The following is a 286,847-nucleotide window of genomic DNA, read 5'->3' on the forward strand; positions in this document are numbered from 1 at the left end:
ATATGTATTCTGGGAATCCATAACCAACACTTCAAATTACAAAATATATAAATTGTGCATATTGCTCTGAGAGAAGGCACCCGTTAAATATTCATGTTGGCACTTTCATGTGACTCTACGAGGGATTGTAAGTTTATAAAGAAAGGGCGTTTGGATTTTTTTTTGGAACGTGCACTAATATTAATATGGAATATTAAGAGGAAAACAATGCAATTGAATAAGAGGCCCCAGGCACGTGGCGTGTTTATGTGGCAGAATAACCGGTTTGAAGTCCCAAAAATTTGTTTGCCACGGATCAGGCATGTAGCCAAGTAGTAAGGGGGACCGGCTAAATTTATCAACCCCCCTCCAAAATGTATTTCTGGCTACAGGCCTGATGGGCCTACATCTTCAGGGTTGTCCTGTATCTGGCTGTTTTGCAAAAATGAGAATCAAGCTGCTGTTGACCTTCGCCGGGGAGGGGGAGTAGCCACGCTGTGGACGTGCAAACCGCGATATTGCCAGCAGAGCAAGAGCCTCGTCAATATCATTATCATCACAGAAGCTGCATTCCGTTAAAACCCCCACCCCGCTCTCTTAAATCCCACAGAAAACGAAAACATCCCCCTCTGTCTCTTTACAGTCTCAGAGATTCTCAGGTCCCCTTATTTTGATCGACCGTCGACTGTCGAACGCACACAGCGCTCGGGACCGATGACTGAGATCAGGCGAAGTCGGAGGCTCGCTAAGAGGAAAGGGCGTGTCTGACATGGCTGGTGGCTCTGTTTTCACGTGGTTGCCGTTTTCTCAAAAATAGGTTTTTCCATTTCTCTTTCTTAATTGGAGTTGCATTCCATCGCCCTCCCCATATTTTCAGGGAGGGGGCCACGCAGTCGCTGTTACTAGCCACGGGGGCTCCTCGAAGCACCGTGTACCCATTATCCATATTCCATTCCCCAGCTACGGACCACAACATCCCCACCCCCCACCCCCCCACACCCCACATGGTCACCCTGGTGACCACAAGCCACGGCGACACGCATTATTTACACGACAGATGCACGTGCCGTGCAGATGCGCGCACACTGGCTGGTACTATTTGCTTATTTCACACACTCCAGGACACCGATTCCTTTCGCTCCTCTAATTTTTCTCTCCCTCCCTTTCTCGCTCGCTGACACACACACACACACATGTGCACACGCGCACACAAGCTTGCACTATTTGCTTGTTTCACACGCTGCAGGACACAGCTTTTCCTGCGCTTCTCCCCCTCTCCCTTTCGCACCCTCTCGGAGGCCCACGCGCCCTGCTCCTCTGTAATCTGTGTGATCATCGCAGGACTAGTATGAATATTGATGAAGATCCTGCCATCGTATCTCCCCCTTGTCTTCCTGCATCAAGGTTTTGGGGCCCAGGCTGAGGTGCTGTTTAAGGTGCACCGAGGTTCTGTCACATTGGCTGAGGCGCTGCCCCATCGCCCACAGGGAGTTAGTTTGGGGGGGGGGGGGTGGTGTTCTGAGCGGTGTGAATCAGGGGGAGGCTAGAATCCAGCAGCAGGGGGGCCCATAAGCAAACAAGCCCAACGGGAAGAGCTACCTTTCCTGCTATCTATGGCCCTTTCACGTTTCTAATCCAACATCAGTCCTCTGTCAACGTTAAACTGTTTAAAGACAATGCTACATACAAATGTGCTTCACCAAAACGGGCCAAAAAAACACCCTCGCTTACTGGTGTGAACAGAATCATTGTTGGAGAATTCGCTTTATTAACCTAAGGGTGAACGCGAGGCTCATTGCGTCACCGGCAGTGATCTCCACGTCGCTAAAGGACGGCGACATTTGGGCAGCGCCCGCGGGCGAATCCCATCCCTCTCTCTCATTTATATGGAGAATTAATGAACGATGGGGTTTTTGAGCTCGTGACGGCGAATCGGGGCCTGGAGGGAGCTGGACGTGTATATGTATAAATCCACGTCGGGGGAGGGGTGTCGGCAGGCGGGTGCTTAAGAGGCAGCTGTCTGTCAGCTCTATCCCACCCCCCTCCCCCTCCCCCCAAAGTCTGCTCTGCTAGCCCACTTGGGGGGGGGGGGCTCCCTTGGCTGCAGATGGTCACACATGTCACTAAAGGTGGACAGTTGGTGGCAGCACTTGGCAGGCGCGGACGCTCCGGGTTTATAAATATATAAATGTATGCATTTCTGTCGTATCCCGTGTCAGTCGAGCGAACAGCCAATTAAAGGGGAATATGAATAAGTAAAAAGATAAAGCGGAGCACATTGTCGATGCTCCTCTCCTGGTTTCTAGCCCAGGGAAGGACGTGCGGGAGCCAGAATATCCAAGCCAGGGTTGTATAAATAGAGCTTCCCCATTGGCTGAGCCACGGGCCACTTTCATGGGAGGCCGGCGCCGCGCGGGGCACATTTAAGTTAAGGACGCACTAGCTGGGGGCGTCAGGCAGCTGTGGGGCGCCAGGGTGGGGGCGTCATCTTCCTTTTGAACGGAGGCCGACCGAAGGAGTGGGCGGAATGGGGAGCCGCGGAGAACCTCGCGGCTGAAGTCCGCTCGGTTAAGGCAGAGCTGGATGCCGGAAATTTCCAGGGCGGGCGTCTTGGGGAAGGGAAGCGATTAAAAACATTAATGCGCTTTCAGCAGGCTGAACCGCGCCGTCAGGCCGCCTTGGCCGATTTGCATGCTTTCGGTCCGTTTTCTGTTATCTTTCCCGCGACGGAAATATCCAAGAATGCGTGTACTGCTGCCGCCTCGTCAGATAATGAAGATCCAGAACAGAAGGGGTGGGGGGTGAGAGTTTCAGTGATCGCGACTTCGGTTTGGGGCTGGCTTCCTGAACTGATCCTCCATCTTTCTAATCTATGAGAAAATCCACATTTAAACCCCCCGCTAGAGTGCTGGCCTCCTTGTGCTATCGACTGTTAAACCAGCACCTGTTGCACTAGCAGGAGGGTTGTGGGATCTCACGCCTTAGTGGGGGTGGATGCATGCATGCATACATTTATTTAGAGTGTGCTTTTATCCGAAACGACATACAAGAAGTGTCAGACAGTCCCTGGAGCAATTAGGGTTAGGGGACTTTGCTCAGGGACCCAACAGTGAAATCATTCTGCCAACCCAAAGGATTCAAACCAGCAACCTTCCAGTCATGGGAACGACATGCTAACCCACTGAACCACACACCATTGGGGAGCACCTCCTGTGGTATCCTCGCATGGACACAGTGGACCCCCGCATGGGTATTTTTTAATCGATCCTGCTCCTGAGATCCTTGCCATCCATCATGGAGGTATCTCCTGGAGTCCTATGCCCTGAAATGCAGCAACCGCTACGAGGTCTCTGACAGACGCTTTCTGAAACGTTCCAAATAGTAGGTAAGCCATCGCTGCTGGCCTGCTCTGTGCCTCTGCCCCCCAGAAAGGTCCGCAGGAGACACGGCTGCGTAAGGTTGACTGTGTTAGGTCACGTATGATTTTTGGTGGCATGGGTCTCCTGGATTAAAAACAGCTTTATCTAACCCCTACCTGTCCTCTTTTCCAACATGGTGAAGCTGAATGATTTTTAAAGAAATCCCTGATGAGAAAATGACGTGCGCGACCAAAAATTGAAATTCTTCGGACAGCAGTTACATAGACGCGGCCCGCTGCTCCCAGAGACAGCCGGGGTCTGCGTCAAGTCTGATGAAATTACAGAGGGCGTGGTGCCAATCTCAGTGCTGGGGGGAGGGGGTTTGCCGTGACGTTCACACCGTTTTTGTGTGTCTCCATCGAGCAGCAGCCCGGACTGGCATCGCCTGGTAACCCTCAGCCGAACATTGTCCATAAATAGCAGAAATCGCTCAGGATTGCTGGTGCTCCTTGGACAAAGCATAATAACACACAGAATTTCCTGTTCGTGAAAAAGAGCCCATTTTAAATCAATACGACATCGACACACCATTATTTTTCCAAAAGCAGATAGTTCTTTGCACGTTTTTCTCAACATAAAACTATTTTGACCGTGCGTGCAATAATCGCAGCACTCTGTGTGTGATTGTTCTCCAGTTCCTTGATTAGTCATTAATGAGTAAATTGATATCATTACCAGAACAGGTGGGTGCTTGATTAAATTGGCTGGAATTAAAACACTTGTTAATCACAAGCTAATTGATGTTATTTCGGCTTAGCGATGCGTTTTCACTCACCTGGAGCAGTTTGCTGCGGATTGATAATGCATCAGCAGGTGAGCGGGCCAGAGGAGATGGGAGGAGATGAGGCCTCATTCGTTATGGCTATGAAGATACTGGTGATTAACTTTGATGAGTAATCAGAGCTTGTTTATGCATGACGCGGCTTATAATTGGACGAGCGGGTGGTGTCTCCTCCAAGCAGACACAGGTCGTGACACCTCAAATGGGGCCGGATCGTTAATGGGAAGCTGGAAGTCAAAGGGATGGGCAGGAATATGAACGTGCAAATGAAATGATAGTTATGAATTGATTTGGGAGAGGGGCGATCTTGGTAAGAGCTTGGCGAGGCCCTCTCATATGGTTTATGACTGCCTTGTGTGGTGGCTGTTGTCAGTTTCTGAACAGCAAAAGAGAGCATGCTTAGTGTTTTTCTTGTGACCCCTTGTGACAACTAAAATGAGAGAAAACACACAGGTTGGTTAAACCATGTGTGTGCCCTCTTTTCCAACACGGTTGGGAAAATGGCTCTCGTCTTGACATCTCTGCCATGCACACAGTGTAGGGAAATTTACTTACTTGTTCGGAACTGTACTATATATTACTTACTGTGAAATAGCGGCCGAATACTTCAAAAGTGTTGCCATGGAACTTAGGAAAGAAAGAGCAGAAAAGGGTGAAAGACTCCCTTCAGGGGTTCGTCTGCCTGCCCCTTGCTGCAGTAGGCCGGGCCCCCGCTTGCCCGGTCAGCCCCAAGCATGCTCGGCTGCTTGTGCCTCCACTACATGTTGACGTTAGAAAACAACAGGAGAGTTCTAGAATTTATCCCTACCTCTGGAAGGACCCCCGCGCCGGAGCCTGCGCCGTCCCTGGGATTTAAACCTCCGTAACCATGACAACATGGAAAATGTTTATGTGCCTGTGTAGAGGTGTGTGCATGATTTATTGAATTTTTCAGAATGATCTAATTATCCGGCATAAAGTATGGAACAAGGTTACAGGGTGATGGCCAATAAGTAGTTTTCTTGGATTAGCTTTAACCTTTTGCTGAATGTCTTTACAGTTAGACACCAAGAAGATAATAGTTCTAAATTACTAAATTAATGAGCACAAGAGCTCATCACACGTATGTGAGTCTATTGCAATGTTGATGTCACCTACACTCCCCCAGCAACAGACTGATTAGTTGCCTGAGCCCTGATACCCGAGTCTTTATTTTAGTGATCTAATCCTCTTGCCTGGTATGTAGTGACGATGTGGATTTGATCTCCATCTTGTGCCATATCTGCGGCACCTGCGAGCGGATGCCATCTGATTAGCATGTCATAAGTGATCGTTGACGGTCACAGGGGCAGCCGTTGGGTGACCTAATGACTGCATGTCTGTGCTTCTTCACCAGACTCATGGTCCCAACAGAAAGTTTTGGGTAGCAAGGGATCATACCTCACATTTAGGATGAAAAACTTTAGACACCATGACAATAGACAACTAACAATTAGGGCATAACGCAGACAGAGAATAAATTCAAGACACAGTTTACACGACAAAGGAGTAAATGCAGGGAATGTGATAAATACAGTGGCCTTGGATTCCAAGTGATTCCAAGGCCACAATGGCACAGTTCAAGCATCAAACTGTCAAACAAAGCTGGGATGTGAATGCAACAAAATATCTTTTTTTTGTGGCTATCATGCATGGTCTTTTAAGTCTATAAGATGAAGATAGAGCATGTGCATATAGGTCTATAAAAACACATTTAAGATGTGTTATTTATAATTGTCTAATCCCTCCATTAGGTAGTGAATGTCCTGTGTTAAAGTGTACGTGACCTTATGTTAACATGTTATAGAGATTAGGCGGCATAACAAAGGAAAACATCACTTTATTACCATACATTCTTATACAGTGAGCTGTAAGTTAACTTATCCCCGTTTATCGCTCTGGAGAGTATTAGAACATCTTTGTTCTGCGGGAAACACAAACACACCCTGTATGTGGAGCAGCAAATTGGATACACAGAAATGTGTGGAACTAAGTGGACAGGGTGTCAGTGCATGGCTTTGGGAATCGGGCCTACGTACAATAAAAGCCACATGTCGGACGGCAGGCCTTCAGCGAAGGGCTTGCGGCTCTCTGGAGCAGAGGCTGAACATGGTCGAGGTGTTAAAATGCCAACAGTTGGTGAGCGAACTTGCTAATCAGTGAGCCACGGGGGGTGATCTTTGCGGGGGGGGGGGACCCCCACGGAGGGGGTCACACCTCAGCTCCAGTGCCACAGAGGCCATCTGCGTGTCATTGTTGCAACCAACAGACGTGAAATGTGAAGTGGTTCAAGTGAACGTATTTGACTGGCTATAATTATGCACCTTTAACATTCCTGCTAATGTAAATAAACCAGAGGCCTGTCCTGTGGCTTGCAGAGAAGGCTTACAGGACAGGGGATGGGCCCTTTAAGATCCATACCAGTAATTATATGGGATTGTGTTTTTGTTGTCTTAACTCCCCCCAAGAAAAACCCATACAGAACCCTTTGCAGCCCTTTCCCCGACCCCAAAACCTGTTTTGTTTTTGTGTCTTTTCCCCCTGCTGATGGCAAAACAGCTACCCTTCATTTTTGTTGCTCCCCACTAGTTTTGTTAACCCCTCTCCTCTCCGGGCTCCCTACTCCCTCCTCCCGCCTCCTCGTCACATAGTTGTTTGGTGGGGTGCCCAGAAACAAGTGCTACGAAGTTTGTTCTGGATTTACAGGTTCATAATTCTGCAAATTTAGTAATTTTTAATAGTCTTTTTGCTTTTGAGGCAATGTCTACAACCTCTTAACTGTAATGTTTAACAGAGAGAGCAACTAGCTCTCTACAAATGGAGAAGCATCCATCCAGTTTGCATAAGGCTTAACCAGTGTAGAGTCACTGTAGAGAGGCAGTAGGGGAAACTCTAGATGGGATACCAGTCCAGTAGCACAAATAATTAGACAGAATTTCCTTCTGTGGGGGTGGTATTATATGTTTTAGGCCTCTGTGCTTGTGATCGAAAAGTCACTGGTTCAGTTCCCATCCTTGGTAGACCAGTCATATATCTGTAAGGCCATTGGGCAAGATCCTTAACCCCCCCCCCCCCTCCCCCAATATGCCCCAGGAATGCCAGATAAATGGCTGAATCTACACACAAACCCCAAGTCTTGCTCTCAACTTTTTATGTGTGACTATATGTCCCAAAGGAGAGCAAGATGAGATCTCTGAATAGAAGCACTCCAATGTACCAGTAGAACCAAAGGGCAAATAAAGCATTTCATTTCATATAAAAACATAGATTCCAGCCATATATCTTATTGAAATTGTAGAAGGCTGAAATCTGTGCCTTCTCTTACATATACCTAGCTGTATGAATGCAACTGGTTAAGTCTGCTAACTAGAATACATCTAATTTTGCTAGATTTGGAGAATACATAATTCGGACAGATCTCGGACGGTGCTCACTTGTAATGTACACCGGTGTGATGATCTTTCTCCACCATTATTCACAGCTCACCATTTACGGCGGAAACAGTTATAGCCCAGTGCCTCAATATTTCCCTCTTTCTACTGTGACAGTTCGATGACACCGCCGGCGTCTTCGGGACTGAGAGACGCATGACAAAACACTCTGAGTGCCGTAACATTGTGTAAAAAACACAGTAACACACTTCCAGTGTTCTAGAAACATTATAAGAACAATTGTTATTGGCTGGGTCAGCAGGAAGAGTCTTGTAGGCAAGAGAATGAGAGAGAGAGAAAACGGGAGAGAAAGACATCCCTTAGGATTCATTTCCAGGTTGGGCCAGTTGAGGCAGGACATACGGTAGGAGACAAAGAGCTGACTGTTTCCTGTTGAAGGATGGTAGAGGAAGAAAGGAGGAGCAAACCACTCTTATGACACAGCATTCATGCAACGAATGTGGCAGCAGCTCAGGGCTACACACATACATATTTGTAAAATACTCCCACAGTGGGGGGGTTTACTGTACAGGACAATCTCCAGGGAGCCTTGCACTTTGGTTCACGGTCAGGAAACATCCTCACTGATGTGATATAGCCTGAGTGCTTTTGTTGAAAGCAATTCAAGATTTGATGGCGAGGTTGCTGGTATGTTTGTGTGAATTCCTTCAGCAAGGACACCTAGCTGCCCAGATGCATTCCCAGAGTTGTAAGATGGAAGGTTAGGCAGGCACCTGATGCCACCCATCACAAGATCAAGAATATTGTAGTATTGTGGTGAGAAGCTATTGTGGTGAAGAGCTGGTTCTGTTTGGGATATTCCACTTTATTCACTAATAAAACCACAATCTCCACATTTTCGCTGGATCTCTTGCTGGTTCGAAGGTTCTCGGGACATATCATCATCATCATCATTTGTCCCGTAGACTCCTGGCGGAGCATAGGGCCTCAACAACACCACGCCAACGGCCTCTGTTCTGGGCTGTTTTCTTCAGCTGGATCCACGCCATTCCGGCGGCCCTCACTTCGTTTCTCGGGACATAACTGGTCACAAACAGCAGACCAGCATCGTTTTGATCTCACAAATGTGGTTAAATGACTGTTACTGACCACTTAATAGTGCTGCGATGCTGGTTTCCCCTCCTTACCCCATTATGGTGAACAGCATCGGTGGTTTGAGTGTTAAACTGATAAGAGACCTACAGCGTTTGGTTTTATTATATTTTCTGTGGTAGGACCTTCTCTTAATGTGTTAAAAGTTGACATTAAACCTCAGTAAAACACACTCAAGAATTAGGAAACAAATTTTGTATCAACTGAAAAATTTCCCAATTTAATGGAAACCGCCTCAATTTCTACCCTTTTTCTAGTGAAGGCAAGAGATGATGCACTGGTTTTTATATTAATGGTTCATTAAAAAAAAAAGGATTTATTCAACTTATTGTTTTGTTTCAAAACCAGTAGCAGATAAATTCAGTGGTTAGTAAAACGTGTTAAATGCACTGATTACCTTGTTTGATGAAAGTGAAGCTACAAGCTACACTTCTGTTTAGTGGCGTTGTCCTTATGCGCTATGTGTCCCTGGATTGTGCTTTTCTGCTCCTGCTGGATTCTGCTTCTAGAACATTTAGATCAAAATGTGATTATAACTGTTTATACATGTAGGTGCCTAGCCTAATGTTTAACTAATATGATTTATAATTGTACACTTTACCCTAATTTGCCCAAATACAATTATTTGATATTAATTTTACCTTAAAAAAGGGTGAAATACATTTTTTCATTTCAGGAAACCAGACTCTAGGCAATGGTTTAGAGTGCACTGACACACAATTGTTTATTAAAATATGAAATACTAGACATAGAAATACAGAGGGAAACTGTATTTTCACACAAACTCAAATGGCAATGTATGCAAAAATTGATATCTATGCCGTCTTATGTTGCATATGAGATACATTATTTAAAGATACAGATCTGAAATCTGGCTCTCACAGACAGCAGAGCACAGTAATGTTGTTTTTAACAGTAAGGGATTGTGTTTATTTACCATTTGTAGGAAAACACATGTTCTTCTCTCTTTAAAAAAAACACACACACACACAGCATGACTGAGTAACATGGTAAAACAACCACTACCATAAAAATAACTGTTTATTGTATTGTGAATGATTGCGTTGTGTTTTTTTTTTTTTTTTTTTTGTCCTTGTGATTCTCTTGTGTTTTTTCCAGTTCTGTCGAACTCTTTTGGGTATATTGTGGTTGTGTGGGTTCAGCCGAAGGATTAGATACAAACAAATGCATTAATCCCTTGAGCTTTCTCCCGTACGTTTAGTATGCAGCCAAGCAAACGGCAGATAGAAATACCCTACTGCTACCCCCCCACATACCCCCCCAAACAGCTCCCGTCTGCTTGACGAAGAAAAATGTTCTCATATTCCTATTTGTTTTTCATCTATTCATAAACAGTTATACCTGGACATTTTAATAATTCAATATTCCACCCCCAGTGTGCTAGATGACGCACATGTTTTAAATCCCCCCAGTGTGCTAACGTGCTCGTCTTGGTATGTCTGATGGAAGGAGTCTTTGCACAAAGATGCTTCCTTCTACAGATTGAAACTGTGCTCTCAGTTCCATTTTCATCCCTTTCATAATCGCGAGTGATACATAATTCACATGGTAACAGGTTAAGGAATCAAACAAACCAATTTCCTGAAGCTTGCTGACCACACCTTACCTTCTTCTCAACGTACCACTGATGAAATACCCAAGCCTGCAGAAGTGTACACACTAACATATATATTTTCACCACAGTGATGAGGGTCATACCCATACCTTTCCTAGTCAACGTGGTGATCCTTATACATTTCCTGAAGACGAATTCTATAAAAAACACATCATCAGCTGTTTGAAGGGACTCAACCGTGTCTTGCTTTTGCTTGATTATTTCCCTGTAACGTTGTTACAACGACCTGAAATAATTTGCAGCTCATATAAGACCATAATAGTGTCTTCTTCTTTATATGAATTTTTAATTCCCATTCAGACGAGTACTATAGCGTGCGTTTTAAAAGTAGGTAGGTGTTCTGTTTTCGACATGGTAAAATTTTCTGGGATCTGCCATGCTTAACGTATTTGAAGTTTGAAGGACAACGTGACCTTATTTGGTTCTTGTTAATGATAATGTCTTACTGAATGTGCATCTAACATGGGAGTAAAAATGTATGTAAGTGGGGCCTGAAAAATACCCAATGAATACTATTCAGAGGGCCACCTCCAAGGTCAGAGAAAATTTTAATCTAGCAGGTCTTTAAAAATAACAACAACAAAAAAAAACTACTTTGAATGCCAAGTTACCTTAACACAGGACTGCAGAGAGTGCCACTCCTCGTCATTTCATGAAGACATTTCTGAAACAGTATCATGTAAATTAAACACAACAAAATTGAAATACATGGGTGGTCAGAATGCAGAAAGATGACGGCATGCATAGATACAGCAGCTTTGCTCTGCCTGAACGGTACTATATCTTCTTAGTTAACTTCTTAGCTACTACCATCACAACATTAACAAATATATTTCCGTAATCTCATTGTACTGTAGTGCAATGAAGATAATGCTTTTTAATCTATTCAAAAGTGGGAAAGGACCCAACTATGGTGAACGCGGTTGGCTAAGGTAGTGCCTGAGACGAAGAGAAAATGCTGTGAACCAATAAGAGGAGATGAAGGAGAATGCGGCTGCTAACAGGAAGTGTCTCTGTTGCGGTTTCAATGCAGCATCCAGAGAGGGGTGGTCTGAAGGTGTAGACCGTGAGGAGTCGCCTACCCACCCCAGCAACGTGTGATTTACATGTAAGCTTCCTTGCATGTGTATGGAATCCTTATCCGACCTCTGAAACTCTGGGGTGTCTTGTCAGCTGGCATTTCGGAGTGTGAAAAAAATAAAAAAAAAGAAGAACCAGCTGGCAAATTAGCACTTTATAAATCAAAATATTTTATCTCTGTTGAGCCAGACTTGTACTATTTTTCTGCATACAACTTCTGTAGCAGATAACACCTCTATACCTATAGATCACTCGTAGCTCTCCAGTCATGACATTGCTTTGTTCTTTGGATAATTAGTGGACATGGGACAAACTGCCAAGACCTGGGGCAATTCTCAAGGTTCTCAAACCAGGGCTGGCCCATCCTGCTCCAACAGGGACAGGAGGCCTCCACTGTGGAGCACGACTCACTTAGCCGCTTAATTAATTAAAACCTTAACTGGAACATTTTTAACTCGTTTTCCTAGCTGTGGGAGTTGGCAAACCAGCAGGTCTATGCTTCTTCCAGCACCAAGACCAGGCATCTCCTCCTAGATCATCTCCAGCTCTCTTTTGCATTGTTTCTTAACTTCACTGCTCGCTTTGGACTCACAGGTTACAAAATATGGATGATAATTAACTGTCATGGATCTCCACTGGGCCACTGGATACTGGCTTTAACTTAAACACATACAAATGGGAACTGTTCAGATCAACACATTTGATTCTAATGCAATAACCTTTATACCTTTGGTGCACATATCAACTTGATGTCCAATTTATTTTTGACTTCATCATCTACATACTACTCAATAACATTTTTTCTCCAATGAGATATGTAGGCATGAGTGATTCATTATAAATTTTGAGTATTAAATTTTAAAATAGAGCGCGGTCTTTTGTCAGCATGCTAGACTTAGCTACAGTATGCTTTCTCTTGCATTGATTCCAGCCTTTAATATATTCAATGGCACACAGACCTGACCTAGAATTGCTACTTAGAATTCGGGCTGTACCAACTAGCGGGATGGGGCGGGGGTGGGCGAAAGACACATAGGTGGTAGGTATTCTCCAGCAAAACTGCACTGAATTCGTAAGGTGGGGGATCCGGCTCGTTTCGCCCAGTTACCTGCAAAAAAACCTTTCCCTTCTGCCTGAATTATTATCGCGGGACTTCTTCCCACGTTTTAGTGTCCGAAGAAAGGAATTTTTGATGTAAGTATATTAAAGAGGTAATAGTGGCGCTCACCTCCGGCGTGCAGTGTTACAGCTCCCTCCCCGTGTAGCCGCTCGCGACTCCTTTTCAGCCACCCCCTCCTTTCTCCCAACAGTAAAGTATCTGCAGTTCCAGCAAGCCCAATGTAGAGACAGAAAGCATGAAATGCACTTAAGCGTTCTTTTTTAAAAATTATTTGAAGACAATATAGGAGCACGAAGATTCCTGTGGAATATAGCTAGCTACCTCATAATGTTTACGTGCTGCAACAAAGCCGCTGGAGATGGCATCGGCGAGGAGAAGAGCTCCTGGATTTACTGAAAATAAAGATGCGCTGCTTAGGTTACATTATTTAAAATTTTGTTACTGGCGTGAAAAGAATACTGAATTATATATTTTTTTCAAACAAAAGAATGCGACGCTTTTGGTAAATCAATGTAGCACAAACACATCGCCCTGGACGAGCTTCAGTCGCTACAATCGAGCAGCAAAAAAAGGGGAAGACTTTATTTAATAGACACGATAATCGCAAATCTGTGAAGTTTTTAGCAGACTTGTGAGAGAAAGTGCGTTTTGACGCTTAAAGGGGGTGATCTCTGTGGCGCCTTCAGCCACCGTCACGTCCACACGCGTAAAGGCAAAAAAAAAATAATAAAAACCCTGCTAAATCGACGTCAAAACTGAATAAAGGGTATAGTTTGGCGTCCTGCTCGGATCGGCACCGCTTTTGGTGCCCCTTCTCTTTTGAGGAACCTTTGTCTGCGCTGGCTGAGCTTTGCTGAAGATCTCCCCTCCCCCAAGCTTTGGCGAAACAGGAACAACTTCTCCGAGAAGAAGAAGAAAAAAAAGTTGCAGTAGATTGAAACGTCTTGGAGAGACCTTAAATATATGTTTTTTTTTTCATGCGTATCCCCGGTCAGGCGCCGAGATTTATAAATAATAATACTTATGATATTATTTCGTGGTGGATGTTAAATGAAGAAGTGTCTGCGCCTGCTAACTTCTGGGGGGGAGAGAGAGAGAGAGAAAAAATGATTTGTTCTCGTCGAAGATCGTAAGCTTTTGCGAAAGCTTTCGCTTTGTGGAATAAGTTTCCGAAAAGGCAAAGGATGAGATTTGCGTGAGGATCCCCGCGGAATGGAGTATCTCGGGGGGAAGCAGAGCTTTATGTGTGTTTATTAGAGGCACTGAATGGGTAAGTTGGGCTTGGCGATCGCTTCCCCATGAGCGCACCCACTTTGTGATTTTCCTCACGCCTGCCGCCCGGCAGTAAACACGCTTGGCCTTGCTCGCTGGGAAGTCAGCCATTTATTCCCATCAATTACACCGTAAGACTTCAAAAATATATGCGTTTCGGTCCAATCAGGGGGATTGATTTCGTTTTTATTTCCCAGTGACTTTCGAGGGATGATCTGTTTGCAGATTTCGCAAACCGCTCTGCCTTAAAATAAAACGGTCAGGCTGAGAGGTCGCTACCCCCTCCTCCTCTTTTCCTACCCGTATTTGTACTCCGGGGGAAACGTACGGGAAAGCGGTGTTAGCTTCGGCTTCCAGGGCGCTGTTTGTATTTATTTAGATATATTTTCTTTGAAGGAGGAGACGTTGATCACAGTTAGTATTGAAGCTTGGTCAGTTGTTTTTGACCCCCCTCCAATCCTTCCTTGTACCTTTCAGTGAATATTGAGCAATGTTTGTACACGTGGGTGAAATCAATGCATCGCACTGATTGCAGCTGAAACTGAAACCCTTTTTGTATGGGGTGGTGGTGTTGACGTTGTAGGTTTCACTAACTTTTTTAAAAATCTCTTTTCCTGTATTTAATTTTTTAATTTGTCCCTCACTTAACATTGCTGAAGTACATGTACAATATTACAATGGCAGCCGTGGCGTGAAACGAAATAGGTGGCATCGTATCCCGTGTTTTCTAATCCTGTAGAAAGAAACAAAGATTTTTGCGGGATTTAATAGCGTTTCATATATAAAAAGTGGATCTTGGGATCATTTACGTTTCCAGGACACCCCCCCCCCCTCCCCCGTCCAAAACGAATAATTTTCCTTTATATCTAGCATCCTCCAAATTATACTTAAATCGGATATATGGATGTGAGGTCATCAGTATGCAGCTTGATAAAATGAAAGCGAGCTCACCGGTTATGCACGTTGAATAGCTTTTTTTTTTTTTGGCTCTGCATCGAGTTAAGCGCTAAACGGCTGAGGTGTGTGAGCCATTTTGTGTGGGGCGGCGTGGGCTGCAATTAGACGTCTGTCAGTCCTGGCAAAAGAGTCTGTTTAAAAAAATCTTAAAACTGTACTTCCTTGAAAAGAAATCCTGATTTTCTTTTCCGATCTGTTCTTAGGAGACCGAAGGTTCCTGCTTGAGTTAAGAAACGAAAGTGGCCTTTGCGTTGCTGTTTTGTCTTGAGGTGCCTATGGATAAATTTGGTTTCAGTGTCCTGATCATGTTTGCATGGACCATCTAAGAGGGACTGGCATTTCAGAAAGGGTTGCGATGGCACGATTGAGAGATACACCTAAGGTCTTCAATGCGTGCATCAGTGAGGCAGTTATCAGTCACCTGGTTTGTCGTTGTGGCTTATCAACTGCACAAATAAGAGCTGAATTTCTCATTTGGTTAAAAAGGTTAAAGTCTGCTAGGCAAGGCTTTGGCTCTCACTGCTGTAAAAAGCACAGAACATGGGCTGCTGTTTGCAGGTACTGAGCATGGTGAATTACATGGGGTTTTGCAAAGGAGAGACGTAACCCTGCAACTTTGGAACATGTTGGTATAAGATTCCACATTTTAGAAATGACACTGGCGATCAGTGCTTCTGCGATTCTGCAATTTGCAATGGGAGTTTTGAATTTGGAGTTATCATGACTTGCTGAAATGCCTTCATTGTTGTGTCCAGGTTTCTGTGTACTGAGTTGCTTAACCTGTTGATTGTGGGTGCCGTTACATACATTGACCACTGTTTGTTCCCAGGGTGTTGGAATGTAGCGTGTTGTGCAAACTTTAAACTGCTACTAAATATGCCCATACTGGCAGCTTTGCTTTCTGGAAATTGGCAGTGGGCTCAGGAATGAATTTAGTGAAGGATTAACAATCTCCTGGCATTTTGTGATGAGACTGACTGTCGTTGGTAGATGAATTGTAAGTCACTCTGGGCTTGGGAGAGTTGAACGTGGTCATTCATTCTGAAATACGCCGTGTATCATTGTGGCTTTTTGAGGTCGTTCGGCTAACGTCTGTGTTGATTATAGTGTGATGCTTTTTTCGTCTCTAATCCCCAGGTTTTTTTTTTCTTCTTCTGTTTCTGTCTCTCCAGGTTTGTGAATGGACAGTGTGAACTGATCGTGAGGAAGAGTCAGTTTTCGGGGCTTAACCGGCTGCAAGAGCCCAAGGATCAGCCCGGAACACGCAGGAATCCCATTTTTGTCTGCAGGGGACGGGGTCAGAGGTCAAAACCCAAGGGCCTCGTGGGCAGGTTCTCTCCATGAGGAGCAGCACAGGTCTATGAGACCTGGGGACCCTTCAAGGTAACTGCCCAGGCACACGGACATACGAAGCACATAATGTCTATGTGTTAGCCGAAATTCTGAAATGCGCATGAAAGGACGTGTGGCTCATACATTCAACCTGAGCAGCTGCTGCCGTTACTAACTTTCAATAGGGTGGGTTAGGACAACCCAGTGCTGGTCTGCGGGAGCTGGTTGCGTAGAGCAAAAGGTTGTGGGATCACATCCTGGGAGATGGTCTGTTCTCTCAGCCATTAAAAGAAATTTGAGCCGTCTTGCTAGCTTTAACATTAAATTTCTCTATTAAAAAACCTTGCTGTAGCTTAGGCAGGCATTTTTCATCCACTGGAGTCCAGGTAGTTCTTCTGGGGGAAAAAAAATAGACATTCTGGAAGAGGGTTTGCGACAGCTACATGTTTTTATGTTGATCGCTGTGTGGTTTGTCGTCCTGTGGGTGAATTTGACTCAGATTCAAGTTCAATAGCCCCAAATGACGACACCTTCCCAGTTCCGGTGAAGTATGTGCATTCTTCTCTTCCATACGGAAGCGTAAAGACGTGAATGGACGTGCCGCGCCTATTACGCTTGGAGTTTTTATTTAATTGGGGTTAGTCTATGGGTTCGGCGCTAACCCAGTCTGACACCTAGAAAGCTGATGGCTTCTCCGCCACATTACTCTGAACTGACAGCAATGCAACTTGTATCTGTGGCTGTATCGTCTCTTTCCCAATCTCACAACCGTTTGCCTCTCTCTATAAAGGTTGCCCTAGGCATCGTTGCGGATTAAAATTGCTTTTGAAACCTTGAAGCAAGCGTAATTTGTTCAAACACCTTGGATAAAATTGATATATATTTACATATTTTTTTTCCCCTGGCCCTGTGTTCATGTTCAAAGCTTTCTGGTTGGAGTCTTTCAGAAGCGGTTGTGTTATGGTTAGGGCAAGTCCCAGCCTGCTAGGAGAGGTGAGGAACTGGTCGCTGCTGCATCTTGGTGTTTGAATCCCTTTGTTAGGCCACAGATGTCGTCAGAAAATACTTGTAGCCACCGTGCTCTTGAATTCATGTTTTCTTTTTCTTTCATTTTTTCCCCCCCTTTTTGAGTGTCTTAAGTTTCCTCATGACTGCTACAAAACAACAATCACAATAATGCCGCTTTAGGATATCTTGTCAAAGTTAAAAGCCTAAAGTATATTATGTTTCTGTGTATTTTAAGTGGTTTTCTGTATTGAAAATTGATGTTGGATATGTTTTGGTAAACACACAGTGTATATTTTAAAGGCGTCCGTGAAGTGTGTGAAAGAGGTGTTAATTGTTCTCCTAGGGGGGTAGTTTAGTCGTAGCTATAATTTGGTGTTTTTAATAGGAAGAAACTCTTTCGATTTCACTTTTCGCAGCAGCTCAGCTTTGGAAACGCTATTTTGTGATGCTATGAAATCCTGAAATAGTAGCATGAAGGGGGAGAGATCCACGTTAATGTGAAAATCCATTATAGTGTCACAGAGCTTCATTCTTTTGCTGCGATGGCTTAACACATAAGCACGTAGCATTTAAAAATGGGGATTTCTGGCATTTTAATATGGAGTCTCGGCCTTGATATGTGCAATTGCTACAAAGTCGGAATTTTTTTGTATTGCGAGGTGTATACACAACAGGCAAGAATATATTCAGTTTTGTTTAACAAGGATTATCCTGATTAACTTTGTAAAGAGAACTTGTCTGGGGGGGGGGGGGAGAGTGTGTGTGTGTGCAGGCATTTTAATTGTTTCGCAGACCCCTGATTCCTGGATTTTGCTGGTGGTGTGTAAATTTCTCACCTGTTTTTCTTAAAGATGAGGCACCATTACAGGAAGAAGGTAATATACGAATTACTAATGTGACACAGGATTGAGCTCTAACCTGGTTGTTACCAGGTAAATAAGGCTAAAGCCTTGCTGTCTTTTTCTGTATTTATGGGTAATCCCTATTGATGCCCATTTCTGAGGACAGCTTATGAAGACAGAGATTCGGAGGCCTTGCAGGATTCTAAGATGTTCACAGGAGTTACTTGTTGTCCTTCGGCCTCTAAATCCCAGTTGATTTGGGGGATGTTGGTTTCGGGTTAACAGTCAGGTTAAGGTGGAACAGGCTGTTGTAGGGTTAAATCTTCGGGGGGGGGGGGGTGTGTCCACACAGTTGTTTTCAGCAGTGTGATGCTTGTGTACACTTGTTTCTAAGGAACTGTTAGCTATCACTTGGAAAAAGGAAGCCAGATCGGTTGGCGGGAAATCAGTTTAAGTTTAAGAAAAAAATAACTTTTTCCTTATTGGAATGTGCCTTGTTTTGGCTGCTGTCCAGCTGCTTGTAATCAGCACAAAGATGTGAATTCCCCAGATGACCAAAAATGATTAAATCGAAGCTGTTCTCATAACCAGAAACTTTTATTATTTATTTTTTTTTTTTTTAATTGGGAATTGAAAAGTAGTTTTGGTTGGGTTTATGTGGACAACTTTGTCTGGATGTGGGTGGTACCTTCCGTAATTGCATGTTTCATATCAAGAAGTGTGGTTAGTGCTGTTTGGAAAAACCTCTGTGCTGTAATTCAATCAGTTATGGATTCCCATTTATACGAGCAGCCACCCCCATTTGTTTGCGAAAATGAATTTGAATGATTCCAGTTGTAATTGAAAGATGTTTTGCAATCTTTTCTGGTCTGAAACTCAGGGCTGACTTTGTAGCAAACCTAATTTCCCTGCCTGGTTGCCGAGCTCTTCTAAAGGGGGTTCTTCAGCGAGGTCTCTATGTCCTGCTCTGCAACAAGAAGGCTAATGGTAGGAGGTTGCCTTCCCATCTTGTGTGGTGTGAGGGAATCCCATTTATCTGTAAATTGTGGTTTTAAAATGAAACTGCATTAGAGTATTAATTAAGTGCCCTTTTCATTCTCATCTATCCCCTATAGAGAGAAGAGATTGACACTGACCTTCAATGTATATCCTGTATTTTCTGTAGAATTCATGTGTGCTATATATATATATGTGTGTGTGGTTTTTTTGTACCTTTTATTTATTCCAAATGAATACTTGAATTAACTGAATACTTAAGCTAACTGTTGTGCAAGTCCCATGCGATGCTGCAGATTTACCACCCTGGTTAACAGTTAAGTTTCAAGAATAATCTGATCCAGAATGGTGTTGAGAATGGAAAATGACCAGCTTGATTAAATATTAACATCTGAATATTTTCTTGCACATATTCAGAATGGATGGAAGAGATGAATACCATCCACATCCTCAGTTACATTTGTCCACCCAATAGATTTCTGTTTTTCTCTTAGTCAAAATTTAACGACTAGCTGTTCAGATATGCAACACAACGAAATTGGAGACTCTTAAGTTTGAATGTGCTTGACTGTTCCAGCTTGGACGTGTGTCCTGCTGTAACATTGGGCACATCTATGGTATGTTTCTGTGTTGACCTAGTCGGAGTAGTTAGTTAAGTAGGTCATGAGCTGTTGTAGCAACTTCAGATGCAGAAGATGCGGGATCCTTGTCTCGGCTTGTATTCCCATTCAGTAATGGGTGCCGGAGAGAGAAACCTACAATGCAATGCTTTCTCTTTTGGCCGTGGAATATTTTTCCTTTTGAATGTCCTGTGAGAAGTTTGAGTTTTGAATTTGCGACCTGAAAACATTTTGGCTTCTGGGTTAATAATGTGTGAACCCGAGTTTCCAGCAGCACGGAGAAAATGTCCCAGGGAGGGAGGATCCTTGAGAGCTGAAGGTGTTTATGGGCTACCTGGCACCCAACATTCATTTCAGGTGTCAGAGTGCTGTGTGACAGGGAACACGACTTTAATGACCTTTATTTTCATATCAGCTGTTAAATCACAGAAGGAGATCCTGTCTTGGTGTCTTCTGTAGTAATTGGTACTAGACTGCAGTGCATGTGTTTTAACCCTGGCCAGATCTGTGTGTTAATATATTATTTTGTGGTGTTTGGCTGTAAAGGCACTGTTTGCATGTCTGTGTGTGACTACAGTTGTTCAAAAGGTTTGTGTGTCTTACCACTGTGAAGCAGGAGGAGGGTTCTTGAACAGGGGTGTCTAATCTTATCTGCAAAGGATATGCAGGTGTTTGGCATAACCTTTAGGTCAGCTGTTCAAACCCAGGTATGAGTTCTCCTCAGCCAATCAGTCCTCTAATTAGTAATCTAGTTGGGGAATTGCAGTGAAAAACTGCATGCCCAGTGGCTCTTTTTGGTTAAAATTGTCCACCCCTGTTCTAAAACCAAAAGTGAAATTTAAGTGCTGTGTTGTTCGGGGAAACTTTCTCTCCCCTCTCATCCTATTTTGTCATAAATGTGTATAAATGTATATAAATGTTTTGCCAGTGCCCAGGAATGAGAGCCAGAGTAGTCTGCATGTCAGCGTGCGCGTGTTCGATTGTGTATCTGCGATCCTACTGATTACCCTAGAGCATGTTTATACCTCAGTGGTTGCCTACAGGTGTGTTAGTAACTACCTGGGAGAACATTGAACTCAAGCTATTTTCCTACATGTATGTGTGCTTTAGTTTTGCCGCCTCTAACAGGCGATTCGGCCTGTGGCAGCATGTCACAGTGCCCCAGCCATGCCAGGACCTCTTCACCCAGCTCAGCGCTGAGACTGGGCTCCATGCGTGTGCCGCTGTGCCAGGAAGCCCCCCCACACTCTGCCAGACCGTTAACCGCTCAGGTTTTTTTTTTTTTTTTTTTTTGTGCTGTCCGTCTGTCGGAATTTTAAGTGTCCTGCCGTTTCGATCTTATCCAGGCGTGGGGGACGGCTCTTTTTCCAGTTTAAGTTCCAGTTTTCGCGTGGGGAGCGTTTGAGGTTGAGCGGCGACGCGAAGGCTCTGGGTGCTTTCCTGTCTGCAGGGGAGGGCTAATTGTTGCTTCTGGGCACCGATTTGAAAACGTGCTCCGTGATTTCAGATCTCGGTGCGTGTCAGGCAGCGGGGGGCAATGATGTTATTCTGTAGCAGATTTAAACGTTTCAGTGTGTTACGAGAGCGTTAAACGCGGGGGTTGTGAGACCTGGTTACGCACCAGGCTCTTCTGCATAAAGAACCCTGGCGGATTCTGCCGTTGCCATAGTGACCGCCCCGCCGGGCTTCAGATGCTCCAATGCCAGCTGCCTGAAGGCAAGCGTGGCGCAGCCTGGCCTTGTGTCCTCTGGGGCGGCGCTAGCGGCATGCACCCCCGACAAACAACCTCCACTCGCCGCAAGAAGTGTAAACATAACAGCCATTGGTAATTGATAAAGGGAAGGATTATGTTATGTTTGAAAAACCAGGGGAAACTCGTCTCAAATATTTACCAATTAGAGTAATATCTATTACTGATATACGTATGACAGCGTTAATCTTTGTTTTGCGACATTCCTCTCTAGCCCAGTATAGACAATCACTCCAATTCAGCCTTTGCTCATTTTCAGTCAATCTGTCCATCTTCTAATCTTCTTCTGGTCAGGTTTGCAGTGTTTCGTAAACAAGGTGCCATAGAAGTTAAACTGGAGCACATTGGATGCGGAACCAATGCAGTATGGCATCTTTCATATTATGTTTATCCCGGACTGTGACTTGATGATGATGATGATGATGATGATGCAAACCCTTCATCCCCTTGGCCTTCTCACCTATCATCTTCCTCAGGTGAGGCCTCGTCCCTCATCCTGAACGTCAGTCGCCCCCCCTTTTTGCCCCCTCGGCGTGCCACGTCAACCTGCCACTTGCAGTCCAACGAGAAGATGAACATGAAATGGAGTCATTCACTCGCCTGACAGCTCCCATCCTCTGTGCCTTGTGATGCCGGTGTGTTTGGCTGCTATGCCACCCTTGATGACTGCCTTCTGGATTTTCACAAGGCCTGTTATGCAGGCGCTCTAGGGATTTCGCTAGTTCCGTGATATTTCTAATATGAAGTGGTAGGAGACGGATCGAGCAATGCTTGCTTTTATGGAAGACAAAAGCCTCGCTTCTGCTATCGGCGCAATTATTTCAAAGAGGAACGAGTCGAGCTTTCATTTATCGGGGCCTCCATTACATCTGTCAAATATCATTACTTGTTAATGGTTTGGGGGAAATGAAAGCAATGGTTTGGATCTATACAGCTTCGTTTTTTTTCCCCCCAGATGTTTTTTTGTTTAAAAAAACAAAAACAAAAACAAACACTATGCAAGGTTCTTTTTGTATTGGGGTAAAACAAACACAGGCTATTGCTATTTAGTGTGTTTATGAAGCAGTCTATAACACAACTTAATGTAAACACATAGCCTATAGTGAAACATTTGGATTAATAAAAGTGGCAGGATTAGCAAGTCATTTTGACTTGCTTATTGGTAATTTACTGGAGTTCTGCAGTTTTCAGTCTGTCATCGAGGTTGTGCAGAATAAGCCACATGAAGTCTAACTTGCAATGTAAGAATAAAGAGTTTTAATCTATTACAAAGGGCTTCCTGTGTGTAATGAGTGAATAAGGTTGAGTGATTTAAAAAAAACAAACAAAAAAAACGTCATGCCGTTGTTTGTCAGTTTGGTGCAGCTCATTGAAATGTCTGGAAATGTCGATTCATTTGGTAATTAAGTATTCTGTTGAATACCCAGATGCATATTTGAATAATTGGATTGAAAGCTCTTACCGAATGTGAAATTTTTAGTGGTTTAAAAAAAGGAACAAACAGGAACATTTTCTCTCTTGAGAGATGTCAGAGTCCCCAGCGCTTTTTCGTAACATTGAGCTCAGGGGATCGCTAAAGTACTGGCCAAGCCTCTTTGGGCTCAGAGGATGGTGACCTTCAGTAAATCATGTCTTAGTTAAACTCATACAGCTTTACCATGGTACCCGCGGTCATGGAAAACCTGGAAAAGTTTTGGAATTTTTAAATAATTTTTCCAGGCTCTGGATAAGCTTTGGAATTCTTGGATAGAGAGGAAAAGTTTTGGAAACTAGCCTTGTTCATTTTTGCTTCCCGCTTCGTTCCGCACCGCGCTAACTGAAATGTACGAGTGGAAGTCAATAGTTAACTACCTTGGTAAACATCCGTTTCCGCGCAGATTTCGCGTATTTGAGATCGCTTCTTTTTTGCTCGTTATTCCGGTTTTAATGGTTTAATTTATTTTTTTGCACGTATTTTATTGATCAGTTTCCCGTTTTTGACTCCATTTGCCTCTACCAATCATAAGGTACGTATAATTTTAATATTGGGATTAATTTTCTTAATTGAACGCTATTTGCACATTGGCGAAAGTTGTCCACCGTCTGTGTTTTTTTTGGTAAGCAGATTGCCTATTATCGTACCGAAAATGGTAGTATTACTGTCGTGCCGTATTCGGGACGCGGAGCGGAGACAGAGGAGCGGCAGTCAGGAAATCGGGGAACGCGGGGTTTAATAAAAAAGGGCAGGCAAGAAAACACAGTGATATTACAATGACCGGAATGGGGAAACAAACTGAAACACGGACTAAATACAGAGGACTAATGACAACCAGAAACAGCTGATTACACTGGGATTCCACACGAGGTTAACGAGGGGGCGTGGCACACGGAAGGAGCGGACGATCGGGGCAGGACAATTACTATCTGAAACTGCATAATCATCAAATCAAAGCAAACTTCTCGGTTTTGGAAACTGGCAAAGTACTGGAATAGTCATGGAAATTTATTCTGCCAGAACTGGCGGAACCCTGCTTTACTCATTCTTGTAATTAGTTTTTTTGGATTATGAGTATCTAGAATTCAAAGTAAGTTTCTTCACCAAGCTGTTGTGATTTGACGAGGCAGGATGCTTTTGCTGACCAATGTTCTTACGAAAGACACAGGTGTGCAAGTTTGCTGATGAGCGCATAAGAAGTAGCCTGCCAATTGGGTTTGGACCATTTCATTAGGGAGGGAAAAAAGCTCCCATTGACGCTGTGATAATCATGGATGAACATGCCTTCGGAAGTATTTCAGGGAGATGCTTTCGAATGGTCGCCTCCTGAAGTTTGAATGGCATTAAAGATGAATGCTTTTGCCGCCTGCATCAGAGAACTAAAGCTCAACCTCACTAACATCGTTTGTAGGTCCCGGTCTTAGCATATGTTGCTAGCCAGTTTCCTCCCTTCCATTCCACATGCTTTTTTAGCTGCTTCGGGAGACCGGCCCTGTTTTTCAGCCTATGCAGGCCACTGAACTATTCATTCATTATCTGTAACTTAGGGGTTCCAAATCTGTTTCTAATGTCATTCTTGCAAGAATTTTCATGTGGGCAGTCCCGCTGTATTATATGTAATTTTAATAGAATATTCAAAGTATTTTATTTTGAATTAAGTTGTTTAAATTGTCTAAGAGTAGTTCAGAGTTGATCTGTAAGCCAAATAAATGGGTGTGGAGAGGCAAGTTTCTATGGGGAAGAAAAACATCTGTTCCATTCATGCACATCTGGACAGTTTTCTGAAGCCCTTACATCATACCTGGTGCCTCCCGTATAAATGTCTGTTTGGTCTGAAATGTGTTATCTGAGGACATATTTGAATGCTCCTTAAATGCAGCATGTTGTTAATCCCTTTAAAGACCTTGTAGCTCATGACTTCTTTTTGAATTATTTACAAAAACATATCAAGCCATTGTCACTGTTTGCTGCTCAGTCTGTTTTATCAAATTAGCATGTTAAAAATTGTGACCTGGAATTGAACGAAAAAGCCTGTATTTGCACATGCCAGTTTTGTGTCATTTTAAGTTTTCAAAACTAAACATTTTTACATTTTATTCAGCAGATGCTTTTATTCAAAGTGACATGCATTTTGAGAGACAGCAGGGTCAGACAGTGCTATTGTAATTTGGGGTTTGTAATTGCTCAAGGGCCCAACAGTAACATTACTCTACTAATTCTAGGATTTGAACCAGTGATCTTCTGATCATGGCCGCAGTGCCCTAACTCACTGCACCACACACCTCCCCCAGATTTTAATGCGACAAAGAACCTTAAACAACTGTTGACATCGCAGTACTTGTAGCTTCCTTAAAAAACGTTTCGGTGGGTTGGGCCATAGAGAAAGCCGTTCGGGCGATTCCAGTGCACGGCCAGTGGTTAAGAGGGATGCTGGAGAAGTGCAGTGAGAGTGTTTATCGTGAGCAGGAAGAGCGGGCTGAGAGCGGAGTCTCCATTGTGCCCATCCATTCCGATTAGAGCAGTGGAGTGGAGGCTGGTCATTGCTCACTCGTTCAGTGCGGGTGTAGATTTCTGCAAGCGCTTCTCCGGCCGTGGCATAACAGAACCGGTGTGTGCTTTCATCCCGGAGGAATCAGCTGTGGCACATGCTGCCGCGTTGGCCTCCGTCCCTGTGCCGGTCCCCGCCAACGCTAATCTAGCCGTATCTATTGTGCGAGACCGACGAGGATCTCCGTTCTTCTCGATGACGTTTGCCCGGCGCTGCTTGGATCTGACATCTTGATAAAAGTGACACTTCTGTTTTCTGTCACCCCCCCCCCCCCCATGCAAGTGGGTTTATTTGTACTTTGTCTGGGTCCTGCATCCTGTTTTCATTATTATTTTCTGATGAATAGGGGAAGATCTTGAAGGAGAGTGTTCAGCTAGTTTTAACCTGCGTTGACCAGTCTGCCTTGTGATGACCAATGTGTGTCAGAGAGCAGCGTTCTATTTTCAGAAGGGACTTTTCTATGAGTATTCTATGGTTGATTGCAGCCATTCGGTGGTAGTCTATTTGAAAAGGGAAGTTTTTGGTTTTCGTTCTGATAATTCAGGCATCTCGGGTTTTGACGGCTGTAACAGACTGACCGGTGAGCCTCTCTCTGGTTCATTAATGTCAGGATTAATTGTTTTTAAACGTTGATCTCGATTCATACCCCTATGTAATGTCATTCTTACTTCTTTGCATCAAACCAAGTGCTTCCTTTTTTCCATAAGCTGCATCGATAAATGACATGACGGAATTACACCATGAGCTGTAAACTGGAAGAGGGGACAGACTTGAAAACTAATCTAATGTGAGCAACAAGGTGAAAGTAAAAGCTTCGAAAACATGAGGAAAATGATTGACTTGAAGTCTTTCCGGAAACAGTGAGGAACAGGAAGCACATTTTTCCAACCCCAGTTTAAACAATAAAGTTTTGGAATTTTTTTTCCAGATTTTATGATGAGAAGAAAGGCATATAGTGTGAGCAGTGTTTTGCAAGAGTTTCAGTTCCTTAGGGGAATTCAACAGAAAAAAAAATTGAAGGTGATATAATTAAGAGCAGACAAGGGTTAATGCTTCATGTTTAGCATTTCCTGCCCTTTCTGTTCTGCAAAGTTGACGTCATCTCAGTAATAATCATATTGTTTTTTCTGTCTTGATATAGTCATGTAATGCTGCTGCTGCTAATAATAATAATGCATTGCTTGAGAATTGAGAGAAAAGCATTGTCTCTATTCTCAGTGGAAAAAATAGTGGTTGAAATTTTACCCAGAATTCTGCAGGCCTAGTATGCAGCATGCTAATACACCACCGAGCAATTTGAAGGGAATCAGAATGAGAAAAGTGCCCCCCTGCTGTTTTTGAAGTAATTTATGTCCAACTGAGGCCCTTTAACTCAACTGAGATGCTAGACTTGCATTGAGGTCCTGTAGCTGAAACCAGCCTTGACATACTTGCCTTAAGTTCTGAGACTTCCCCTACTGATATCATCAACTTTTTTGCCATTCTTCTAAGAGTAAAACTCGCAACATCTCAAATTCTGTTACTGGCTGCCTCAGGTTAGGTTTCCTTTCTTTTGACCTGCATTTCCTGTGCTGATCTAGGTAGATAAGTGATTCATTGTGCAGGCTCTTTTCTTCAGACATGGATTTAAAAACTCTGCTGCTCTTCCAAGGTGTCATTAAAGTGACAGGGGAAAGCAGGGGTGGACAATATTACCGTTTCTGCTCAGGGTCTGACTTTTCCTGTCAAGTTCCACGGCTGTGATTGGACGAAAACAGGACGTACCATTTCAGCTTTTGATAAGACTTCCTGGGCTCATGTTCAAGGGTCTTGATTTCTTGGGGGAGGGGTCAACAAAATAAAACTAATCAAACCATAAAATAAAACTTCAATCAAGCTGTGAATGAGTGGTGTGTGTAGGGGGGGGGTTCTTCTACAGTTCCTTTTGACTGCAGTGGGGGGCACATGCATCCATTTCAGGTCATCAGTGACCGAGGAAAACGTGAAGATAAGACCAGTTTGAAATGCCCCCCTGCCCCTGTCTGCTGTCACAAGCCGACTGTAATGGTGATGGAGGCAGGCTGTGACCTTTGATCCCGGGATGGGTCATTCTGGTTAGCCTCTGCATGGGGTACACTTTGGCATTTTGCTGTGCCTTTCACATTAAAAATGACATGTAAAAGCCAAAAAATTATCACTTAAAATTCAAGTGGGAAGGGGGGTGTGATCATTTCATAAGTGCGTTGCAGAACGTGCCTGAAAGCTTTTTGGCTTTGATGTTTATTTTTGTGAGGTGAGATTGTGCTGCCTGAAGAACACAGAAGTACAAACAGTAGGTTTACTGGGTTTTTCAGAATGTGATTGAAGTGGTCGGAGGGTGTCCACGGGGTGTCCAGTACGGCACTTTTGAAAGGCACAGAATGAGGGCTGCTCTCCTTGGTCAGTGTGACCCACAGACGGTCTCACATTTTTGCTCCCTCCCAGCTCCACATTTTTACCAGGAGCTGGGAGGGAGCAAAAACGTGAGACCGTCTGTGGGTCCCTGAGGTCCGGGTTGGGAAACACTAATCTCGATAATAGAAGAATTTCCCCCCCAGTAACAGGTGACCTGGGGGATGGACAGACCCCTTCCCTGAAGCAAGTTTCTTCGGTGAACAAGCCTCCCCCCTCCCATTCTAGCTGTATAGCCCTTGCTGCCAGCTCCGCCCCTCGGTGTAATAAGCGTGTTGTAAAGCGTCACCCACACAAACGTGGTCACCGGACATGAAAGGCGAGTCTCCTGGCTATAATCTCCAGCCTGGATTATATGTTCCCTCAGTAATGAGAAGATCCGAGCCGGAACTGCAGGTTCCTTAAAGATGGCTGTCTTGGTGGCTCCCCACTCCGCCCCCCCAGCTTCTCTGTCCATTCTCTGGTCTGTCCTGACGTAGAAGTGCAGCCGCTGTGTGGCCTCTGCTTTGCGTGACATTGTGGAGCCGGAGCTCTTCGCCGGTGATGTCGTCACCTTGTTGCGGTGCCTTCTGGTGCAGCCGCCACGCGGACTGGGGCTTTACCTGCTTTGAGAACATGGCTCAAGAAGGGCTTTGATTGTGGTTCCAAACTGCAAAGTGGAGTTTCTGTAAACCCTTAGTCTTCAGCTATTTCTTTTCTGAGGGCTGAATCTTATCGGCAGCAGCAAACCTAGGTCCCCCTGCCGGTCCGCTGTCTGGAGAAAAATGCCGTCCGGGGGTGGTGGTGATCGCACTTTCCGCATGTGGATTGCAGGCCACCTGTTGGTGACCAATGCCCTAAACTGTTGACAAAGTTAGACATATAGTTGTCTGCTCTGGTTTGAGGGGCTGAAAATGACCTGGTGATGCTTCGCAGACCAGTTTGGCCTGTTTTCCCTGGTCCTCCGCGGCGGTGGTTCTTCGGTTTGAGTCACCTGATTGTGCAGTGGTGTGTTTCTCTGGAACTTGTTTGTGACACAGCAGAACACGATTGTGGATCATGATGGATAAATTTAACGACTTCCTTTGTACATTTAGAAAGAAGTCAGATTTTCCTTTTGATGAAGGGAAAGCTCATCTGAATTTTGCTTCCTTTGTTGTCACTCTTGTAATAATCTGGCCAGTTTGTCCGTACTTGATAGACCCTTTTCAGGTTTTTCACGGAGCAGATACTCAAGTTTCACAGTGGGAGTTTTGTGATCACATAGACCCCTCTTACTTGTCTTGGCACTAAGGAATCTTGGGTAAACAGGACTGCTAGGAGTATGAGAAACACGTTAATGTAATTTTTAAAATCCCAGATTTCTCTTCCCCCCCCCCCCCCCCTCGCACTGGTTTCTTGAAGGTAATCGGGAACACGTTTGGCAGGTGATCTGCTACAAAAAAAAATTCTAATGAAGTTCCAGGGGGAAAAAAAATCCCTTGAATGATTCATGAGGATGACATTTTCTCCTAAAATGGGGGGGCCAGGTCTTGCACCGGGATGCATGTAATGTGATTTATTTTGGCTCTGTGCGAAATTGTGTGGCGATGGTGGAGAATATTATGTTTCTCATATTTGGGGGACGTTCCCTTGAAAATCTTCAAAACGAGTGTGTGCAGCTCTTCTTTCATGTTTTTTAAAATAGAAACTGTCACAATGCGGTACCCATGCTACAATTGACGTCCCGTAAGTTTTGCTTGATTGATTTTCGTATTGTGGTTGTTTTTCCTTAACACTTAATAAAATAAAATTATCAGAGGAACCATCCTATCTCAGTATCCATAGCTCTCACCTCACACAGGCCTGGTGATCAGGACACATTGGCTGGTATATTGAGCAGCATGTCCAGGTTCACTGAGTGACGTTCTCTCTTTGTTTTGGGCAGGTTTGGGGATTTCACACTCGTGTCCTGTTGCTGTGCAGAAACAGAGATGGCCACTGCTATATCGTGACACAGAGGGTCATGGTGAGTTCTGTGATCGAAGTGGGGTGGGGTGTGTTGTGTTTTTTTGCTACTTGGTTAAAAATGAGCTCCGATTGTTAAAACGTGTTGTGGGGATTCACCACATTAGTGGGAGACAATGGGATTTTTTTTTAATTAAGACTGGTTATTAAAAATCAGGGCTTTGAAACTGTGTTTGCTTTGCAAAGCATAAATGGAGGCCCATATTACACCTAAGTTCTTGTACTCAGATGAGAGATCTGGTGGTAGCTGCATCATGGGTACATATGGCAGCAATAGGGTACCGGTCAGGTATGTTTGTTGGGGAGTGGCAATGACAGGAGTCTGCCATCCGAGAGTCAGACGGCCATGTGGAGAAGGTCCAATGCTATGAGATTAAGATGGTGTTAAAAATAAAGGATGGATGAATGGTTGGATAATCAATCAATCCCTCGAGGTAAATTTGAAAAAGGCACGAAACAAATGGCTGAGCTTCATACCTCTCCAAAGGTATGACTCCCTTTCACATGCTGGTTTGTTACCTCTCCCTCTTAGTCATAATTGTTACTGCTTGCGACCAAATGCTTTCTCCTGCTCTTATTAGCATTACTTTCTCATTAGCATTAGCATGTGTACCTCCATGTGGTGTCACATTTCGTGGTACAGCTTTCCTCATTTTCCTTTCATTTGCTGGTGTTTCTGCAGCGTTCACCATTAGTGGAAGGGATAGCTGGTGGAGAACGAGCGTTTAACGGCACGTCCGCACGCGCTGGGTCCCCGGAACCCCCCGGAGGCCTGGCGACGAGCTACCGAAAGCCGCCTCGCTGCCGGAGGGAGATGTAAACAGCGGGGATGTTTTTGAGAATGCGGAGCGGTTGAAAAGTTCACAGTAAATATTTGAAATGGCTGGAATTCAAGAGGAAAAGGAGCTCACTCGAAAGTATGTTTGCCGTAGAAGTGTAAACGGCCGTAAGGTCGCGGGCTGAGCTCTATATTTAACTGCTGGTCAGAGAGGTTTTCCGGGGGGAGCAGAGATGATCTAATGGGGGAAGTATTGAGTGATGAGCTTCAGGAGGCATGTGTGGTGGCGAGGTGGTGTGGCAGGTATTTCTGCTTATGAACCCCCCCCCCCCCAAAAAAAAACAAAAAAAAAAACAAATTGCAGCTGATAGTTTAGTTAGGCTGAGGTTTCCAAGGTTTGGCTAAGAAAGAATTGTAGGCTTTGTATGGGGGGGTGTGGGGGGGGGGTTACCTGACTCCTTGCACCATCCCCTACTGGGTCAGACTGACAGACTGCTAATGCAGGCCTGGCTGGAAAGTTGAGTTTTAGGTTCTGGGGGGTTGTCAGGGGAGGGCAGGGGGTTTGCAAAGATCTCTGGGAAAGGCTGACTGCTCTGTGTGGCTCCGCCTCCTCTTTTAGTAGGTGTGTGTTTGGGGGGGGGGGGGGGGGGCACTGTCTCAGAAAAGAGAGCTGAGTTTTATAATCAGTAAGAAATGCCTTCTTTTAATTTTGACTGTTTAGCTAACTGCCAATTACCTGCAAAGTGCTGCTGCATGGTTCCTATTAACCGTCCTTAAAAACGTTTAACCGTTGCCTGTACTAGCTTGGGGGAGTGAAAATACGGACAGAGTTTAGGCCTTGTGGGTTATTAAGGAGATAATATTAAGCCGGCCGACTCGTTATTGTGGTTCCAGGGGAGTGGTGTCGCTAATAAGGGCGCAGCTCATCGCAGAGGGCATTCTGCGTGCTGCAGTGGCGTCCAGGCACTTAATGAGGAATGCGACTCATGAGCTGCACGTTGAGCGCATGTTAAGGGATCCGGCGTCTCTTCGAATCTGACACCTTTCGTTGAATCATCCTTGCAGACGTTTGTTTTTTTCTTTAGTTAACTGGATAAGACGAGTAAGAGGTCCTGTCTGATCTGTGTATGACCGGGCCTGTCACTGATACTCATTGTAGTTGGGTCTTTTCTCCAAAACTCAAGGTAGGATGGGATGCATGGGTGGTCTGCATCCTCTTTATTTTTTAAATGATTCTGTCCCACGTTAGTTGGTTTTGGTATGCGAAAGGTATCTTGGGCTGCCCTTTAGCACCCAGGATGTGGTCTTCACGCCCGGGTCGGATGGGGTCGGACTCGTGCCCGTTTTGTGGTCTCCGCACACGGTTGCCCTGTCCCCGTCCGGCCGGCCTGCAGCTTCCAGATAGCTTCCGCGATCCACCGCGCCGGCTTGCTGCATATTTGCATGCGCGTGCAGGCTGAGAGGCTTTGTCCTTGCAGGCAGTCATGCAGAGAGGAGGTTAGGTTGGGGGGGGGGGGGGAGAGAATCAGAGAGAGAGAAGGAGGGAGAGAGAGATAGAGAAATAGAGGAAGAGTTTCTTCCCGATCAGTTGTTGCTTTGCTTTAAAATGGGATTTGCATAATAGGCCAGAAGATTGACAGGTCTTTTTATTTCTCCGTATCCGCCGTGAACGGGAGGTCTGGCAACAGTGGGGTGTGTATGTGTGTGAGTGTAGAGCCGTGCTGTGTGAGTGTGTACCTATAGTATAATCAGGAGCAGGGGAGGGGGCTGTTTATCGCCAACGCCGCCTGATAGCGGGTGTAGTGTGGCACCGCCGCTGACCCCATCTCCCGCTAACCTGTTAATTGGGCCTGAATGACTTGAATTTATGGCTTTGTTTATGCTGCATCTACAGCAATTAATCAGGGCCCATCCGTCTCCGCGGCGCGGGGGGCGGGGGGCCGTCACCGACGCAGCCTGCGCATCATCCGCTTCTCCGGGCCTATCAGCCGGCTCGCTGGGGCGCGGTGGCAGCCATGGAGGAGGACCGTGAATTCCAAGCTTCCGACGTGAACGTCGAAGCGATTTTTTTGAGAAGACTCGTGTTCGTTCTTTCTCACCACGCCACACACGCAATGACCTGACAGCCCAAAGCAAATGATGTGTTTGGCAGGACTCTGTCAGAGTCCAGACTCCTCAGTTCTGTTGAAAACGGGGAGATGGTTATTTCAGTTTATTTTACCAAGAGTTCTCTCCAACATGGTGTCCCCAGAGTACTTGGTATATACTGCATAAACACAGAACGGCACGATAGAAGACAATGGAGGAGGACCAAAAAGCCCTTTGACGTCCAGGCTAAGCTAGTCCAAGCTAAGGTCAACTGGTCAACCTGCCGCAGTGTCACTGACCCAAGGTACTGACATGGCTGGGGAGAGCGGAAACGAGGCGGGGAACGAATACTGTGACAAGCTACGTTAACGAGATCAAGACAGATTACAGTGCATGCAGCAACTGGGAGTAAATGCGCGTTCGATGGGGTCGTCCATGTAGAGTCGCACCTGTCCGGAGTGAGCTCGCAATTAACGAGGTGCAGACAGCGTGCAAATTGAGCTCCCGTCACATAATCAAGGAACGTTAGAGCGCGCCCTCCTCTTCCCACATCAGCCGTGTTTGCGATGCCTTCATGCATAAAAGCAGAAATGCTGGATTTATCCACAGTGAACTATGTTAGTGAGTTGCCTCAGTCATTTATGTGCTGGAAAAAATGAGTCTGTGTTTCTGTTCGGCTGCTTACGTTTTTAAAGGTTTTGGTGAGTAAAATGCTTATAGTGTGCAATTTTGTATGACACCCTTTTCCACTTTCTGATTAATACCACTGTTTGCCTGCTGCTGCACGACCTCACGTTTAATGCTTAGCTACTTATCTGACAACCCCCACCCACCTGTTATACATCTACCTGTTCGTACAGCTGGGTTTCTTCCTAGAGCAATTCGGGTTAAGTGCCTTTCTCGAGGGTACTGGGGGCCCCCAGGGAGTTGAATATGCTGCCTTCGGGTTCCACCTCTGTCTTGAAGCACTGTATGTTACGTTAAAGCAGTGGCAAGATACTTTCTAGAGCTTATTTTGCCAGTTAATTGATGTAAAAAGAATAAAATGGCCATATTCAGTTTTTTTATTATTATTATTATTATTTATTTGGTGAGACGGGGTGTTGTGACTCTCCCACAATGCTCCGGAATGTGTGTTTTCAGGGGTGCTCTGCTGTGTGATTGATGTCCAGGAAGCCCCCCCAATAGACCAAGCGTTGCTGTTCCCTGGTGGATGGTAGGACGTGGGCAGTGTTCCCAGGCCGTCCGGGGTAGAGCAGGACAGGCCTGTAACAGTATTCTGCAGTGTCTCGTCTCTACATCTGAATCATATCAGCCGCGCTCTGGAATGTTTCAGAAGAAACCACACTCCTTTTCCCGCTCTTAATAACGTTAAGCTGGAGGTTGGATCCGACGGCATTAAGGAAGCGTGTGTGTTCGCGCTTGTGTGTGTGTGTGTGTGTGCGGGCGGGCGGGCGCACGTGTGTGTCTGCCAGGGCGTCGTGTTCGGAGTCACTCGCATTCAGACATCCCTGCTGTTACCATGGCGACTGCCTTTGCTTCGCCAGCGGTGAGGCAGAAACTCCTTCCTCTCGGCTGAGGGGAGTCAGCTCGCACACCGGCGCTGGGTGGGAAGATGATGGCGCGTCTCCTCTTTGCAGCAGCCAGGTTGTGTTTGTGTCTGTGTGTGTGTCCCCCGTCTGAGGAGAAGGGTATAAAATGCTGACACTCCCCATGATTCGTTATGAATCGCCATGCCCATATAATATTGGGGTTTGTTTGTTTATTTGATAGAATTCCTCTGGTTTGATTGTTAGATATCTGTGAATTGCAGGTCTGACATTCGTTAAGTTTTCTTGCTTTGACGTCGCCTTCCTCTACATACTTGCGCTCAGCAGGAAATGGCTGGCGTTTCAATTATTTTTAGAATGAGGAAAGTACGACTTTCCTGATCCACCCTCCTCCTCCACCCCACCCATGTTTGAGGTCTGTGCTGCACGTACGCTAATTGGCAGCTCGTTAGCGCGCCGGCATAGAGCGAGGTGAACCTGACCGGGCCTGCGTCACACAGCAGAGAAGCTGTCCCCATGACTCTGTCGGGCAGGGGGTGTCTGCTCACGGTGGTGGGGGTGCTGGGAGATTTCATTGCCGGGGTGGGAAACGGTGGTAATGCAGAGCTGGGTGTCAGGGCCTTTCCCTGGTGCTGCTGGTGACTTTGATCACCTTCATTTGTGGCTTTCTGCAGAATGACAAGTTCGTTCTTTCTGTCTCTGTGTCTGTCTGCCTGGCTGTATGACAGGCTTGGGTGGGTTACAGTGCACCAGAATATGTTCTATATGCCAAGATATGGTAATAGCATTACTTTAGGAAAATACCATCAAAATACACTATACCGTGGTTTGATGTCTTGACGGAATGACGATGTGAAGGATTTCATACTGTTTGACAGACTTGATGAAACCTAGTCTTACAATCAAGCTCTCGGAACATGCGAAAGATTAACTTCCAGATTGATGCCGTAACGTCAGCCTGATCTGAGACTGCGGGGTTGTGCAGTGCAGAGCTGTTTAGTACTGGACACCTGTAGAAGCCCCAAGGACTAGTGACTGGGACACCTGCCTGAACAGGCTTGTGTGGTTGTAAGGTGAGGTGGCTGGCGATCTCACCAATCCCTGCCCCCGTCTTCGTCTCCCCTTCCCAATCAGGCTTTATAATGAGGCACCTGAGCACCCAATGAGAACAGGACAGGCAAATGTCAGGGGATGAGCCGCACCGTTGAATCGCGAGTCCCTGTTTCACCAGCGGGTCCTCTGGCGTTAATGGCCATTGTGTCAGCTTAGCGGAACGCATCCGGAGAGCTCGTTAGTGGTGACGAATGAGCATGCCCCACAGGGTCGGGCGCCGGGGCAGAGGATGTCCCGACTGGCCCCGTGCCCTGTAAACAGAGCCCCAAGGTGGGGGAAGGGCATTGCAATCTGGGCTTGGCCGGCTCTGGGTAACGTGTCGGGTGGGGAGGGGGTCGCGCTTGGGATACTTTGGATTTGAAACACTGCAATTTTGTTTGTTTTTTCCTAACCTACTGTCAGTTATTTCAGTTAGCTGGTTAGCAGTGATATGGTTATTGGTCTTACAGATAAGTTAGGACAAATGTTCAGCAGGTTGTCTTCAGTTCGTTTTCCTGGACATTCCATTTCCTCCAGCAATTGTTCGGGATGCGTTGTCATTCTAGTTTGAGTTTAACCCTCTAGGGTCTAGGGGTAGGGGACACACTTTCACCTTCTTATATATTTGTTTTGCCGTTAAACTCATCTTAATCTTTTGCTGATTTAACCTGATTTTAAAACCTTTAATACTTCCGACAATGGACGTTTTGAAAAGAAGACAGATTACGGATTTAGTCACCATTTTTTTCATGTTTCTACAATAAGATTTCAGCGAGTTATGAACTGAGATACACGAGAAAGATACGCAGCACCACTGATGCCATCGACCCCAGAGGGTTAAATACATCGCTGAGTCTGCTGTCAGAGTCTCGTTTCTGCTTTGCTTTCTGGTTCCCGTTCGGCTTGGATCAGGCGTCTGTGCTTATTGGATCTACACCATGTGGCATAATAGTTATTGAACATAATGGTTTCAAATCAAATCAAAGTTTATGCATCAAATGCACAACAGTATTCAGCAGTCGATACAGGCAGTGAAATGAGTTGAAATGACCTTTAAAGTGATGGTATTGATGATGATAATTAATAATAATAATAATTATTTTATTTTAAAATGTTTATGCTATGATACCTGATCTGTTGTTGCTTGCTCTAACACTCGTTTTCTTGCTGGCTTCAGTTTCCGTTTGTTCAGCCGCTTACCTAAAGGGAAACCTTAGCAACCGTTACGCCATTTGAGTGTCTTGGAAGTTGTCCTAGATATTTTCTGGATCACAGTGCAGCTTTCTGAGAAGTTGATATTGTTACCGGCTGGTGGTGGGAACATACTAGGGGGGGGGGGGGGATCTTCGGGTTTCCCCGTGGGTTCCTAGCAGGTCCTGTTGTAATGGAGCCACTTTGACTGGACGCCATTTCAGCGTTCTCGTTAATTTCGAGCTGCTATGCTACAATGCTAACTGCTAATGTGGTGGACACTACGCTTAACAGCGTGTCCCTCTCCGCCCCCGTCTCCCCGCAGTGTGCCCGAGGGCTTTGAGGGGTCCTGGGGAGACGCCAGGGACACACGCAGAGAATGCTGGAAGTGCAAGAAGAGAGAGCAGGAGCACACTTCACCAAGAAAGAGCGAGCAAAGAAGGAGAGAGACGAGGCCAAGGACGGCCGCAGCAGCAGCAGCAGCAGCGCAGCCCCCAGGAACCCTCGTGCCGGCCACGCCCACGCCAAGGCCACGCCCACAGCCAGTCCACACCAGCACTTGACTCCGCCCTCTGCCTCCCTGGGATCTCCGTCAATGCATTCCAGCAATCCCAAAGTGAGGAACTCCCCTTCAGCAAACACTCAGAGGTGAGCCTCCTTTTGATGCCTCCGGGGCTGGTCTCCACCCACCTCCCCCTCTCCAGGGCTACACTCCGTCACCTCTTAACCCCCCCCCCCACACACACACACACACACACACACAAATGCACTTGCAGAAAACTTTGTTTAACAAACGGTCCTAAATGAATCCTCCCAGATTTCCATAATAGCGTAGTGCTTTTGGACGGGGATCAGAGATGCTGACGTGAGCTCCGCACGTGGACTGTGATCTTCTGCTTCATCCAATGCACAGCTGGAAAGTGCTGAATTAACCTTCAGTAAACTTTTCAGTGGTGTTAGAGGTTGTGGTTACCACACAGTATGGGTCTTCCGTCTGCCTCTCCTTGTCCAGTTTGTCCTGCTTGTCCCGTTGGGTTCCTCTCCTGGCTGGGAAGTCCGAGCCTGTCCCTGCGCATGCAGGTCACACCTGCCAGAGAGGGTATCAGGAAAGGGTGAGCGGCCCGGTCCCCAGCCTCTGGGGCTCTGGTGGGTTCAGTGAGGACTCTTGGATGGGACCTCGGCGCCGTGCGGAACGCCTGCTGACTCATGGCTGCAGAGCCAGCCATCGAGTGGGGGGCGCGCTCGCTAAAAGTCCCTTGGGCGCGTCTCGCAGCGGGCACTGTGGCCTCGCTGACATGTGGAGCCGTGTGTGTGTGTGTGGCCGGCCATGGACAGGCCTGTCCCGCTTCCAGCTGGAGTGGACAGTTTCCCTAGCCACCCCCTGGGTGGTTCTGAACACTGGGGCCAGGGCTTAACCCCCTGCTTGGCCTCAACCTGGGACTAAAGTGTAAGTGTAGCTGTGGGTGTTTATATCAGGTTGTGGAGATGAGGGCGGTCCCACCTGAAATCTTGCCCCGCCCATCCATCAGTGCTCCGCCCCTTTCGATATACTCATGTTGAAACATCGTCATAACATCACTGCCACTAAAAGGGGCTCCTACTAACCCCGTCCTGCCTTTTTCATTGCAGTTCGGCGCAATGCTCTCGCTAATATCAGGTAAATTCAGGTGCTGGGATGGTGTGCATGAGTCTGTGTTGATTCGCTGTTTACCGTCGCCTGCCGGTTAATGTGGTCTCCATAGAAACGGTGAATCGTATATCTCGGCTGTTTGGCAACCCTGTTTGCTCTGCCCGTACGCTGAGATTACAGATTAACTCCCCAACCTCCCCCCTCCCCGCGAGATGCGGCACCTTACAGATCTTGCCGGTCGCCTTGCAGGGGCCCTACGGGGGCCCCACGGGTGGGGTGTCGCTCGCAAAAACGACACCTTTCACCTCCGGGGGTGCTCTTGCTCCTCTTGGTTCATGTTCTGGAAAAGCTGAAACGATGGATACGAGCATGGGGTTGGGAGGGGGCCGATTGCTACATTAAATGCTGCGGCTCATGTTCGTTTCGTAGGAATATGGGGGGGGGGCATCTCTGCATTTTCCTCAGTATTACCACAGGGGTGTCGCAGCCTTCCTGTTGCCCAATTTTTGCCACTTTTGTCATTTCAGTGCTGCTATCCTCCCTGTCGCTGTACATTTGCCTCCCAACTCTCCATTCATCCCACCCAACAAGCTACTAAGCCTTTGCTGACCCCCCCCCCCCAAAGATAGTGTCTCCATTCATGCTCGGTTAACACTTTTATCCACGACCATTTCTGGTTCCTGAGACTCGAACCAGCAACCCCCCCCCCCCCCACCCCTCCAGATCTGGTTCTGGCTCTTTTCCTTGGCCTAAATGTGCTTCCATTTACTGGGAGTCTGGTAGAGGGCCGAGTGTGTGTCTGTTTCCCGTACATCATGTACGCTTTGCGTATCTGCAGCCCTGCTCCACCCTGCCTCAGATCTTTTAACTGGCGCGATGGGCTCTGCCTTGGCGGGATCAGAGTCCCTGTTTGTTTACACAAGCGAGATGTGCTTTGTTTCGCTCCATCAGTCAGCGGCCGGCTACTCATTGGTTAGTTTATGCGTCGCAGAGCGGGTCGGTGATTGACAGCACACAGCAGTCCATCTCCGTGTTTATTTAAGGCGAAATTAAGGCTCATTTCTTGCATGTGAGATGTTGATATTCTGAATCACTGTACGTGAGGTTTTTGTCTCATAATGAGTGGGTTTCCTCTCCCCCCCCCCCTCAACAGCAGTCCGAAGTCCAAGCAGGAGGCCATGGTGCGGTCACCCCCTGTGATGTCTCCGTCCAGTGCCGCCCAGATGGACTCCAAACTACCCAATCAGGGAAAACAAGGAGGCACTGGCGGCCAATCACAGCCCTCTCCCTGTGACACAAAGACAATGAGCGGCAGCCACGCTTCCAAAGGGCCGCAGGGTGCGATGGCCAACCTGGGACTGAAAAACGGACAGGGCCTGAATTCGGGCAACGGGGCCAAGGGCAAGGTTAAGAGGGAAAGAAGCACTTCGGTTGAATCGTTTGAACAGCGCGACACAGGGACACCAAACAATGAGCTGGAGCAGAAAGGTAAGGTCTTCCTGTGAGTCGTACCTAACTGATGTTCGTTTATTCTGCCTCCAGGCTTCAGTTAGACCTCCTCCCCAATTAATTAATCGATACTAAGGTAAATTAGAGCAATTAGCGCTGTATCTTTCGGTAATTGCCGTTGAGTCTGATATTGGCCGTGCAGTAATGGCACCAAACACGATTTTCTGCCACCGTCTACGTCTTTAGACATCAGCTTTGCATCTTTTGTGTTTTCATGCTTTAGTTTTCGGTCCCCCAATATTCACCGTTCCCAGTTAATGCTGGTGTTGGGGTGATTTAGATGTAGTTCAGCTGTTTGGTCATGGCGTAAAAGACCGGATCGATTTCCAGCCATCTCAGTTCTGTGGTGAATGACCGGTCCTGGGGGGGCTCGTCACCACATATAGCAAGATTCTGGCGAAAGCAGTGGTGTGTGCAGGACAGTCGCTGGCACGTTTCTCGCTGCCTGCTTAGGCCCTACCTCGGAGGAGGAGAAACAGTGGAACTTTGTGATCAGGGCTGCCATCTCATTATGGACGTTTGAGCCCCCCTTGAGAATAACCGGCACATGACCATAGCCCCTACTTCACAGAGGCTTTGGGGTGTTTTAGCGTGTGGCTGTTTGGACAGGAGACTCTGAGAAATATGATGCGCTCCTGTTCAGTCCTTCCGGGGTAGGCGACGAGGAGCTGCTTCTGTACCATACTGGCTGCCATTTCTTTTGGCCCTAGAGTGACAGAGCATTTTCCTGGCATGGTGCCAGAGATGTTCACAAGTCATTTTTACCAAGTCAAGTCTCAAGTCTCAAAAGACTGAAATGAACGTTCTCTCATCAGATGCTATCAAATAATACTGCATTGCTGTATGTTTTGGATTGAAAGCATGTACTATACTATCATTTATTATACACTAGAGTATCAAAATATTAGAGTAAAATTAATGGTAATACTACAGTATTTTTGTGATGGACGTTCTGAAAGAAATTCTTCTTCACTGACGTTACGTTTTAATATTTTTTCCTGAATAAACACTTGGGCAGCTGAATGGAGTTTTACCAGGTGCACTGATATAACAGCAGCTTATTCTAAAACAGCGATTAATGCATAGGATTAACGTTCGGCTACATCAATAGACTACATCCATATATACTCTGCTGCCATCTGCTAACTGGTAGCACAGTATAGGGCTTCTATTGGCCAGCTACTTGCTGGTAGCCTAGGCTGGAACGTAGTGAGATGCTAATCAAATCAAACGGGTGGGGACCAATAAAGCTGTAATCTGCATTTAGTCGAACCTACAACTGTGGTTTGATTTAGTTTGCTAGCAGTAACGTTATCTGTCCATACGCGCTGTCCATAAGTTTCCCTTTCACCTAACCAAGTGACTTGACCTATCGTTGCGTGTTTTGATGTGCCTGAAGAAGTTCGACGTAGTTCAGCCGGCTTCATTTATCCTTATGCCACACACTTTGCAAGTTAGCTGTCTGTGTGAAGGCTTTATAATCAAATGCGATAACTAACAAATGACACAGCTCCAGGTGAACTTGCCGTCGCCATGGTCTGTGTTGATTTGAAATTACATTGCGCATAATATCAAGGGAGGGAAATATTCAGTCTGCTTCCGATTTTCCCATAATACATTTGTACGAGAGCTATGGGAGCTTCTCAGGGATACGCTGGTTGAGTAGGTGAAGAAATGGTGGAAGGTGGTTCCGGTTAGAGAACACAGAGCGCAGTGGACTTATGAACACTAATGCAGGAAAGCAGATTGATAGCTGTAAACAAGGTTACCATTCTGATCTGTTACATGGGCAGCTGTGATTGGTCTGCTGAATATAACTGGCTATGGTCTACAACAGAAACAAATATAATCAGTAAATGATCACAATCTTATAGCTGGCATCTGCTATTTGGTAGCTACTTAGATCGTTACATTGCAACATTCATTATAATGCAAACTCGCATATTCTAAATAATACAAATTAAATACAGACTTAGATTACAATATATTAAGTCAGATTAATAATATTAATGTCAGTTAGTTAGATAAATCTCTCACCTACTAAATATATACGGCACGGTACATTAACAGGCAACTCTGGAAAGAAACTTGACTCCCATTAACATAACACGATTGCGCGTTAATGATTAGATCTCCGGTTCACTCTAAATTAACAATGTTTAAGTTCTATTATAAAATACAAACCAGGATTTAACATATTAGTTACTTACCCATTAAGTCAATCACGCACAGCAACAGATAAACGGTGTAACAAACATTCGCGCAATTGTATGCTCTCCATTACTCCAGCAGGTACATATGCATCAGTGACACGTATTACGTACGCTGCCGTGACCGTCCAGTCAGCTACCGATTGCGTCTTTAGGGCTTTTGTACAACACTGGAAAACTGAAATAATGAAAAACATAATTCCATGAAATGAACATTGTTCACGAATCACAACACCAAAGTCTTTGTTTGTGCGACTTAAGTGCGACTCGAGTCCAAGTCTCTGCATGGTGCCCAGTTACACTTTGCCTCAAACATCATCACTCACATCACTATAATTTTCACTATAGGTTTCAGTGGGTTGAGTTGTTCATTCCTTGTGTGGATAGATAAGCAAATGTAAAAGTAGAGATGCACAACATACCAGATTAACGTATCAGTATCTGCCGATATTCATTAAAAATCTAGACAACCGCTGAAATTCTGGAAATTTAGCCCTTTTTTTTCTGCTGTTAGCTAGATTCTTTTTTTTTGGATTGGATATTTGTTTTCCTTCTGTGTAGGAGTAATTGATTTAGTTTGTTGCCGTAGAGACAGGTCAGCTGTGGGGGCTTACCATGGTGTTAAACACGTGTTTCCTTTGGCTGTATTGTGCACTAAAGCGTGCGTGCTGGAAGTCTCAGACCTGTAGCCAAAATGTTTTATTGTCATTATGATATGGAGTGAAGCTGTAATTTAAACTGTGAGGATCCTCCACTTGTGTTTCATGCTAAATAAACACAGAGGTTAATTGTTACCTGTTATTGGCGTACTGGACTCCTTTTGAGGCTGCAAACCCTTCACTGGACCAGAAACAAATCTCAAAACACTGCAGAAAAATGATTTTGCTTGGTTTGCCTTTTAATCAATCTGAAAGAAAATTTAACCTTATACATTTATGAATAAACTGTTTATAAACTTGTGACTTATGACTAAGTGTTGCACTTAATCGAAACTGTGCTCATTTGGGGCTCTGCCGGTCTCTGTAAGGTGATTGAGGTGCATCAGACCACAGCTTTTCCTGAGAGTCAGTGTACAGATGCATTATGGGAGCTGATACAGGCATTTGTTGGTGGTATATTGGGGGAGCGGGGGAGTTGTGCAGTCATATGTGCTTCAGAGATGCGTTCTTTGTCTTAAAGGTCCCTAAACCGGCCGGCCTGGTAGTACCGCCAAGTTGAGGGTCCAGCTCGTTGGTCAGGCTTGCTCGTTTGCTGCGCATCATCGTCTGTCATAATTTTTGATGGTTTGTTTGTTTTTGTTTGGTTGTGCACAAAAGTCTTCTTTGGCACTTCTCTTGTCCACAGTGGTCGACTCAATATCATAATGCGATTAGGATGGAACTAGAGTGCCAGGAACCCCCCCCCCCCCCAGCTGCCCCAGCGGACTCTGGCAGCGAAATCCGAGACTCTTGAATCAAGCCCTGTGTTCCCTTCACAGCTGTGTGTCTGGGAGGGTGGGGTGGGTGGGTGGGGGGGGGGGTTATGGCAGGCAAGGAGGTGCTTGAAGGGGCTCCAATCTGCAGCTTGTTGAATGTAATTGTTTGCAGTGTGCAGCCTGTAAGGGTGGAACGAAAAGCCCACTTGACTCTTGAGTTGTGGGTTGGTGGGGAGGGGGTGGAATTGGGGTCGGACGGCTTCTTTAATTATCGAGAGGGTCTTTAATTGCTGTGCGACTAAGCACCCGATGTTGAGGGGAGGGTCATGCTGGTGGGTACAGGACGCAGAGCGGGTTGCTGCTCCGTGGGGCAGCTCGAGCTTTCGGCATAGTCACTTACCTGGTGTGGATGCATGCTTCAGTTTCGTTCCTCTGCATGTTTGGTTAAATCTGGAACATCCCCACTGCCTGTTGCTGTGGTGAAATGATTAACACCCGAGAGAGACAGGAGAACATAAGCGAGACCAGCACAGTGGAGGGGTAAGGGGGGTTAGTTATGGTAATGCGGCCTTCTTCCCAAGAGTCGCCGCTCTGATGCGTCCTCCTTGTTTTTGTTTACCTCTCAGCCGACTGCACGTACAGCCACTCTGTGGAAGTGTGCGGCCGGCGATGGTTTCTCATTTACCCATCACCCCCCTGGGGTCCTGTCCTGCTGTGGTCCTGCATCTGTCACCGTGCACTTATTTGTTTTTGGAGCCGGCTCTGGCCTCCCTGCATATTGCAACTTGCATGGAGTGCCAGTGGGATTTCACCACTTCTCCCTGTGCAAGGCTCTTGCTCACCGGCTCCCTCTACCACCTGGAGTGAATTTTGCATGCGCACGCACACACACACACACTCACACACAATGCCATCATCCGTATGTTACTGTCCTTCAGATGTACCTATAGGAAGCTGCCATTACTCTTCTAGTAAGAGACTCTGCCAGATACCATAGACAAGATTTTGGGATAAATTGCTCTGATTCCTATGTGGAGTGGAGTAAAGCAACCTTGTCCATGTACTCGTAGGACTATTTAATGAGGTTTGCCCATGTGTCGTATAGGGTTGGGTATCGTTTGGGGTTTTTTCGATACCGGTGCCAAATCGATACTTTTAAAACGGTACCGGTAGGTGCCAAAACGGTGCCTGAACCGATACTTTACAAAAGCCACAAAATGATGGTGGATGACTCAAGAATACATTTTTATTGAACAAAAAATTGAATGCTTAAAATTGAACAATATATTAAAAGTTTAAAGTATATATGAATATATATGTAAATACAAAAAACAACAACAAAACATGCGCCACCTATGTAATGTTAATTTAACGTTACATTAGCCTACTGCTAACCTGCGGAAAGGTTGCTGTCCTCATCATAATCGCTGGACTCCTTTTTGCTACGGTTGGTATGACTGGGGCTGGGGTTATCCACACCGATCGTGCCAGCTGTTGTCCGCAAGCTGTCAAGCACGGTGCATCCCTCTGCTTTTAAGTTTATTCCGTGTACCTTCAAATGTTTCATTAGATTTGACGTGTTTCCCCCTTTACACGCAACTGCTGTAAAACATTTGCTGCACGCCGCGGTGTTGGAATCCTTTCTTGTGAAATATAGCCACACTTTCGACCGTTTAGTTTTAGGCATTTTAACAAAAGTTGTTTAATTTAGCAAGCTAAGATAGCGGTAGACCACCTGCTGCCGTCAGAGCAAGTGTAACGTTAGTTGCTGCATTCACGCGCATCTCGGATGGTCTCATTTCCTGATGATGTCACGTGTGTGTTGATGAATCTTATGCTTATTACAACTGTGTCATCATAGCCCCAGAGAACAAATATTTCAATCGACAGTTCAGGCATCTAAGTGGCACCGAAATTTGCGTTTTGTTTCGGTCCGGTACATACCGGTTACAACCCTAGTGTCGTATTTGAGTGTTTTCGGTACCCAACCCTAGTGTCGTATTTGAGTGTAATCCCCAAGTCCTACCACATGAGGCTCTCTCTCCCGCCTCTGAGATTAACACTTAACGCAGATTAGCGTTGGAGGGATTTTGAAGCATTTTTTGTGTTTGGGTGTAATTCACATTCCGCCAAAGCTCGATCCCCGTCTTTCAATGCCTGGTGCCCACACACTGTGCCAACCTTGCTCTGTTGCCTGTAGACCCTGGCATCCGAGCGAAGCGGATGTGCGTGGCGGAACGACGGCAGCCCTACAGCGGGACAGACTGGTGCTCTGGGGGCGAGAGTGACGAGGATGACCCTGGTTTCTTCAGTAAGTACCTGTTGGTGCGTTGGCGTAGCATGTTAGCATAGCATGTTGGCACAACTGCTTCAAGCACCCAACTTGTGATGGTAACTACCCATGTTGCCTTCTCACTTTTATAATTTGTGCTGAGCTGAGGTTAGTCTTTGCTGGGAAAGGGTGAATGAGGGGCATTTGTAAACCTCATTTACCTCCAAAAACTACTTATTGCCTGGGGCAGTACTCACACAGCCTGATTTTGGAGTACGGACCAGGGTGTCAACTAGGGCCAAAGCTAGATGATCCAGTGGGATGAGTGGGCGATTCGGCCAAGATACCCGTCTGGTCCAGTTCAGGACTGCAGAGGTTTTAGTGGTCTACTGCGAATAAATTATATGTAATTCGTTGCTTTAAAAATGTTATTTCCTAGGTGATAAAGTGGTAGTAGGTATAGAGAAGCAGTGAACTTTACGAGGAAGGGGAGAGAGATATTTAACAGCCAGGAGTAATGTGACTTAATTTCTTCGACGCAGACTGTAACTCGAGCGACGTGAAGCCCCAAGACTCCGGCTCGCTCCCCTCTGCAAACGCCGGAATCAGCCGCTCTTCCACGCCATCCCACAATGCTGTTGGGGGACAGAATGCCATCTCCGAAACCGCCAGCAGTCAGAAGGCCTCTTCGAAAGTGGTCTACGTCTTTACCACAGAGATGGCCAACAAGTAAGGAGTTGGCGGGAGGGGTCACATGCTTTTATTTTTGGATGACAATGACCTGAAACGCATCGTAGAATAATAGAGGAACATTTCTTTGAATAGTTGGTAGGTGTGAGGTCATTGCATTCACTTCGATAACAGATCCTACCAGTAGGGGAGCATTTCTGGCCTACCTGCTTCCCTTGAAATGCTTTTTTTTTTTTGAAGAAGAAGAAAAGCGTCTTTGTAAACATGAAAATGACCAAGAGGTTAAAGCCTTCTAAACCTACAGTTTTAAACCAAGTCCCCTTGTTTGATTTCCTTTGATGTCAGGTGGTCTGGTAAAAATATTGCAAGACACTACAGAATCACTGAATTACACGAGACATGAAAGCCCTGGGCTTGCTCGTTTGGGGTTCTTATTTCAGATTTTGAAGGGGAAGTGAGACTAGTCAGCAGGAATGTCAAAATCGAGATGAGTGCAATAAAGAGAATAGGAAATGTCTATCGTGTCATCTGTTTGATGTTGGAACGGTCACTGTTTAATGATTATCTAGTTGGATAATATTTCTGGTGATTTATCCCTGAACATGGTCACCTGTTAACTTGTTTTGAAGGTTCTGCTACACTTTCGGCTCAAAGAACTGGATGGTAGACTGTAGTTCACGGCAGTACTCTTTGGTGTAGACATCGGTTTGCACGATGACAAGTTGGAACAGTGACGGCATTGTTGGATAGATGAGTGATATGAGGATGGGTGAGGTTTCTGACCACTATTGGATGATTTTCCCAGAACCCCACTGTCACATGTCGGTAGAAGCCCTTGGAGATATCAAAACATCCCCATGCTCCTCTTCCCTCTGGCTCTAACCCCAGTCCTTCCAAAGTCATCTCTGGAGACGATTTTCTTGATTGGAAAGTGAAGCTGGTACAAAAGTAATTTGTTTGTAAGTATTTGTACCATGACTAGTTGTGAACAAAGGAATATTTCAGGGACTGTATATTTGCACAACGATATTAATCCAATCCGTATTAATCTGTGGCAGATGGTTTTCTTGGAGCCTTGTACTTTATGGCAGTGGTGGGTAGTCTGATTTTGCTCTGACTTCAGAGAAAAAGCAGACACTTGTCTTGTGGCTGGTTTATACTTTCCGCCCCGTTCAGTAGTGAGTCGTGATTGACACTGCAATCAGCCAATTAGTGTTTAGCGTCATTAGTCAGTGGCATCCGGTCCTTGTTCCATCCCTATTGAGCTCAGCTCCGTGTGGCCAAGGAGCTGTGGGGTTGCTCCTTGATGTTTGCCGGCGCCTCCTCGCCGGACACGGCTGCGCAATCTGCTCCGACGAGGGGAGTTCCGTTCCCGCCTGCTGAGCAAACCGGTTCCGGCGACGCATAAAGCTGAGCATCACCCAACTCTGAATTGTCAGCCTTCTGGGACACTCATCGCATTGGGCCTGGGCCTGGAACTGGTAGCTGTTTACGCCTCTGACGTTAAACCGTGCTCCGCCCCCATCAGCTGCGGCCCGGGATGAGCAGATTTGTAGCTGAAGGATACGGTTCTGCTGGGATGAAAGGCAGAGTGAAGCAATGTGCTGCTTCGGTGGCTCTCTGTCACCGTCTCTGCCAGGGTGAGCTTCAGCAGGTGCCGCCCTCTGCCCCCCCCAAGCCTGCTCCTGCTCGGTGTTTTGAGACGTTCTATTCTAACCTGTACTGTGAATGGCTTGTAAAGCTCCACCAAAATGGCTTGGTAATAGTAAGGGCTCTACCTAGCTTCCAAAAAAACTTAGCGAAACTCCAGGACCGGTTTGACATTCTCTATTCAGCCGAACGGCGAAACATTGCATAGATAATGGTAATGAATCACGCTGTTTGAATTATAGCTTTGTTAAACACACAATGTGCTGCCACAGGACAGCGGCACCTTCCTCTGCTCCACGCTTCTGTTTATCTGTGTTCATACATTTACATTCTTTGGGAATGACCTTTATACACAACTTGTACCTGAGCGCAGTTGATCACCAATCTTAGCTGCGCGCTCTGTTCAACGTAGTTGCAAAAGTCGCACATAATTATTATAAGAATGTAATTCTTGTTTAGTTTAGCTAATTTAGCTATTCTCTGCATTTATTGATTTGTACAAAGGCGTTTTGAAATTGTTTCCCCGTAGCGCATTCCGGAGTCCCCAGCTGCTCTTGATTGATTTGCTCTGTCGTTCCCCTTGACCCGCTTCCTCTGGGCCCTCCCCTGCCCCCCTGCCCTCCCAGTTCCCCCGGCCCTCCCTCACTGGTGCATCTGTCTGGACCTCTCTCCGCAGGGCTGCCGACGCAGTCATCACAGGTCATGCTGACACCATCATCGCCTACCACATGAAGAACATCTCCAACACTAAGGGTGACAAGCCCCACCTTCCAGTGGTAAGGAGCCCAGAAGCGCCGGCCTTCCCGGTCTGATAGCGCCTCCTCAGGGCATGCAGCCCGTCGGCCATTCGGTGTAATGGCTTTTTATTGTGAGGCACTAAGTAGATGCTTGATACCAAGCACTCCCTGGACGCAGTTTCTCTTAATGGAGCCTCCAGATTAACAAGAACGATTAATAAACTTGGTGTCAGACTTCTCCAGGTGTTGGACGTTCGCGTAGCCCCTGGGCAAGGTATTATCTGTTATGCTTGGGTCTATCAGGCAGCTTGTGTGTGTGTTTTTTTTTTTGTTAGTTTTTTTTTTTAAGGTCGTTTTCATTTTGTTTGTCAATTACTTATCGAGCAAGATAAGCGGACCTAGAGGTCAACATTGGTATCTAACTGCAGAGGGATTATTTTGTTCCAGGAACTGCCGGCGTTGTGATGCCTTCGCTCTGATGAAACCTTTCTCTCTCTGCCCAGAACAATCAGATGGGGCCCCTTAGGAATGAGCCAAAGCCCATGCAGCAGGGGGCGGCGACACCCCAGTCGGCTCATCCCTCCGAGCAGAACCACCAGCTGGGCGCCAAAGTGCCACAGCCCGGCCAGCAGCCGCCGAATCAGCCTGCTCAGTCTCAACAGCAGCCGCCAGGGGCCAAGCCTGGAGGCCTCACCCAGGACGGCGCCATGTCGGGGCCGCTGGATGCCAAGAGCCTTCCGAGCAGCAGTCCACACAATGCGACGCCCCAGGACGGCACGTCCAGCAGCCAGCCCTCCTGCACCCCGGGCCCCCAGTCCACCTTCCCTTCACTGGAGCCGCCCAAGGGGGGTGACCCCAAGCTGACAGCCCAGCACCACCAGCAGCTGGCCAACGAGATCATGTCCAGCATGGGGGACAACCCCGAAGGACTGTCCCAGGAGCAGCTGGAGCACCGGGAGCGCTCACTGCAGACGCTGCGCGATATCCAACGCATGCTCTTCCCTGATGACAAGGATATGACTGCCATGGGGCAGGGTAACCCTGGTGCACCCCCTCCCAACGCTGGCATGATGGAGGGCATGCCCAAGAAACCAGAACCAGGCCCACTACAGGCCATGATGGCCCAGTCCCAGAACCTGGGGAAGCCGGGGCCTGTTTCTCGGCCAGAGGGTCCGAACTTTGGGCCACCCAGTCACAGAGATATGCCCTTCTCCCCAGATGAACTGGGCCCCCCGCCACCCGGACCTCCGATGAATTCTCATCCGGGCCCGGAGCATGGCGACCACATGACCCCAGAGCAGATGGCCTGGCTGAAGCTCCAGCAGGAGTTCTACGAGGATAAGAAGCGGAAGCAGGAACAGATGCAGCACCGACCCATGTCTGACATGATGCTGCACCAGCATGGCCCACGGGGCATGATACGGGGACCGCCCCCTCCCTACCAGATGAACCCCGGGGAGGTTTGGGGGCCGGGTGGGCCGGAGCCCTTCCCTGACCAGATGAACATGGGCCCCCGAGGAATGGGACCCCCTCACCACATGCAGCGGATGCCAGGCTTCCCGGGGATGATGAATCCTGACATGGATGGCGGTCCCAATCCTATGCCCCGGCCTGGCATGAACTGGCCAGACGACATGCCCAAGATGGGTGACGGTAGGGGTTTCCTTCCTGGACAGGGTGTGTTTGGGGGTCCGGGCGGCCGAGGCGAAAGGTTCCCCAACCCCCAGTCAGTGCAGGAGGCGATGTTCCAGCAGGGAATGGGCGATAAGCAGCAGATGGGTTTGCCTCCAGGAATGGTGATGGACATGAACAGGATGATGGGGAACCAAAGACCCATGGATCCTGGCAACAACAACGGAGGTGGTGCTATGTTTCCTAGGATGCCGGGGGAAGGTCCCATGAGCCCGTCCTCCAGAATGGAGTTCAAGGGGCTGGGGAGGGACATGGGTGAGTTCGTTATGGGACCTGGCAACATGAACATGAATCTAAAGGACATGCACCTCAATGTCAACGTGGGCCCCAACCCCCAGATGATGCCCTCAAAGATGAGAGAGCCACCAATGAACCTGAGTCCCGAGGAAATTATGAAGATGAGGCAGGGTGGCGGAGGCCCCCCGTCTGAGAACATGGGGCCCCAGCAGAAGATGCTGCAGGGCCCTCCTTTCCCGGACCAGTCCCAGCCAGGTGACTTCAGTATGGGGCCTGGGCGGCATTTCCCTGGCATGCCCCAGGGCCCTGGGAATATGAGGGGCCCCCGCGGCGAGCAGCCCTTTGGGCCCGAGCAAAGAACTAACCCAGGTGGCAATGGCCGACTGGGCCACATGCCCCCTGCCCAGCCTCCTAACTCGGCCGGCCTTGGGTCGGGCCCATCGCCGAACCAGAGGAACCTGGGACGCAAGCCGTCTGACCTGAGCGTCCAGGCGGGCCCTGTGAACTCGCCCAGCGTCAACCCCTTAAAGTCCCCCACGCTGCGGCAGGTGCAGTCCCCCATGCTGGGCTCGCCGTCGGGTAACCTCAAATCGCCACAGACGCCCTCCCAGCTCGCTGGCATGCTCTCCGCGCCCTCGGCGGCGGCAGCTGCCGCGGCGGCCGCCTCCATCAAGTCCCCGCCCATGATGGGCTCGGCGGGCGCCTCCCCCGTCCACCTGAAGTCGCCCTCGCTTCCCGCGCCTTCGCCCGGCTGGACCTCGTCCCCGAAGCCCCCCATGCAGAGTCCGGGGATTCCCCAGAGCAACAAGCCGCCCCTCAGCATGACCTCACCAAACATGATGGGCAACGTGGAGCCAGGTAGGGTCCTCTTACGGTCACTGTAGCGATGGCCTCTGATTGGCTCATTCTTAAAATGTATGCATGGTGCTATTTTCTAACGATGCAGAATTATTACTATCCATCCATCTTTCATACCGCTTATTCAGTACAGGGTCATGGTGAGCATAAGGCATAAGGAAAGTGATTCTCATTTAATAGGATCCCAGTCCACATATGTGAATGTGCAGTTTAGAGCCACCAGTTTGGAGGAATCTGGAGGAAACCCTCACAAATGCGCAAACACACACACACACACACACACACACACAACTAGAGGTGGGAATCGAATTCTCAGCCTTCAAGGTATAAGGCTATAGTTCTACCCATGGGAGCCACTTGGCTGCAAATTATTAGTGCATATTTTTAAATTAAATACTTGTAAATACTTAAACTTCTCCTTAAAGAAGAGCTGAATTTTGGAGATTTGGAGCATCATGCAACACTAACATAATGTCAGCAGCAATGCCCCAGTCTAGCACTCTGAAGCAGGCCTGTAATTGGCTGGAAATGACATCACCAGTGATGCCTGCCATTTTTATTGAGGCAGGTCTTAGTAGATTCCAGTATAAATAACTGACTGTATTATTGCTGTGTTATGTTGTTTTTCACCACACCCTTTCTTTACTAGTTGTTCATCAATTTGTTCATGCATTTAATGCCTTAGTGAAACAGCTGCTGATTAATACGTGCAACATTAACGCTATGCTAAAGTTTCCACTTTCCAAGAAATGGCACCACCCAGTGGTGCAAACCTTAATTAATTAGGCTTTGAATTTTATAAGATTGTGTGTGAATTTTTCCTTTCAATGTGTAATGGCAGAGACTTTACAAGTACGGGTATCAGACTATCAGATCACGTCCAAGCTTAAAATCTCAGTTTTAAGAATGGCCTTACGCCAACTGCTTGTGCTTCCATTGAATTGTGTGATTGTTCTTTATTTTAATTGTTAATCATTATTAGTCAAGTCAAGGCTTTTGTTACATGTACACAGAATATACAGTGAAATGCAGCTCCATAAGCAGACTATACTGTGCAAGTAAAAATGACAAACTATATATATATATATATATATATATATATATATATATATATATATATATATATATATATATATAATTATATACACACACACACACACACACATACATACATACATACATACATACATACATACATACATTCATACATTCATACATTAAGGGGTGTAACAGTACACAAAAATCACGATTTGGTACAGCAACATAAATTGCTTCTTTTTCTCTTTGTTCAGTGTTTAATGAAGTATGATTGTCTTTCTAAATAAAGTCCCCATCAATACTGCTGCAACTTACTAATAAACTAAAATTAATTTAAAAGGAAATCAAAGTAACTATTCTGTCAAGTAAATAAAAATAAAATCCATTAAGGTGCACATTTAGAAACTTAACCATACCTGATTTGTAATGTATTCACATTGGCAGCTTTCAGCTTCATATCCGAACTGTGCAACACAAATATTGTCTGAAAAAATGCAAAGCGTGACAAAATATATATCCATTAAGGTGCAACTTGTACTTACATTAAAAATATCCAGCTTTCACATGAGGACACACCTGTGCATGTGTAGTGGTGCGGCTTCATCCGCCCTTTTCCGAATGTCGCACACAGACAGACAAAGGTTCCGCATTTGCTGCATGCGTTCGGTACGTATGCGTACTGAACCGAAAGACGCGTATATGTGTGTGTATATGTATGTGCTTGTCATGCGTATCTGCACACAAACTGTACTATTAAGATCAAATTGATAGGAGGGTTTAGTATAAAAAACAAAGGTGCTTTTGTGAGCACTTTGTACTCTTTCTTCAGGAGGAAACGGCCCCCCCTCGGCCCCCCCCTCCAACAACTCATCGGGCCCCCCCAGCTCCATGGGCCTCCCGGGCAGTCTTCCGTCAGGCAGCCCCTACGCCATGCCCCCCGAGCCCACGCTGTCACAGAATCCGCTCTCCATCATGATGTCGCGCATGTCCAAGTTCGCCATGCCCAGCTCCACGCCACTCTACCACGACGCCATCAAGACGGTGGCCAGCTCTGACGACGACTCGCCCCCGGCGCGCTCCCCCAACCTACCCCCCATGAACAACAGCATGACCGGTACGCTCACCGGAGGCTGCCTGAATGAAAAATGAAACAATGCTTTATTTGCCTTTTGCACAAGTACAAGTACAGCTACGTAGAAATGCTTCTGTTCGCATATCCGATCGTTGCTCTCATTGAAACCTACATACACACATATATAGTTGACTGCAAAGCTTGCAGGGTCAGCCATTAATCTGGTACCCCTGGAGCTTTGGGGGGGGTTAAGGGCTTTGCTCAAGGGCCCAGCGGAGACTTTCATACTGGGGGTGGCAATAATTTGGAAATGAATTGCGTATGTTTATTGAGCTCCTTATATTTGTAGAGTTGATGGGATTACATGTGCAGCCTCGCTTGTCTTGTGATCAAGACGGCCATCTGACTGTCATCTCTCTTCCACCTCCTGCAGGCATGCCAGTGAACCACCATCCCCGCATGATGGCGCCCAACTCTTCGGGTCACATGCCATCCCTTAGCCCCATGGGCATGAACACTATGGGCCCCCAGCCCCACTCGCACAACATGCCCAACCAGATGCCCTCACCCAACCCCATGGGCCCCAACATGCCCCCTCACTCGGGGCCTATGGGGCCAGGAATGATGCCCCATGGCATGATGATGCCCCCGGTGTCCCAGGAACCTGGCATGGGCAATTCCCAGATGATACCTCAGGGGAGAATGGGCTTCCCCCATCGGCAGCAGGGTTTCCCCCCTGGCCAGTCTCCTCCTCAGCAGGTCCCCTTCCAGCACAATGGGCCTGGCCACCAGGGGGGCTTCCCCCATGGCATGGGCTTCCCCGGGGAGGGCGGGCCCCTGGGCCGGCTCGGCAACATGCCCCACGGTCCTGCCGGCGAGCCTGGCATGTGTAAATCCGGCGGCCCGGGAGGCCAGGAGTCCTTCGGCAACATGCCTGGCGTCTTCAACGACGCCGACCTGCATGAGGTGATCCGGCCCGGCGCCTCCGGCATTCCGGAATTTGACTTGTCTCGTATCATCCCATCCGAGAAGCCCAGCCAGACTCTGTCCTACTTCCCTCGGGGTGAGGCCCCTGGGGGCAAGCCTCCGCATCCCTCGGGCCCCCCAGGCTTTGGCCAGATGCAGGGGATGATGGGCGAGGGGAACCCCAGGATGGGCTTGCCCATGGGAGGAATGGGGGGCCCACCGGGGCCCGGACATATGGGCCCTCAGGACATGCCTATGGGAAACCCGGGCCACAACCCCATGCGGCCGGCGGGTTTCATGCCCCAGGGCATGATGGGACCCCAGCATCGGATGCTGTCGCCGGTGCAGCCCGGCATGCCTGGCCAGCCAGGGATGATGGGCGGCCCAGGAATGGTACAGGGCAAGGAGAGGGGGCCCATGTACAACCACCCGGGGCCTGTAGGCTCACCCAACATGATGGTGCCGCTACATGGGATCACGGGGCCCCAGCAGACTATGATGATGCCGCCCCAGATGAGGCCTCGTGGCATGGCAGCAGACATGGGTATGGGCTTTAACCCGGGGCCTGGGAACCCAGGAAATCTAATGTTCTGAGCTGCTACACACAGTAGAATCCCATGGAGAAATGGACGTACAAAAAAACAGACTAAATACGAGAATACTAAAAGGAACGAAAGTGACGGTTCGTCAAGCACATGCATAGGCCAGCAGGAAATGAGCAGACAGAAGGAAACATGCGGTGCTTCCACACTTCTTTGTTACCCTTGGGTGCCCCGCCCCGCCCCCGAGCTATGAAGACGTGACATTTGTGTTAGCATGGCAACGGCGTAGGCTTTACGCTCCCGGCAGAGCGGATGCCAAACAAACGGTGTGTCTGCTGCTTTGGCTTTCGTTTTGCGTCGGGAGGCCTGGAACGTTGGGAACTGTCCCTGGGATTCTTAGGAACGAAAAGGAAACTCTTAGACCGGAAAAAAAAAATACACACACAAAAAAGGAACACTCGAAGAAAGCAGTACTCCAGGACTAGAGGTCGGTAGTTGTTCTTTAAAAAAAATAATTAAAAAACATTTGTCAAGAAAAGGACAAAAAAAACAAAAAAGTTTTAAAATACACAAAAAAAATCAAAGGATCCGCCATTTTGTCACAGGTTGCACCGTTTTTGGCTGTATGTTTACGTCTCATCAAATCTGCTTCCTGCGCAGATGAAAAGCCCTTTGTATTTGTGTACTGTACTTGTATTGTAAAAGGGATTTTAGCAGTGACTTGTATAGTTTTTTTTTTTTTTCCTCATTTCATATTGCGTTAGGGGAGGGGTAGCAGTTGATAAATGCGCTGTGACCCCCACCAAACAGTACTGTTTACCATGGGGGACTGAGATTTTTTTTTGTTTGTTTTATTTTTCTTTGTAACTCCAGTGTATAACAAACCAAACTATGACCTCATACAGATAATAGTATTATAAAAGAAGCACAAACATGGATTAACTGTAAAGTGTTCTCTTTTTTTATTGTAGAGAAAAAAAAACACTATTGACTAAGTAGAAACGGTTCTCCTGATATATGCAGTGTGTTCTCCTGTTCCTCAGCTACCTTTTTTCTTTTTTCCTGATAGGATGGGGGTACGGGGATATCAAACAACATGCCTCATGTCCTGAACTAGTGGTCAGCTCTGGCTTCAGGGTCAGACACTTACTATACCTGATCGCGACAGTCAGCAGATTTTACTATTCTTTATTATTGATTTTTTTTTTTTGTTTTTAATTTGCTGTGTATTGTTACTTAAGAATATCCCAGATATGCTCTGGATTTCTGAGTAATGAATCCAGAATTTTGTAATAAAAAATTTAAATAAAAAGGAATAAAAAAACAGGTTATTTCTTAATTACAACCCCCACCCCCCCTGCAGTGTAAACTTGTCATGTGTAACTCCATTGAGTTTGGTACAGAACCACCTCCCCAGGGCTGTGGTGTTCAAGACAAATAAAATATATTGTTTGATATAATGTTTACTACAGCCTTATGTGTTCCTTACCAGGCCCACATACTCAAGGTCACATCTCAAAACAGCAGGAGTTTGTAAAACTAACCAATGTCTTAACTGACCATATGTGGGTCTATGGACCTGTTTTAGCGGGTGGGAGGCGGTTATAGACTCTGTTAATTCAGTTGAGTACTACTTGTATGTTGGGGTGAATTTCCCACTTAGATTTTGGCAGTGTCTGTGCACTGTTGAGAATATAAACTAATTTTATATTAAACTGAATTATTTATGAATAGCTGGTATTGTGGCTGATGGGGGGGGGCTGTATAGCTTTCCCCATTATGCCTTTAATTTTCCCCATCTGCTTGTTTGTGGTTCTGTGTAGGAATTAACTGCCCTTTGTTTTGAATGGTTTACAATGACACCCAGGAGGAGAATCTGACATTTCTGGAGAGGTTTTGCTGATGTCACAATGGAATGAATGGCATGACATTTATTTTAGCAGATGCTTTTTATGCTGAGTGACGTACAGGAAAGCAGGCTCGTCCAGTCCCAGAAGCAACTGGGGTTAAGGTCCTTAGTCATGGGCCCAACCACATCATCACTCTGACCATGGGATTTGAACTGGTGACCTTCTGATCGCAGAACCCGCAGATCGACGCATTTGCCTAAGGCAGTGGATTAATGCATTCTAGTATCTCTCACAGCTCTTTAAAGGGAAAGCAGATAGTTGGTGTTTTTTTGGCTGAATGATGAAAGATAATTATTCCAGGAGTACTTTTTAACACAAGGGTGATACTTCTTACCACCTTAATTACTTCAGAATACCAATTGAGATTAAGCTAAAGCCAGCATGTGCTGTGTACCTCTTATTACATAAAATGTGTTAAAAACGCAAGTCTGTGTTAAAACTTGGTAGTATAGGTAAATAAAAATTGTACCAGGCTAATTTAAAAAGAAAAGTCACCATTAAAGCCAGTTACGTAGGTATTCGGACATTTGTGCATGCATTGCGAAAGACTGCACATAAAAGATTAGAACAGATAAATTTGTTTAAATATACAGCCCTTGGAAAAAGAGACCGCAACAGCTTCACTCATTTCTCAATTTAAGGGTATGCGCCTGTGTAAAATACACTGTATTTATAAACTCCAGCCTGGTTCTTCCCTGCTTCTCATTGATGAAGCACTTCTTCCTTGCTTTATGGGTCTTCAGTCCTGCTTCTAGGAACCTGTTATGAATTGTCCTAGCAGTTCACTTCACTTAATGTTTCCCATTCTTTTTGAAGGTCATTTGAGGTCATCCTCTGATTTATGAGTCCCTGCCGGATAAGTTGACGGTCGTCTCTGGCATTAGGAAGTCGCTTCTGCCTTCCACCCGGCTAGTTTTTAAGTTATTCCCAGTATCTCCTGCTTTACCCTGTTCTTGTGTACCGCTGTCTTAGAAACTCTGAGCCTGGAAGCAGCCCATTACCAGCAGGACCAGGACTCAAAAATGCAGATTCTTTAAATCTATAGTGGTCTCATTTTTCCCCCCTAGAGCTGTGTATGTATATGTATGTTTGTGCGTGTGTATATATAATTTTTTTTTTTTATTTAAAAAGGTAATTGATCTGATTTCAAGATATTTGGCACGAACAGTGAGAGAAAAGACCAGAGTGAGAGCCACCCACCCTGACTCCCCTGAGCACCAAAACACAAAACCATCCATTTCTGACGCTGCCAAGGACCCCAAAGGTGCCTCCGTTTTGAAAGAATTTCTATGTTCCTCCGGGCCGCCGGTTTAGGGTTGCCATGACCTTGGGACGTCATTCACTGGCTGAACAGTGGCTACTTTGTTCATGACGTTCTCATGGCTCACCGCGACGCAAAAGCGTATTCCGTCTCGTCATCACATTCGGCTCCCCGCTTCCCCAACCGAACCCCTACAGCACAGCTGAGACGGACTCGCCCGTCTCCCTCCACAAAGCGAATAAAGCCGGTATCGTGCTAGAGAGCAAGTGCTAAGCACCAAGACAAAAGTATAAAAACTTCAACTGATTCCAAACTAAATATTGTAAAAGTAACACATTTGCCACGTTTCCGGTGTTTGAAAACCAGAAACTGCAATAATCCAGTATTACTGCTGTGGTATACAGAGTATAAATTGTTTTATTTGCAGGAGCAAGTACACTGTATAAGAACAGAAATGGGATAGGGGTGGAGTTTGAAGTCCATAAATAAATCCTGTCTTCCATCTTGATATCATACATAAATCTACTCAGGCAGGTATATACATGATTTCTGTTTTCATGATCAAGATAGTCAGCAGGACAGGAGATCTGGTTGTCATGATACTGTCATCTTCTCCGTTTGTTTGCACAGCGAACTGTAATGGTCAAAGGTCAAGGTGTAGGTAGACAAAGCTTCCTTGAACTCTTTCAGGGGACAATAGATGTCACTGCAGCCTGGAATCAGCTGATCCTGGATACATAAAGAGCCGGACACCATTGATTAGATTTAGCAATGAGGACCACCAGAAGGTGAGTGATTTACCAGCCGTACCTTGCCAAGGTAAGACACTTTGACAAAGGCCTCCTTGGTGATGCGATCCTGGTGGAGCTCTAAGGTGATATCTGCAGCATACGGTGGCCATTTCATGTCAAAAATCCCCAGCACCATTAGACAGGGAATCAGCGTTGTGTCATGCACCGAGTAGAGGAACAGCTTCCTGAAAAACAGTCACATGCACAGAGCTTCTTGGCAAAATTATTTTTTAAAACTAAGATTGTTAATGGTCTGAAGCACAGGACTGGTAATGTGCAAAACAAGATGGATCACACTAACGTTATCATTATGGCTTTTATTATATCCACTTTTTTTTCCCCAAGTCACAAACACTCTCCTTAGACAGTACAGCACTCTCTTTCCTAGCAGTACTTGTGCAGTGCCTTGTGACAAAGAGTGTAATATCACCCCCTAGTGGAAACATGCATTTTTTACTTTTTTTTTTGGAAAGGAAATTTTGTCCTGAAGAAAGACCACATTTGCACTGCGATCCTGATGGATTTCTGCTTTAAAGCGCAGGGTCCTGTTTCTCACCTTGAATTTTCAGATGCTGTGTCTTGAATTTTGTCATCAATGTTGTTAATCAGGATATGAAGAAGTGGTCCAACGCAGAGCTGAAGGCCTTCTCTACCATTAACAATGATAAAATTTGTTGATTCTGTTGTATTTTTTCAAAAGTTACATCACCTCAGTATCTGATGACGGAAACTAGCTCCTTCACCTGTCTATTTCTGAATGTAACCATAATAGCTTCTGCATCTCATTAGCCTCCCAAACATCGTGAGAACTTTGTCCTTCTTTGTCCTCTCATTCAAGGATTGCCTACCACCACCACGAAGCAATTACATCACACTATGTCCCCCTTCTCTGACGCTGCTGCCTACTCACGCCTTGCTCGGCTGGTAGATGTAACTCATCATTTCCACTGCTCTTCGTTCCACGGTCTCTCTCCAGTTGGCCAGCACAGGTGGACTGGGCAGGCCATGTGTCTGCAATAAGCACAGACAGATGTAGCATAAGACCTAAGACATTCAGTCATAGAGATGACAATCGGATGCTTTGCAGTAGAATGTCCATTAGGAAAATCAGAGGATAAACATTCCTTAAAATCAGTGGTGGATAGTTCGGGTCCAGAAAGTAAAATCCCAGACTAAGATGTTGTTTCAACCAAGCAGTACTCAAATGATTGGTTGAAACAAAATCTTGGTCTGGATTTTTATATTCTGGGCCTGAACTATCCACCTCTGCTTAAAATAAGACGAAACAAGCCAACAAGGGGCTTATGGTACCTCTCTGGCCACCATGTCATCCCGGATCTGGATGAAGTCCACCTGTTGGTGGGGGGCTATGCCTAGGGCACTCTGAATATTCTTCAGGTCGGCGGCAATATCTGGGAGGTGGGATGACTCTGCCCAGCGAGGACTGAAGCGGTGACAGGATTACAGCCAATTCAGAGCAATATGCAACAGGCTGGATATGCAGACCTAATCCCAACCTTCACTCACCTGCCAAGGATACTGAGCAGTTTGCAACCATGGAAGTTTGGGTAGAATATTTCACTCTCAGCTGTCGTGGTGAGGATAGGCACTGTTGCTATTGGGAAAAGAATTCAGAGCTGAGGACTGTAATGGCAGGGCATCAACAACATCTCTGTTGCTTGGCTGTCAGTAATAGTAATTGAGTGGACAAAAGGAAAGTATGAGGAACCATTTGTGAAATTACCTTCCTGTTTCTGCTGAAACAGACCAGCCACCAGACATTTGGCAGATTCAATTGTCCGTATGATGTTGGTGGAACGGACACTGCAAGAACATATTAACTTGATTAATTTTTTAAATATCCAGACGAGCTTGGTAAACGAGTGCCCCTCGTTTTATAAATATCATTTAGAACATTTCTTTGTAAACCCAAAGTTCCATTTCCAAATGTTCCTACTTCTAAAAGCCAAAATGAACATAAACAATGAACTCACAAGACTTCAGTGGGGCGGAAGCAAGGCGACAGAAAGGGAAGGTCTTGAATATACATCTTCCTCAGCCTCATGCCAAGATCGTATAACTGCTGCATGCCTACAGTGGTCAGCTGACCTGGATATGTGCCACCCTGATATAAAAGAGAAGGTCAATGATCGTGAATTACAATGCCAGTACCGGTAAGTCATAAACACTATACAGATTCTATATACAGTATCACTACTACCCCAGTCAGATTAAACATACTTCTAGAACAGGGGTCACCAATCTTTTTGAAACTGAGAGCTACTTCACGAGTACTGAGCCATACGAAGGGCTACCAGTTTGACACACCCTCCTAAACTTATCTAAACTTCATGTATAATAAACACGTTTTAAATGCTTTTTTTTTTTATATTGTCTTTTTCAAATCTATATAAATGCAAATGTGATTAAAGAAGAATAGCAACAGGATAAAATTTAATTTTAGATACTGCTCACTGGTGAGTTGTGATATTTTTGGAACAGGTCCACAGGCGACTCATGTGGTCCTTGGAGGCAAACAAATTTACATGGAATACTTCCCCTGAACTTCTGCAAGTCATTCCCCTCAAAGGAACTTCTGCTTGATGCTGCTATTTTGCCCAAACTCACACTTAACATGCGGGCTCTGTAGCTCTCCTCCACCGGAGCTGGTGGACGGGGGCCTCCATTCAGGTCTGTCACCACGTAATCCATCCGAGTGTGTACCGGAGCGTTCAGAAGGCCTGGGATCCATTGTGCCTTTTACAGTGAGAGGAACATGCTGATGAAAATCATTTACAGAGATAATCTACGAGTTACACTTGCTATCAAGACCAGCCCTGGGTGTTCTGGTGCCCCAGGCGAGATTCTGCTCAGTGCCCCCCCTCCGCACAAGGCAGAAGAAAACAAATTTTGTTAATGAATTTATATTGAAAACATTTCAAAAGCAAAGGGGATCTAGCCACTAACTAGCTAGCTTTAGTCTGTTTTAGAAGAAAAGTAGTGAAACATTAAAACTAAATAACTGGTCATGGAATGCAACCAGAGATTTTTTTTCCACTTCTTTTTCTTCTTTTGGTCCCCCTAAACAAATAGCACCATGTGTGATCACCTGTGTTGCTGATAGGGTGGGCTGGCCCTGCTTGCTATCCAGAGTGAAATATATTTCTGTACCGTCAGAAATAATTTCACCGTGGCCTATTCATTGAAGCAACATGTTCACATCAGCACTTGGACGCAAATCAACAAGCTGGGAAAATAAAGTCTTTCCTTGAGTGAGGCCCAGTGGCCTCACGCCTTCAGCTTGATGAGTTTCACTTTGGGTGTGTTCTTGAAGGTTTCCACCTACAGCCCACACACATAGCTTAGGAGGATTAGTACTTTGAAATTGTCATTATTTGTGTGAATTATATGTGTAATGAGTGTGTGCCCTGCAGTGGACTGGCTTCTCTTCTAGGTTTGTGTCATGTAGAGTATTTCTGATGGTGACACTCCTGTTTCACCGAAGTCCCACATTTTATAAGAGGTTATAGAAAATGCATGTATGGACAGATAACATTTTCTTTCCTTTCGGCCATCTAGATAGCCTTTGTTTTTAACCTTCATTGTTGTCTTACATACTATAAAGTTTACAAACTAGGCAAAACAGTATTCATCCGAGATTAAATCCATAATTAACAATGATTATTTAATGGTTATTATTTAATATTTCTAATTATTGTTTAAAATAATAACAATAACAAAATACATATTTATTTCTTTATTATCATTATTATTAAGTTAGTAATCTTACCTCCAACACGTCAGGTATGGATTTGAGCGGGGTCCGAGCACCGTGTCGGAACAGCACTTGGACCAGTCTGAGCTCGTACCGAGATCTGTTTTCCTGTAAAGTGCCTCTTCGCCCCGGATCGCTACATTTATGTGATAAAAGCGCTGAGCTGATTCCCACCGAGCCCAAAACGCCGGCCTTGATCCAAGCAGCCCGCATGTGTCTGATGGGGATACTAAACAAGATGCAGATCAATGCTGTGCCGTACAAGCCACTTCTTGCAATTCGCTGCTCACTTCACCAGGACTTAATGTCCCTGTGAAGCACAATACTTTGTGAAGTGTGTATTACTCCCTGTACGTTGTGCAATCACAAATGTCATAATAACATACCGATTTTTCAACGTCATAATTTTTCATAAATTGATATTGTTTAGTAAACTGTAGACTTATATGGTAAATGACCACTATAAAGTATGATAAAAAAAATCAGTTACCTTAATCAGAAGTCCATATTCACAGAGTGCCGGTATACTCCAACTAAAGAATTTTTCATTGGGAAGTTTGAGACTTACGTCTTACCGAAACCGTACGTTGTAAAGAATTTAAGGACTTCCGGTACTTGTAGTCTTTCGCAAGGTCATCTGCTAATGTCCTTACAGGGAAACCAAAGATAATTAGTGTGTTACGTTAAACTACTTTTCCCAGTAACATCGGGAAGCAGTGGCATAGTCATGCGTCACTTCCTGTGTCCATACCGGTAAATGTACAAATACTTTCCGGATGATTCAAGATACAGCAAATCATTCGGCTTTTTTTTTTAAATAGAATAAATGTCTTCAAGTTTCATATTTACTTTTCTCCACTGTTAATATTCGACTAAATGAAAATTTTGCTTTCAGTAATAAAGTTTAACCTTGGTTTGCCTCAACAGCCAAAAATAGGCAATTTCTCTCCAAGGACTGATTGACATACTGTATGACGAGCACCAATTACAGGCAATTATACCCTAAATCATTAAATTGTTTGTGCAGTAGAAGTGTAACAGTTCACTTGAACTGTATGCCTTTGGAATGTGAGTTTCGCAATACATTGAACCCATACCCTGGAGGTGAAGCCATCCATAAATATTTTTTACTTGAAGGTACAGTTTTTACATATGCTGCTACAGAAGATAAGAGACGTTATCAGTCACCACAAGGATTTAATTAATTAACTTAGATCCTTTAACATTATTTTAACTAAGTATTGATTTAGAAGTGTTCCATGTCTGATTAACCTAACAAGTTAAACAGATTTTAGCCACAGGTGGAATTCTTCGCTGTCTTGCCTCTTAGTCAAATAGTAACTGTACCTCTTGACCCTGCCTGTGTGTTTTATGTATTCTCTATTTGGGAATCAGAGTGTTTGCATTAGCAGGTGTGTTAAATAAGCTGCTCTGTCTGTATAACATCCATTGTAACTGTTATACATAAACTAATATTCCATTGGTAGTCAGGCTACTTCTAGTACAATTCACGAGGTCTTACTATACATGCATCCCCCGCTTTACGAATGTTTGCTGTATGTCACTTCACTTTTACAAAAGACCTAAATTAGCACCGCTAAATTAGTTTACGCAAACAGAATACCGAGGAGGATTTTCGCTTACGAAAAAAGCGTTTGCTCTTCAGCGAGCCAATTTTGGGTCGTATTAAGCTGACGTCATTGTCCAAAGTACAGTGGTACCTCAGTTCTCATTAGAACTCGAATTATTTAAAAGTCGAACCAACCAGATCGAAAAAATTTTACCGGGACTCACGTGTTGGTCTCCTGCCAGGACTGAAACGGGCTCCCCAGTCTAAGAGTGAGGGTAGGTGATGATGGCACGTCCGAGTGTGAATAGCTTTGCAGTGTCAATGTGTGGATTCAATCAATTATCACAATAACCATAATATCAATTTGCACTTTCTATATGTATGCATGTTTTTGTTGTCACTTTTTTGTATATGCCTATTATCTCTTGTATTGGCGGTTTGATTATTGTTTATGATTTATAATACCATTGGATATCACTTGTGATATGGGATTATTTTGCATTGCCTTTGACCCAGTATTTTGTTATTGATGTTTAATGCAAGGCTATTTTGTATTACTTGTAATAAAGCATTTTTAGAAGCGAACCTAAGTGTGCCTGTTTGCTCCTTCGAAAGCCCTATATCCCCCTCACATCATCTTAAAACAATATGTCTGCTATAGCTAGTAGCATTCTAGTTAATTTCAACAGGCATGCTCAGGCAGTGGCATCTTGTGGTTCGTCATATATGGTAACCTTCATTAGTGATAAATCATGCTAGCTACTTTTGTTTTCATTTATAATCATACTAAAGAAAATCAGATATGTCATTTTTTCGTTTTCCGATCTTACCATCAAAACAAAAATGGGTTGTTTCCCAATTTTGGTTTTTCCACTATACAACGAAAATCCATTGGCTGTCAGATAGGCCTACCTGGACCCCTGCGATAGATGGCCCATCCTTGGTTGCTCCCTGCCTTGTGCCCATAGCCTTCCGGATAGGTTCCAGAATCCACCACGATCCTGCATAGGACAAGCGGTTTCAGGACATGGATGGATTGATCAGAAATACTGTGTAGACACTGTTACTGTTGTAAATGACTATCATAGCTGTAAACGGCTGTTTTTTTAAGGGAATATCTACATAGGTGTACAGAGACACATTATTAGCAACAATTAATCCCGTGTTCCAGTAGAATGTTGTGTTTGCTTATTTTAAAATGTTAACTGATCGGTACTGAGCAGTGGTGTCTTAATGATTAGGGAAGCTCACTTGTAATTGAAAAATTGCTGCTTTGAATCCCCAACCAGCAAGCTACTGCCCCCAAGCACTGCTCCCTGGGCACTGAATTAGCTGCTATGTCACAATGTCACATATGGGTTAAATGCAGAGGACACATTTTGTTGTTGGGCACTCTGTGCTGTGGTGTGTCAACAATGACCACTGATCTCTAAATTCTAATCATTAGAAAACCCTTTTGCAATTATGTTAGATGAAAATTGTTGTGATGATTAAAGAAGCAATAAAACTGACCTTCTTTGGACTAAGTAAGTATCTGGAGCAGCAGCAATTGTGGGTTCGATTACAAGCTCAAAACGACCAGAAACAAAGTACTTTCTCCTGAAAATCGTCAGTCTATACTTGTTCTAAGAAATGAAGGTGATTACATGTGAGAAATTGCCAGGAAACTGAAGATCTTGCACAATGCTGTGTACTACTCCCTTCACAGATCAGCGCAAACTGGCTCTAACCACAACAGAAAGAGGAGAGGGAGGCCCTGGTCCACAACTGAGTGACGGGATAAATATATTATAGTGTGTAGTTTGAAAAGCAGACGCCTCATAGGTCTTCAACTGGCAGCTTGATTAAAGAGGACCCTCAAAAGACCAGTCTCAACGTCAACAGTGAAGAGGCAACTCCGGGATGCTGGCCTTCTAGCCAGAATTGCGAAGAAAAAGCCGTATCTCAGAATGGCCAATAAAAAGACTGAGATGGGCAAATGAACATTCTCAAACTGGACAGTAGGAGATTGGAAAAAAGTGCTATGGATAGACAAATCTAAGTTTGAGGTGGATCACAAAGAATGTTTGTGCAGATCAAATGAAAAGGCGCTGGAGGAGAGCTTGGTGACATCTGTCGAGCATGGTGGAGGGAATGTGATGGTCTGGGGCTGCTTTGGTGATGGTGAAGTGGGAGATTTGTACAGGGTAAAGGGGATCTATTCAAACTCATTTCATGTATGCTTTCATAGAAAACAATGGCATTTCTAAGTGACCCCAAACTTTTGAGCGGTGGTGTACATCTCAGAATTACACCTGCTGGTACTGTCGCATTTCCGCATTTGTCATGGAATTGTTTCCACTGGCTTATGCAACATCTCACCCTTTATTTTCATCCACATTTGCATTAATTTCTCACCGAAATCCTGTATTGATAAGTGAGTTGAACCTCCATACAGCCTCCTTCATCACATCCCAAAGACTTTCAATGAGGTTAAGGTCACAACTCTGTGGTGACCAAGTCATGCGTGAAAATGATTCCTCATGCTCCCTGAACCACTGTTTGATAATTCAAACCCAATGAATCTTGGCATTCTTGTCCTGGAATATGCCCATTCCAACAGGGAAGAAAAAAATTCATTAATGATGGATGGAGGTGTAATCTTGCCATTCAGTAGATTCAGGTACTCAGCTGACTTCACTTTATTGCTGCGTAACGTTGCTGGGCTGTAATAATGATCCAGTCATTGGCTCTTAAGTATTTGCTGATATAAATTCAAATGGCGACTTTTTTTTGGCCAGGCAGCGTATAAACCCTTTTGTACCTACCTGGTATTTGATGTATCTAGTATTTTTTTAATTACCGGTACAACAAGCAAAGAAGAAAAAATTAAGAAGTGACAATAGCCATGAAGGAATCAAAGGTGCACATACAGGTTTATTGAATTTCATGTCACAGTTCTGGTATGCCAGAAACGCAAAAGGATTCTGCTGTTGACAGATTTGAATTATAGATGCAAATGTTAAAAAAAAAAAAACTGAAAGAATGTGTTGAAGTGTAATCATGCTGTGAGAAATTAGGTTGTGAACAGTCGTACAGCCCTGCCCTGCTTCAATAATAAGAAGTTTCAGAGAGCTTCCGGCATAATCATACAAAGAAGAAATGTACACCACAATTTTTCTTGATATCAATATTTAAAACCAACACTTAAATAAAACATTAAGTGTTAAAATGCAAAACAAATTAGTAATATATAAACAATAATACTAAAAGTAGAAATATATATTAATGTTCATCATTTAAACTTAAGGAAAGTCGGTCACGGTCACCAGTCTAAATATTTCAAGAAAATGTCTCCATCTAGTGGTATCGAGAAAGTCACCGCATAACTCTGATTTTTCAGTTTCTCTCGAATGCTTTGGCACATTTCTCAAATGACAATTAACATTTGCCAAACAAGAACTTAATTTTTCATTGTTTAACACAAATTTCCAAATGTTTCAGCACATGTATGCAGGCGGTCTTATACAATTGTCATAATTCGGCATACCTTTCACTTTCTTAAGTCTTATTGGTCAAATGTATTATGTAGTTTCCCAGGGTATTAATTTTACACCAAAAACTATATATTTAAGTGATTCGGGTGTTAGCCACCACATGCAAAACAGTTCAAACTTTCAAAATGATTAAAGAATATATTCCATAAATTGCAGTGATCTGTTTTTTGATTCTCACAGTACACGATTTTGTTGATGCACCCTTCCCCCGATCGGTGAATTTTACCGACAGAACTCCTGCCCACCCTGATTAGTAAGTTTTACCGCTGGCACCCACGCTTTGATTACGATGATCATGTTTCTCTTTCGGCTCTAAAAAACAGCTCAAATGGCCCACTTAGGGGGCTTCTACCCATGTCACCCCCGAGCCCTTAGAGAAATTAGTCCGCCCCTGGTATACAACATTCACATTTGCAGGAACATTCACTTAATGCTTTGCTGCCTTTTTAGTTAATACTTGCAAACATACAGTGCAAACAAATGTTTAAATGATCATGTTGGTTTAAAACTATGATTTTACGTATGTCAAAGTGTCAGATTAATCGTTTCAAAACCTCTCTTAAAGTCACTTAATTTGCGACAAGCATCCAATACGCCCATTCATATCAGCATTTTTTGATTAGATCAGTCAGTACGTTTGCATGCACAATAAGAAACCTTTCCACCGCACCAGATCATAGCTGTCAAGTCTCCCGTTTTGGGCGGGAAGAACTGCCACCTGCAGTAGTCTGCAGGTCATTTACAACATTAACCAGGTCATAAATACGGAGGTTAAAATGGCAATGCTGTTTGCCAAAAACAAAATGACTTTTCACTTTTGTAACGACTTCAACAAGGATACAAAGTCTGCAACAAATCTGTATAATAAGTCATTATAGTGAATGCCAGAGAGCCACATGAGTGAACATGAGAAATTAAAAGAAAATGTGTAATGAAAATAAAATGTAAATGACAAGTGGTTATTTTAGATTTCTTGTGCACCTGTCTTAAAATGTAAGGGATACTGGAGCTTGGTTGGGGTGGTGGGATGGCTCGTGGTGGGTGCCGGAAAATTTCCCTTATTTTCAAATCCAAAACTTGACAGGTATGCACCAGATACCGTACTTTTGGTACTTCAAGAAGGTACCAAAAGTACGGAACTTCAATATGTTGGTTTTCCATGGTATATTATACAAAATAATTTCTTGTTATGCTATCCTGATCTTGTATCTGTTCTTCTGACCAGATCGCAATTAAAGCTTGCGTCACTTCATTTGTCCATCCATTACTAATATTTTTTACGTATGTGACGTAATAGGTCAACCCCCAGTACTAACAAGCTGAATGGAGCCATATCGCCACCTATTGTAACATAGTCGGACATAATTCGGTCAATAAATCGATTCTCCTCGCGTGCATGTATACCGGGACAAGGACAGTAGTCCGATTAAATGGCATTATCAAGCTATAACCGTAGCCTGACTTAGCAGTGCATGTAAAGGTACTGACTAGCATACCATGTTTTGCTAATCGATACCTCATCAAATTATTTAAATAATTAAATTGATCAATTGAGCTATTAGTGAAATCAAAAAATACTTGAAATTGCTGACGTGCCACTGATGATTGATTTGGGAACCAAAGCAGTGTTCTCCTAGCCATCCAGCAAGATATCGGCAATGTTTTGCAGAATACATTCTTGTTAGTTTTATTGTCTTACTGTAATTTGTATATGTTTTAATGGTGAATTGTGCTTCTTTCTGAGCAAATATATGCATGCACTTACTACCCAGATAAATTGCTTTACACATTTTCTTTGACTGCCTAAGACTTTCACACAGTACTGAATATTAAAATATTATATATTGTTTTAAATTTGAATGAAACTAAAATTGCTGTAGTTTTTAGTGGTTCTGTTTGTGTTAAAAATAAACTTTACCTTGTTGTAAACCATTTGTCTTTAGCATGTTGTGCTTAATTGTACATTCTCTTGCATGATTTATTCAACAAAATAAGCTTTGTAATAAAAATAACCTGACAAAATCAAATTACAGTATAAAAAAGGAGAAATTCACAGTAATTTGAAAAAATTATATACATGAAATGAAAACCAGTACAGCAGGTATACATAAAGTGACATTTTCATACACAAAGAGATTTATATGCAAAAAATGGGTTTATATGCTGTTCACATCAGTCACAAGTGATGGCAACAAACTTTATGATATAGAGAATAGCCCTTTCCGCACTCTCATTCAGTCTTTTGGTCACCTACCTCTGTGTTCATAATAATGGTCAATCATACTATTTTATTAGATAGCTCATATGCCTTTCATGACGAGACATACCACTATATTGGGAAATTGTTTTTTTTTCTGCCTAAGATTTTAGGTTCAAAATGTGCAAACAGGTGCTGACTGCAGTTTTAACTTTTATTTTATAGATGCTGATTCTATGTTTGTAGATAGATCTTATCATACTACAATTCATGTGATTAAAATGTGATATGCATGCATCTGATGTTTCAAGATTGCAGGGTGTTGCACGATAATCAGAGTGCCACGTACAAACTAGCAGTTTTTAAACCGCTCCTCGCGATCAAACAAACTTTTACAACATTTGTGTTCCTCTTGACTGCACGGTCTCCAGTCAGAGGTACACTCACAGTCGTCGGGATTGTACAGTGTCTGGGTGTATCTACGGGTCAGTGCTGCTGGAGGCCTCTCACCCCGGGGTCTACACAGCCAGGTCGTCATTCCGCGCCCGGCTGCTGCAGCCGCTGGTCTTGCTGGAGCGGCGTTTGTCCTTGAAGAAGCTGTGGGAGGGCAGTTCGGGAGGACCACAGCCATTGGACACCTCCCCGCCCTGCGAATAGTTCATCCGCAAGAAGTCTTCTACCTCCAGGTTGTCGTGGCTTTGGTGGCGCTCCGTGGCCAGGTTGGCTGAGTTCTGCTGGTGGGCCATCCTATCATTGAATATCTGGCAGCTAGTAGCATGTGGCCTAGCCGCCACTAGGCACTGATTGAAGTCCGGCGGAGGAGTGCAAGGGATGGACGGGTGGGCCGGGCCTTTGGGCTCAGGGGCCACAGTCACTATGGCGCTGGGCTGGCGGTTGAGGGTCCTGGAGGTGGTGCAGACCTTGAGGCAGCGCTTGGACTGCTTCCAGGCCAGGTGGTACAGCTCCAACATGCTAAGTAAGAGCGAGACGCTCGCCACCACCAGCATGAAGCCAATGAATATGTTCTTCTCTGTTGGCCGTGACATGTAGCAGTTGACTGGGTTGGGGCAGGGCCATGTGTCACACTTATAGAGGACGTTGAGGAAAATGCCATAGATCATGTATTGTCCCACTATAAAGGTGACCTCCATGACTGTACGGATCAGAATGCTCAATACGTAGGTCTTGAGCAGCGCCCCCTTCAGGTGAATTCTTGCCATTCCCTCCGCCTTCCCGGACTCCTTTTCCTCGGGATACACCTTGTCCCCACTCCCGCCGCCCCCGCCGCGGTCCTCCTCCTCCCGCTGCCGCCGCTTTTCCTCCATGCGCACCGTGTGCATGGCATGTCCCATGTAGATGAGGGAGGGGGTTGAAACAAAAACAATCTGCAGCACCCAGAAGCGGATGTGGGCGATGGGGAAGGCGGCGTCGTAGCACACGTTGACACAGCCCGGCTGCTCCGAGTCGCACATGAAGTCTGACTGCTCATCGCCCCAGGAGGACTCGGCCGCTGTGCCCAGCACCAGGATGCGGAAGATGAAGAGAACGGTCAGCCACACTTTGCCTACAGTCGTCGAGTGCTCCTGTACTTCTTCGAGGAAGTTTCCCAGGAGACTCCAATCACCCATCACAGCTTACAACTCCTTCTGATGGTGCCTGGGTGAGAGGGGAGACGGAGGAGAAATTAAGTAAAAAAAATCATAGAGGAGACAACAGCCATCCAATGCTCTTTGATTCATAGGATAGACTCCATTGAAATGGAGATGTTTGTTGGAGGTGTTGTAGCAACAAATACCAGTCACACATTTTCAGAGACAATACTTGTACAATAAATCTGTTCACACTAATCATCCACTGTACCTACAAACTGGAATCTGAGTATGCTTTATATATGTTGCATATGTTGTATATACCATATGTTCACTGACCTCATCTATATACAGTAATCAACATCTTTGCACTCTGCACCATTGCACTATGGTCCTTTGGCTCAAGTCCTTACTTGTACCTGCTGTACTTCATTGATGTGTATCCATAACTGTACATATGCTATAAATGGTTTTTGCTGTGTCTGTTCTGTGCACGTACAGTATATTGAGAGCAAGGGAAAAAATGGATTCCTTGTATGTGAAAACATACTTATAAAGCTGATTCTGATTCTGAAGGATGGATACTGCTGTATTTTTGCTTTGGGATTGCTGTAAGAATGTATAATTTTTAAACTAATTAATTAATTTTAAAAAACATATTTGCCATCTCTACAAAACTGACCAAAAGGGTATGAACACCCCCATTAGCTAAAAAAGCAGTCTGATCCCTTTCAGAAATGAACGTTTATTTGCTGCCCTATTTATTTGTATGTCAGTTCATATTAATCCCTGATAGCAGCAATGATGCTTTTTCTTTTAGGCATCTCTAAAGACAGCTGTCTGGGGAGCTTCCTGCTCTTCACAGAGTCACTTCTGCAGAGGGGGCAGCAGGCATGTGAAGTACCAGTATAAATAGACCCTCTCCCAGAGGGGCCACTGCAGACTGGTCACTCCAGTGCTCTGGTCACCCCAGCCTGAGAAGGAGAACTCTTCCCACAGCAACTGCTGCTGAAGCTTTGGGAAAAGCAAGCATCTGGTCCTGGGGCAGTTTAAAAATATACTAAGAGACAAATAGGTCTTCGTTATAATCATTGGTATTTTTTAGGGGCAGACCTACAGTCTGTGTATGATGCGGATTCCTAAACCCCATTTAGATCAGTGAGCAGCTGTCCTGATTGAGATCATGGTTTGTACAACTTGTGGTCTTTCCCCATTTACCACCTGCTGTCTGAATGGATTTGACTGCGATTAACTACTTTTACCAGTTTCAGTCTTTCATGCAGACATTAAATATTCAATTCAATATGTATAAGTGTTTGGATTCATAGTATTGTGATGAAAAGAGAAATTGTTACTTAAGATAGAGCCATTATGTTTTTTCCTACAGGATTTAGCTGAACAAACCAGCAGAGTCCCTATTATATTAACCTTGGGCCTGTTCCTCTATATCCTCGTCATACCGGACATGCGGTGACACAGTCCCCGGAACACCACAACCCCTGGTTTCACGGTAAATTCGGAAAGAGGCCGGTTAGTGTTCCTGGAAAGGCAGGCACTGTCTGGACCCTTTGGGAAGCTGACAGCACTGTCGCAGAGTCACTGGCTTCTGATCGCCAAGCCCATCAGTCTGAGTTTGTTTATAGGTATTTAAGTATATAAATTGAACTGAATCCTTATTCTACTCAACCTATTATTTAATGTCCAAAGGTAATTTTTACTGGAATGCAGCCATTTTTGGCACCTTATCTCAAGGCCTGGCTAGGCTTCTAAAATAATACAGAAAACGAAAAATGCGCACGTATTGTTTACAGTGTGATACATTTTTAAATGATAAGAAATTATTTCTCTTCAAAGACTACTCAGAAAAACAGAAAATCTTTGAAACATATTGTTTTCTTGTTACTAAATTATCTTTTATATTTTAGAGTTTGTCAGAAATGTCAGTATTACTGATTTATTTATTTGCATGCAAATAAAAAAGGTTTCATAAGTGCAGAGACTAATAGGGTACAGTGTACACGGCAGTATTGGATTTGGTATAATTTGTTATACATGTGCAGAAATATTTAAATAAACATAAAGGAGAAGTAAAATTGTGAATCGTACACACAATGCAGTGTCTGAATTACTGAGTAAAGCTTGTAAGTCTGTAATACAATGAAAGGATTTCTTACCACCCCAGGTAGTGAAGCACCATCAGAATAAGTCAGATAACCGTAAGTTTCCAGGCAGCTACATTTTCCCTCCAAAACTAGGCAGGATTCTGAGGGTTTGGCTGCTACAGTTTCATCGGCATGTCACGCGACAGACAGGGATGAAGACTCTTACGCTCCTGGCTTGGTGGACTATGTGCATGTAGTGAGGGTGTTTTTTTGGGTGGGGGTGGAGCAGAGGATAGCAAGATGCCCGGCATGAATACAAGCATTGGAAATGTCTGCAATAGCCAGCTGTTCAAAGCTGTATTGTCCGTATATCCTCTGCATACCTAACAAGAAATTCAGGCTTGTTCACTTGTTATATTAGGCTGTGACCACTTGTCATTTCGTAACATAATCACTCAATTTCCAAGAGGACACTATTCCTTTGGCATGAGTTTGTTTAAGGCTTAGTTATTCAGCATGTGTGAATTCATTACTCTTGGAAGGAGACATTAAAATTCATAACTAAAATGGGAATATTTATTATCTTTGTAGCAAAACAGAATTAAGTAGAGAAAATCTAGAATAGTGCCTTTGTCTACATTTTTTGACGGATGAGACTGGAAACCCTCTTCATTAGTGGTCATTTATATGTGATAAATTTTAACATAAGCTAATGCAACAAGCAGAGTGAGATTTCCGTTGGTTGGCTACTTATATTGATGTCATACAAGTTGTCAGCTTCCACTTGTGGGAACTGAATCCCAGATTCCCATGCGACACGGGAGGAGAGGATGTAAACAAATGTCCATCTATTTTAAGGTTGCTGTTTTTAGTGGTGTCTGAAGTTTTTTTTCTTCATCAAGGAAGTAATCTCCAACAATATCATTTCCTGTTGCCTTTTTAAGAAATCAGCCTCTTTAACAAAGAAGAGGAAGGAGGGTGTGGCTTACTGTCCGGTTGAAAGTTCAACATTAATGAAAATAATAAAACAAAGTACCATTTAAACTTTGACTAAAAAAGCTGTCAATAAAAGATGATTTGAATTTGATTCTGATACCGTTTAAAAGCAAACAGAAGATTGAAACCAATATAAAAGGAAAGAGAATGGAGACAGAAGTGTTCATAGGATAGAAATGACTGCGTGATGGTTTTAGTAGCTGAGGCAGCTAAGCTTAGCAGGCCTTTCCGAGACCTGAGATTGATGCGGTTAGCAGGCCTTTCCGAGACCTGAGAGTGATGCGGTTAGCAGGCCTTTCCGAGACCTGAGAGTGATGCGGTTAGCAGGCCTTTCCGAGACCTGAGAGTGATACGGTTAGCAGGCCTTTCCGAGACCTGAGAGTGATACGGTTAGCAGGCCTTTCCGAGACCTGAGAGTGATGCGGTTAGCAGGCCTTTCCGAGACCTGAGAGTGATGCGGTTAGCAGGCCTTTCCGAGACCTGAGAGTGATGCGGTTAGCAGGCCTTTCCGAGACCTGAGAGTGATGCGGTTAGCAGGCCTTTCCGAGACCTGCTGCATGTCACCTGAGAGTGATACGGTTAGCAGGCCTTTCCGAGACCTGAGAGTGATGCGGTTAGCAGGCCTTTCCGAGACCTGCTGCATGTCACCTGAGAGTGATGCGGCTTTGACTTTCTCAGAGGAAATAGTCGTGACTAAATGCTCTCAGGATAGGGGCGAAACAATGACCTGAGTGGTATGCGATGCCAACCATCAATGGAAAGTGCCAGAAAATATTTCCCTGGACACGTAGTGTAATGAATCACAGGAGCAGAAAACAGTCCACAGATGGCGCCGTCCTGGCTTGTCTGAGACGAAAACAACTCTTCGGGAATGAAGTAATAAAAATTAGAGGTGTGGTGAAATTATTCACTATTAATGTTTAAGGACAATGAATGGAATCGGAAAAATGTTTCTCTGGTCGCAATGCAGACACACTTAGCTTGCCCACCACCCCCCCCCCCTTTCCTTTTACCGCTCAGTTGCTCGTTCTGCTTCAGGCAGGACAGGGAACCAGCAGGGGGCGGGATTGCCCTGCTCCTCTCGCTGTGCTGTGTATGAGCTGTTGACGCATTTTCACACCTGTTAAAATTATTGGATTAACTGATTTAATATATTTAACTGAATACGCATATTATTTTAGATTTTTTTTTTCTAATTTCGATTTAGCAAATTCGCTAATTGACTTTATGGCTTAGCGCACCCCCTTCCCCTCCCTCTGCTGCCACCCGCTGTCCCCCCCCCCCGATACATCCTTAGCCACCCGCTCAGGGTCGCCAGCATGAGATGTCAGGCATTTCGCCAGTATGGCGGTGCCCCCCCCCCCTCGCTCTGCCGGCTGTTGCTCTGGCCGCACCATAAGTGGCTCTCCTCACCGAGGCACATTCGGCAAGCCTCCCTTCATCCATAAATATTTAGAAAGCGCACTCATTCGTTCCGAGTGCCAGGATAGCGTGGTTCCCGTTCAAGTATTTACAGGAAGGGTGCGTGAGCAGCGATCTCGCTTCAGGCCCGAGGCCCTGGGGTGGGGCAGAGCAGACTCAGGCTTGCGTTTCCATGGCGACCCGGGTCGTGTGTCCCTGGAGTGATATAAGCCACCTCTTTGGAAACCAAATTGCTGCCTGGTGTTAAAGGTCAGCTTTGGTGTCTTAAAATCCCAAATATTCTTAGACAGGGAAACTGAGAAACGCATTAAAAGAGCCGATATGACAGAGGTAAACTGAAAAGAGAGCAAAACGATGTTTTAGTATTTTTCATGTATATAACTTGACAGGAAAGACCGTTATTCGCCCCATGGGCAGGTCAACAGAAACCAAATAACGAACAATATAGCTTCCTGTTCCGACATATACAAAAAAAACATAGATCGGACATTTAATTTGTTCTCCATAAATGCATCTCTTTATTTAACAGGTAACTGCTCAAGAACATGTTATTTTTCTAGAAATTTTACATTTAAAACAGATTTCTTTGATGCCAAAGAAGCCTCACCCTCATTAATGCAAACTCGGGCCAGTGACATTCAGACATTGAGTTGCTGTGGTAACTTTGTTCCATGGCTGTCTTAATGAAGATGTTGAGATGTGGAAGTAACCCTAAAGGACTGGTTCACCCAGAGTTTATTTCAGACGCTGAACACCGAAAAACAAACAAAGTGCACCTAAGGACTCTTATAGTAAAATTCACTCCCTCTAGATTTAAACACTCAACAGTCATTGACATTGTCAGAACACGAGCTCTAAAGACATGCCTGTGAAAAACACCTACAAACATGCAGTCCTTCATGACTTGAGCTATGTCCTCACTCAAGACTCAGCCCAGCGCGCCCTTTTCGCATCCATCTCATCATTTTTCATGACCCCGTGATGTGCGGGACATGCAGGTACCTGCACGTACCACACACAAACATGCATCCCAAACCCGAGTCCCGGACAAGCTCCTTGACCAACATCTCAGAGTCGACCACAGAAACCTTAGACGATTCGGAATTTCTAACGAGCAAACCGAGATGCAGAGAGAGAAACCCCGGTGTCACAGCACAGCCGGAAGGCGCCGTTGAGCGGCTCGACAGAGAAACAACACGCGAAAGAATCAGAGGGTTCGCTGTATTTCCTGTGACAACTCTCCCTCAAGGGAACGCTCGTAATTACCTGCTGGGCTGCGGCTTGCTTGGTGGTGATGCTGCGGGCTGCCTCGTCTCAGAGATTTCCCTTTCAAGGGAGAGTCCAGGGAGAACTCCCCAGTGGAGGACGGCGCGGTGCTGGAGGAGCGCTGAGGAGCTCGCCGGGGGGCTGACGAACAGAAGCAGCTGCCCACGGCCGACTGTTATTTACAGCAGCACTCGGCTTTCCGGGGATATAGATGCAATCTTACGCCGGGGGCATTGTAAGAAATGTCGGGCATTGCTGGAGCACTTCCTCTCTCAACCCCCTGCCCCCCCCACCCCCCATGCCACCCCTCCTGTCATTCTCTCAGTTCTCCTCCTCCGCTCCTTGTTGTCGTCTCCTGGCGTCTCCTCCTGTTTCCACCCACCCTTCGGGCGCGTTTCAGTCCCGGGTCCTGCACTCCCAACAGAAGAATACCTGCGAGGCACCAGAGGAAGCGAGATTGTATTAGAAAACAATGCAGAAACTCGGGCCCTCAGCTGGGCCATTAAGCCTCCAGCTGCTATTTCATTTCTTGCTATTTTTTTCTTATTATTAAATTATATTTTGTAGCGTGACCTCCAGATGGGGAATAAACAATGGTTGTGTGTGTGTGTGTATGTATATGTGTATATATGTATATATATGTGTGGTCCAGGTATATCTTACCTTGTGGGGACCAGTTTCCTGGTCCCCATATGGGAAAACTCTATTTTATAAAAATCCGTGACTGCAATGAAAAAACTAAAAATGCCATAACTCTTGTATTTTGCTTGGTTACTTATGGTTATGGTTCGGGATGGGCAGGGGTTAAGGTTGTCATAGTTAGCATTAGCATTTTTCCCATAGACACCCACAGATTAGATATCTAAACCTTTGTGGGGACTCTCCATTCATTTCTATGGGCAAAACCCTAATCTTACCAATGATAGCCTTAACCCCTACCCAGCCCTAACCTTAACCATAAGTAACCAAGCAAATTACAAGACTTTGGGCATTTATAGTTTTTTTGATTGCATTCATAGATTTTTGTAAAATTGAATTTCCCCTTTTGAGGACCGAAAAGGTGGTCCCCACAAGGTCAAAATAATAGATTGTGGGGACACTGGAAAATATGTACATGACCACATACAGACCCACACACACTCACATCTTATTTAAAACACCCCTTCTCCTTGCATTATTAGATTATTACTGGATTGTTTATGTTTAGGACACATGAGTGAGAGGTGAGGGGGTGAGTTTCCCATATAAACACAGGGATTTTTGTTGCTGTGTTACCATCACTATTTGAAAGTTAGAATAAAACTTTCAATTCAATGCTCATTTGCATTGCATGTGGCTCACTAAGCCAAACAAACACACCTTCCCATGGGTGACAACACAACAGCTTTCTGACCTGAGGTCTCAGAAGATAAACCCAGGAATGAGTTTATCTTCTACTTGTTCTGTGCGAATGGCAAACAATTCTAAAAGCTGAAGGACTAACGCAGTTTAATAAGACAGATCAAGAATCATGAAGCTTCTATATATTATTTTTTTAATGTCGCTATCGTTCTCCATCTGTGCTCAGGGCCTTGAATTATGGAAGCAGCTGCAACCAGATTGCAGTAAAAGTGTCCACTTCAGATGACATTCATTCATTTTCATAACTTATGCAGAACAGCCAATCATCGTGAGCTCTTGTGATATTGCATCCGAGTTTGCAGAGGAGTGCAAGACTGGACATGTATTTTGCAAAATGTATCTCCTCTGCTATCTATCAATACCAAACTCAGTAAATAATAATTCATTAATATCACTGAAGGACAAGGACAGGCTTAACCTTCAAACGGACACCTATAAAACATGCCTGCAATGCATCTGCCAGGGCACTGGGTCTCACCCACGAGGCTTCGGCTCTCTGTGTGTGTACGTTTCTATATCCCTTGCTTGTTTGTGCAGGTTTCTGTCCAGAGCTCATAGACATATTGCCCATAGTATTTGAGTAATAGACTTGTATCCCATCCAAGGGGTCTTGCACCCTATGCTTCTAGGGATAGACTCTAAGCTTACTGTGCCCTTACACTGATATAAAACAAACTGTCGCATGGATGCATACGTGATCCTCAGCAGGTGAAATCAGTGCAGGTCTCCTTTATGCCTTGATTCTTTATTCTATTTCTTTATAACAGTGTTGGTAACACTCTACTTGCACAAATAATATACTATAGAGTAGTATATAGTATACAAATAATATAGCACCACAAACTAATGAATTGTGGCCCATGTTTTTCTCAAGCGGTTATTACACTTGTTACTATATCTGTTAATTCTGTAAATCATGGTGAACTACTGAAGGAACTACTGAAGGAATAAGTAATGGATAACAAGTGAAATACTGATCTCACTGGCTTCATGTTTGTTCATCACTAATGAATCGTGAAGCATCTTTTATCTCAAGTAGAATGAACTATAGCTGTTCATAATTTGTCCATAATTTGGACATCAGTAATAACTGAGTCATTAGTATTTGTGCCCCGTCAAGTGCAATCGAAGTGTTTTTCTACATAAATGCATTGTGTTTTATAGAGCCTGTTCACAATGCTTGTACTTTTTAATTCAAAGAGGGCTGAGTTCACTCCCTTCACTAAAGAGCCTGAAAGACAATTGCTGGAATTTCTTACAAAGATGGCTGATAGAATCCCTGAAGGTGCTGGGGACACTATGCAGAAGTGACTGGAAGCCAGCCTGGAACTTGCTGAGCGGGACAGACAGAGGGTGGCTGTCACAGGCCAGGCTTCCTGTTCCCATGCACTCCTCCCTCCTTCCATACCGCAGGGGAGGGTCTGCCAGGATGGGGCCGGTTAGCGGCACACAGGGTTACAAGCTGGCCGATAGCCTTGGCGCTCAGGTCGTGGTACGAAAGGAAAAGGTGGTCACATGAACCAGGGTTTTGTCGGGTGCTGCGCACTGGTGTTAATGATGAATCAGTCACAGTCGCGCCTGAGAGTGAGAACGTTTATCAGCTTTGGTCTGATAAATAAGCCTGGTATTATTCTGATTCCGGACACCACCTGGTTGCTTTTTTGTCTCCCTGGCAGGCGAAATGCTTTTAGTCCCGGATTTCTGGTCATAAAACTCACTGTATAAACATGTCCGCCTTCTAACGGCCTGGTCACTATTCGGTTAGACCGACAAAAATGCCCCCCCCCCAACCGCCCCATCCTCTTTAAACAGGGAAGGGGTGAGAGAGATGGGTGGCGTACTGGGACATGTGTGACTAGAAGCTGCCCCACTTCTCACCTCTTCCACTCCCGACACCTTCCTTATCTTCTCGTTCCAGCGTTGGTCATGAGAATGATGATTAAATACCTTCCTTAAATACCGTTAATACAGAGCTGGTCCCCTTTCAAATTCATCTGAGGTGGCAGGTGAATCAGAACCAGATTGAAAATTTGCATATTTGTGTTACCTGTATAGTGTCCTTGTGCTTTAAGGAGACACCTGAATCTGATTTCTTTGTTCCAATACCCTCCTCTAATCGCTATGTTTGCATCACCATCTTTTGACCAAGTACTTCTGAAAATACAAATGAGTTTAGATTAAAGGCAGCAAACTCAAAGCCCAATATTAAATCATGTATGATTGATGCTTTCTATTTTTATTTTTTAATATGATTTTTAGTACGAAACTTTAAAACATTTTAATATGAATTAACATTAGTCTTCACACAGGCCTGTTTTAAAAAATGAAGGTGTCAAATAAAAAATATTAAGTAATATAAACTGGGTCTAATCAAACTTAGACAGGCGTTCAGTATTGTTGCTGGCAATTTGTCAAACATATGGTCGTGAGTCCTTTCTAGTAATATAGAGCCAAATTTCCCTATAAATTGTCCATGGACATTCTGAAAAAGGTAAAAATGACAGTCTTCCTTCTTTATCTTCCTTTTCTCAGTGTGCCACGCTGTCACTTTGTCCTTTTTGACTCTGCAAACTCACAGGAACTAAAAGCTGCTTTTCACCGATTAGCATTCACCTCAGCAAAAGCGTTTGCTTGATCTGAAAAACAATTCTGGATTTTCTGGCATGTGGTGGTTGTTGGGATCCGTCATAATTGAACAAAAGAGAAAATGTGTCTGTCACAAAGCCCCCTCAGCTACAGATTCTGGCCGCAACTTGTGAAACACGCCATCGGAGGAGTGTTTAAGCGATGCATGCGTGAGTCGTCTCCAGCTTAAGACGTGGGCTCTCTCATGATTTCTGTGTTTATTTGAAGAACCACTCAAGGTCATTGTTGTCCCATTGAAGATCATTATCGGCGCCCTTTGCAGTGAAACCTGAGATACACTGCAGTGTCGCTTCAGGTGGATCCAGCCACAGCTGATGAAATCCTGCAGAAACTTCCGTCGCTCTGCTCACCCTGACATCCACATAATGAACTATGGTCCTCTGACACCGCCAAGCTCCCACCTTCATATATACAGAATAAGGTCTGATGTCTGCTCCTTCACATGCACACACTCTTTGCAACAATGTGACAGTATCATGCAATATTAATATCCATGTAAACAGAGAGAGACAAAAAGACAGAAATACACAGAGATTTCTTATCAGATTTTGTTGCCTTTCCAAGTCTTCCGTTCATCATGGGGCTGCTGTTCTTATTCCCGATGGATATATGGGACATTTGTTAAACTCTGCTATACAGGGAATAAGAATGAATAGCTATTGTTCTGGATGTTTCATTTCAACAGAATGAAAAATAGTCTCCATGTTGAGAAGGTGCTGGTTTCTAAGACGTATAGATAGATAGATGCAACAGCATAGGAGAGAGTTTGATATTGAGGGACACAATAATTTACTTTTTTAATAATTTACTACGAAGGTCTATTTATTGAGTGGGGTGAATGAATCCAAATTAAATATTAAGGGCTACACATTGTCCCTGGTTCCTAAGCCTGTACTGTTCTGGAAATGAACAGTACTGCATATCTATATAACATTTTTATTGGCCCTGCAGCTGAATTCTTTATATTTCCAACATTAGACTCCTGTATTTATAGATATATAGAGGCTCTAACATGATCACAGCTTAATCAGTCAGCATTAGGTGTGTGTGTGCGTGTGTGTGTGCGCGCGTGTGTTTTGGCCGGCTGCCTGCACTGCACAGGCAGAGCGATAGATGCAGCAGTGTCCTTCACAATTCATCACGCCCTATTTTTAACAGGGAGGCCGTGCAAGTACAGCATCAGAGTGTGACGGCGACACCTCAGAGGTGCAGGTTACATACCGACAATGTGTGCCTCGCTTACGGAGCCGGCTGTGTACATGGCCCCCTATCAGCGGCCCGGCGTGAACCCGACCCTATTCTGGTGCTGCTGCGATGAGAGTTCGGAGGGGGCTCTCTGGGGGGGGTGTCTGGGAATACCATAGGAACAGCTGATGCATACCGCAGGCATGGATATTATTTTGGTATTTTCATTTTCATTGTTACTGGTCATGAAGAAGCTGGGAGGAAGACCTTTGTGAGGAAGGCCTTTGTGAGGAAGACCTTTGGGGGGAAGGCCTTTTGGAAACAGTATTACTGGGGGAAAGAGGCTTTGAGAGACCATTTCAACTGGGGGGGGCAGTTGTTCTGTTAGGGGGGGCAGATGCATTTGACCTTAATGTCCTCCAAGTATTACTTACATGAGATTGCCAGCATTAAGAAGCAAAAGACGATTTTGAAGTTATTCATGCAGTGCTTTGTGGTAACATTTTGCAGTTTTTATAAATATGTAACTGACTTCTAATTCAGTCTTGCTTCCAAAAAACTTGATTATTTTTTTCGGTCTTTAACTTTGTTTTTCACCAGCTGAAGTGACTCGACCCCCCCATGTTAAGAATCCGTCCAGAAAGTGTGCCTATGTTTGTGTTTCACCTGCTCCCAGCGCACAGAATGTTAGCCCACATATATAAATGTAAATAGCAAAAATAGTGATAATAACAATACATTTATTTCATAGGTATCATCAAGTAGCTTATGCATTTATGGGGGCCACAGGAGTGGCATGCATGTTGTCACGGGGCACAGAACCACTCCTGCTTTGAAACTCAATGTAGGAAGAATTAACCCAATGGGAACCAGTAAAAGGGATTCTGAGATTGGGTTCAACAGTACAAGAGAATCCCCATATTCTTCTAGACACTGATTATGGGATTTCTGGTCAGATTAAGGATGGAATGGCTACTGTCCTGTCACCCCTATGCCTTGGACTGAGCACCAGCTTCCCTCCTTCTCCACCCACTCCTCAGTTTCTGCACTCCTCCTCGTCTCCACCAAGACCACCCAGTGTCAACCCCATATCAGGTATCGTTAAAAATGGCCCACAAACAGAAATAGGAAAAACCCCATTTACGTTTCCTGTCTGATTGGAGGGAACAATTGATCTTCCTGCGGCCCTCTTATCTACCCCCACCCTGTCCAGAAGGCTGTAAGATTTAGTGCCGCTCTGGCACCATGAAGGAGCCACTGTTGGACCAACATCCTGGAGGGGGGTGGGGGGTAGGGGGTGCAGGGACCCTGAGCTGTGCCCAAAAGCTCTTGTTTGAGTGTCTGGATTTCAGATGGCTGCTAAGACCCTTTCCAGAACCTGCAATGTTTCACCATCCCTGCACTCAATAGAACTGACATTAAACCTCAAAAAGTACTTGCATACATAGACTACATATTTACAATCCTGATTTACGCTAAGGAGCAACACAGAATGCCCTGAGTGCTGTACACTGATGTTATATACATTTACATTACACTTATTTAGCAGACATTTTTGTTGAAAGCAACATACACACCCAATAGCCCTGGGGTAGATGGTTTAAGGGTATACACTTTTCTTTATGTGAAGTTAATTCTGCTTGTAGTTAAATGGTCACATGATTCAACTTGCATTATTTCAGCACAAAGTAAATTCTGACATATACAAAATGAACAAGAGAAAACTTGGTTTGAAGGAAAAGTCACTCCCTTGACCTACAAGAAGGGAGACCTTGTCGATGAGCTCCTGCTTGTGAACGAAGTTGTTTTACATGTTTTATTAAAACACAATCACAATTTCTGGAAACGCAAACAAAAGTGTTCAGCAGTGGTATCACCCTTCCTGACATTCAAGATGACATGTGTTCTCTTATAAGGGAAAGTTTCCCATTCATAAGCTATGTAATTGCTGAGCTATCTCAAGATCTTTAATTCTCATAATAATAGTCCGCTTTGGGCCTCAGGGAGTTACTAAAATCAGAAGTGAGTGGGAAATATATATTCCAGAAAATATATATTTCTAAAACAAGCTAGAACAGGACTTAAGAGACCTTAACAGGATACAGTTTATTCACAAGTAAACGACCTTAGACTGGAAAGGAAAATCCACTACACAAACACAGGTAGTAAACTAAAACAATCTAAATTAACCATGATTTTTTTTAATTAAATATCACACTCTGGACTTATTTATGCTGGTTTAGTCAAGATCTCAGTCAAGCAGCAATCTAGTTTATTCCAGTTTGCCTTATCTGGGATTGCTGATCGACTGGCAGAATTCTATCTGGAAATATTGATGTTATTTCTACAACAGGGAAATAAATGTTGGCATGTAGGGAACAAAGGCTGGCATGCTTCACTCCTTATCCTGAGATTTCAGAGTTAAATAAACACCTCCCAAATGGGTAAGTTCACCTGGCTGCCACAACACTGCTGTGAAATTTTCAAATAATCAAATATACCAGCTGTATCTGAGACCACAGCAAGTAATAGAACCAAGAAATGCATGCATCTGAATATTTGAATATTCTTTAACGGCTTACAATTACTTCTGGTTTCAGTTCAATATTTTCCTAGCTTTGTTTGAAAAAGCCTTTTTCAAATGTTCCCCTGTCCTCTCCCCTAAGCGATTGCAGGAAATTGAGCCCACCCAGTAATACATAATAATAATTATGGCTGCCGAAAATGAATAATGTGTATCTAACATGCATCCATCACAGTGCCAGGTCAGAGGCACACTCAGTAGCGGGAATCGTGTGATGGCAGAGTGTCTGTGACACTGGAAGGTTAGTGCCGGCTGTGACACGCTTCTGTCTTTCACCCTCTCCCCCCCTCCACCAGTGTTTCGGGATTTTCAGCCCTCAATGTAACATTGATTTTCTGTTGACTTCACACTTCCCTGATTTCTGTTCCCAATGTCCACGCCAAGAGAATGTAACTGATCCAAACACATCTGTGTAGGTTCAAGCACTATCTCTGCCACACTCTACTCACAGAGGAAAGCTCACAGACTTACAGCATTACCGTTGAAATAGGGAATATTTACCCCAGGGTATATTTCACTTGGATGGAACTTCTGAGTATTTTATATAGATTGCTGAGGGTTTCATTTCATTCAGTGTCATTTAAAAAAATATTTTGAATTATTTTAACACTTTTTTACACAATGGACATGGAGATTGTTGGACATAAAATCCTGCCTTCAAAAAAAACAAGTGGTCATTTTTTTGCATCTGTTAAAACAGAATGTATTATGGCCAGGTGCATATTTTTTGGCATTCAGGGAATTGTCACATGACTTTGAACCTGTCAGATGGCCACACATTTATAGACATATGCTGGGCTTGTTTGCATCACATGGGCTTGTTGGAGTGCCCGTCTTTGGCACACAGTCAAGAATTGGGACGGTAGCATTTCAATGACCCGGTGGGGGTTAAATCCAGAGTCACTGGAGGACTTGTGTGCCCTTCCTGATAAAAACATCACTCCCCATAAGCTTCTGTCACCAATTCCCACTACTGGCCTATCCTGTTTCACCCCCCCAAGTTTAGGTGGCATTTCATGGGTCCCTTTCTTCTTTTTGGACATCAGCAAAATGTCCCCAAGGACGCGAACCATGCAACATGACCATTGACAGGCAGATCGATGCAAGATACCTTTGTTCCGGGTTGTTATACGCTCATCCCCCCCATCCATGCTCACGGCTCGGCGCCTCAGCTCAATGCACCCCAGGCTCGCCGTTATGACATCATGTCTTTGTGCAAGATCACGCCACCATTCACAGTCCCGCGGGAGGCTTAGCACACGACTGCCTGCTGTACCAACAAGTAGTGCATGTAAAGGGGGACGCCAGTGTCACTCTGCTACCGGGGAAGTACAGTCCCTCCATTGTGTTCATACATCACTAAGCGTCCACATACTGTATGTTACTCTGAGTATTACTCGTGATCCCCCACCTGAGGAAAAGTAATATTTAAATAATATTTAATATTTAGGGTATTTGGCGCAAGCTAATTGTCACACCCTGCATCCCTTCCCCCTCGTTCTCTCTGTTGTTGAACGGTTAATGTTACCTCTCGTTACAGCCCTCGTGTGCATCACCCCGGGTGCCTCTCGTCTGCTCCCTCATGTACCCTGTATAAAGCGTCCTTCAGTCCTGCATGCCCCAGTCCGGTCATCAGCGCTGCCCTTGCCTCTTCTCTAGTGCTTCCCTTATTGCTACTTGTGCCTTTTGTTCGACCCCACATGCTCTACTTCGGTTTGTCCTGTTCCCGTTCCTTAAATAAACCCCTTTTATTTGATCTCACGCCTGCTCCCACCTCCTTCGTTTCCACATTGTGACACTAATAGTTAGCATTTTTTTGCCTTTTTATTTCGTTTTGTAAATCTACGGGGACAGTGCATAGTTTTATGGATTCAGAGGCTGCGGCTGTAATTGGATGGTTGCTGGTTCGAGTCCCATGGCTGGCAGAGTGATTTCACCCTTAGACACTTGAGCAAGACCCCTATTCCCCGGTTGCTCCGGCTCACCAAGCTTTCTGGAAAATTTAAATGTCAATATACATTTCTCATTTTTTTATGCATGACTTGCTAGCTCACCGTCTTGTAAGAGCTGTCATGACTTTCTGCTTTACATTCACTGCATGTAAACAATACATTTAAACAATACATTTTCAGGTAGCATCTTTGCTTCAGATCTCCTGGATTGCAGTTTAGATTCCCTCTCCTGCTCTGTGTGTATGGATTCTGGATGCTCTCCTGTGACGCAGGGAATGGATGGATTAACTGTATAGTTGAATGTGGGCCCACTAGTTCTGCATTACCTTAGGATCGAAATAAACCCTTAAAGTTAAGCCTCACATGCGCTATTTAACCTGGGGTGTGTTTCGTATTTGAACCTCCTGTGACTGCCGAGGAGTGGTAGACTGTGAAATCTGACAAACATGGAAGAGTTTTTTTAATTTTTTGAAGCTGAAAATTGTATTGCCACCTCAGGTGGTTCATGGTGAGATGCCTGTTTGGGCTCAGTGGCAAAGGAGATTTAACCGAGCCAACAGCATGCAATGTGTTGATTAGGCTGAGGGGCTTATCAGGCTTTAGGGTGGGGTCTCACCTTTTGGAACTCATATCACAGACACCAACAGCCAATAAAAAGACAGTCCAGTATAGTCTATAAATGTCCATTATCCAATGTACAATTTTACATTGATTTACTTCTTTATTAAATCACCCTAGTTCATGCTTGTAAAATAAAGGAACTGTCTGCCCATGTTTTGCATATTGCTGCCAGGGACGTAGTCTGGATTTTTTTTTAAGAGTGAGAATAGTGTTAGCCAATCCTAAGTGTGGATCACGGTTATAGGAGTCGCAGAAAAAATAGCCAGGACATGACCTCAGTGTCCTCAATGGTAGATATGAGCACGATTGCTCTGCTCTATTTGTAGATTTATTATTGATTTATAGTCCATGATGAAATTTAATGTCAGAAAAAACAATATATAATGTATATCTAAAATAAATTTCTCTATAAATAGTTTAGGAAAACAGTAGATCAAATTACTAGTACAACTTTGCATGAAGTATATTATTCCAAGCAACACAATCCTTAATATTTATTCAGTATGTCAAAGGAACACTTGACTTTTAAAATGTTTGTAAACTCTTGTCCTGAATCTATAAATGTGTTTGCTACATTTCCAAACTGACTTTCTGTAGAATGAAAAATACGAGCAGCACAGTGTGTAAATACCCTGATGCCTTCATATACAGAAACCTCACGAGTTAGACGCTGTGCAGGGCCGCTGTGTTATGCTGCTCTGGGTAAACACTCCGTCTGCACAGCAGACAGCATTATCCAGCTTGTGTGCATGGCTGCGTTTTCCTCTCTTGTAAAAACTGGTGCCCTGGAACTATATATCAACAGTTTGGGCAGCACACAAACGATTGCTTTCTTTAAAATAAACCTCTCCCACATTACAATGCAAATGTGTGTAATTCAATTACGCTTGTTCTTTTTTCCCCAAGCGGCCGCAGTAGATGGAAGTCTGAGCATGTCATAAATGGAAGTACTGCTGTTTAAAGCTAGTGTTTCACTCCTTTTCTTATTTTTCTTGCACTTTTTACCCCCACTGGTCCGCTTGTCATTTGAAACCCAAACGATCCAAAATAGTGTCCACAGTACCTAACATACTGGGATACAGTTACAATCAACCAATCAGAGCGTGAGGCAACTGAGTTAGACAGGGTGCATCCAACTTCCAGCTGATTAGCTAGTGCAGGGCAAAACCCTGGATGGGACGCCAGTCCTTTGCATGGCATGCAGTCACAAACTACAGGGAGTTTATTTTTATCCATCCATCCACCCATCCATCCATCCATCTTTCAACTGCTTATCCTGGCCAGGGTTGTTACAAATAAAGTCGGCACTTTATTTGGTCAAGAACCCACGTGTTTGTTTCCCTTTGCGGTCCATTGCCTTCTATTGTCTTCACTAGCACCAAGTTCAAAAGCATCCATGCTCCTGGTGCCCTGATTCTTCACGATCCAGTTTTCACATCCATAAAGAGTCACTGCATTTGCTACCCTATTCTGAACAATCCTGATCTTTGTTTTTAGAGACATGTAAATATTCTTCAAGATTCTTCCTTCATTCTTCATCCTTCACTCACGTGCCAATCTGCAACATATTTCATGACAGCTGGATCCTCGGTTGCTGGCGATTATTCCATAGATGCAAAGCTCCCAAAAGATAAGCAATGAGCTCCTTCAATGCATCATATAAACTGAAGTGTAGTGATCCTTTTCGTTTTCATTTTCTATAAAAAAAGTCATAATTCAGTAGCATTTATGTTGTCGTGCATACGGGGGCATAGCTGGCCCCCTGACAAAATGTCACCTTAGCCCCCCTCCTCCCACACCCAAATTTTACCTCTGATCCTACATATTCATGGGCCACTGTAAGGTGCTGGCCCCCCTGTATCTGCCAGGGGACCCATGACCACACATTCCCCCCGGGTGTATAAAATCTATTTTTATTCTATTATAAATTCTATTTCTGTATTCTGTGTATTTGCTTATCCTCACAAAGTCAAGCCAGACTTTTTATATCATGGAGCACAAAATGTCAGTGTACTCAGCTGAAGGGTATGTCATCTCTTAACATTGTGCGTGAATGTTTCAGTGCAGCCAAGATCATGGCCAACACAAAACACCTATTCTAGAAATATGCCCTCAGATTTCAATGGTCATGTCAGATTGCTGTTGTCTCTGCAGCTGATAATGATTCAAGAAACTAGTGCAAATACACATTTTTTTAAAAATGCATTCTATATCAGTATTCTATATCTGCTTCTCTGCTGCCGGGTTGACACCAGCCTGGAGTCCGTCCCGGAAAGGGCATGCAGCAGAGAACATCCTGCCTGAATGCCAGGGCATACTCCCTAATAACCAAAACACAGGGACTTCATTTTGTGTATCTTTGAACTTTGGGAGGAAACTCCCACAAACAATGGCATGATTCTCAAACTCCACACACGCTACTGGACAGTCACCAAGCCCACGGTTCTACCTATTGAGTCACCAAACCACCACTTTTCCAAAATCCATTTTAAGTCCTTTAAATATATTGTAAGTGCTTTGAGTGTTTGAAAAAGCCCTGTATGACTGTAACTTTCATTCATACATTCATTCATTGCTGAATACACCAGAAAACCCTTAACAAATACTCCCTATTCTTTCTTAATCCTATCTGACAGATTCATTATTTTTTTTTAATATTTCCAAATATAATAATTTTAAATATTTATTCTACTTTGTCTATGATACCAGATTCCTATGATTTTTAAGCCTAAATGTCATGTTTATTATAAGCAAAATAATTAAAAGCATTTTAAGTATGATACATCTTGGCTTAAATTCTGTAGCACAATATAACATCAATAATATAGCTCAGTTATAAATTAAAAGTGACAAACTATCCCCTGAAAACTTGGGGAAGAAGGCTACTCAATTGCAATACCCACATGAAAAGGAGAATGTTAAAAAGAAAAGGATTTTTTTGGGCTAATTTTTGAAATTGTTGGTTCCTTCGGCTGATTGTAGCCAAAACATCCCCACTTCACTATAGAGCCGTTTGATTGCTTTAGCATCATGTTGCCTAACAGAAGCGAATGTCTAAAGACCCATGTTATGACGGGAAAGGGACATGTTCAGCCGAACTCCACAGCCTTGCTGGCTTGTCAGTCTGGCTGTGCAGATCTGAGGAGGGTCCGGGGGGGGGGGGCAGCATTGATGTATAGGTACAGTATGCTCTATGGCAGCAGCTACCGACTGGTGGACCGGTTCACATCCGGACCCAAATGTTGCCTCCACCCCCCCGGACCATGAATTTTATTGTGAGGAACACCCCTCCAGTCAGCAACTTTTGTCGTCTGGAGATCTTCCTCCATTTGGCACATTTTATTGTTGGTTCCATCCCCTATTATTTCAGGAAATGACTGACCTAAAAATAGAAATTTGGAACGGCTCATTATGAGGAATCAGTAAAAGACATATCTTGGCAATACAGTAAGTTTTTATTGCTATTTCGCAATGGTTCAGTCAGACACCCTTATAATGATCACCAACATGTCAAATGTGTTCACAATTGATTAATTCCAGCAAGTCTCAGAAACAAACTAACAAATACATATATAAAACACTTCAATGTTTTTATTCTTCTGTAATTAATAGTTTAAATGCAGCAATGTGAACACCAGAATCATTAAATAATGTGACACATCGAAGCAGAAATATTTGACAATCTTTGCTTGTTTCTTGTTGTAGTAAATGGGAGGCATTGTTCATTAGCTATTATATTAATTGGAAATACAATATACTCGGAATGGGACAAGCAGTTCGTTACTTATGAATTGTATATATCAACAAAATCTATGTGACCATTGTCTATTCTTGTCTTAACCATGTCTGTACCTACTGTATACGTAAGCACTGATAACCAGAAACAAATTCCCTTTATCTGTGAACATACTTGGTCAAATAAACCTGATTCTGATTCTATGATTCTGGTTCTATTCAAATGAATAGCAAATTTCCAAAACTCACTCAGTACATTATTATAAAACACACGAGACCGCCAATGGCTTGCTGGCTTCCTACTCATATGTTACAATATTGGGAACCAAAACTCACTCAGTCCTCATGCAATCCAACAAAAAAAAAAAAACCTTCATTTAATTTCCAAAACTAAAAATTCCACAGAATTTTCCTGAATGAGTTTTAGAAATTTGCTCTTCAAATGAGGTCTCTGCAGTATAGATCCCTCAGTGTAGAGTGCACTTGATGGCTTTTCTCCACTGGCTCCCAGACCATCCCGTTTTTACCCATTGATCCCATTGTCTTCTGCATCACTACACATCGTCCTGTGAATAAAGGCCGTCTGGCTGTCAGCTTAAATATTGCGACGAACCCAAACCCCGACCGTCGGACCAAATTCATTCATGCTCAGCGGCACGGCAAAGACCTGGCTCTAGGTGGCAGAGGGACTGAGAACAAACTTCACTTCATTCTGCAACGTGCCAAGTGAAGGTGGCCTCAACTGGACTGGCGCCTCCACGTCGGCAAGTTGCCCATTTGCTGCCTGCTTTTGTCTATATCACTTGCTTCATAAGAGATCTGCCCTGGTATGGTTAGCTTTGCTGAACTGCGATTCGATCCACTGTTCTGTTACCTTAGCTGAAGAGAGTGAAGAAAGCTTTAAAAGCCGTACCGCTCTCTTCTGATGCTGGTCTGCAGTGAGGAGCTTTCACAAGGATATTACTACCCCTAAGAGCTCTTAAGAAATCTATAAAGGATGTATAGGGAATTTACAGCAGTTGTTCCTTAATTTTTTGCTTACACCTGCTGCACAATGGTGACATTAGAACAATATAGCAATTGATTTGGTGCCCAACAGGAAATCTCGCCATTCTGAATTGATTGCTTTCTAACATCCTGTTTTCTTTTCTTGTTCACCGCCTTGCAGTAGTAATTACCAACAATGGGTGACTGGAGCTTCTTGGGAAATATTTTGGAAGAAGTCAACGAACACTCAACGGTGATAGGCAGGGTGTGGTTGACGGTGCTCTTCATCTTTCGGATCTTAATCCTGGGCACGGCTGCAGAATTCGTCTGGGGGGACGAGCAGTCAGATTTCGTTTGCAACACCCTACAGCCCGGTTGTGAGAACGTTTGCTACGATGAGGCATTCCCCATCTCCCATATCAGACTCTGGGTGCTTCAGATCATCTTTGTCTCCACGCCTTCGCTGATGTATGTGGGCCATGCTGTGCACCACGTCCACATGGAGGAGAAACGCAAGGAGAGAGAAGAGGCAGAGATGAACCGGCGGCAGGAGACAAATGAGGAGGGGCCCCCCTTAGCACCAGATCAGGGCAGCCTCAAGACCACCAAGGAAAGCAGCAGCAAGAGAAGCAAGAAATTTCGTTTGGAAGGCACCCTGCTGAGGACCTATATCTGTCACATCATCTTCAAGACGCTGTTTGAGGTAGGTTTCCTAGTGGGCCAATACTACCTTTACGGTTTCAGCATCCAGCCTTTGTACAAATGTGCCCGATGGCCTTGTCCCAACGATGTCGACTGTTTTGTGTCACGCCCCACTGAAAAGACAGTGTTCATCATCTTCATGGTGGCCGTGGCCTTTGTCTCTCTGTTCCTCAACGTTGTGGAGATCTCCTATTTGGGGCTGAAGCAGATCCGCTTCACCTTTCGCAAGGCGCCTCAGCAACAGGCTGAGAGATTGGTCCTTGAGAAGAGTCTGTCTTCAGTTCTTGTCCCGACCAACCCAAAGGCTAAGGGTTACAAGCTGCTAGAGGAGGAGAAGCCTGTCTCTCACTTTTTTCCCCTGACGGAGGTCGTGATGGAGGAAGGACAGCTCCTTGCTCCCTTTGAGACATTTGAAGAGAAGACAGATGAGGCAGAAACCAAAGCTTTTGATGAAGCTTTGCCTTCCTATGTTCAGACTATTAAGTCAAGGGTAGAAGTTGTGGAAGAGGAAGGAGAGGAGGACGAGAAGCATGGAGATGAGAATGGGGAGGAGGTGGAAGAAGAATACTCAGTGGAGGAACCCTCTGCGAATGCTGAGGTAGAGGCCACCGAGACGATAGAAGACACCAGACCACTTAGCAGCATGAGCAGAGCCAGCAGCAGGGCGAGATCAGATGATCTGACAGTATGAGTTTGAGAAAACACATAAAGGCCTGGGTGGGGGGTGGGGTATGGTGGGAGATAACGCCGCCTAAAGGAAAAAGTGCCTTAATATTATGAACATGAATACCAGCTAGCAATTTCAGATACTGGTACAGAACTTTTCCATTGCACAGTGCATTTATGATAATGTATTCTAAAAAGAAATTTAAGATAAATATGACTAGTGACCATTTCAGGAAAGAACAGAAGAGGAATGTTTTCATTTATCCAAGATATTGTGCTTTTTTTCCAATGCCACCTCTTCCAAGACAAAGATGCAACTGATGATTACGTTTTTATAAATGGTCTATAAGCATATTGTCCCATGTGTGAACCAATCGTATTTCACAGGTTCACACACAGGAAATTGTGGGTAAAGATAATAGAGCATATGCTCATTTCAGCTCAGCTAATCACCAGATTTCATCTAAAGGGAGGGAGTAAAACGTGTGTAGGCAACAGAAACATCATAAAAATATGTTCTTTTTTGTTTGCACAAAAAAAGCTTTAGCTAGATTAACTTATTAACTCAGAGTTAAAAAAACAAAAAACAAAATAACGAATAGGAAGGACCACAATAGACGTGTTACTGTGTGCTGCATCATTTTCAAATAGTTACTTGTTCTGTTTATAAATACAACCTTTAAAACCTTTTGTAAACAGCTCTTGGTTAGCAGTGCTAACTGTGGAAATAAGTATCAGCCAAAGGCTTTGTTTCTCCCTGTGCAAACAGCCGTCATGTTGATAAAGATCATGTCCAGTCAGCATGAAGGATTGTTAAAGTGCTGCAAGAAAAAGAAACTTTCACACAGCTGGGGACATATTCTTATTAAAAAAGTTTTATGGGGTAATATTTTGTGACTTGAATATGGAACATTTTACGTTACATCATATATATATATATATATATATATATATATATATATATATATATATACTGTATATATACAGTATATATATATATGTATGTATATATATATATATATATATATATATGTGTGTGTGTGTGTGTGTGTGTGTGTGTAAACTTTAGCACTTACTATCAGGAAAAACATAACTTTATTTATGATTTATTAGTTCAGCTAAATCCTCAGCATTTCTTAACATTGTCTTAGTTGCTAACCATTTAAAAAAATAATTCTACCAAATAATTTTCCCCATTTTTAAATGAATACTGAAACACTACGTTTCATGGAATAACCAAATAAAATCGTTAGGTGTAAGGTAAATCGACAAGACGTTTATCAGGTTAGAAAGGTTATATTTTTGTGTCAAAAGTTTTTTTTATATAGATAACTATTATCAATAGTTTCTTTTTTGATCTCGTAACAAATGAGAAATGCAATTTCTTTCCCATCTTATAAATGCACGGATGTCAAACTGTTCTATCATTTATTGCATGCTATTGAAACATAGTAACAGTTCATGTTCTCTTATATGACTGTTATGCTTTCATGTCTTTAACAGTTGCTAATTACATTTCTGTGCTATTCCTGATATTGTCTGTGTACTATTTGTTACAAAATATGAAAATGCTGGCATTTACCAACTTAATTACACCAAAATATAAGATGAACAAAGTGTTGAAATATATATTTATTTACATAGACATAATTATAAGTGTTATCCTGCTGACATAAATTTCATCACATTGCAGCTGCAAACATTTCCACTTATGAATTATTTTGTCACATTCAGATCCTTTGGAGAATGCTTCAGAGTATAATTGCCTGCATTTTCATGAATAATCTTCTGTTGAACCTCTGCCATTATGCTGCCATCCCATAATAATTCAGAGCCCTGTGCCTAAAGCAGAACAATCTCATCCACAGCTAACAGCTGTGTGCATAAATACAATGTGACATAAATAATTTCCTTTTGAATCAAGTAATATTTGGCAGTTTGAAAATAAAATTCCCTCTGTTTGTCTGTCTCAGGTTGGTTGCTCCATGGAAGTCTAGAAAGCTAAGCTAAACTTTCATCAACAATTCATAATAGTGCCATTTTAAAATAACAAAATATTTCAAGCTAGTCGATAAATTAAATTTTGATCAAATTAGCAAAATTATTTCCTATTTTCTACCATTTTTATGAAAGCAGTCTCTTACCTCTTTTGCTTGCATTCCTCATTGCTCAACTGTGTCCAAAAAGCAACCAATAAAACTGCCTTTTTGGTCAAAAGGTCACATGTCTTATTTCTGCATACAACCCAAAACCTGAACTGCAGAGAGAATATTATGCCAGTCCTGCTCCTTCATAGTGAAATGGCCTAGAGATTTTGTAAAACTTCAAAGAGAGGAGCTCTAGGAGAACCACACCAAACTCATTTCATTTGCTGTACTGTTGCGCATTTGATAAATACACTTTGATTTGACAATGGGAAATCTGAGTTGCCCTGGAAATCTTCCTCGAGGACGGCCTGTATCCCTTCTAGTATTACAGGAACAAAGTGTTTATCCTTTTCAGCTCATTTTGTGCATTACAGGTGGTGACATTAAGCATGTCTGGCTAAGGCTCTGCACCTGTCAGAATGTATACAGAAGGCAGTATGCTGGGGGAAATCCAGAAAGGATGGCAGCCACCTTGCTTTTCGAATGCTGCCCTCTTCTGACAGCTTGCAAGTGGTTGTTCATAGTGGATGTTGTTTAATGGCGTTGTGCTTTTTTTTTTTTTTTGGTGCTGTGTGGTTTCTTTACCTATAAAACAGGAAGACCATGACAAAACTTTCACGTTCCTATTGGTTGAAATCGTCTGAATTAAGTCTTTTGGTGTCCATCCCTGAAAATGCGACTGACTGAGAGGTATGCCCAAGGGCTGGTCAGTACAAACAAAGATTTTATATTAAATAACTGGGAAACACTTTACTAATGATAGTGATTAGCTATACATCCTCAATCCACTGGCATTCTGGGAAAGGACCTCAACATTGTCAGACAGGAACCAGGGCGTCTGGGAAACACGAGTGCTGCAATGCATCACCACATCAGCAGGGGGAGCTGCTGCTATGTTATTTTTCTTTATTATTTAAAGCTGTATATCCACTGAAAGAGCGTCTGATGCAATGAGTAAACAGAGATTTTCTTGAATACAACATTTAATTTTCGTTAATTGAAATTGAACATATGTGCTAAACGTTTCAAAAAGTTTCCACATTTTTCTGAAAGATTTTCAGTTTCCACAGCTCTTGTTGAACTCATATCTTACCTGTCTTCATATCTTTTTTTTTTGCTTTCACAACACACACAAAACTAGTAATTCCTCAGACCCCATCCCTGATCCTATCAAGCACAGTGAACTCTGTACAATAAATGCATTCATCCTCAACCCCCAACATTGATCCTATTAAACGCAATGACCTCTGTCCAACAAACGCACTCAGCTAAAATGTCAAGGCCCACTGTTTGCTGTCTGGCGGTTATGATGACCAGGTTGCCTTTCTCAAGTGATATTCATTGAGCTTCTCCAAAATCTCAGCTTCGAGTTGGACCCAGTGCTGGAGGGGTCACTGTAAATGACCTGCCCTTTTTGCACCCCACCTGCTGAAGGAAGAAAGACGTATAGTTCACATGGTGCAAAGATTCACAGCAAAGCGTGACCGAAAGAATGCTCAGGCCAAGGATTTACCTTGAGTTTCTGACTGTTTTGGGCCTTAAAACTACTTTCTTTGAGAGTTTTTAATGCTTTTTACTACAATAAAAGTTGTTTGTCCTTCGGAATCAGTGGTAATCAAGCTATTACGCAATGATTTTCTAAGAATAAGAGTTAAATGCCCGATGCATATAAAGTACATTTCTCGTCTTCCCCTTTGTACCACAGCTAAATAAAATAGAAAAATCAATCAAAACGTTTGTCAGGGAGGAGGAGGTGGTTTGGAAGTGTTACTCACTTCCATTGTAAGGCTCAGTCCGCTCTGCCCTGGTCCTCAGGCTGGCCTACGGAGCTTGAAAGTGGAAAATTTGCTATTGTGCATAGTGGGAAACCGCATGGCCGACCTTTCAGTCCTTCCTGACAAGTGCTGAGATATTCAGAGAAGTGCTGTTTGAAGTTCAGCCCTGCAGTTTGAGGGTCTGTGCCGTGGACAGCTGTTAAAAAGGCTTCTTTGTTTTGTCACATAGCTTGTTAGTCCTAGCTTGACACCCATAATTTTATTAGTAGCAAAAGATGTAAGGATGATTTTAAGTGGTGTCACATTTTTTTGAAGAATGTCCTTTCCCAAATCATTTTTTTCTTACATCTTTATTAGATATCCATTTCAATCATCAATACTGGAAGCATATTAATGTCCAGTATCACCTGTACAGTTGAAAATTTATTTCATTAATTTTTTCTAGGAGGGAAGGTAAAGTTACTATAGAGAAAAAGGTTATTACAGAGTACAAAACTGCACAAAAGTTTCCAGATTTCAATGACATACTCGATCAATAAAATAAAAATAATATTGGCCAATGATTACCTCTGACTATTAGTGATTCGACGTTTAGAGAGGTGCGTAAAATAATAATTTATGTGATGGAGATGCCAGGTTAGATGCTGTGGAATGAACTCCATGGTTTCAAGGAAAATTCAGGGCCCCAAACAAACATGCAAACCTTGACATCAAAAATGCTTCGGGAAATCTGGCCATCACGAAAAGGAACATTTTGTACTGTCCTGCGGGGATGTCAACAGCAAAAACAGCTATTAAACTCTAATGACATACGATCACAAGAAAAATATGCACATATCAGTCACTGCATAGCAACTGATGTTGCCGCGTTGAAAGCTGGTCATGAAAGACATCATGGGTGCAGCATAGGCCCCTCCCAAAGTGACCAGCAGAGGGCCTCGTTTCTGATGCAATACTACGAGCTCTAGACTCTGAAGGATTCAGCTTTCAGGCCAGACAGTAATTTTCCAGTGTTAACTAACGGTCTTATCAAAATTAGCCAGATTGATTCAGCGTGATAGTCATATGTCTGCAGCTTTCCTGTCTGGTGAATCTGAGTACGATATCCACAGTTATCCAAACGTTTCTGAACCATGCTTGGAATGTTAGTATAAATTGTTGTATGTCGTAGTTTGTCCCGATGGCAGCAGTGACCTTAGAAAGCTCTATACCATACTGACAGTAGACAAATATACTGCAGTACAAAAGTAAAATACCGCAACATTTTCTCGATTTTTTTTTTATCGAAATTCAGTTATGACCTAAACCAAGTTGTATATGCTCCATTTTATCTTGTGACAAAAAAAATATGGGTGTAATTTACAGGGGGATGGGGTTTGTAATCCTCCCAATGATCAAAACTGACCAATACAAACCCCCCCCCCCCTCAAATAATCACAAATGGGTGGAGAACTGAACCCTCCTAATGTTCAACCCAAAGTCACGCCCTTGCAACTAAGCTTGGTTTTGAAGGAAAACCCATCAATTACATACCTGCTACACACTCCGGTGGACGATCAAAAAACTTTGCAGCCCATTTTTGGGCGTCAGCGTCGTTACTGCGTTTAGCCTTTTTAGGGCCACATGGGCGGTGACTCTGTCACACGGTCCCAGAATCAGCTGCTTCTCCCAGGCGTCGAACTTGAAGAGCCCTGCCTGGCTGGCTGCTGATAACCGCAGTGAATCTTCCTAAAGCTGGGGTAGATCTGTTTAAGGCTGGTGTTTATACAAGGCTGCTCGATAAACCTCCAGGTGGCCCACAGTGACGATGCCCATTACTGGGCCTCATGTCCTCAAAATATCTAGCTGAGCTGTGGAAGTAGGTTACATGTTGTGTGGTGGGTGGTGCAGCAGCTCCACAGGTCAAGCTGTCATCTCGCAGCTCCAGAGCCACCTCAGCTCCTGCTGCACGCATGTTCTCCACTGCTTCATGACAGCCTGTTCCTGTTTCCTCTCTCGTCCCACAGAGGACATTCCAAGGAAAAGCGAGGATTCAAAGTTGCCTTTACCTGACTCTTGTTCCATATGAAGTACATCCAGTCATACATCTCGCCATTTCCCGTCGCAGACCCAGAGCAGCAGGGAACCAAATCAAAGAGCAAATTTCCAGAAGACACTCAATCCATGTTTTGTCGTTTTTTGAGATGAGACCACCAATGACCTAAATTCAGGCTTCCTCGTCATATGTTATAGTATTAGGAACCATAATTGTGAACCAAAGAAGAACTTTTGTTAAAGTTCAAAAACTCACTAAGTAATAGACATTTTCTCAAAAACATATCCTGTGGACTGAATGAGTTTCGGAAATTTGCTCTACAAATGAAAAATGCAATTTAGTAAACTGTTAAGTAGAACTAAAGCCCATTCAATCGATCATTTTTCCTGTCTTTTCATTTATCTGTAAAATTTCCCTCTGGATATCATTATTAATGCTTTGTCAATGCAAGCTGGACGGACAACAAGTCCTAAGGCTTCACTTTCATCCTTTGAGACGCTCTGTGACCTCAGGCTGGCTTTTGACTAAAGGCCTTTATTTATCCACAAAGCAACACATTATTCTCATTCAGACTTTGACAAATAACAGTCACCTCAATGTGGACTGGGTTGTACCCTTAATAGTAACCATGGTACATGTGAATACAAAAAAATGCTGCGACAAGGTAAAAAAATAGGACATCTACTCCTGGCTATGGGAACATTCAGACTGACAGACTGTACGAATCACTGAAATATTATGACTGCTTTTCCTGGGTCTACAGCGAATCCAGCGGATCTGGAATATGGCATTTCTTCAGTCCTTAATTACTATGCCAGGATATACACCATTAATAAATAAGGTAAAGTAGCCAAGTAAACAAGAGCATGTTACTCCCTTGGGGAAAAGAGCTGCATGCATAGCCATGCTCACGTTTTAAGCTTATCTTTTTTTAATAAATAATATTCTAGACCTTTATTGATTCCAAGAGCCTGAAGGGGAGATTTCACATGGTTTACAAAGCCTTCATTTTCCCTCACTTTAGTTTCCTGTCAGAGTCCTGCTACCATAACTGTCCCATTTGTCCACAGTGAGTGGGGGGCCACAGGTGGCCCATTCTCACCATTATCTTACATAGCAGCTGAGTATTACTGCCACCTTGGCTTTGTCCCTTAAGATCTACGGCTGGCTCTTTCCCTGTAGCCACTACAGAGTACTAGCCTTCGATGCAAATCAGCCACCTGACACCCAACAAATGGTGCGGCGGGGAGGCGGGGGCATATACAGGGGCGGGGCCACAAGGACACTGTCTCCAGCTGAAGGCTGACTGGCCCCCCAGAGTGGCCCTTCCCCAGACACTCACCAATTTAAAACATATCATTGGCTATATGATAAAGTTGGCCCCTCAGTATGAATTATGGTTCCCTTTTGGCCCCTTCACCTTGAAGAAATCCCACAATTGCCTCTGCTGGGAAGAATGATGTAAAGACAATTCGATCCTTTCATCCAATTACGTTGGTATGATTGGCTGACTTTTGGGTATGATGGAGATGGTTGGTTAATTTAAGCCGTGCCAAGATATAAAAGGTAAACAAGAAACAAAGATTTCTTGCCATGTGCCTCCTGTTCCCTGTTCTGAAATTTCCTTCCCGGGGCTGCTCTGGGACACAGAGGGACTCAGATATGTAATTACTTTTTCACTTGGCAGAGCAGAAACATGAGCCCGATTAGAAGGAATTGGGATCATCGCAAAGGAAGCGGCTCCGGTCAATCAACCAGATGGAAAATCGGTCATATGGAGGGATGATTTTTGTATTTAGATAGAAAATCAGTCATTTGGAAATGCAACCTGTCTGCTTGATATGAGATGTAATCCTTCACGGCATGACCGAAAGCATTCAAGTTCACTCTTAAGCAAAAGCAAAGGAGCTCAAAAATGTGTCAACCCCAGATTCCTAAAACACAACCAGCACGCAAATGGTCAAGTGTCATCTCATCACCAACATGGCCATACACAACACACTCATATACAGAGCGCATTGGGCACATGTGCTAGAATGACAAGGACACATAGGCAATCTTGTTACTGAAGGAATTACTAAAGGTCCTTTGTTGCTGGAAATTACATAATTAGCTGTACTCTACATGTAAAGTATGAAAAGCAATCCAGGAAATTGAGAGTCCAATCTGATTTTCCATTTCACAATTAAAAAAAAACTTTGATATGATCAAAAAAAATTGAAACAGGAAATTTAATTAGATATTAAAGCAATTTTTGCAAACAGCACAAAGGCTATAGCCCAGAAGGAAAATGGCGACAGTTACAAAAATTTTCCAAAATCTGATCCATGAGCAGAGCTCTGATGAAAATATAATATGCTTATCGTATTTACCCAAATAATTCGTTCCTCAAATTTGATTCTCATCTTAAAAAAAGACAATGCTGCCATAGACAGTGAGAGAGAGGAGATGGGGCTTTTCTTTCTGGATAACCTTTTTAATAAAAAGCATGGGCATAGATAAGGGGTGGAGGAATGGATCGATGTTCAGAAAATGGTTAATTATAGTTGCGGGGTTTAAGAAACAACATTAAAGCAAAGTAAAGTGGATGGTGAAGTACTCTGTTTTACTATGAGCCACAAGTTTTTTTTTTTTGTAATTAAAGTGACAGAGCAGAATAATGAAGAAAATGATAAAGACTGAAGCACAAAATATCTATCTTGCGGTTAAGTCTAATATAACCTCCATTACCAGTCCGCTCTCTCTCTAATTAATGCGGCGCTGTGTAGAGAGGAGCCTTCACTGTTAGCGAGTCGTATTATTTTCCATGTGTGCTTACTGTGAGAGGTCGATGAACAAGTAGCAATTTGTCCATAAAGTACTTTTCCTTGCTTTCTTCTGTAGAAGTGGGCAGAAGGTCAAGCTGAAGATGGAGGGAATCAGTGCCAGTCATCTCAGTTTTTTCAGAGCATGGGAATAAGCAGGTGTGCAGAAGTAATATGAGACACTGATGCATTCTGGGAGATGGTGCAGGTGTACCAATGAGGCAGAAAACATACAACCCTCAGGAGAGATTTTCAGCCGTGTACGAGGGAGAGGGAGTGAAGGATGAGTCTGCTGAGAAGGTGGGGAAGTGAGTTAAATTTAGGACAAGTTCAGAAGTGGGGCATTGGCTAGAGATACATGGAGAGTCTGGCCTGTGCTCTCTGGAGGGGTCTGGTATAATTATCCCCACACTGGGTATGCTGTCATCATCAGCTTCCATAGCAGTGCCATGTTACTAATTCCATTCAGATGCTGCTGATCTTCAGATGCCACCTCACCAATCTTCAGGCGATAAACTGAACAGTCACTTACCCATTAACCTCAGCGGCCAGGAACTTTCTATAATTTCCATACATTTTTGTAGATTGTATTTACCTAGCTAATGCTTTCATACAAAGGAACACATATTTTTGAGAAAGCGGGGATAGACTGCAATTGGGCTTAAGGGCCTTATTCAAGGCCCAAATGCTGAAATCACTCTGCCAATCACGGGACTTGGACTAGTGGCCTTTGGAATACAGGCATAACATTATAACCCACTGATTCACACTTGCTTCATTGTCCCCGGGGAGAAGTTCTTTAAACACAGTGAATCGTGTGACGAGTGAGTGATGCACTGCCAGCTGTGCTAAGGAGGCTGCTAAAGGCTACGAAGGTGGCATCACTGCACAAGCCAAGGGATTTGAACCAATGCCCTTCCAATCACAAACAGAGTATTAAGCTGCAGAACCACAGAAATAAAAAACAGATAAGTATCTATAGCTGCTTACGTAAATGATAAAACAACAAACATTTGGTAACGCTTTACATTAACTGCACCATCATCATGCATTCATAATGCACTCATAGGACATTCATAAGCAGCATGTAAGTGTACCGTAACATCCTAACATACCTTAAAAGCTTTAATATGTATTATTTTCAAACATTATAAGATAATAACAAACATTATCTACAAACATTGTAATCATACAATGTTTGTTATTAATGTATATTTAAGCTGTTATGGTATGTCAGGTGGTTAAAGTACATGAATGCATTATGAAGGTGCAATTAATGTAAAGCAGTCCAAAAGATGTAATGGTAGTTTAGTGTATATTTGGGGGCGAGCAACAGCTTCTCAGTGTGAACAGCAGCCTTCATTCAGAAACTCCAGCCACACTTAAACAGTGAATGTTCATAGTGCAAACACAATGAGACAGGCAGGCGCAAGCTGTTCAGAGCACCGAGCCAAGTGCGAAATCAATCCTCTAGCATCCCGACTGTTCGGCTGCCATGTTGGCAAATAAACATTAATCAAGTACGCCAAGGCTCAGCATCACCGACAAAGGTGTTCAGGTGACCGGTGCCATTCATGTGAAGGGCATCGCAGAGGCAGCACTCACACCCGTACTGAGAAGAGTGTTCAGACAATGAAACGTTCATGTCAATGTTGTGCTTGCAATAGGATGGGGCTTAAAAAAAGGTTAAACGAGATCGAACCTTCTTTAGATAGCTAATTATTTCAACGCTATAGTGTTGAGTGCACAATGTTGAGTGTACAGCGTTGAGGCCAGCGCCACGTGGTTTAAAACACTCAGCTCCCCACTGGGGAAACTGAGAGCCACTAGGCCACCTATAAAGTCATTAGCCGCTCGCTTTCTCATGCATAACCGCCGCCGAACTGGTTCTGACATACACAGAGTGTCATTGTTACTCAACAAGGAGAGTTAAAAGGCGTAACTGGCTGATGTCACTGTGTTAGACCCACTACGGCCCCACAACACAGCTGGCAGAATGATTTAGCCAGACCACCTCTTTTTATAAATGCATACACTGTTAGCGGGAAAAGCTAAAAATGTCCACGTGTTCTACTTGTAAGACGTGAATTGACGCTAGGGCTGTTTTACCTGCTTATTAACTCCCCCCCCCCCTAAATAAATGTACACTGATTAGTTTATATAGTGTGTTCTCCTTCGCTTTCATTGAAGTCAGTCCCCCCCAGTAATAATTTTGCCTCTCCATTCGTAAATCTGCAGTGACGCTCCAGAATGACACATTACTGCTCACTTGCCAACTGTAGCTCTGTAATATCAGCGTAAGCAAAGGTTTTCTCCAACACAGAGGCCTTCCTAACACTCCAGCTCTGAGAAGCTAACAAAAGCCCTTTGTGTTGTCGAGAAGCAGTAAGTAAGTCCATCTTGGTGGTGTATTTCCAGCAATATCCATTCTTGAGGTACGCAGAAGCGAAAGCACCCAGTGCTTTGCTAAGCAGTTTTTTTTTTATGGGCAAATATATACCCAGTAGTCATGAAATGCGGCGCTTGGGGAAAGATATCCAGCCTGTCAGGGCCTCCTGGCTCCACAACACAAGCTGAAGGTAGCTTTCAGTGACTAATATGTTCATTACCTGCGCGTCTTGGGAAACGGCGATACCATTTCCTACTGTACCTTCATATATATTTTTTTTTCTTCTTTCGCCGGAGATGTTTCTGCATGAGCAGCACATTTGCAGGATGGTGGCTTTAGCGGCCAATATACCGGGTTTCTGTTTCTCCTGACAACAGAGTTTCATCCCACTGCATGCTGGGAAGAGCAGCTGTTGTGTAGGTGAGGGTCCCTGCTGGCCGCAGCCCCACAGGTGGTTTATGAAGGCAGCACCCAGCCCGTTCCTCAGCTATAGCTGGCTTCAGGTGATGCTAATGTTTGACATGCTTTCCAATGGAGACATTAGCATTACATAATTGTTAGCTACATTTAACTTTATAAATTGTCATAATTTATAAACATGGTGGCCTCACACCTCTACCTCATGTGTGTGGAGGTTGTATTTTCTGTTCATGGTATCACATCACTTCCTTGGAATACTCAAGATTGCTCCTACAAGCCAAAAGACATGCACGTTCCATTCACACTGTCTCCCTGTCCTGTATTTCCTGAATCACCGAACCTTTGTAATTAATAATTGGTTTTGGGGAAAGGATTTTACGTCTTGTAGAGCATAGATCTCCAGAGCATGTATTTCCTTTGACCTCGCATGTTTCATTCCAAAACTACAGAAACTGGGAGTAATTTTGAGGTAAAAAGTCCATTCACCAGGTTCAGACGTGCCCAAATGCTCAGATCTATAATTATATGTCATCAATATCACAGTGGCATTCACCGAAAAACGTGTTGTAATAAATTTGAACTGAAACTGGCCAAAAGGTTCCCAAAAAACACCTGAGCTCAGAGAACCCATTCCAACTTCTTTTCGTTATATTCGTTCAAGACAAATTCATATGCATTTGCTCTTCTACGTTTTTAACCACATTACAGCCTCCTTTCACCAAAGGGCTTAGTGACTCGAACCTGCCGACACTGCCTCGATCCGCCGTGAACTTTCGGGCAGCATTCCTGAGGTCCGAGCCTGGCCGCTCCTCATTGGCCAGCGCGTCATAATAGGAGGAGAAAGGCAGGCGGATCTCCTCCGATCTGCTCCTATTTCCAGAGCTTCGCTGCTCGTCTCCCATCCCAGACGCGACGCCTTTTTTCTTTCCCTACTCAAGTCGTCCAGCAGCGCCAGCCGTAAAAGATGGTATGAATCCCATGAAATACCCATGTCTGTTTATTGCAATAGCAAAATTAGTTGTATTGTTGGAAAAAAGGTATGAGATTGGCGTCCTGGTTCATGCCTTTTCTCTCGTCCCTGCAGATGTTCCGAACTGTGCCCGTATTTGTTCTTCTGGCCGTCGCTTGCTGTCAAGCAGAGGTAGGTTTTTGTTAGACCGCAACTGGAGTAAAAAAACGTAAAAAAACTGTGTATTTAAAAATAACGGAAAAGCAAATAGACGTTTTAGTTTTTCTTTGCGCAGTCTTTGGTTCAGGCTGGGGGACTAGTGGTTTCATATTTCTTAAGTGTTCTAAACTATATTGCTGTACCCCATTGCATTCTATTTACGTCTCAAAAAACTAATCTGTTTACAATCTTTGTCGCAAAATGTGATACTTAAAATAACTTTTAAGCCGGCTAGATGTTTCAACTTTATTTCAAACCTGTAGACCGTTTTCCTGGCCTCTTTATTAATGACTAGATCTTCGTACAGATTTGTGCAGTTTTATACGTATAGTGTAACATAAATATAGGTCAGTTCAAGCCTGTGATGTTAAATTGTTTAAAATAAGCCTGTTTATCGTGATTATCAGTCATCTACTCCGCAATAATGTATAAATAGCCTTAGGTTCTCATTAAAATCTTATATAGACTTATGGGTTTATATTTTTCTAATACATTTTGACTTGAAATTACACAATCGGTAACATCTTTTGCTTTTGCTAGATTGATGGTTGTGTGTAAAAGGTGCTTTAGGAATGCTCATTAAGTGTATTTTGGTGAGAGTACTTTTGAGAGATGTGTGAAATCACACTTTAACATCTGTTTAACGGTGGCTAGGCCTTTCACAGGGTAGGATAGCACACACACGAAAGCATCGATATACCAAACAGGACCGTCCTCCTTGGCGATTGATTGCTATTCAAAGGCTTGCTCTGTTTGCAGTGTTTGTCTTGTTAATTAACTTGTTGCTTGTCCACATGAGGTCGCCCACGCGGACACAGTGGTCCGGCGGGATTCGAACCCAACCGATGCCGGTTGTAAAGCCAGTCAGGTGCAGCCCACAAATGTGGCTGCTGTTTGTGTATCTGTGTTTGTATTCGGGACTAGATTTCAGTGCTGGCGTGTGCCCGTGAAGACAGGGAAAGATAACAAAGCCCAACCCCCAAGTGCATGCAATCCCCCCCCCCCGTTCAGTCACACTCTGTCAGGTCACTGCTAAGAAGCCTTTGGAATGACTGCAGTACTCACACTAGATTTTGCCCTCCGACTGATTGAACAGCTGTTTAACACCTGTTTGTACCTCTGTTACCGCTTTCAGAGGTTGGATCGGGTTCAATAATACGCAGTTTGTTCTTAGGATAGGTTAGCTGCTCCTTTGTGAAGATTTTAGCGGCTCGTACGAATGGCAGGGTGATTTTGGAGTCTTTAATCATAATCCGGAGCTGTCTTTGTGTTTTACCAGGGTTTCTTCCTGATAGTTCCTTTTTGAACACTGGTTGTTGCAATGATAGTATGGAAAAATAAATAAAAAGGCATTTTCCACTTTGATAATATATCCCAGGTTGCAAGTAAATGGTAAAATCTCAGGAGAAAATTAAACATTGTTTAGGAGAGTGTTTTTAAACTGTCAGCCAGATTTGAAATCCCAGTAATACCCAGATTTATGGAGATTAATGCACCCAACAGTTATGGCCCCAGTCTGCTCTGACGCCTAAGGTCACACCCAGTGACAGGGATAAGGGTCTTCAGTAGCATAGTTATGTCTTTGTAAGATCCCTTGGCAAACATTGTCTTCTCATACATTTTGTAAACCCACTGCAGAGTAATCTGAGATTAGATTTGTTTTAAGTAAATCAGTGAATTTTTCCTCTGAAATGTTTTTTTCCTCTAAATCAGTGGTGGATACCATGGTGTATTTTCTGATTCTTCATAGCAGAGAAGCGTCACTCATAGAGCTGTGATAGGTAGACAGACAAAACATCAGCTTACGGACACAGGCTGAGGTGTGTGGGGTCTGAGTGACAGAGAGAGAGCGTATACTGTACCCCACTGGGGGCTGGTACGGGCTCCTTCTTCTGCCCTGTGACCTCTTTTTGAAGGCCAACTTGCTGCTCCACATAGAGGACCACGAAGGCTTATACTGAGGTAGCTCTGCAACCACCAGCAATACAGAACTTCAAGTACTAGAAATTCCTTTGAGTTCCATCAATGGCAGAAAAGTAGGTCTATTTCCAGCTGTATCAGAAACAGATTTGACAGCAAGGCAGGTAAGAAGAGGTGGAGAAGAACATCTAAGCATAGGATTTAGGTTCTCTGCCAGACCTCCCCCCCCTCCCTTATTACTCTTCTTGGGGTGGGAGGGGCTTGTTACAGGTTGTTACTGTCAGGTAAAATCACCCTTGCTTTTCTCCCTGATGTAAACAGCCTTATTTTCTGAGCACTGTGGCTTTTCTCCTGAAGTCCAGTGCTCCTTGACCCAGCTTGCATCTAGAGAACAGCCCCCTCGATATGGGTCTGTCTGCATGCTGTGGTTTAAACAAAGCTGGCACCATAAACAGTAGACTTGCCTGCAGCTTGAATCAATACGAAGGTTCAGCTTCCATTAAATTTATTTCTTGCTTTCATTCTGTAAATAATTTTCGGTCCTTATGCAGAATTTTTCAGTTTATATACAGGGGGCATTAGCGTGAAGCACATTAATGTTCCAAGGAAGGATAGCAGTTGTTTTCAATAGGCTTTTTTCCAAAATCTATGTAGATAGCAACAGATATTGACTCGTTATTTGGACACCTTAATTAATCCACTAGTGACATGTTCGGCGACAGGTGCCTTTAGCTAGGCACACGTAGCGCATCACACATCATCGGATGTTTGTGCTTTGTGACGTGTCTCGGATAGTCATATAGTCCAAAAATTGTTAGCAGAAGACCCGTGAAAGGTCAGAGTTTGCATATTGAGACCTTTGAGCAGAAAAGCGGAAAAATCAATTTATCCGGTGACAGGCAATCATGCTGGCCCAGCCTTGTCCCGAGTGATTATTTCAACATATTCTGATGCATTTTAAATGTTTGGCTGGCTGAAGGGTTAAAATAATTTTAAAATCTATGTTAATCTATGTTAAAGAATTAAAGTAATTTAGGGAAAGCAGTGTTGAGTGTGCAAGCCAGGTGACAGACTTGGTATAATGGTGGAATCGCTTTGTTTTTTCTCCCGGCCTTTTGAGGAAGATTTAGCAGATCTTAATGAAGGATTTGTTTGGCTCAGCAGAATGAAATTCAGTGTCCTGCAAAGGGATAAATGCAACCAGTTGAAGCCAAGAATTGGGAAATATGGAGCGCATTAATGTGCCAGTGTTAGATTTACCGCACCAAATGTTCTTCACAGCGTTTGGTATAACTCTTGTTCCCATGACTGAGGTATGTATAACTTTAAGAGAGTTCAGATGCCAGATAAATGGCTGATATTCTACCACTAGTTTCTATTAAGAGTAATAACTAAGAAGTACCTTGTTTGGTTTGTTATTAAATTTCGCAATGCATGTAACATGTTAACTTAGCCTGTGTCAAAAGCAGACTGTGGAGCCTTATTCTGTTGTTGGCTGTATACTGTTCCGTAACACAGTAGGACTAAAGAGGGAGGCAGCAATTAGGAGACCGTGGGTCTATCCAGGTAAAGAGACATCAAGACGGTTGAAGGTGGCAGAGAGTTATTATGATATGTGAAGTAACGGAATGGCAATTAAAAGAGAGCGATGGGAATATTTACAAACGCGTTGAAAGGGAAAAGAAAAGAAAAAAGAAAGTGAATGAGTTTGTTTTTTGTGCCGTAGTGCAGAACCAGCTGAGAGGTCGTCTGCTGTAGGAAGCTCTCATGGACATTATGAGAATAGCTATTCATGTTTTCAGGTGCTTCATTCTGCTCCACGCAGGATAGATGTTCTCTGCACTGTCGATAAATTGGCTCCCGCCCCTCCCCATCTTGCCTTTTCATATATTTCTTCATTTTAAAGAGAAGACAGGCCATGCCTATTAGTGAGACATTTACCACCGCTGAATCTGCCTTTGAATCGGGCTCTTTTTTTGTCCGCTTAACATCTCAGACACTTCAAAACATGATGCGATTCAGCCCTTCTTCTTGCATTTATGCATAGCTGTGAAGGAACGTCAGGGCTTCAAGCGACTGAATCATTCAGGCTTTGGGTTTCCACAAACCCAGGGAGCTTATTTAGTTAGCAAACCCAGCTGAGGAGTGTGTTTTCCCTGCACTGCCCCCACCCGACGCAGCCTCTGCCAGACTGTTTTCCGCACCCCTGGAGTCCTGAGCTATGACCTAATGCTTACATAAACATGCTTTCCTTTCGCTCCCTAGTCCAGTTCTTTGTTCTGCACCAAAAGGTGGCCAGTCACATCGCTGAAGATGCACTAAAAATAGCAAATCCCCAGTGGGGAAGGACCTCTAGGCCACTTGCCCTCCATGCTAGAACCTTCCGGAAGCAGTGAGTGTCGTCTGTCGCTCAGTTGAGCAGATTTTAATTGCAGCCTCCTTTTAATCAGGCATCTCAATTTAGCGGCAGAAGGTAAATCTGCCGGCATGCACAGGGACAGTAATCACCTCCATGCATGCTCTGAAAGGTAGCTGTCAAAGCTGTGGAGCCGGCTGGCTAGACTCACAGCACCACAAGTCTCAAATCTGGGGGAGGGGTGGCTTAGACACAATATTTCACAAAACCAAAGATAAACAAGCGCACCTCGCTGTGGATTACCGTCGAAATGCTGACTGGCTACAGACGGTAATTTGTTCTCAGAAAGTTTGGAAAATTTGTAAAAAATGGGATTTTCTCTTTGTGTTATTATGTGTTCCAGGCCAACAACTGGACTGAAAAATAAATGGAAATGCACACAACCATTAAGGGTGTTACTGTGTGTTTTCAAAAGAGGGTCATTCCCACAAAAGATAATTCTAAAAAGTGACAATAGGCATTTTGACTTTACACAGCAGGCTACAATTTCTAGGTTAAGGGTGATATTTAGAAAAAGAAATGACAAAACATATGAAAATAACCTTATCATTCAATTAAATAGAGCAAGCAATGGAAAAAGAACCAAAACAAACTGAGGTAAGACAGAGAACGTTGAAACCTTTTTATATATTAATTTCCACCATCTTTGAAAAAAAGTTTGGATGGTCAAACAAAGCATTTAGAAATAAAAAAAAACTGAATATCAGTTCTTTGGTTTGCGTAAGTGAAAATTAGATAGCTGAACAGGGGGACATCTGCTGTATTGTGAGTTATGGACATTGTTTCCTATAATAATATATATCCTTGCAGGACGATAGATCAGATAGTTGCCCTTTTATAAAAATGCAGAGGGCCAGACGTCACCTCCCAGGATAAAGGGAAGCCAGGGTGTCACATGACAAAGGACTGCAGGCCAGCTGTGTGTGACTCGGAAGGTGGGCAGGGTCAATGAGGAGCTGTATCAAGGCCAGCTGGTCATGCCTGCGTAGATCCGGTGTGAGAGACCAGCTGTTGCAGGCAGTGTGAGACAGTGGGGACTTACCCCCATCACTGGTCATTGAAAACATGAGGGGGGAGGGTGTTGGGTCATTTTCCATTCTCTCTGTGGGTGTGCTTTATGACCTGGCGTCCTGGCTGCTCTTCAGAGTCGGGCCCTGGTGGTGGCTGAGAGGGGCTGGCAGCGGGGTCTGCCTGGACCCCCACCTCTCCACGGCACTGTGCACGTATGAAGCTGTCACACCGTCTGGCTCTTCTCTCCGACACCTCGCTGGGCCAGAGCCCGTTCTTCATTGTGAGAAGTTAATTACGCCTTGGTGAAAACCAGGGAGAGTGCTTGTCCTCTATGCCAGGCATAAACTCTGTAATGCATATGCAAGTACCGCTAGCTGTCTATAATGAGAGGGCTCATTTACATTTTAGAGCTTGAATTAAAATTGACAAAACACTATTGGTTATTCAGATAGAAACTGGAGGGGCGACATGAACTGGAAATTATCCTTGGCTGAATTTTTAATTTATTTTACATTTATTTATGTGATAGTTACTAATTAAGCAATTTAACAAGGTTATCAGTTTAAAGATCATTATGAGCTGACTTGAGCAGAAATGCACTAAAGGAGTTTGCAGTGCAGCAGTATTGCATGTAGATAAAGGCTGGTGCTCTACTATTACAAATGAGCAAGTGCTGAGGAAAAGCATTTCTCTCAGAAAATGAATAAAGGAATGGAACGATCATAACAAAATGTGCAAAATCCGGTGCAGAGATGTCAGAATTGCACAGAATGCCTTCACCCTGCAGTCAAAAATAGCTTTTGTAGTTTCTGATGGATGCTGTTCGAGGTTTAGGGCAGAGAAAGGGTGTGATATTAAGGCACCAGCATGAAGGAACAGTCGTATGACTGCGGTTTCATGGTGATGACAGGCTGGCGTGCGAGATTTACTGAGGGATACACATCATTGGCTGGGTTTTGTATGCTGAGCAAGACATGCGTGTTAGACAGTGGCGAGAGCTGAAGGCACTGAAAGGTGGGGATATGCAGGGAGGCTACGTGTCTGCTGGCTCTATGCTTAAAAGATAAGCTGGATAAATATGAAGCACTTGGGGGGTTTAGGGCCTTGCTCAAGAGCCCAACAGTGAAATCACATTACTAGCCAAGGGATTTGAACCACCGACCTTCCGATTACAGGCGCAGCCTCTTAACTCACAAATTGTATTATATATTATAATATATAACATAGTGCTGTATTACTGTGATTTAAAGTCTATGGTTTCATATGTGTAGCAGTGCCCCCCACCTCGCCTCTTTCAAATGATAGTGGGAGTGACTAACACTGCCAAGAAATGTCAGCGCAGAGAGATGGGGGCCGTGTCCCTCTCCAGCGCTGGTCAGCCATTACCCAAGAACTGACACTAAAGAGACGGCAGCAGCCCCTGACATAAAATGGCTGGTTTTCCCCTCTCCGGATCACCAGGCCTCATTCCAGAGCGTCTAGAGCGGGCGGGGCTCACGGCCCATTACTTAGCTCTGCTGCAGATGGCTTCGCCCAAGAAAGTAAACTTGGAAACGGCTGTGAACTTTTTCCCTTTTTTCTGGGGGAAATAGGAGGGAAAGGGTTAAAAAACGGCACGCTCGCTCTCGTTACCCAGAGGCATCCGGCATACTGCCACATTCAGCTCGTTGCTTTACAGATGGTTTGGGGGGGGGAAGTGGGATGATTGGGGGGCTGCTGAGGTATTTGGGGAGGGGTGTGCCATTGTGCAGACCTCTCAGATGTGCCCTGAGGGACAGGAGCAGTGTGTGTGTTTTTTTCTTTCTTGTGTACCGTTTTACTGCTAGCAGATGTGTCCAAATCTTTGTTGCCTTTCTCTCAAGACCTGTCCTCTCTCTCAAACAGACTGTGTATTTAGATGTCTGTGGGGACACAGGGGTTTGGGCATTCTCAGGCTTGTGCCCCTGTTGTACAGAAAAGGGGGGGGGGGGGTTATTCACTCCAGGAAAGTCCCCCTATATCCTCCTTCAGGGCTAGTTTGTTCGGAGACTCCCCAAGGTCCATCTGTACATTAACGGTTCCTCTGCTTCTGGGGCATTCCTGGCCACCCCCCTCCCCAGCGATGGCCTGAAAGGCAGTTAATTGGGTCCACTGAGCCCCCGTTCCTTATTGTGGGCTCCTTTCAGAGCGAGCCCTGGAAGCTGAACCCTCTCTGAAAGGCCAGCAAGGAGGATGTGGAGCTGCGGTTTACTGTAGAGGCATAGCGGGCTGCACAGAAGAGTGAGACAGATGCCTGAGCAGGGGTATTAATTTGAGTGAAGCGTTTGAAGGACCCGCCGCTTTGTTTCTGCATCATTAAATATGGGGGGTGGCATGCAAGAGTGACTCACAAAGGCCTTCAAAATGGCAGAAAGTTGAAAAGAATCAGAACAGGAAGCCATTCTCCACCAAGCCCCCCCCCCCCCCAACTCTGGAATCGACTAACAAACGCTGCTGCAGCACTTATACAGCATCAATGTTTCCATTTATATTTGCAGGTTTTTTTTTTGTTTGTTTCTCATTTAGCCATGTTTCAAAAATGACAATTTACTCCCCATTACACACCATAACATGCTTTGGTTATTCTGTGAACGCTGCATGTTTTCGGTCCTTCGCATTCTCACCCACTTAGCAGATTTTCTTCTAAAAATGAGCCACCAGGACAAGTTTTCTGCAGAACCCACAGACAAATGTGTCTTTGGCAGAGAACATATCCCTCAGGAAAATAACTGTAGCTTCCTCAGTATTCTGGTGTCCTTTGCTGACAAAGCAGCAAAGCAGAAGTAAGTAGTACGCCTGTCTACAAAGCAGAAGTAAGTAGTACGCCTGTCTACAAAGCAGAAGTAAGTAGTACGCCTGTCTACAAAGCAGAAGTAAGTAGTACGCCTGTCTACAAAGCAGAAGTAAGTAGTACGCCTGTCTACAAAGCAGAAGAGAAATACATGTGTAAAAGCCATGTTCGGTGCAACAGCCTATCAGATGGTATCTTTTGTCCAGTGAAAATCTTGAATTAGAGATGAAGCTTCAGACTTTACATCTTCCTGTTTCTTTATTCAGCTCGCTGACCGCAGTGGACATGCTCGCAGGGCTCCATTAACACCACCCTCCTTCAGAGGATCAGTCTCACCTCTAGCAATCAGCAGGTCACAGTTCATACTGCCTTTGTAGACCTCTTCACTGTCGTTTACCATCAGTTACACCAGGAACAGAGGGTTTGTCACATTGGAGATTAGTTACTACAGGAACAGGGTTTCACACACTTGATATCAGCTACTACAGGAACAGAACAGAGTTTCACACCCTGCTACTACAGGAACAGAACAGAGTTTCACACCCTGCTACTACAGGAACAGAACAGAGTTTCACACCCTGCTACTACAGGAACAGGGTTTCTCATAATGGTGGTCAGCTAGTAGAGGAACATGGTTTCACACACTGGATTCCAGGTACTGCAAAAAAACAGGATTTCACACTCTGGACGTCAGCTACTACAGGAACAGATAAGGTTTCACACACTGGAGTTTAGCTACTACATGAATAGAGTTTCACACGCCGGAGGTCAGCTACTACAGGAACAGAGCAGGGTTTCAAACACTGGAGGTCGGCTACTACAGGAACAGAGCAGGGTTTCAAACACTGGAGGTCGGCTACTACAGGAACAGAGCAGGGTTTCAAACACTGGAGGTCGGCTACTACAGGAACAGAGCAGGGTTTCAAACACTGGAGGTCGGCTACTACAGGAACAGAGCAGGGTTTCAAACACTGGAGGTCGGCTACTACAGGAACAGAGCAGGGTTTCAAACACTGGAGGTCGGCTACTACAGGAACAGAACAGAGTTTCAAACACTGGAGGTCGGCTACTACAGGAACAGAGTAGGGTTTCAAACACTGGAGGTTGGCTACTACAGGAACAGAGTAGGGTTTCACACTCTGGAGGTCAGCTACTACAGGAACAGAGCAGGGTTTCAAACACTGGAGGTCGGCTACTACAGGAACAGAGCAGGGTTTCAAACACTGGAGGTTGGCTACTGCAGGAACAGAGCAGGGTTTCAAACACTGGAGGTCGGCTACTACAGGAACAGAGCAGGGTTTTGTACTCTGGAGGACGGCTGCTGCAGCAACAGGGTTTCACATTAGATGTTAGCTACTACAGAAACAGGACATCTCAGACTAAATGGTGCACCCACCATTCTGAATTTTATTTCATATCAGTGTCACGTCCCTTCAACCCTGACCAGGATAAGTGGATAGAAGATGAATGGATGGATGGAATGTCAGTTTTGTGTTTTATGGTTGGCCGTGTGCATCTTGATGTTGCATTAGACAACAGCTCAATATCCAGCCCCCTCTGCCCACCGCATCAGCACTCTGGGCTTAGCAAGCCCATCGATTTTAATCTCGTCCATGGAGCCTCTTTGTGTGTAGGCTCCTTCTTCGGTAAAAGCCACTTAAATGCCGGTTTTCCCAGGTAGCGGGAAAGATTCATGTGACTCATTATAGAGACAGAGCTGCTTTTGTTCACAGCTGGTGTTTGAGGTGCCGTGTGGGTGTCGCTGATATACAGCTACTTTCTCTAAAATAGGTTTTATCCTAGATGAATATCCATAGTAATGTGTAGCACAGTGTGGTAGCAGGGCACAGTGTGGTAGCAGGGCAGAGTGTGGTAGCAGGGCACAGTGTGGTAGCAGGGCACAGTGTGGTAGCAGGGCACAGTGTGGTAGCAGGGCACAGTGTGCGCACTGCATGGGCAGAGGTGTATTTCATTTAGTTTGTCATTAACAACAAACTGGTGCGGCACAGCGCTTTCAAAACAAGCCAGTTAGGCCATTGCATATCCCAGTGGAAAAATTTTTTACGTTTTTATTTATTTAGCAGATGTATTTTCATGAAGCAATAAACGTTTTTTTGAGAGAAGGTCAGACAGTTTGTGGAGCAGGTGGGGATTGAAGGCCTTGCTCAAGGGCCCAACAGTGAAACTACTCTGGCAGGCTTGGGGGGATTTCAACCAGTGACCTTCCAATCACAGACAGCCACACACCACATGCAACACGTGACAACAGATTCATAACTTTATGAGCAACTGGGCATCCTGCTCCAATGGAATAGTTCAGACAGGAATTTTAGAAACGCCGGACTTCGTTGCTTTTCAGCACCGCCGATATCTATTCTGTCTGTCTGCCGCTGGCTGCGGGTGAATTTGCTCGGCTGTAATTCTGGCAGTCACAGCGGCGCCCAGCATTTTCTCAGTTTTTTTTCCAGGCTTATGCCTTTCTAGAAAAGAACATTTTTTTTTCATCAGCTTAGAGTGCCTTGGACATGCAGTTCTCTGGCTGGAATCACTGTTCTGCAACGTTTCTTGGTGTAACACAGGTCCCAGCGCCCCAGTCGGGCCAGTGTCATCCTTAGTGGTGCACAGCCGACCAGGCTGATTATCCACAAACAGGCCACCGTCCCATAGAAGAATCCCAGGAATGTGGCCTTGTTTTCTCATGAAGGGTTATCACTGTTTTACCTCATTTTAGTGGAAAGCGCAAAAAATGGTCCATTTCAGCATTTTTTTTGGCTCATACAATTGAGAGCTTCTTTCAGATTTGGATTTTGTTGAATTTTAACTGACAGTCACTTTATCCTTCTCATTACTGCTTGGTTTGGATGCATATGTCTGTACATGGTGAGTTTGAAATCTAAAAAAAAGGTTTTTCCTGCATGTGAAAGTGAGCTGGGCTGCATTGACGAATCCTGTGTGAGTCTCAAAACTCTTGAAACAGGACAGGAAGATGGCCAGTCTACCAATATCTTACATGCTGGTGCTGAGCTTTTTATAATCCAGAAGACTGGAGTTGACACAAGAGCTTGCTGGTCCAAAGCACAGGGAACAAGCAGAAGTCCTGTTTTCATTCAGTTATTTTTAAAGACCATGGGAGATATCTTGGAGATATATGTGCTTGAAGGGGTACGTGGGTTTTATGGTTGGACGTTTAAGGTTATCTGAGCCCTTTCCTTAAGAAGCTCCCCTCCCCCTTAACTGTGGGGGTGGGGTGGGGTGGGGGGCATTTGCAGTAAGTGGTGCAGGACGAAACTTGATAAATGTTGAGCTTGTTAGAAGGTACAAAAGAGTCACAGGGTGAGCATAAATGCTGAGGGGTTAGTAGGAAGAGAGCTTTTAGGCTTATACCGCTTTATGAACTATGTGCATACTATTTGGATGAATCATTGTCTTGTTATTCTTCAGCCTAAATTGACATCAGTCTGAAAACTGAGCCTGAAAGCTAATTAGCACCAGATGAAAAGACAGCATGTCTTTCTCCTCCTTTCTGCTCTGCATTTTGCGCTTTCTTGGCAGGCAGCAGGTACGCAGTGAGGTTTCACGCACCCCAAACTGATGTTTTTCATATTAATGTGTTCCTGGTCTCTGAATTTGTATGGATGGTCAAACCTGCATCGTCATGCCGGGCCTTTCTGTAAGTCACGCCAGCTGTTTCCTCTCCACCTTTGCAGTCCCTTAAGATGACTAAACACTGGCTGAGCTTTTCAAATCTGAAAACTAGTGGGTCGCGACTCAAAAGTGTTGCAGAGTGTGTGGCTTTTGAAAACAAAAAGACCCCCCACCCTAGTCAACAACTTTTACAGTCACCACCCCAACCCCCCCTCGGACAAATCAGGGTCATGCTTTGCTGCCCACAGAATGACCGTCTTGGGGTGTGACTAGTTCAGAACCTCAGTCCTAGAGGAACAGGCACGCTCCCCTCACCTTAGGTATCCACAGCTGTCTCAGGCATGGTCTTCTAGGGGGGTGAAACGCCTGAGCCGTTTCTGTGTTTCCCAAACGCAGACTGGGAAAACCCCAACCGTTAATATTTTCTCTCCAGGGCTGCGCCTACTCCACCCACTGAGCAGATTGCTTCATACGTCTGACTCTTGGGCCATTTTTTCCTTTTTTTTTTGCAGGCTCTAAGAAAACAATCCACTTCCTACATTCCCCAGCCCTAACCCTTATTTACTGTCTGTAATCACATTGGCCCAGTCTGTTTGCATGTGAAAGTAATCGATGCTAAAATCGCATGACGTGCCCACCACCCCCCCTCCCCCCACACACACACACACACACACACTAAATCCAGGTCTGGACCAGCACTAACAATCCACAGGCCACGGAATAGAAACAAGGAATTTCTTCCCCTAATGTGAACAGTTAAGGTATGTAGCCATTTAGGGGGACGGCAGTAATGACTTTGAATTTAAACAACTAAATTCAACTAAATTCTGCTTGATTCAGCCTCGTTGATTCATGAGACAGTTATGTAAAACGTGCCATGAAATAAGAAATTACAGACTACTGGCCTAATAAAGAGTGTAATCCAGAGAGAATCGCTGCGTTCAGCAAAGAGTCTGATAATGGCTCCTGTTAACCGTACTGCAACACATTAGGAAGGAGCATTTGCACATTGTGCTTAATCAGCTCTCTGAGGAAGTCGCATGCTGAGGAATACAGATTTTCCTCCGGTTTCTCAAAGTGATGATATGTGGCGCTTGCAGTTACGGGAGAGTCTTCAGGACTCACAGTGGCATCCCGTACTTCGCCATCTACAATGCTATACATACCACGCAGGAAATAATTAGTCCTTGTGTTCCTGCATTTCATAGTCATTATACGGAACAGCAAAGTCAGTGTTTACAGGCATGTGGATTCGTCATAGTCTTAATCCAATGTACTGATTTCAATTGCTATTCGTCACTATTTACTTAATTTCTTAAAATGGCCTTCTCTATTAGAAGCTATATTGAACTGTTTATGCTTGATTCAGTCTTCGCAGCAATGCTGCTGTCTTTATATTTGTGGTATTTTGTGATTTAAGGCCTACAGGTTTCTCATCCTTAGAGATAATTGAAGGTTCCCCTTCTCTGTGATCATTAGTGAGGTTGTAAGGTGCTAATCAGCAGGAGCAGATCTAAATGATCTCTTACTCGGGTCTTTAAATTAAAGAATATATTTGTCGGCCAGATCACCAGATCCCACACAGCTAACTTTTATTTGTGGCGGGAAACCTAAATCTTTGCTCCCTATAACTCTTTGACAAAGAATATATTTAAAAAAGCGGGTGAACAGAAGGGGAAAACGTGTATCAAAAAAAAATAAAAAATCTCCAGCCAACATGAATTCCTGGTGAATTTGTGGTCATATAATTTGTCGCGTACATCCCAACAATCATAAGATTTAAATTCTCCAAAAGCCCAAAGGTCAGGAATGCAGTGCTCTTAAACTGCTTAAATGCTCTTGCCACCAAACAGAGAGCACTAACTTTTGCAGTGATTAGCAATCAGCTGACACACCACAAACTGCTTATGGAACCCAACAGCCATATTTGTTCTGTATCTTGACTGTTTTGTCTGCTCTAACCATGATGGGGGCTGTATTTCTCACTCTTCTGCTCTCCTTATTGAATTGTTGTGTTACTGTCATAGAGTGCGACTTAGTTTCATCACCAGAAAAGGGCTTCTCAAAGCATCCCTTTGTTAGCCAAGACATTTTGAGATAATTACCTCCCATTCCCTGACAGCTTAGCCCAGAAACGAGGCGTTTACATTTTCAACCCGTCTGAGTTTTTTGGCTCTGAATTCTGTCGTTTATTGGAAAGCTTTGTTTCGAGAAAGTCTGTATGGAAACCTCTTTCTTCCGCAGGAAGATCATCGCACTTGTCCTCCTCATTAACATGGTAGCAGCACTGGGAATAGACAGGGACGCAGAGGCAGGTATTAAAGTGATATAGAGCACAGAGAAAGTGTGGTAATATTGAAGGATAGCTCTGCCTAGATTTGTATGCAGGTAGGAGGAGCTGAGCAAGATTCTGGTTTTAAGTCCAGCATTAACTGTAGTAATATTAATATGTTTCACGGTGGCTCAATGAGCAGCACTGCAGAGTCGGAGCCCCAGGCCCGCTGGTTTCATTCCCACCCCTGTGTGTGTGAGAACATCTGCAGGTTCTCTGCCTATTTGCACACTTTTCCCCCTGCAGTTCAAACACAGGCGGTTTAACGTCAACCGGTGTCTCTGCACATGGTGTAGGAGTATGCATCCTCTGCTTCTGGGATGGGCTCCAGGCTCAACATGACCCCCTCACACCGAATAATGCTTCACATGGACGTTAGATAACTGCATAAAGCTATTTCTCAGTAGAATGATTGGCTGAATTCCTGTGTAATATGTAGCATGTGCGAGAATGCAGCTGGCTGAACATATTTGGTGAGGCTGTGGGGGGTGGGATAGGAATGATGCATTGTGGGACAGCCAAGCAGATTTCTGGTGTTTTTGCTGTATCCACTCTCTGTCTACCCCCCCCCCCCTCTCTCTCTCTCTCTCAGCATGCTGCTCTGTCATGTAAGTGGAATGATTCCCCACATCTGTCTTTTATTAGCTGTTCTTCTGGCTGTGCTAGCCCCCTCCCAGGGACAGCAGTGGGGGCAGGCAGGGGTGGTGGGGGGGGGGGGGGGGGGTTTAGAGGAAACGGGCAAATGGGGCTAACATTCAAGATTCAAGACGGCTTATTGTCATGGGGGTAGCATGTTAGGGAACAAAATCATGTACCAAGGTCCCATGAACTGCACTATAACTTAAAACAAACATTCACTTCTAGGGAGGAAAAAAAGGGTTACAAGTTATGTACACTTCTTACAACTTTCCCATAGTGTCCTGGTGACGTTGTTATGGATACAACACCGTGGAAAAGCTGGAAAGTAGTATATGGTACACAGTGGGACTGACGTATCACGCTGAAGGGGTCTGCAGCAATTCTGTCTGTTTTTTTATGTGGCAAGATGTTCCCGGCCTAAAAGCCTGTTTAGTACTGTAATACCTTCTGGAAGCACTGGCATGCAGATGATGTAGGACAACGGAAACGAGCCAAAGGGATTTGGGACAGCTGTATTACCCTTTAGTTTCTGCCTACCCTGGTGCTGTCAGAGTAAAGTATTTGCTCAGCTGTGCTGTATATTTGCCAGGTATTTGGAGTTACAGTGTAGTAGAATGCTGTGGGCCTTTTCCAGATTTGTTTTATGTCTAAGGCTGGGTACACACCAAGCCGACCTCAAAAGACTAGCTCCGACCAAGCCCAATGAACGGTCGTCTCCCATCGACTTATGTTGGCTGCCGTCGATCTTAAAAATTTGTGTTGTACATACAGTCCAATCAGAGTGCTCAGTTTCGCTGGCTAGCACCATTGCTGACTAACTATGCTAAATGGGCCAAAACAGCACAGTCAGTGACCAACCATATCCTACCGTGCCACACACACCGGCACGACGGGCAGTCACCATGCCCATCTATCCCCACAATAGCTTCTGCTGGCTGAAAGTCAGCGTGATGTGTTCTAGACCTGAGGAAGCAGAGGATGGTTTTATCCAGATTATTAGGCTGAGGACTGGAGCTTGGTCGTCCATCCAAAGGGTGGAGGGTGTTTTCCCGGGCAGGTCTAGATCTCTGCCAGCTTGCAGTACATGTCTGTCCAGGCATGCTGCCTGGTCCTGCAGCACAACGATTGGGACTCACTTTGCTGATGTATACATGATGATGAACGTCAGACCTCTGTACTCTGAACATGAGCCAGGATCCAGCCCAGCACGGCACCAACAGCAGTCCTGGGAAAAAAAGTGACAATCTATGAATTTGTTGTATTTTTAATTGCCATGATTTTCATGGAGGATAATTAATTCATGCAAAATTAAGGATACAGCTCATCACACAGTGTTCTGAACGAAAAAGGAGCAGCCTCAAGGCTGTGGTAGAGTTTGACGTGAAGGTCTGTCCTGGCTGGAATATATTTGCTCTCCCCTTTTCACTTTTGTGAGTTCCCCTGGTGCTCAGTGACCTCCCAGCATTCAGACAGGATGTATCTAATCTAATGTCTATGTATTCTTATGTATGTAACTATCCATCCATTCATCCATCTCTTTTCTGTGCAGGCTTGTCCTACTCAGGGTCATGCATGTAACTCATCTAACCCTTTATGTTCCTGTACCCTCATATAACTAATTGAACACTACCTGCTTCCATGTTTTCATCCATCCTTCCATCTTCCAACCTTTCATGCCATAGACGGTTGGGGCCAGGCCTGGGGCCTCCCCTAGACAGCATAGGGTGTAAGGTCCAAGATCACCTCAGATGGGACCTAGACCATCATAGGGCACAAACAACATGATCCAAGAGCACCTCAAATGGGACATAGACCATCACAGGGCACAAACAACATGGTCCAAGAGCACCTCAAATGGGACCTAGACCATCATAGGGCACAAACAACATGGTCCAAGAGCACCTCAGATGGGACCTAGACCATCACAGGGCACAAACAACATGGTCCAAGAGCACCTCAGATGGGACCTAGACCATCACAGGGCACAAACAACATGGTCCAAGAGCACCTCAGATGGGACCTAGACCATCACAGGGCACAAACAACATGGTCCAAGAGCACCTCAGATGGGAACTAGACCATCACAGGGCACAAACAACATGGTCCAAGATCACCTCAGATGGGACCTAGACCATCGCAGGGCACAAACAACATGGTCCAAGAGCACCTCAGATGGGACATAGACCATCACAGGGCACAAACAACATGGTCCAAGATCACCTCAGATGGGACCTAGACCATCACCGGGCACAAACAACATGATCCAAGAGCACCTCAAATGGGACATAGACCACAAATCCATAGATCACAAAGATCTGATTACTCTCCACATATGCATGAATCATGTTACTAATCTAACTTCAAGCATCCATGTGTCCATATCAATGCACCCAACCCATCCAGAATAAACGATCTCATTCCACACATGCATGTGGCCTTTTACTTGAAATGCTTCCAAAAACGGAAGGAGCGTGAAGGTGAGCCTGTGCAGTGCGGGCTGGCCTCCAGGGGGCGCCGGGCGTGTCTGTCAGTGCTGCAGTCTCAGGGGGTCAGGGCTGGGTAGCGTGACTTTGAAGCTGCTTGCTCCCCATAGAGGCCATGCTGAGTACAGCTAGTTAAAAGCACATTTGTCTCCGCTTCTCTGGTACCACTGAAGGTCTTTCAATATTTCATTAAAGATGTATTATGTATATACGGTGTGCAGGTTGGCGCCTTGCATGGCAGCCTTCGCCACTGGTGTGTGAATGTGAGTGTGGATGGTGAATGTGAGGCATGTATTGTAAAGTGCTTTGAGTACTCCTAGGAGTAGAAAAGCGCTATATAAATGCAGTCCATTTACCATTTACCATATTCCATCCATAGTTATATCGGGAAAACAAGTCTTTACAGGAGTGGTAAAACTATTTAAAATATTATGGGATGGAATATAACACTGAATTGCACTGTCTGTCAGTTTTAAGAGTTATTAGCCTATGCTACATTTCAGAGTAGATCGGGCATCGTAGGCACACACGTACGTGTCTTTAATGATCCAAATTTCCCACTTGTGGGACTAATAAAGGATTATCTTATCTTATCTTATCTTATGTAGCAGTGGTTACAAATGGGCGTGTGCACAGGCGTGTGCGTGTAAAGGTAACAGTGAAAGGTAATTCGAGCTCATCCGCCATCTGACCCCTGGTGAGTGGGTCCCTTTAGCTCTCTGTAAGGGGGCGTGTGTTGTCACTTTGTCATGTAACATAGCTGACCATGAATTTCCAGAGACAAAAAGCCAGACTTCAGTGGGGTGGGGGGCTCTGGTCCCCATCTGCAGCCTGCCCTGTGGAAGGGGGGGGGGGGGGGTCGTTGCAGAAGGGTCGACTGGGAACAACCACAAGCTTATGTTTCCGACATCTTTTGCACGCCCATGCATGTAAGGGCTGGAGTTAAACAGAACCAGGCTGCTATTTCACTCACTGTCTATGTAGGACTTTTAAATTACAAACAATGTGCACTGTTCATACATTGAACACCCTAAAGATTTCACAGACTAAATAGCAGCACAAAGCATTACCACTTTACTTCCATTTCCATTAATAATGAAGGCAAGGCAGTAAATAATCGGTCCTACATGTCAGGGCATTGCTACAATAGCTCACTTCAGTGCTGCACTTTATTACTGTGATTTCACACCAAGACAATGCTGCTGTCTTTTTTCTGCCCTCATGCTACTCACATTCATAGTTATATTCCTCTATTGTTGTTATTTATCCTAACGTTATTACTTTATTCCTATTGTTTGTCTTTCAGCTTATTGTACTCATTCAATATTGTTTCGATTTCTCTTTTTTATCATTGCACTTTTATCCTTTATCCTTTAGTGAAGTCCAACTAGCGCTGGTCATGGCAAGGTGCAGTAGTGGGAACTCAGAAGATGGCTACAGAGCGCCACCTTGTGTCTGTTCACTGGCACAAATGCATTTTATAATGATTTTTTTTTTTTTGGTCAGCTTTTTTGCATTCAGTCATTCTGCGTCAGCCTGACGTGATATGATTTTATTTATTTAAAAATGCAGTTTTATTTCATTGTCCATTCATGTGATGTACTGTGCTTTGTCCAAAAAAAAACACGCATTGCATTCAGTATTAGACTGTAAATCCAGACCTGGATGTAAACATATAGGCAACATGGAATGTGAGATGGGATGTGTAAATATATATATATATTATATTTCAACTACTGAAACAGCGTGCCAGTATATTCAAAAAAGTGACACTGCTTAAATTTTGACCTTATTTATACCATGTGTGAAGATTTGGGTCTCAGATAGGGACAGATATGGATTTGAATGCAGATAATGAGCCTGTTTATGTATGTTGTTTTGACCTTTACCACTGAATCTAGATGGTATTGACAGAAAGAAGCAAAATCTTCCCTGTGCATACCTCCTATGAGAGGGCATCTTGCCAGCGATAGCAAAAATCATAGGATATCAGATATCCTGGCAAGCTGTGGCATTGCTGCTGGGTCTCACTCAGTGGGCACCACCCTGGGCTGGATCACCAGCAGACTGAGCCCCCTTAGGGAGACGTCCAGGGTCCCTATGAATCAGAGCCCGGGCATATTTACAATTCGCCCGTAAAACCTCCAGGACAGAGTGGGGGCTGCCTCATAAACAAGCAGTGCTTGGTTTCCCTTTGTCTCATGTGCCAATCTCCCGTCGATGCCAGGAGGAGGCGAAGAGCAAGTCGCAGGTGTGTGCCAACGTGTTCTGCGGGGCGGGCAGAGAGTGCGCCATGACGGAAAAGGGGGAGCCGACCTGTCTGTGCATCGAGGTGAGACAGGCCACATGCTAGAAGAAGCACGCCGGGGGCACCTGCACCTGCACGAGCACGAGCACGAGCACGACTACTGTACCAAATACCCCAAAATCTCCCCCCTCTTCCCCCTTGCTCTGGGTGGGCAGATTTAATATTTGGGGATCTGGGAGGGTGGGGGTAGCATCCCATATTTCTTCAAATTGAAAGTGGCAACACGAAGAGGTGTGGCAAGATGGGTGGTTTGTGGACAGGCAGGATAATGTGGTGGGAGCTTGGGGGGTGGGGGTGGGGGGTGGGGGCCAAGCAGCCTCCTAGAGACCAGCCACACACCTCCCTAACCTATTAATCCCATAACATCAAAGTCGCATTTTAAGTCTTGCATCATTTAACTGGATTAGAGTCAGGCTACCAATGAAAAGGGCAGCGGGACATTGAAAAGAGAGCGACCGGCTTTTGGGGTCCTGGGGCGAGACGGGGCGCGTGTTTATTTTTCTGCCGTGTCGTCTTGCAGCAATGCAAGCCGCACAAGCGCTCCGTGTGCGGGAGCAACGGGAAGACCTACCGCAACCACTGCGAGCTGCACCGCGACGCCTGCCTCACCGGCCTGAAGATCCAGGTGGCCCATGATGGACATTGCAAAGGTGAGGTGGAGCTGGGCATGGTGCAGTGCATGATGGGAAGGGGGGGAAAATGGGGTGCAGCACATGGGGCGGGGTTGGGGTTCGATTTCTGCATCGACACGTCTGCTGGTCATACTTTGAGTTCCAAAACCTGGAGACACCAAGCTGCCCGTCTGTAGCCATCTCCGTCTGAACACCAGGTAGGATATTAATGGAACCATTATGGGTTAGGGTCAAACCAGCATCCCTCCTGACCGCTGTGCAGATTAAAAGCCCTGTTGTTCCACATAGCTATACAACAAACAACCTTATTTTTATCACTGTTCTTACTTCTTGGAGAGATAGCGTCATGAAGAACCCGGCATTATTCCAGTCCTCTTACAGTATCTGGCTTCAGTCTCAGTTAATTTAGCACCTTTTCCCTGGATGTATCCAAACACTCCCCTGTCAATGTTCCTTCTGTTGTGTTATTTTCCTCCCTTGTATTTAAAATATTTCACTTTTATACTGTAGTTTGCTTAAACATAGACAACATTGATCCTCATTTCTCCCTATTTTCCTTCATGCGCGTACGGTGCTGATTAGGTGTTTTCTTTTGAAAAAGCATACAGATATTTGCTGGGAGGTTTTGCAGTGGTATGTTGATATCATGTGACCAATTCTTGCTCAGACTGCTTCACACCTGTTATAAAGAGGTCCCTGTTTCAAGCAGTATCTCTCTATGAGGGCAAACGGTGACCTCATACGATTAAGCTATAAACCCCGTTGCTGCCAAATATCCTTTGAAACGGGCAGAGTCCCAAGATCAGCAGGATGTGTCTCTAGCTTTGTGCAGTGGTTGCTAGGTTCTTGGCATAATAGGAAAACTTGATCAGTTGCTGCTTTTCACAAGTGAGAAGCTAATTTCTTTGTCTCTACTCCTCATTTCAGAGAAGAAAACGGACAAGGCTGTTGCCAATCCAAGTAAGTATACAAAATTCAATAATATAACGCTGTACCACATAGGACAATATGTGCTTTTGTTTGTGTGATTGTCACTTATAATAGACCAACTGTCAACTGTCATATCGGATACTGTAGGCCGTTATCATACATTTAATGTGCCATGTATGAATTGTTTTTTATTATATTGGGTCTAGAGCAGAATCTTCTGAAGTTTACACAGTGACCTTTTACATATTTATACATGAATTTTCTGTCAGAGTAGATAAGCTTTAGAGCTCAGAGACCAAGTGGAAAGTTTTTAGTGCCACAAGAATGACAAAGCAGATGTTGAGGTAAACAATGACACGGCATGATATTACAGCAGTTCAGGGTCACTGCCTGTTGGGCAAGTTGAATGTTCTCGCCCTCGACTCCCTGCAATCAGCCTGTGGCCCAAACTGTCACCTACCACCAAACCCGGCCCCGTCTGCGTAACTGTGGTTTTGTGCTTCCTCCCCCCTCCACACAGTCGCGTGTTACGCAGGCGATCGCAACGAACTGCGCAGCCGCATCATCGAGTGGCTGCAGATGGAGGTGGTCCCAGATGGATGGTTCTCTAAGGGCTCCAACTTCTCTGACATCTTGCTCAAGTATTTCAAGGTGGGCACGACACGTGAGGGGCGGTTGTGTGACAAGGTGATCTTTGGCTTCAGATCAGTTAGTGAGGCTGCTGCTGTGCAGTATGGCAAAGGTCATTAACGTCGCTAATGTGGCTGCAAATCAAAATACGTGTTCAGCCTTATAAAACCCGGCATCCTCATTGACCTTTTGATAAAGGCAATCCAGTTAAAGGCAATGAGGAGCATTGGGATGTACTTTGGCATCTTAAATGAAACAAAAACAAGAGGAACAAGGGAGAACTAGGATGCTCTTCCCACAACAATAAGGAAAGAGGCAGACTAGTTCCCAGACTAGGCTAATAAAATTGTAGCACTAACTGTAACGCTAACAAAAATCACAACATACCAAGTATGATTAGCAAAAGAGCAATCAATCCCTATGAGCTAGATTCAGGATTGGCCATTTGAATGTTGCTTATCCAGCCTTTTCCCATTCTTAAGGACTGGAGGCAATAAACACACTTCACACTGATGACTGTAGACCAATCAGAAGAAACTCTTGCTTTGACTGAAACCTGCTGCGGCAAATAGGAAGATTTCCTTGTGGCACAGATTCATTAGCTTTACTTTCTGGGAAGCAAACTAGCCCCAGTTCCTCAAATTGTTGCGTTGCTCTGTTTCATCTAAAGGCTTAGAATTTCCTAAATCTATACTGAAATTTTTATGTGAGGGCAGTCAGAGACAGGGCTCAGTGAGCGTCCGTCATTCTCAGTGACCCCCTACCAAGGAGAAGGACGCTCCTAGTTTGTGTCTTAATGTTCATAAAATTCTCATGAATGACATTCCTCTATAGTCAACCGCATTTGTGGCACCTACCCAGACATGAGCCCAAGAAGGTGTTTTAATTGTGTAAAGAAATAAGGCCTTTATTAAATCTGGTGACATAATATTAGAGGACACTGGGGAAAGTTATCGAACAGGGTCAGTTGTTCATCGGAATACAGTAATTTTTACTGCATAACTTCAATTCCCCAACTGATGTTTAGCAAACTACTACAGCTGTACTTTGAAAGGTAAAAATGATTTTTCTGTCATTTTTCTGCATCTTATAAAAAGGAAAATAGTTCCACAATTGTCCCTAGGCTCCCTAACATTATTCACCAAATTCTGTCCATTATACATATATGGAGGCAAATTTAATGTAGTGCTGTATGCCGTACTAGTAAATATAGTATCTCACAGCATACATGGTAATATAGTAAAGACGGTTGTCAGGAGAAGTGAGGAGGCAGGAATGGGAATGTTTGGCAGCCGCCTGAGTGGTGTGGGGTGGCTCAGGGCCCCAGCGTGCAGCCCCACTGGGCTGTCCACCTGCAGGCGCTGGCTAATCAGCGTCCCCCCGCTTGCCAGTGTGTCTTAGCACTGGGGTCAGCGCTGGCCCCACACCAGCTCCGGCTGCTTCCCAGGCAACGCGTGTCTGGAGCGCTAATCTCCACTGTCGCCACGAGTGGCTTAGCGCTGAATTACACCGTGATAAACGGGCCCTTTCCTTCTTGTGATGGACGATGTATTCAAAAAGCAAATGAATTTTGTGATACGACTCATCAGATTTCTGCGGAGCCCTTCTCATGGCATAAAGATAAAAGTCATATATATGTCATGGGCACATTTTATTAATTCGTTCCCACGATATATTAAATCGTGGACATGTTTTCCAACAAAGCCTGCTTACTGTCTAATGGATCACTTTCATTTAGGCCACAGACATCAGCATCTGCTGGTACGGACAGAGATAATTTAATTGAGTTTAACCGACCAGTCCCGTATCTTATGGTATTGTCCTGTATTTGAAAATGATGCCATGTCCCGCTTTGAACCGACACAGGGTGTGATTTGTCTAGTATTTGCAGTTCATGCCCTCCCAGGCATATTTTGTATTTTATCATGAAGGAAGTCCTGTATTTCTTCAGATTGGAAGTGGCAGCCCTAGGTTGGAATGACTTATATACACATTCTTAAAAGCAAAAGGAGTTGTTATTAGCAAGAGGCACTTATGTCGAATGCTGAGAATCAGGACCCTTCACTGAACTAATTCATTCGCTAGTTTTAGTTAAACCGTAGCCTCATTTTATTTAAATAATTTAATCGTGGGGCACATTTTATTAATTTGTTCCCTCATTTTACTTAAATTGTGGCCACGTTTTATTAATCTATTCCCATGATATATTAAAACATGACCATGATACATAGAATTTTTATCAGTATGCCACCAGAGGGGCTCCACAGATTACAATAACAAAGGTTTTTCTTTCTGTTTATCGAATACCTAAACAGAAATTGTAGTAAATATGAATTGCAGAAGTACTTGGATGCTGTCAGGCACTTCAGAGTCTTCAGAGAGCTTCAGAGTCTATGAAAAATAAATAAGATCCTTTCAAAATAGTCCTCAAAACTAGATTCCCAGTGTCTTTTGATGTCTTTCAGAAGCTTGTGTCATAGATGTGCGCATTCTCCGGTTCCTTGTAAAGTGCTCCTAAAGGAGCTTCTCCCCAAGGAGAAGTGAAATCCCCCATAATAAAACCCTTCCTGTTGCCAGGCTATTATCTCCATTCCAAATTTCCAAGCTTTCTAAAAAGTAAAGAATGGAACCCGTTTCCCCCTGGATCTGCCCGTTTTGTTCTGTTCGCTCTGTTGCACACAGTGTAGCGTTTTTGATGGCTGTGTCACTAAGCAGCTCAGGTCTTTTTTTGTATGAACAGTTAGCTATTCAGATACGTGCAGGATTGAGCTTGTTCAAAGCTCTGGCACATGCAGCTCTGATCCCTATCAAGACTCCTGCAGCCTGTCTGGATCTCATTCAGGGGAAGAGAATGACATACACTGGGAGGTAAACATGTTGGGATTGGCAGGTTTATTTATTTTGTTTGTTCGTTCATCACCCCCCCCCCCCTGCCCCCCCACCGCCAATAATAACATTTTATGATCTGTGTGTCACCGGCAGAGTTATGATAACGGAGACTCAAAGCTCGACTCTTCCGAGTTCCTGAAGTTCATCCAGCACAACGAGTCCGCTGTCAACATCACCTCCTACGCTGATGAGGAGAGTAATCGCCTTCTCAGGTGACCTGCTGTGACCTAGCTTGGATTGACCCAGTTTTTCTTATCCTTCTTTTGTTTTCACTCAGTGCCCAGTGGATCCCGGAAGTCCTGACATATAAAATAAAACTGTAAATGCACATGGTGACTGAGATCGCCAAATCTATACCAACAATACACAAAGGACTCAGAATAAAGAGTACTTACAGTCTGACTCCCATTGACTTGTATGACTGACTCACTTAGACTTGAGACTTTCTCCCCACAAAATTTATTTATAATAACAGTTATTTTAAGATCAGGAGTGCGTGCAAACCCCTAAAATAGCCATGATGGTGATGTCTACTTCACCCCTTTTGGGCTTGTTTGCCCTTCAGCGGTTTGACGTTCCAAATTTGAGGTCTGGTGGGACGGGGCACTGTGAATGTTCAGTTGTGTCTCCATGGTTGGGCTGCCAGGGCGAAGCTTCCTCTGTCATATGTATGGACTATCTGTGCTCATTGTTCCCCCAGGAGCATGTGTGTGGATGCGCTCATTGAATTCTCCGACGAAAACGCAGACTGGAAGCTGAGCTTCGATGAGTTCCTCAATTGCCTGAAGCCAGGTTTCAATCCCCAGGAGAAGAGTAAGCACTCAGGGTTCTGGGTAACGTAGTCACTCGGATCCTCTATAGCGGTGTTTCCCAATCCGGTCCTTGGGAACCCACAGACAGTCCACGTTTTTGCTTCCTCCCAGCAAAAACATGGACTATCTGGCAGGGAGCTTGGAGGGAGCAAAAACATGGACTATCTGGCAGGGAGCTTGGAGGGAGCAAAAACATGGACCAACTGTGGGTCCCCTAGGACTGGATTGGGAAACACTGCTCTATAGCTACTAACACATGTGGTGTAGTTGGTGAGCTGTGCCGTCAGACCAATGATACAGGGGGCAGACGCACATCTAATTATGTATATGGAAGTTTCCGGTTTTAAAAGAGACATACCAAGCTAAACAAGAGAGATTGCTCATTCAAAATCCCTCAACACCCTCCCTCCACCTACAGAGTGCGCCCTGGAAGATGAGACGTACGAGGACGGAGCAGAGACCCAGGTCGAGTGCAACCGCTGCGTGTGTGCTTGTGGAAACTGGGTCTGCACCGCCATGACTTGTGAGGGTAAGACAGCAGTTTCTCCTCCGTTGCTGCCCATCTCATTATGTGTTACAGACTGCTTGCTGTTTGTTTGTGATTGTCAGCGGACAATGTGAATTGGACTTAAATTTCAAGGACCTACAAGGGCTGAAAGTACTTCTTTCCAGACAATTAGACACTGTGAAATGAAGAGCTGGATCAGTCCTCTATAGGCTATAAAATAAAGAATAAAGTAGGGCTGTCACTATGTATTATATAAGTAATCAAGTAATCTACCGATTAATCTGATGTTTTGTCCGGTAATGATTTAAATATAATATAATATAATATAATATAATATAATATAATAGAATAGAATAGAATAGAATAGAATAGAATAGAATAGAATATATACATTGCAACTTGTGCAAGGCAGGAACCAACCACACATTGCAGGGTGCACTCACACATACGGTCAATTTACTCCAATTCACTTAAGTTTAATGTTTTTGGACAGTATAAGTAAATTGGTTCTTATATACTGTATCGTGTACAATGACGTGGCGAAGCGATGGGGTAACCTTTGTTTTAGCAATGTTTTCTTTTAGGCTTACAGGAATCACAAGAATCAAAATGTGAAGAACTTCCTCACAAATGATGCTTTTGCTCTTTATATGGACCCTTCGTCCTGCATGTGCTGTCTGCCTTCCTCCATATTACTGAGTAATTGAGAAGGAAAATTTTATCCGTTTTTAGTAATCGAGTAATTGAGTTATTCGAGTAATCATGACAGTTCTCAGAAAAACAGAACCATTATGTGCCCTTTGATCGTCTGCACTGGTACTTACAGGAAAGGACAACAAGCAGGTCCTCGATGACACTGAAGTGACTGATCACCAGATGACAGAGGAGGAATGGAGTCAGCGTGTGGCTGAACTCAACAAGCACCAGGTTAGTTGGAGTTCTCAGAAACGACACCCAAGCTCACCAGAGGTCAGAGACCTAGAGAGAATTCAATACCTTTTCTAATGCTCAAAATGTATCATGAAATACACATTTTAATCTTGAAACAATTGTTCAAGCTCATGTTTAAATGCAGTCAAATGTATTTCACTTTTGCCCTCTGATGTAAGCTCACTAGTTTACAAAATATATTCCAGGTCAATTTCAGATTTTGAATTTAATCCAAACAAATGGTTACCAGGTGCTATTTACCATGGCTGCATTTCAGTTATAATAAACAAACAGAAAATTATTTGCAGGAAATATTTTAAAATGGCTTTTAGGGGAATATCAATAGAAATCTCTGGCCATACATACTTCTCAAATCAGTCAAAACCAGCCTATCCTGAGTTTTATTATATATTACTGCTGCTTTTCTTTATCCTCTGTGGGGTCCTGGCTGTGCGATATGTCATAAATTGTCTTATTGGCCCACAAATTGCTTGATTTCTCAAAGCTACACCTGTTTTTTGCAGGAAACTGTTGAGAAGATGAAGGCAAGCACAAAGGATGTCTAAACAGGATGGGCGGAAGGAACAGCTGGAGTACAACCTTCCAGTCACTCCTCACTGAGACTCTTATCAGGCTATAGCTTGAGAATTTGTACTGTTGCAAAAAAACATCATTGTCAATTGTTACTTTTTTTTCTTACGTGATCATGTAGAATACTACGGTTCTGGATAAAATATATATATACTGTTTTGTTTGTGTTTGCTGTTTGTTAGAAGTTGTAGTGATCCGTATTGCATTTTACCTTAAGCTCCTTACAAACCTTGGGAGAAGAGCTAAATCATTTTACTATGGGAGTTTTTTTCACACTGATAGTAGAGGTAGAAGAATTTCTAGGGAGCCAAGAACCAGTGGTAGAGTTGAAGGACTTTCTTTATCTGCATATCCTTGCTATTTTTCCATACACTGATCCCAGAACAGTGTTATTAAGAATTTTTAGCTGATATTATTTATCTGCTTTAAAGGGTTTTTTTTTTTTTTTTTTTTGCATAAACTGATCTCGGAGCAGCATCGAGAAATTATATTTAATTTTGCAGCCGGCCGAGAACACCTAACGCAAAAGCTGCTGATGAAAGCGAGACTTTTGATAAATTTCTGCTATTTTACAGTGCTGCCATTCCAGACGCCTGGCCAATTTACGATGTCAGGTGACGATGCCAAAAGTCAATGAATGAGGTCGCTTCAACCACTAACCTCTGATTTCGGCAATAAAATTCTATGCCCTGGCAAGAATAGCTACAGCATATCGATGAGGATTGAAGTGAGCGTCCCGGATTGGCCTGAGGCGCTGATACTCATCGGTATAAAACTCTTTGACATTTTGCTATCTGATAATGCGCAGTTTGGGTTAGTGCACAATGGCTGCACGTGCATGGCTTTCTGATAAGGTCCCATGCAAATAAAACCAATCCTGAAAGTCGTGATTGAAAGCTTGACCTATATTTCCAGGCCAGAGACAGTTTTACAGTTGCTATAAAAATGAATATAGAAAATATATGTGTATAACAATATTATGACACTTTTCTTATATGGCTTGTTATTCTTTAGTCGCACTTTGGCTTATTCTGTATGAGTGACACTTTTTTTAAAAGCTGACCCAGAGATGTCAGGGGGAGTGGATGCGACACCACACACGTGTCTTTGCCTCGCCATGGTGTAACTCACCATACGACTATTTGTAATGGTGATCTATTTAATGCTTTGGCAGCATTACTCTGTAGTGGTGGATGTTTACTTTTATTTGCTACGAACTGTATCGCCAATCTTAAAACACATGCGTAGAAGTTGTCGGCTATGCTTTAAAAACTTTATGAGTCATATTCTTATACCTAAGCCAATATCTAGCATTGGAGATACTGCTTTTTTGATAAATATGCATACTTCCTTCACGTGTCGTGCATAACTGCAGATCATATAACTGCTTAAAACTCCTAAATGCACTGTAGTGGATTAATGATGCATTTGTGCAATTTGCTTAAGTAAAAGTGTAGTTGTACTGGCCTAATTCATATTATTGCGGTTCATGCACCAGTGGTACTGGATTTCCGCTGTTTTACTAGACTTGTCTTTTTGGTGCTGGTTTTAAACATGATGTTTCTACTGGACATCTTTGGCACATAAGCATTTTAAGTATGAAATCAGTGTGTCACATTTGTACTGTTATTTTTTTAGGGATTACAGTAAAAGGTCAAATAGATATTAGCGATAAGCACCAAATATATTAGTAGTGAATGACGATATTGATACCAAAGTTGGATGTAAGGTGATGTTTAATGTCTCCAGGTAAACCATTACTCTGGACCCAGCAACTACGTAATACCTTAGCTTTCAAAAATCAATCCTAAAGATAAGGATATCTGTGTATGTTCTGTAGCTTAGAGGCATTTTTAAATTATATAACTAGTTTTTGTTTCTCCATAATCACACTAATGGCTTTTGCAACATATGGTTATTAGTGCCTTAAAAATCCTAACCGTTCGATCTACAGAAGTGATGGTCGACTCCTCACCCAGCAGTGAAGATTGACTACAGTTAGAAATAGCACAAATATATTTGCCAGTTTTGTGTATTTTTTAGTTGATTTAGTCTATGTTCTTTTCAGGTATGTATGTGTGTACATATGTGTATGAATGTCTTTCATTGTTATGTGAAGATTACGTTAAACCATTTTGTATTCTTAAAAAGGTTATTGCGACCTGATCATTCAGTGTTTTTTAAAAATACTTGAGGTATACCGTAGATTCCAATAAACAAAATGAATTCAAATTAATACCTTTTTCCTGAGTATGTTGCATATACCTTGGGTTATTCCCTGTCTTGCACCCATTGCTTTCGGGATAGGCTCCGCCCAACCAAGTAAACTGTAGGCCTATGGAAGATGAATGGATGTCACATACATTGTTACATAAACATAAAATGAAATATATGCATCCCAGCAGATGCAATGTGCAGATGTGATAGATTGTATCCCCCAGCCTGGTGCCCAGTGTTTCTGGTATAAGTTAAAAGCTCAACACTACCCTGCACACAATAAGCATTTATGGGAGATGGATGGATGGATGGCCAAGTACATTTTTTTTCCAGATCTCTAAGGTACAGGTCTAAGTTGGTAACATGGTTGCTTCACATCACCAGGCATGAGGCTTCAGGTCCCTCCCACACATTGGGTTTCTTGCAATCCTTGCACATACCTCAGTCTTCTACTGCAGCCCAAATATATCCATAAATTGTCCATACATGCCCTGTTCATCCCAGGGTGTCCCCTGCCTAGTGTTCCTTGTCATCTGGGATTGATTCCAGGCTCTCTAATATAATGAAGTGATCTTAAGCCCAAGCTTTGCAAAGATGCAAGACTCTGCCTTGGTGTCAGTCCGGATTATCATCTGAGGCCATGTGATCTAGAGTAACGTCACATGTGCTCCGGGTTGCGTAATGCGTTAGTAAGCGACGTAGAAGTGCGCTGCTATTTCAACAAGTACCTGCACTCACACGGGTGGGTGAACTTTAGACTCACCTCCAGCACTGTCATTGGACGTCGAGGATTTCCTTTCCTTATGACATATATTCGACTTTAACTAACGGCGATATAAGGGAGACAGATCAGACAGTAAATAAAAAGTCTTGGGGCGGAGCAGCGTAACAGTGTCGCCCCGGAACACGACGCATGGATAAAGGTGGACTGTGCCGGAGCTTTTTCGCACTTTCTTAAGTTGCTTCTGGAGACTTAACCAAGGAAGCTAGCAGAGTTATAACTATTGTTATATATATACTTTTTTTTGCATCCTGACGAGTCTACTCGTCGGAGTGTGTGAGTGAGATTTTGAGTTTAAAAATTAGAAGGATTTTTAAATTATTATTTTGGGAAGAATTTTTTATGCATATTGAAATGCACATCCCTTTTCTTTAGTCATTTGCAAGATAAATGCAATCGGTGACGATATAACTTGGCCTGTGATTTAAAAAGGAAAGCAGTTGTGGGTTGTTTTTAGTGTTTTTGAAGTTTGTCACACTGAAAATGGAAGCTTTTGTGAACCAGACCAGCGAGGAGAGCGTCTTAGACATGTCTCGTCTGAATCTGGACACCTTGGATCTGGAGAGCTTGAGTGCGGAGCGGAGGAGGGAGACCAGGCGTCTGGACCTGTCTTTTAACCAGATGGTGGCGCTGCCCGGCTCGCTGTGGCTTTTCTCGAACCTGAGCTTCCTCGACATCAGCAGCAACGGGCTCGCGATCATATCCGAGGAGATCACCCGCCTCAGCAAGCTGCGGACACTGATCGCAAAGAACAACCGGCTAGACGTGCTGTCTCTGCCCAAGGACTTCGGCTCTCTGCCGATCGAGTCGCTGAACTTCAGCGGCAACAGGTTCGAAGAGCTGCCTTCCCAGTTCTTGAAGCTGCGCCGGCTGCGCTCCCTCTCAGTGGGGGGCAACAGGCTCAGATCTATCCCGACCGAAATAGAAAACCTAACCAGGTATGACGGAGGACGATAACATCTAATCACACTGAGAAAATGCAGTGATTGAAACCACCCGCTGGATCTTCTGCCCACTGCATGGTGTGTCCAGTGTTTCAAAACTAGGCTGCATATTGATTTACTGTAATTAGTTTCATTAAGTTTTAAACGGTGTCCACATACAGTAGCACGCTGCGACATTTAGTTCTGTAATAATTGGAGCCTTGTAAAAGAATGATCTTAGGTTAATTTTGTTTTATTTGTTTAGAGTTAGAAGGTTTGTGATTTCGAATTCAGCTAATTTTTCTAGGTGTACGTGCTTTAAACGTATATAATATTTAAAGATGCGTCTAAATATGATTCCCTGGGGAAAATCGATCCTCTCCAGAGTTGAATTAAAATGGCAAAAATCATGTTCATGATGGGAGTCTTTAAATGTGTTGGTTTGACAAAGCAAAAACACAAGCATTGCAATCAAGCATGATTCATCATGTTTCTAAACAGTGTAGTACACATCTTCGAAATTTATGACTTCTTTACCTCAGCCAAGTTGACCAAAAGTTCTGCATTGTTGTCTTCAGAATGTGTGGCACCACACCTCAGACAACACACCCCGCCTCTTGATTGAACTTTTTGCTAATTAAAGTTAGGAAACAATGATATTGTATTTGGTCTATAAAACATCGCAAGGTATGTACATCACTGTGATTGGGGTCACAAAGTGCGGAGTGACATTGAGGGCACTGCAACCGGCCTCGTCCAGGTTTCTATAAGGTCACTGAGAATGCTAATCTTCCAAGGTGACACATTTGACTCGACAGTTTGTAGCCAGTGCAAATTAAATGTTATTACACCCAGAGGGTTGGGGTTGTTTCAGCATTTTTCTCTCTTTTTTCCTTGCATTTACATTTTACATTAATTTTTATTTAGCAAATGCTTTTGTCCAAACAGACGTACAAGTGAGTGTAAGTGTAGCCAGGCTGAGCTTCCAGTGAATGACCAGGTACAAGTGTAAGCGGCACTGGAGCAGCACTGGAGCGGCACTGGAGCAGGAGCTACACAGCTTCTAACAAAGCAAGACGATAATAAGGCAATTCAATGATGAGAAGTGCAACACTGAGAACATTCAGAGAACACAGAGAGACATCAGACTAGAGGAATTCCTGGAACAGATGGGTGCTTCACAGTGGTTGTCGTTCAAAGAAATTTCAGTCTAAGTGTGCCTTAATTTTGATGTATTGCACATTCCTCCTGTTAACTACCTCTGTCATCCTGCATGTATTTTAACGTAGCTTAATTCAGTAATACGACGGGCTTTGGTTACACTGGTGTGTTTTGAATGTTGTGGCCCCTTGGTCTCACAGAGACAGGGGCAAAGCCCGCCCAAATATCGAGGTCTAGAATCCTCTGTGTAGCTGATGAATGATTTCCTTGTCATCGTCGTTCCTTTTTCTGCTGATGGTTTGCTTGGCCTTTCATGTCCCCCCCCCCCCCTGTTCCTGGCCTCCCCAGACTCCCCCATTGTCCGCTTTTCCTTCACCACCCGCAGAGTAGGCATATCGCTGAATGGGGAAGTGTCTCAACTTGGCAATGAACCCTGTACTTATGGAGGCCTCATGCATCAATCTTTTTTGTTAACTGGAATTTAAGTGCGAAGCCACTTTACATGTGTTTTTTACATGGATGGATGGATGGTCAAATTGAGTTCTTGTGTAGTATAAATGTAATAATTGTTTAAGTTCTAGTGGAATACGGCACAGTCACTCATCTGTCATGAATCTAGCTCATTCTGAGGGATTGCCTGGTGTTCCCAATCCAACTCAGAGATATATTCCCTCCGGTGTGTCTTGGGTGCGTCCTGGGGTCTGCTCCTAGTGGGATGTGCAAGGAACAGCTCCCTTGGAAGCTGAGCAGATGGTATCTTTATGTGGTGCCCTAACCAGCTACACAACCTGCAGAGCATGATACAGAATGTAGATCTATTAGAAGAATTTATTTAAGTGATATGAGTAAATCGCACAGAAATCTTGTTTAAGGTAGATAATCAACATGTGTGGATATCTTTGGCAGGGCAATACTTCAGTTGGCAGGAGAAGACTGGAGTTAGTGAAGGGCATACCTCTGTGGGCTTTCTTTTGCATTGCCTGTTGGTCTGTGGCTGTAGACTTTAGGGGTCATAGTATGGTGTGGTGAAGAGATAAAGGGGCATTTTGTAAATCCAAGCTTGGGCCCTTGCACTCGTAGTGTGATTCAGGCTGGACTGCTGGGTTCTGCTATCTTTTAGTGTCATAAACATTCTTATGTGACTTAGAAAGGATGTATTGCTTCTGTGTTAACAGCTAACTCAACATAAACACTTTGGGTTTAGCTGAGTTTGCAGCCAGCTGTGATTGGCTTATTGCAAAACATCCACTGTATGTAAATTAGGAAATCTTTAGTCTCCTATGATGATTTTTTTTTTCCAAAGACGCTCAACCATTGGATGAAGTGATAGAGAAGGACACTGTAATCACAGTTTTTGCAGTCAATCGTTGAGTTTAGGTGTCTTTTGTTCCTGAGGCTCTTATCCCTTTGAATTACGAGATTTCAGCCTAAAAGAAGGGATCTCCAAATGAAAGCAGACCAGATGTAGGAACCCTGACCCTAAATACATGATGTCATTGGTGACTAGAACTAGGGACTGGGAGGGTGAGGTGGGGGAGGATCTTTAATATTTCCTGTGTGAATTGGGAGAGCTTGAGTGTGGAGCGGGTCATTGGTCCTTCATTGGTCATTCATGTTCCTGGTCATTCCTGTCATGGTACTGCATAGGAAATTCCTTGTTTTTTCAGACCAGAGCTTAAAAATTGACCATATACACTTTTTTCCACAACTCTTGGGAAAGAGCTTCCTGTCTTACTGTAATTTCCTGTGAGTGTAATGCTGTGCTATTTGAAATGAAATTTGTTCCAGTATTATTCTCTAGTCATGGTCCTCATTGGGCTTTTTTTTTTCGTTTTCCGTCTTTCAGTCTAGAGTTTCTGTACCTGGGGGGGAACCTCATCTCTACCATCCCCCCCGAGCTCGCCAAACTGCCCTGCCTCAGCTATCTGGTTTTGTGTGACAACCGCATCCAGAGTGTCCCTCCACAGCTCTCCAGGTAACTTACTGCGCAGTAAATGCTGCCGTAGTCAAGTCACAGTGTCTTTGTCGTCATCCTCCGCTACGTGATCCAGCGGTCGCATGCTGAGATGAAATTACCATCTTGTTGGTCATCGTGCAAGAAACTATGACAAACAGAATATAAATATGAAAGACACTTAAACACAATCTGACAATTTAAACACGACATACTGAGACTCGGATATAAGACACAGATCTAAAAATACAATAAAAAATACAATTTAAAATAGTTAAAAGTGCAGTTGGGCAATGAGTTGAATTGACAGGAATGTTACTATTGAATATTGTTATTGAGAATGTGCAGCTTTATATTTTTGTAGACTAATAATAATCTATACTAATATGGCATAAGGTGAATGTATGGTTTAATATTAATAAATTTACTGGAACCATTTGTTTGTACTGTTATCTCTACTGAGTGTTTCAGGTCAAGCTTCTGGTCATTTTAGGGTCATCGCCTGGGCTTGTTAGTCCATCGCCTGACATTTGGAAAGAGGCATGTCTCATTCTGCCCTCCTGTCCCCATCTTGTCCTCCTGGCCAGGCTCCATTCCTTGCGTTCCCTGAGCCTGCACAACAACCTGCTGACCTATTTGCCTCGTGAGATCCTGAGCCTGGTCCACCTCCAGGAGCTCAGCCTGCGCGGCAACCCGCTGGTGGTGCGCTTCATCAGGGATATGACCTATGACCCCCCCTCGCTGCTGGAGCTGGCCGGGCGCTCTGTCAAATCCCGAAACCTGCGATACTCACCCCGAGACTTGCCTGTCCACCTGGTCAACTACCTGGACATGGCAAGCAAGTGTCCAAACCCCAAGTGTGCAGGTAAAGGAGTCCAACCTCTTATGTCTGTCTGCGTCTCCTTGTGTCTGTCTGTGTTTTATCACATCCATCCCCTCTTCTCCTGCTCCTTTCTGCCATCCCCAGGCGTGTACTTTGACTCCTGCGTCCGCCACATCAAATTCGTGGACTTCTGCGGAAAGTACCGGCTGCCCCTCATGCACTACCTGTGCTCCCCCGAGTGCTCGTCCCCCTGCAGCTCGGCTGCCCAGAGCGACGCTGACTCTGAGGATGAGAACAGCGTGCCGGCTGACAGGCTGCAGAGGGTGCTTCTGGGATAGGTTCCGGAACCTCCTATTACTACCCAGATTGCACTCAAGAAGAAAAAAAACTTAAATGATCTGGCAGACTATCTAAGAGAACAATCTGCAACTGTATAGTGGCCTCTTGGTGGCCAGCGACAGACTGAACTAACACAGCCTCCTCTAGAACCCCAAAATGGGGGGATGTTGTTCTTAGGCGCAAGACTTTTTTTTCTAAATCAGCCTTTGGAACGAACATTAGCAAATTCACCTTGACAGGTACATTGAAGCTCAGAGATGGACAGAGCGATTATTTCCAGTCACTGGTGGTTACAACCTTGCAGAATTTAATTTGCATTCATTTGCAACACACAGTTGGGGTAAAACCCCTAGTGGTTTGTCTAAGAGCCCTTCAGTTTTACTGGTGGGTGTGCACCTAGATGGTGCAGCTTTTCAGAATTTAAACATGAAAAAGGTAAATGAGTGACTGAAGACAATGTCACTTGACATTTATATAAACAACTTCTTTTTTTTGCCTTTGAAATGATGTATGTGCTTGATTTTAGTCAGGTTATGGCGAAATCTTTGTCAGATAAATGGAATTACTGGATTTTCCTGTATTTGTGGGATTACTCTGGGATTTCAGACCCCAGAAGCTCAGACCTGGTGCTATTTCAGTCTTTTTTTTTCTCTCTGAGCCTCTGTCTATGAGCCAGTGATGTGATGGTTTCATTTCTACAGGTAACTGTTTAACTGCCCTGTTTTTCCAAATGTGGCAGCTCACGGTGCAAAGGTCATCAATCCAAGCCAGCCTCTTTCTTTATAACCATTATGCTGGTGCTTCTGCATAGAAAGCCAATAACGGTCTTACGCCATTGTTACATAAGCAAATGCAACCCGGGATCAAAGACAAACACGTTTTCTTTCATTGTGCTTTGAAATAAATCGAGGAGATGTGGTAGGCAGATGTTTTTGTGTGAACTAATGACACGTTCATTTAGTTCTGTTACAAAGCCAGCTGACCCTCGTCTTTCTGTCCGTTTTCAAGAACCTGGAGGAAACACAGATAGCAAGATGAAGAAGAAATGTCAAATTAGCACCAAAATTTTGTCTTCTCCATTTTTATTTTTCATTTATTGTTGTACTTCAGTTGATTTGTTTTTTGTTCAAAAGGTAATAATACTCTTCGGGACAGTGCTGTTTCTTTCTGAAGTCAATGTGTTGATATGACGCTTTTATCTGTTTTCAGATATGCATGATTGATCTTAGCATTGGGAATTGTTTAACACACATTTTAACGGCACATAATTTTTCATTTGTTTCATGCATGAAAAACATTTTCGGTAACATCACGGGGAATACAGTCTCATCATTGCTAAAATGGAGAAGAATTGAATTAAAGGAATGCTGGTGATGAGTTTACCTGTGTGAATTTATTTCTTTGTGATATCGATATAGCTTCAATGGACTGTAGCTTCAGCGTGTGGCTTGGTGGGCTTAGACGCTGTGGTCAGAATGTTGTTTGTTCTAGCCTGGCTTTGGCACATCTGTGGGTCCTTGGGCAAGACCCTTAAGCCCCAGCTCTGTGGGTGCCGCTACAGACAGCAAGTTGGGGGAAGTGTAAAAATTTCCCCCCAATGAAGTATCTGTTGCTGTTAGTATTGTTATTATTATTAGTCAAAGAGTAACAGAAAAAAATTATTACTGTAGATAGCCTGATGTCCCCCTGATCGTCATTCATGTCTTTTTTCCACATTTTACTGACTCTCCTTTAATTAATGATGTTCTAATCGGGTAGTAAAGTAATAATACTGATAATTTTAATGAGGTAACACATTCTGTAGTACTAACAAGCTGGAAAATAAGGAGAGGGATCATGTGTTGGAATGGACTGCTGTTGGTGAGAACATCTGCAGTAGCTTGATCAGGGATGTCTAAAACGATTTTGTTTTCAGTGAGTCATACATGACTTGCTCCGCTTTTCGATGTGTAGTTAAAGTACAGTTATGGTCAGGCGCGGAGTAGAACTCATTTTCAGCCCAGGAGTTTTGTGCCCAAGACCAACCCATTTTGTCGTTGTTGTGGGCAAAAAGGTAAAAAGAAAAATTGTGCACTTTTTATTAAAGAGTCTGCACTTTTCAGCCCTGCCTGGTCTCATTCTACCATCCATCGTTTGAGAAACTTCCAGTGATTAGCAATAGCAAGCGATTAGTTATGGCACTTTTGCGACCGTGCACTGCATTCAATCAAAAAACGAAAAATGCAGAAAGCCTCGTATTTTGTTTGGTTACTTATGGGTAAGGTTAGGGCTGGGTAGGGGTTAAGGTCGTTATGTTCAGAGTTTTCTGCATAGAAATGATTTACAAATCTGTGTGTGTGTGTGTGTGTGTGTGTGCATGCATGAGAAAACATTGTAAAGGATTATTGTAGGACTGCACTTGTAAATCCATTCCAACTTGTAAATTTAACTAGTTTCTGACCGGCTCAATTTTTAACTTGTCAAATTAGTTTCTGACCAGCACAGCAGATAAGCGCCCCCCCCCCCCCCACCATTTCCCCGGGTCTCCAGACTGAGCACACCGGGCCTGGTTAAGGTCGACAGTTTCTATCTCTGCGTCATTTCAGCTTTCCACACAGGCACACGTGCTTCATAGGTTTTTGGCCCTAGGATGAAACCTATCAATGATAATGTCTCTAGGTGCTTCAGACTGTTCCTTGACCCATGTTGGGCAATGTTATTCACAGCAGGGAGAAAGTATTGCTCTTTGGGGTTCAAATTATTCTTTAGAACAGTCATGTTGTCAGCTCTCAGTATCTTGTGTTCTGACACTATTATGGGACCCACGACTTGACAGGAAAATTAGCTTAGTGTAAATGGGGAACCGCTGAACCTTTAGTTTGAGGAATTCGACACTTGAGGCTGTCGAGTGCTTATTGCCAAATGAATTCACATCAATGGTCAACGGACAACTCATCAGACCATGTTGCATTTTTTCACTCACTGGTATTTCTGAATCTGTTTTGATGCACTCAGCAAATCTGCTCTCCAGTCATGCAGCTGCTATACGACACTCTTCACGATACTCTGCATTGTTGAGATATAAACAGTAACGTTGTACATTATACAGCTGATTCCGCTAGTTAGCCAGCTGCTGTTGAGAACAAATTTCGAGTTTGTATCTGACACATTTGCATATCAACATCATTACATCATGCAGACAGAATACAAAGCACCTCCTTTTCACCTCAAAACAAAAGGCCCCGTGTATTTCCATTTAGGCTGCCTTTTTAGACGCTGTTTTGTTACACAACATTAAGGGTCCTTTATTCTCTAGAAAGTTCTTCCAAACAATGCTGACAAAATCCATTTCTGCTTCTCTTTCTCCTTTTTTCTCGCCTGAGCAGGGAACCGAAGGCTTTGATAGGTTTGAGAGACAGATATTTTCCCCCTGGTTTGTTCTTTGGCTCGATTGACCTTTGTTCCAATGCTTTTCACCTCTGTAGAGCTCTCTATGCCTGAATTGGACTTCCCACTGTCACACAGTAGAACTTCCTCCAGGTCTACTGAATACTGTTCACTGTCTGCTGACTGAATTCTTTCTCTGAGCATTCTGGCTATCTTGACAAACACATAATGTGTAAACGTGGGTTGGCAGCTCGACTGGGTGGTATGTGTGTGTGTGTGTGTGTGTGTGTGTGTGTGGGGTGGGGGGGGGGGGGGGGTTGGAGATGTGCTACTATTCAGTACACAAACTTGTTATGAAAAATAACAACACCCTCTACAGTCATGATAGTAGTCTGATAAGTTCCCTGTACTTGGAATTCAAGTTCTTAGCACAGATTGTGAATTCCTAAAAAGCCCCCCCCCCCCCAATTAGATTAACAGAGCAGTTACATAATGCGCAGTGGAGGAGAAGACATGGAAGTTAGCAGCTATTTGATAAAGCTATTCCCTAATTATAATTTTTATAGTTCTTCATGAGGCATTTATAAAGTTAAAACAATTTGAAATGAGACAGTGAAAAGTTTTGGTCAAACAGATTTCATGTCATGGAATTAACTGCAAGGACGTCCCTTAGCCAGGCAGAGGATCGATTTATGGAGACCCTTCCAGATCGATGGTGGACCACTGGGCCAGAAAGGTTATCTTTACCACCCATAAACAAATATATTCGACTTAGATCTTCACCTACGTTAATGATGGGTATACAATCCCAAAACGTCTACATAAAAACAACATTAAGCTGACTAATCAAAAAGCTTAGAATGACAATCGTGTTAACATGCAACAAAGCAGCAATGTGATGTCATAATTTTCTCTAATTTGACAAGTTCTCAGCAGAGTCCAACCTTCTGCCAATTTGTTATTCTCAAAGGAAGAAAATGGTTCCCTATATTGTTTTTTGTTCCTATTCTCCCCCCGAACTCATTACGAATGCAGTCACCGTGCCAGCATTCATGCGTGTCCTGCCTGCCACTTCAAGAAAATTGCACCTCCTGTGATAGCATAGAGCCGCATGAGGATTGTGTTACCGCTGCTGCGTGATTGCCAGAGGGGTGCTATAGTCCTGTCAGCTGAAAACTAAGACACACGTGCAAAAAATAAAAAATAAAGAAATGAAGATCCTAGTGCAGGGTTTACCCAAGAGTAAGACAGAATTAACAAAGGATGAGTGGAAAGCCACCCAAAATGAAGATTAAGTTCTATTACAGAAACATTACCATGGACATTAATTTTATCATATTTATTATACTGAGATGAATGTTTGGAAGGAGGACCACTTACAGCTGGACACTTGATATGATTTGACACCAAATTCCTAACTGAAAAAGGTAATCTACTCTTACTCTACTCTTTAATGTGCTCAGATTTTAATTGATAGTTATTGCTATCTCTGTAAATTATTTTTTACCATTAAAATGCCCCTTCTTAAGTTTCTGCTGGGATAATAAAACCAGAATTTTTGAATCTGAATTACATTGAGTGTTCCCTCTCCGTCGAGAAAAGGCCGATACATGTTTCAAGCGATAGAGTGACATAAAATTCCGTACAGAGCAGCAAGTCCTATAGGGACTGCAGCAAGTGCAGGAATTGATTATAGCAACAAAGGCACTAAGCTCATCTTCACCACAGTAAAACTAGAGAGCAAAAGTCAGCGGCCATAATACTGCTGGCACAAGGCAGAGACTTTATTCTGGGCAGCATGACCGCCCTGAATACTCGCAGACACCCTGCCTTGGCATGGTCTCTGCATGACACAGGGGAAACTTATCAGAGCAAGAATACAACCCTTATTACACCGTGGCCCTCTGGCTAATGTATATTGCATCTTGTTTGTGGGATTTGCCAGCTTAGCTGATATTTTTTTTTACAGCAGCATTTGGCAGACGCCCTTATCCAGAGCGACTTACATAAGTGCTTTAAGACTCTACAATGAATTTTTCCCGATACTACCTCAATAATACCAAGGCTATGAATACCATCGATCTAATACTCTGTTGGGAAAGTGCGTTTTTATTATTTTTTATTTTTTATTTTTTTATAAAAGGAAAAAAACAGAGTATAATGCCAGAAGTGTTAATTCAGGTATTTCTGGAAAAGGTGTGTTTTAAGTCGTCTTTTGAAGACATTCAGTGACTCAGCTGTTCGGACATCTAGGGGTGATCAGCTCGGTACCGCGGAGCCCTTCTGTCTCTCTGTACCGTCAGGGACGTCACCCGGGGGAGTCAAAGTTCCCCCTCCTGATGCGGTCAGCGCTGTGTTTGCGCTCTGCTAGGGCCCCAGTCATGTATCATCACTGTCACTTCAGATACTGCTGACTTTGGTGCTGACGTTGCCCCTTTCGCCACATCAACTCTGCTGCTTGTGAACTGAAATATATAATTAAAATGGGTGCTTTTGGGTATTGGGCAGATAACAGGCTCTTGTTCACTGCATTGGGGTAACTGTGTTGTAAAAGGCACTATATAAAAATGAACTGAATTTAATTAAACTGAATAACTGAGAGCAAAAGCAGTCAAAATGGGCATTAGTCAGCTTGGTTTAGTCATATCTGAAATGTTCAGATAAACAGCAATAAACGTCTTCTTAATTCTATCCATCTATCCATCCATCTATCCATTTTCAGAAACGGCTTATCCTATTCAGGGTTGTGAGGGTCTGGAGCCCATCCCAGAGGCTACAGGCTCAGTATACTTAATTAAAAAGAGAAATTAAGACAAAAAACAACCATGACACCAAAACAAGTAAGAGTTTCTACTCTATGTGTCGCTCTATGGTAATGGTAACTGCACTAAATATCGTGGTTATTTTTTTTTGTCTTTAGGAACTACTTTGGTTGTTGGTTTTGTCTGCGCATTTATGGACAATAGAATTTTTTATCGCATGCAATAGTTGACAAAACATATCTTAATTTCCTTTGTCGATGAGCTTCTTGTGATAAGATAGTAAACAAGGTGAATGAGTTCGCGGACCTTGTTTCTGTAACTGTGACGGGTCCAAGTCCTGCTGGGTTTATTGTAGTGCAGCGATTCTCTACCCATGGGTCGGTACCCAAAACTAGCGAACACTCGACCAATCCAAGAAGCCAAACCGGCAAAATTCACTGGCACATCCAATCAGATTTGTGCAATAGGCGTTGATTGGCATAAACTGCAGAGTGCACTGTGCGCTTGAGCATAGTGTTAATTTAAACTTATACTTAATATAGGGTCGTTACTGAGTTGGCATGGTAAAAAATAGGTTGTGGTACAGAAAAGGTTACAGACCGCTGTTGTAGTGTGTGATTTGTTCCTTGCAAAGCCTTACTTGGGTAGATAGCCAGTTCAGCTTACCTGGGCCCAAATTTGTCCTTCCAGCTTTACTCTGAGATGTGACTTTAGGATGGGCACCAGAAAAAGGTCTCCCCAAAATGACACAGTGAAGTGATGGTGGCTGGCCAATTTAAGTCACCATGCAAAGATTTGTCATTGAGAACGGGAGATAGGGAAAGGTTTTTGGTTTACTGTGTGTTGGTTTTTATTAGCCTGGTTGCAAGTATTTTTAAGGAACCCTCATGTTTTTCATTGCCCTTTTATAATAACATAAATAGCCCAGACTCTATGATAACAGTGAGTTCTAGGACTGTTGGAAAACACTTCTTTCCATACTCATTATTAGAATAAGCCTGTCCCTGTCTGGACATTTTAGATGGTGGACTGAACTAACCTAGCAATGGGTCTCTCAGAATTGTAGCTGGTCAAATAGCACCTTATGTTCCCTTGTGAAATATTAATTCTGTTGCAACATGAGTCTGGATGCACTACACCTGCTTCAAAGTAAACCTGATCCTGATCATTATGATGGATTAGAGATTACTTTCTGCACAGTGGGCAAGATAAATAACAGACTCTGTATCCACACCGGGGTAAATGGAGGATAGAATGGAACAATGGGTGTGGATCCGGCTACAGTAATGGAAAAGGACATTCCTTTCTGGTGGAAACGCAATAGTTAGCGTTGCTGTATAATTAAAGCATGAGTCCCCTGAGCATTTGCGGGTTAAGCTGACATAATGTTTCTGCATATCTGTTCTTGTGAACATTGCTCAGTCCACTGAACGGACTTCAACTCCATCCGAAGTACTGCAGTTTGTTACTGGTAATAGCAAACACTGCCATCTACTGGTCCATGGACGTACTGTGTTAATCACGCAGGACAGAAACAGGAATTCCGGGCCTAAATAAAACTTGTGCTCTGCAGGGACTTCCATACCTACAGAAAAGGATATCTGCCACGTCACTCATTTTTATGCTTGTATCCGATTAATCGCACATTACCCATAATTCATTTGAAATGAATACTTCCCTCTCCTCCCTTCACTGAAGTGCATTTTTGAGTTAACAATTGGCGGACGGAAATAACTCCGTCTTCTTTCTCATAGCGGGTTTCCCTGGATTAGTAAAGTCAGTAGACACCTCTCTGACTCTGGGTGAGAAATTTTGAACGCACAAGAAACATTTCACCGGCTGCCCTTTCGGAAAGATGTCTGAGGATGTGTTGGCGCAGCTGCAACGCATATGAGTAAAAAGCCAACACCCTCAGAAAACACAGAATATGTTTCCCCTCTTTGTTAATGCCGTAATGTGGCTGGGTTTAGAAAAAAATACATTTATTTTTGTTTCCAGCAACAATGGACGGTGAGGTCTGATAATGAGTTGTTTTGACGATATGGATTTGCGGATCAACAAACACCTAGTTTGCCCCCCTCCTCCATGTGTCATCCAACCCGACTACCACGTATCTTTCACCTGGGTGTTGGTCAGGGGGTGGGGTCTACATATTGTTTTATTAGTGGTCGCTGAAATCAGTAGAAGTTTTTTTTTAATTGTCAAAACCATTTCAGAAGTCGATTTTTATTTTCGTTACGTTATACACTTAAAATTCGTTTTAATTTTATAGCTGCTTCTCTTATGTAATGGATGTCGCAATGTCAACTTTTTAAAGCATAATCAGTTGTATGATAAATCTTCAGCAAGTTTTCCAGACGCGAAACACAGGATTACAGACGTGTAAAAAGGCTACGTGAAGAATATTTATTTTAATGATTCCTTTTTTATTTTAATCACTTTACCTAAACTAATTCTTTGTGATGCTTTTTAGCGGGACACGGTTTTATTTTATGGCGGCTGCGATCGACCACTTGAAAGTGCAAAGAATTCACAAATTATGCCGATATTAATGGTAGATGCGCGTTTTGCGTTTATAGTAGTCCTACATGATTTGTGTGCCGGATAATGAATGATTCTACATGTGACGCTGCCTCTTGCGGGAACGTGGATTTTATATAGTAATTCGTATTCATTTACATAGAAAGGCTTCATAAATTTGAGCTCTCGGCACTTCGCACGTGCTTGAGCACCCAGACAGTGTTTCTCCCTCCTTCCACACTCCCGCTCCCATGTTAGTACTGTTGCTTAAAAGCCACACTTTGTAATTGAGACGTGCCTCTCCTGTACCCTCCTTTTTCTCGATACTTTTCCTGTCCCGGTTTCTGTGATGTGCTTCGGTTTTCATCCGTTAATTGCAAGTTCCCAGTGTTTAACATGAATCAGTATTAAGTATTGCTAATGACTAAAAATGTTGCTACTTCTGGATGAACGAAATCACTTTTTAAGCAATCGAGGCGCCAAGGCACAATCCCTTAGGAATTTTGTTTCGTTTTGTAAGACACGGACTGAGGACAGCCGGGAAGCGCTGGGATTATACATCATTGTAATGGCACCAGCCTCGCGCACAGGTACGTGTGGTCTCTTTGGATATTTCCCCTTTTAAGAGCTACAAAAGTAGCACAAAACGCAGTCCACATAGTATTATCCCCTTACTGTAAAACTGAAAAGTTCTTCAAAATACCATCCAAGATGTTCAATTTGTAGTCTATATGTCTGAAAAAATATGCAGAATCTGAGATATAACTTGAGATATAACTTGAAATAGGCTATATGATCATTGCAAGCCAAAAATAATATATGTGTTGGACATGAGCTGATCGCAACATTTCAAACCCTAATTTATAGCAAATCGTTTATTTGAACCTCGAGGCAAAGAAATTAAGCGGTTAATTAACTAATATTTTTAGGACAATCTTGTACACTTTTCAAGAACACTGTCAAGTTTGCATTGTCCACTACTGAGTTGCACGTTGATCCAGACGACGTTTTATTTGTATGATCAATAGAATTGTCACTTTAAAAGTGTAATTGGGTGAAACATGTTGCATTTACTACTTTAAAAAGTGCAACACGCTAATGGATAATTCCTGTATTCCCTTTGAATTACGGTGTTATTGTGCTGCGCGTGAATGGGAGTACCCCAGTAGGCTTCATTTCTTAGTGTTGATCAGCTTAAGCAAAATTTCTAAAAGGATTACACCAGGAAGAATTTTACAATATCACAGCCTACCCCAAACAGTTCTGTCCGCCTGCAGTTCTTTTCATTGATCCACCCTATTACAAAATAATATTAAAAACAAACGATAACAAAAAAAAAAAAAGAATAATAAAGGGGAAATCTAAAATGATGAGGCTATGGTCAAAGATCGGAGTCTGCTAAAATTGATTTTAAAAGAAGATTGAATAATATGTAAAAAGAATGGGCTTGAAAACATTGATTAAAATTAGTGGAGGACTTCATGTCAAAATGACTGTTATAAAGACTTATAAAAGTGAACAGTATTAGCCTACTGGTGTTAGACTGTTTCCCCACGAATGTTTTTTTTTATTATTAAACTCTAAGCGTGAGGTTAATTCTTTAGCGCTTACATCATTGTAGGCCTCAGGGAGTGTGATGCATTTTCATCATTCTGAAGAAAGGAGAGTAAACCCACCTAACACATACTGTACATTAATAGCCAGTCTGCAAACCCTATGGCAAAGACACGCGGCGAAATGAGCGAGACCCATTTACTAAATCATCTGTATGTAACGTCACGTTTGTCAAACTCTTACATTTCTTTTCGGAAAATAAAGGTTGCAGGTATATCCCTACATTTGTCTTTTCAAAATTTAATTAAAAATGAGCATAACTGGCATCATTAGAGATCCATAAATATGCCTAAATATAACTATGCGCACGAATTAAAATAGTTACATTGACGTGAAATCGTTTTTTGCGGTTTCTGTGAATAATGATACTAAATGGTTTTCCACCCAATAATAATAATAATAATAATAATAATAATAATAATAATAATAATAAAGTTAAGTAACAGGAGAGACGGCATTGAAAGTTTTAATTAAATATAATTTGAGATGCAGAATGGAAACCTTTCCTAAAGTAGGCCTATGCCCATTTTAATTTACCAATTAATTTAAGTTGTAGACCTACGTTATACTTTTGTGCCAATATCAGTTTTAGAATTAATGATGCGAGGAGGGACAGAATAGTGTGTTTCTCTGGCGGTTGTCTTGGTGTTTGGGGCTCGTGTTTCCGCCAACGCGGTGCATGCAGGGCCCCTCACTAAGGAGAGGTCGAGCTCTTTGTAAATCCGGTATCGTGTGCAGCACAACCTCTCTGACCCTTCCGCTGCAAATTTCAGGATATGACAGTCATCTGCAGCCCACACAAAGCCTGGAATGCTACGGGAAAAAATACAGGTGGTGGTCAACTTGAACAGGCATTTTAGAAAGGCACGTCGTGTAACCCGTTTATAATGGACAATATTTTGCGATACAGAAATAGCACGTTGCGCGTAGATTGCGTGTTGCGATATGTTGCGCAAATGGGAGTGTGAGTGCTTAGTCAACCAGGAACAGGGGACGCTCAAACCAAACAATGACTACACATTAAAGCCTTCTTAAATGCATTTAAATGCCTCCAATTAAATGTTTGTTATTTTTCCCAACATGTACAGGGGTGGCCAGTCTGTGCAGCCTTTATTTGTTTGTGACAGAAATCCCAGGCAAAATGGAGGATGTTAAATGGATATAACTGTTCTGTAAATTGCAAACAGGAAATGCCACACTTAGCTGCCTCTGCGAGCAGGAAACTTTAAAAGTCAGAGAGATGACTATACCCTGATAGACAAGGGAAAGAAATTAACTGTTTTAAATTGCTAAAAATATAAATAAATAATTCTTATCACTATTCGTGTGGCAGTAGGATAATTTTATTCCCAGAGGGTAATTAGCATTTTAATTGTGATAGATTATACATGTGGCATTAATTATAGATATCCTTTTCAGAATTAAATGACGTATCATGCTGTAACTTGCTGTAAAAAAACCCATTTTTATATCAAATTATTCTGCCTTTATACAAATTATTTTCTACAAAACCCCAACCAGTATCCAAAAGAAAAATAAAACTAAAAAACGTACCATTCCTAATTTTAAACCTAGAGAAATTTACGGAGTCTGGGTAAGCCGTGTGCCTGTAATCACAAGGTCGCCGGTTCAAGCCCAGCCTCAGCACGTCTGCGGGTCCTTGAGCAAGACCCTCAACCCCCAGCTTCCTACAGGTGGCTGCCCTTCGCGGACAGCTTGCTCTACAAAGAGCAAGTTGAGGGAGGTGTAAAAAGAATTTCCCCACGGGGATTAATAAAGTGTTCATTATTATTATTATTAAACAGCATCATTCGGGTGACATTCTTTGACTCTATGGACAGATCCATCCATCATTAAACAGCTGCTTATTTGGTCAGGGTTGTGGAAAATTGCACAAAAGGCAGAGTCTCAGTGGCATGCCAGTAAATCAGAGAGTGAAAAATATTCACGAACCAAATATTGCAGTGTATGTCTGAAACATTAATAATCACAATAATCCAATGAAACCTTCAGATCCAGACAGAAGACAGGACATTTTGAATATATTGAAGGCACCCGATAATAAATGAAAAAAATTAGGGAACATTATGCAAAAACTATAACACACCCAAAGAGAAGGTGGCAGGTGTATTCTTTGTTAAGGAAATCTGAAAAGAAATATTTATAATGAATATTTTTACACTTAAAATACTATCATTGTTAAGTGTATCAGTGAAAATTAATTTTAAGTAATTTCCTGTTTTATGATGTATCCCATATATGACGTTTCCTTCCACACTCAGTGTTGCCGGGCTGATTTTGTAAAAGGACTACAGTTCCCTATTAGCCATTCCCAAGTGACGTAAGGGAAATTTCTGAATCAGCCACACTTGAAGTGTTTCTAAATATGCACAGCACCCTCTTGTGGTGAATAGAATAATTGTCAGGCATATAGGTAAAGAAAGTTGAATTTTAAAGTCAAATGGTTTTAATAATTTTACAAAAAAGAACCAGAGGGAAAGAAAATCATAATTTTCTGAACTGACATAAAGTGAAAATGATTATAAAAAGTAATTATGTAAGAATTTTCCTGAACAGAGTAAAGGTGCATACTGCACTGTGAGGTACACAGCAGAGTCACACAATGCCAGGTTTCTTTGTGCAATGGCCTGAGAATTTATATCCAGGTTTAAACAGACTGTTATTCAGGTGAATGTTCTAGGATGTTGAATGCTGAGAAGAAAAACAAAAACGCACTTAGAAAAAAATATTTTCGTGATTCTCGTCCAGTGGAATTTCTAACTTCACAAAGTCATTGCTTAGGGAAAAAAAAACAGTGAATGTGCAGTCAGCAGGAGCTTTAGAAGGAGGCCGCTTTTGCCCCCAGGTTCCAGCTGATGAGGGGTGATGAGAACCATTGCTCTTACTTCAACGCAAATGCAACAGGATCCATTACTTACAATGTGGCCCACAGCCCCGACCTGAACCTGTTTCACACATTAGGACGCTTCCACATAAAGCTCACCCCTTTGGTATCTCATTTATGTAACCTTCCTCTGCAAGGCCTCTTTCGATTAGTGAGCTTGCTCTCAGACATATTTAGAAAATTCCTCTTCCATGATATAGGCATTATCATGGCCAGATCCAAGCATAGACAGCCTAGACAGCTGTCCAGGGCCCGATAGCCACAAAGGGAGCCAGACAAAGTCCTGCCAAAGTATATATTGTATACATTGCCAGCAGAATAGACAATTACCTGGGTCCCTGCATTGTGGAAGAAGTGAAATGATCATCGGTTTCTTGGTGGGGGGCTGACTAGGTTAGACTTGGGTGGTATTATGGTAATACCTCCCCACCCCCACCCCGCAAATTTTCTTGGGAAATACTAGAATAGCGTCACTTTTTAAAATACCGTGAAAATACCATATTCCACAGTGTAATATCTGGACTGTTACATCAAAATTTTAATTAAAAATTAGATACTGACCAAGCCTAGCGTCACCTGGGGGGCAGAGGGGTGCTGGAGGTAAAATTTGGCAAGAAGGGCTAGAGGGGGGGGGGCAGTAAAATTCGCTGACTAGGTGGGGAGGAGTTGCGGTGATAAAACTTCTTGCTAATTTTCTGCTGCTGAATAGTGGAGCGACAGATTTCTGGGACATTGCGCATCAATCATGGCAGCCAGAAGCTGCGGTCAATTTGCGGAGAGTCCCGGAACTTCTGGGAGAAGTGGGATGTCGGCATATATTGTGGGAATTTGGCAGTGATGCAGTTTATTTTGCTGTATTGCCCATGAAAAATCTTACCTGAAAAGGCAGACAGTCACCAGCCTGATGTTGTCTTCTAACCCTGCAGGGGTGTAAGTCTGGCTCTGAGGCGTCAGGATGATGGTGTAAGACCAGGCTACTGCCGGCTGGCGCTATGGACACAGCCCTGAACTGCAGCAGGGAGTGCAGCTCTGGTCACTGCGTCATCGACCCCTGGATCAGCAGCCGGGAGGCCTGGGTGCTCCTTCAGAGGCTGTGTACACTCAGCACTGTAATTATGCACTGCCGCTGTAAATACGCACTGGTTCACTGTGGCGCTATTAACACAAACCTTAAATGCACACTGACTCACTGCCCTGTTAACATGAACCACTGGAATTACACACTGATTCACTGTCCTGTGAACATGAACCACTGGAATTACACACTGATTCACTGTCCTGTGAACATGAACCACCGGAATTACACACTGATTCACTGTCCTGTGAACATGAACCACCAGAATTACACACTGACTCACTGCCCTGTTAACATGAACCACCAGAATTACACACTGATTCACTGTCCTGTGAACATGAACCACCGTGATTACACACTGATTCACTGTCCTGTGAACATGAACCACCGTGATTACACACTGATTCACTGTCCTGTGAACATGAACCACCGTGATTACACACTGATTCACTGTCCTGTGAACATGAACCACCAGAATTACACACTGATTCACTGACTCTTACAAATGATGTCACCAGTCAATGTTAGACGTTTGAAACACTTAGTAATGGGAGGATTGAGGCTTGGTGCCCGTTTACTGCTAAGTGAACTAAAGAAATAACTAATAGAAAATTAGGACTTGTGGTGAAGGTTCATCTTCAGGTATCTGCAGGGTGTTTCTAGGCGTTTCTGGTGATGTGGGGCATATGAGGGGCCTTAATTTATACACCGGGGCCAACCTTATCATTAATCAATGATATATTTTGAATCGGTGTGTGACAGGGGAGGGGTCACTCCGGGGCCTATCAGCTTTCAACTGGGGCTAGTGCCCTTGTGGCCCCGCCCCTTTAGATGTCTCAGTATCTATGCGGGGCTCAGGACCCCCGATTGCAGGTGAACTTCAGCTCACTGCTTGTGGTGTCCCGTCCCACCCTGTGGGTTCAGGCAGGCTGGGAGGCTCCTCAGCGCCCGCTGTCCCCCGTGCTGCGTGCGGTGGTGTGGACGCTGCTATCATCCGGCATCCTGGTAGCCCTGCTCTTCCTGACATTCACCCTGCGCTGCAGGAACAATAGGTACGTACATCCCGAGTCAGTGGGCCGGACCGCACCTCCCTGTAGGACTGGACCCAGCCTGCTTGCCTGATGCTGAACCTGTAATCTCCAGCTCAGCTGAGGGAACTTCTGAAAATCTCAGAAAGAAGGGGAATTCAGCCTAATAACAAAATATGCCACATCCATGCCCACACATTTCAGGGAGGTGGAGGAGGGACAATCGAGAGGGGGGGTGCTGGCTAGGCATGGGCAGTATTATGGTAATATCGTATACTGTGATATTTTTGTTAGAAAATATTCCGATGCCCCCAGCCACGTTATTGGAATTAGAATATCTGGATGATATTAGAAATGAGATGGTATTAAAAATTAGTTATCACCCAAGTGTAGTGCGGGAGGGGGGGTGGAGGGCGCTTGTTGGGATGTGGGTAGTAAATTTTGCCAACTGGGAGGAGGAGAGGGGGGCAGGTAGTGAAATTAGTCAACTGGGTCTCTAGGCTGGCAGTAAAATTTGCTGACTGGAAGGGACGAGGTTGTGGTGTTAAATTTTACCGCAGAACAACAGATTTCTGGGACATTGCTCACCATTCGTGAGTGTCAGGGTGCTACTGTCAATTTCCAGGAGGGGTGGGATGTCTGTATACAAGTTATTTGTCATTATAAATCTATGTAATTCATGAAACTCTACCAAATATTTCACAGTATTTATATAACATTTCAAAAATAACATGCCATCATTCGATACTTCTACCAAACGTGTTGATGACAGAGTTTCTGTTTTGTAGTGTATATTCGGGAATACAGTTTACTGCCTTCTGAACTCAGCGTCTGCCTCTGTGACGGGAGCATCCGTTCTTTGTCCTTCCGCGCTCCCGCTAAACCCCTGTGCCTCGTCTCCTCAGGATAGTGAAGATGTCCAGTCCCAATCTGAACGTTCTCACCCTGTGTGGAAGCCTGCTGACGTACAGCAGTGGCTTCCTCTTTGGCGTGGAGGAGAAGTCCCTCCTTCCCAGCGCTGGGCCCAAGACCGTGCTGCAGGTACGGGCTGTCGCGCAGCATATCGTCTATGAATTTCAATTTTGAAGCTATTCTGAAACGCGTCAAAGTCTGGGGATGTCTCATGTTCTAAGACAAGGGGAATAAAATGTGTCTTTCCAAACTGGGTAGGCCTGAAAAATCTTAAATATTAATATTAATATTGATATTAATATTAATAACTTTTTCCACAGACGTATCGTTGTTCTGCTTACTCATTTGTAGAACTGCATCATCAGGAAAGACGTTCAGCACCACTTCACATGTTTCTTCTCTTTGAAAAATTAACAAAAGCCTATTTGCTGTGAAGCTAGCATTGCAGAATTGCTGTTGCTGAGGCGTATGGGGGGGGGGGGGGGACGTAAGTGGGCCTGAGAGGAAAGGGGGCCATGGTTTAGCTGGATAACCAGTGCCTGCAGGAGATTTCAGTGAAGAGTTACATTTATGGGCCGGGTTCGATATTCCTGGGGCTCCGTAGCTGAAAGAGAAAGGAATGGGAAATAAATATGGTGTAACGTTAATTATTTATTTGGGGGGGGGGGTGCTGAAGAAAAAACTGACTGATTTGAAAAAACATGTCGTCCGGGGGTGGAGGGGGTTGAGTGGGGCATGATAGATCAGGCAGGTTTATTGATGTTTGGTGGCTGCATATTTCCTAGGAGCTAAGGTCTGCCTTCTGCTCCAGCCCTGGGCCTGATCTATGCATTGTTATTGCCTGTAAACCACATGTGTAAAGGAATCGAGAAACAGCAGATTGATTTTTGTTTTGTAGAGGATAGAGATTTGAGACAGAAGGTCTTTTTTTTGCTATCCAATATCAGTTTTGTTACAAACGTATGTATGTGTGTATGTATATATGCTTTGTGATCTCAGATAAGTCCATCGGTAGCTGGTTGATGGATAAGGTGGTACAAGACTCATTAGATAAAAGGTTAGCGGAGATGCCCTTGGTTGTTTGCGGGATGCAATGCAGTGCAATACGAATGCGGCGCTGGGTAATTAGAGGTGAGGAGCAGGCTACCGGCCAGTCATCGACCGCTGCAAGTTCAGCCTGAGATGGCAAGACCAATGCCTGGCAGCTGAAGTCACCACCGCCACAAACGGGCTGGCGTGTGGACAAAGAAGAGGCTGGGTCACCCCAGCATCTGTGCTGAAGGTGCTGACAGAGGTATAGGCGTTCACGTTTAGTGCATTTTCATACGACTCTCCTTCCTTATCAGAGAGATGCAAGTTACAACACAAAAGGTGTTTGGCGGAGGTTGGGTTTTGAACACTAGGATAGAGGAGGAAATGACACGACAGCAGGGCGCTATCTGTTAGCCCTAACCTCAGTGCAATGCCATTGATTTCCACTTCATAAAAGTGGATGTGAACTGCGTCCCATCCTGAATTATTCTCTGCCTTGCGTCCGTAGCTACCAGGATAGTCTCTGGACCTAACGCCCCGCAACCATGCATAGGAAAAGTGGTATAGAAGGTGAATGAATGAATGAAGATGATGTGAATAAGTATTTTACTATAATTATTATTAATAAAGTATTTTTTCCAAGCTCTGCTGTTTTCCGTGGAAATATAAATGCCAAGCGTTTGTCAGTCATGCGTAAAAAACATTTCTTAGATCTGACCTTCCTCTGGATGGCAAAGTCACCAGAAATGCTGGTATGGTATGTCAGAGGTCTGATTTTACGAGCTGATGAGTAAGTGCACTTGGCATTCCTGCACGTCTCTGTTTGTATGGCGTGAATGTAATGTCAGAAAGATTATGGGCTTTAGATTGCCTTGTTTACATGTCTGTGCTTGAGAGATGTGGCTTAATAAAATGTCTGTAATGTATCACTTGTACGTCACATGGTAACTCTTCACTGGATGCCTGTGTACGGTCGTACCCCCTTTGGCAGCTCGATGTTGAACAGTTGTTGCCCCTGAGCATTGTGGGAAACCATGACCTTGTGCCTCTCTGTTCCAGGCCCGAATCTGGACCCTATGCATTGGTAGTTCTTTGGTGTTCGGACCCATCCTGGGGAAAACTTGGAGGCTGTACCGGGTGTTCACCCAGCGTGTCCCTGATAAGAGGGTGGTAGGTGCCTTCACCTCTCCTCTTCCTCGCTGTCTATGCTACAACAGTGGTCCAATAAGTTACAATTTATGTTTAGGATACTTTTTTTACACCAAGGTAGACCTGGTCATTTTGTATTCCCAAAAACATTTTATATTTTACCGTTTCAGATTTGTACTTCTTTAAAAACATTTAACAGGTCAAATAAAAGCATCAAACTTTGCACATCAAGTTCATATAGGAATTCTGGCTGGAAGCATGTACCTCAGTAATATCAGCTTTAGCTATTGTGGTGCTCACCTGGGTAGCTTGTCATAATAGGCTGAACGTTAAGGGCAACAACTTTTTAATGAGGCAATTCATTCTGGGATTGTCTGGGATTTTCTGCGTACTTAATACATTTAAATAGTCTGGTGTATTTTTTTTTCTCAATACGTAATCCATCATTATAGGAACACATTGATACATCTGTGATCTCAGAAAATCCAGAGCCTTTTAAATGAACCCCAGTCGTACCCTTATCAGGAGCGTTATTTAACTTCAAATGGGAATCCAAACATTGCCCCGGCCCTGGGAGAAAATTTAAATGAGTACCGGTGCATGTGGAAGTTGCTGCTTCAGCTGTATTTCCAGTTTCCTGGATTGCATAGTTATTCTTGTCTGACAGGAGCTACGCGAGTGGATAAGTAGAAATGAGATAGGGGCTAGAAGGGCTACACCTGAAATTATGGTAATTTCCCAGAGGTATGACAAAGCAGTGAGGAGGATCGGTGAGCAGGTTCTTTGTCACTTGATGGAAATGGGTAAACTCAAGGGTCTCATGTCCCTCAACACCAATTTAAATGCTAAGCTCATATAATTATATACTTATAGAGCTGTACATTTGACTACAACAGGTTGGATTAAGCACCATGCTTGAGGACCCTAGAGCTGAGTACTTCCTGGGACTTGAATCACCTTCAGTGCACAATGCCATGCCCTTAACCACCACGCTACAGTACCTACTGCCCAGAGTGCTTCCTGAAGTACTAAGCCCATTTCTAATCATGGACGAGCATGCTTTAACGTTAAGCTATACCAGAAATATTTGCTGTGGTCTAATTAAAACATGAATTTTGAGATGAGGCTTTATTATTGTGCGATTTTGTTACCATTCATCAACCAGTAGATATCATACTAAGGAGATGATGTCACCGTCACATTGTTATTTTTAGCGCCACGAGTGAGATGGAGGTAATAAGCTCTTCGCTGACATATATAACATGACAGTCCTGCCAGCTGAAGTTAACAGGTATATAACGATAATTTATAGTAATGATACCTGCAGACCTTATTTGACTTGTATGTGGCTGGCATGTTCGAGCTGGGTGTGGAGGGTGGGATTGGATAATCAGTCGGTCCTGGATCCCCCAAAGATTACATTTTGCATCTGCTGTAACTGCACTAGCAGTCTTTGTTGTTCCTGCTCTCCTTACTGCTTCAGTATAGTACAACATCAATTGCGGATATTGCTTCAAGCAAACATGCATTCCTGTTGGTTCTTTGTCGACGTGTTTGTTGACGTGTTGTTGGTGAGGACGTGTCATAAAAATAAACAGAGCTCAGTTTTACTAAAAGTGCTCACCAGTGGAACAATGGTGCTTTCAGATCATCAGAGACTCCCAGCTGATGGGTCTCGTGGCCTTGCTGATTCTGATAGATGTTTTGGTTCTGAGCACCTGGGGTCTGACTGACCCACTCCAGTGTGGAAAGTCCATCAGAGCCGCTGCCAAGGTACAGTACAGAGTCATTTTGCATTTTACCCAGGTGTAATTGTTACGTCACACCTACTGCCAACCCCTCCTTTGGGAGAATCAGATATAAATTGCATTTGATAGATGACATCTGACATAGCCCTTATTTGAAGTCTTATCCATCCACACGTATTTATATCAATTTTCTATAAAGAAATCAAAATAGATATTTTAAAGAACACAATGAAATACATCTCTTCTTTATTTTAATTCTGTTTTATTTTAATGTAGATTTTATCTATTATTTCATTCTATTTGTAAATCCATTTTAATTTCGAACATGTATTTCACTAGTTATAAATGTTTAAATGCAATGATAGGTTGGCATCCCGTATTTGATTATTCCCTGACTTGCGCCTGTAGCTTCTGGGATAGGGATGCACTGCTGTGACCCTGCATAGAACAATCGGGTATAAAAATGGATGGATGGATGGATGGATGGAGTAAATCTGATTGGGTGGGAATAATTGTGAATACCACGAAGGATTTCTAGTTTGGGTTAAAGTTCATAATGCCGGGCCGCCAGTCCTCCAGAATGTATTCCTTTACTATGTGTATGTCAGGGTCAGCTCCTGTTCCACTCTGTGTCCCTTCCCTGTTTGGCCAGCAGGTGTCGCTGGTCATCCCGTCCCTCCAGTTGTCAGTTCCCCTGTTGTTCCCCAGCTCCCTGTCGGCCGCATGGCTCAACTCGTCGAGCATGTGGTTGTCTGTGAACCCCTCTGTCATGTGTTTGAATTGTGTCTCTTCTGTTTTTGTATTTTGTTCCCTAGTGTTTCATTTGTGTCGTATTATAGTTTTTCTAGTTCCTGTGTCTTCTGATTCATATTTGGTTTTGGGTTCGTTCTTTGTGCCCATGCTTGTGTTTCTACCTGTCTGTTATTCCTCCAGTGTTAGATTCTCTTTTCCCTATTTCTTGGTTAGTTCTTAGTTTTAGTTCCTTGAGTTAATTATTAGTTTCACCCGTGACCTGTTTTCCCAACCTTGTTGACTAATCTCACCTGTCCCTTGTTAGTCTTGTTACCTTCTGTATTTAAGTCCCTGCCTCTGTTTAGTTTGCTAGTGATTTGTTGAATGTTCGTGAAGTTGTATGTTACCTGCCCTGTTTTTGTAATTAGTCTTTGTTTATCCCCATCTACTTTTGACCGCTCATGGTCCTTTGTTTTGTAAGTTGTTTCTTGTGTTTTTTTTAGTTCAGTTAAAAAACCCCGTTTGTCCTTTGAGCCGCCAGTGGGTCGTCCACCTCCTCTCTGCATGTATCACACCTCGGCCTTCGCACCAAGTCGCCCGAATCCCTAACAGTATATTTCCCTCTCAAATCACCCTTCGCCCTAAATCTATTACTTTCATTCAAAAATGAGAGTAAGTTCTGGTAGAAAAATGGTGATTAAATGGGATCTTTGCAGATACTGGTGGCACATTAATCCATTTAATGGGCTAAGTCTGCATCTGTTCTTCTGTGATCTAGCCCCATCTCTGTTGTGTCACAGGTGCTGGAACATGAAGTGTCCTACTCCTTGTTCCAGCAGGAATTCTGCTCTTCACACTACTCTGATATTTGGATCGTCCTTCTCTCAGTGCTCAAGGTGAAATGGACAAGTCAGTCCTACCCACCCTCTGCCTCATGGACTTACTTCATTCGCATGTATCTGGATAACTGCTGTTTTTAATCACAGTTTATGGTTTTACCACCATGTCTATAAGTGGTACCCAAATTTACCTTTGGGTACGAATAAAGTTAAACTGAACTGATGTCTATTTACAGCTGACTGTCTTACTGGATGACTAGAGTAAGTAAGGTTATTTAAAGTGTGTTCTTCAGCAGGGCCTCTCCTGGGCCTTGAATCAGTGACCTTCAGGGTACTGTGTTTCATTCATGAGACACTGTATCACCCAGTCAGTAATAAGCACCACGTCATCCGTTCCCTTACAAGTGCCATATCCCTTACACACACGCACACACGCGTGCACACGCAGACACACTCACTGTGTCGTGCTGCTGCTGCTTCCTTCAGTAGCTTTTCTCCATCCTGCCGCTTGCTGCATCAGCATGTCTACAATGAAGATCCTGCAGGAATCCCAAAAGAACTGATTCATGCTGACTAGAACTGAATACATTGCTAACGCTTGTGTTTGTCGCACAGTACAATAAAAGTGAATCACCATTTCTTTGCACAGTGAATGACATTTAATTCATGGTAACAAGTATGGGTCATTTGTTTTCATTTAACTTGTCCCACTGTAGACAAGACCTGTTGGGTGTATGCCAACAATTTCTTGTCTCTCTGCCTCCTCTATCCTCCCCCTCCCCAGGGCAGTCTCCTCCTATACGGGACATACTTAGCTGGTCTAACAAACGATGTCAGCTGGCCCCCGGTGAACCAGTCCCTTACCATAATGGCAGCGGCTTGCCTAGTCACCCTCTCTGTGGCTCTGAGCATCCCTGTGTCCAGGCTTCTGCAATCGTGGCCAAACGTGGTCTACAGTGTCGTCTCTGGCTCCATCTTCGTCTGCACACTAGCCACGAACTGCTTGCTGTTTGTGCCTCAGGTGAGCATTCGTCTTCAGATTTCACCTTTTAGCAATGGAACACGTCTTACCAAACTATCGTTTGCTTGGCTGCATCCATTGTCAATCAGACTCTCAGGTGGTACAAAAACTGTTGACTCCCATCCTCTGTCAGACGTAGGACCTAAGAGATGGGTGCTATCACTCTTCCCTTAGCTGTTTAATGATGTTTTGTTCTGCAGTGACACACAGCAGGCCCCATTCACACACAGCAGGCCCCATTCACACACAGCAGGCCCCATTCACTGATGAGAGCAAAAAGGTGCACAGTCACAATGGCCTCGGTGTTGGCTGTTTTCAAAACACCAGGCGTTCGCTTCCTACCAAATCCATTTAACAAAAACTGCAAGTTACCTAAGAGGAAACAAACAAATGAAAATAAGGAAAACTGCCTCGATAAGGATTTGGAACAAGAACTGAAGTGGAAAACAAATGTGAATGTGATAAATATCCTTAATTAAAAGGTCATATGTAGGTCACATGACTTAAAAGGGTTAAGAAGCACTTAACTCCTGTGTCTGCTCAATGGCTCTTGGCTTTCCTTTATCTCCCGTTAAGGGAATAGGCTCATAAAATAAAAATGAAACAAAATGAAGGTCATGGAAGGGGACGTCACGGTTAATAAATGAATTAACATGGATATGTGCAAATTCTGAAATATGTGGATCTTATTTGGCTAGGACAACTCAAACTCAGGACCTCCAGTGCAGATAGCAATCACCTGTAATCTCTTCAGGTGAAATATCTGGACCTCTCATCTAGGTCCTCTTAGACTGCCTCTTCTCTGAATTACTGTGAAACAAGAAGCAGTTTATTTAAGATAAGGAGTATAAGGCAATTTCTGGGACAGAGATTCTGCTTCCTTCATCAATAGCCATAATGATCTTTACTCATTACTCCTGACATACTTAATTCTTTGCAGCTGTCGTTATTTTACAATATAAAGAGCACAAACTTATATATTACAAAAGTATTTTTGTCATGACACTGCCTGAAACAAAAAGCTTAATGAACACAATCTACCCACACAATAAAGAGGTGAGATGTTGCACGAGGCCCTTTCATTTACAGCCTTTACATGTGAAACTTTTTTCAGTGTCTGGCTCAGCAGGTTAGGCAGGTTGTACCCGTGGTCAGAACGTTACTGGTTCCAGCCCCAGCTGGGATTGTTACATCTCTATGCGGCCATTAGGCATTGCCTATGACCCCCCGAATGTTCCAGGGGTACCAGATAAATGGCTGACCCTGCACTTGGGCCTCCAAGCTTCGCTCTCAGCTGTATACATTTCTATACAATTTGTCAACTATCAGAGAAAAAAAGAGTACCAATTTGTACCTTTGGTTGTCATTGGGGCTGTACCTTCAAGGCACTGCCAGTTGTACCCTAGTTGTAAGTAAATGTACCTTTTAAGGTACAGAAATGGACTCTGAGGAACATCCGCAAGGTACAAACAACATCAGTGTGCCCCCAATGGAACAAAAATGTTCCTCATGGTCCATTTCTTTACCTTAAAAGGTACATTTACCTACAGTTACAGGGTACAACTGGCAGACTCTTGACAGTACAACAAACAACAACAGCAACAACAAAGGTACAAATCGATACTCTATTTTTCTGACAGTATATGTCTCAATGAAGAGCAAGTTGCGATATGCAACAAACAAGCATTTCAATGTACCAGTACTTGCACAAATGGCAAATTAAGCATTATTTAATTTCAACCTTCCACCACCCAGGTCGCCCAATGGAAGCAATTTCAGGAGGAGCTGAACCCCAGTTCCAGTCAGATGGCCAAGTACTTCAGCAGCCCCAGCAAGAGCCTGCAGTCCATGTACAGCGAGGATGAGATCTTCTACCTGCGGGGGGAGAACAGCTCCGTGAAGAGGCTTCTCATGGAGGTAAAGCTGAGGAGACGGTCAGCATGTGGAGATTCAGCCGGTGTCATACACCTCCTGAGTGACGCTCTCGCTGCATGTACTGCTCTTCATAAAGTGTGACTGTTTAAATGTTCCATTTAAGCAAAGTTTTTTTTTGCCTTGTTCCATTTACAAGATGCATAATTAAAATGCAACAGGTTTTCCATCCACTGAGGGCAGCAACAGCACAAGTCCTGAGTCAGCTGGCGATTATTTTGGTTCTGTCTGGTCGCCTTTCATGGCCATTGACATGCATGGAAGATCTGGGAGCAATTTGTTAATGCCAATTCGCTAAACCGAAAGCTGTACAGGAGGGCGGAAAATAGCCAATGCCCAGTGAAATGGCAACACCTACAGGCAGCCAGACAATGATTCTAAAGGGCACTTATGAATCAGTCAGCATTGGTATGAAGGGTCAGATATTGGTATTGAACGACAATGCAAAATAAAGCCTCGACCTGGAATGGGACGTATATTCTCTGTATAAACACAATTGTTTTAGAACACATTCAGTGTATAAAATTAGAAATATTGGTTGTTATTTTTTAGTGTTTTCGTTGTCCCACCCCCATATAATTTATTTGTTCCTCCCCTGTTTCTCTTGCTATCTTAGCATGGCTGAACTGTAATGAAGAAATTGCCCACACTAGTTGCCAAAATTATGGAAACACTTCCAATTGATACAGATTGCAGAACTTTATTCCAGTTACTCCAGTTATTTAATCATCCAGTGTATGATATTTGTAAACATTACTGGCAATATTTGTGTAGTAATTTTTAAAGCAGAATGCCAAAAATGCTAGGTGTTCCCACGATTTTGGTCACTAGTGTAAGTTGTCCTGCTTTGCAGAAGAATGCTGTGATTGACAGCCTCCAAGAGCAGGTGAACAACGCTAAGGAGAAGCTGCTGAAGCTGATGTCAGCTGATGGACCTGGCGCTCATCACGAGACCGACTCCTCTGCAAACCTCAACTCCTCCTCCACGCAAATAACGCAAGTGCAGCTTGAACCTGCTGCATCATTGTCAGAGACTGACACTACGGCTATGGATGTTCCTCTTCCCAATTCTCTTCTTCCGGGGCAGAGAATTACACAGAGGCCACGTGAAAGTGTTCCTAAGGACACTGACTATGCAGGGGGCAAGTCAGACTACATTCCTGAGGGCAGCAAGAATGAAAGTGATGTAGAAGAGACATTATCTATGATCCCAACAGTCTTCAACTCTATAGATTCTCCTGGTTCTAGGGATCTGTCGATGAGTGATGTACAACGGGCTGATTCTGGCAGTCCCCTGGATAGTGTCACTAATACTGAGCATCAACCGTTAAGCTATACCACTCCCACTGGAGCTGAAGAATCGGTCCCTCAGGTTAAGCGAGAGACACCTCTACTGGGAGGCAAACATAACTTTGTCAGCAGTGAGAAGCTACAGGAGATCCTCCTTGACCTCAGTGTGGATGCCATTACCACGTCCCTCAAGTCGCCAAAATGGGATAAAGGTCCTTCCAGTCCCAGTCCTGAGGAGTCTTCTCATAAGTTCCCCTACCGCTTTTGCTACCCAGGCATTTCCCCCTACATCATGAGGAAGAGGAGGCCCCCCTTCCATTCTTCCAGGGCTGGTCTATCTTCATATTGTTACTCACGGTCTGTGCCCTCTGTACACCGCAAAAGTGCAGCCACCTTTTACCAAAATAAGCACCCTCCCGTCAGCCAGAGCAGAAGTGAACTTGACACCACGGTATCACAGCCTCAGCGTTCAGACTCCGGGGTCATCAGCGGTGGAGGGGAAGGAGAGGCCCAGGCCTGCCACTCACCAGGCTGGCAGAAACGAGCCTCTTCAGGACTCCACGGAGGAGCCACCCGTACCTGTACCATCATGTCCTCCACAGGGTGCGATCCCAGTGACGTTCCTACAGAGAGCGAGCGCCTCCGGGAAGAGCAGGAGCCGCATGAGGATCAGTACTGCTATTCCGACTCTGATTCCAGCAGCTCCGAGGAGAACTATTGCTGCTACCACAGCTCGTACTGCAAGACATGCGCCCACAGACAGTACGAGTCCATGGACAGCACCACCTCGGAAACGTCCGACAGCGAGTCCGGTGGTTTCCCTAGCTACTGCCACATCATCCATCCAGTGGTAAATTTTAAAGATGACCTTCAGCCTACTTTTGTCTGAAGCTGCACCAGCATCCGAAAGTAAAAGTCACAGTCCTGCTGTAAGGAATCGTGGAGTTATAAAGCCACAATGACATGACTTTAATACAAAGACGTAATGGTTTTTGTGTTGGGTCATAAATGCTCCTTTAAATTTAGAGTAATTAGAGGAAAAAGACAGTATTTGTTTTGCTGTATTTGGTTATTTTCTTAGTTCTTTGTTCTGTGGCACAATGTGAATGTATGCCTTACTAAGCATGAGTTGACTTAGCTCCCTGTAAGAGTTTAAAAATTAATGTGATTTATTGCATGAGGTGCCTGGATTACCACCATTTTAGCTCAACTCAAAACTGTCCTCTGTAGATGTGAGCCTATCACATGCCTTTTGTGCACATATATATTTTTATTTTAGTGTCTTTTAATGTAATTATTTGTATTCAGGTATTACCAAGATCTGGTCTTTTAACCAGACTGGTATGCAGAATAACAGTTTGAAGGTTATTATTTTGCCTTTGCACATTTTAAATGCAGGACCTGAGAATGAAATTATTTAGTATGTAAACAACCTGACAATACACCTTATTATCTTTTGTATATAAGTTACTAAACTTGTTGGGAAAAAAAAACCTGTCAACAGCAGTATTGATAATCTATCCGTTTTGAGTATCCATTTATTCAGTCTGACCAGTGGGATATTTAGCTTTTGTATTTTGCTAGGAAAAGGTTACTTAAACATGCCATCAACTCACAGTATGGTTAATGTGTTCCTGTATTAATCTCTTTTGTATGCATTTTTTTGCCTGTGACCGCAAGATTTTTGAGAGTTCTCTCTGTACATTAGAGTTAATTTATTTCAATTTCTTTCCTTAATTTATTACATGCATTGCATTTCAATTTTTATCATGTATTCTATTAAATAACCTTGGGATAAAATCCAGCATGTAATGTGTGTGGTTTACTACACTCAAAAGTGTTTTTGCATATTTTACTGAGGACTGTATGTATAAGCAGTAATTTGTTATACCCAGTAAACATTCTGATTGTCGATTGATTTTTGTATCTGGCTATGAAAGTGTGTTATCATTCCTATATATTGCTTGCAAGCACCTACAAACCTGTTTAATTGCCTGCCTCCCCACTACACTTCTGTACTGTATATGCTCAGTGTGAAACCTTTGGATTTCTCAGGACTGGATACATTCCTCTCTTAATCTATTGAATGAGAAAGCATCTCCTTTCTTTCACTCGTTAATGTGACTGATGGACAACAGACAAATCGTTTATCTGACCCTTCTAAATGAAAGAAAAAAAGTTTTTAATTTGTAAATGTGATGAGATGGTTTGCTGCTTGCAGAACTTACTGGTACTGATTTCACAGCTTCACAGTACCTCCGTCTGAATTCATTTGATTCATGACTTCAGAGTATGACCAATGCCCCCCATAAAGGGATTATCTGGCAATGCCACGCAAAGTGAATATACAAGAGATTTTTTGGCAATTTTGTTTTAAAAAGGTACTTTATACTTTGATACACATATACTATCAGATCCCTGTCAGACATACCCATTAAACTTTGAAAGTTTGCCCCTGTCATCCATGTTCATTGACACTTTGCCATTTTGCTCTGAACCCTTCACTAAATAAAGACCAGGATACCCTTCTCGGTGTGGCATGGTGGTGCGGTGGTTAGTATTGTTGCCTCACACCTCTGGGACCTGGGTTTGAGCCCCCACCTGGGTTATAAGTGTATGGAGTTTGCATGTTCTCCCCATGTCGTCGTGGGGTTTCCTCCAGGTACTCTGGTTTCCCCCCCACAGTCCAGAGATATGCTGAGGCTAATTGGAGTAACTAAATTGCCCATAGGTGTGTATGTGTGTGTGAATGGTGTGTCAGTGTGCCATGTGATTGGCTAGCCCCCCATCCTGGGTTGTTCCCTGCCTTGTGCCCATAGGTTCTGGACCCCCTGTGACCCAGAACGATAAGTGGGTTGGAAAATGGATGGATGGATACCCTTCACATGTTCTGGGTAAACATGTACTCAGACAATTAAAGAATTAAAATGACAAACATGCCTAAACTGTGATTCCTGTACTACTGAACAAAATAAGTCTACATGTATTGACCCTATTACACAGAGGCAGAATTAACTGACGCACACTAGTTGTGAGTTTTTACTTAATTGTGTTCATGTGTAGGTATTGCGTAACTTTTACATTAAGATGTATGTAAACCGTCACCTGCAGATTTCTCAGCAATCCATCTTCCAACCATTTATCCCTAACAAGCTTATGGAGTTGCCTGTTAATACAGGGCAGAAGGCAGATAACCTGATGGTGCATATTTGAGGGTGGAAACCAGAGATCCCCGAGGAAACCCACATAACAGAGTGAGAACATGCACACTCCGCACTCAGAGTGGGATTTAAACACCCAACTCTGGAGGTTTAAGACAACGGTTTAACTCGCCTTGTAGCCACCCATCTGTGATTATAAAAACAGGTCATATTTTTTTAAGTCTTCTTGCTTCAATGTACTTTTGAGTTTCACAATCTAACCATAGGAATTGCTATTCCACTGGGAAAGGGGCTGTGCTTAATTGAATCAAGAATAAAATAAGTTTAAATAGGTTGTAAATCACTGTGCTTTTACTCGACTAAGAAAGGACAAAAGTTCATTCTTTCTACATATTAGTATGACACTGAAACATTGAATAACTGGGTGAATCAGTAGCTAAACATAAGCCTATAGTAAAACTTAATAATTTACTTCAGTTGAATTTTATTATAATAACAATAAAAATAAGTATTACATTTATTAAAAAATACCATTATCAACTATACAGACAATAATAAAATGCAATAAAATAAAAATAATAAAACAATTATTCAGCCACTCTTTCCATACCACTTTTTTCCAGTTTATGAAAAAAGAAGGGGTTATACTCGGCCACGGCATATCATTGGACAAATTACAGGAGCCGACTAGCAACAGCGTTACTTAGCCACTGGGGCTCGCTTTCGGCACCCGTCAAATTCTGTTGGTGCACTACCGGCATTGTTCTTAACCTCATTGGTAGATGTCCATGGCAGTTTTCTGTGCACCGACAGATTGCCCGCCCTCCGGTACAGTAGCACTGTGCTTTGCGAAAAACAAGTGGAAGCCTTCGGCAATATTCGGAAAGTGTGACGGAATAGCCGCAGATTCATTGGCCCACGGTCGTTTGGTTTCTCCGCCTTTCTTCGTAGAACCCGCTTTCGATTGGCCAACGGAACCCCGTCTCCGCCCATGTCGGCTTGGGCGTGCGCAGTTTGCAATTCCCGCTGTAGGAAAGTGGCGTAGCCCTTTGCTGCATCTATGTACCAGCCCAGCCTTTGTACGTAACTTACGCACTGTGGGCTGGAGTGACAAAGAGCGAGCGGAGACAGACGGAGAAGGAATAAAAAAAGAAATTCAGAATTTGTGGAGCGGTATCGGCTAGAATCGTTTGCGGTTTTTCCCCCACAAGTAAAGGGGTCTCGATGGTGGCATTTGGACCCGTTATATCATAGGTTAGGGTTCAGATTATTACTTCCGCGTTTTAGAACTGGACGCGAGACTAGGTCTGTTCTGCCAATTTCATTTTTAAATCTGGGGATTTGAAAAGATTTTTTTCTTCATTTGAACCGTTGGCCGAGCCGAGCAGATGGGAGCCGCCATGGCAGGAGCAGTCGGATCGCTGAGTCTCCACCTCAGTATATGAAGGGTTATGGTGCGGTGCGACATTTACGAAGCGAAGAACGCCGTTAGCCAGCGCAATTTAGACCATGATTTCTCTATTTTAGATCAGCGATAAGATCACGGACAGCGTCACGAAACTGCACGGCGCTGATTTTAATATAAGGACGCAGGAAAGGGCCGTCGGTAGGTAATTGAAAACGGGCCCCCACCTCCAAAGGCCTGGCGATCCGGTAGATCGAGCTGTCCCCGGTAACGCTATAGATGCCTATAATCTAATGTGCAAAAAAGAGGATGATCTGAAGAAAGAAGAAAGCTGTTGGACAGATATATCCAGTTAACGAGAGCATTCGGGGAAGGGCTGACGAAGGAATCTCCCCCTCTCTTTTATGCATTAAATAACTGAGATTGAACTACTGTCCGAATAACGGAGGACAATAAATACGAATCAAACCTGTAATCGACGTTACGGAGTCAAGGGACGGTGTGGGGTTTTTTTTCTTTTCTTTTTTTTTTGGATCGGAATATGTCGGGTCGGCCCAGAACCACCTCCTTTGCAGAGAGCTGCAAACCGGTGCCGCAGCCCTCGGCCTTCGGGAGCATGAAAGTTAGCAGTGAGTATCTGTGCGATCCGCCGTCAGTCCCGGCTACCGGCGCCGGTGCCCAGCCCTTATCAGGGTCAGTACGATTTCCTCTTGGTGCCTTTCCTTTCATCCAGCAAGTGTCACCTTTTTATTTATAAGGGATTAAGAGACCTGCCACCCCTTGAGTTGGGACAACTTAAATGGGCCCCTTTTCTTTCTTTTCTTTTCTTTTCTTTTAACTGGTGGGGGATCTGCCAATGCAAGACTGTGAGGCGCTGAATTAGCAGGATAAACCTTACAGCCGAAGGTAATAGATGACCATCTCGATCCCGGATGCTAATGGGTGACTGGCCTTGTAACTTCTTTACCCGTTATTTTAACCCGCTTAACTAGTTAAATGTGCTGTTTATTAGGAAGGTAACAGAGGCCCGTTGTTCCTCTCTAGCAATCGGCTATTGGTTTCGGGATAATTCACGTTGTGGACGAATGTCTGGGGCTAGTTCGTTTTCCGCTGGATTTTAACGTTAATGTTACGGGGACGGCCGTCTGTGGTCATGACAGCTGGCGTCCGGCGTGTCTCATAACACCCGAAAACGTACATTACATGAGTATTACATGACTTTTCTGGGTTGCCCTAGCCGTCCGTGTCTGTTTTACTTGCCGTCGTCTGGCATTAATACTCATTTCCGTGGTTGCGATCATGTTCGATGCGCATCCTTAGTCGTGCTGTCGACTTATTACAGGAGCCAGCGCGACCCAGTGATGTACTTTAATATGTTGCCTTTCCACCGAAATTAACATTTTTATTTGGAAAAATGTCACCTGCGAAGTCGGCATGTGTAACATTTAGTTCCCTGGACACCTGTTAAGCCTCCCGTGTAGCGGTGCTTAAAGATGGAGCCGGGGGGGGGGACTGTAACCGTCCTTGAGAAAACGTACTTCATCCAAACACCCTGCTGTACACGTTTACGTCTGTAAGGGTAAAATCGTTGACTAAGCATAATAGATAAATACATTTGCTGTTAATCGGTGTCCCATTTCCTGTTTTCTGAGTCCACCGTTGCAAATGATCACCTCCTGCACGCAGTATTGTTTATGGGCTTCTGGCTGTTAGTCCTCAGCTTCCCACTCCTTTTCATGTGTAAATGTTCCTGTGGTAATAAATAGAGGATCCCTGTAACTCCGGGCCGCCTCTGAAGCATCAAACGGACGGAGTAAAGCTCCAGGGCCGGCCTCCGCAGGACTGTCTCCCTCCCTGTCAGTTTAGACGGCAGATTGGTGTGCACTGGCTGCCATTGTGTCCTCTCGATTAACTGCGTCTGCATATCATTTTGCTCATTTTGTTTTATTATCTCTGGATGCAGCTTAAGTTTCTGTATTTAAGAAACAAAAGTTTGTGTGCTTGTGTGTTTATTTGCTACAATAAATCTTAATTTAGGGCAGAAATTTGTGCATCTGGTCCCCTTCTGACATGGTTTCAGTTAAAGCTATTAAATGCTATTCACTGCTGATATAGCTGTAGCAGTACTGTTTGTGAGGTTGCTGTAGTCACTAAAATAGTGTGTTACAGGAAAGTCCAAGGTGCTAGATAAGTGAGAGTAGTAGTTTACTACTGTTTAGTTTAACATGAAGGGGGAATGCAGACTGAATGCACCCTGTGAATGTGGATGTGAGTCTGTGTCAGGAGCTGAGTTCATGTTTTTGGCCGGTGCTGGTCAGCTCAATAATGAACCCGTGGAGGTGCTTGTTCCAGCACTGCAGTGCAGTGGCTGCAACGCCCCCCCCCCCCAGTGGTGCACAGGCCATAAATGCTTCCAAGTAGGGGTGTTACCGCTGAATCCTGCATCCTCCCTGCATTCTCAGTGTTGTAAAAACCACCTGTTCAGCTGTTCTCCCTTCTGGTCATTAGGGCAGTTTAAACTTGTCTTCATTGATTTCTTATTGGCTTAACATAGTTACACTGTCTAAATTAATGTTTTTTTTTTTTTTGTATAGACCGTATATTGGTATATGAAGTGCTTGTAAATCTAGTGACTGGGGCATTTCTTTTTGTACTGTGTTGTCTGCAGGGGTGTCCTGTGATTGGATGAATCTCGGATGTGTGGCACATTTTGGTGGGTGGAGCCTGGGGTGAATAGGGCTGTGATTGGGTGTATTCTGGATGGGCGTGGCTTGTCTGGGTGAAACCTAGAGAGGGAGCTCGCTCGCTCAGGAGCACAGGGTGGTGGTGGTGAGTTGCCACCTGACTAGGGCATATGGGAAGGAGGGAGGGAGGGAGGGGGCAGCTGAGATGACAGCCTAGACTGAAAAGTGGAGACAGAGGGAGGAAGAGAGAAAGGCAGCTCAGCTGTGACTTAATTTCTGGCACAGACCTGCTGGTTGGGAGGGGGCTGAGGAATGACAGTGATTGGCAGTCTCCATAATGAATGAGGTGACCCACACCCATTAAAGGATGCCTTTTTTTCTCTCCTTCCAAAGCCAGAAGATGGGAACTTGATAGAGGATAATACTGTGGGATTTGACCTAGAAGTTGTTACGTGCCGTAAGTTTGGGGTACGTGCCGTAAGTTCTTACCATGAGCGCTGTGACCGAGAGGGTTGCATGCCTGTCTTTTAAGGTGTCTGGTCTTATTGTTGAGAAGTGCCTGGTTTTTCATGAAGTCATGGAAGTAAATAAAGTTACAAAGTCATGTACTACCTCAGTAACCTCCTGTGCTACTCTTTACAGTTGTAGTGTATTGTAGGTACTCTTGGAGATTAACTGACACTTATCTTTTCTGGTGTACAAAACATAGATGTACTGTAAGACAAACATCAAACTTACTGTCCACATTGCAGTCTTTTTAAGACGGTATGTAAGGCCTGACAAGCCAATAGAAAAATGCATTGTATCTTTTTTTTTATTATTTTTTCTTTGATATAATCAGTAGGTTGAATGAAAAGGGTGTGGGGGATTTAGTCAGATGCTATCTAAAAACGTGGCTTTACGCACTGCGTTATCTGTTGTGAAAGCAGCATTACGTAACGTAGTTTTTATCTTGAGCTCTTATTTAAAAAAAGAACTCAAGGACGAAGAGAGCCTGAACTCCTGAAAGAAGATGGCGTTAACCCTTCAGATTAGTTACTTACTATTTGCACTGGAACCTGCAGCCTTACCAAGGTCTTGGCTGGAGAGAAGTGCTCCTGTGGAGAGGTGATCACACACCCCGAACTGGGCTCAAAGTTTTGTGGCTTGGCTTTGTGATTTCTGGGTTGAGTGTAGTGGACTTGAGGGGGAATCTGGAAGTTCATTGGCTGTATTGCCGCTTAGGTAGTGCACAGTTTAAGAACAAATGATGGTGCTATTGTTGGAATATATGCAATTGAATTAATGGTTCTTGTTCCTTTGGCCTTGTATAAGAATTTCGAAAGACACTGGCAAATTTGTGGGGGGGAAAAATCCCCCTCCCCCCCATGACAAACAAATAGTCTCTTCCTTGGCTAAAGGGAACACTAAGGGTTCGCGCGCATCGGGAGCGCTGACCCCCATGGTGCTGGTTTTTTGGGCCACCCAGATTGTGCTGGTCTGCTGAAGAAATCCCGTTGAGACCAAGAGGCGGATTCCGACCTGCCGTGTTCTGCATGTGGCAGCAGAATCCCAGTGGGGCAGAGGCCCCCTCCTCCCTCCCCCCCCCCCACCCCATAAAAACTATCTAGGTTAGTGGTCCAAGTGTGGAGCTGAACAGGTGTTCTTGAGGATGTCATATCCCCCCCCCCCCCCTCCGTTATGTCGCCTTATAAGCCGGGGACCACCGGCTGACTTACCTCAGCGTGGGGACCTGCTGCACAGGCCAGTGCCTCAGAAAGCTGTGACTGGTGTCCCAGGGAGCTGTGTGACACAGGGACCTCTGTCACATGGTGGTCATTGATGGGCTCCATCCACGTCAAGTGGGCTGCCAGCGATGCTGAAGGGAAGCCCTGTCGTGATCTAGCCCATAACCTGCTGCGCTATTGATAATGCTGCCGTTTATAGGCTTCTGTCCGCCAATTCTGCCCCGCTGACCTGTAACCCTGAGCTCAAAGTTTACATCTCTTTAGACACCCTCTTGCAGTTCCCTTAGGCAGGTGACTGAGCTTGAATTGCTCTGGTGAGGTTTTTTTTTTTGGCTTCTGAAACAGTATGACCAAGTCACCTTGGATAAGCTAAGCAGCTAAGGATGCGTGTAGCCAGGAGCTGCTGGTGTCTCAGGAAAAGCTTCCGGTTCCCCGTCGACCCGCCCCCCCCATTGTCGTTTTTTAGTTTCTCAACGGTTAATCTGAGACTGTGTGCCCGAGAGATTGATGTTGGTGCATGTGTGTGTTTTTGTGACCTGTCTGTGCCCCAAGTCCCCTCCCCCCCATGCACCGGGCCACTGTGCATCGAGGTGTCGGGTCACGCCAGTGGAATCATGGGAGTTCGTGGGCCCTGCCACTCGGACTTTATTTCTGTCTGCACCTGGGTACAGACTCATTTTTGTCCCCCTCCCCATCTGCCACATCACAGGCGTCAGTCAGCTGCCGTCTCCTTCTCCATTTCCAGCCACACGTGTCCTTGCAGAAATTCCCTGGGAGGAAGGAGCGTTCAAGCCAGCCATTCTCACCCCGGGGGCTTGAGCGATGCCTCTCGCCCCGCGGACCGACTTGGTGCAGTGCATACTCTTTGCTGGCTTGCTGTGTCCTGATTTGGAGGAGGGAGCTCTCTTCCACCTTTCACCCTTGGTGTGGGACCTCTGAGCAGAGAGAATCCTAGTTCTCCATCTAGGTTCGAGCTTTGCCCTTAGGAGTAATGTCTTTCAATGTGATTGGTCCAGGGTCTGTCCTGTCCTGTTACTTTGATAACATCATGACACACATACATAGAATAACTCCTCTGAGGTACGGATGACTGAACCTGTGATCCACAAGACCTCTTATGGCGCATGTCCAACACATCAGATACTTCAAGAAAGTATCAAAAGTACCGTACTTGAAGGTGTTTGTTTTCCACTGGCATAGAAACTGATACCAGCACGAGATGACATAACTGCACAAGATGTGGTATTTTGTACTGAATTTGAAAAATGAATGTAGTATATTATAGGATTGGATGATGTGCAATATTAATATCAACATTGCATGTTAGTCACATGCAATTCATATGTCGCTAGTCAGTTGGATTAAGATCAGGCTTTTTCTTACTTTCAATTCTATACGGACATTATAGCGCAGGGATTTTAAGTTTTGCTAATTTTTTTGCCAAAAATTTTTACTCTGTCATAGGAGAAAAGGTTTAGCAAGTTTTGTAATTTTAGTGATTATTCCTTTTTCACGTGAGCAATGCCATTTTAGAAAATGTGTTCTCCGAAATCATCATAATCATTTTCATCCTTGCTGGACGGGTTTGTGAGAAATTTATATTTGCTTTATAAATACCATCCTGTCCTAGTATATGAAACAAAATACTTTCTTGTCATGCCATCCTGATCTTATAGCTTTCATTCACCTACATATCCATTATTAATACTTTTTTTTTTTTTCTTCATTTATCAGTCTTTTCTGAGTTCGCAACTATTTTCAAGACAGCAATTGTATCGTGTTTCAGAAGCAGGCTATTTGCATAACGAGTTGACAAAGACAGGGTTTCAAGTCACACCCCAAAGTACCGAAAAATGACCCCAGTTGGTTTGGCACTTTAGCTCCTGGAATTTTTGGTACTGGTACTCGACCGGAAGTCAGTGGAAAAAGGCAAGTACTGTACCAAAAGTACGGTACCTGGTGCTGTGGAAAAGCACCCTTAGTCTCTTGACAGGTGAGACACTGGCGTTTCCCCACAATGCTGCGTCAGGGCAAGATGTCTGTTTAACTACAGCATTTTAACATCTTTTATTTCCCACTCTGGTCACGTTTGTCTCTCAAAATGCAGCCACGCACCTTGATGGTTAATTTGCCAAATCTCTCGTCTTATCATTTTCTCGCTGATGTGCATGTGCACAGTGCTACATCTTCATTAAATATCTCAGTATTTGCGGTCTGTCTGTCGGTTCTGTCAGATCTGCCATTGGCTGGTTCTCGGCATCTCCCAGGCTTCTTTGACTAATTGCGATGAGCCTTTTTCCAAGCCTGGTCTTCATTGTTTTGGTCTAGCCAAACTCTTCACTAGCTGTCATCGTATTACTCTTTTGAATTAAGTATTTTTATTTATATATATATATAAAAAAGTGGACTTTCATTAAAATCGTGCCAAATTAATTAAGCTGAATTCGTTTTCTAAGGAGACTTTAATTTTCTAGTTTTTAAACCGTAATTATAATAGTGAGTATCATTAGCACAGTATTACTCATTTAAGTCAAAGATGACTGGTTCAACTCTGGAAAGATAATAGATTAACTAAAGGAATAATTAATCAAGGTAAAATAAACAAGCATAGGTATTATATTGCATTTTGTCAAAGTGGTCACACAAGGTGAGCATATTAGCATGAATGTCCTCGACTGACGTTTTCTGCCCCCAGTTTAAATCCATTCGCAGTTAAAAGCTCAGCCTGCGTCAAAAGTAGCCTTGTGAGTTGTAGCCATTAGGACTAAGTGACAATGATTCTTGTGGTGAGATTATGACAAGTTCGATAATAAGGATGGCTAAGCCAGTTTTTTTTTTTTCTGTGACAGCTGACTTGACACCAATAGTTTTAATCCTGCTGTCGATTACATTAGCATTTGACGTGCTCGGAGGGGCAATATGGGAATGAACCGAAGGCTCTTCCTCACTCTGTTTGCCATGCCGTGGTGTCAGTGGTATTGGCTTTCACATGGTGACAAGTGTTGAGTCTGCCTGCCTGCATGTCTGTCTGCGTGTCTATTTACATCCTTCCCTGGTAATTATATCGGAGCTCTTGGCTTTTCATTCAGAATTTCTATCCTTGTCGAGTTTTTAAGAACTCAACAGGTACCGGGTGTAAGAGACTGGAGGGAAGCATATAACTGGTCTGGAACACTTAGAAGTAGACTTATCATTTCACTGTTTAGAAAAGTATTGGGACGCCTGTCCATTACACCTCCAGGAAATTTTATGACATCTCGTTCTAAATCCATAGGTATCAACATGGAGTTGGTAGCCTATTTCCTGCTATAACAGCTGCCACTCTTCTGGGAAGGCTTTCCACAAGATTTTGGAGTGTGTCTGTGGGAATTTTTGCCCATTCATTCAGAAGAACATTTATGAAGTCAGTTGGATGTGAAGGCCTGACTAGCAATCTCCCTTCTAGATCATCCCGAAGGTGTTCGATGGGGTTGAGGTCAGAGCTCTGTGTGGGCCAGTCAAGTTCTTCCTCACCCAACTTTGACCCAACCATGTCTTTATGGACTTTGCTTTGTGTCCTGGGACACAGTCTTGTTGGAACAGAAGAGGGCATTCCCCAAACTGTTCTCACACAGTCTGAAGCATAAAATTGTCCAAAATGTCTTGGTATGCTGAAGCATTAAGAGTTCCCTTCACTGGAACTAAGGGCCCTAGCGCAACTCCTAAAAAACAACCCCATAGCATTATCCCTCCTCCACCAAACTTTACAGGTGGCACAATGCAGTCAGGCAGGTAACGTTCTCCTGGCAACCATCGAACCCAGACTCATCCATCAGACTGCTAGGCAGAGAAAAATGATTTGTCACTCCACAGAACACGTTTCCACTGCTCCAGAGTCCAGTGGCGGCGTGCTTTACACAACTCCATCTAACACTTGGTGATGTTAGGCTTTTATGCAGCTGCTTGGCCATGGAAGCCCATTCCATGAATCTCCTGGCACACAGATTTTGCACTGGGGTTATTGACAGAGGAAGTTTGGAACTATTGAGTCAACAGAGCGTTGGCGACTTTAATGAACTATGCACCTCAGCACTCGGTGACCCGCTCTGTTACTTTACATGGTCTGCCACTTCATAGCTGAGTTTCTGTTGTTCCTAAATGCTTCCACTTTTCAGTAATACCACTTGGAGTTGAACATGGAATATCTAGCAGGGAGGAAATTTCACAAACAGACTTATTGCAAAGGTGGCATCTCATGACAGTACCACACTTCAAGATTTAAGAGGTTTATTCATCATGTACACAGTTGTACACATACAACATGTAGTGGATTGTGACCCTAGTCACTCCGAGCAGCTGTGCATAAGAGAATAAGACAGGTATAGACCTCACAAATATTAACGCCCCCGCCCCCCAATTTCTAAAATGGCATTGCTCACGTGAAAATACAGCGCCCACTTATTAAATAGCAGCATAAAATTAATACAAAGTGCTACATACGAAACGCATATGGATGTTAGCCGCTGAGAACCTGAATTTATTCAGCACGATCTTGAAATGCGTTATCTGGCTGGCAGGGCTGACTAAGTACGTGCAGCTTTGTCGCGGAGTCATCAAACGCTCCACCTTCTGTTAACATGAGAAACACGAGCCTGAGCACTATACGGCGATCACGTTAAGGCATAAACTAAGAGGTATAACTCAGAAAAATAACAGTACAGACAACTTTTAAACGCACAAACTATTGAGACCGATTCGGAGGCAAATGAGGGGCAACTTAACGGCGGAGTCACGTGACCAAGTAAATAAGCAATATATCAGCACTGAAGCAGCACAAAGGACAGTTTTAATGGCACAAACGATAGCGATCGGTTTGGTCGAAATCAGACGCAAATGGGAGGGGGGACAACCTTACAAACATTAATATCTCAGAAACTAAAGCAGCACAAAGGACAGTTTTAATGGCACAAATGATTGCGATTGGTTTGGTCGAAATCAGACGCAAATGGGAGGGGGGACAACCTTACAAACATTAATATCTCAGAAACTAAAGCAGCACAAAGGACAGTTTTAACGGCACAAACCAGCACAAACGCAGCACATACGATTGTGATCGGTTTGGTGGAAATCAGACGCAAATGGGGGGCTAACTTCACGCTGATGATGTCACCATGTAAACAAACATTTATATCTCAGAAACTAAAACAGCACAAACAAAAATTTTAACGGCACAATCCGGCACAAACGCAGCACATACGATTGAGACCAGTTTGTGTCTGAAACATATGGGGGGCCAACTTCATGCAGGTCCCCTGTCCTGCCCCAATCGTCAGCGCCTTCCGTGTGCCACGCCCCCTCGTTAACCTCGTGTGGGATCCCCATGTGATCAGCTGTTTCTGGTTAGTCCCCTGTATTAAGTCCGCGTTTCAGTTTGTTTCCCCAGTCAGGTCATTGGGTGCGTTTGACTTGCTTACAGCGCTGGCTTAAAGTAACGCATTCTGATCCTGACGCAATGCATTACGGTTAGATGCACTTCGACCTCTCACCCGGCTGCACAAACTGGAACCGCCTCCATGACGACACACCTTTGCCCTTATTGGCTGAAGAGTTTAGTTACACGCATGACGTTTATATCCCAGGCAGTTCCGATGCGTAATCTGCTATTTCCCCCGAATTTCACGTAAAGCAATGAGAACTGGTTTTCAGTTAATTTACCTGGTAAAATAAAGTTTAAATAAATGACATAAATGCTCTAATAGTACATGTAAGTTAGTGGTTTATTTATTGTTAGTTACTGTAATGTTGCGCTGCTTTATTTGGTTAATCGTCCAGTCTGTGAAGAAGGCATTCAAGTAAGAATTGCATTGTAGTATGACTCATTTCCTGCCGCGTACAATTTATATTAGGTCAGCGTTCACGGTTCGACTTCTGATATTCAGATCGAGTTCTAGGTCAAACTGGTTTGTTCGACTTTCAAGGAATTCGAGTTCTAGTGAGTTCGAGAACCGAGGTACCACTGTATATGAAATGTATGTAATGAAAGCTGTACATAATCTATACAAAAGTGATGGGTAAAAGGTATTATAAGTGCAATGTGCAAGAGGCCAGTGATATGTACCAGCAATTTGGACAGTATGAATTCACTGAGCTATTCAGAATGACCCATTCTTTCATGTCTAACCTGACTGCATGGCAAGGTGCTTGATTTTATTTTTTTTAATGCACCGGTGGCATTGGGTCTTAATGAAAAAACTGAATTCAGTGATTGAGAGATGTGTCCTGTTACTTTGTCCATGTAGTGTATTTCATAAACCATTAACGATAATGAATGAATGAATGAATGAATGAAAATTATTTTTTTCTACATTTGGTATCAAAATAAAACATTCTCACTTATTACATGTCTCCTGGGCCAACTTTCAGGATTTATCTGCCAATACCTACTTTTAAAACTTGAGAGTATTCTGGTACCTGGGTGACGTCAAGTTATGCGGGTCTAACGGAAGTGGAGCTGGTTCCACTACCTGTAAGCATAGCCAGGCCCCTACACACCCTAGGCCAGGGTTCTTCAAATCTGGACCTCGATTCCAAATCCAGGCCTTGTTTTCAGTTCTCCCAGGTAGTTAGTTTAATAATGACTGATTCTGATTGGTCAGAGGCTTCACTCCTGGCTCACAGGTAAAGGAAGGCTGGAAAACCAGCAGTGCTCGGCCCTCGAGGACCATGATTTGAATAATAGGGCCCTAGGCCCATGTTGGGCCTGGTACATGCACAGTCCTTAGACTACAGCCTCTCAATGCCAGCAGTGACCATACATTATAGAAACAAAGGGCGGAAGTTCTGGCCTGATCGATTACTGGCCAGTTATATTTCATCATGTTGTGCTCATTACATCGTCAAGCTAGATGTTTAAGGCAGAATTCGCCATTCCACGCCAGGCTTTCCCCGGCATTTCCCGTGTCTATACTGCCAAGACCTTTGCGCGGCCGTCCTGTAGGTGGTGCTGTTTCGGTCTACACCCATCTCGGCCTGTCATGGTTGGGGAGCAGAGACGGCGGTTAACCTGTCTGATATGACGGAGTCAGTCCGTCGAAAGTACTTCAGCTCTCATTAAATGTAATTTCTGAATTAATTTCTTCAGTCCCTAGATTTCATTCATTTTTCCATGCAAAGTTTTCATTTGATTGAGAAAGATTATTTAAAGTGTCATCTTCCTGTTTTGATTCCTAATTACGCCCTGGTCCCATATCAGTGGGTATAGTGACTCTGCTAGGTACATATTTGAGAATTATTGTGCTGCAAACTACCGGAAGGCAGGTTGTGTGTGTGCGTGCGTGCGTGTGTGCGCGCGCGCGTGCGTGTGTGCGTGCGTGCGTGCGTGTGTGTGTGTGCACTTTTTTTTTTAAACTTCATTTCCTCTTTTTCTTCATAGCGGGCAGCAATGTTGGTTTGTGTTTTTGCAACAGTGGCCTGGCTGTACAAAGAGCAGCGCAAACTGCTGATGTGGATGGAGCCTCCTGCTGTGAACCACCCTCTGATAGTCACAACAGGTCTCCGTTGTGTATCTTAAACCCCCCCCACCCCCCCCGGCTACTGAACTGTCGGACGGCCGGTGGCCCCCTTACTCTCCAAATTCTGGCTGCCACTTCAACTTATTTGCACCACATCTGAATACCCGAAGGTGGACTGTTGGCACGTTATGAGATGCCTTAAGGCCTCCTGGCTCCTGGTGCTCTTTGAGACTCAGGCCTGAACGTCTTGACCCGGATGTAGAGAGGGTCCGGCTCGCCTGTTTCCGGGCGTCTCGGCATGTCTGAGCAGCGAAAGCTGGAGAGAGACGGTCCCATCCTCTGCGCTGACTTGACTCCACCGACGACTCTCCGTAATCCAAAAAATATGTCTGTACATTCCCAACATTCTTCCTCCGCTGCCGCCTCGGTGTCAGCGGCTTCTTGCTGCGCCTTAGCTGCAGGCTTTCAGATCACCTTTCAGGTTGGAGAGCAAGCTTCCGGCGAATGTTAAAAGTAATAGTAATTCACAACTCTGAATGCCACTGAAAACTTTTTTTCTGTGCGGGCTATTAATTAACCCAATGTGTGAGGTTACCATACGTGAGCTGGGGGTTTTGTGCATGTGAGTATGGACCATGTGACGTGTTACTGAGTAATGTCACTCGGTAAGATGTAGATTCTTCAAAATCCTTCGGCACACTTCTCTTGTACATATTCAACCACTGGCTGCAATTTTTTTCACGAACACTGGTTCATGGTGACCACAGCGTGAGTTGATACAGGGAGGCTAGATTTCATATTATGTAAAAACGGGAACCCATTTAAATAACCAATCTCTTGATACATTTAAAACATAAGAAAAACAGTTTATTTCAAAATGCCGATACCGTTTTGCACACCGTAAAGGTGTAACGCTTTTTGTCCTGGTGCCCACAGTTACCGTCGTATCTTGGAGGTCTGTGGTCAGCTCCCATCATGCCTTGCTGCATTACACCCGTCACTAGTTGGAGTCTTCATTGACTCGATCGACTTCCTTCTGTCTCCACTGACTGTGTATGAACAAATGTTTCGTCAGGTGGACTTTGAGTTCTGGTTTTGCGTCACTCCTCTGCATACGGGCAGTCAGGAAGCAATTGACCACTAAAAAAATATGGTACCTAAGTAGTGTTTCTGACATCAGACAGATTTTCTCGTGATAAAATGGTAGCTGGGAAAGTTAAGTTGTATTAAAGTTTTTGTTGGCAGGCTGACAGATATCACGTTCTGTCACTACATAATGGCTAGCTGTTTATTTCTGTTTTTTTTCTTCACCCTTTCATTGAGTATTTTAGTCCCATGTCATCTCATGATTATTCGATGGGTGGGTTGTCTCCTGACGTGTCCTTCCTCTGTTTCTTGGATACTCTTTCTTCATGGTTGAGCTTGGCAGCTATAAGCTGTTCACAGTGTAGTGTGCCATGTGATGGACTGGCATCCCATCCAGGCTGCCCCCAAAGCTTGTGTCTTCTGTTGCCTGGGAACAGCTGCAGGCCCCCTGTAACCCTTTTATAGATGGATGGATGGATGGATGGATGGTCTTCTCAGAGATTCACATACATTCACAGACCCCAGGAGCTTATTGTTTAGTCAGTTGCAGTGTCAGCTTGGATCAGGAGATTGGATCTTGCCCTGACTTCGCTTTGTGATTAGCCTAGTGTAGGTTATGAGTAGATAAAGTGTTTCTGTGATTGGAGGAGAGTAATCAATGCCCATGACTTGTCCAACTCTGCTGGGTTCCTCTACTGCAGATGTAGTTTGGCTTGTTTTAGGAAAATGTTTGTTCATATGACTGCTGCTTTGGACAGCTGTAAGAATGCAAGAGGTGTGGGGTGTACCTGTGTGAAGGCTGTCAATGCTCTGTTGGACCTTCTCCTTCATTAGGAGCTACTGGGCTTGAAACCTCACTTTCCAGCAGATCGGCTGCAGGGATGTAGGGGCCTCTCTCGTGTAATCAGCTGACTTTCTTCAAGCTGTAATTTTCCAAAAAAAATAAACCGCTGTTCCGTCTGTCAGGCCATCTGGGTGGGCTAGCCTGTCCATTGGTGTTACTAGCAACTGCTCCTCTGAGAACCATCGCTCAGTACGTTTACATGCACTGCTAAGTCAGGCTACGGTTATAGCTCGATAATGCCATTTAATCGGACTGCTGTCCTTGTCCCGGTATACATGCACGCGAGGAGAATCGATTTATTGACCGAAGTATTACCGACTCCATTACAATAGGTGGCGATATGGCTCCATTCAACTTGTTAGTATTCGGCTTTTTCCGGTTGACCTATTACATCACAGATGTGAAAAATATTCTAAAATTAATGATAATTTACTTCCGGGTCAAAGCCCAGGGGGGGATACTGTGGAGCATGCGCAGAGCACCTAGGTCAGGTTGAATGTATGTATGCATGCAGGAGTAACTCGACTCCCAATCGCATTATCTAGTTGTCTTAGTCCGACTTAGAGATTTTGTAAGATTTCAGTCGGACTAACATGTTAAAGGTCACCCTAATTCAATTTGCTTAGTGTGCATGTCAATGTACTGACTGAGAAGAACCGTGTCATTTAAAACTGATGGGAAGCCGTTCTTGTCTGTGAAATTAAAGAAGCTTTATGATGGTCTTTTTGCTATAGCTCTGTCTTATCGTAGAATTAGACATCTGTGTGTGTGTGCGCGCTGTTGGGTGTTTCTGGGATTCATTTGCATGCGAACTTTGCAGTACTGTATCTGTGAAGTGGTAAAACTGCCACTGCCTTATTAATTTTGCAGGTATGCTTTTAAAAAATATATATTGTACACCCACAGAACTACTGATGGGTCTGGTGTACTGAAGCTGTATTTTTCAAATGCGGCTAATTACTCCTGAGTCACTGCTAACCCAGCCAGTGGCCTTTTCTTCTTTAACTAATCTCCGTGTTTGAAACCTTCACGGTTAAATTGATCATCTTCATTGTTGATGAGTCAGTCACGATGTGTTCTGCTCTTTTCATACTTTAAGTTTCTTAAAACGAGGTTTAATTGGGTATTTAGTGCCAGTTTTTTTTCTGTCTGATGCTTAAACCTACCTGTTTATCTGTGTCATCTTTGGCTAGATGTAACCTTGTGTGATTTTTGTCTCTGGGCTTTATAAGAAGGCACATTTAAACTTTTCTTGGCTCGTTGTACTCTCTGCTCCGAAGGTCATGTGGCTGTTTAATTGCTTTAACATCAATTTGGGTTAAAGAGTACTGAGAATGGGTAACCTTTAATGGGCACATCTTTTTGGAAGACAGACATGCAGGCACTGCTCACTTAAAACGGAAATCTAGCCACGTTCATTGATACACACGTTCATTCATACTTAGTTGCAGCGTTGGCGCTCAGCTTGACTGCCGCGAAAAACACATCTAAAATGGAAAAGAGGTGTCGTGCGATTGTGCAAACAGATTTAACATGAAATAGGAGACTGCCAAAATCTAAATAAGTAAGTATCGGACATGTATCGATCACATATGGCTGATACCTGATCCATGTAATAGGTCTGGATAGGTGCCAGTACTGATCCGAATATCAGATCGGTGCGTCTCTAGTAATGTGGCACTGTTTTGTTAATTGTCTGTAGTTTGTAGAGAAGACGTTCAAGTAAGAATTTTGTTGTACTTTGTACTTATGACACGGCTTTCTTAGCTCAGATTTAATTCAGAATCAGAAGAAACTTAAACAGCTATTAAATTTTGAAGATGCTGTACACAGAGAAACACGGTAATGTTCAGAATATTTTTTCTCGTCTATATTTAATGTTTTGAATATTTTCTGGCTAGTCATTTTTTTTATTAAATCTGATACCACTTGAATGCTAACTCTACTGTTATATAAACACATAGTCCCATGAAAAAAAGATGACTATACTACCCCCAAGATTTTTGGTGGAGCTGCATCTGCCGTATGCGTAGCAATAATGCTACATTTGATTACATCGGAGAAGTCGTTAATTCCAAGGTGCGTGACGTTACATCAGAGCAGTCTTCTGTTCGAGCTACACAATTTGGAACGAACATGGCTGCCTCTAGGAGCACGCTGTTGTTGTCTGAGCGCAAAAAGTTAATGGAAAGACGTTTATCAGCAGTACAATAATAATAATAATAATAATAATAATTCTTTCTGACGTCAACATCGGAAGAGGGGGCATTTCTGACAGGAAGTGACATTTTCAACACACTTTCATGATGTTTTTCTCCAACTTGTGATTTTAGGAGAGATAATCAAACACAGGATAATTCTTCCCGTAGATGCACAAACGACACCTTGAATCAATGCAGGAAATGTGGTGGCCATGACGCGTTGTGAGCGTTGAGTATAAACCGACCCTTAGGCATCAGCTATACGTCAATTATGTGCCAGTCCAATAGAACTTGATTACTTCATATACAATGTTTTAAACACGTTTTTTTTTTGTTGATTTTCTGTTATTCAGCTAGATATCCTGAATGCATGTAGTGTTTTTGAACTTGGGGTGGAGTTATTCTTTGGATACATTGTAAACCAGAGGCTTGTTGATTGAGGCCTTAAACATGGAGCTGCATCCCTTTATGCTGGGTGACAGGCTAACCCTGGAAGTCTTAAGAATATGAATTCGACCCCCCATTTTCTCTGGTGGAGTTATGCTTTGGGTACCCATTGCGACCCCCAATGGGAGTCCAAGTGGTAATGAACAAATGTCGCACATTTCCAGGTATACTCCATCACAACTCAAGAGCTACACCTGTGGAGTAAGGCACAGGCAGCTCACAGCTTCAGAATAACAGACATTTCAGACAACTAGACTGAATCTTCTTATTGGGAACCCGGAGAAGGAAAGATGCAAATAACTGGCTGTGGCTGTCAAGAACTGATACGTGTTTCAATTACAGTAACTGAACAGTTAACTCGGGACTTTTCCCAAGGATTTTAGAATGTAGTGTACTATCCGTGCTGGCTAAGAGTGGAATTGTTTTACTGGCAGGTGACTGTGGTCCCTTCATTTTAGGAGATGCTTCTGTCTGTGGTGCATCTGTGATTCTGCTGCAGGTGCACTGCGTCTAACGTGACGGCACTGGCAGCTGGGCCGCACTGGACAATAGCTCCATGTTGTCTGATCCAGCCAGGGAGGTGAAGAGGAGTTTGGGCCCATGACCTCCGCTTTGTTAGCTGTGCTATTAAATGGCTTCTGTTTAAAGTAGAGGGGGGGGATGAGCCTGCGGCCCACTAATAAAAACGCCTCAGGGAGGACTGAATGTCCTCTGTCATCGGGTCTTTAAAATTCCTCCAGGGTCATCGGCATCACCGTCCCCCCCTTGCTCCCTCTACCCATCATGCAGTTTGCTATGCTCTGTAGAAGGAAGTGCTTCATTGGCTCATCTCTTACCGATGGAGACGCATTGCTGGGGGGGGGTCATACGATGAGATCATCTCCCTGGGCCTTGTGTTGAGTCTGCTCAAATGGGAGGGGGGCTCTCAGCACCATGGGGGCATGCAGGAGAAGGCTGCCCTGGCGGTAGGGACAGCTGTATCTCATCGTTCAGGGCTGCAGTCCCCTGGCTGCCTAGCCTCCACTCCCTTTCTATCACATTATTTATCTGTTATAGGGGTCTGCGGAAGGGGGGACTTCAAAGCCGGCCCAGCCTCTTAAGTGGGAGGAGCTGTGCAAGGCATTCCCGGACTTGACAGGCCCACTTCAAAGGCCTCCAAGCAGTACTGGCCCCCTCCTACCCCCATCTCTCTAAAACGCATGCAGACACACACATACGCACAGTTTGCTGGGTCGGCATGCTTCGTGTGTGAAAGAGAGCTCTTCCTTTGTGCCAGAGACTGTTAGGGTCCGAATGACTCTTGTATGAACTCTGAAACTGTGTTTTTTTTAATATTTTTTTTTTATTGTACTTTTATTTTTGCTTGAGTTGTTCCGAGTCCTTTCACCCTGCTGGTGCTCTTGCCCTTGGATGGGTGACATGGCTTGAAAGCCGTCCATAAAGGACTTGTTTTGCAGGAATCTGTCCACCGCTGCTCCTTCTGGTGGTTAGGGTCATGCTACATAGTCTATTTGCTAAAAACTAGCTGGAATTGAGTTGGCTGGACAAGATGTTTTTTGAGAACATTTCTTGCTTTCAGGATTCCCAGCCACCCCATCTTCCCGCCATGTGCTTCCTTTCATCAGAAACCAAACGCCTCCCGTACCTTTCCTCATTTTGGAGTTGGAAGCTGTCTTTGCCGTCTCTCTTCTCTGTCCGTTTATTTGGAAATCCTCAGATAGACTTACAGAGGTTTTGCACTCTATCTGAATGAAATGGCGACGTTTCATGTCGGCTTTGTACATTTTCCTGGCTGGGGACCTCCTTTAGCGAGTGGTAACTGGCTGACCAAAGCCACTTCTCATTTCTTTATTTATTTTTCTGCTAAGCAATATGACAGGACTCGCGCCACGTCCAGTAGCTATTTCCAATGCTTTCGCTGCTCTGGCGTTCACATTCCACCCAAGAGGACCCATTGCAATCTAGTAGCAATCCCTGAAAGCTGCTGGCACTCAGTGGCTGAATATATAGGGTTTACTGGATTGACAGAACTGTAGGCAAGGCTGAAGGCCCTGTGTGTAATAGAAAATCTCGAGAACCAGAACTACTTGGATGTTTGGGCTGTGGAATGAGATGGGAGAACCCAGGGGAAAAGTGCAGAAACCTGTTGAAGATTCCAGGTTTGCACCCACAGTACAACATCTTTGAACCTGGAGCCAGCCGCTGAACCACCCTATTGTGTACTGATTAAGATACATGCCTGAACTACATGACTTGACCTAATTTGTGGTCGTCTGGCACTATATATAGTGTAACTTGACACCAGCATCATTCTGACATTTTGTGCTGGTGTTTTTTTTTGGTTTTTTTTTTGTGCCCTGTCAGGAACATAGGTGTTCTGGACGGTGCCTGTTTTGCTTTCTGCATTCTAAACGAGCTGGAAAGCAGGCTTCTTGGAAAGACGGGTCTGTGAAACATGATGCTGGACTCCGTTGCGTAATACAGATCAGAGGGATGCCGTCTAGCCTGGGCATGGAAGAGCGGCCTATGCACCAGGGCTCTGCTGGCCGCAGCCTGGAGCTCGCAGCTTCTGTTCCAGAGTTAAGCCTCCATGAGTATTATTATGGGTCCCCTACGTGGCTTTCCCAAAATTACATCTGAGATGGTGTGGAGTTTATCCTGGGCAGGTCAGGTCAAATTCTTGACTTATAATCCCAATCAAAGTGAAGATACTCAATCCCTCTTACAGTTGTAGAAATTAGGTGTTTGCGTCTGTAGGTGCTCCGTTAGTGTGTGGCATGACTGGAGAAGTGGCCAACCACTAATCCGTGTAGGGTCATTCATACAAGGCTGTCCCCCATGAGAAATCGTCTTGCTATCCCAGCCCCATGGACTTTGTGTGTTTTTGAGTCCAGTTCTTAATATGCTTGTTTCTTTGTAACGGAGAACCAGGAAAAGGCGGAGATAAAAGCACCTTTATTTATTTATTTATTTTTGCAAAGGTTTCTTTCACTGCCCTTTTGCTCTCCCATCTCCCTTTTGTGTTTACGGTAACACAAATCCAGTTTGGAAGCGGTAGAGAATGCGCGGGTTTCGTTTGATCCCTTTGTGCACTCCTGCTATCGCTTACGAACGGGAGCGGCCCACTCCTTTGTAGTGCCGCGTCCTTAATTTGAATCGATTGGCTGAGCACGATGCGGCTGCTCGCTTGTGGATGGCTTCCGTAATTGTTTTTGATCTTTAATTCTGCCGCATAAACGGCCTGTTGCGACGGCTTGGCAGAAACGCTGAATCCGGTTGCTATTTTGAGACCCGGTTTTCATCGAGGGTGGGGGCGGCAGCTCATTGGACGCAGCTTGTACCACCCGGAGTTGTGTTTATGTATCACTTCTTTAGCTGGTTTTTTTAAACATTTTTGGGTGAAGTGTAAGGGATGTGAGAGGGTGTCAAATTTGGGTTGCATGGAGAAAGTTCCCTCAAGGCTTCTGTTTTGGAAGAGTCCTCATTACGGATTTGGGCTGCCATTCATTTTAAAAGCAAGTGTTGCCTGGAACCATCCTAGAAGCCGTGAAAGGTGCACCCCATTGTCTTGCTTTTTCTATATTTTTTGCTTTGCTCTCTTCTCCACTGGGCTGAACCCCAAGATGAAGTCCTTTCTGAGTAAGCTTGCCTTTCAGTGAACATTTCATGAAGTCCCCATCTTAGACCTTCTCCCCACAGGTGAAGAATTGTTTTTTTTTTACCACATTTTCTCCACCCCTCTGCTGTTTAGGACAAAGCCCAGGCAACCTGAGTTAAACCTCGTAACTCATCAGTCCTGGTCCATCCTCTTGCATTTTTCTCTGTGGCTTTATTTTTAGCCTGGTCAATATTGTGCAGGCATTCAAATGGCTGTTGTTCACCATGAGCTACCTGGGTGGGAATTAAACTTTTTAAATGTCATATTCCAACACATTTAGCTTTAGTTGATCCGTCCTTCGCAAAAGAGGCCTAACAGTTGAAGGCCAGGCGTATTTGTTTGTGTTTGCTGTGAAACCATGGTATTAAAACCCAGTCATCTTTGAACTTCCAAGGTAGCTGGCATGTTCGATGAGGCCCAGCGGGCGACATGACAGACCACGAGCGGATTAGAGATCTCTGGAGCCCTAACACCAGTTAAGGTTGGGGTCATCAAACTACTTCCCCATCCGCAGACATGCTCCTGAGCCCGACTTGTGGTTTTTATCGCTTTTTCACTCTCCGGAGGAAATATTCTACCACCGTAATTCTAAGGACATTGCCGGGGAGGATTTGAACCTTGGCAAGCACCTTCAACTGGAGAACCTGCCCATGTTTCAGTGTCCGCCCTCCAGCAGGCTGCCACAGCCATCTCGCAGGAGGGGCTGTGCTCAGTTCCTGCATCAGTTGGCCCTGTTCAGCCGTTGCAGCGTAGGTGGCATGGAGGGAGAGAGAGAGCGTGAAAGAGAGAGAGTGAGGGAAAGTGCTTTATTTAGAGAGGAGGTTCATATCTGGGTTCCGTGAGTAATGCCGTCCCGCTGGAGGGGTTTGCCAGTGGGCGAGCAGGAAGTCCTACAGGGGTCGCCGCAGGAAGGCATCGTAAGGCTTCGCTCTGACCCGCAAGGATCTCATGTGTGAGTCCTTTGTATGGATCCAGTGACCGCACTTCTCCTCTGGCTGCAACGGTGCGTGTGGGACCCGCTGGGGAACTCGCATTGTGTTGACTCGGAGATGTACGCCGCGCTGTATTCGACTCAACGGTCTGGAGCTGTTGAGAGGTTTTAAGGGTTACCGTATTTCATTGTAAATGTTAATTTGCCTCCTAAAGGTGCTGCTACCTTTTAAACCTCCAATCGAAGTTTCTGCCTGTGTAAGCAGTTCAAGGTGTATTTGAATGGCAGTTATTTTGGATTAGACTGGAAACACTTTTCAGCTCTCATGCTGTCGGCCTTTGCGGTAAATGGATATTTAGTTTCATGCAAAGGGTTGACTGGGCATTTGCACTTGGGGCTAGAGTATGGCATAATTCATGGTTTGCTGTCCATTTCTTAAGAGAAATATTTTAAAGGCTAGCTTGTAGAGGATGAACAGAAATTGATATTGCCGGGTGGTCGTCGCTGTTGTTCCACAAATCTCCGTGCACGTCTGCAGATATGTGCAAACTAATATGCAACTTCGTTTTTTGCATCGACCACATTTCTACCCACAAACCAAAGAGGTTTAGGGGGGGGCTTCCTTTGAATGCCACACTGGGTAGAATGTCGTGGCAGGCGTGGGGTTGGGCCAGTCGAGTAATTAGCAGAGCGCTCCTCTTAATGCTGCCCTTGTCATGCACCGGATGAGTCGATAGAGGTGCTGCTTCAGAGGGTGTGTGTCTGTGTGTGTGTGTGTGTGTGTGTGTGTCTGTGTGTGTGTGTCTGTGTGTGTGTGTGTGTGTGTGTGTGTGTGTGTGTTTGCACCGCAGTACAGCTGACATATGCTGTTTTAGAGCCTGACAATGTCTTGTTTCTGTATTTTTTATAATGCATTACTATTTTTCCATTTTGATCAGTACTTTGTCTTATGTATGTTTCCGCTTTTGATGGGCTGGCATTAACATTTAATCTTCATAAATAAACAAACATTCCCTCAGTTCCCTCCTTAAACCGTTTCAAACCCCTGTGTCAGTGTCTGCATCACTGTAGGTTTTAACCAAAATTTTCGGTTTCGGTGAGCGGCGGTCTGTGGCCAGAGGGGGGCTCCGTGAGCGGCGGTCTGTGGCCAGAGGGGGGCCCCGGTGCGCGGCGGTCTGTGGCCAGCGGGGGGCTCCGTGAGCGGCGGTCTGTGGCCAGAGGGGGGCCCCGGTGCGCGCCGGTCTGTGGCCAGAGGGGGGCCCCGGTGCGCGGCGGTCTGTGGCCAGAGGGGGGCCCCGGTGCGCGGCGGTCTGTGGCCAGAGGGGGGCTCCGTGAGCGGCGGTCTGTGGCCAGAGGGGGGCCCCGGTGCGCGGCGGTCTGTGGCCAGAGGGGGGCCCCGGTGCGCGGCGGTCTGTGGCCAGAGGGGGGCCCCGGTGCGCGGCGGTCTGTGGCCAGAGGGGGGCCCCGGTGCGCGGCGGTCTGTGGCCAGAGGGGGGCCCCGGTGCGCGGCGGTCTGTGGCCAGAGGGGGGCCCCGGTGCGCGGCGGTCTGTGGCCAGAGGGGGGCCCCGGTGCGCGGCGGTCTGTGGCCAGAGGGGGGCCCCGGTGCGCGGCTCTCTTCCGCCTGAACCGGGATGGAGCCCCACGAGCCTTTTCATTCAGGTCGTCTGGGTCCCCCGATGGACTGTGCCTGACTGAACGCCGACCTCGTGGAGGGCAGGAGACACTTTGACCCATTTCGCCTGACGTGGGTTGGAGCTGAGAGCGCCGGCCAGTTTCGGTAAACGTTTAATTGGCTTTTGGGTGCTTTCGATCTTGACATGATAGCTTTTTAATGTCTTTGATTGAAAAGGAATAGATTCATCCCCTCTCGTTTCCTCACACACACACACTCTCTCTCTCTCTCTCTCTCACACACACACGCACGCACACCAGATGTGCCCCCTCCTTCACCAGGGACTTAAATTGATGCTGGATCACCTGTAAGTAACTAGCAGAGTAACTTAATTTATTTTTACACAGCATCCGAATAATTGGACCTTTCTGTCTAGAAATTTAAAAGTGAGAGTTTGCAGTAAACCGAACAGAGGGTGCAGGCCATTTCAGAGACCCTCTCAGTAACATATGTGATTCCTGCTTGAATTGTACTTTTTTTGACTGGTTAAATCAACCCCCCCCCCCTTCAGATTCCACCTCAGAACATAGTCTGAAAATAAAGGATAGTGTCAGAAGGGCGGCATATTAAAACATGCGCTAAAATCATTTAGCACATCGCTGTGTGAATCAGCAGTTCTGGTGATGACCATGTCTTATGTACAGATCAGCTGTTATCTTGTGTTTATTTTGAGGTTTGGACCTCGGTAAAAATTAAACGGCATTTATGATCATTAATTGCTAGGTGACTAAACCCTACTGCTCCTGCCGGCTTCCCTGTCTGACAGAGGTGAGCCTTATCCTGTTGTGCTTTGGGTCTTCAAAGCGATTTAAAATTTCTTTTTTCTCCTGTTCCCCCCCCCCTCTCCCCCCCATTGACTATTGTGTACAACGTGTAGGCATGCAAGACTATTCTCAGTCTGGGAATCTGTAGGTACGTGTGCTTTTAACTGCTCACATCTTTACTGATTTTATCTCTCTAGTCGCTTTCAAGTAAAATCTGGGTAACGCGGCTCCAGCAAACACAGTAAAAAGGGCAGACGTGAGTCACGGCGAAACCTTGATGTTTGGGGGATGCTTCATTTTCAGCTCTGCACACTGTATTTAAAGAGAATGTTCGGAGTTGGGAAACCGTCACTGAAACAGCAAAAAGGTGCAGAGGTTGTGCAACAGGCCACGGAGGCTACAAGACGGGACTGTGGACTTCCTGTCAGTGACTCCACAGGCTACAGCCTCGGCGTTCTCGTCGGGGGAAAAAATGCCCGTTCAGGGAAAATGTCAGCGGGAACGCACCATAATAAGTCGGTGCTTGAATTATCACTTGTTTGAATTTCTTACTGCCTGCTTTCCTAGGCCATCAATAGGGTAAAAAAAAAAGAAAATCGAGAGATTGTAAAACGTAAAGATGTTTACAGGGCCGCTGGTTTCCTTTACAGTATCATTGCTCCATTATCAGCAAGTCGGTTGTTAGCTCATCCGCTAATAACTGATCACTGATCTGTGAGTGAGGAGCTCTTGGTGCCTCGATGGCTGGGGACACAACCTCCGAGCCCGGGAAGCTTTGGACTTCCTGAACTGCCCTTTTTCTTATATATATATATAGTTGGTAACATTTTGCCGGCGGGTCGCCAGCCCTTTGTGAAGCGTCCGAGGCAGCTTGCTGGAGTGAGTTCCCCGGGATATGAGGCGGCAAGGTAGGTGCGGCCTGCGGACGATGGCAGTGGGTAGGTCTTTGTTCGGGCAGGACAGGGGAGGTTGCGGACAGCTTGTTTAAAAGTGTGCTAAAGCGTGTCGTCTGCTGGAAAGACCCTCCCTGTCTGAGCAGGTCACCCCCATTCGAAAGCCGTCTCTGTACGTCATCTGTCCGAGGCACAGAGGTGCGTTTGCGGGGAAAGCAGGCACGGCTAACCAGTGTCTCCCAGGGTCGCAGGGTTTCCCGTCCGCCTCTGCTGAGGGCCGATTTGCCGTCTGTTACTGGATTGGCTTTTTATCATTATTTATTTATTTGTCTCTGTTCCCACGGAAACCTTTGCTCACCGTTCTGTGTTTCCCCAAACAGAACTTGGTGGACGGGCGTGACGCGTACAGTGGTGTCGAAACGTCCTCTTTAAGGTTGCCAAGGCACCTGCCTGTGGCCTGACTGTGCTGTGATGTGCGTTGGAAGGTGCATGGTCAGTAAGGGAACGTGAATGTTGATAAGCCGTGCACTCGTGAGTTAAGGGCGTTTAGCCTTTAGACGCAACCTTGTCACGTGTCTCTTCATGCCATTTAATAATTGGGGAAAAATCTAATATTTGGTGAAAGTGTGTTTAGTATTACACTGACAAGGTTTACTTCAGTAAAGTATGGGTTATTTTTACTGAAATTTACATTCAGATCCAGTTCCTTTACAGATCTATCATGAAATATGCATCGGTTTTTCTGCATATTAAAGGAGGTGTTTACATTTTTAATCAGTCTTGTTTGATTTGGTTCAAGGACTCATTTTTTATGTTGAAATCGTTTAATTCAGCTTTACACCTGTCTTGTCTGCAGAACAGTGATTTCTTCCAGTTGAACCCATGACACACTTGTCACCAGCCTGGTTTATCTTTAACAGCAAGCTAACAAGACCTTTGGCCCTGATGCCGCTTGCTGTCTGCTGTCACTTGTGCTATATTAGCTTTGCCCCTGCCTCCCACCCACAGTTGTAATAGTGAAAAGGTTTTATTTGTTTCCAGGCTGAATTTAGTTTCATTCTGTGATTCTTTCTCAATCTGTACCTTTGACTCTTGGTGTTGGTTTCAGATCAGCGGTCCGACCTGATTTTGGTTTATTATGTGCCAGGAAAGAATTCATAAAAGTCTTAACCAGAGAAAAATGAGAGAAATGTTTGCATCTTTTGTAAAGTCTCATTAAAGCTGTTCATTTGAATGTGTACCGTAACTGTTATTATCATGAGTAGTAACAGTTGGGGAGTTTGGAAGTGTTAGACTGTTGCTTGTACTTCAAAGAGCTGCACATCTTGCATGATAATCCCACAGTTGGCATGGTACCGGCAGTTAACCCCTAAGCCAGATGTCTTTGTTGAGGGCCCTGGTCTATTTAACGCCACCAGGCTCTTTGTCAGGAAATCGTTACCCATCTGAGAGCTCGGAGCTATTAGCTGGAGCTCTTTGTGCTACAAAACATGGCCCCCGCCACTGCCTGGGGGCTCCCCGTTTAAAACCAGCCTAGCGGGTAGGTCTCTGTAAGAGGCTGACAGCGTAGCGCTGGGGTGTGGGAGTGGAAAAACCTACTCTGGAGGTCTGCTCTGGTCTCATTAGCCATGCGGGCAGTCGAGAGAGCAGAGGATCATGGGATTGAATTCCAGCAGGCACAGCTGCAGAAGCCGTGTAACAGATGGCTCGGCTGAGGTCTGCGTCAGGAAGGTATTTCAGAACGCATGTGAAATGTCCCAGTGCCAGTGGCCAGGCCCAGGACATAAATCACGGGGGGGGGGGAATTTGAAGGCTGCTGGGTTGGCATTGACTCATGGCTGTGCTGTATGCATGCACATTTGACACACTTTCAGTGACGTATTATTAGTGATGCACCGATAAGGAAGTTTCTGGCCGAATGGGTTTTCAGAAACACTTCATATTCTTCACGGTCTCACTTTAAGGTGAACAATCAAATTCATTGTGTTGAAATTAGAGCTGCCGATGTTAGTCGACGTAGTTGATGACGGCGACGCTGACAATGTATCGGCATCAATATTTTAAAATTATTTTTTAAATTTTAATGAAATTACTGCTATGATTTAGAAAACGCTTCATTATAATAAATGTTTTCCTTTAATATTGCTGCGCAATTATGGGAATAGTTCAATTCACTGCAAATTAAGTTTCGATGACATACCATGACGGCACTACTGCTTTGAGCTTGTTGGAGCTAGTGTTATCTTAAACTAAAAGGAAGACGGACATTAAAAAACTGAAATAAAAATGAAAACTATTTACCAAACAAAAATGTGCCAGACTTAAATGTGCGAGAAGTATTTCCACACCACCGACGCCTTTTACCTTGTGTAACTGCAGTTATCTCCTCTCTCAAAAGCTATAGAGCTGTCTGCTTCTTCATCGCCACTTCACTGCTTTCCACTTCCCTGATTTACTAAAACAGTCGCATCTGGAGTGCTCCACTAGCTTAATTTAATAAGCATAAAGATATGCAGAAATTATGCAGATTACTAACTTTTCGACATCACGATACGCATCTCATTAATATTTTAGGCATACTACTAATCTGATTATCGAATCGTGGGCGAAAATAATGTCCGTATAGTTCCGAAAGGCCAGCCTCCCCTATATAAAGTCCTGAAATGACATAAAGATTGTTGTTGTCAAAATAAAATTTACTTGAGGAAAATTAATCGTTTAAATTAATTGACCAATTTTTAAAATAGTCGATAGATTAATCAGTACTTATTGTTAGTGGCTGCCCTAGTTGAAGTGCTTATTAGTAAATCCTCCTCGTGAAATCTCAGCAGAGCAATGTTTGCAAAATGCATTTCTAACTGTGTTAAAATAAATCCACATTGCAGAGATTTTTCTATCTGGTTAGTACCCTGGGGTGCAAAGCAATATGGGTGAGCATTTTAAAGGGATTGGCAGTGGTAAATATCGGCTCTTTTTTTTTTTTTTAAACTTTCAGTGGCCGATTGTTGCTGTTATTGGCTGATTCTCAGAGTCGGCCGATACAGTTGGAGTATCTCTACATATTATTACACCTGAACCACATGAACGTGATCCTCTTTCCTGTAATGTGCGAACTGTGTTTTGTGGCAATATTGTCGTAACCCAAAATGAAACATGTCGCTCTACCTGTCACTCCGTAGGAGACAAAGATGGCAGCAAAGTGACCACGGTGGTGGCGACGCCGGGCCAAGGGCCCGACCGGCCGCAGGAGGTCAGCTACACAGACACCAAGGTGATCGGTAACGGCTCCTTCGGCGTCGTCTACCAGGCCAAGCTGTGCGACTCGGGCGAGCTGGTGGCCATCAAGAAGGTGCTACAGGACAAACGATTCAAGGTGAGGATGCCGGTGTGGGTCGGGGGAGGCACCCTTGAGTTTGCATCAGAAGGGAGTATTTTGAGTTTCTGAAGATTTAGCCTGAAGTTATTCGCCGCAAGAAAATCCGGGCATGATGCAGTGTTTTTGGTGAGACCCAGCTAGCTTCTTATCAATCTGCTAACTGCTCTTAAAAAGGATCTTGGCTGGGAAGGGTATGTTGGCCCTGGGCTGTGATGGAGCCAGTATATCTGAAGGTCTGAAAACTGTCAGGGAGCTTGTGAGGAAGTGGAGAACACTATTGGGCTGCTCAAGGGGGCCGTACAAAGTGTATAATGGTCTAGGTTATAGATGCGTACAGCTTTCGTGTTCTCAGTAATTTGGCACCGTCCCTTCCACAGCTGGATTTTTTGATCCCACACTTGTATTCAAACACACAAATCCCCCCTCCGTCCCCCCATCATGTGTATCCCTTTTTACTATAAAACCAGTGCAGATACCTTGCTGCTGTGGTATTTCCTGTTGTTTTTCCCCCTGAGGCTTCTCTGTCCAGCTGCATGGCATAAACATACTTTCAGTTTGCGTGTAAGTCCGTAATGGTACCTGGGAGGGGGAAAAAGGCCCGGACCACCTGTGTCAGAGGTCCGCTGAGGGCGGGTAGCTGGCTGAGCTGGTGCCGGTGTGGCCCACAGCACTGAGATTCCCTCATCCAGCCCAAGAGGTCAAAGCACATTTATCCATACCTGAGCACTGGAGGTACCAGACGCTGTGTGAACAAGGCCTTTGTAATGCAGAGGATGACATCACAGGAAGACATGAAATTACGAGTCTCAGCAGGGGGCTGGGAATAGTGCATCTCGACGTGCCCCCTGACAGGCAGCAGGGCCCTGACCTTTCACCGATTCACCACAAGGAAGGGCATAGAGCAAGAACAGATGAGTGAACATGGGAAAGATGTTTTTCGTCATTGGACCCCTTGGTGTGAAACACAAAAGATGTATCCTGTCTTCAGTGAATAGAAACCCCCCCCCCACCTCCCAAAATACTTTGTAGACACAAACATGCGTGTTCTCTCACACACAAAGTCCTCATTGAGTCCTGCCATATCCGCCCACACATGGCCTTTTGCAGCATTAGTGTAAGAGAGGAATGCGTGGTGTGTCCCAGCCGGGTTTCCATACACACCCAGCTCATGGGTCCTCCTTTGTCAACTGGTGGGTCCCTTCAGCACCTCAGGACGCGGGAATTCCGCACGTACGTGTGCGTACAGCACCCTGTCTGCTCAGGAGATTGTCTGTATCTGGCAGGGATCGTGAAGTTCTGTGGTACAGTTCTTTTTTTACACTGATGGTTCTGTCCTATGGATCCCAGCTCCTGCTGTGAAAGGTCAGGTGAGGTCTTTAGATTGCAAGTTCTTCAAGGTCAGAGGTCTTTGAAGACTACAGCCAGAAAAACTGCCCTGGTTTCCAGTGGTGAAAGTCTAATCACTAGCCTGTCTCCTGACAGGAAAGATCTTCTATTTAGTGTCCAGGGAACCTTTGTGTTAAAAAAAAATAAAAAAAAGAGAGAGAGAGAAAAAGCTGGGTGCAGTGGGCCTGGGGTACTGACCTCAGACCTGCAGGGTGTCTTCCACTCCTCAGGAATATCCTGCCCCCTTGGTTCTAAGACTTTGGTTACATGCTTTGTGTTGGAGCTCTAGACCACTGTGCTCTGTCTAGATATTCCCACAGAGAGCATAAAACCTGACAGATGGGTGTTATGGGGGTTTCTGTAAAAAGGAAGGGCCTTTGGCGTGCAAATATTTTACTGTGTTTCAAAGAAATATTAAAAATCTAAACAAGTGTGCATGAGAGAGAGATGTGCAAGTGAATATCACCATGACTGATCTCTGCTGAGAATGATGTTCAGGTTTGACGCAGAGATGTACATAATCACACCCCCCACCCTGCACACTCAGCGATTCTCCCACGCATTTACACAGAAACGCACCACACCCTCGCCCCATCAACTCTGATGTACAGGAAGGTTTGAAGAACGCTGTCCAACAGTTTACAATCCACCATGCCAGAGTTCCCACTGTCAGCGAGCTGTAGAGTGCATGTTCTGTGAAAAAAATTTGTAAAGAAGAAAAAAAAGAGCGAGATCTAGTGCCCCCCAACCCAAGATGTGGTCACAACCCTTGCATAATGACTTGTGGTTAGTCATCGGATTGAATCAGCATGAATAGTTGGTCTCTGTGGTAAGACTGTCTCATTCTGCTTCATATGTGAACACACTTGCCCTGACTTCTGGTTCTGCATTAATATCACCTCCCAGCGATTGCCCTCTTCCTGAGTCAGCATGTTGTAATATTTGACCACTGGAGCCATCATTCAACTGTTGATAGTCTAAGTCGCTATGTAACTTTGTGTGTTAAGTTACCAGAGTCGATCTCTGACAATGTCGTGCCAACAAAGACGATGTCATCACCTGAAATAAACATTCAGGTTGCGATTTCACACCTGGAGGAGGAAGAGCACATTCGCTATTTAATGCCGTTTGTAAGAAAGCTGCGGGGATGTGTAGGGTTAAGAAAGTATATGTGTGTGTGATCATCGCTCTGTCTAATAATAATAATAATAATAATAATAATAATAATAATAATAATAATAATCGATATTTTATTGATCCCAGTGGGGAAATTGTCTTTACGCCTCACTCTACAAAGAGCAAGTTGAGGAAGTTGTCCGCGAAGGGCAGCCGCCTGTTGGGACGCCCAGGGAGCTGGGGGTTAAGGGCCTTGCTCAAGGACCTGCAGACGTGCTGAGGCCGGGTTTGAAGCCGCGACCTTGTGATTACAGGCACCCAGGCTTAGCCCACTGAGCCACACGCTGCCCCCTAGGATCATCTCGCTGCTCATGGACACACTGGCCCAATGGGGGCGGGTCGCCATCATGCTGAAAACACACTGAATGAATCCCCCCCCATCCTGAAAGGGATTAGCATCTCTGTCCAAATTCATCTTTCCACCATTCCTAAACCTGTCAGGGACCCCCCCCCCCCCCACAGGCCTCTGTAGAACTGGCTATAGGTAGGCTTCCCCTCATTTCACAACCTTGAGGCAATTCACACAACGATCATATGTATGATATAATAATTTAGCTGTTAAAGCATTATGTATTTTACACAACTTCATTAGATTCAGTATTTTTAGTGCTCCTTTTTTCAGCATCAGTAACAAGTGCAGTGATCAGGACAGTGTGTGCCTTAGGAGAATCACGCTGGAGTGGCATTTCCAGTGGAAAACATGGCTCAGCTCTAGTAAACATGGTGTCAATCAACACCAGCCCTATGGAAGGAGCCGGAATTCCTTCTGTGTGTGCTTCAAAGGGCAGCTGAGCCGGCCAAGGGCCAGAATGTGGTCAGCTGCACGTTACGGGATCAGAGCCGTCTCTTTCACGCTCCTATTTCGCCCCCATCTTTGTGAATTTGGAGACACTTTGCTTGTTTGTGTCCTTGTATAGGTGTGTTTTTCGATTTAGGGTGACTTATCCCGTAACTCCATACTGCTCGCAGTATTTTTCAGGGAGCCATGTTTGTGAAACAGTGAGATTAAAGCATGCTTTGGCAGGATAAGCTGATGTAATTGTTTACGAGAGGTTCGTGCGATGCCTGATCCCTACATCATCTCAGAGCAGAACATACACAGGTAGATAAATCCCCCCCCCTCCCCCATGTCACTTACTTTTCCCCTCTTCAGAAAAATTCAAAACTGGTTGGGGTCACTGGAGCTTGAACATTAATGTCTTAGCTTCAGTAAATGTGAAGCCTTCTCTGATTGCCCCCCCCTGCCCCCCACACCCTGAATTGACCATGTTCTCCCATTCCTTTCAGAATCGTGAGCTTCAGATCATGAGGAAGCTGGACCACTGCAACATTGTGCGCTTGCGGTACTTCTTCTACTCCAGCGGAGATAAGGTGAGTCCAGGCCTCACTAAGGTCACCATATTTCTGGCAGAAAGTGCTGTGGAAGACCCTGGCAACAAATGGTAGATGAAGGGAAGGGCATAGGTACCTGGGTCAGTGTATGTCCTGCGTTTGTTCCCCTGTGCATGGTGCCTGCAGTTTCATGAGTTACCCAAATGTTCAAAGCCTTTCCTCTACTTCTCTAATGACCCAATCTGTAATGCAACTTGAGATTACAGTCTAATCAGCCTGATCAGATGGTTTGCTAATAAATTTTCCACAATGGGACCCTTTGAGGTCCTCACATACGTTTTTCATTAGGTTTTGCCCTTGAGGGAATATTTGTGTGTGTGCATGTGTTTCTGTTTGTGTGTGTGTGTGTATGTGTGTGTGTGTGTGTGTATGCATGCGCACGTTCATGCAAGTCCATCACACTGTAAAAGTGTGTGAACCCTGCTGTTCTCGCCGTTTCCTTCCTGCCCTCATCGGGCTCAGTTCCCAGCAGCCGACCGATGACGTTTTTCAGTTTCCGGAGTGCCGAGGCGTTTTGCTGGCGAGAGCCTCCTCTCGGGCAGAGCGGCTGGGAGTTGCGAGTGGTGTTTGTAAGCCTCTTTCGGATCCTGGTCTCCTTCCTGGTAGAGTCTCGCTCTACTTAGCACCTTGCCTGTTGCATGCACTAATGTTTCAGTTTATGACTCAGGGGTGTTTTCTGAGCGGGAGGGTGACGTGTGAATGCTATTTGTTTTTTTACATCCATCTGACATTCTTCAAGCAAAATCATTCTCATCCACAGTAATGCTCCTTGCCAAAATGGCTAAAAGATTATATGTTTAGTGCCTCAGTCGTGTCGGATATATTCATATTTTAAATATGTGTATGGTACATTCTTACTTTGTTTTATGATTGTAAGAAGAACATGACTTAATATGAATAGCAGCAGTTTTGTATTAGTAAGGTATTTCTGAATTCTGGTGACTCATGGAGGTCTAAGTGTGTTATGTTGCATAGGACCAGGGATTTGATTCACTTAGGCATTCCTGGTATGTTCTGGAAGCCTAGTCTGCTAGGTGATCGCAGTGGTAGAAAATCAGCAAGCCCACAAAATGCATTTCCGGTTGGTAATGGCTGTTAACCAGTCACTAGCTGGGATGTAGGGGATGGATGACTGACTGATAATGAGATCCTAAGTCTTCTGATATCTACGGGTCTGCACTAGGGACTTGAACTTTAGTTGCAACTTGGAGTCGGCGATGAGAGAGTGTGTGGGTGGTGATGTTGCGTTTAGATGCCGCATTGGCGCTGCATCAGTGTTTCATTTTATATGCTTAGAGCGCATTTTAAAGCAAGTAGGGTTTTCATTTCAGGTGGAAATGTCTACAGTTGCCTTTGCCATCTGGTTTGCAGCAGGTAGTCATCCCAGGGTTTTTTGCAGGACGATTAGCTGACCTGACCCTCCGCACCACAGCTCCTGCCCCACCTGTGTTTGCCCTGAGATACCCAGGATTGGCAGCTGGTCTTGGCACAGTGTGAGCAGTTTCTGCTCTGCCAGCATACTTGTAAGACAGTGGCAGGCCAGAGCTTCCCATTTGCAGGTCTCCTCTTACTCGTTACCATTTTGTTGACCTGGACAAATAAATCACGAGAAACAAAATGTCACCCGTGAGGTCGGAGGTCACTCTAATTACTTTGGAAAGCTTGTGAAGTATGTTGCACTGTAGAAACCTGCTGACCTCAGCTGTTCTCTTGGGGATTTGGGTTACTAAACACTCTCCACTAGAGTTATGGGATGTGCAGGTCAACTTGCCCTCTGGCTTATCACTGTTCCATTGCCGGTTCTGACTAAGGATTGCTCGCCCTTTCACGAGTGTTAAGCCGGACTTGACGGCAGCATGCAGGCTGCATCGGTATGGGGGCTTTAAGGGGGAATGTTTAGGTCTTGCTGTGGCATCAACGCACCCCCAACATTGACTTGGCAGGTCTGTAGTGGTAGTGTTTGTCACTTACAGTCCCGTTGCCATTTTGGCTATTTTTAAACAGTTCCTGTCTAACACAGAGCTATGTGGGCCTTGCTTCCCGTTTTCCACTCCGAGTAATTTTGCTCATCGTTGGCAGCCAAATTTCCCTAAACTCTGTCATTGCAGTTATGCAGTAATATACCATGAGCTCAAGGAGCTGGACTGACCATCCCAACTCTCCTAGGTCTTATGACTGATCATTGTACTGAAATAATATGCTTGTCATGTCTGAATTTAGTGCTCTTGAGTGCCAAATCCTTGAAGTAGTTACAGCTACTATCTGCATGCTGTCTGTTTTCTTGTGTAGCAGTGGGTTTATTACAAATATTCAATAGTTCACTTCTATGATGAGTTTTTCCCGCATTTGGGGAAAAAAACACCTGAAAAGAGAAATCTGGATCTTTCCTTACTAAACAATTATTAACCCATTTCAACTCTGACCCCTCATTGGCAAGGTTATTGATGAAGTTCTTCACAGGCAGGAAGAGCTCTCGTGACAACTTTCGGTCACACCACAGTCCTGTGACTGCTCTCAAAAAAGTGCTAAATGATACTCACCTGAATACTGATGCAGGTATAAGAAGTTCTAGTGTTTTTGGACCTTCAGGCAACCTTTGTTACTGTTGACACGACAGGCTGGAAAACTAAGCATGGCTATTTTGAATAATTTTTACATTGTTCAGAATTTATTTAGAAGGGTTAGGGTTATTTTGTCACTATTGGCAGATCCAAATAAGTGAATTGGTGTCCCCCAGGTATCAGTTCTTGGGAATATTTTATTTTGCCTTTATAGCTTCTGCTTGGCCAGAATTATGCAGATCACAGCCAGATCTATTTATCTCTCTTGTTTAATGACTACAGCTATGGACTCACTGTGTGAGTGCTTGGAGAAAATGAACGACTGGGTGCAACAAAACGTCCTTCTGTTTAACAAATGCACGATTGAGACTACTCTTATTGGTAACAAAGGGGGAAGGCTTTGATTTAGTTGTATACCTTGCCTCTCAGGCTCTAAAGACAATGACCGAGATAAAAATTTTTGGTGTAATATTAGACCATATTAGAGGATATTAGTTTCAGATGGCATATTAAAGCAACAACTAAATCTTCTCTTTGTCATCTGAAAAATATAGCAGAGGCTTCATGTTCAAGCAAGACATGGAGAAGCTTATTCTTGCCATTACTTCCAGTAGGGTGGACAATTACAGAGCTCTCCTGCCTGGCCTCCCCAAAAGGACCATTAGACAGCCGTAACTCATTCAAAATGCTGTTGCTAGAATTTTAAGAAATACTTAGAAAAAGCCCATTACTCTTGTTTTTAAATAACTTCCGTGGGATTTACTATTACGTTTGATTCTGAAGTCCTTTTATTGGCTTTTAAAAGTCTTAGGCCCAAAATATATCACTTATTGTTTGACATAAAACCTGGTTAGTGTCATAGATCCTTGGAAGCTTTTCACCTTGTTGTGCCTAAAGCCGAAGTTAAAAATGTTTTTAAAAGGCTTTTAGCCGTTATGAGGTCCACGGTTTAACCAGTTTCAGAAGAACCTTAGATGTACCCCAACCTTAGCCATTTTAAATCAAATTTAAGCCTTTTATTATGCTTGTATTTGTTTTATATCCTGTCATTGTTCTATTTCCATTTTTGGAAATCATTTTGTCATTGTTTAATTTCCATACATATACGCGCACACACACACACACACACACACACACACACAAGCGGATATACCTTACCTTATGGGGACACAATGTCCCCACAATGTGATGAATACCCGTTTTTTTTTTCCCCTTAATAAAAAATCTGTGACTGCAATGAAAAAAAAAATGCAGAAACTTGTATTTCGCTTGCTTACTTATAGTTATGGTTAGGGCTGGGTGGGGGTTATGGTTGTCATAGTTAGCGTTAGCATTTTTCCCCATAGAAATGAATAAGCGGTGCCCATAAACACATGTTTACCCGACGTGTTTCTGTGTGTGTATCTTCCTTGTCTTTTTCAAAAAAGCTTTTGAGTATCCTTCCCTGGATTTTTCATTGATAGCCCTTTACTTCAGCCAAGTTACTTGTTTTACATAAGTCATTCCCTCTGTCTTCAAGGGCCATCTCAAGTGTGCTTTTGTATCAGAAGAATACTTTATACTGTACTTCTGATGGGTCAGTGAAGTGCTTGCATGGGCTACACTGGCTGTGTTGGCTCTTGGGTTTGTCTTCCCAGTAATAAATAGTTTAGGAGCTTAACAAGGGGAGTATAGAACTTGGGCTGTGTAACGAAAGGGCAGCATTTTCCACTTTCTGTTCCCTGAACTGCCATGCCAGCCATACTAACACCCCCATTGTACAGGCAAACATTACTTTTTTTTAAACCAGTTAGGGGCTTGCGAAGCCTAGCATTGTGCAGCGGTGATTCACTGACTTGTCCCGGAGGATGCTGGAGGTGGGGTGGGAAGGATGATTCCCTGTCTGGAGAGGGCACGGAAGGGCGGGGCAGAGACCAATGCCGCGGTGAGGTCACGTCTGATAGGCTGCTTCCGGCTTTCAGAGGAAGTGGGGTTGCCGAGGTGACGTGTGTGAGCCTCTGTGTCCTATGATGTCCTCATTCCTTGCCAGTAGCAGTTTGTTTTGGTTGGAGAGTGTCCATGTTGGGCTATTTCCTGAACAGCTCCTTCCTTATCCTCTTCTCTTACAGTGTCTCACAGATTGAAGTTAATTTTGTCTCCTGGGTCAGCCTGTAATTTCATTTGTTCTATAATCCAAATTGTGCTTACTGCCCTTTGAGTTTATGCATTATTAATATACAGATATTTGTGATTATTAGTTTATTCTGTACTTGTTTCATCTTCCATTTGAATATTCACATTGATGCTGTAAAATGGGCCTTTTGAACTCTGCTCGTGGTTTGTAAATCGGATGATTACTGCTTTTGGTTGCATGTAGAGCTCGAGCAGGTGAATAAATGAATATGTCAGTTTTGGACAGTGGTTAAAAACCTCCACTCTTGTGGTGTGACCCAGTCAGGCAGGGCGGATGCTGATGGGTAGTGTTTGCATTGTTTTGAGATGCAGAGGCTTGCTTAGCTCGCAGGTGGGTCGGAGATGTGGTCAGATGCAGAGGCTTGCTTAGCTCGCAGGTTGGTCGGAGATGTGGTCAGATGCAGAGGCTTGCTTAGCTCGCAGGTGGGTCGGAGATGTGGTCAGATGCAGAGGCTTGTTTAGCTCGCAGGTGGGTCGGAGATGTGGTCAGATGCAGAGGCTTGTTTAGCTCGCAGGTTGGTCGGAGATGTGGTCAGATGCAGAGGCTTGCTTAGCTCGCAGGTGGGTCGGAGATGTGGTCAGATGCAGAGGCTTGCTTAGCTCGCAGGTTGGTCGGAGATGTGGTCAGATGCAGAGGCTTGCTTAGCTCGCAGGTGGGTCGGAGATGTGGTCAGATGCAGAGGCTTGTTTAGCTCGCAGGTGGGTCAGAGATGTGGTCAGATGCAGAGGCTTGTTTAGCTCGCAGGTTGGTCGGAGATGTGGTCAGATGCAGAGGCTTGCTTAGCTCGCAGGTGGGTCGGAGATGTGGTCAGATGCAGAGGCGAGCTCTGCGCTTCTGCATTGTGCCGAGCCTCCCTCTGTGCCTGCAGCTTCCTGCTTCTTTAGCTGTGGGCTAGCTGCAAACCCAGCCGCATGCAGTGAGGTAATACAGGCAGTTCTTTCAAACTGAGGGTCGCTGAAGGTCAACGATGTCAGGGGACTGTTTTCTGTCGTCCGTCCCACAGCCATGCCCAGCTCAGCTTCTCTGATGAACTGTTAACTCCTCAGTTTGGATCTACCCTCAGCGAAGGGCCGTAACATTCAGGTAAACAACAGCACTCAATGAACACTCAACCCCTAAGTATATGTTATTTGTCAGTGATGTGCGTAATTCCCCGCCATTGATTTGACTCACTTGTTCCAGTATGGCGTACAACACTTTTTGCAGAGCTTTTATGGTGCCCTGGCTTGTGGCAAGAGGATTTTCTGGATTGATTTCAACCGGTGTGTAATAATTTGTGACATCTATGGAGGCAACTGGGCATAAAAGCCATTAGCAGTACCGCTTGGACAGCTTCCATGTGGGTGTACTGCATTTTCAGCGCACAGAAGCGAAACGAACGACACTGAGGAAGGAGAGAGCGATCCGGCCGGTTGCTGGCAGCCTGGTACCTGCCGCTAAGCATGTCCCACTTTTCACATGGTCGGAAAAGCAAGTGTGAGCTGGTGGCATTTCCTGTTTCCCGATGGTCCGGTTCAATGTCTGGTTTTGCTGTTAAATGCCCTTCCTGAAAGCGCGCAGGACAGGGGTGCCGAGGCCACTTTCTGGGATCGCTGTCACCGCGAAGCGTCGAAGGGCCACGCTGGCACTATCGGGCGCTGGCTGGGGTTCTGCTGTCGGTTGCCTGAGTGCACCAATGCAGGGGGAAAAGTGTGAGTTGCAGTAAAGTGTGAGGCGGTGGCAGCATCGGCAGGGAAATGGAATGGCAGGGTTCCAGGAGGAGCGTGGATAAAATGTGCAACTGCTGTGCAGAAGGGTGACTTTGGATTCTAGTGGAGGGTAACTGATAAGACGGTGTCACCGGGAGTGCCTGTGTGCCTGAGGTCAGAATTTCATAGTGCCCCCCTGAGTCCATACATGGAACTGGAAGATCTCCGTGTACAGAGATGCTGTCTTATAGACCATCACTGAGGCCCTCATGATTTTACAAGCACATTTATACTCTTGAATTTAGATTAAGCACATCTAGGAATTGGCCAATCTTAACTGATGTTCTTAGACAAGTTGAGATCCTACTGTTCCCACTATAAGGATCAAACAAGTGTAAACAGGTTTGCTTAGAAGGAATTTCCTTAGTTGTTAATTGCCAGACAATTTCAAACAGGTCAAGAAGTGTTTTCCAAAAAATACTTTTTGAAGATCGAGGTTAATATAGAATAAATGCGGCTTGTATTGTAGGCTGACACCAGTTTAAGGACAGAATGTCACCAAGCTCAGCTCCTCGTCCCCACAGAGTGGCGCTCGCCTCCCCCAACCCAGCAGACCGCTACCCGCTCCCATGTGTCGCCCAATAGCAGGGTGTGCCTGTGAACCAATGGGCTTCCTGCGTGTCCAGCTGGGCGCCGCTTGGGAGCCAATCACCTCTCCCGTCTCGCCCTCTGTAGCCAAGGGATTGCTGTTGCCGTAGCAAGGCGAGGGGGGGGGGGTGGGTGGTGGTGGTGCGGGGGGGGGGGGGTTGTGAGTCATCTTCGCAGAGCTAATTTTAGAGCCTGAACTGTGTCAGGAGGCGTTTAGCTGCTCTGCCTGTCAGAGAGAGCCAGCCAGGCGTCAGAGGCTCAGTGGCCCCCCAGGAGGGAGCGGCCCAAGCCAGCACACTCGCTGTAAGCCCATTGGGCCATTTTCCGTGGCGCTGACATGCCAGGTTGTTCAGTCAAATTATCACACGTAAATGAACAAAGGTGACTTCGGATTCTCTTTGCCATGCTTTTCTTCTGGGTGGGTAGTGGGGGGGGGTGTGTGTTTGCAAGCATGTTGTTTATAATAATCACAGACGGCTTTCATATTGGGATCTGGCAATAGGATGGTTTTTATTTTCTGGCAAAATGGTGTTGAAATGTTAATTTGTCGCTGAGAGCCGGAGGTGTGAGGGACCCGACTTAATGTGTGTTTGAAGCTGTTTCAAGATTCTCTGCCTTCATTTGGAAGATTGAAGGTGGAAGAAACACCCCTGAGGGGTCGACCCACCATCGGGAGATTAGGCAGTCAGTCTCTGGCCTCTCAGTCTGGTTTCTGATCGACCTGCAGGGCTCGGGACAGAACGTGAAGGTTGGAGTCCTTTCTGGCGAAAGCTGACCGAGCCACTCTCAGGCCTTGGGTGGGTCGTCACATTTTCCTGAGGCGTGACTCAGCGACGCGCCTGTTTTTGATGCATCTGGGGAAAATGCATCATCTCTGCCGGTCAGAGCCATAGGTGAGGGCGGGTGGTGGACAGTGGACTTCCAGGTTACTTTTAGGGAACTGTGTGTGGGTTTGACATGTGGATAGCTAGATGTTTCTGTACCCATGACATGTGTGCTACCATCTTCTACCCATATTCTGTAGTTTATCCATCTTCTTTCCCTCTTTCTGTCTTCTTCCTCTATTCCATAGACTTTCTGTTACTGGCTGTTTGCCCAGGCTTGTCAGAAACACACATCCTTCACTCTAATCTGCTCATTTTCATCCTTAAAAATCATTCCATGTCAACCTCTGCCTCGACCCCAACGCATCCTTCACAATAATGTCTCGCATGGAAGCCAGACTGTGGAGTCTTTTGAGGGCTCAGTCTGGGATCGTTACTAATTTTTTGTTTCATACGTTTGAGGCTTTTCTGATAAGCTGTGCTCATCTTGTGGTGCATGTGGCAGTCTTCCTGTCATACAGCTTTCACGAGAAGCCCCAAGGTCAGGCGTCTACGCCTCACGGTCCCCCCCCCCCCCCCCCCAGGGGGGTTGCAGGGAGAGCTGTCACCGCGACTGTGCCGGTTCTCGGAAAGCAGCGGCACTTTTTTTTTTCCGAAAAGCTGCTGCAGTCTGGCGTTTTGGGTTTAATAATAGAAAGCCGTAAGGTTCATACTCTCGCTGGCACACTCTCCTCTCCTCCTCTCATCCCCTCTTCACTTGCCCTTGTATTTTTAGAATGGACCACCGCGACACGAATAGCAGTAGAGCGTTTCACCTTGGACACCTGGCAGACATTTGGGCGTGTGCCCGCCTCTCGTGAGTAAGCAGCAAGGCGCTGTTGTACGTGGAGGTGGCTGCACGGCACGTGAGAGGCTGCAGCCACCGGCCAGGCCAGTGCTGGAAGGTTCTATGTGGGAACCTGTTCAGAGGTTAGGGAACGGTTCGGGCTTTGTTACGGTGACGTCACTGGCTCAGTCCACCTGCCTCGTTCAGCAATGCCATTTTGCAGGGGGTGGTTAAGACCCTGTGCCTGTGATTGGAAGGTTGTTCATTCAAATCCCAGGGTCGGAGCAAGGCTCTTAACCCCCAGGTGGTGGTCGACATGTTGCTTTGGATATAAGCTTTGGCTAAATTTAAAAAATAAATAAAATCATGTACTTGCAGGACATAAAGTGTGAAAAGGGTTTTACAGCTATTTTGTTTAATGGTTTAAAACCATTTCTAATCTGTTTGCTTTATGAAGCCTGCGTGTCGATTGCATTTTGAAGAGAATGTGCATGTGTTTTTGAGCTGGCTCACGTAAGGTTCTCAGGCTCACGTAAGGTTCTCAGGCTCACTTAAGGTTCTCAGGCTCACTTAAGGTTCTCAGGCTCGCTGCAGGTTCTCAGGCTTGTTGCAGGACCGACCGGTAGCTTTGGATTTCTAAAAATCAGCAGATTAAACACACACAGTGTATTTCAGTATTGGTTTACTGATACAGTCAGAGCTATCTTTATTTTTTCCCCATATAAAACAGGAGTTCTGTCTTCTGCAGTAGCCCTGAACCACCACCCACACATTAGAACTCTATCACAGTTGCTAATTTTGACACGTACGTAATTTTACTGCCAAATCTATCTCTGGGTTTCTTTCTGGGAATTACATTTTAGTGGGACGGTAAAGATTGACACTTGTGGATGTGTAGATGGTTTCAGACTCCCATGCCTGTAACTTCTCTTGACAATATCATGGTTTCTGCAGACATCTGAAGACATTCTCCACTGGCGTGCGTGCATGCGAGTGTGATTGCGTGCGTCGTCCCGTGTGCCTGTGATTTTCCGACGGCAGTCTCTGTCCGGCCTCCTGTAGCAGCCGATGTGATTGGGTGACATCTCTTCTTTTTCTTGGGTCTGAAGGAATTGTGCGGTTTCCAAAGGAAGTTGAGGCCTTCAGATCGATCGGTCTTTCAGGTGTGTTTGGCGGAAGCAGGCGTGACATTTGGCAGGTTTTCTGCAGTGGGCAATGTATGTGGATCTCACTCACATGTGCTAAACGCTTCCTTGTGGCTTATAAAAACAGATGTTAGTTTGCCGGTAAATAGTTTCTTCTTCCCTCAAACAGCAATCTTCTTAACTTGTAGAGTTCGTCTCCTGCAATGCTGCTTGCCTTCAGGACCTGTGCTTTGTGTCGGTGTGTCCACTCTAACAAAAAAAAAGTATGTTTTTGTAGATGTTAGTGCACCATCCCTCCTAGCAAAGGGGAAAATGCTCTTAATTTCTGTTCTCTCCCAACTTCCACAGAAAGATGAGGTGTATCTGAACCTGGTGCTGGACTATGTTCCTGAGACAGTGTACCGGGTGGCCAGACACTACAGCCGAGCCAAGCAGACTCTGCCCATAGTCTACGTCAAGGTATGCTTAACGCTCAGCAAGGCCCTGCTACACCCCGAGGTCCTCTAATGAGTCCCAGGAGCACATAGATCTCCTCACGCTATTTATTTAAGGGGGGGGGGGACTGAAGTCAGTAGTCATTAGGTGATGGTAGCCTAATTACGGTCGTTAGACCAAAGGTGAGCAACAGTTACTCTGATGGTTTTACATTTTGTGTGGAATCTTTTGCGGTGCCCAAGCGTAGGCCTCTCTGTGGGTCACAGCTGCACAGCAGGACGACCCCAATTAGCCACCGTTCAGAGCAGTGGGTGCCGTGCATAGCTCCATATGGCATGGACCCCTTTGTAGCTGGCCTGCAGGGATCTGTGCATTCACTGATTCCATTAGGCAGTGGAGAAAGATCAGCAGCCTTGGCTCTATTCTCTCACCCATATGTTGAACTGTTTTTCTCCCGCATCTCCTATATCAAAGGCCACACAATATACATATTACATTTGTGAGGCTCCTCTGTGTCCATAGAAGACCTGTAAGTAAAGTAATTCTTAGAGACGCATTGAAATCCAGTCTCATGCTGATATCTGATCTTTTTCTAGTTGTACATGTACCAGCTGTTTCGGAGTCTAGCGTACATCCATTCCTTTGGGATCTGCCATCGGGACATCAAGCCGCAGAACCTCCTGCTGGACCCAGAGACAGCTGTGCTCAAGTTGTGTGACTTCGGGAGGTGAGATGGTTGAAAGTCCAGAGTGTGGGGACCTTCTTGTGGTATGTTTCATTAGACAGAAGAGGATTGGGGTTGCATTGGTATGAGAATCAGGAGGACAAACTGACCTGCAGAAGCTCTGACTTCTGGTCAGGTCTTTCTATCTCAGATGACGAGAAAATGTATCCTTGGAAAATGAGACCTAGCTTCTCGTTCTGAAGGAGGCCATTCAGGCCATAGCTGTCTCTGCTGCTAACCTTCTGGTTTCTCACCCACAGTGCAAAGCAACTGGTGAGGGGTGAACCCAACGTGTCGTACATTTGCTCTCGCTACTACAGAGCTCCTGAGCTCATCTTCGGAGCCACGGACTACACTGCCAGCATCGGTACGTCATAAGCCGCTCTTTCCGTGGGAGTCAGGCCTTAGAGAGATGGGTACTGGTTGAGGGGGGAACCTCTTTGTGAAACGTCTAACTCACCCCAAGCTCCAGGCACTTTGATCCAGAAGAGGTCATGTTAGTAACAGCCTGGACTAGCTCTGTAGCTCTTGTATGACGATGAGTTCTCTGGCTTCTCAGCCCACATCTCCATGAAAATGCCTCCAGCCTGCTTCCAAAAGCATGACAGCACCATGGCTCGGACGATGAGCCGACTGATATTAGTGTCATGAACAAGGCTTTTGAAAAATTCTTTTTTAAAACAGCTGATTCACTGAGGATAGTGTCTACAGTTGCAGAAGAAGCACTTTTGGGCATGCTGATTTTTTCCATTTGTGTGTAGCGCCGTCAAGCTGCTGTAGCCTTGTTTAAACGGCTGTCAGGTCCCTTTGACTTCTTTCTCTGCTCCTCACCCCACTGTTTGTCTCGCAGATGTTTGGTCGGCCGGCTGCGTTCTAGCGGAGTTGCTGCTTGGGCAGCCGATCTTTCCCGGAGACAGCGGAGTGGATCAGCTGGTCGAGATCATCAAGGTAACAATAGCCGGCGTTTTGTATACGTCATCCGGCATGTCAAAGCCTTGTGCTCATCTTGTTAGTAATGGTCTCGTGGACGGTGGCTTTCTTAAAGTACTGCAGGGTGGATAATGAGCTCTAGTTGACGTCATCCTATCTATGTATCACCTCACATTGTATAGTTTGTCACGTTCATTTTAATATAGATGTTCAGCCTCCAATGTTTTTTTTTTTCTATCACAGATAAGTGAAATTTGACTTGAGTTTTTTTCTTCATATTAATTTACTATATGTTCTACCTATAACTCTCGTCAACCCATTGTGTCCCTTGCTAGCTAGATTTTCTTATCAGTAACCTAATATTTGTCTAGTTGTATACATCTTGCTTGCATCTGTGTGGGAGTGTATATTTATTTTGCTCATATCTGATTTAAATTCCACATGTATGTGGAAAGGAGTGTGTGTGTGTGTGTGTGGTGTAGTTCACGTGAACTCAGGACCTTGGAGTGCAGGGTAAAGACCATGTGCTTCTGGTGGTTGCGAATTATTGCACACAAGTGAAATTGGTCCTGTTGTGTACGGTTGAATTTGTTCATTTGCTGTTTTTTCTCCTGTGCAGTCAGTGGCTTTGGAACAAGCTTTAATTGAGAAATAAGCTTAAAACTCTGTCATTCAAGTGGATTTCCGCACTGTGGCCGCGTTTGCTCCCACCTGTTCTCCGCTAAACATTTCCCGTCCTCCTTTCATCTCTCCTCATGTCGCTCAGGTCCTGGGAACGCCTACAAGGGAACAGATCCGTGAGATGAATCCCAACTACACAGAGTTCAAGTTCCCCCAGATCAAGGCACACCCATGGACTAAGGTGAGTCAGCAGGTACATCAAATCTTTTACTACCTTTTCGTTCCTCCGCATCTCTTGGCTTCTCGTCTCCATCGACCTCCTCGCTGGCCTGTATTCCTGCTCCTCCCCTGCTCACTCAGACCCCGGCTCCACGTCTCTACCTGCTCTCAGCTGAGAACTTGCTCACTGCTTTTATGGGTTATCATAATTATGGGTGGTACTATGATCTCAGAATTTGAAAATGGAAAGTCTGTAGATCAATATAAGTTGTTGATGCATGATAAGGTAATTCTGCCCAGTTTAGTTTGGAGGTCGTTGCTGGTTTTAGGTGTCAGTTGGCTACATTGTTCTGCCATACTGGATACTTGAATGAAGCCAGCTAACTCATGTGGTACTAATAAACCAGTCTGGTATTTACTGAGATGAGTCATTTTAAATGAACCTTTTGTAGATGTTAATGTTTTAGAAGTATATGTTTAATGTCCAGGTGTGGATGTGACTGCTTAATGCTTCTGTTTTTTGCCTCTCTCTGACCAGTCAGATGTGTTTCTCATTAAAGACACCCTAGTTACTCACTCTGCCACACTAAATTAGCCGATATTTGTGTTTTTAAGTGTCTCTTAAAAGCTAGGCGTCACACAGTCATCCATTGCAAAGTTCTGGTGATGCGCCGAGCTGGCTTACAGGAAGCCATCCGTGTCATTGCCTGTTCATGCAAGCTGGATGGACCCGAGTATGTGGCTCGGGTTTTATGACCCCTGCTCAGCTGTCACACTCACAAACGGGCCCTGATATCAGCCTTGACAATCGACTTCTGCCAGCTGCTGGTTTATCTTACTTCTGACATTTTTCCTCCTAGGCCAACCTCTAGGGTCTCTTGTAATAAAACAATTCAGAGAAACGTATTTGGAGAAGACTTATGTCCAGTTTGTTGGCAGTGCTTCACAGTATTAGAAGAGTGTTGGTGATTCGGTGGTAGAATTCTAGCTTGTCACATGGAAGCCCGGGTGCAAATCCGGGCCAGTGTAGCTTCTCTTTGGGGGCAGCGTGGGGCTCAGGTTAAGCCGCTGTGCCTGTGATTGGAAGGTTGCCAGTTCAAATCCCAGCGCCGGCAGAGTGTTTTCACCGTTGGACCCTTGAGCAAGGCCCTTAACTCCAATTACTCCAGGGACTGTCTGACCCAGTATGTATCGCTTTAGATAATACTGTCTGCTAAATAAATAAAATGTAAATGTAAGGAGCTGCACTGGAAAGCTTAGCTTAATTTTGGGAATTTGTGATGTCAGTGTTTGTTAGAATTGTGCTCGTTGGTATCTCTGTCCCCCTCTTGTGGTTGACTTGCTTGATTCAGTTCAGCGTGCGCATGCAGTAAGGCATCCATGGTAGCTATGCTTAGTCGCACCTGCGTATTTAGTTTCTGCCAAACTTTAAACTGATTCAGAGCTACGAGGAGATGCTGAAGACTCGACACGAGTGCCAGCTTGCGTTTGCTGTCAGAAACCCACATATTGCTCCGGTCTCCCTGAATATCGTCTCGCCATTGCCAAGCTTTCTGTTATTGCTCTCAGGCATTTAGCATCTCACAGTAGCGTCCCATCTGTGGCACAGACACAGACGCATGCCTTTTGTTGCGGCGAGAGAATGAGTGAGATTGGTTTCCGTCTGCTCCTCCCGGTGGGGGGCGGTTAAGGACCAGTCGCGGTCCTAAATATGAATTTGATTTACAGAAATGGGGCATTCAGAGACTGGGAGGTTAAGTGTGGCTTTCTCTTCCTGGAGAGGATCTGTTGTGGAAATGGAGTTTATTTTCTTTTTTGCTTGTTTTTTACCCTCCTGCAGCGGACTGGAAAGAGAGAAGTCCCATATTCCTCTGGTCGCTCTGGATGACTGATCTGAAGTCAGGCCTTGTGTGTCTCCATCTGTAATGGACACCTGAATTAAGGCTGCATTTAGCTTAATGCCCTGCATTGTGGTCTGTGGGTCTTATCTCAGTTCCTCAGCTCCACAGTCTCAGAGATGCTTAAGTCGAATCCACTGGGCCCTCTGATTGACAGGCAGTATGTCTTTAGTAGAATGTTGTGATTGTAGGAGGAGGAGGTTTTTCTTTCTCCTTCAGGGGTTAGTGAAGATCTGCATGCAGTCCCAAACACAGAGAGGGTGTCCCTTTTCATGCGGAGGATGCCACTGGGCACAGCTGATTGGACTGACTTCAGGAAGCTCTTTGTGTCCCTGCTGTCTGCCATTATGTCTGCTTCCTCTGTTTCTCATGCTTTAACTGTCTGCACCGAATGAAATGTGTTGTTTCTGGCATCCAGTAGGTCACAGCATGTTGCCCTCACCCTCGTAGCGTAGAGTTAATATTTAAATAACCTGTGTTGTTTAGTCCCGGTTGCCCTGAGTGCGCCCCCTGGTGGTGTGAGGTATTAGGTTGGCGTGGGTGTTTTCTCTGTGCAGCGGCAACACACTGCCTGTCTGGGCGGCCCGCAGGTGTTCCGGCCGCGCACGCCGCCCGAGGCCATCGCGCTGTGCTCGCGGCTGCTGGAGTACACGCCCACCGCACGCCTCACTCCCCTGGAGGCCTGCGCACACTCCTTCTTCGACGAGCTGCGGGACCCCAACGTCAAGCTGCCCAACGGCCGCGAGAAGCCGTCCCTCTTCAACTTCACCACTCAGGGTAGCGACATCCCCCTCACACACACACACACACACACACGTTTGTATTCATTTCTATGGGAAAAATAATCTCGACAATAACAACCCCAGCCCCCAGCCAACCCTAATCTTGACCATAAGTAACCAATCAAAAAAAATTTTTTGAATTCATAGATTTTTTACAAAATTGAGGGGCTGAAAAAATGTCCCCACAAGGTCGAAAGTTTTTATCGCATTGTGGGGAAATTTTTATCGCCCACCACACAGCAGGTATTATTGTCTTGCTCAGCTCAGAAAATCTTCCCATCTAAACTCCTTTTCCACGTTCAGGTTCCCATAAGTTAGTCGTCTGATCCTCCAGCCCTTGTCGCTGGCATAGTCAGTGTATCGGTGACGTTTCAGTGACGGTCTCTTGCTCTGTCTACCCCTGTCTCCCTCAGAGTTGTCCAGTAACCCTTCCCTGGCCTCCATCCTCATCCCTGCCCACGCCCGGAACCAGCCTGGTGCTTCCACCCCAACCAACGCCTCTGCTGCTTCAGGTATGACCCTTGGCTTTCCTGTCCCCTCCGCTCAAGGCACAGTGGTCCACGTTCCATCTCCTTACCCTCTGTGCTCTCCACCATGCCTCCTCATGTTTATCTGCCCCGTCGCTCCCTTGCCCCTGATGGGGTCTCTGCTATCCTCGTTTCAGACGCCAACAGTGGAGATCGTAGCCAGACCACCAACGCAGCCTCTGCCTCTGCCTCCAACTCCACCTGAGATCCTGCCTCCTCCCCCAGGACCCACCCCGCTGACCAGGCCTCGCCTCTCGTCCTTGGCTGCCTTTTGGGGAGGAGTCGGGGGTGATGGGCGGGGTCACACACACACAAACACAAAAAAACCCACAAAAAAAAAGAGGAAACCAATCTGACCGAGTGCCCCCCCCCCAACCCCCATCTGCCTGTTCATTCGTGTGTTTTTATTTGTACAAAGTGATAGCGACTATGATGACTGCTATTCATTTGTGTGCTTGCTACGAGAGACGTGGGGGTGGCAAGGGGGCTGTTGAATAAGTAAATATATAAATATATAAATATACAGTAAATACAATATGTATTCATGTTTCTCCCTTGACAATCTTTGTATTGAAGCAGTATTGTAGCTATATTTATCTTTTATCACTTTTTCCTCTGGGTTTGGGAGAAACCCCCCCCCCACTTTGTAACTTGTAACCTTTGACCCATTCTCAGAGCTCCTTGTGCATGGCTTGAGTTAGGAGACTCTTACCACAGTCTGTTTATAATCGGCTGAAAGCTGTTGCTCTTTTTAGCAATTAAAGGGCCACGATATTTAATCCTTAAACCATTTTAAAAGCCCCCATTAAAAAAAAATAAAAAATCTGGCAACCCCAGAGAAGGTAATTACAGTATGTTAGACAACTGTGAATGGCGCACAGTTTCAAAAAAGATGGACTAAATATTTCTTTTAGCGATGGGACTGGGGGAGATGACACGGGTGGGAAGTTTTTAGCGATCGACATCTGCATCCGTGTGCTCGTGTTGTATTTATACATACGGTTCATGTATTACTTTGCATTATGTAAAATATTTACGGTATATATCAAATTACAGTTCAGAAGTCAGAGGTCAAGAGCTGATACGGCTCTGCAGCAATATTTGCTGGTGCCTGAAGCTTCTCGAGTCTCTTCAGGAAGAGTCTTCTGTCCAGCAAGCACATTTCCTGCTTCTGTCAGTCCTTGTTGATTTTTATTAGTGACTTAGATTTGTATAGATTTTAACCCCCCCCCCCCCCACCTCTCCTCCCCGGCACCTCTTTTAACTTTCCTTTCAACTTATTTATTATTGCATGTGACTTGTGTAGACTTTGGTTAAATGGATCTGTCATAACGTTGAGGGATTTGAGCTTGAACCGAGGCTGAGGAGTTTTCACCCAACTTCTGAGGTGAGGTGTGGGCCCACTCAGGACATTTATGCGATGCGATTAATCCGCTGTTTCCGCCAACACGTTGATACACTGTTCCTTGTATGTACACGGAACTCCTTTGGCTCAGGCTACGTTTGCGATATCCTAAACGAATCACAATTCTTACACAAAAATATTTAGAATAGGATTCTTCATTGATTGAACGAATAATTCGGGCACCTTACACAGGAGTTGGCATGTCCTGCCCGTCTCCGGTGACGCTCTTGGGTTACCAAGGGAGTCTGCGGCAAGACCTTTGGGCGATAACGAGTTAAAACCAAGTGAAACTTAGCACGGGGGACTGGCAACGTGCGGAAAGTTCTGCAGTTTGATCTCTTCTCATTGGGTTTCACATTAGTTTCTGTGTAATTAATATGGCTCTGCTCCTTATCTGTGTCCAGCATCTGACCTACAGTGGGATCAGCATGAAGGCAAGGGTGGATCTTAGTTTTTTTTTTTTTATTATTATTTATATCTTGTTTGAACTTCCTCTGCATTCTTTTGTAAGTTTGACTAGTGTGCTCTGTGGTTAAGTTTCATATGGCTGCTGGGTACCTGCTCCTCCTACAGGGGGAGTTAAGTTGAAGGAACTGTACAGCCTTGGAGGGGTGTTCAGCTTCTCCTACTGACATCCCCTTTTCCCTCCTCTACCGATGGAGTGTTGAAATTGGTCAGTAAGTGTTCGGTCTTTGTGTTCGTATGGCTCCAGTTCTAATGGTCCACCTTGTAGTCTGCACCCACCTCTCCTCCTTACAGTCCTTCAACAAGTCTTACAATTGTAACAGAAATGTGTGTGCGTGTGTGTGTGCGCGTGTGTCATGTATATACGGATGCTCCTCACCAAATTCTGGCTTGTACTTTATTTTTATGTGTATGTTTTGTAAATATGCGGACCCAAGAACTGTTAATTAGAAAAAAAAATCATAAAAAAAATACTGATGATAAAGCAGGGGAGGGCGGGGATTTAGGGCAGAAATCATTTATTCAAAAATGTAGATGAGCATTTTCCAGCCATATAGTTCAATCTGAAATGCACAGTAGGTGCCAGCTATATTATTGTAACAATAACTAGTCATGTATAGTGTATCTATAGTTTGGAGTGCCTTGCTTCCTTTAGGTTATCCCTCTTCCTTCTGTCCTTGAAACACCCTGAGAGTGCTGTTGAATGGCTGGCTCCCTTCAGCTCTTTCTTTTTTGTTTTTTTTTTTATCACATCCTTATGAAACCTCATATTTACACTTTAATTCCTGTTTCTGTAAACATCATCTTGAGGTCACGCTGAGTGTTTTTTGTGTACGCTCTTCCTAAGGGTCCTTTTGGGAGAGGAAGAAAAAATGCTTCAGAAAGGAGACCTGGCACTCTCCTCGTCGTAGGGTGGGGGGGTTCAGGTGTGAGGCGCAGCATTTACTTCCTGACCCTGTACCAAAGAGACTCTGCGTTTTTCTCGGTGAACCGGTGAGCAAAGAGGCAATAACATTTCATACTATAAGACTGTCTTTCTCAGTCATCTGCGAGACGCATTCAGCAGCACTCGGTGGGAGCAATATCATGTAGCCTCTTCCCAAAAAAAAACAAAAAAAAATTCAAAAACATGACAAAAAAATGCTTGCTTGTAATATTTGCGTTCATAGACGTGTTGCTATCCAGTCACCTGACCTGTAAAATGAACCGTGTGATCACTTCTTGTGACTAAAGTTAAATAAGAGTAAAACGTTATAAAAACGCAAAGTTTAAATACTTAAAAAATAAAAAAGAAATGGACTGTGGGTTATATACAGACTATCACATACTTGTGAAAAAAGCTGTCATGATTTAAAAGAAAAACTATAACGAAAAAGAACCTGTATAACATTACTACTTGAATGCCTGTTTGTGACTGAAATTTTTATTTCATTTTAAATATAAACTTTTTTCTGTGAAAGTATGCTAAATGTTTTCCCTTCCCTGTAAATATTTCCATTTTGTCCCTCTGTGTGACTTGGTTCAAAGAAATAGTTACCTGGTACTGTAATTTGCATTAAATAAAGAATAGGATAGCCTGGAAATGAACAAGTATGCATCTGTGCCTTGTCTTGTTGCGTTGATATTTGGAGTGGATTGCGTGTCTGAATGGACTGAGAGGTCTCTGGTCTTTAAAAAGGCATGTCCTGTCAGAGTAGCTTTACCAATATCATGTAAACATTTTGTGGATTTGATGTACGCCAACTTAATGGGACTCTTGGCACCAGCTTGTAGATTTCAACTCCTGCATTGTTGGACTGAACTGTCATATCTGGTTTCCATGCAGGAAACCTGTACCACTTGAAAAGCCTTGGCACTGATGTATGTATCTAGCAACAAGGCTGTAGTCCATGCCAGTCAGATTTTTTTTATGATTATATAAGCCTTTTATATTTACAGTACATCGCCCTCCTGCTTCATGCTTGTTACACAAGTATTTCCATGGGTTTACCGGGACTGCAAGTTTTTCTAAAACCTAGGAGATCTCTCCTGTGATGAGACCATAGCATTCTTTACAGTATTTGTAATCACTATCCACATAAGTCTATTACTGACAGGTGTTGCACTTTCATCCTTGTATAATGATTTTTTTTTTTGGTTAAGGTGTGTACATTTTAGGCATTTGCTTTTGCATTTAGATTAAATATACTGTCCCCACAGGACAATAAAATGCCCTTCATCTGCTCCTGTAACAACTAAGACTTAATTGTGTTTATCCTGTCCTGTTTATTCTTCCACTGGTGTAGATTTCATGTATTTGATTTGTGGGACCTATTAGGCTTTTCTTTGATTTCTGGTGGGTCTGACTTGTTCTTTTATTGCTTTACACTCTGCAAAAACTGACTCTTAGGTCCATGACGTTGGTAGCTGTGTACAGGCACTGACCAAGCCAAGCACATGTGGCTACACGAGCCTCACTATAACATCCACTGCTCTGCTCTCCAAAGACATGGTTTGGGGCATCAGTGAACTACGTGGTTCCCATAAGAATGAAATGCCGCATACTTCCTTAGACCTTGCGCTGTACTGAAGTACTTCTCTAGCAAGACATTGTTCCCTGGGAAACCTCATCAGTAAGTACCTTTCATACATCATCTTTTAACAACCTATGCTAGGCATGCCTTGTTCTTAAGGATTTTGTGGTTCGCCTTTATTAGGGGAAGTGTATGCATGTACCACTTCTGCATTTCACACCTATGAGTTCTAAGGCTTTGGCCTGGATGTTTGGTTGCCTGTATTTCTGCTGGCTGCTCTGGCCTTTACATGTATCTGATGGGCGGTACCACAAATGTTACCCATAGGTACATTCTGAGGAAGAGCAGCTGTATGACCTTCGTCGGGTTATTGGATTTGGGTAGATGCAGGGTTCTGATGGTTGTAGTGGCAGAAAAATGACCAGCAGATGGAGCCAATATTCTTTTAGCAAAGAAGGCGTTCACAGGTAAGAATGCTCACATAGTTTGTCTTCTGCGCAAAAATATCGACACTTTAAAATGTGCTAAAAAATGCATGCAAAGGGAACAAGCAGGGATAAATAAAATGTATAACCAGCCTGATTTACCAGCCAGTTTATTAGTCTGACATGGAAATTGTTCAATTTGGATTAAATGTTCTTTGAATGGGCCTATGGTGTGGCACGGTACAGGTCGGCAGCACATTGTACACCTAATGAAAGTTGAGGTAATTTTTTCCATTTGGGTGTTGCATTGTGCTTCTGCTGACTCATATACAAACCGCTTTCATTCATTCTGGTCTCTAGAAAGCCAGAACATAATTTTCAGTGACATCAAGTAGTATGTGTTCCATTCTATTGATCAATAAAATTACATTTGACATCTCTGTGTGGATTAGTGAAACAAAAACTGCTGCCTGAAATAGTGTTATGTTTTGGTTACCTGAATTCTCCTCCACGTGTGCAATGGAGGAGCTGCAATACATAGCGCATTCCCCCAGATGGCAGCACTCTGTATAAGGATACGATTATGAAGTGTTTTAGCAAATGCTATAACATCTATAGCCAATAAGTATTGCAATAAACCAGTTCAGTAGAGTCTCACTCAGATGCAGTGTCACCAACTTTGGTCAGCTGGCTGGAGTGAGATTTTCAATTCCAGACAAGTCTGCACACACATGCACGTTCATTTACATGTATGTAAGAGCTTAATTACCTTGTAAATAGTCTGTAGGGTTTGCAAAATACCTCACCGCTAGTTTTAGGTTTCTTACGTGAGCGTGAGAAAGTGTGTGTGTCGTGCAAGAGTTAGCAACCCTGCTCAGATGTTCTATTTGATAACTAGGAAGCTAAGCTAATGGCATCACCTATGCTCCAGTTTGCCATAAGAATCAGCAGGAGTACAATGTGACAGAGCTATTTATATGCTTTTTCATGAGAAATGAATTGTGTTCCATAGCTTCTTACTCAGAGCGCTCCCTCAGAACATCGGCAAGGTCCATTCTTAGTTGTGTAGGCTGAACCAAACCCGGGCAAATATGACACAGTCAGCAAATGCATTAAATGGAACTAATGACTGTTCAAGCTTTACAAGTCGCTTGAACCATGTTTCTGAGGTCAGAGAGAACTGCTGGACCTTACTCTTACCAACATGACTTTGACGAAACAACCATTCAACTACTGAATCTATGAGAGCATAACATTTATGAGGGCAGTGTTTTAAAAAAAAAAATATATATATATACAGTATACTGTGTGTATATATATATATATATATATATATATATATATATATATATATATATATATATATATATGTGAGAGGGTAAAATTACCCTTGTTTCAATCCCACGCAGTTTCATAATGACTTTTCAGATTTTCAACTATAACTTAATTACCTGAATGGTTAATTGACCAAATCAGGCCAATAATCCAGCTAAAAACGAATGTTCTCAGAACTTTAGCTACCATTACTTAAAGGTCTTCCCAAAGTTGGCAGAGAATGCCATTCATCCATCATCTACCGCTTTTCCGGGGTCGGGTCGTGAGGGCAGCAGTCTCAGCAGGGAAACCCAGACTTCCCTCTCCCCTGCCACTTCATCCAGCTCCTCCGGGGGAATCCTGAGGCGTTCCCAGACCAGCCGGGAGACATGGTCTCTCCAGCGTGTCCTGGGTTTCCCCAGGGCCTCATCCCAGTGTGACATGCCCAGAACACTTCACCAGGGAGGCGTCCAGGAGACATCCTGACCAGATGCTCGAGCCACCTCATCTGGCCCCTCTCGATGCGGAGGAGCAGCGGCTCTACTCTGAGTCCCTTCCGAATGACCGAGCTTCTCACCCTATCTCTAAGGGAAAGCCCAGCCACCCTGCGGAGGAAACCCATTTTGGCCGCTTGTATTCGCGACCTCGTTCTTTCGGTCATTACCCACACCTAATGACCATAGTCGAGGGTAGAAACGTAGATCGACTGGTAAATTGAGAGCTTTGCCTTTTGGCTCAGTTCCTTCTTCACCATGACAGACCGATGCAGCGCCTGCATCACTGTTGATGCTGCACCGATCCGCCTGCCGATCTCCCGCTCCATCCTTCCCTCACTTGTGAACAAGACCCTGAGATACTTAAACTCCTGCACTTGGGGGAAGGACTTCCTCCCCGACCCGGAGAGAGCACTCCACCCTTTTCCGGCTGAGGACCATGGTCTCAGATTTTCATCCCAGCTGCCTCACACTCGGCTGCAAACTACTCCAGTGAGATCCTAAGGTCACAATCTGATGAGGCCAACAGAACATCATCATCTGCAAAAAGCAGAGACCTAATCCTGAGGTCACCAAACCGGACACCCTCAACGCCCTGGCTGCGCCTAGAAATTCTGTCCATAAAAGTTATGAACAGAATTGGTGGAGTCCAACCCTCACCGGAAACGAGTCCGACTTACTGCCGACAATGCGGACCAAGCTCTGATACCAGTTGTACAGGGACCGAACAGCCCATACTCCCTGAGCACTCCCTACAGGATTCCCCGAGGGACGCGGTCGAATGCCTTCTCCAAGTCCACAAAGCACATGTAGACTGGTTGGCCAAACTCCCACACACCCTCCAAGACCCTGCGGAGAGTATAGAGCTGGTCCACTGCTCCACGGCCAGGACGAAAACCACACTGCTCCTCCTAAATCCGAGGTCCAACTATCTGACGGACCCTCCTCCCCAGCACCCCTGAATAGACCTTACCAGGGAGGCTGAGGAGTGTGATCCCCCTTTAGCTGGAACACACTCTTCGGTCCCCCTTCTCAAAGAGGGGGACCACCACCCCGGTCTGCCGTCCAGAGGCACTGCCCCTGATGTCCACACAATGCTGTCACAGATGCGTGTCAACCAGGACAGCCCTGCAACATCCAGAGCCTTGAGGAACTCCGGGTGGATCTCATCCACCCCCAGGGCCCGGCCACTGGGGAGCTTTTTAACCACGTCAGCAACCTCCGCCCCAGAGATAGGTGAGTCCACCAACAAGTCCCCAGACTCTGCTTCCTCATTGGAAGGCATGTCGGTGGGATTGAGAAGGTCTTCAAAGTATTCCTTCCACCCACCCACAAAGTCCCAAGCTGAGGTCAGCAGCGCCCTATCTCCACCATAAACAGTGTTGATGCTGCATTGTTTTCCCGCCCTGAGCCGCCGGATGGTGGACCAGAATGTCCTCAAAACCATTCTCCATGGCCTTGCCAAACTCCTACCATAGGAGTTTTTGCCTTGGCAACTGCCGAGGCTACGTTCCGCTTGGCCCGGCAGTACTCATCAGCTGCCTCCGGAGTCCCGATAGGACTCCTTCTTCAGCTTGACGGCATCCCTCACCACCGGTGTCCACCAGTGGGTTCGGGGATTGCCGTTCCGACAGGCACGACCACCTTACGGCCACAACTCTGGTCAGCCACCTCCACAATGGAGGTGCGGAACATGGCCCATTCGGACTTAACGTCCCCCCACCTCCCCCGGGACATGGACGAAGATCTGCCGGAGGTAGGAGTTGAAGCTCCTTCTGACAGGGGATTCCGCCAGACGTTCCCAGCAGATGCCTAGCAGCAGGGGGGGAGGGGTGACCCATCTTTTGGCAAGGGAAAACGTGTATCCATGTTATTTCTCATCATAAGAGGTCTGATGAGCCGCACTTTGTCTGGTTCTGCACTTTGCCTGGTGACTCTACCAGGGGCATAAAGCCCCGGGCAACTAAGCTGCTGGGATCATTGGAACACGCAAACCCCTCCACCACGATAAGGTGTCTGAGAATGTTCTTACTGTAATGTTAGTGGAACCTTATTTCTGTGTTTTGCATTTTAACAAAAGTTAACATTATTACCTGAACAACCTTTTTAATACAATATAATACAACACATTTATTTTTTTATATAGCGCCTTTCACAACAAAGTTTTCCCAGAGTGCTTTACAGGGTTGTGTTGTGATACATAAAACATGATTAGAGAGAGACACATAAACGGACAAGCATAGCAGATAACATATTAAATGTTGAAGAATATTGTTTTATAATAAAACTATTATTTTATATAAGTGCAATATGTGTACACTGCAAATGCACCAGCCAGCTTTGGAAATATAAGCATGGCATTTATTTAACGTCGTGCCATTTATTTGTGTCTGCATTATTATTCATAGTTATAGTAGTGGGATATTATTCTGGGAACGTCAGGAAAGCCTGACACTTTAAACTGTTCCATACCTTAATCGTAACATTCCTAGAATGAAAAATTGCTAGCTGGGAAGGCCATGTTAAACAGCAAAAGTGTGTAGCCTGCTCTAGTTTCTGCTCTGTTTCGAGACAAAGGTGAAGCTTTTGAATACATGTGTGACAACAACATCAAACAGGAAGCTCCGTTCACCACCATAATTAAACAAGTTCTTTGTTCCCACTGAAGACCACAATACTTTTCGGACTGAGCCCTGTTCTTAACTAAAAGAACAGCGTAACAAACGGCAAGGTCATTAAAATTGATGAGAAACAAGCAGCCCTGTGCTGTTTCTGCAAGAGTCTTGTGCACACACTCGATACCGGTAGTAGCAGATGCCTTATCCAAGCAGGGTTCATGGGATGCCCTTTCAGAGATGATCATATTCCAGTGCTCATGTTTCTGTGGTTATCTCTGTTTTTCTTTCGCTTTCGTGAGAGATGCTGCCATCGTGCACCCGTGTTCTTCGCTATACTTTTTAGACAGATAAACATTTAGCAGCTAATCGATCACACTAGTCTGTATTTCAACAACGTAAGTCTTAACTCATGCTTCAGTAATGTTTCTCATGAGTATAATGACACTAATAATTACAATTATACCATTGATAATACAATACAATCGCTAATAAAATGAATGCTATGTTATCTGTCACATTGTAAGTCTGATCTCACTGGTAGCAGCCATGCTACGAATTACCCTGAAAGACGTAATGCAGCTCAAACAAAAACAGGGCTACCTCACAGTGTAACAGAAGTCCACTAGAAGTTTTGTCATCAGCTAATCAAAACAAAGATTGATATGCTTGTCTTTATCTGGCACCAGAAAGGGTACTAGTTTAGACACTAGACCTGAAACGTGACAGCCAAGGCAGGAAGAAAGTTTTTCTTATAGCACCACAGAAGGGTGACATGTTTAGGGAAATGAGGTCACATGCTGCTGGAATCTTTTGGGCAAACAGTCTGGTTGGAGTGCACCCGTGACCGATAAATAGATGGAAACTGCTGTATGAGTAACTAACTTGTAATGCGGGGGGTTGAAATTTGCTCCGCCCTGCCGGGTGTCACTTCTCAGAAGAGGCACTTAGGGTGCCCACATGAAACTCCCTCCTTCGGTTGATATTTAGGCACTTTCAGAAGCATCATGGGACGTGTAGCCCACATGGCGGCCCTCAGCTCAGCTCAGACGCCCCCCTACGTCTTCCCTCCCTTTCCCACGCAACGAGCAGCCGACGCTGTTACCACAACTGTAAGATGTTAGGGGGGGCTTCCCCTAATCACACCACACTGCACCTAGAACGTGATAACTTTGCTGCAGAAGTTTACTGTATCATGAGCTACTGACTGACCACTATAATACAAGGACGCATCAATAAAGTTTCCATCCATCTATCAGCAATATTCAAACAATGTACAACTGTGGTAGTTCTACAGTCCCATAATGCTCTGAAATTCTGTTTCAGAGATTGCTGACTAAAGCATGGATTCTTAGCTAGCAGGGATTCTTAGGTGGTTTCCCAGTGTCTTGGTAGTTCTTTTGAGCTTATCTTCCAGCTTTTGATCATGGACAATGGCAAACTGTTCATCTCATTGTAACACCATATCTCATGTTTTACATTAGGACACCTTCAATGCCAGTTTTTCTCAGTACAAGTGCAAAATATAGAAAAAAACATGGCATGAAATACTGAAATGTTTATTTCCCATAAGGTAATACCTATTTGAACACGCTTTTGAAAAGCTTATTATACATTTTCACCAAGATGGACAGAAATACACTCAACGGGGCAACTCAGAGGCAACGATTAGCCTGGTTATGTTTGGACTGCGGGAATAAACCCAAGCGTCAGCGGGAGGATATGCAAACCCAACACCTACAGAGCAGAGTGGGGATTTAAGTCCCCAACGCTGGAGCGGTGACACAATGCTGCCACTGAGACAGTCATATTTTGCACTGATTTATACCCTGTAGGCAATTCAGTGAAGGTGGTGTTTTAATGGAACACAGAGTGAGGTAATTTGTCATCAAGTCTAATCATTTACATTAAAGAACTTAATGCATAAGGCCTAAGGTGAGTTATTAGACCCTACAGACACCTACTTAACAAGAACTCCATTCTTTTAGGTATACAGTCACTTCACACAGAAAAATCTCACAAACATCAACATTTTCCTTCAGCACATTTATGGTAAGACCACTTCATCACAACAACCTGCTTGTTTGTGGGGGCTGAAAAACATGTGAGCTCATGGCCTGTACAGTATTATACAGACGGGGCTGTAAGAGAAGCAAACCAGCACTTCTACAGTGAACAGTAGCATCGCAGCTTTGCTTGATCTGACGTACATTCGGAAACCACAGACCCCTATCGTCTATATGGTAAGTCTACTCTCTCGTGACCAAATGATATTCAGGTCAGATTAAAACTACAGTTTGCAGTGCTTGAGTCAACAGTCCTGTGGCTTTTGAATATTAGACCTCTAGATTTACAAAACAGTTGAAGGATGGATGGATGGATAGATGGGTGGGTCCGTTTACAAAATGAGCAAAAAAGAGATACATACTAAGAAATAAATCCTATGAAATCCTATGGTAGCATGGTTAGAACATTAGGTTACCGTTTTAAAACCTACAAGTGTTGGAGGAAACATCCCCCAAACTGCTATTTTTTCATCTTCCTCAAATATGGATGGCCAGCTCATGGTCACACATACCCTGCTTTGCCAGCATTTTGTTTACTTCATCTATATTTAGACCTCTGTTGTGCCATGATGGCATGAGTGCATTGCATGCAGATGATGCAGAATTGCTGCAACACTTTCTGAAGTGGCACTGCCATGCTTAAAAACAGGCTTGGTAAAACTCAGCCTCCGCTAACTAATAATAAAGAATGCAATAGCTGTCTGGTTGTATTACCTGACCATGTAACTTTAAAAAGCTCATATTTCCAATAAAAATGTGACAATTAATAGTTTAACAGTATATTACTCTTAATCAATTGCTTGCATTCTGGGTCCCCCAGTTTGTTTAACTGGTATTTGCAGCTGGAGTGAAATGATAAGGAAAATACTGAGTTACGGGTAGCTGAACCACATCCCTTGATGATGCCTAGCAGCAGTAAACCACAGAAGCATTTTTGTTGGTGTTTTTCCGCAAACCCCCACAGTAACAACTGAAAAGATAACTACACACCCACAATGTATCAGATAGGAGGCATACTAGCATTTGGTTCACTGTTAATGTCTGATACAATATTCAGAATAGAAATATATATTATATATTGTATTGCCTAAGACTTACAACTTGCATCCAACCAATTATTGCTAGAATGTGCCAATCCCTGGACCAGGAGCATGTCCAGAATTGGAAATAAAAGGGTCATATATTGTACTGTATGGCAATTCAACCTTTCATACTAAACAAGGCAAAGAAAAGTAATATGGAGTGAAATGCGTACACATTTTTTTGGGCGGTATTTACATTTTGTGACAGATTGTATAGCAGTAATCCACTGCAAGGACATGATGGGTGGGATAATCACCACAGTTAACACATGTGAATGATAACCCAAATGCAGCCTCGTTCCTGCATTTCATCACCTGCCAGCGGACATTTTTTAAACGCTGTTTGTGGTTTAACTGATTGTCATGTGTTTGACAATGATCAGAAATGAGGCTGACACACTTCCTGAAATAAATTGCTGACAAGATGCTTAATTCAAGCGTTAACTTGCATTATAGCACCCCCGTTAGCAGAAATGAATTCCATAAAGCTGCTAACCGCTATCACCTTACATGATGGTGCATGACAATGCATCTCACTGCCAACTGTTCAAGCCAAAGTAAAGCAATGCATACCTGTGTTTACTGCAAAATACTGTGTAGTTCATGTTGTGCTTAATGGCAGCATTCTTAAATTCCGAATATATGATTGTTTTGTATTGTTTCATATTATGTGTCTTGAATATTTTCTGTATTATATATTACCGAGGAATACTGCTAAAAAATAGAGTATACTGCTTGTAAAAAGATCAGACTAATTCATCATTATTTATTAAGGAAGTAAATCTGCAAACAAACTTTTAATACTATATAATGCATATATGTAGTTAATTTCTAACAATTATCGAATTTGTACCGGGGTCAATTTAGGATTTGATCCTTGGGGACTCAGCCCCTAGTAGGATGGGGACTTTACATGTGAAAAAATATGGGATTCCACTCCTGGGTCCACAACGATAAAAAAAAAAACGAAAAAAAATTATAAATGTACGTGAAAATATGGAGAAAATTTGTTAAATGTAAAAAGAATTAACTGAATGAATTGATCCTTTATTTGTCCTACATAAAGTATGAGTTCAGGTACATTGGAATACTCTTTTTGGCATTTCCCATCATGCTTTGAGACACACACACACATAAACAAACAGTTGAGAGCGTGGCCTGGGGTTCGAACACAGGGTCAGCCATTACTCCGGGGCCCATGGAGCATATTCGTTTTCTAAATGTATTTTCAGGGAGCCGGATACAAAAATTAGTGCGGCTGATTCTCCCTTAAGTAAGATCTGGAATTGCCTGTTTTGCACCATGATTTACTGTAGGAACTATTAATGTGAATTATCCATCCATTCATCTTCCATAATTACTTCTTCAGTGCAGAGTCATAGTGAGCCTGGAACCCAGAAAGTGAGGTGCACAAGGCAAGTGAACATCATTGAGAATCGCTGCCTTACTGCACATGGCTGATGATTTGTTAATTAGAAATGCCATTAACTTCGGCGCAAGGTAGATCATAGTTTGCTAGCAAGCAAATTGTGCATGAATACTGTTTTTTAACGTTAGATGAAACTCAAACTGGATTTAAGCACCAGGTGGACAAGCCCTCTTATCACATCCCCGCCACCCTATCATGGGCAAACTACAGTCCTTTGTATCATACCATTTACGAGAAAATCCTCCTGCAGCTGAAACTTTATAACTCGACCCTGAAAGCACTCTCAGTTTTGTCCTTCACTTCATGTATTATTGATTTCGGTTTCAAGAAAAGAGGCCCAAGCCATTGTTTAAAATGCAGGATATAGCACACAATCAAGTGATATAAAAACAAAGAACAATACTGAGGGACCAATTCAAGTAAATCCTAGTGTGAATGTAGCTCAACAAATAGCATGTTGAATGGTTATAAAGGGTTTCTGATTCAAATCCCAGAAATGCATGTTGTAACCTTCTCTCTGTTACAATTCACTTTGAAAAAAAGTTGTCAAATATAATGTAGTGTGGCATATTTTACGCATATATAGTGTATGTCTGTAGAAATATTTATTACATATATAAATACAGACGCTCCCCGGGTTACGATGAGCCGTTTTACGATATTTCAACTTTACGATGGGTGCTTTCAACGGTTTACATTAATGGTGAGTACTGACACAATCATTCTGTTTTTCACTTTCAGTACATTAGTCAATGAATTACATGAGATATTCGACTAATGTAAGTCTTTGTAAGCATGTAAACATGTTTAAAGTATGTTAGGCTAGGCTAGGCTAGGCTATGATGTTTGTTAGGTTAAGTGTAGTGTATTAAAATGCGTTTTTGCCTTACGATATTTTCACTTTATGATAGCTTTATCGGAATGTAACCCTATAGTAACCTGAGGAGCAATATACAGCAGTCATACACATATACCAAGTTCAGAGACTAGAGAGTAGGGGTTTTGCAAGGCTGTGAGATGGCCACGCTTAGGTAAGCTAATAAAATATACAGATGCAGCATTTTTGCAAAACTATGCAGGAAGCTGGTTCATTTTAAAAGTGTCAGTAACATGTATGTAGGCGACAGTGCATGCACTTCACAATCCCTGACAGATAGCTGATAGCAGACAGCAATACAATTACATTTCATTTATTTAGCAAAGGTTTTTATTCAGAGTGACGTAGATTTTGTTTTTGAGAAAGCAGGGTGAGCAAGTCCTTGGAGAAATTGGGGTTTAAGGGTCTTGCTGAACCTGAGCTTGGCCAAAAAACACAATGCATGCCTAGTTCCTTGCTATACATTTACAAATGGACAAGCCGGTTTATAACAAGGTACAGGATTATTATATCTATAGCAGAAGGCTAAGTAGTAGAATACTTAATGGTGATTAACGTTAATGTTTTTAGCTATGAAGAGACACATAATGGTAAAATATCATCACCATTAGTGTACAGTAGCTACAAATTCTGGGTCCCCTGTTAAAATGTCACCTTAAGCCCCCCCGCGAGGGTTGGCACCTTCGACTTTCCATTTGAAGGAGTACCAAAGTATATAGACAGAATTTGTCACATGATAGATTTTAGGATTTGGAGATCCTACTGTATAAAGTACTAGGCCCTCTGAATATGTAAGTGAATCCATGCCTCATCGACACCCATGAAGTACTGCAGTGTTTATAGCATAGGTTCATAATGGGGAAATATTATTTTTCTGCAAGAGAAACTGAGAAATTGGGTATTGAATACAGACAGCAGTCCATCTTGTATGTAACCCAGCATGGAGCCATAGGAATTTAATTTTCTAAAGAATTTAGAGATCAGTGGTCATTGTTGACATACCACAGCACACAACAACGAAATGTGTCCTCTGCATTTAACCCATATGTGACATTGTGACATAGCAGGGGGCAGCTAATTCAGCACCTGGGGAGCAGTGTTTGGGGACAGTACCTTGCTCAGAGTACCTCAATGGTGTCTTGCTGGTTGGGGATTCAAACCTGCAATCTTTCAATTACAAGTGCACGTCCATAACCATTAAGCCACTACTGCCCACCTTTTTGAGGTGGAAGACCCAACATGACCCTGAACAGGATAAAGGGCTACAGGGTTATTGATAATGATGATTGATGGATGGATGGATGGATGGATGGATGAAAGACTGACAGGTTTACAACTTCAACAAGAACTAGCTGAACTTGGAATGAGTATGTTTAGTGCTGCATAATTCATAGGCTTCATGGTTAAAAATACTTAAATATAAAAACATTATTAATTTTCAGTTTATTTTATATTTTAAAGGTAGATGAAGGTTTCTAATAGATTAAGTAGATTACAATAGATCAGTTGTTGAAGGGTAAAGTGTCGAGAGGCCCCAGGGTCGGATAAAAGACAACAAAAGACGTCCAAAAAATTTGTGGTTGGTGATTTATTTTTACACCATCTTAAGCTCTGACTTCTCCCATTAAGCACACAAGAAACAAAAAGAAAAATAAAGGAAAAAACAAAAAAAACCTCAAAAGAGAACTGATATAAATAACCATCAAGCAAAAGGAAGCACATGCAACAATCAGACTTAACTGTGGCCTCAAGTCCTCACACATCTGAGGATCTCCAACTCCTAGAGTGCACAGCTACTGTAAATGGGCCAAAAAAACCGAACCCCTACCATCATCTTATAAACCCTTGCCCCCACCCCTTTAATTGGAAACTACCATTCCCCACTGGCTACAGGGGTAACATCCTACCAAAAGGGACAAAAGGAAAATAAGATGAGGCTACAGAAATAAACACATAGTCTCTTGCCCATGTCAACCATCCAAACAAACACCCAACAACCCCATTTACTCTTAACGAGCATTTACCCTTATTAATCCCCCCCAGGATAGCATTCCTACCTTTGTATGCACCCCCACCTCCCTGTAGCCATCCTGGAACAGAGGCACCCTTTCCTATCAACCAAGACACTACAACAGAGGTAAGAACTAACAATTCACAAAAAAAGGACATTAAATATAAATAAAAGGCTTGGCATATTTTCCACTACATGTGTACGCCCATCCGCTTCCACACTCGCCGATCCTGCAAACAAAATTACCTGGGAGAAAAATGCAAAAACAATAATTCACCGTTGGGTAAGATGATATGTTACTGTCCCCTTAAGACAGAGAGGACGCTTCAATACACTGCGGCCTCACATCAGTTAAATCTGTTTTTAATTTATCAATAGCAAAACACACAAAAAATACATACACTTCCATCCATCCTTATGGGCACCACAGTGAGTAGCATACCATTCAAATTGTCCTGGTGTCCGAACAGTATCAGACTACTGTTTAGGTAGGTATACATTCAAAACACAAAAACTATTAGATACAAATTGACAGTTTTTTAATGTATCGCTTAATTGATAAACTTCGTATCCATGTTTTGATTGAAAAGTAGCACCGATATGTCAATGCTGTGATATGCCAGAAGAATCTGAAAGCTAAGTGGAGATTTCCATATTGTTTCTATGGGCAATCATAAGCTTGGCTTTCAATTTAATTACAGAAAAATCACACAAAAGAGCAGAAAGGCGGAAGCTGTGGATTCTGTAGTAACACTTTAGCATGAATTAGTCAGTCAGTTTACGATATCTCTCCCGAAAGGCCTCAAATCAAATACGTGGTGACGCCTGCGAGGCCCCGAACTTTCCAGTGCAGATAAACAGCAGACATGTGACCAGGGGAGCAGTGTGCAGGCGTCAGGAAGTTAGGGTTTCTGCTCGAGCCGTTTCAGAAACAACGACAGTTTGTCACCAGGTCTCTCAGAGGATGTGACTGAAGAGCCACGGAGAACCTAATGAGAGATGGAGAACCTGAAAATCTGGAAGTCTGTCTTACTTCTGAACCTTTACGTCTTTGGCACTCTGGCAAAAGGTATGTTACCATACTGAGCTGAAATTCTTAAGACTTATTGTCATGTGACAGGAAGGTTTACAAAATTGCTTCGTACAATATTTTTGAGGTGAAATTTTCAATTCAATTCATTTCAAATTTTCCCTTCAAGTTGAGCAGCACATGTTTAAGTCTGATTTCCAGTGTATGAGAGTGAGAAACAATAAAAGGTAATTTTCATAATTTCAACAACCATACCCATGAAATCATTTAAACACGACCAAAAGCATTTAGAAGACCTTAAATGAGTTATTCGATGCAATGTCCAAAGAAAGTGGATAGATGGTGCAGATTCACTATAATAAGAAATATTTCATGGGGGTATATATGCAAAAAAGAGTTTAGCCTGGTTATTTTGGTAGCCTGGCTAGTTTGTTTTGTAGAAGTTGTATTTTAAAAAGCAAAATGACATTTGTATGCCTGAAATATCACACCTGAAAAATAATGCATGTAGTTGCATAGTTGTTGTTATTTGTTGTGATTGTGATAATATGAATGTTTGATACATCTCTGATAACATTTCACAATTCATACAGAAGTAACGCTAAGCGACAGAACGCTACCGCTGCAAAATGAACCTTGATTTTACCTACTAACAGAATGTATAACCTAACTTAACCTAACTAACATAAACAATGAGAATGAGTCTCTGAAATTAAGAAAAGCTTTGATGTAAGCTGGTAGATGAGATTCTACCAAATGATGAAAGCTGTATGTTGTCCTACTAACATGATGTTATACTTTCCCACTAACAAAGTATGTAATTCCTCCTCTCAGGAAATAGCTCTAAAGTCAAGCAGGATACTAACCTCACTGCATATGCACAAAATACAATTTCCACAACAACAGATGGTAACTAATGTTTTTATTATAACATCAACGTTTCTTGTGCTTCCCGAGTCTCAGTGTTATTCTTAGATTTCAGCTCCATTTGCAGAAGGAATATGAGGAAGTGGTCCACATATCTGCCATTTCCATACAGTATTAATAGGATAAAGCTTGTTGTTCTTGTGTCTACTTGAGTGTCCTGCAGAGATAAGACAAAACTTCTGGCAGACATGAGCTTTTGTGGCATTATTGCTAAGAAATGGGAAGTGTAGTGTTTTCATCTTAATTTACACATTCAGGGTCAACATGGTGGAATAAGTCCATTGAAATATGTTAACTGTATATTTTTATGTATTATTTTACTATTTGATTGCATATTACATTAAACATTACAGTATGTCAAAGCTATAGTATCTTAATCATGTATCTTTGCTACTTTTGCTGTTATCACCCAGCATTTACAGAATACAGAAGTGAGTACTTTGACTTGAATAGCAGCGTTACTCTGAACTGCTCCAATAAGACATGGGCTTCGATTCTCTTCATTACCTGGACGATAGACATTGACGGAAAGCAGTGTCAAATGGCGCATAGTGATAACGATTCTAAACATGATACATGTAACGATGGAAAGATCCTGCGCAACAACACAAACGGAGAAACATACCTGTACATTCCTCGCTTTACAAAACGAGATGAAGGACGGTATCAGTGTGAGACAGTGTACCACGGTGGATCCAGTAAAGTAGTAATAAATGTATCTGCCAAAGGTAAGAAAAAATGTAAGTACATTTATCAAAATAATCTTATCTATGGGGTAGTAATACCTGTTTTTTAAAATCAATTTGATTAATTAAAACAACAGTTCCTTAGTTGTACAGAATATCAAATGTTATATTTGAATATATGTTCATAATTGTGATAATGAGTATCTCTGCAGTCCCTCAACAGATTTCCACCCGACTGGACCCTGACCACAGAGAAGCTGTGTGTTCAGCCACAGGGGTTAAATCAGACGTCTCCATCTCATGGAGAACTTCATGGAACGCCACTGTAACCAGCAGCTCTGTACACAACCCAGATGGCTCCTACACCATGGAGATCCGGCTCAAACTGCCCGACCATGTGCATGGTACCACGCTGCAGTGCATAGTGACACACCCCAGCTGGACAGAGAATTATACTCAGACACTTCAGCTCCCCGGTATGTGTTACATTTATGTAAATGTGGACTTAGTTACTAACATGATATTAAGTTTCATTAGAAACATGCATGACTGTTTTTGTGTTGACCTGGCAGATTTACAATGATTTTCTTTTCCAGACCCATTAAGAGACAGAACCTTTGAATCATGGCATTGGATAATTATCTCTCTGGCTCTGGTCTGCTTTTTAATGGGTATACTTTTTGGACTTTATATCTTAAGGAAACATCTCAGCAAGATAAGGTATGTAAGCCTATGAAGGCTATGAAGCCTATGAATTACACTTGATTTAATTTAGGAAAAACCATAAAGGATTTTTTTTTCAGTTTTTTTCCCTGTACAGATTATATTTGAAACAAAAAGATGTCATTAATATTACTATACGCTGATCTTTTACCCTCCAGAAATTGTTGCAAGTTCAGCCTGTCAGCTCCACCCCCACAGACGACAGTGAAGGTGTGTATAATCCTGGCAATAACTGTGAGAAGCGTTAGTAAGCTTGAAACTATATACCCAGGAAGCCACACAAGAATTTTTATATGCTCTGGAACAGCAGTCATTATCTGAAACTGTATTATTTTTCTCCAGATCTATTCCATCTCCACCATTTTTTGTATTATAAATAAAAGTGGCATATTTTTTTAATTAGTCAAGCTTAGTTTAATGTCTTGAGAGAAGGTTGCAAAGGAAAGTCTATAGTGAAATATTTCATATGTATGTATGCATTTTGTGACTTTTCCTTAGTTATATATCCTACTATGATATATATTTCCTTAATTAAAATATCCTACTATATTAAAGTATAATAATTTACTGTATTGAAGGATTATATATTTTAAAGCAATTTATGCTCATGACATTAGCTACAAAGGATTTACACAAAGGCTTACTGTCTGTCTGTTTGTCCATCCATCCATCCATCCATCCATCTTCTCATTGCTAATGCAGTCATGGGGCATTTTTAAAGAATTAGTTCACATGCCTGGATTGTTGAAATGGATTTGTGTTGCTTCGTCCAGCCACAGGACGCGGAGGAGGTAGAGCCCTACGCCAGCTACGTACAGCGCATCAACTCCATTTACAACTCCTCCGCTGATCTCTTTAACGTCTAGAACTGAGACTCTGTTCAGCATCAACAAGCATGTCCACGGCAGAGGAAGAAAGGCTTCTTCCTGGACAAGCATTTCGAGACACCAGGATCTACAGCGAGGAGTTGTCTGTAGTTCAGGTCCCTCCCACCTACTGCGATGATGCCTGCCGTTCATGACAAGGACGAAGGGGATCTGCTGAAATCGAGGAAAGGGCCTCAACAAGTGGAGAGATGGAGGGACAGAATCTGGCTAAAGTTCAGAATTTTGCATACTTGAGACAGAACAGCAATGAGAATGAATAATGGGAAGCTGGACGTGCAGCTAAGATGGACCCTGCCTCTCACAGTATTACTTGGAGGAACATTGTTTGCCCTCAAGTTGGAGGAACCACAATAAAACAATGAAGACATTTCATGTAGCATAATGTACAGGTTCAAGTAGAAGGAGTCAACTGTAGGAACTGCTGTTTTTCTTGCAGTCAGTGCAGAAAAGTGATAAAATTATGGGATACTAGTAGATCAGTTACTTCTAGAAACCAGAGCCCGTATTCACAAAGCATCTTACGGCTAAAAGTCCTAACTTGCGGATTTAGGAGAAACTCCTAAAAATAATGGACGTGTCAGTCCTAAATGTTGGACTCCTAATTTTTTTGACTAAGAGCAATTCACAAAGCCCCTTAGCGCTAAAAGTAGCACCTAAGTCCTGGCAAACTAAAAAGTAGTCGAGAGGACTCCTAAGTCACTAAGACCAGCTCACAAACATTCACAATATGGCTGCTGTCAATCCACGTCGCAATGTCTTAGAGACTTTAAACGAATGCTGAATTACTTAAAGGATACCGCCTCAGTCAGGAGGGAATAATGATTGTCGTGGATCTTGTGAGGGACGCAAAATCCAACAAACCGAAATATCCCGATCATATACAACGGAACCATGATCACTATAACCGATTTTTTCCTTTATGTCTTAGGCAGATTACCATCTAATTGAAATGTATATATTTATTACACGAATATAAGGTAATAAAATGAAGAGCATCGCTATGTAGGCCTACTGAATTTTGAGTCATTCAAAATACAGCTGTTTCAAATGCTTTTCAAATTACTGAACTGTATAATTCGCTATAATAGAGTACTGTACCTAAAGTACGTGTAGTGTCACTGCTCCATCTTGTTGGCTCGGTTTTGGCAGTTTATCATAAACTTTGATGAGTCTATATTCGTGATTGAGAGAGAAAATGCCTTACTTCTTCCCGTCCTATTTCCTGAACACGCAGCATTAGCCTGTTAGCCTATAGCTAAACAGACGCAGATGGGTTACCGCAAGGCAAAGTAGGGCGATCAAAGTAAAGTAAGAAAAATGTAGTCTTATTTTTTCCATATGTTGTCATGCTTAAAAAGACCAAAAAGTACTATAAGCGATTACTACCGAATTATTTAAACGGTATTTGTACAAGAATTATTCTGTCCCAAGCTTTTTGATCAATATAAGCGGTTGATCACTATAAGTAGTTTCATTCTATGTTTGTGTTTATGGGATGTCACGCGTACATTTTCACCAGCACATACCGGCCTCTCATCAACCAATCCCCGTGGTTATTGCACGTTAGCCTGTTAGCCTATAAACAGACGCAGATGGGTTACCGCAAGGCAAAGTAGGGCGATCAAAGTAAAGTAAGAAAAATGTAGTCTTATTTTTTCCATATGTTGTCATGCTTAAAAAGACCAAAAAGTACTATAAGCGATTACTACCGAATTATTTAAACGGTATTTGTACAGGAATTATTCTGTCCCAAGCTTTTTGATCAATATAAGCGGTTGATCACTATAAGTAGTTTCATTCTATGTTTGTGTTTATGGGATGTCACGCGTACATTTTCACCAGCACATACCGGCCTCTCATCAACCAATCCCCGTGGTTATTGCAGGCAAAAAGTTGCTTTCGACCACTTTGTGAATCAGTTTTAGGAAAAAACTCTTAGTTAAAAACTACGTTAGTGCGATTTAGGAGTACCCTTAGTGATAAGGTAAAATACTTTCTGAATACGGGTCCAGACTGATGTGTGAAGAAGTGCATAAATTGCTGTAAAGTGCATATATTTGGTGGATAGATAAAATATCACAATCAAACTCTGTTTCTGTTGAAGCATCGCTTGAAACTGTAACGTTTATAGAAAGTGTACAATTGCATTTTTTTTTCTGCACATTATTTACTTACATCTATATAATGTCAGATTCGTATGTGAATGCACTCTGTATAGTCACTAAAATAATGCTACTTGTGTTTAATGTATAGTTCAAAATGTCTATATTTAATGAAAATATATTTAAATACAATTATTGGCTTTGATTTGAATTAGCACCTATTACATTTAATTTGACCATAATGAAAAAAGTACATTGATCTTTAAGAAAGATTGTTGTGTAATATGGCACCTTGGTAGCTCAGTAGATAGTGCTGTAACCTCTCTCCCCACCCCATGCCACCGCCCCCCCCTGTGTGTGCACAGGGGCATAGGATGTGGGGGGCGGTGGCATGTACCCGCAATATTTAATTTGGCTTCATTCCTCCCTCCCAAAATATTGACCTTTGCATTTAAATGATTAGGTAACACTTTATTTGACGGGCACAAATACTTAGTAATAACTCAGTTACTACTGAATTACAAATTATGAACAAAATATAGTTGCTTCTTGAAAATAATGACATTGTGACAATAATGATATTAATGATAATCTACACGAGATCAGTGTTATTCAAGACTTGTTCCTTCGGTAGTTCCTTCAGTAGTTCACAAAGGTTTACAAAATTAGATATAGTATCAAATATAGTAAGTGCTTGAGATAAAATATGTGTCACAATCCATTAATCATGAATTAACATGAGACTTTTTTTTTTTTGCTTAATTAATAGGCCTACATGCTGTAAGTAGTAGTATACTGTATTTTGTGTGGAGCTTGCAAGGTCTGCATCAGAGTCCTGCACGCGGATGACCCACAAGTTTTGATTTAATAGGCGAGAAAACTATAGGCTATATGTGCGTAATAATGGCAATGCGTGTTTTCGACATATTTTTGAAAATGTTATCAACTTAAAATGTATGAAAATTTTTATTTACAGAAGCACGGCCTATGTTAAAATTGATAATAAACTTTTTTATTATTATTATATAGGCTTCACCGGGGGTTCAGGTCTCGAAATCAATTAATTTGAAGCGGGTCGGGCGGACTACGTAGTTTAATTAGCGCTGCTGTCGGATAACGATACAGATGCGGTTTTAAGCACTGCAGGTACGGCCAGGTGCAGGTTGACAAACCAGGACCCGTGCAGGATTCTGCCTTGCATCGGTTTGTGAGAATTTTTCAAGGTTTTATCCCACAGTGCAAAAACATGTGATTAGGTGATTAAATTGCCCAGAGTGAGTTTGTGCTCGTGCCCTGTTCGAAACGTTCCTGTGATCTTACTGGAATAGACTCACCGAGACACGACAGCAATCAAGGAAGATGGATGGATTTTTGTATAACATTGCTCCCCTAGCCCTGAATGAAGATTGTGACTGTAATTTAGAACAACACATTCTGTATAATATATTTAATAAGTTTTGATGGCGAAAGGGTTTGGTTTTTGATCATTTTTTGAAATCTCTGGGGTAGCAAATGATGTGAGAGCCTTGAGTCAACTTTAGAGTGGATCTGATTAAATTGTGATAATTCAGAAATAAAAACGAAGGCGCATAGAGGTTAATATTATGAATGACTAAAAACAAATCATTTGCTGTCTTTTAAAGTTTAAATGTTTATAGGCCAATAAACGTTTATACTACTAAATACTGTATCATACAACAAGAACAATAACATTAATAATAATACATTTCTACAAAATACACATTCTCTACCTTCATTGTAGGGAGCATTTTCCCAATACCTTTTCAAATCACTTAAGCTCCACTCCCACCAAGCGACAGATCTTGTCATTGACACAAACACCGCTTCTCTTACTATGCTTCTCCCCCTGCTGGAGAAGTGTGTGAAGCACAGCTGAAGAAAAAGATTGGACAGTTGTAAACATTGTGCAATCTGTACATTATCAGCTTAATAAATATTCAAGTATTTTATGAACAATTCCATTCAGCACCCTTTTATCCAAGGTTCAAGAGCTTATGGTAGTAAACAGTCAGTTCCACTACGCAATGAAATTCTTGCCCTAAATATTCTTCCAGCACGGGAAGACATAAACGCAGAACACAGATGACAAATACAAATTAAGGCACTTACAGTAAGACAATACATGCGAATACAATTATAACAATAATTACATTGACGCAGTGCAATATAACATGTAGTGCAATGTAAACTGCAAATACTGCACGGGCGTGGATAAGGAAGAGCTAGAGGTAGGTGACCAGGCTTACGTGCCGGGTATTAGTGCAGAAAAAGGAGAACAGCGTCTTATTGTTTGGAGGTAGACTGTTTCTACAGAGTTAGTGTGCTGTGAGGGGCGGTGGGCGAGAGACGTGCCTATAAGCCTGACGATCTGCATGTAAAAACTTCTGCATACGGAGTGTTGAGGACCCTGATGCCACACATCTGTAGCGTCTGCCTGATGGTAAGAATTAATGTGATTAGGCTATGTTGATTTTATCTGCATCATACAGCATTTTAGAATTACTTGTCATCACTAATACGATGTATTTAAACTTTCAATAGTTGCCCTAAAATAACTTAATTTTCCTTTATTTTTAAACTTGTATGAAATTAAATGCGGAAAATGACATGATTATCGTATGCAAAGACGGAACGAAGAGGCTAAGTATGGGATGAGGGTAGCTCGATGTCTACTTTTTAACATTATTTTAGTTATTTGTTTATTTATTGATTTATTTCAATAGCTCTCATGAGGCTGGCGGTCGGATCGCTGAAAGGCAAAAGCAGCCTTCAAGTGCTACTCGATCGAAGGATCCCAGTAGGCAGAAGGGAAATCGTAATTACGACAAGACGCGCGTCCAAGTGGTTAAGTCGGAGCAAAATGGAGGCTATAAGAAAGCTACTTTTTGTTTTAATTTCTCGTTCCTCCAACGCCAAACCGCATTCGTACCGTTAATTGAACTTGAAGAAAACCAAAGGAACGCATTTGTTTGTGTTGCAATCTATAGTTACTAGCTGGTCCAGTTTACAACATAAGTTAATTGATTAATATATGTAAAACAATAAATCATCACATTAATCAATTATTAGCCTACATTACTTTTCGTAATCCCTTGTTTAAACAACAGGTAGCTAACTAACTAGATTAAATAATTTTTGAGGCAAAAGCCATCACATTTTTTTACTGTACACCATTTAATAACGATTCTCACCAACATTCAAAACAATTAAGAGTTTAGCGATGACGCGCTAGATAAAATGTACTACTTTGAAAATAATTTGCATTTCACTGTAGAGGTATCCGTTGTCTCCATAATGATGCGCCCCAGCACGGGAAGTCGGGACATAAAGTTTCTCACTGGTAAATACAGTGGCGTTCAGGTGCTCTTATCATATATTTACGATTTTTCCAAGATGACTTGAAGGCAGGGAAAGCTGTTGATGAGCCCAATAAGTCGCTATTGTATGATAAGCGTATGTTGGTATGTATGATATAAAAAACTATTTCTGTGGTGTACCGGTGCCTTTCATGGAGGCGTTCAATAACGCAGCCAACACTGACATTCTCAAGCACAACTCAACGTTTCTTTTTTATTCGGTTCCTTTCCTATAGTTAAACGCAACTTCTACCTAAAACAGACATCACAGTGCCATCTACTGGTTAGGCATATAAGTGTAACAGTGTACATTTTGCTGTTTCCACTTGCACTCCTGTGTGAGCCAGCTTTTCCCATATATACTAATCGTATAGTGGTCAAATACTGGCCTCTAGTGGTAGCTTAGTTAGAACTGCTTGGCTCTCTCACAGTTTTGGAGATTAAGCCAGCGGTAAGTTCTATGTCAACAGCGCTCCGACGTATGCTCCAGTGAACATTTCAAATCAATACTGATCGATAGAGATTGCATCTCCCTCCTTGTAGATGTTGTCGGTGTACTTTATGTTGTTGTTTATGTAGTTTTGAATGGATTTTTGTCGAAGTTTTGAAACCACACGTGAGCTAACATTCCGTCTCTCCCCATACTAGCATTGCTTATATATTTCAAGCTGTGCCGCCCTGCGGACTCCCAACCTTGTGTTATTTGTGCCAGGTACATATCATGCACTTTCCTGTGTTCATTTTGTATTTTATTTTATTCATAAATATGGCACAGTTTTGGAGATTAAGCCAGCGCATTGCTTATATATTTCAAGCTGTGCCGCCCTGCGGACTCCCAACCTTGTGTTATTTGTGCCAGGTGAATAAAACCGCTGCATGGCCCCACGTCCCTTCGTTCTTTGAGTGAAAACCACAACGCAGACACATGAGGGGTTACATAAGTACCTAAGGTCCATACATAACATTTAATTTCTTGTCTTCACTGATTTCCGCCCAGAGCAGAATGGGTTTCCTAACTCAATGTTTCCCAACCCAGTCCTCGGGGAACCCCAGACAGTCCACGTTTTTGCTCCCTCCCAGCTCCCAGCCAATCAGGAACACAGAATCAGGTGCACTGGGAGCTGAGAGGATGCAAAAACGTGGAATGTCCAGGGTTCCCCGAGGACTGGGTTGGGAATGTATGTCCTAACTGATCTCTTGCTATTGCATTTCCTCTTCCAGTGAAGATCATTTATCTATTTCTGTCTCCAAATATCCAGTATTTTTAATTTATCTTAACAGAATTAGAGAGCACAGCTAAAAATAGTTTAGCAAGGGTTTCCATGCTAATTACTGCATTGCATCAGTCTTCTGTACATCTGTACAGCTTTAGGTTATTATTATTATTATTATTATTATTATTATTTTATTTTGTCACCCACCAGCCACAGCTTCTGGCTGCCAGGGAAGCATAACGAGGGAGCTAAACAAGTGGCAGCTGGAGTGAGTAACACAAGGGCAGGAACAAGAGGTAAGACGAACGAGGGATGGGCATGGCTTGTTAGAGTCACACTAGGAAGGTGACAGGAGGGCTGGAGGGGTAGGGCGTAATATCATGCAAAGCACATTAAATAAAAAGCACTTTACAGAACAAATACTGCTTATTCTGATATATTTCAGTTGCAGTAAACCAGTGGTACAAAAATATAACAAAGGAGCTTTAAGGCATTTTACAAGAGTGTCGCCTTATATTTCTTTCTCAGATGCTTTTGTCCAAAGCAGTGTACAAGTGGCATCACAAAGTGGATTTAACTATATCCATGAAGCAACTGGGATTAAGGACCTTGCTCAAAACACTCAGCTATGGGGGTGTAACGATTCCATGGTTCGGTTCAAGCCCTTGATTTTTAATGTTTTTTTTGGGGGGGGGGGGGTGTAAGACAAAAAATTCTTTATTAGTCACCAACCATTTGGAACACTAAACAGAACACCAAAGTTCATGTTACATTAACTTAACTTTAACACATAAAATAACTATGTTAACGAAATTACTTAAAAAAAAAAAACTGTACTGGATAACGCAAATGCTGACTTGAATGTACCTGGGTTCTCTGCAATCTCACGGTTATGATTCATCTTGAGCTAATGAAACTAGCCTAGCTTTTACTTCAGGTGCGCTCATGGGCACAGACCCCGAACGCACAGAGCCATACCCCATCCCATACCCCATCCCATACCCCATCCCATACCCCATCCCATGCCCCATCCCATACCCCATCCCATGCGTTACAGCCTTTATCTGCATGGTCGACAAGTAAAGAGCAAATTCCCAAAACTCCACGTGACATGTGTTTAAGAAAGTTTCTGTGGGTGTTTGACAAAAGTTTTGGTTCCCAATACTGTAACATATGAGGAAGCCTGACTTTAGGTCATTGGTGGTCTCATTTTAAAACAAAAAAAAAATGGACTGAGTTTTGGAAATTTGCTCTTCAGTTAGATCTTTTTTGGTAACCCCTTATCAGCCATCGTACAGTGCCCTTCATGTCTGCCCTCTGTACACTATACTCCATTTCTCAGACCTACCAACATTTTTCTTGTTTTGTTTACCACTGTGAAACTGCCATATTGACTTCTGACACAGTAATGCAACCCGTTCTCACAGCCTGCTTTAGCTGCAAAGGTGGTGTGTGTGCCAGCTAAATAAAGCCCTTATGGAGTTATGAAACATCACGTAACCAATAACGAAAGCTACAGCTTCTGCTTTTGTTGCTCGCCTTCTGCTGACCACACTTTACTTTTCGATTATCTGCCATTGACAGTATGAACTCTGCATTGCAATGGAACCTTAAATAATAAACTTTCGACAGTCACTACAATGCAGAGAGACACACTGGAGTATGCATTCTGTCTGCTGCTGTGGAGCGTGCACATATTCACCGTAGGTAAGCAGATGGAGAATCTGTGAAGTTTGATGGTTCTGACACACCACATGTGTTAATGCAGATGTATAATATTGTTTTCCTTCTATAAAAATATTCTATGATTGAGGGAAATGTGTGTCGTATATTTACAAAAACAATGTAAGAAGGAAACATTAAAACAGTTTAAAATGGAAAGGATGTAGATTTGTTTGAATATTTATTACATAGTATAAATAATGGCTTTATTCCAGCCAATGAGTTTTGAAATTAAGTATATATAAATTCCCAGTTATATCTTAATTTCCCAGCAAATAAGTTAATGTCTGTCTCTCTCACACAAACAAAACAAACAAATAACACCATTAAATAGAGACCACATGGGTGTGTATCTTTTATAATTGTGAGTTAAAAAATAACAGGAAAAGAATGATGATTGTTTTTAACAGGTTTTTTTAAAACAAAATTGTTCTGCTTATTATCAGCATTATATAATTTATAATTATCACTAAGGGTTTTTTCCTGGTAACAGTACACATTTCTTAATATTATTCTACCTGGATCTTGCACAATTTAACTGCAGGACTGATGAACGACTGTCTGGAAGTTGGAAGCAGTGGTTTATTCCCATGCACAAACAGCTTATCCAATGAGTCAGTGCTTATGACTTGTAGTGTGCAAAGGACTGATGGCAATATATGCACAATCACACTGGACCTTGACACTTACGAATTAAGCACATGTGACCCCAGGATGTCATTAAACATAACCGGGCTCACAGTATTCCTCAGCATCAGCAACATACAGCAGGCCGATGAAGGAAATTACTCCTGTGAATATGCTTACAGTGGTGGAATGAATATAACTGACTTTAACATCTGTGTATCAGGTATGTGTTGCTAAATTATTGAACATGCAGAGACAACTGAAAAAAGGGCTCTAACCTGTGGGGAATAAATACAGAGTATAAAATGGAATCAGCACACAGCAAGCTGAATAAGAGCAGACAGGCTCCACTGTTATGTGTAAGCCCCCCCCCCCCCAACCTGGTCCTGGTTATTGGGGCTTTGATTGGTTCACGTGGTCTCCAAGTAATAAGACTTCTGATTGTAATTCTGATTACAGTGATTAAACTTCATTAATTAACCTTGCTATCCAACCTGTTTTTAATCTATGATCTGAATAATTCTCTCTTAAAAATTGCTTGTATCTGTTAGATAATTAGGCCGTTGTTGAAATTTCGAGAATGATGTTAATATTATTAAACTTTTATGTGGCACTGTAAGATTGTTAACATGATACAATTATAAAATACAAATCTGGCCTTTTAAATTGATAGGTAGAAAGCATTCTATGTTTTTCCAAAATTAAAATCTGCCCTTTCGGAAATGTTGGCAGCTATAAAATGTCTTAATTTTTCTTGCAGAATCCCCAACCGAATCAAACAATGGATATCTCATACTTCTCAGTTGTGCTGTATCTATTGGCATGATCTGTATTGTAATTCTAATCTTGTGGAGCTTACTGCTGTATCATAAAAGGTAAGAGAATAAGTGCTGAATGTAGATGTTTCTCTGTTCACCACTGTTCACCAGTCTTTTACACTGTCCTACTGCCATAGTGTGTAAGAAGGAAGGAGGGATCTGGTTTATAGCTACATTATAAAGGTGAATTCACCCCAGATATGACTCTTATAGCAGATTCACTCACTTCAAATGTTTCCTGTGAGAATAAATTTCTCTACATAAAAATCTTTAATACTTCCCAAAGGGCAAATATTATGCTTAATTAATTTGAATTTCTCATTTACTTGGTGATAATCACTTTCCACATTTTTAATGGATCATTTGTCATATGCAGCCATGGAAAAAATTAAGAGACCACAGCACAGTTTTTTTGTTTAACTCATTTCTCAATTTATGTGAATAATATATACTTTTTTGCAAACTGAAGCCTGGTTCTTCTCTGTTTCTCATTAATGAAGGGCTTCTTCCTTGCTTTAAGGGACCTCAGTTCTGCTTCCAAGAGCCTGAAACAAACTGTCCTAGCAGTGCCCTTCACACCTGCACTTAATGTTTGGCATTGTTTTTGAAGGTCACTTGATGTCATCCTATGATTCATGAGAATTTGTCGAATAAGTTAATCCGACAAGTCACCTCTGGCATTATAAAGTCGCTCCTGCCCTCTACCTGGCTGGTTTCTGGTTGTTCTCAGTCTCAGGCTTCACCTTATTCTTGTGTACTGCTGTCTTAGAAATTTTGAACCTGGAAGCAACCTGCTGCTCAGTGTAGCCTTCTGCCCGCAGAACCAGGATTAAACCAGGATTTAAAAATGTAGAGTTGTTTAAAAATTTAGAGTGGTCTCTTAATTTTTTCCACAGCTGTTTATTCTAGAAATTATTATGGCGAGTGAAATGAAATATTTGTATGGTATATGGCTGCCACAGGATAGTATTACTCCCTCATACCTGTAGCACTGAGGGTTTAACTCTTTGGAGTCTGAGGTCTCTCCACCCCTTTTCAGGTTGTCTGATATGCCTTGACATTGAAAATATTTCACCTATCTAAAAAACATTTACCCCAAAGTGCTACAAATGCTTTTATTCAGCACAAACTCACCCAGGAAGTGTGTGTGTGTGTGTGTGTGTTTGGGTCAGATATACATTACATTGTGGGGACCGTTTTTTCTCAAGGGGAACTCCCATTTTATAAAAGTCTGCGACTCCAATCAAAAAGCTAAAAATGCCAAAAGACTTGTATTTCATTTCATAATTTTTGGTTAGGGTTAGGGCTTGGTAAGAGTTAAGGTTGTCATTGTTGTGATTAGGGTTTTGCCCATAGAAATGAATGGACAGTCCCCACAAAGATATGAGTACAAGTGTTTGTATCTGGAATGTACATAATTTCCCCACGTTGCTCAGCTTACCTTCCAAAGTACAAAAGCATGCAATTAGGGAAACTGGCATCTCTGAATTACCAGTAGTGTGTATATATCAATGGGTACTCTACTACTGATTTGCATCTGGTCCATAGTGTTCTCTTGCTTTGTGTTCTTTGTCCAGTGGAATAAACTCCAGTCTCTGCACAGCTCTGTACTGGATGAAGAGTTGGGCACTGGATGGATGTGGTGTTTGTTAAAAGGCATAATAAAGTGCAATATGTAAAATCCATCCATCCATTTTCTGTAACCGTTTGTCCTGTGAGGGTTGTGGGGGCTCCAGAGCCTATCCCAAAGGCTACAGGTGTAATACACTCACCTAAAGGATTATTAGGAACACCATACTAATACGGTGTTTGACCCCCTTTCACCTTCAGAACTGCCTTAATTCTACGTGGCCTTGATTCAACAAGGTGCTGAAAGCATTCTTTAGAAATGTTGGCCCATATTGATAGGATAGCATCTTGCAGTTGATGGAGATTTGTGGAATGCACATCCAGGGCACGAAGCTCCCGTTCCACCACATCCCAAAGATGCTCTATTGGGTTGAGATCTGGTAACTGTGGGGGCCATTTTAGTACAGTGAACTCATTGTCTTGTTCAAGAAACCAATTTGGAATGATTCGAGCTTTGTGACATGGTGCATTATCCTGCTGGAAGTAGCCATCAGAGGATGGGTACATGGTGGTCATAAAGGGATGGACATGGTCAGAAACAGTGCTCAGGTAGGCCGTGGCATTTAAACGATGCCCAATTGGCACTAAGGGGCCTAAAGTGTGCCAAGAAAACATCCCCCACAGCATTACACCACCACCACCAGCCTGCACAGTGGTAACAAGGCATGATGGATCCATGTTCTCATTCTGTTTACGCCAAATTCTGACTCTACCATTTGAATGTCTCAACAGAAATCGAGACTCATCAGACCAGGCAACATTTTTCCAGTCTTCAACTGTCCAATTTTGGTGAGCTCGTGCAAATTGTAGCCTCTTTTTCCTATTTGTAGTGGAGATGAGTGGTACCCGCTGGGGTCTTCTGCTGTTGTAGCCCATCCGCCTCAAGGTTGTGCGTGTTGTGGCTTCACAAATGCTTTGCTGCATAACTCAGTTGTAACGAGTGGTTATTTCAGTCAAAGTTGCTCTTCTATCAGCTTGAATCAGTTGGCCCATTCTCCTCTGACCTCTAGCATCAACAAGGCATTTTCGCCCACAGGACTGCCGCGTACTGGATGTTTTTCCCTTTGCACACCATTCTTTGTAAACCCTAGAAATGGTTGTGCGTGAAAATCCCAGTAACTGAGCAGATTGTGAAATACTCAGACCGGCCCGTCTGGCACCAACAACCATGCCACGCTCAAAATTGCTTAAATCATCAGGAGATTGTCTTGACCAGGACCACACCCCTAAATGCATTGAAGCAACTGCCATGTGATTGGTTGATTAGATAATTGCATTAATGAGAAATTGAACAGGTGTTCCTAATAATCCTTTAGGTGGGTGTATATGTGTAAAATGAACATGCTAATAGAAACTGGTGACTTTCTCTATACAGCGCGTGCAGAACACAAACAGTGAACCTTTCTTCGCATACAGATCAGGTACAGAAAATGATTTTTAATGACTCTATAAAGGAATATGTGTATATATGTGTATCTTGTCCATTTTATTTTGGCAAAACTAACTAATGCATACAAATGGCCAGAAATGTACTGTAATGTGTTGAAAATGCATACCCAATATTGGTTTATTTAAAGTTTTTCAGCCTTATACCAAAGCAAAGGTTGGCACTTTTATACGTATATAAGTGCCTTATATATTTATATATTAGACAGCCTTGTGTCATTGTAGGAATTATGTACTGTGGTGCTGCTTTTGTGATGAAATGAACTGTTTTACAGGACATGAGGGATTTTGAACCTTACAGCACCTTCATTCAGAAGGACGATGGATTCTATTCAGTTGCGATCCTGAGCAACATAAACCCATAAGTGCTTTTTAAAGTAGAAAGGATACATGTATGATTTTTATTTATTCAGTATTATACTGACAAAATTAAACTTTGTCCCTTCAGTATGAAAAGCATACATGTACAGTTGTGTCCAAATTAACTTGCATCCATTTACATGAAGTTTGACAGTAATTCCACTAATTTCTAACTGATGTTTCAGACTGTAGAAATAAAACTTCTGATTTTATAAATAAAAATGTGAAAACATGTAATAGAGAGGACTGGCATCTCATTCAGGGTGTACCCCAGCTTTGGGCCGTGTTCTGCCTGGGATGGGCTCTACACTCCCATACAACTGTGGCCAAGTGGTCAGTGGAACTATTAGCTTAAAGTACTCACACAGTGAAAGATTAAAATAGTCTTATTTTGGGGTCTGGTGTTAAATAAATATCCTTTAAAAGCAGTTCTTAGTGTGAGCTAAGGCAGTACAAACCCCAGAATGCAGCCGTGAATGGAGGCAAAGCCCTCTGAAGGGGACTTAATTTATGAGGAGTTGGGACGACAATAGGGAACAATGCAAACAGGAAAACAGCTGGATAGCAACAGGAGGGTTCTGAAGGACCAGCAGGGACCCCTGCTGGTCATACCGGGGGCTGCAACGGACAGGTCTTGACAGAGCACCCCCCCCCCTCCAAAAAAAGTGGGTACTCTGGGCACGGGAAACTCGTCCATGACCAGGACAGGACAGATGTGTCCAAAGATGGGACAGAACATGGCCAGATCAACAGAACACACAGGACAGACACCAGGTGAGACCCAGAACAAGACCAAAGGGACAGAGACCAGGCCATAATGGAACCAAAGAAACAAACACAAGACACAGGAATGGACCAGGAACACAAGGTCACACTGAACACAAAGGGTGATATCAGGCAAGACACAGCAGGGCAGAACCACAGGACAGGACATACAACAAGACCAGGGGGATAGAACTGACAAGGGCAGGACAGGACAGGAGATACCAAAATCACTACAAACTCCAAGACAGGGCAATCAGGTAGAGGGACAAAGGGGACAGGTACAGAGTCCAGGATCAGGTCAGCAAGACAGTCAGGGACATGGCAGCAGTCGGACACCAGGAAATGAGGTGGGCGCCGGCAAAACAACAGGGTATGAGGTGCCAGTGGGACACCAGGAGACAAGGCGGGTGCCGATAGGACATCTGGAGATGTGTGGCTTTTCTCTGTGGGATGGCAGATGAAGCAAAGCAGGCTGATCAGTCCAGAACAGTGTCCTGACCGGAGGAGTGGTTTCACCTGGTCAGGTTTGAGTGGCACAGCTGCCGCAGAGCCAGGTTTGGGTGATAGGACGCTTCCTGGGCCAAGAGGCAGGAGCACAGGCACAGCGGCCTCCTCTGGGTCAGAAGCCTGTGGCCTGTACTACGGAGTGGGGTTACTGGCTTATTGGGGTAACTTGTCAGATTTAAGTTACCGCAGTTTAAATGGACTTCATATTTGTTAATTTACATTTTGCCCAGACTACCTTAAATCCGACAAGTTACTCCGATAAGCCAGTAACCCCGCTCCGTAGTACAGGCCCCTGCAGTGTGGACAGAGCGGCCCTCTCAGGGCCAAGTGCAGCAGCAGTGAGGATGGGCCCTGGGGCCTCAGCAGAAGCAAGGATGGGATAAGTGGGCCCCTGTGCGGCCCTTCCCAGGTCGACCTCAGGTGCAGTGAGTCTCTGTGGGTAGGACTCTGGAGGATTGGGTGGAGTGGCGGCCTTGCCTGGGCCGGGCTCTAGAGGTACAACCTCTCCTGGGTTGGGCTCTGGAAGCACTGGGTCAAGCAGGGTGGCAGCCACAGGCACCGCTATCTTCCTCTGCTTCTTCCTCTTGTGAGGCAGAACCAGCAGGCGGATCTGTGGTGGGTGGATCTAGGGGGGACAGATCTGCAAGGGCATCTGTGGTGAGCTGGTGGGCTGAGCCGCGGCGAATTATGGGGAGTTGGCGGGTTGAGTGCTGTGAGCTGCAGGGAGTCAGCGGGCTGAGCCACTGTGAGGTTTGGGGAGTCGGCGGGCTGAGACACTGTGAGGTTTAGTGAGTCGGCAGGTTGAGACACTGTGAGCTGCAGGGAGTCGGCGGGCTGAGCCACTGTGAGGTTTGGGGAGTCGGCGGGCTGAGCCACTGTGAGGTTTGGGGAGATGGTGGGCTGAGACACTGTGAGGTTTGGGGAGATGGCGGGCTGAGCCACTGTGAGGTTTAGTGAGTCGGCAGGTTGAGACACTGTGAGCTGCAGGGAGTCGGCGGGCTGAGCCACTGTGAGGTTTGGGGAGTCGGCGGGCTGAGCCACTGTGAGGTTTGGGGAGATGGCGGGCTGAGACACTGTGAGGTTTGGGGAGTCGGCGGGCTGAGCCACTGTGAGGTTTGGGGAGATGGCGGGCTGAGACACTGTGAGGTTTGGGGAGTCGGCGGGCTGAGCCACTGTGAGGTTTGGGGAGATGGTGGGCTGAGACACTGTGAGGTTTGGGGAGTCGGCGGGCTGAGCCACTGTGAGGTTTGGGGAGATGGTGGGCTGAGACACTGTGAGGTTTGGGGAGTCGGCGGGCTGAGCCACTGTGAGGTTTGGGGAGATGGTGGGCTGAGACACTGTGAGGTTTGGGGAGATGGTGGGCTGAGCCACTGTGAGGTTTGGGGAGATGGTGGGCTAAGCTGCCGCAAGCTGTGGGTAGGCAGCAGGCGGAGTGGCTATACACTTGCCAGCGCACTTTGGGCATTAAGCGCCGGACCTTCTCCGCCTCCAGGAGATCTGCATCTGGGGTGAGTCTGGACAGCACCTTCTCCGCGCACAGGAAGAAGGTTCTGACCTTGGGGATCCTCCATACCGCAGAATCACTCCTCCATGACAGGTGTTCATCCAGGAGGGTGAAGAAGTTCTCTGTTCTATAGATGAGGCACACAGGGTATCAGGTCCCCCGGATGCAGAGCAGTTTGATAGCCCAGGCGGAAGCACGGGCTGCTGGGGCTTTGTGTGAGTTCTGTTATTTTGTAACATGAGCGAAGGTAGAAGGAGCCCCCCAAAATGCAGCCATGTATGGGGGAACCCCCCCCCCCCCCCCAAATGGGACATTATGTATAATTTACAGGGTTGAGGCAACGACAGGGAAAAATGGCAGAATTGGGGGAGACAGGACTGGGAAGCATGTATATACCAGTCTAACAAAGTGGGCAGTGGTGGCTTGATGGTTAAGGAAGTGCACTTGTAATTGCAAGATTGCAGGTTCGAATCCCCGACCAGCAAGGCCCCACTGAGGTACCCTGAGCAAGGTACCGCCCCCAAGCACTGCTCCCTGGGCGCTGAATTAGCTGCCCCCTACTATGTCACGAAAGTCACATATGGGTCAAATGCAGAGGACACATTTCGTTGTTGTGCACTGTGTGCTGTGGTGTGTTGACAATGACCACTGATCACTAAATACTAAATAAATACAAAACTGAATCAAAGGACTGATACGATTCAGTTGATGTTTAATACATGAGGATTGGAGATCACAAACAGGACACAGCTGGGAAGCAAAAGGAAGGTTCTGGAGGAGTAATAGTGACTCCTGCTGGTCATATCAGGGGATGGACAGGAGAGGTGACATGGACATAAAGTTACTATTAATAAAGTAAACAACAAATTTTTTATCGCGTATTATGTTTAACATTTCAGATAATGTTTCAGTCAAAACTTTTATCAAATGTGAAGGAAGATAAGCATACTTTGTGGTTCATCCACTGTGCGGAACTGGTATTTGGGCAGTATTTTCACATCCAGTTCATGTTCTCAGATCATTTCCAACATGAAACAGTACACAGTGCAACTTACAAGTAGAATATGAATCGCCAGGATTGCAAACAGAATTGTGATTTGGTTTTCTGAAGGTTTTTAGCAAGTTGCTTCATGTATTGCAGTGGAGAGGGGTCTGTACTGCATGAGGAAGATCCAGGGACTTCAGGGTGAGAGAGGAAACTGATGTAATAAAAGTAGCAGGGAAAAAAATGGGAACAAAAGACAGCTGTAGCATGGCACTGACACATCTCTCCAGGAGAGGAGGGCAGCGTGGACAAGGTCCCTTTATTGTGGACAACCTGGAAATGAAGGGGGGGTAATAACAGAGGGTGAGGGGAGCACCTTTCATAGCGAGACACTCCAGCATGATTATGATGTGTCCAGTTTCACGGCCTGAGATCTTGGGGCCAATGGACTCCACATGACTCCGCCCCCAGCCCCCTGTCTGAGGTAAATATTAGGTTTGGAAAAGACAAGTGCATCTCTCAGGGATACAGTCCTAATAGCCAGGGACCTCTGGTATATCTTTGCCCAATGAAATGCATAGGGTGCAGTTTTTTTCTATAAGGACCGTATGTTGCTGAGCAAAGTCAAGGAATTCTGGATAAATCAGAGATGGGGCTCAACCCCAAAACAATGTTATCCATTTTTCTCATTCAGTTGTGTTTAATTCATTCATATGTAGGCTGGCTAAAGAGGAACATCAAATAAGTTTGACTCACTGTGAAGCCCATCTGCTTCCTCTCTGTAGTGGTTTCTTAATGAAGATCCAGAGTTTAGTTCTTAAACTGCATTTCTACAACACTGTATGGGGCATGATGAGACATGGGGATGGCATGGATGTTGAGGTCTGGGGCAAGTCCACTCACTCGCAATCGTCTGGTTATTATAATGTATGTAAACAGGGGTTTCATTAGGTAGCAAGGAGGTGGTCACAGGAATCACAGTGAAGTAGTAAAACTTTCTGTGTTTCTATGTCATGCCCCGCTCGGCCTACCCTCTCGCCAGCCACGCCCCCTCATCTACCCCGTGTGGATTCCCCGTGTTCACCAGCTGTTTCTGGTTGTTGTGATTAATCCTATGTATCTCAGTCCGCATTCGAGTATGTTTCCCCAGTCCTGTCATTAACGATGTCCTGTATTAGGAGTATCTTCCTAATACACCCCGCGTTCCCTGATTCTGGACTCCAGTTCATGTTTCCTCGATCCGTGTCTCCCCGAGATGTGACATTCTGTATATGTTGGTGTTTTTCTGGAGTCAAAATGGCAGCTCTGCAAGTTTGTTCACTTCAAAGAATTGTTGTTAATATAGTCAGGGTTGCCATCTTTGGTCAGCTGCTTGGTGTGAGATTTTGAATTTGAGACAAGTCTGCACACAAATCTACATGTATGTAAAAGTTTTATTACCTTGTAAATAGTCTGTAGGGTTTGCAAACTACCTTAATGCTTTTAATGTAGCTAATTTCAGGTTTTATACTGAAATAATACAGATTTGCCATATTATTTCTTGCATGAGTGTGAGTCAGAAAGCAGGAGTGTTAAAAAAATTTGCTTCCCTGAAAACTGCCCCAGCAATAACTCTGATCATGCAAAGGCCCAGAAAAAATTTCCAAAGCTGAAGAGAAATATACTCATCATGGTAAAGCAGCGCTCATGCTACAGGAAGCCAGCACCAGCTCTTTCAACTCAGGGTGATAGTTCCTCACTAAATGCTGCAAGCAACAAGCAACAAGGTACCAAGACGTTCATGAGAAACCTGGAACCCAAAAATGTGGATGTTTATTTCCATTCTGAATATTCCTGCCACCTTCTGTCACCTGACAAAAGGTTTGTTAGTTTTTATCGTCATTGATTTCAAGTTTTAAGGGTATAAGAGGAGCCTTTTCAAAGTGTGCACATTTCGCCCATCGTGTTTCTGGTAGTGTGACTGTTATTTGAATTTGGGCTGTTCTTTATATAAAAAAACAGTAAACTGTTTTACTAACATTTTAAAAAGTGCTTTACGACTAATACGTTCATTTCTCTTAGGAGAAAGTCAACAATATCAAGTTTCCACAATACAAGATGGTAACTAATATTTTTTATTCTAACATCAACGTTTCTTGTGCTTCCTGAGTGTCGATGTTATACTTAGAATTGAGCTCCACTTGCAGAAGGAATATGAGGAAGTGGTCCACATATCCACCATTTCCGTACAGTATTAATAGGATAAAGCTTGTAAATCCTGTATCTACTTGGATCAGAAATTAGCTTTATTCATACTTATGGATGTAAGCAAAAAGAAAGAGAAAGTATAGCTCAAGAAATGCATGTATACAGTCACATTCAAAATGGACTATATTATATATTCATGCAGAAATACCACCGTAGACCTCTGACGACTCTGTATTTTATCTTTTAACACTATATAATGATATTAAACAATCTTATATTATGTTAATTACTTGTTTTTGCCTTTTCAGAATACAGAAGTGAAACATTTGACCTGAACAGCAGTGTTACTCTGAACTGCTCCAATAAGACATGGGCTTTGGTTCTCTTCGTTACCTGGACGATAGACATTGACGGAAAGCAGTGTCAAATGGCGCATAGTGATAACGATCCTAAATATGATACATGTAACGATGGAAAGATCCTGTGTGACAATACAAACCTGCACATTCCACACTTTGCAAAAAGAGATGAAGGACGGTATCAGTGTGAGACAGTGTTCAAAGATGGGTACCACATAGCAGTAATAACTGTAACTGCCAAAGGTAAGAGAGATGTATGTACATTTATAGATTAAAATAATCTTAATGATAGGATGCCAGTGCTTCTTGATTTTTGAAATCATACATGTGATTAATTTATAAACAATTCATAAACATAAACGACTATGTATTTAGTCCCTCAACAGATTTCCACCCGACTGGACCCTGACCACAGAGAAGCTGTGTGTTCAGCCACAGGGGTTAAATCAGACGTCTCCATCTCATGGAGAACTTCATGGAACGCCACTGTAACCAGCAGCTCTGTACACAACCCAGATGGCTCCTACACCATGGAGATCCGGCTGAAACTGCCCGACCATGTGCATGGTACCACGCTGCAGTGCATAGTGACACACCCCAGCTGGACAGAGAATTATACACAGACACTTCAGCTCCCCGGTATGTATAAAGCTACAGTCTTTTGCTACTAATTGGATATTAAGTTTAATCAGACGTGCATAACTGTTTTAGTGTGGGCAATACTTACATGTGATTTTCTTTTCTAGACAGGGCTCTTAAACCCTGGAAATGGATAATCATTTCTATGGTTTCATTCTGCTTTCTAAAGGGCATAGTTGCTGGACTTTGCATCTTAAGGAATCATCTTAGCAAGATAAGGTATGAAAATCTATCAAGTTGTGTCATCCATCCATCCATCCATCCATCCATCCCGCCATCCCTCTATTTTCTGTAACCACATATCTTATTCTGGGTAACTGGGGGTCCGGAGCCCATCATGGAGACTATGACCGCAGGGCCAAATTGTATAAATTTTTTTTTTAATGTAATAATTTTGTCTTATAGTAAGAAAAAAACAACCAGTTCTAATCATCTGTTTCCTTCCAGAATTTTCCGCAAGTTCAGCAAGTCAGCGCCCCCCCCCCCCCCACCCTGCAACCCCAGATGATGTATCGGTGAATGTGTGTAAATGCTGGCAGTGTGGCTGAAGGGGCTGTATCAGTACCGTCTAACTGAGTACCGTCTAACTGAGTATTGTCTAGCTGAGTACTGTCTAGCTGAGTATTGTCTAGCTGAGTACTGTCTAGCTGAGTACTGTCTAGCACAGTATGGCTTGGAGCAACATAGTTGTCAGCAGACCCACTATGAAACTATGAAATTATAAATTGTATAGCGTCAAGTAGAATGAGTCAGAGGAGCTGCTGATTCTCTTACAGTAAAAGAGTAACCTTTGGGATCCATATTGCTATGTGGAAAAAGCATGCAGGTTGAAGTAGCATATTTGTAATGAATATACGTTAATGAAAATCAGGCAAATCATTGTTATAGGTACATCTAGGGACATTTTGCAACTGTATGCTATGATTGTTAAACACATTAAGTGCATATATGTCATTGCTGATCCATTTCATAATGTTTTATTTAATCAGAAAAAAAATGTTTCTTGATACACAATCTACAATTTTTAGAGTTTTTTCCTTCACCAGACCCTACACCTGTTTTGTTTCCCAGAATAGTTCTTTTATACTCTGTATGAGGTCTTAGATAGATAGATGGATGGATGGATGGATGGATGGATGGATAGATGGATGGATGTTCTTTATTGATCCCCATTGGGAAATTGTTTTGTTACAGCAAGGGTTCTTCACAGTAAATAATTCAGTAATAAATAAGTAATAAATACAGAGAACAAAAGGCTGTAGCAGGGAGCCAAACAGCAGTACTCTGTGTGCATTGACAGCTGAGGCTGAGCTACTATACAGTCTGATGTTGGTAAGAATGAGCTCCTGTGCCGCTCCTTGTGACCGCGGACTGAAAAAGCCTGTTCAGAGGCTGCTGCACTAGGGTGCTAAGAAGCTAAATGAAACCTCGCGTCACTTTTTCTCAGTGCAGGGGGGAGAGGGTATGAGTGTGAAAAAAGACCGCTGTAGCGCATTGCAGGAGTTCTGTGGAAATTGATACTGCACATCTACACTGTTGTTTGTGTTTTGGTCTGAAACCCACCAGCCACAGCTTCCGGCTGTGAGTCTACAGCAGTAACATATTTTCCATTATTGTTATTGCATTATTAGCTGTATTGCTAGTTACGTCAATTACAGTCAAAAATCTAGTGTTTCGGTATGGACAGTATTGTTAGAATTAAATAACTATACTTGTTTTCACTTCTGAATTTTCCAATATTAAATCACCTCATGTGAGTTATGACACAGTGCCATTTGTGTGCCTGTCATTTCCACACAACATCTTAGAGTGTTCCAACGCTTGCTGAATACATCCAATTCTGTGGTATGAGAGTAATAAACATATTATTGTTATGTTTTTCATTTGCTAACATGTGGAGTCCCATGGTATTACATTTACACATTTACTCATAGACATTTTACATACTAACATGTATACATTCACTAGAAACAAACATACTTTACACACCAAATACTGTACAAGCAAAATGTAGAAACAGGGACACAAAAACAAGGAAAGACATGGCAGTGCAAACATTATGTACAGCGGATGTAACATGAATTTTAACCCCCAAAATGTGTCAAATCTCCACACTGACTTTTTACAGAACAATGCAGCCCGCTGTCACGGACTGGGCTTCTGCTGCTTTGGTTGTTGGGCGGAAGCTCACTGCCACGGTCAGCTCAGAAAAGGTCTTCGGGACTCATTGTGAAACCTCACATAACCTTTCATACCAAATGCTAAGGCTGCTAGTTTTAGCGCTTGCATTCTATTGACGACATTCTTCTGACCACAGTTTAGTTTTGCTTTTGCCTTAAATTAATTATATTAACCGTCTGAGCATCAACTCAAGAAAGAAGAAAACTTCAGTTTAGTGATACTGTTTCAGCAGATGCAAATATGCAGAGGAAAACACTGGGGTTTGCATTCAGTCTGCTCTTGTGGAGTATGCGTGTACTCACTGAAGGTAAGGAGATCTGCAGCTTATGAGGGTTGATAGTTCAGACAAATCACATTTAGGACTGGGATTAAAGTAGAAATTAAAGTATGGCATGTGCAGTATTTGCAAAAAACAACTTGTTTGCTTGCAAATGTGCCCAGAAATATGCAGCAAATCCTTTTTAGATTGATTTAAATAAAGTTCACCTTATTGATAAGCTTTAAATTTAAGTAAATATAAATTATAAATAAATATATAAAATATAAATATATTTAGTATATAAAATTAATGCCATTATCTTTCAGTCTTTACAAGAATATCCCAAGAGATACACAGGGTTTGAGTATCTAATGAAAAATGAACAGAACTAATATTGGATTTTTACATGATGTCTTAAATATGTATTGTTTTTTCTTCAATGTCAGCATTACACACTTTCATATAACATAATGTAATATTTTACTGGATAATACAAAACTGCATTTAAAGTTTTAAAAATGCCTTTTAAAACTGCAGGACTGATGAACGACTGTCTGGAAGTTGGAAGCAGTGGTTTATTCCTATGCACAAACAGCTTATCCAATGAGTCAGTGCTTATGGCTTGTATTGTGCAAAGGACTGATGGCAATATGTGCAAAATCACATTGGACCTTGACACTAATGAATTAGACAGCACATGTGACCCCAGGATGTCATTTAACAAAACTGGGCTCACAGTATTCCTTAGCATCAGCAACATACAGCAGGCCGATGAAGGAAATTACTCCTGTGAACATGCTTACAGTGGTGGGATGAATGTAACTGACTTTAACATCTGTGTATCAGGTATGTGTTGCTAAATTATTGAACATGCAGAGACAACTGATTCCTTAAAAAGGGTTTTAGCTTATGGAGAATAAATACAGCATATGATATGGAATCAGCATGCCTTCTGTGTTAATATAGGATCAGTGAAGTATTGTAGTTATTTTGCATTGGATTATGTTTGGTTTTTAGTTCTTTCCCTCTAATCAGGAATGAAGACATTAACGTTAGTTATGTACAGTTATTTTCTTAGTGAACATTTTTACTATGGCACATTAAATTCACTAACATTTGCACTGTAGTGAATGTGCAGTTCATTTTAATAAAGGAGGGGGGAAAATATAAAAAACAAAAAACATACAATAATCTGGTTGTATAAGTGTGCACACCCTTAAATTAATACTTTGTTGAAGCAACTTTTGATTTAATTACAGCATTCAGTCTTTTCGGCTAGGAATCTATCAGCATGCCACATCTTGACTTGGCAATATTTGCCCACTCTTCCTTGCAAAAAGGCTCAAAATCTGTCAGATTGTGAGGGCATCTCCTGTGCACAGCCCTCTTCATCACCCGACAGATTTTCAGTTGGATGTAGGTCTGGGCTCAGTCTGGATCATTCCAAAACTTAAATTTTCTTCTGGTGAAGCCATTCTTTTGTTCATTTGGATGCATGCTTGGGGTTATTGTTGTGCTAAAAGGTGAGATTCCTCTTCATCCTCAGCTTTCTAGCCGACACCTAAAGGTTTTGGGCCAAAATTAACTGCTATTTGGAACTGTTCATAATTTCCTCCACCTTGACTAAAGCCCCAGTTCCAGCTGAAGAAAAACAGCCCCAAAGCATGAAGCCGCCGCCACCACCACGCTTCACTGTAGGTCTGGTGTTCTTCTGGTGATGCGCAGTGCTATTTTTGCACCAAAAACTCCTTTAGGAATTGTGGCCAAATAATTCAACCTTGGTTTCATCAGACCATGACACATTTTCCCTACATGTTTTTGGAAGACCTGATGTATATATACACTCACCTAAAGGATTATTAGGAACACCTGTTAAATTTCTCATTAATGCAATTATCTAATCAACTAATCACATGGCAGTTGCTTCAATGCATTTAGGGTTGTGGTCCTGGTCAAGACAATCTCCTGAACTCTAAACCGAATGTCAGAATGGGAAAGAAAGGTGATTTAAGCAATTTTGAGCGTGGCATGGTTGTTGGTGCCAGACGGGCCGGTCTGAGTATTTCACAATCTGCTCAGTTACTGGGATTTTCACGCACAACCATTTCTAGGGTTTACAAAGAATGGTGTGCAAAGGGAAAAACATCCAGTATGCGGCAGTCCTGTGGGCGAAAATGCCTTGTTGATGCTAGAGGTCAGAGGAGAATGGGCCGACTGATTCAAGCTGATAGAAGAGCAACTTTGACTGAAATAACCACTCGTTACAACCAAGGTATGCAGCAAAGCATTTGTGAAGCCACAACACGCACAACCTTGAGGCGGATGGGCTACAACAGCAGAAGACCCCACCGGGTACCACTCATCTCCACTACAAATAGGAAAAAGAGGCTACAATTTGCACGAGCTCACCAAAATTGGACAGTTGAAGACTGAAAAAATGTTGCCTGGTCTGATGAGTCTCGATTTCTGTTGAGACATTCAAATGGTAGAGTCAGAATTTGGCGTAAACAGAATGAGAACATGGATCCATCATGCCTTGTTACCACTGTGCAGGCTGCTGGTGGTGGTGTAATGGTGTGGGGGATGTTTTCTTGGCACACTTTAGGCCCCTTAGTGCCAATTGGGCATCGTTTAAATGCCACGGCCTACCTGAGCATTGTTTCTGACCATGTCCATCCCTTTATGACCACCATGTACCCATCCTCTGATGGCTACTTCCAGCAGGATAATGCACCATGTCACAAAGCTCGAATCATTTCAAATTGGTTTCAATGAGTTCACTGTACTAAAATGGCCCCCACAGTCACCAGATCTCAACCCAATAGAGCATCTTTGGGATGTGGTGGAATGGGAGCTTCGTGCCCTGGATGTGCATCCCACAAATATCCATCAACTGCAAGATGCTATCCTATCAATATGGGCCAACATTTCTAAAGAATGCTTTCAGCACCTTGTTGAATCAATGCCACGTAGAATTAAGGCAGTTCTGAAGGCGAAAGGGGGTCAAACACCGTATTAGTATGGTGTTCCTAATAATCCTTTAGGTGAATGTATATATATTTTTTATTTAGCCAGACCTGGATGTTTTTCTTTGAAGGCCTCCATCTTACAACACTACCCCATAGTCCAGAGATTTGGAGAATAAAGGAGATTGTTGTCATATATTGTTGATTGTTGTCTACACAATCTAGTACTTCCCAGAAATTCCTGCAGCTCCTTCAGTGTTGCTGTAGGCCACTTGGCAGCCTACTTGACCAGTTTTCATCTTGTCTTTTCATCAGTTTTGGAGGGACGTCCAGTTCTTGGTAACATCACTGTTATCCCATATTTTTTCCACGTCTTGATGACTGTCTTCATGGTGTTCCATGGTATATCTAATGTACCCTTCTCCTGATTGGAACCATTCAGCAATGAGATCCCTTTGATGCTTTGTAAGCTCTCTGCTAACCGTGACTCTTGCTGTAGGATGCAACTGAGCAAATGTCAGGAAAAAATTACTAGGATAGCTGAACTTTATTTGGGGTTAATCAGAGTCACTTTAATTGATGGCAGGTTTGTACCCAAAAAGACTGAATGCTGTAATTAAATCAAAAGGTGCTTCAGCAAAGTATTAGTTTAAGGGAGTGCACACTTATGCAGCCAGCTTATTGTTCATTTTTAACGTTTTATACTTTCCTCCCAGGAGATAGGACAAGCAGGTATAGAGGATGGATGGATGGATGGATAGATGGATGGAAGATAGCAGGTATAGCGTGTGCTTTATATTTGTATGTGCCCTATGACGCATTGGCATCCCATCCAAGCTGTACCTTGCATCCCCCCCCCTCCCCCCGACCCCCCGAGACATTGTACTAAATCACTAGTTGGTATTTGGATTGGTCGAGTTAAATCATTTATTAATTTGTATAACTGATTGATTGTAGAAAGCTGGCAGAAAAAAACCAAGGAAGCAGATGGTCGTCTCCATCTTGTGATGTTTCTGAGCTCTGTAACATCTATAGCCACAGTTTGGGTTATTTTCCTAATCCTAAGGAGAAGACAGGAGATCCGAAACAAGACAGAAAAGGTGAAAAAATCGTATCTATCACAAACTTAAACATAATGCTTCATAGAAAGTCTCTGGTGAGGCTGGTAACCAGTAGCGGGGATAAAGGCATTCTTACACCGTATAATTGGTGCAGTTTGCAGCAAGGTGCAGCAAGATAACTGATGCTTACAAGAAGTATTTAGAAGTGGTTATCATTGTCAAAGCTATGCAATGATTTTACTCAGAACAGTTTTTAATTACTAAGCAAAATACACAAAGCTTTACAATTTTATTTCTTTAATCATTTTTTGCACATATCTCTGTGCCTGTTATGGGAAGATTGCCATTTCAAATCCTGCCCTTGGCAGAATAGTTGGTAATGCTTTCCATTAACCACCCCTTCATGATGCTTTTATATTGCATTCATAAAACATTGAGTGCACCTTCATAGTGTATTCATTAAGTATTCAGAAATCGTTCATAAACACCATGTATGTATACCTTAACATCCTAACATCCCTTAACAGCTGTAATATACATTAATAACAAACATTATATTACAATAACAAACATTATAATTGTATAATCATGTAATATTTGTTATTAATGTATATTAAAGCTGTTAAGGGATGTTAGGATGTTAAGGTGTACTTGCATGCTGCTTATGAATGTTCTATAAATGCATTATGAAAGTCCACTGAATGTTCTATAAATGCATAATGAATGCATTATGAAGGTGCACTTAATGTTCTACGAATGCATAATGAATGCATTATGAAGGTGCACTTAATGTTCTACGAATGCATAATGAATTCATTATGAAGGTGCACGTTGAGTGTACGTCAGAGTGCTGGATAAACGGCTGTCCCTCTGCTTGCACCTCGGTGCATGTATGTCTGAAATGAAAGCAAAGTGCAAAATGAAGCTTCCACATACCTGTACTCATGTGTTTAAAATAGGCAAACAAAGCACCTTTTCATTTAAATGATACTAATGCAGTAAGACCTCGGACATTCGCGAGATTACGTTCCAGAACCCGTCGCAAATGAGGAGGATTGGCGGATGTTTGGTAGAGTCACTAAAAAGGTAATATGCGCTTATTTCTATAGTTTAAACCCTAAATGTGCACCCAAAACACTTTAATTTTTATTAATTAAATATTTTTAAATAATTTTAAAAACATTTTATCAACACTTTAATTTTTAAGTCAGCTTAATACATTACCTTTAAAAAAACAAATATTTGATGTAAAAATAGAGTACAGGATCGCCTAACAGATATTTGTCACACTAGCACATTTACAGTACAGTATAATAATGTTACCCCTACTAATTCACAGAACATGGCATTGGCTGCCATTTTCATTTTCTAAACGAACGGGAAACTTATTGTAAACTTATTGTCAGAAATCATATAGGCTACGTAAGCAATGTACAATTTAATAAAATACGTAAAGGAAACGTACGTACTGTACAGGTACAGGTATTCAACCAATTAAAATTTACGTAAATACGTACAGAAATAATAAGTTGTAAAAATACTTTGTGTGCGCTAACCACAAAAAGAGAGAGAGAGAACAAAAATACATAGAAACATAACAAAATATTTAATTAAAAAAACAGTTCGGTTCCAATAAAATTTTCGTGTATCTGTGAATTCGCGAATCACGAAGCGCGAATGCACGAGGGCTTACTGTATAGGTGACTGAGAAGCCTGTTCTTTTCCATTTCAGTTTTAGTTAAAATTGCTACATGCAAATAAATTTTATTTTATGTGAGTACACGTTTTGATCTAAAAGGCAGCCTTTTATGTAGTGTTAAAATACAATGTATTATTTGTTTCTGTTTATTTATTGCAGGAATTGAAGAATACTGAACTTGAATAAATATTTGGAGCAATACACAGACAATCTTCTTGGCACTGATTGTTACAGTCTTTTTGTGGCATGAGCAGCGGTGTGTGCTCTCGTTTTGTCTTCCCTTCCACTAGGTGGAGCCCCTCCAAGATCGTGAGCAGTGCAGTTTTGATGTGATGTACTTTTGTGTGCGCTTTGTGACTAACATTGTAAGGTGGTAGCACATATCCAATGCCAGTCAACCCATTACGCAACATAGGCAACACAGCCCACCTCTGGCACCATCTTCTAAGGCAGTGGTGACTTTATAAGCCAATTTCACTTTGTTTTGGATGGTGTTTGTGAAACTTGCCTGGGGGTGGGAGGTGTGGCATCGAATACTATGTAGGGGTTTTTGTCTGAATTAGTTGTTTGTATTGTGTCACCACTGCTGGAGGAGGGTAAGCTCCATTTTTTTTTTCTTGTCTAGTTTTCTCCTCCTTTCTATCAGTACTCTCATTAAGGCGGGTCTTTGTTAATCACCTTGTTATCCATTGTTGCATTCACTTTACTTATTTACTTATTGACCAACCAGTTGAGCATAAAGAGTCACAGTCACAGAGTACTCAACTAGTTGGTTGAAAGTAAATCATGGTCTGGTTTTTTTACTTTCTGGACCTGAAATTGCCACCTCTGCTTATCGAATTGACAGATGCACAATGAAATTGCACATTGAATTACCAATTGCAAAATGAATTGTCATTTGAAATTTGGTGCCAAATATCTTCCATTATTAATAGGAAGTTAACTTTTACTTTTGTGGTTATTAAGTGTTTATGGGTGAGGTTAGTGTTCTGTTTTCTTTATTGCTTTGGCCTAGCATACCAAGCTTACCCAAAGAGATATGGCATGTTTGTTTGTCCTCATGTGTGTCTGGACATACCTGTAAATCAGGGCTACTCATTGCTACTCCTGCTACCACCCTGCAGAGCTTAGGTGCAGCCCTAGTTTAACACGTCTGAACCAGATAAAGAAGTCTTTCAGTAGCATCTCAGTATTAGAGCAGCTATATGTAATATAAAGCACATCTTGTGTTAATTCACATATCGGATGCACATGTATCCTATTATGTAGGGTGCCAATGAACCACTTGTGCAAAGTGCCAACATAGAACCCAATTATATCCTCTCAACACCATCAATTTTGTAGGCCTTCATGATGAACAATTGCATTCAAACAACTAACCAAAACAAATAACTGCTGAATTCATGCATACAGAGGATTAGTGTGGTAAAAATGAAGAATTCAAAAGCATAATGACTGTAAAAAGCAACACTGGCTATCGCCAGATCTAGAGGGGCATGGAGGCACCCCCGTGGTTCAGTCACTTATACTCGTGCACGGCAGTAAACGCCGCAATGGCTCTTGGGATCGGTTCGCAAACCGTTCGTTTTAGTCACCGACCGAATGTCCGAAAACCGTAAGTTCGATTCGTTCTCGAACGGGTTCTCGGACACTCGCTCGGCGACTAAACGAACGGTTTGCGAACCGATCCCAGGGCCATTGCGGCGTTTACTGCCGTGCACGAGTATAAGTGACTGAACCACGGGTATTATTACACAGGCTTAATATTTAATAATAATAATAATAATTATAATAATAATAAATAGTTATTACAGGACATATGAATTGTATGTATGGTCTGTTTTACAGTCTAGTCTTTTCAAAAATTTCGCTGGAGAAATATAACACATTTGCACTTTTATTTTAATACAGGAATTAAAAGACGAGCGAGTAATTGGACCCTTGAAATGACATGAAAAGTACAGTGATAATAATGTAAGCAGTCACATACAATAAGCACAAATAAATGTGTACAAACAATTGGATAAACGCCAAGTGCAATAATTAAGTGCGTTATTTTGGAAATAGATGCGTTTATTTTACCCTATTCATCAGCGTAGCAGCATTTCCGCAGTAAACGCCGCGATGGCTCTTGGGAAAAACTTGCGAAAAACTTACGGTTTTCGGACACTTGGTCGGTGACTCAAACGAACGGTTTGCGAATCGATCCCAAGACCCCTGCGGCGTTAACTGCAGAAATGCAGTTACGCTGTTAAAATGAATAAAATAAACGCAGCTGTTCATCATTTATCACAACAATAAATTATTGCATTTCTGTATAATAAAACTATATGTATTTCACCAAAAAACAAAGATATTTATTAACTTTGACGTTCACACAACGTTTAATTTTTTTTTTTATTGTGTATAGTCAAGCTGAACATTTTTGTTGAACACCAGCGCCATCTTTCAGTCAAATAACGTAACCTTGAGACACCGTTCGATTTATTATCCGATCCCATGATTCGTTGAGTCATACGGTCAGGCGCAAAAAAAAGACGAAAAAAAATAGTGAATCATAGAATCGATTCCTTACAACGGACATTTCGAAAGAATCAAGGGTGAGTTTCCCGAAGCTTTCTTAACGCTACGTTGTTCGTTAGTTCTATCTTTTAACACAGAACTTAAGAACGACGTAGCGTTAAGAACGCTTCGGGAAAGTCACCCCAAATCAGTTAATTGAATCGAACTTCCCATCACTACAGACTACAACAATTTTCAACAGGCATTGCTGCGGGCAGCCCCTCCCCCGACAACGGCTACCTGGAGGACCCATTGTTTTACATGAGAGACACGCTTTAAAATGAAGCTCCAGCTTTAGTTCTGCGGTACCAAGCTTGACAGTGCTCTTGGTTTTTACATTCTCTATTTGGAAGTATTTCGCAGATGAACAGGGAAAACCAAAAGATGTGGATAAGTACATTTGCAAGAAGTGCTTCAAAGTTGTTGCAGCCAAAACGAGCAGCATGACAAATTTAGCGAAGCATTTGAAAGACCATCACTCCGAATTATACCTGGAGTTTTGAGAGATGAGTAAAGTTGTTGTTCAAACGTAATGTGAATATTTTAAGTGCCACTGTCAAGCAATACTGTTGAAGTAAGTTAACTATAAGAATGGCTGTCTTCGCTTCTCTCTCCGCGTTTTACAATTGTCTAATTGCACAACGCGCATATATTTTTCACTGCTGCGCTATTCGAAGCGAGGAGTGCTTTTTTTAGTTTGGCTCAAAAACATTAAAATACATTTCTTTCCTGTATTCGTTTATTTATTAAGGATCTTTAGCTCTGTGAACGTCAAGAAAGCTGGAGGGGCAGATAGTATTCCAGGGAGAGTGATCAGAGACTGTGCTGACCAGCTGGCTGAAGTATTAACAGACATTTTTAATCAATCTCTGTCCCAGGCGGTTGTACCCGCTTGCCTTAAAACAGCCATAATCATAGAAGTCCCTAAAAAGATTAATGTAATTTGCTTGAATGAGTATAGACCGGTAGCACTCACCTCCATTATTACAAAATGTTTTGAGAAACTGGTTTTACAACATATCAAATCCAGCCTCCTCATTAACTTTGATCAACATCAGTTTGCCTATAGAGCTCATCGATCCACTGAAGATGCTATTGCTACTGCCCTGCACACAGTTTTTGCACATCTGGACCAGCAGGGGACGTATGTGAGAATACTTTTTATTGATTGCAGCTCAGCATTCAATCATATTGTCCCCAGTTGGCTGGTTAACAAAATGCGCGGCCTGGGTTTCTGCAGCACTTTGTGTATATGGATTAAAGACTTTCTCTCTAAACGTCCACAGACAGTCAGACTCGGCGCACATCTTTCTCCTAGTCTGACTCTCAGCATCGGGGTGCCACAAGGTTGCGATCTGAGCCCCATGCTGTATTCAATATACACGGCTTACTGCATTCCTGTACTCCACACAAACACAATTATTAAATTTGCAGATGATACAACAATTATTGGACTGATTTCAGACAATAACGAAACACAATATAGAGAGGAAATAGATAGGTTGATTGACTGGTGTGAGGATGAGAACCTCACATTAAATATCAAAAAGACCAAAGAAATCGTCGATTTTAGGAAACAACGTGAGGACCACGTCCTGGATCCATGTGGAGAGGTGATGAGGTTATTGTGTTTTAACTGCATTATCTCTGTACCAGTAGAAGCTGCTCCAACTCCAGTGCCCCCCCCCCCCCTCCACCAGACCCAAAAACGTTGGTAAAGGTGTGTAAATGCTGGCAGTAGCTGAACCTAAAAGTGTGGCTAAATAGGTTATATTAGTAGCGTTTAGCTAAGACAGATCATACCTCTCACACTATGGCCTGGAGGAATGTTATTTTAAGTGTTGCTATTGTTAAATATGTGAAGTGCGATCCATTGTGTAGTGCTTAATTTAATCAATAAAATAAAATGTTTCTTGGTGTGTAATGTACAATTTTACCTCTTTAGCTTCCCGTAATTCTTCCTCTGTGCTTTGTAGCAAGTCTCATATTTCTTTTTGCTAATAAAATATAAGCCCTTCTGGGTGCTAAAAAGCAAAATAAGACTATTTCATTTCTTCTCAGAGGGGAGAGGGTGTGAGTGCAGTGTGCTGTAGTGCATTGCAGGAGTTCTGTGATAAATCACTGTGCATGATATCTGATGTTTTATTCTCCGTGCCGTAGGATCACACAAGGTCTAGAGCAGAACTCACTTGTCAGTATTGTGGTTTTCTATAATAATGCTTAACTTTTTAATTACATAAAGTACAGTTTGAAATGCACAGTGTTTCAGTGTGGACAGTATTGTTAGAATTAAGTACTTGTACTGTGATTTTCACTCCTGAGCTTTCCAACACTTAAGCATCTTACATCAGTTGTGGCACAGTACCAGTTGCATGCTTGCCATTTGCACACAGCACAGAGTTTCTCAGGTCTACCAACATTTGCTGTGTTTATCTGATTCTTTGTCTTGAGATTATAATCACAGTTCATTTGCTGACGTAGACCTATTTTCAGTTGACCTCTTTTTACGTCCCTAAAATGTGTACAATCAAAGTGTAGAAACAGGGACACAAAGACAAGGAAAGACATGGCAGTGCAAACATTATGTACAGCGAATGTAAACTGAATTTTAACCCCCAAAATGTGTCAAACGTCCACACTGACTTTTTTACTGTCACAGACTGGGCTCCTGCTGCTTTGGTTGTTGGGCGGAAGCTCACTGCCACGGTCAGCTCAGAAAAGGTCTTCGGGACTCATTGTGAAACCTCACATGACCTTTCATACCAAACGCTAAGGCTGCTAGTTTTAATGCTTGCATTCTATTGACTACATTCTTCTGACCACAGTTTAGTTTTGCTTTTGCCTTAAATTAATTACCGGTATATTAACCGTCTGAGCACCAACTCAAGAAGAAAACTTCAGTTCAGTGATACTGTTTCAGCAGATGCAAATATGCAGAGGAAAACCCTGGGGTTTGCGTTCAGTCTGCTCTTGTGGAGTGTGCGTGTACTCACTGAAGGTAAGGAGATCTGCAGCTTATGAGGGTCGATAGTTCAGACAAATCACATTTAGGACTGGGGTTAAAGTAGGAATTAAAGTATGGCATGTGCAGTATTTGCAAAAAAATACTTATCATGGACAGTGCACCCAGGTGTATGCAACAAAGTCTTTTTAGATTAATTAAAATACATTTCACCTTATAGATAAAATGGTTTTATTCCAGCTATTAAGTTTTAAATTTCTGTATAGATTAAATATACAGCTGAGGCCAAAGGTTTTGAGAATGACACAAGTATTGGTTTTGTCATTTCACTGTTTGTGGATATTTTTGTCAGATGGTTCTTTCTCTGGTATACTGAAGTATAATTACAAGCATTTCGTAAGTATCATTTATTTTATGCAAAAATCAATATTTACAGTGCTGGCCCTTCTTTTTCAAGACCTCTGCAGTTCACCCTGGCATGCTGTCGATCAACTTCTGGGCCAAATCCTGACTGATTGCAGTCAATTCTTGAATAATTAGTGGTTGGAGTTTGTCCACCCGCCTCTTGAGGATTGACCACAAGTTCTCAATGGGATTAAGGTCTGAGGAGTTTCCTGGCCATGGACCCAAAATGTGGATGTTTTGTTCCCAGAGCTACTTAGTTATCGCTTTTGCCTTATGGCATGGTGCTCCATCATGCTGGAAAAGGCATTGTTCGTCACCAAACTGTTCTTGGATAGTAGGGAGAAGTTGCTCTCGGAGAATGTTTTGGTACCATTCTTTATTCATGGCTGTGTTCTTAGGCAGAATTGTGATTGAGCCCACTCCCTTGGCTGAGAAGCAACCCCACACATGAATGGTCTCAGGATGCTTTACTGTTGGCATGACACAGGACTGATGGTAGCGCTCACTTTTTCTTCTCCAGACAATCTTTTTTCCGGATGCCCCAAACAATCAGAAAGGGGGATTCATCAGAGAAAATGTCTTTACCCCAGTCCTCAGCAGTCCAATTCCTGTACCTTTTGCAGAATATCAGTCTGTCCCAAGACACTATGTTTGTCTTGGATAAAAGTGGCTTCTTTGCTGCTCTTCTTGACACCAAGCCATCCTCCAAAAGTCTTTTCCTCACTGTGCATGCAGATGCACACACACCTGCCTGCTTCCATTCCTGAGTGAGCTCTGCACTGGTGGTGCCCCGATCCCGCAGCTAAATCAACTTTAGGAGACGGTCCTGGTGCTTGCTGGACTTTATTCTGCACCCTGAAGCCTTCTTCATAACACCTGAACCTCAGTCCATGAAGTTCTTGATGAGCCGATAAATGGTTGATTTAGATGTGATCTTGCTAGCAGCAATATCCTTGCCTATGAAGCCTTTTTTTGTGCAAAGCAATGATGACTGCATGTGTTTCCTTGCAGGTTACCATGGTTAACAGAGGAAGAACAATGATTTCAAGCACCACCCTCCTTTTAAAGTATCCAGTCTGCTATTCTATCTGAATCAGCATGACATAGTGATCTCTAGCCTTGTCCTCGTCAGCACTCATCTGTGTTAACTTGAGAATCACTGAAATGATGTCAGCAGTCCTTTCGTGGCAAGGCTGAAATGCAGTGGAAATGGGTTTTTGGGATTAAGTTCATTTTCATGGCAAAGGGGGACAAATTGCCATCACACCTCTGGCACCAGGGTTTGAGTCTCCGCCCTGCCCTTGTGTGTGGAGTAGAGTTTAGATTCTCTGCCCGAGCCCGAGCCCAGACCCGACCCGACCCGACCCGTGGGCCGGGTCGGGCCGATATTTCCTGCCACTATCTTCGGGCCGGGCCGGGCTGGGCGGGGCCATGATCAAGCATTTGTGTGTGTTTTTTTTTTTTTTAAATCATTACTTAATTAGCCTAATTGGGTGGAGAGCTATGCCATAATTATAAATGTAGCTCCCTCCCGTAAGACACGAGCACAAGAGTCCTTTGCATTTAACTGAGCCGACGGTTTATTCGAAAGACAGTGGCTTCGTTATTATCACCATCATGGCAGACGTGAGAACTAAATACAGATACGGAAACACAAAATCAAGCACATTTACTTACAATATTAGCTAACAAACATTGAAATTCAAATGAAATATAAACATAAATAACAATAAAGACAGCTTAGAGAATTCATATACAGTTAACACGAACCTCAGTTAGCATTTACATTTACATGGCTAAATACAACAAACTTAACTAAAATTTAATTAACACATACCTCGTTGGCTGCTTACGGAAGGATTTAACCTTTTTCTTAACCCTTTACTTAAAGTTCGATGCCGAGCACACAAACTGGTTCCAGCAGCAAGCGAACTGGATAAGTGAAAACGTGCTTTTCTTCTAAACGTGTCTCAAAAATCCATTCTGAATAAACAAACAATGCAGTTTACATGCTTCGTCCTTGTTGCATTTTTCATTAAGATAAATCTAAACTAATTTCTGTAGTTCAAACAACTTAGAATTGTAGTTGAGAACGTCTGTTACAACGGCTCACGTATTAAAAAATAGTCGGGTTTAAATCGGGCTTGGGCTCATAATTACAGTTAATGTGTCGGACCGGGTCGGGCTCGGACACAAGGTGCACGGGCTCGGGTAGGGTCGGGTTTAATTTTTTGGGCCCGATCTAAGCTCTAGTGTGGAGCTGTCATGGTCTCCCTGTGTTGGCATGGAGTGCTGTGATTTCTCACACCTATAGATTTCAGGAGAGGCTCCACCTCCCCATGATCCTAAATAGGAGGTGTGACTACACTTTTCTCCCAGAGGATGCAAGGTGAGAGAGCCCAACCATTCTGAGCTACACACATATGCAACACAGTATTCTTATACATCATCTCGTGCATCACATTTACAATAAATTATTATTACACATTCATATAACTAGCACAAGCCATATTTTCAAATATAACTTTACAATATAATATAATTTTATTGAAGTTAGTATGTTGAAATAGGGGGCAACATGGCACTGCAGTGGTTAGCACTGTTGCCTCACACCTCTGGAAGCAGGTGTCGAGTCTCTGCAATGGAGTATTCCATGTTCTCCCTGTGGGGTTTCCTCTGGGTACTCCAGTCACCCCCTCCACAGTCCAAAAACATGCTGAGGTTGACTGGAGCTCTCAAGCTGTCCATTTGTGTGGAGAGCATTGGTGCCCTGTCCTGGGTTGTTCCCTGCCTTACACATGTAGGCTCTGCCTCCCACCCACCCTGAATAGGACAAGCCATTACAGAAAATGGATGCTCAAATAGCATTTTCATCTTACCAGTAGGAGGCGCAATTACACCTCAGGTAAAATTGCCGTTGCCTGCGAAGTTTCAAAAGGATTCAGAGTATCTTTAGATTACCTGGGATCTGCAGCCCCTCCTTCTGTCTTCAGCTCCCGCTTTTTGCTGCTGCTTCACCTTTGTCTCAGATGTATCGTGTAGATTTTATCCATATAATGCTTTTGTAAAGTGGCAATAGGATCCATTAACAATTAAATATTTTAAATAGAGTAATATTATCAAATACAGTTATTTTGTTCACAAGGTCAGGTGTCTACAGTCACTCTTCCCCTTGCTGCCACTAAGCAGCATTTCTTCAATTTTGTTGCGATTTGTCTCAAAAGTTGAACAGGTACAGATCATGATCCATACAATGTGTCTGCAAATTCTGAAAAAGACCCAACAAATAATTCTGAGTTATCATGCTGACGCTACCAAGTGTCTGAGGTTGTCCTTCTCTTTGAAATCACTTTGCAGTGCTGCTTTAATCTTAGGGCAATTTGACTCAAAATTTGATCATTTCCAGGTCTTCACTCATACAATGTGTCTGCACTGTGTCTGCTGCATAGTGCTGCTGCTTTACTTTTGGTGCAATTTGTTTAAAAATTAAACCAGTTGTAGATCTTCATCCATATAACGTTCTTCTAGAGTAGTACCCTGTCCTAATCTTAACCATAAGTAACAAAACAGTTACAGATTTTTATAAAATTGAGTTTACCCTTGTGGAGAGCTAAAAGGCGATCTCCACAATGTCAAAATAAAAGGATTTTTATCACATTATGCAGAAATTTTTGGGGATTGGATCAGAAGTAGACAGCTGAGACACATGGCCATTTATACCTGTGTCTATCATACATCCTCAATGTGTCCACCTGACCACTTGTGTGTCATTACTGCCATAGTTGGGTAATTCAGGTCCAGAGAGTAAAAGTCCAGGCCGGGATTTTGTTTCAAACAACCAGTTGAGAAACCCTGTGATTGTGACTCTTTATGCTCAACTGGTTGGTTGAAACAAAATCTTGGTCTGGACTTTTACTCTCTGGACCTGAATTACCCAACTCTGATAACGGCCTATGTCACTTCTGCTAGGAATTACAGATATTATGTAAGTCTCTGCCAGATTTGTTAAAAGCAGGCTAGCTAAGAAAACAATACGACCGGTCATGATAGGAGACGTCTAGTTTACTTTGGACTGAATCTTCTGCCCCAATGGAAATTAGGTGTCTGCTTTCACTTGCACTCTAACCATGTACATCAGAGCTCCTCTCCATTTTTTGAGCGTTGGTGTGCTGTCACCAAAACAACAACCATGTCCTGCACTGATGATGTATTTTCCAATGATATCTTACCTTCTGTAAATAATGGTGTGAATTCATTTCAAATTACATGAAACAACCATGAATACGAAATGTACATTTTAACAAATCTGATGCATGCTTTTAAAACAAGTTTTTGAAAGACTTTTGAATTACTCATCATGTTAACTCTTACTTGCTGCTGACCCAAATATAAACAATGAAAAAAAAAGATGCCCCATTAGCAACAAAAGAATGTGAGAAAACAGTTAATAAAATGTCAAATAATAAAGTTCATCCCTGACCAAAGGTTGTCATGCTTCCAGCTGGCTGGCCAGCAGAGCAGATTCTCTGCCTAGTTCTGACAGCACAGCTGCAAGGCTAACGTTACACACGTTTGCCTATGAGAACATCCGCTTCAGTGCTAAATGACCAGTGTCTCTCACCTCTGTCATAATCAAGAGTTTTGAAGAGCTGGTCATGGGACACATTAAAGCAAACCTCTCAACCTTCTTTGATCCATATCAGTTTGCATACCATTCAAGTCGATCCACGGAGGACACCATAACCTTGCCCCTACACACCACCGTGACACAGCTGGACAATAAAGACTCTTATGTAAGAACGCAGTTTGTTGAGCTCAGCTCAACATTCAACAAAGTAATACTTTATCCCCTAGTAGATAAATCACCCCAGCTTGGTCTGAAAATGTCACTATGCAACTGCATGCTGGACTTTTTGACAGAAAGACCAGAGTTTGTCAGAAGAGGGGATGTCACTTTGCTCCTATCAGACAGAAACTCCCCAAGGCTGCTGCCTCAGTTCCCCACTATCTACACTCCTGACATCCAAATGCTTCACCAAGATCACCTCCAATCACATCATGAATTATTCAGAGGACACCACTGTGATTGGCCTTGGAAGTGCAAGATTCAAGTTTGCAAGAAGGAGGTACATTAAGTATGTTGGTGGAGTGGAGTATAAAACTTTATATATGTAGAAATTAAAATAGAACAGCATTGCCTAGTTTATGATCTACTGGATAAACACAGACAGATTTTACAGTCTAATGCTAAATGTTTGTTGCTGTTTATTTCTGCCTGTATACACTATGGTTGGTAAAGTGAAATTTGAGAAAGAAACTTTCATTCGGCATTTTAGCATCAAACAATAACATTGCAGCACATCGACACTGTGTTTACGTGTGGGAGGTGTTCCAGTTACACAATGGTAACGTTCTATTTCAACTGTTTTGACAGAGCTCTACATGGAACATTTTGTAGTACACATATCAGTTTTGTGTATTTCACTGTATTTCCAGTTTTCCAATAGTGTAAAACGTCAGTAGGATCTGGTGTGAAGCGGGAGAGCCACACTGCCTCTTATTCGCTTGGTCACGTGCAGAAAGAGCTTTCAGAAGGTTCATCCTTTGATAGGCTGGAGGCTGTTCGTCTGAGCTCTGCAGTGAGCTCCTGCATTCCTCCATCTTGGAGTCTGGAATTCAGGCACAGCTGTGAGATTCTGATTCTAAGTGAAGTCGTGACCTGCTGGACAGCCAAGCTTTTAATCCACTTTTATAAAATCTGTACATACTTTCCGCACATTCTCCTATTTAGGCTACATGTTATGACCGAAAAGCATGCGACTCATGGTGTGAGGGAAGTACTAGGTTAGACCGTTCTAATTTAGTTTGGCTCATGTTCACGTTTGGTTAATTTGTTTTTTTTTGGGGGGGGGGAGGGGTTTATTCTGTGCTTATTGTTATTTCCTGTGTGCTTATTTTAATTCCTTTCTTTTAAATGTCTGCAAAGCATTTTGTAAACCCCGTGGTTAAAACAGTATTACATAAACAAAGATTGATTGATTGAATTGTTTGATTGATTGATTGATTAATTGATTGAAGGGTTTTAGCAAGTTGCTTCATGTATTGCAGTGGAGTGGGGTCTGTACTGCATGAGGAAGATCCAGGGACTTCAGGGTGAGAGAGGAAACTGATGTAATAAAAGTAGCAGGGAAAAAAATGGGAACAAAAGACAGCTGTAGCATGGCACTGAGACATCTCTCCAGGAGAGGAGGGCAGCGTGGACAAGGTCCCTTCATTGTGGACAACCTGGAAATGAAGGGGGGGTAATAACAGAGGGTGAGGGGAGCACCTTTCATAGCGAGACACTCCAGCATGATTATGATGTGCCCAGTTTCACGGCCTGAGATCTTGGGGCCAATGGACTCCACATGACTCCGCCCCCAGCCCCCTGTCTGAGGTAAATATTAGGTTTGGAAAAGACAAGTGCATCTCTCAGGGATACAGTCCTAATAGCCAGGGACATTATGTACCTCTGCCATGTGTCTGTTCATTGGACTCAGGTGCTCCTTTTTGGAAATGGTCAGTAAGACATCGACCAAAACTGACAAACATACCTGCAATTTTTCCCTATGTGGTTAGACTGGCTAAAGAGGAACACCAGATAACTTTCATTGGCTGTGAGGTTAACCTCTCTTTTCTCTGTAGTGGTTTCTTAATGAACATCCCACATTAGGTCTCGATGCTATTCAGTCAGAGTTATAGGATGGTATGTTACACAAAGGAAAGTAGGAAACAGCAGGTAACATCTGCACTATTAGTCATTGAAGTCAGTTTTGCTGAACTGCAGCCCTAAAAACACGGAACACTGTATGGGAGATGATGAGACAGGCAAAGGGCATGGAGGCTTGTTATTTTGAGTTGTTATAACTATAATGTACCTCCTGGCAGCTTGTTTAACTTGTGCTGTAATTTTGTGTTTGCATTGTTTCTGTCAGTCATCTAGTTTTTATCATATTACATTGTAATCCTAGTGAGCTTATATACAGTGATAGTTGCGGGATTGGTGCTGTTCAGATGATACAAAACTCTAACTCTGCTGTCATAACTGAAAGTTAAAAGAGAAAGTCACGCATTGTTGACATACTACAGCAAAATGCATCCGCTGCATTAACCCATGTGTGACATACAGTAGCAGCAAGCAGCTATCACTTAATGCACAGGGAGCAGTACCTTGGTGGTCAGGGATTCAAACCAGCAGCCTTCCAATCACAAACACACTTCCCTAACCATTAGACCACTGCTATTGTAACAATATTGATATTGAAAAACCTTTATTTTTGCTCATTTTAAAACCCAATAATGATTTTCCGTAAAAAATTAAGAGATCACTCCATATTTTTTAAGCATTTGCATTGTAACATCTTGGTTTAATCCTGGTTGTGCTGGTTGAAGGCTGCACTGAGAGGCAGGTTGCTTTCAGGCTCAAAGTTTCTAAGACAGCAGTACACAGGAACAATGTGAAGCAGGAGACACTGGGATCACCCAGAAACCAGCCAGGTAGAAGACAGAAGTGACTTTCTTATGCCAGAGATGACAACTTATCCAATTGTGCCTCATGAATTGGAGGATGACATCAAGTGACCTTCAAAAAGAATGGGAAACATTAATTGGTGTGAAGTGCACTGCTAGGACAAGTTTGTAACAGGCTCCTATAGAAGCAGGACTGAAGTTCCATAAAGCAAGGAAGAAGCCCTTCATTAATGAGAAACAGAGAAGAGCCAGGTTGGAGTTTACAAATAGAAAAAAGATATTTTACACTGAAGAATACCCATAAATAGAGAAATGAATGAAACTGAAAATTTTACTGTGGTCTCTTAATTTTTTTCAAGTTGTATATATGTAAAATATATGGCTTGTGAAATTTAAAATGTATCCTAATGTGACACCAAAACTACAAGCATTTTAGTATCCCAGGTAAAAGTGTACTTCAATCCTACAGTAAGTAGAGTACTCCTGAGTCCTGCATACATTAGTTGTGCATTCCAGTGAGGAATCTTAGTTTCACTGCTGCATGTGGTGTGAGTAACAATTTCTTGATGATGTTCACTTAACCTACTGCTATGGCTCTGGTGGAAACAAGCATGTTAAATCTGAATATGGTTATGCAAAGGCCCAGAAAAATTTTCCAACGCTGATGAAAAATATACTCATCGTGGTAAAGCAGCTCTCATGCTACAGGAAACCAGCCCCAGCCCTTTGAACTTTGAGGGTGACAAAACTAAATGCTGCAAGCTGTTGGACAGAGAGCAACAGAGTACTAAGACATTCATGAGAAACCTGGAACCCAAAAATGTGGACGTTTATTTCCATTCTGATTATACCTGTCACCTATGGTCACCTGACAAAAGGTTTGTTTGTTTTTATCGTACTTGTCATTTTAGCGGTAAATCAAAAGAGCCTTTTCAAAATTATTTGCATTCCAGTGTGTGAATTTCATGTGTCTGGTTGTGAAACAGTTATTTGAAAATGGGCTTGTAATTTTTTTCATATTTTCAACATCTGAGAGAAACAGAATGTCGGCAGCAAAAGCACCCGCAGCAATGAAGCAAATTAATGTAGCTAATATAGACACAGATGTATCACGTCATAAAACACGCTAAATTGTTTTACTATTTTTAAAATTCTTACAACTAACAAAATATTTAATTCTCTTAGGTGAAAACCAGAAAGCCTTGCATTGTACTAGCGAACAAACTTACCAACAAAATCCAGTTTCCACGACACAAGATGGTAACTAATATTTTCTATACTAACATTAATGTCTGTTGTGCATCCTAAGTGACAATATTAGAAACAAAACCCATTAATCTAGAATAGAGGCTCTGTTTGAAGTATGCGGCTACCATATACTCAAGTTCCATTCATACTTATGGATGTTTCCACGTGACACCGCTGTAATCAAAAGGAAAGGGGAAGTGTAGTTCCAAAATGTATGTATACAGCCACATCCAGAATGGAATATATAATATATACATACATGCAGGAATACCACCATAGACATGTATTTGCTCGACATATTATCTATTTATTCATTATTTACATTCCCGTTCAAAAGTTTGGCGTCTCTTAGAAATTTCCTTGTTTCCGAAAGAAAAGTGTTTTTTTTTGTCCATTAAAATAACATCAAGTTAATTAGAAATTGTTAGATATTTTTTATGTTGTAAATGACTACTGTAGCTGGAAACAACAGATTTTTAATGTAATATCTACATTGGCGTACAGAGGTCCATAATCCGCAAAAATCACTCTTGTGTTCCGGTGGCATGTTGTGTTTGCTAATCCAAGTTTATCATTTATCATTAGAAATCCCTTCTGAAATTATGCTGAAAACTGTTAAGCTAGTTAAAGAAGCAATAAAACTGGGCTTCTTTAGATTAGTCGTTTATCTGGAGCATCAGCAATTGTGGGTTCAAATAAAGGTGCAAAATGGCCAGAAACAAAAGATGTTCTACTGAAACTCATCAGTCTGTTCTTGTTCTGAGAAATGACGCCTATTCCATGGACAATTTCCAAGTGACCCCAAGCTTCTGAATGGTAGTGTATATTAAATTGTATTAAAGCCAGTATAATTACCAAAATAACATGATCTTATGTATGTGTCCTTTGCTACTTTTGCTGTTATCACCCAGCATTTACAGAATACAGAAGTGAGTACTTTGACTTGAATAGCAGCGTTACTCTGAACTGCTCCAATAAGACATGGGCTTCGATTCTCTTCATTACCTGGACGATAGACATTGACGGAAAGCGGTGTCGAATGGCGCATAGTGATAACGATTCTAAACATGATACATGTAACGATGGAAAGATCCTGCGCAACAACACAAACGGAGAAACATACCTGTACATTCCTCGCTTTACAAAACGAGATGAAGGACGGTATCAGTGTGAGACAGTGTACCACGGTGGATCCAGTAAAGTAGTAATAAATGTATCTGCCAAAGGTAAGAAAAAATGTAAGTACATTTATCAAAATAATCTTAACTATGGGGTAGTAATCCCTGTTTTTTTTTATCAATTTGATTACTTAAAACAACAGTTCCTTAGTTATAGAGAATATCTAATGTTATATTTGAATACGTGTTCATAATCATATAAAATAATATGTCTGTAGTCCCACAACAGATTTCCACCCGACTGGACCCTGACCACAGAGAAGCTGTGTGTTCAGCCACAGGGGTTAAATCAGACGTCTCCATCTCATGGAGAACTTCATGGAACGCCAATGTAACCAGCAGCTCTGTACACAACCCAGATGGCTCCTACACCATGGAGATCCGGCTCAAACTGCCCGACCATGTGCATGGTACCACGCTGCAGTGCATAGTGACACACCCCAGCTGGACAGAGAATTATACACAGACACTTCAGCTCCTCGGTATGTGTTACATTTCTAGAAATGAGGACTTTCAGTTTCATCAGAAACATGTGTGACTATTTTAGTGTTGGCCAGTCTTAAAAAGATTTTCTTTTCCAGATCCATTAATAGGCAGAAGAAACTTTAAAGTCTGGCAGTGGATAATCATTTATCTCACCCTATTCTGCTTTTTAACGGGCATTCTTGTTGGACTTTACATCTTAAGAAAACATCTCAGCAAGATAAGGTACGAAAGCATATCAAATTTTATTATGAGAATCAAAAGGGAATAGTTAAAATAATTCCTTAATGTAATGATTATGGTTGAAGAAAAAATCACCAGTTGCAACCGTGTTTTTATCTGCATGATCTCTTTCCCACCAGACATTGCTGCAAGTTAAGCACGTCAGCAGCCCCCTCACTCCGCCAACCACAAAAACGTTGGTGAAGGTGTGTAAAATGTGGCAGTAGTTGAACCAAATAGTGAGATTTGGGGGGCATCGTTAGGCCTATTTTAGTGGGACTTTTGTGCCCTTTAAAATGTTTTTCAGCCCCCTAAAAAAATATGTATTTATTGGCTTAAGTAGTGAATAGTTTGTCATCAGCCCCCCCCCCCCCCCTCT

General features: G+C 43.5%; 12 protein-coding genes and 2 long non-coding RNA genes across 48 annotated transcripts in view; 10 read left to right on the forward strand and 4 right to left on the reverse strand.

Annotated features, from left to right (window-relative positions):
* Positions 1–56,474, forward strand: part of bcl9 (BCL9 transcription coactivator) — a 103,249-nt gene extending 46,775 nt beyond the window's left edge. Inside the window, exons 1-11 of one of the 5 annotated variants that reach the window (XM_023828886.2) lie at positions 12,506–12,651; positions 15,979–16,189; positions 29,713–29,793; positions 36,817–37,139; positions 39,275–39,609; positions 45,455–45,565; positions 46,069–46,255; positions 48,543–48,642; positions 49,107–51,390; positions 53,258–53,542; positions 53,934–56,474. In XM_023828886.2, coding sequence (XP_023684654.1) covers positions 36,871–37,139; positions 39,275–39,609; positions 45,455–45,565; positions 46,069–46,255; positions 48,543–48,642; positions 49,107–51,390; positions 53,258–53,542; positions 53,934–55,060 — 4,698 coding nt within the window. In that variant the 5' untranslated portion in view covers positions 12,506–12,651; positions 15,979–16,189; positions 29,713–29,793; positions 36,817–36,870 and the 3' untranslated portion in view covers positions 55,061–56,474. Of the gene's footprint in view, positions 1–12,505; positions 12,652–12,763; positions 13,848–13,870; positions 13,981–15,978; positions 16,190–29,712; positions 29,794–36,816; positions 37,140–39,274; positions 39,610–45,454; positions 45,566–46,068; positions 46,256–48,542; positions 48,643–49,106; positions 51,391–53,257; positions 53,543–53,933 lie in introns of those variants that run through there. The other 4 variants (XM_023828885.2, XM_023828888.2, XM_023828887.2 and 1 more) reach the window with 4 other exon arrangements.
* On the reverse strand, positions 8,496–12,798 carry LOC111852697 (uncharacterized). The gene is made up of 5 exons (XR_011982844.1): positions 12,686–12,798; positions 10,989–11,041; positions 9,679–9,707; positions 9,139–9,246; positions 8,496–8,672 (listed from the first exon to the last, which is right to left on the reverse strand). It is a non-coding gene; the product is annotated as an uncharacterized lncRNA (long non-coding RNA).
* A 2,104-nt stretch (positions 56,475–58,578) lies between the features above and the next one.
* Positions 58,579–63,455, reverse strand: LOC111852683 (lysophosphatidic acid phosphatase type 6-like). Its single transcript, XM_023828857.2, has 11 exons — positions 63,236–63,455; positions 62,761–62,974; positions 61,599–61,727; positions 60,965–61,095; positions 60,715–60,794; positions 60,498–60,585; positions 60,282–60,414; positions 59,881–59,981; positions 59,527–59,619; positions 58,990–59,155; positions 58,579–58,908 (listed from the first exon to the last, which is right to left on the reverse strand). The coding sequence occupies exons 2-11, from the start codon at positions 62,956–62,958 to the stop codon at positions 58,774–58,776; spliced, it is 1,254 nt and encodes a 417-aa protein (XP_023684625.2). The 5' UTR covers positions 62,959–62,974; positions 63,236–63,455; the 3' UTR covers positions 58,579–58,773.
* Positions 63,456–67,211: 3,756 nt separating this feature from the next.
* LOC111852676 (gap junction alpha-5 protein-like) lies at positions 67,212–77,698 on the reverse strand. Of its 2 annotated transcripts, none has more exons than XM_023828846.2 (2): positions 77,424–77,698; positions 67,212–71,704 (listed from the first exon to the last, which is right to left on the reverse strand). In XM_023828846.2, the coding sequence occupies exon 2, from the start codon at positions 71,674–71,676 to the stop codon at positions 70,567–70,569; it is 1,110 nt and encodes a 369-aa protein (XP_023684614.1). In that variant the 5' UTR covers positions 71,677–71,704; positions 77,424–77,698; the 3' UTR covers positions 67,212–70,566. The 2 variants fall into 2 exon arrangements, with proteins under 2 accessions (XP_023684614.1, XP_023684615.1); XM_023828847.2 differs by lacking the exon at positions 77,424–77,698 and adding an exon at positions 73,812–73,982.
* A 14,734-nt stretch (positions 77,699–92,432) lies between these two features.
* On the forward strand, positions 92,433–93,927 carry gja8b (gap junction protein alpha 8 paralog b). The gene has a single exon (XM_023828863.2). It carries the CDS (start codon positions 92,731–92,733, stop codon positions 93,925–93,927), a length of 1,197 nt encoding a protein of 398 aa, XP_023684631.1. The 5' UTR covers positions 92,433–92,730.
* Positions 93,928–106,284: 12,357 nt separating this feature from the next.
* On the forward strand, positions 106,285–136,361 carry LOC111852691 (follistatin-related protein 1). The gene is made up of 11 exons (XM_023828867.2): positions 106,285–106,439; positions 106,557–106,613; positions 126,123–126,227; positions 126,724–126,853; positions 127,763–127,795; positions 128,286–128,416; positions 131,378–131,496; positions 131,985–132,097; positions 132,515–132,625; positions 133,431–133,531; positions 134,059–136,361. The coding sequence occupies exons 1-11, from the start codon at positions 106,437–106,439 to the stop codon at positions 134,098–134,100; spliced, it is 945 nt and encodes a 314-aa protein (XP_023684635.1). The 5' UTR covers positions 106,285–106,436; the 3' UTR covers positions 134,101–136,361.
* On the reverse strand, positions 133,461–136,951 carry LOC140578868 (uncharacterized). Its single transcript, XR_011983153.1, has 3 exons — positions 136,783–136,951; positions 136,365–136,460; positions 133,461–133,582 (listed from the first exon to the last, which is right to left on the reverse strand). It is a non-coding gene; the product is annotated as an uncharacterized lncRNA (long non-coding RNA).
* An 81-nt stretch (positions 136,952–137,032) lies between these two features.
* On the forward strand, positions 137,033–143,705 carry LOC111852690 (leucine-rich repeat-containing protein 58). The gene is made up of 4 exons (XM_023828866.2): positions 137,033–138,061; positions 141,054–141,182; positions 141,749–142,026; positions 142,129–143,705. Exons 1-4 carry the CDS (start codon positions 137,607–137,609, stop codon positions 142,320–142,322), a joined length of 1,056 nt encoding a protein of 351 aa, XP_023684634.1. The 5' UTR covers positions 137,033–137,606; the 3' UTR covers positions 142,323–143,705.
* Positions 143,706–150,644: 6,939 nt separating this feature from the next.
* On the forward strand, positions 150,645–170,166 carry gpr156 (G protein-coupled receptor 156). 2 transcript variants are annotated; one of them, XM_023828848.2, is made up of 11 exons: positions 150,645–151,005; positions 151,492–151,561; positions 156,417–156,599; positions 157,490–157,617; positions 158,499–158,634; positions 160,597–160,707; positions 162,334–162,459; positions 163,967–164,062; positions 164,790–165,026; positions 166,782–166,943; positions 167,812–170,166. In XM_023828848.2, the coding sequence occupies exons 3-11, from the start codon at positions 156,483–156,485 to the stop codon at positions 169,135–169,137; spliced, it is 2,439 nt and encodes an 812-aa protein (XP_023684616.2). In that variant the 5' UTR covers positions 150,645–151,005; positions 151,492–151,561; positions 156,417–156,482; the 3' UTR covers positions 169,138–170,166. The 2 variants fall into 2 exon arrangements, with proteins under 2 accessions (XP_023684616.2, XP_023684617.2); XM_023828849.2 differs by lacking the exons at positions 150,645–151,005; positions 151,492–151,561 and adding an exon at positions 153,347–153,416.
* Positions 170,167–172,460: 2,294 nt separating this feature from the next.
* LOC111852698 (glycogen synthase kinase-3 beta) lies at positions 172,461–224,003 on the forward strand. Of its 8 annotated transcripts, none has more exons than XM_023828890.2 (12): positions 172,461–173,443; positions 200,392–200,585; positions 204,438–204,521; positions 214,372–214,425; positions 214,756–214,866; positions 215,439–215,569; positions 215,827–215,933; positions 216,417–216,514; positions 217,263–217,370; positions 219,792–220,011; positions 220,430–220,528; positions 220,681–224,003. In XM_023828890.2, exons 1-12 carry the CDS (start codon positions 173,356–173,358, stop codon positions 220,746–220,748), a joined length of 1,362 nt encoding a protein of 453 aa, XP_023684658.1. In that variant the 5' UTR covers positions 172,461–173,355; the 3' UTR covers positions 220,749–224,003. The 8 variants fall into 8 exon arrangements, with proteins under 8 accessions (XP_023684658.1, XP_023684661.1, XP_023684660.1 ...); XM_023828893.2 differs by having other exon boundaries at positions 219,825–220,011; XM_023828892.2 differs by having other exon boundaries at positions 217,263–217,358.
* Positions 224,004–237,759: 13,756 nt separating this feature from the next.
* LOC111852686 (cell surface glycoprotein CD200 receptor 1-A-like) lies at positions 237,760–245,277 on the forward strand. 3 transcript variants are annotated; one of them, XM_023828859.2, is made up of 7 exons: positions 237,760–238,308; positions 239,104–239,178; positions 239,610–239,936; positions 240,095–240,358; positions 240,479–240,602; positions 240,764–240,815; positions 241,379–245,277. In XM_023828859.2, the coding sequence occupies exons 1-7, from the start codon at positions 238,239–238,241 to the stop codon at positions 241,469–241,471; spliced, it is 1,005 nt and encodes a 334-aa protein (XP_023684627.2). In that variant the 5' UTR covers positions 237,760–238,238; the 3' UTR covers positions 241,472–245,277. The 3 variants fall into 3 exon arrangements, with proteins under 3 accessions (XP_023684627.2, XP_023684628.2, XP_023684629.2); XM_023828860.2 differs by having other exon boundaries at positions 239,610–239,924; XM_023828861.2 differs by lacking the exon at positions 239,104–239,178.
* A 579-nt stretch (positions 245,278–245,856) lies between these two features.
* LOC111852678 (uncharacterized) lies at positions 245,857–271,536 on the forward strand. Of its 17 annotated transcripts, XM_072700603.1 has the most exons (9): positions 245,857–246,055; positions 247,620–247,683; positions 248,396–248,481; positions 249,770–249,892; positions 250,452–250,757; positions 251,295–251,409; positions 253,714–253,770; positions 254,357–254,402; positions 254,703–255,024. In XM_072700603.1, the coding sequence occupies exons 4-9, from the start codon at positions 249,826–249,828 to the stop codon at positions 254,790–254,792; spliced, it is 681 nt and encodes a 226-aa protein (XP_072556704.1). In that variant the 5' UTR covers positions 245,857–246,055; positions 247,620–247,683; positions 248,396–248,481; positions 249,770–249,825; the 3' UTR covers positions 254,793–255,024. The 17 variants fall into 17 exon arrangements, 10 of the variants coding, with proteins under 10 accessions (XP_072556704.1, XP_072556700.1, XP_072556701.1 ...); XM_072700599.1 differs by lacking the exon at positions 247,620–247,683; XM_072700600.1 differs by lacking the exon at positions 247,620–247,683 and having other exon boundaries at positions 249,818–249,892.
* On the forward strand, positions 260,166–263,501 carry LOC111852714 (uncharacterized). Of its 2 annotated transcripts, XM_072700522.1 has the most exons (6): positions 260,166–260,408; positions 260,610–260,648; positions 261,044–261,337; positions 261,470–261,733; positions 261,841–261,952; positions 262,181–263,501. In XM_072700522.1, exons 1-6 carry the CDS (start codon positions 260,351–260,353, stop codon positions 262,239–262,241), a joined length of 828 nt encoding a protein of 275 aa, XP_072556623.1. In that variant the 5' UTR covers positions 260,166–260,350; the 3' UTR covers positions 262,242–263,501. The 2 variants fall into 2 exon arrangements, with proteins under 2 accessions (XP_072556623.1, XP_072556622.1); XM_072700521.1 differs by having other exon boundaries at positions 261,841–263,501.
* A 12,548-nt stretch (positions 271,537–284,084) lies between the features above and the next one.
* The window catches only part of LOC111852709 (uncharacterized), a 3,553-nt gene continuing 790 nt past the window's right edge, over positions 284,085–286,847 (forward strand). The window contains exons 1-6 of one of the 3 annotated variants that reach the window (XM_072700497.1): positions 284,085–284,215; positions 284,523–284,597; positions 285,497–285,823; positions 285,982–286,245; positions 286,345–286,471; positions 286,609–286,847. The exon at positions 286,609–286,847 is cut by the window's right edge and continues 790 nt beyond it. In XM_072700497.1, coding sequence (XP_072556598.1) covers positions 284,158–284,215; positions 284,523–284,597; positions 285,497–285,823; positions 285,982–286,245; positions 286,345–286,471; positions 286,609–286,672 — 915 coding nt within the window. In that variant the 5' untranslated portion in view covers positions 284,085–284,157 and the 3' untranslated portion in view covers positions 286,673–286,847. The remainder of the gene's footprint in view (positions 284,216–284,522; positions 284,598–285,496; positions 285,824–285,981; positions 286,246–286,344; positions 286,472–286,608) is intronic. The other 2 variants (XM_072700498.1, XM_072700499.1) reach the window with 2 other exon arrangements.

The sequence above is a fragment of the Paramormyrops kingsleyae genome, chromosome 16, assembly GCF_048594095.1.
Source record: "Paramormyrops kingsleyae isolate MSU_618 chromosome 16, PKINGS_0.4, whole genome shotgun sequence".
NCBI classification, from domain to species: Eukaryota; Metazoa; Chordata; class Actinopteri; order Osteoglossiformes; family Mormyridae; genus Paramormyrops; species Paramormyrops kingsleyae.

Coding starts and splice junctions, on each gene's coding strand:
- LOC111852683 (XM_023828857.2), bottom strand. CDS start 62,958: ATGCGGGCTGCTTGGATCAAGGCCGGCGTTTTGGGCTCGGTGGGAATC. Junction 60,415..60,497: donor CTGCTCAGTATCCTTGGCAG/GTGAGTGAAGGT, acceptor TCACCGCTTCAG/TCCTCGCTGGGCAGAGTCAT. Junction 59,982..60,281: donor ATGACATGGTGGCCAGAGAG/GTACCATAAGCC, acceptor TGCTTATTGCAG/ACACATGGCCTGCCCAGTCC.
- LOC111852676 (XM_023828846.2), bottom strand. CDS start 71,676: ATGGGTGATTGGAGTCTCCTGGGAAACTTCCTCGAAGAAGTACAGGAG.
- gja8b (XM_023828863.2), top strand. CDS start 92,731: ATGGGTGACTGGAGCTTCTTGGGAAATATTTTGGAAGAAGTCAACGAA.
- LOC111852691 (XM_023828867.2), top strand. Junction 126,228..126,723: donor CGACCTGTCTGTGCATCGAG/GTGAGACAGGCC, acceptor GTCGTCTTGCAG/CAATGCAAGCCGCACAAGCG. Junction 132,626..133,430: donor CACCGCCATGACTTGTGAGG/GTAAGACAGCAG, acceptor TGGTACTTACAG/GAAAGGACAACAAGCAGGTC.
- LOC111852690 (XM_023828866.2), top strand. CDS start 137,607: ATGGAAGCTTTTGTGAACCAGACCAGCGAGGAGAGCGTCTTAGACATG. Junction 138,062..141,053: donor GAAATAGAAAACCTAACCAG/GTATGACGGAGG, acceptor TCCGTCTTTCAG/TCTAGAGTTTCTGTACCTGG. Junction 141,183..141,748: donor GTCCCTCCACAGCTCTCCAG/GTAACTTACTGC, acceptor CCTCCTGGCCAG/GCTCCATTCCTTGCGTTCCC.
- gpr156 (XM_023828848.2), top strand. CDS start 156,483: ATGGACACAGCCCTGAACTGCAGCAGGGAGTGCAGCTCTGGTCACTGC. Junction 158,635..160,596: donor GGCCCAAGACCGTGCTGCAG/GTACGGGCTGTC, acceptor TCTCTGTTCCAG/GCCCGAATCTGGACCCTATG. Junction 162,460..163,966: donor CCATCAGAGCCGCTGCCAAG/GTACAGTACAGA, acceptor GTTGTGTCACAG/GTGCTGGAACATGAAGTGTC.
- LOC111852698 (XM_023828890.2), top strand. CDS start 173,356: ATGTCGGGTCGGCCCAGAACCACCTCCTTTGCAGAGAGCTGCAAACCG. Junction 200,586..204,437: donor TACAGGACAAACGATTCAAG/GTGAGGATGCCG, acceptor CATTCCTTTCAG/AATCGTGAGCTTCAGATCAT. Junction 204,522..214,371: donor TCTACTCCAGCGGAGATAAG/GTGAGTCCAGGC, acceptor TTGGGTCTGAAG/GAATTGTGCGGTTTCCAAAG.
- LOC111852686 (XM_023828859.2), top strand. CDS start 238,239: ATGGAGAACCTGAAAATCTGGAAGTCTGTCTTACTTCTGAACCTTTAC. Junction 238,309..239,103: donor CTTTGGCACTCTGGCAAAAG/GTATGTTACCAT, acceptor TCCTCCTCTCAG/GAAATAGCTCTAAAGTCAAG. Junction 240,603..240,763: donor AAACATCTCAGCAAGATAAG/GTATGTAAGCCT, acceptor TTTACCCTCCAG/AAATTGTTGCAAGTTCAGCC.
- LOC111852678 (XM_072700603.1), top strand. CDS start 249,826: ATGCAGAGAGACACACTGGAGTATGCATTCTGTCTGCTGCTGTGGAGC. Junction 250,758..251,294: donor CTTTAACATCTGTGTATCAG/GTATGTGTTGCT, acceptor TTTTTCTTGCAG/AATCCCCAACCGAATCAAAC. Junction 251,410..253,713: donor TTACTGCTGTATCATAAAAG/GTAAGAGAATAA, acceptor ATGTCTCAACAG/AAATCGAGACTCATCAGACC.
- LOC111852714 (XM_072700521.1), top strand. CDS start 260,351: ATGTGGATGTTTATTTCCATTCTGAATATTCCTGCCACCTTCTGTCAC. Junction 260,649..261,043: donor AGTTTCCACAATACAAGATG/GTAACTAATATT, acceptor TTGCCTTTTCAG/AATACAGAAGTGAAACATTT. Junction 261,734..261,840: donor ACAGACACTTCAGCTCCCCG/GTATGTATAAAG, acceptor TTTCTTTTCTAG/ACAGGGCTCTTAAACCCTGG.